At 44.1% G+C, this 288,358-nt stretch overlaps 1 protein-coding gene across 6 annotated transcripts; it reads right to left on the bottom strand.

Moving 5' to 3' along the window:
* Positions 1 to 109,410: 109,410 nt before the first annotated feature.
* On the bottom strand, positions 109,411 to 263,731 carry EML4 (EMAP like 4). 6 transcript variants are annotated; one of them, XM_073553443.1, is made up of 24 exons: positions 263,433 to 263,731; positions 167,120 to 167,302; positions 164,750 to 164,873; positions 162,645 to 162,797; positions 156,603 to 156,731; positions 155,012 to 155,037; positions 154,667 to 154,699; positions 149,743 to 149,866; positions 143,185 to 143,334; positions 142,391 to 142,460; positions 140,788 to 140,898; positions 140,284 to 140,379; positions 134,117 to 134,251; positions 133,438 to 133,573; positions 119,886 to 120,037; positions 118,540 to 118,665; positions 118,305 to 118,436; positions 117,215 to 117,282; positions 116,117 to 116,205; positions 115,534 to 115,631; positions 114,577 to 114,664; positions 114,066 to 114,164; positions 112,971 to 113,101; positions 109,411 to 111,879 (listed from the first exon to the last, which is right to left on the bottom strand). In XM_073553443.1, the coding sequence occupies exons 1-24, from the start codon at positions 263,569 to 263,571 to the stop codon at positions 111,415 to 111,417; spliced, it is 3,057 nt and encodes a 1,018-aa protein (XP_073409544.1). In that variant the 5' UTR covers positions 263,572 to 263,731; the 3' UTR covers positions 109,411 to 111,414. The 6 variants fall into 6 exon arrangements, with proteins under 6 accessions (XP_073409544.1, XP_073409547.1, XP_073409546.1 ...); XM_073553446.1 differs by lacking the exon at positions 263,433 to 263,731 and adding an exon at positions 208,190 to 208,421; XM_073553445.1 differs by lacking the exon at positions 263,433 to 263,731 and adding an exon at positions 184,772 to 185,030.
* Between the last annotated feature and the right edge of the window lie 24,627 nt (positions 263,732 to 288,358).

The raw sequence follows: 288,358 nt of genomic DNA, 5'->3' as shown, positions 1-288,358 counted from the left end.
AAATTGGGGCTAAAGTAAAATTTTTGTGAAAAAAAGGTAAAAATTTTATTTTTTTTTTCTTCCTCAATTTCATTAATTCATGGAAAGCACTTAAAGGGATAATAAACTTGCTGAATGTGGTTTTGAGGACATGGAGGGGTGCAGTTTTTATAATGATGCCACTTTTGGGTATTTTCTGTCATATTGGCTCCCCAAAGTCAATTCAAATGTGATGTGGTACCTAAAAATAAAGTTTGTAGTACATTTTGTTGTAAAAATAAGAAATTGCTGACAAAAAAATGTACGTTTCCAAAAACGATTCAGATGTAAAGTAGACGTATGGGAAATGCTATTCGTGAATTATTTTGTGTGGTATAACATTCTGATTTAAGGGCGTAAAAATATAAAGTTTGAAAATTGCTAAATTTTCAATTTTTTTGGTCACATTTTCGATATTTGCATAAATATACGCGAATCATATCTATCAAAATTTACTACTACCATAAAGTACGATATGTCACGAAAAAAGCAGTCTCAGAATTAATGGGATCCGTTGAAGCGTTCCAGTGTTATTACCACATAGGCCGGGGTCACACTTGCAACTGCAATGCGAGAAACTCGCATCAATACCCGGCCCTCGGGACCGGAATATGCGGCTGCGTGTATTTCTATGCAGCTGAGCGCTCCGGTCCTGAGTGCCGGCGGGAGTGCCGGGTATTGATGCGAGTTTCTCACATTGCAGTTGCAAGTGTGACCCCGGCCATAAAGTGACACTGGTCAGATTTAAAAAATTTGGTCTCGTCATTTAGATCAAAATTAGCTCCGTCGCTAAGGGGTTAAGATATTCAAGGCAGTGTTTTCCCTAATTGGGGCTGGATATTTATTTTTTATGTACAGTATTCAATTATGGTATAACATTTCCAGTATTTTATCTATATATCAAGATCATAATGAAATCTTCAAAGTGTCACACATAAGACCATTCACACATTAAAGAAGTTGTCCAGTAAAAACAAGTTATCTCCTATTCTCAGGATAGGTGTTAAAGGGGTATGCTCATCTCTAAGATTCTATCCCTAAATGTAGTAATATTAATAATACTACCTAATACCTCCATTAGAATTGTAGTATAGTTTTTCTGATTCACTATATCACTTACCCCATGTGCGGGGGCATCACAGTAGCTTAGATATCCATGGCTACGACCACTCATATAGTAACAGTTAGTTAGTTGTTAGTTGTCATAACCATGGATACCTAAGCTACTGCAATGCCTGCACATGAGGAAAGAGACACGGCGAATCAGAAGAACTATACTACATTTCTAATTGGATATATTTGCTAATATTATTATTATAATATTGAACACAAAAATATGCCCCATCTGTAAATTTGAACCCCTAAACGGGTGATACTCCACAGACCATAAATTATACTATTGTGGTAACGAAAAAATATGTACCAAACAAAATTCAATACCACAGAATGGCGTATCAGCAAAAAATATCATACTTTATTAAAGTTCTTAAAACAAAGTGCACAAGAAAGATACTGGAATATAAAAAGGGACTGAAGGCCATGAAACCTCCCACCACAACACAGCAAAATATATCTGATGTAATCCACATGCCAACAGGAAAAGTAAATCCACTAATAAAACAGGGCAAAAAGTTTACCGCCAGATATATAACCAGATAATACATGTGCCCATCCCGGGTATACATAAAATATCCTAGAAATGCGAAAAGTATGGTGGATTAACTCTAGCCCTCCTGACAAGCGTTACCCCGGACAAGGTGGACAAAACATGTAAAAGTGCTATGTGCTTACATACCAGTATGTGCTGGAGACACCTCCCGAAGAAGCTGTGCGAAACGCACGTCGGGGCAGAGGTGACGGCCGGGACTCCCCCACCAGCTGGTTATACATGTCTTATCTGGTTATATATCTGGCGGTAAACTTTTTGCCCTGTTTTATTAGTGGATTTACTTTTCCTATTGGCATGTGGATTACATCAGATATATTTTGCTGTGTTGTGGTGGGAGGTTTCATGGCCTTCAGTCCCTCTTTATATTCCAGTATCTTTCTTGTGCAATTTGTTTTAAGAACTTTAATAAAGTATGATATTTTTATTGATACGCCATTGTGTGGTATTAAATTTTTTTTTGGAACATATTTTTTCGTTACCACAATAGTATAGTATTATTATTAGAATTATTACTAGCTGAAGAGCCTGGTGTTGCCCAGGCATGGTATCCCCTGTATATAGTATATACCTCATCTCCTGTATATAGTATATACCTGTATGTCATCTCTCCCTGTATATATACTGCTCAAAAAAATAAAGGGAACACTTAAACAACACAATGTAACTCCAAGTCATTCACACTTCATGGGATATTAATTTTAATTTACAGTAATAATTTTTATGTTTTATTGCTCTCAATGCATTACATGTGTAATGAATAAAGATTTGCAACTGGATTATTTCATTCAGTGATATCTAGAATTTGTTCCCTTTATTTTTTTTGAGCAGTATAGTATATACCTGTATGTCATCTCCCCCTGTATATAGTATATACCTGTATGTCATCTCTCCTGTATATAGTATATACCTGTATGTCATCTCCCTCTGTACACCATTATGTCATCTCCCCTGTATATAGTATATGCCTGTATGTCATCTCCACTTGTATATAGTGTATACCTGCATGTTTCTCTACTGTATATAGTATACACCTGTATGTCATCTCCCCTGTATATACTGTAGTATATACCTGTATGTCATCTCCTATAGAGTATATACCTGTATGTCATCTCCCCTGTATATAGTATATATAGTATATACCTGTATGTCATCTCCCCTGTATATAGTATATACCTGTATGTCATCTCCCCTGTATATAGTATATACCTGTATGTCATCTCCTCCTGTATATAGTATATACCTGTATGTCATCTCCTGTATATAGTATATACCTGTATGTCATCTCCTCCTGTATATAGTATATACCTGTATGTCATCTTCTCCTGTATATAGTATATACCTGTATGTCATCTTCTCCTGTATATAGTATATAAATACCTGTATGTCAACTCTCCCTGTATATAGTAAATACCTGTAAGTCATCTGCCCTGCATATAGTATATACCTGTATGTCATCTCCACTTGTATATAGTATATACCTGCATGTCTCTCTACTGTATATAGTATACACATGTATGTAATCTCCCCTGTATATAGTATATACCTGTATGTCATCTCCTATATAGTATATACCTGTATGTCATCTCCTCCTGTATATAGTATATACCTGTATGTCATCTTCTCCTGTATATAGTATATACCTGTATGTCATCTCCTATATAGTATATACCTGTATGTCATCTCCTATATAGTATATACCTGTATGTCATCTCCTCCTGTATATAGTATATACCTGTATGTCATCCTCTCCTGTATATAGTATATACCTGTATGTCATCTCCTATATAGTATATACCTGTATGTCATCTCCTCCTGTATATAGTATATACCTGTATGTCATCTTCTCCTGTATATAGTATATACATGTATGTCATCTTCTCCTGTATATAGTATATAAATATCTGTAAGTCAACTCTCCCTGTATATAGTAAATACCTGTAAGTCATCTGCCCTGCATATAGTATATACCTGTATGTAATCTCCCCTGTATATAGTATATACCTGTACATCTTACAGGTTCCCTCTCGTCTGTACACGGTGGTGGCTCAGTCTCTGATGAGACGTTTCAGTAGCCCTTGAGGAAGCAGCTCTTGCTTCCCTTTCTTCCATTTCTGTTCTTCTTTCTGTAAGTCTTGCTCATTGAGACGTAATACAGCTTTTCTCTTAGAGAAAGCATATTTCAACCTTGTGGGAGTGTAATACCATTTAGTTAGAAATTGTCAAGAAGGCCTAATTTAGAGTGGCATTATTTGTAGCTGTAGAAATAAGTTTAAAGCGAACCAGGCATTGTCAGGTTGGTGCTGATACATGATTAAAATGATACCTGTGTTGGAGAAATCAGTCTTGTGTTTCTTTTTTTAATCTGTGTTTGATTTTTTTTAAGTTAAAGAGGATGCTTCATGCCAGACAAAGAGAAGTTCCTGATTCTGGGCTCCCCCTGCAGTCTGTGTCAGAGGGTGGTCTGTGTCGGCACGGTAATAAATTGTGTTATTTCCAGCTTTACAGAAGGACCACAACACCACAGAAATGATAAGAATAAGAGGCCTCAGTGACCACAACTGTCTACAATGAAAACTGTTGCTCATAGCAACCAATCACAGCTCAGCTTTCATCTTTTAAACAGCTCTGGTGAAATGAAAGATGCTTAGTGATTGGTTGCTATGGGCAACACAGGCAGTGTAACCTGTTGTGGTCAAGAAGATGTGCCTATGATATATATATAATCTAATATATAATAAATATCTAATATACATATATATATATATATATATATATATATATATATATATACACACACTACTGTTCAAAAGTTTGGGGTCACCCAGACAATTTTGTCTTCCATGAAAACTCATACTTTTTTTAATCAAATGAGTTGCCAAATGAATTTAAGATCTAGTTCAGACATTGACAAGGTTCGAAAAAAAGATTTTTATTTGAAATAATAATTTTCTCCTTCAAACTTTGCTTTCGTCAAATAATGCTCCTTTGCAGCAATTACAGTATTGCAGACCTTTGGCATTCTAACAGTTAGTTTGCTGAGGTAATCTGGAGAAATTTCACCCCATGCTTCTAGAAGCCCCTCCCACAAGATGGTTTGGCTTGATGGGCACTTTTTGTGTACCATAAGGTCAAGCTGCTACCACAAAAGCTCAATGGGGTTGAGATCTGGTGACTGCACTGGCCACTCCATTACAGATAGAATACCAGCTGCCTGCTTCTTCCCTAAATAGTTATTGCATAATTTCGAGGTGTGCTTTGGGTCATTGTCCTGTTGTAGGATGAAATTGGCTCCAATCAAGCACTGTCCACAGGGTATGGCATGGCATTGCAAAATGGAGTGATAGCCTTCCTTATTCAAAATCCCTTTTACCTTGTACAAATCTCCCACTTTACCAGCACCAAAGCAACCCCAGACCATCACAATACCTCCACCATGCTTGACAGATTGCGTCAGGCACTCTTCCAGCATCTTTTCAGTTGTTCTGTGTTTCACAAATGTTCTTCTGTGTGATCCAAACACCTCAAAACTTGGATTCGTCTGTCCCTAACACTTTTTTCCAATCTTCCTCTGTCCAATGTCTGCGTTCTTTTGCCCATATTAATCTTTTCCTTTTATTAGCCAGTCTCAGACATGGCTTTTTCTTTGCCACTCTGTCCTGAAGGCCAGCATCCTGGAGTCGCCTCTTCACTGTAGACGTTGACACTGGCGTTTTGCGTGTACTATTTAATGAAGCTGCCAGTTGAGGACCTGTGAGGCGTCGATTTCTCAAACTACAGACTCTAATGTACTTGTCATGTTGCTCAGTTGTGCAACGGGGCCTTCCACTTCTCTTTCTACTCTGGTTAGAGCCTGTTTGTGCTCTCCTCTGAAGGGAGTAGTACACACCGTTGTAGGAAATCTTCAGTTTCTTGGCAATCTCTCGCATGGAATAGCCTTCATTTCTAAGAACAAGAATAGACTGTAGAGTTTCACATGAAAGTTCTTTATTTCTGGCCATTTTGAAAGTTAATAATAATAATAATAATAAATTTTATTTCTATAGCGCTGACATATTCCGCAGCACTTTACATTTCAGAGGGGACATGTACAGATGATAGACATTACAGCATAACAATAATCACATAGATCATAACAGATACCAAGAGGAATGAGGGCCCTGCTCGCAAGCTTACAATCTATGGGGAAAAAAGGGAGACACGAAAGGTGGGTGGTAACAATTGCCCTGATTGTTTGGACCAGCCATAATGTTAAGTGTGTAACAGTTCAGACACAGAGGGCTGATAGATGCATAAAGCATATGGGAACATGATGCAGGGAACCTGGTTATGGTAAAACTTTTGCCTGTGCCACACAGGGATAGATTAGGTTAATGTGTTGAGGTGGTAGGCCAGTGTGAATAAATGCGTTTTCAGGGCACGCTGAAAATTGTGGGGATTGGGGACTAATCGTATTGACCTGGGAACCAACAAATGTAATGTTCCAGATTCTCAACTAGCTCAAAAGAAGGTCAGGTTTATAGCTTCTCTAATCAGCCAAACTGTTTTCAGCTGTGCTGGCATACTTACACAAGGGTTTTCAAGGGTTTTCTAGCCATCTATTAGCCTTCTTACACAGTTAGCAAACACAAAGTATCATAAGATCACTGGAGTGATGGTTGTTGGAAATGGGCTTCTATACACCTATGAAGATATTGCATTACAGACCACACGTTTGCAGATAGAATAGTCATTTACCACATTAACAATGTATAGAGTGTATTTCTGAATCATGTAATGTTAGCTTCATTGAACAAAACTGTGCTTGTCTTTAAAAAATAAGGAAATTTCTAAGTGTCCATAAACTTTTGAACGGTAGTGTATATATATATATATATATATATTAGATAATTATTATACGGGGCCTTTTCGTGTGGAGTGAGTGTGGCTATGTGGAGTGGGCGGGGCTATGTGGAGTGGGCGTGACTTGACACACACATACATACACTCATTCTTATATATATACTGTATATAGATAGATCATTATACCTACCACATATTTGGATACGATCTTGGAGATGGGAATACCCCCTTTAACTTACTGATCAGTGGGTATCCAACTGCTGGGATTTGCACCGATTGGCAGAACAGGTAATTTTTTTCCCCAATTTGCAACTTTTACACCTGCTCCAAAATGAAGTAACAGGTTAGATACCCAACCACCACTCCATTCATTATCTATGGGGCTGGCAGAAAAAGCAGAGCTCAGCAGCCCCATAGGAAGGTTGCACATGCATACTGCCTTCAATTTTGACAAGGATAAAAGCACTATATGGCTCCTTAGTGCATACAATCAGACTCTAACCTGACCTGGAACCCAGTAGTGTTACTAGAGTTAAATTGGTTCGGGAACAAAATTTGGACCTGGGCCGCCACCTCCATGTTCGTTGGATGCATGGGCCCTTGTAGTGTTCTAGAACCCATGATCCCATGTTCACCCCCAATGTAATTATATCCCCCATTCTTTAATAGTGTTCCCAACCCTGACCCCTTCCTGTAACAATGTCTACCATCTTGGGCTCCTTCCTGTAACAATGTCCCCTTCCTGGTATAATGTTCCACATCCTTGGCCCCTTCCTGGAATAATGTCCATCTCCTGGGCCCCTTCTAGGTATAATGTCCTCCATGCTGGGCATTTTCCACCCTCATCCTGGGCCCTTTGCAGTAATTATGTTCCCTATGCTGAGCCCCTTCCAGTAATAAAGTCCCTCATCCTGGGCCCCTTCCAGTAATAATCTCCCTCATCAGGGATGCCCTTGCTGATAGAGTATGATATGCTTTTTTTTTCATCAAGATCTCCCATATGACTGAGATTATAACCCAGACCTGGTGCCGCTGACATTTCACCACCCCCAAATCCTGTGACTGCTAATGGATCATTATTGATATTAACCATTGCTAACAATTAGTGGCTAATCAAGAGGAAAATGCAGATTTATTCATTACTTGTGTAAGTATGATCACGTATTCTCCAGCAATTATCAGGTCTGGAAATACTTCATTTACATTCAGCTTTGAAAGGTTTTGCAAAGATAATATTTTATTACTTTTGAGAATATTAAAACAGTATAATATATTCCAGGGGTGTAATCACAATAAGTGAAGGTGCCCTGGACTAATACTTTTATATTAAAGACTTGAGCCCAATTAACATCAAGTTACGTCACTCAGAGATTCATGAAAAGTTTTTCTTGTTTCTAATATACTATGTGAAAAATTTATAAATTTATGACAACTGTCTGACAGCGAAGCGGTCTGTTTCCCATAGCAACCAATCACAGCTCAGCTTTCATTTGCTAAAGATGGTTTTGAAAATGAAAGCTGCGCTGTGATTTGTTACAAGACGCAACAAAGTCAGGTTTTTTTGTCAGATAGTTTCCCCTGTCCTCTTCATTGTTCCTTGCTGACAAACAATAAAAATGTTTTTCTCATTTCCATCCAGTGGGAAACAAAACAGATACAGACATGAAGCTACGTCTAAATCTGTTGCTAGCGATGTGCAAATCAATGCGTAGCTAATCAAATTCAATATGAATTTCCTGTAAAATTTCCATGATTCGATTTACTCAAATTCAAGCAATTTTGCCATTTTTGAATGGCTGGAAAGCGGCTAGAAGAAAAAGTTATTCCCACCTCTCCCTGGCTTTCCCCATACCTCTTCTACAAGTCCTCCGATCAGCTTTTTTCTTCAGGGCCTCTGATGCTCCTGTTCTTCACTAGGCCTCACGCCATCACATGAGGCACATCTCACATCATGTGTCGCGCCCCTTATGATGGCGGCGAGGGGGCCTAGTAAAGAATGTCAGTGCTGTAGAACCAGAAAAAGAAGAAGATAGAAGAACGAAGGTGATAGGAGGACTGGTGGCAGCAGAAGGAATATGCAAAGTTGTTTTTTTTTTCGTGAATCAATTTTGCGTCTGGATTCAAATGATTTTGCTTATATCGAATTTCAGGAGATTCGCTTATCTCTATCTGCTGTCCATTATAGTGCTAGTATTGTGAATGAGATTTTATTAACTCTTATCCCCGTGCTGTAGAAACCAACTCCAGTAGTAGAGCTGTAAAATCCATAGCACGTTCATAATGATGCAGGTTATTATGCAAAAGGTGAAGTGTGTGGTAAATCCGCATAATTTCTGCAACAAAATCCACTCAAACAATACTAACTATCATAACGTGTGAGGTTAGACATAGCGGGTGAAGGGGGGACCAGGCGCGATTTGCTGTGGGCCGGAACGGAGTTTTGGCTACCCCGATAACCCTCTTCTAAACGGATGTCTGGGTGGAGTGTGTGGTGTGGAGGAGTACGTTCTTAACCCACCTTTACTTCGGGAACCCTCATTACCTTCCCATCCATAGGACCGGTTCAGGCTACAAACAAGACAGAAGACCTTGGGTCCTGGTTAGCAGGTTCATCTTTACTGTGCCATTCATTTAGACTTGGCTGCAGCATCCAGATTAAGAGAGTCTCTATTTTGTGATGTTCCCTTGGTTTTGTGCTCCAACAGTCCTTGTCCCTGTCCTGAGACCCATTATCTTCACCCCATTCTGTGGCCTGGCTGACATTTTCCTCATCAGGGAGACAGAGTCATGACTCTCTATAGCTCTTCTGCACCTTGGGCCCAAGACGTGGTCGAAGATGTGTTCTCATTCTTCTAGGAAACACTTGCACTGACTGAGCTCGTTCTTCTCTGCTGAACCTTCAGTAGAACCTGCTAATTCTGTTATGTTTAGCCTTGCTCTCCACTCCACCCAGAACTTACACATACTTAGTTCTGGACTCTGACTTACTGTCCCTCTAACTCACTGTAACTGTATAGGAACATTTTCTATAAAACCCCATCTAACCCCTCAAAAACTGTGGGCTAATCCCAACTCTAATAACTATCTAATACCTAGTGTAGTGCAAACTGTATCCCTATCTACTGTATGGTTCCCCTAGTGGACAGACCTCCCGCATTCCCAGGGACAGCTTTAGGCATAGCCTGCAGGAGAACCGAACACACATCAGCCATAGGTATAAAATATAACATTACTTTATTACTAGATTATGGCCCGATGCTATCGCATCGGGAGGATGCGATAGCATCACACCTCTTGCCATGTTAACCCTCAACACACACACTCCTCTCACCTTTCACCATCTCCAGTCACTCTTTCACTCCACATACGACCCCTTCTCTCACTCCGTCTCATACTCACGCCGTCATCGCCGCTGCTCCACGATCCCCGACATCTTCTTCCGCCGGCGCCATCCTGGATCCAGACGTTGTCCACGCCGGCGACATGTTCTTGCAGCGACGCCATCTTGAGTATCGTGAAATCCCGCGATACTCAAGATGGCGTCGCCGGAAGAACATGTTGCCGGCGTGGACGACGTCGGGATCCAAAATGGCGTCGGCGAAATCTCACAAGTTTTCGCCAACGCCATTTTGGATCCCGACGTCGTCCTCACCGGCGACATGTTCTTGCGGCAACGCAATCTTGAGTATCGCGGGATTTCGCCGATCCAAAATAGCGTCGCCACAGGAACATGTCGCCGGAGTGGATGCCGTCGGGATCCAAAATGGCGTCGGCGAAATCTTGCGAGATTTCGCCAATGCCATTTTGGATCCCGACGTCCTCCACGCCGGCGACATGTTCTTGCGGCGACGCCATCTTGACTATCGCGGGATTTCGCCGATCCAAAATGGCGTCGCCGCAAGAACATGTCGCCGGCGTGGAGGACGTCTGGATCCAGAATGGCGCCGGCGGAAGAAGATGTCGGGGATCGTGGATCAGCGGCGATGACGGCGTGAGTATGGGAGACGGAGTGAGAGAAAGGGTCGTATGTGGAGTGAAAGAGTGAGTGGACGTGAGTGGAGATGGTGAAAGGTGAGTGGAGTGTGTGTGTTGAGGAGGAGTGGTGTGTTGAGGGTTAACATGGAAAGAGGTGTGCGGTGACGTCACTGGTTACAACTGGATGGAAGTTGTTACAACCGGAAGCTGCTTAGGGCATTTATTATTATAGATAGATTATTATTATTACTTATTTATATAGCGCCATTGATTCCATGATGCTGTACATGAGAAGAGGTTACATACAAATTACAGATATCACTTACAGTAAACAAACTAACAATGACAGACTGATACAGAGGGGAGAGGACCCTACCCTTTCAGGCTTACGTGCTACAGGATGCTGGGGATGGAGACAGTAAGTTGGTGGGTTGCAGCAGTTCTGGTGTTGGTTGAGGTGATATCTCCGGTAGTAGTGAGAGAGAAGGAGGTAGCGTGGTCATTCCAGGCTGTAGGCTTTCTTGAAGAGGTGGGTTTTCAGGTTCCGTCTGAAGGATCCAAATGTGGTTGATAGTCGGATTTGTTGGGGCAAAGAATTCCAGAGGATAGGGGCAATTCAGGAGAAGTCTTGTAGGCGGTTGGATGAGGAGCAAATAAGTGTGGAGGAGAGAAGGAGGTCTTGGGAGGACCGGAGATTACGTGAGAGAAGGTATTGGGAGATTAGTTCAGAGACATATGGGGGAGACAGGTTATAGATTGCCTTGTAGGTCAGTATTAGTCATTTGAACTGTATACACTGAGGGAATGGGAGCCAGTGAAGAGATTTGCAGAGGGGAGAAGCGGAGGAGTAGCAAGGAGAAAGATGAATTAGTCGGGCAGCAGAGTTAAGGATGGACTGGAGAGGTGCGAGGGTGTTAGCAGGGAGATCACAGAAAAGGATGTTGCAGTAGTTGAGGCAGGAGATGATGAGGGCATGCACAAGCATTTTAGTAGATTGAGGGTTGAGGAAAGGATGGATTCTGGAGGTGACAGGAGTTAGAAAGAGCTTGGATGTGCGGTTTGAAGGACAGGGCAGAGTCAAAAGTTACTCCGAGGCAGCGGACTTCCGTTACTGGGGAAAGCGTGATGTCATTAATTGTTATAGCTAGGTCGGGTAAGGAAGATATGTGAGATGGAGGAAAGATGATGAGTTCAGATTTGTCCACATTGAGCTTTATCACACATTAATGCATAAAACTAAACCACACCGTCACACCCCCGTCTTGCCATGATGCCTTCTTCATCCCAGCCTGCCCCCTACACGGGCAGACCAGTTTTTCCAAATGATTTTCCGGGAGAACGGTTTTTTTTTACCAACCACAAAGCTTTGTCCATCACAGTCCTAGAGGTTGCCCTAAATGGAAACGACACCCATCTGCAGAAAGCTGTTAAAACCATATTCTCAAGTTTGAAATCCCTATTCTTGCAATAGAGTATAACGTTAAAATCACAAGGGGTCTGACTGCTGGGACCCCCACCGATCCTAATATTTTGGACTTTGAAGAGCCAAGCCTGAATGGAGGTCATCATTCTTTATGGGACCACTGGAGAAAGTCAAACACTGAGCTAGACTGTTCTTGGGCATTCCCATAAAAATGAATGGTGTGGTGGTACACACAATAGACCACACCTAATTCTCGTGATCAATGAGGATCCCAGTGGTCAGACCCCAGGGATCGGGAAGTGGTCCACTATCTCATGGATAGTGATAAACTTTCAAACTTGAGAATAGACCTTTAAGGGATGAATATTGCCTTATAGTTTAGCTACCCAACAATAGGTGGCACTAGACTGCTAGCTGTCTTCTTCCCTGGAGGAAAGCTAATTTGCATATCTTTTTTACCATGGCGCATTAGCTAGGCCATACAGTTAGGTCCATATATATTTAGACAGAGACAACATTTTTCTAATTTTGGTTCTAGACATTACCACAATGAATTTTAAACAAAACAATTCAGATGTAGTTGAAGTTCAGAATTTCAGCTTTCATTTGAGGGTATCAACATTAAAATTGGATGAAGGGTTTAGGAGTTTCAGCTCCTTAACATGTGCCACCCTGTTTTTAAAGGGACCAAAAGTAATTGGATAATTGACTCCAAGTCTGTTTCATAGACAGGTGTGGGCAATCCCTTCGTTATGTCATTCTCAATTAAGCAGATAAAAGGCCTGGAGTTGATTTGAGGTGTGGTGCTTGCATTTGGAAGGTTTTGCTGTGAAGGAAACGTGGTCAAAGGAGCTCTCCATGCAGGTGAAACAAGCCATCATTAAGCTGCAAAAACAGAAAAACCCATCCGAGAAATTGCTACAACATTAGGAGTGGCAAAATCTACAGTTTGGTACATCCTGAGAAAGAAAGAAAGCATTGGTGAACTCATCCATGCAAAAAGACCTGGGCGCCCACGGAAGACAACAGTGGTGGATGATCGCAAAATAGTCTCCATGGTGAAGAGAAACCCCTTCACAACAGACAGCCAAGTGAACAACACTCTCCAGGAGGTAGACGTATCAATATCCAAATCTACCATAAAGAGAAGACTGCATGAAAGTAAATACAGACAGAGGGTTCACTGCACGGTGCAAGCCACTCATAAGCATCAAGAAACAAAAGGCTAGACTGGACTTTGCTAAAAAACATCTAAAAAAGCCAGCAGAGTTCTGGAAGAACATTCTTTGGACAGATGAAACCAAGATCAACCTCTACCAGAATGATGGAAAGAGAAAAGTATGGTGAAGGCGTGGTACAGCTCATGATCCAAAGCATACCACATCATCTGTAAAACACGGCGGAGGCAGTGTGGTGGCTTGGGCATGCATGGCTGCCAGTAGCACTGGGTCACTAGTGTTTATTGATGATGTGACCCAGGACAGAAGCAGCCGAATGAATTCTGAGGTATTCAGAGCCATACTGTGTGCTCAGATCCAGCCAAATGCAGCCAAACTGATTTGTCGTCGTTTCATACTACAGATGGACATTGACCAAAAACATAATGCCAAAGCAACCCAGGAGTTTATTAAAGCAAAGAAGTGGAATATTCTTGAATGGCCAAGTCAGTCACCTGATCTCAACCCAATTGAGCATGCATTTCACTTGTTAAAGACTAAACTTCAGACAGAAAGGCCCACAAACAAACAGCAACTGAAAACCACCGCAGTGAAGGCCTGGCAGAGCATCAAAAAGGAGGAAACACAGAGTCTGGTGATGTCCATGAGTTCAAGACGTCAGGCAGTCATTGCCAACAAAGGGTTTTCAACCAACTACTAGAAATGAACATTTTATTTACAATTATTTAATCTGTCCAATTACTTTTGGTCCCTTTAAAAACAGGGTGGCACATGTTAAGGAGCTGAAACTCCTAAACCCTTCATCCAATTTTAATGTGGATACCCTCAAATGAAAGCTGAAAGTCTGAACTTCAACTGCATCTGAATTGTTTTGTTTAAATTTCATTGTGGTAATGTCTAGAACCAAAATTAGAAAAATGTTGTCTCTGTCCAAATATATGTGGACCTAACTGTATGTCTCTCAATGCCAACTGGCAGTCTCCACAAGGAAAAGTAGTACCCCAGTTGGGACCCTATTAGTAAAGTGAACCATTCAACCCCTGCAGCAAAAAAAGAAACATCTAAAGAAAATACATTCTTGGCGCTACCACTTTTCATGACACTTGAATTTACACATACCGTAGTTGTAATTTTCTTTGCCAGACATCCTTTTGAAATCCACATCCTTTTCATAGCAGAAGAAATCTCACTATTGTGGTATAAATGGGGACATCAAACCTTTTTTTTTTCTCCCCTCTTGTCCACCATTACCCTTTTGTGGTCTACTGCATTTTTAGGAGAAATGCAAATGTCCCAATTGCAATTTTTTTTTATGCACCTCCATAAAAAGGCACATCGGAAGTATGTACTTGAAACAACAGTGATTGTCGTTGGGTTAACACTTCAGATGATTTAGAGCTCAGTTTGGAGCCACACTCAATTTGGGGCCACCCTCACTTTGGAGCCACCCTCACTTTGGAGCCACTCTCAATTTGGAGCCGCCCTCAGTTTGGAGCCGCTCTCAATTTGAAGTTACCCTCACTTTGGAGCCACCCTCAATTTGGAGTCTTTAATATATTGGAGAGCATGGAACCCATAAGTATTCACTACATTGACAGTTCATTCACAGCCCCAGTAACTGCAGCTCAGCTACATCTGCGCCTGTACCTTCCACACCAGCAGGCAGTGCATTACCTGTGACAACAAGAGCGCATGAATCATTTACTGCAGTCATAGAAAATATTTTCACTTCTCTGTTCTTGCAAATGAAGTTCTTAGTGTTTTATGTAATTACCCAGGTATGGCAGCTTTTCAGAATGCAAAATATAAAATTGTTCTTTTCTGCCGATGTGTGAGACGTAGGCACATTAAAATGTGCAACTATGATTAATTTCCTGTGAGATGTGACTAAACTTAATGAATCTGTACCAGAAATGAGCAGCACATATTCAGACTGTGCAGTAACTAATGTAAAATGGAAGAAACATTTTTAGAAATTATATTACAATATATAAGTATTTTCTATACATAATGCATTAGACAATGTATTATCTGTATTATATGTATAACTCTAATGGGACAGATAGAGGGGGCCCTCTAGTGGAGCTGTGTAATATTTACTTTTCTCTAGTGCAGGGGTCTCAAACTCTGCAGAGTAAATGGGCCGCACATAAAAAAAAATTGAGCTGGCGGGCCGCATTCCTTTGAAACTTAATACACCTCGTACACACACGACTCTGCTCCGTACACCTCGTTCACACACGGCTCCGCTCCGTCCACCTCGTACACACACGGCTCCTCTCCGTAAACCTAGTACACACACGGCTCCGCTCCGTACACCTTGTACACACACGGCTCCGCTCCGTACACCTCGTACACACGCGGCTCCTCTCCGTACACCTCGTACACACACGGCTCCTCTCCATACACCCTGCTCCATACACATGTGGCTCCGCTCCGTACACACACGGCTCCTCTCCATACACCATGCACCATACACATGCGGCTCCTCTCTGTACACACACGGCTCCGCTCCGTACACCTCGTACACACGCGGCTCCTCTCCGTACACCTCGTACACACACGGCTCCTCTCCATACACCCTGCTCCATACACATGTGGCTCCGCTTCGTACACACACGGCTCCTCTCCATACACCCTGCTCCATACACATGCGGCTCCTCTCTGTACACACACGGCTCCTCTCCGTACACCCTGCTCCGTACACTTCATACACAGACGGCCCCGCTCCGCACACCTCGTACACATACGGCTGCCCTCCATACACTTTGTAAACACATGGCTCCACTCTGTACACACACGGCTCTGCTACATCCACCCTGTAAACCCCTCCTGACCCCACACATAAACTTACCTTCATCCAACACCATGCCAACCAGCACAGACAGCAGTGTCCTGCATACACTGAGGCTCCTGATCATGTGACCCCTGACTCCTCCCCTCCTGTGACCTCATCCCAGGTCTTGAATGCACGCCTTCCAGCTGCCTCAGGGAGTGAGACATGTGGTGCACCGTGGGCCGCAGATACCTGCGCATCACTTCAGGGGTTGTGTGAATAAGAAAGTGGAAGGGGCTGACATTAAAGTCAGTAAAAAGGAAATCTGTCTGTCACGTCCCATGATTTCGAAATTATACAGAATTGTATTACCATTGTATTGCTGCTATACAATATGGTTTGATTTTTGCATTTTGTCCTATCTGTCTCCCTGTAGTGCAGCTCTGATGAAAGTAAACCCTCCCTTCATCTTATAGTTAGTATTAAAGGGGTCAACCTTGACCACTACTTGGACAATACCTTCTTAAACTAAATGTTCGGCCACCATGAAACAAAGCCTGTACTCACCTCCCGTGCCAGCGCCGTTCCATAAAGGGATTGTCTCAGGAGCGTCACACTCGCAGCCCAGTAATGGAGTCAATAATGTCTTTCCATAAATATGTAATGTTATTATTTACTCATTAATTAATGGCCTTCCACATGATCTTGAGCCATGGCAACTTAATGGATGAACAATCTGTAGGAAGACCAATATTGTGCAAGTCTAGATAGGTCCACCAGGGTCTTTTCCACCATTATCTTTATAGTATCAAGCCATCGGATTGCTGGTCTTCCTCTTCGCCTTGTTCCTTCTACTCTTCCAACCATGATGTTCTTCTCAAGTGATTGCTCTCTTAGTTTGAGGTGTCCAAAGTAGGCAAGTCGTGGCATGCTGATCCTTGTTTGTCTGGCTTTATTTGTTCCAAGATTGATTTATTTGCCTTCCATGGCATTGATAACATCCTTCTCCAGCGCTATATTTCCAAGGTGTCAATTCTTCTTTTGTCTTGTTTCTTTATTGTCCAAGTTTCACATCTGTGTGTTACCACAGAAAAGTTCAGACTATGTACGGGCCATATCTTCATCACCAGAGAAATATTCCTTGATTTGAAGACTTTGTCCAGTAAGTTCATTGTTGATTTGTCCATAACTATTCTCCTATTTGACCTACAGTGTTGTTGCTGTATCTTGAGTTATCATTGATCAAGGAGGTTGAAGTCTTTTACAACTTCCAGTTTGTTGCCATCAGTCTCAAGTGAGCTCCAGCAATTTTGTTACCTGGTGTAAATATAGTTGTTCTCTTTAATTTGTTGATGTTTGTTTTGTTCCAGTGCCTCTCTGTTCATGAGATATGGCCACCTATTTCTTGCATGCAAATCTAAGGGGTATGATTTTCAACTCTTTTCTGTAGGCACCTTCAAGAGGACCATGCCCCCTTGACTAACAAATCACTTTATGTACAAGGAAGAGGAACAAAAGAAAAACAATGGCAGATTCAGAAGAACACTGATATGTAGGCCAGATATAACAAAGGGAAGCTTATTAGGCACCAGTTCTAACTTAGCGGTGTATATACCTTCAAAAGTCTCACTTGCAAAGCGATACGCCGTGTGTCACAAATACAGGTGGTGCTCACATTAGAGTTCCAAATAATGCATCCAAGAAAATTGATGAAAATTAGCACTCACCAGGTATGCGATTCAAGAGGTCAGGGAGTGTGCAGGGGAAGGAAGAAGAAAGATGGATGGTGGAAACCCTTGAAGCGCTACTGCACAAAACGGCCATTGATCTCCTTCCTTCCCCTGCACACTCCCTGCTTTCCGCTCAGTCCGATCCCGGTGACGGTCCAATGTACTGGAAATAAAGGACTCTTGAATAGAATACCTGGTGAACTCTACTTTTCTTTAATTTTCTTGGATGCCTTTTTAATCCCTTCATGACTGACGGTATTTTCGTTTTTGCTTTTTCATTTTTCGCTCCCCTTCTTCCCAGAGCCATAGCTTTTTTATTTTTCTTTCAATATGGTCATGTTAGGGTTTGTTTTTTGCGGGACGAGTTGTATTTTTGAACGACACCATTGGTTTTAACATATCATGTACTGGAAAACAGGCAAAAAATTCCAAGTGTGGTGAAATTGCAAAAAAAAAGTGCACTTCCACAATTGTTTTGCTTTTTTACTATATTCACTAAATTGAGATTCTGATTTGGCTTTTATCCTAAGTCATATTACAAGACTCGTTAAAGGGTTGATTGTGACTTGTAGGATCGCTACTACCAACAGATGGCGCTGTAGAGTTCAAGTCCTCTTTCTCACTGAAGCGGCAATTTGCATATTAAATAACTGACCTGCCATTATAATTCTCCAGGTCATTATGAGTTCACAGACACCAAACATGTCTAGGTTCTTTTTTAAGTGGTGAAAAATAAATTTCAAAATTTGTTTTAAAAAATTGCGCCATGTTCCAATACCCGTAGCGTTTCCATTTTTCATGATCTCGGGTTGATTGAGGGCTTATATTTTGCGTGACGAGCTGACGTTTTTAATTATACCATTTTGTTTCAGATACGATCTTTTGATCGCCCGTTATTGCACTTTAATGCAATGTTGCAGCGACCAAAAAAAACGTAATTCTGGCGTTTTTACTTTTTTTCTCGTTGCGCCGTTTAGCGATCGGGTTAATCCTTTTTTATTGATACATAGGGCAATTCTGAATGCGGCGATACCAAATATGTGTATGGTTGATTTTTTCATTGTTTTATTTTGAATGGGGAGAAAGGGGATGATTCGAACTTTTATATTTTTTTTTAATTTTTTTAAAATATTTTTTTAAATTTTTTTTTTTAACTTTTGGCATGCTTCAATAGTCTCCATAGGAGACTAGAAGCTGCCATAGCCCGATTGGCTCTGCTACATACAGGCGATGATCAGATCGCCTCTATGTAGCAGAATTGCTGACTTGCCATGAGCGCCGACCACCGGGCAGCGCTTATAGCTGTCCGGCAGTGACAACCATAGAGGTTATGCCGACCCATTGGTGACCCGCGATCATAGGACGGGGGTCATTGATGGGCGGGATGTGCGGCACACTTGCCAGAAGCGCGTATTAAATGCCACCGTCAGAGTTTCACACGGCATTTAACGGGTTAACAGCCATGGGTGGATCGCGATTCAACTTTGGACTGTTAGAGGAACATGTCAGCTGTTCAAAACAGCTGACATGTGCCGAAAAAAATGTGGGCTCAGCGCCGGAGCCCACATTAAAGGGAGAGTGTCCGACATCTGAGTATTATGCCCGATGTCGGAAAGGGGTTAAAAAGAGCCTATCATGTTGAGGAAGAGGAGCTGATCAGATTCATATATATTTGTGTGGAAAAAGCTTTAGTAAAACTTGTATTTTACTTATTGAAATCCCTGTTGTTTATATGTATGAGTCCAGTAGGTGGTCCTGTTCAGTGATTGACAGTATTCCCTGAATGACTGTGCTTGCAGAAAGCTTACTACCCCTACTAAGTAATTGACAGATGGCTGTCAATCACTGACTAGCACCGCCCACTGGACTCTCATCCACATACAAACATTAGGGTATCAGACTACTTGCACAACATGACAAGTTCCCTTTAAATATTGTGATAAAACACTCCAGGATCGGCTTTGCTGGGGTCAAAGGTCACGTGCGTTCAGCATGAAACTCAGGCGCAGAGCTGGGATTCGGGTGAAACTGACCCTGGGTCAGGTTTATTAACGGTGAAAGCAATGCAAAAAAGGAAATAAAACATAAAACAAATCCTTGCCTGTCCGGCACTAACTAAACAATGGACAACCTAACTACCAACTGGCGGGCTTCTCCTGTCCAGCCAAACCACAGTTGCAGTGGGCACTGCTTCCTCTCACGTGTGTCTCTCACACAGACAAGCTCTCTGTGTTCCCAGGCTGAGACACTCACACAACCACCTGGCATCCTTTTATATCCACCTCCCATTATTCATTAGCAAGCAGGTGCGATACTGACCAGACTAGGCCACATAGGAAAGGAATCTGGGCGAGATATACCTGCCCTCATCCACTATTCCCACATGATTCTCACATATCCCCCCCTCTGCTCAGACCACTCCGGTCGAGCAATGACACCCGCCAAACAGTGCACTCGGGACAGGGCATCTGCATTTCCCATCTGTACCCCTGGGCGGTGCTCCACCATAAAAGTGTAGGCCTGCAGGGCAAGGAACCACCGGGTCACCCAGCTATTCCGTTCCTTGTTCAAGTGCATCCACTTGAGAGGGGCATGTTCAGTGATCAGCCTGAACTTTCTGCCCACCAGGTAATATTTGAGGGCCTCTAGAGCCCACTTAATGGCGAGGCACTCTTTTTCTACGACTGCATACCTTTGCTCGTGTTTATTCAGCTTCCTGCTGAGATAGGGGACTGGGTGTTCCACTCCGTCCCTCACTTGTGAGAGTACGGCCCCGATACCGGTATCAGAGGCATCTGTTTGTACCACAAACTCGCTGCGGAAGTCCGGAGTCACCAGTACGGGCTGAGAGCAAAGTGCCCGTTTTAGGCTATGGAAGGCTTCTTCAGCTGCTAAACTCCATTTAATTATGACGGAGTCTTTCCCTTTTGTAAGATCCGTCAGGGGGGTAGCGATGGCTGCAAAATTGGGTATGAACCGGCGATAATAGCCGGCGATCCCCAGAAAGGCTTGCACCTGCTTCTTGTTGACAGGTTGCGGCCAGTCCTGAACCGCCTGAATCTTATCGAGCTGGGGTTTAACAATACCCCTCCCAATTACATACCCCAAATACCGGGCTTTTTCCAGCCCGATATGACATTTCTTGGGGTTCGCAGTTAGACCTGCCTCCCACAGGTCGTCAATCACAGCTTGTACTTTCTGGAGATGAGTCTCCCAGTCCAAGCTGTAAATGACAATGTCATCCAAATAGGCCGAAGCGTACTGCCTATGTGGCCTCAGGACTCGATCCATCAGTCTCTGGAAGGTCGCCGGTGCTCCGTGCAGTCCAAACGGCATATACACATACTGAAATAGACCTTCTGGGGTAGCAAATGCCGTCTTTTCTCTGGCAGCCTCCGCCATAGGGATCTGCCAATACCCCTTTGTTAGGTCTAGGGTTGTAATATACCGGGCTTTTCCTAACCGATCTATTAACTCGTCGACCCGGGGCATAGGGTAGGCATCAAATTTTGAGACCGCATTCAGTTTCCTGAAGTCATTGCAGAACCGGATAGTGCCGTCCGGTTTAGGAATTAGCACAATCGGGCTGGACCAAGCACTGTGCGATTCCTCAATGACACCTAACTCTAACATGGCCTTCACTTCTCGGGAAACGGCTTCACGGCGCGCTTCCGGGATTCGGTAGGGCTTTACGTGAACTGTGACACCAGGTTCTGTTACAATGTCATGTTTCATTAGCGTAGTCTGCCCTGGTTTTTCTGAGAAAAACTTTTGGTTGTGAAGTAGAAACTGCCTGACCTCAGTCTTTTGCCGCTCCGAGAGAGTCTCTGCAACCCGTACCTCCGGTACGGGATGCGAGCAGACGGGACGGGCCAGCTCCGCAGACAAGGCAGACCGATCTTTCCAGGGTTTTATCAGATTTACATGATAAATCTGTTCAGGTTTCCGTTTACCTGCCTGGTATACTTTGTAGTTTACTTCACCAACTCTTTCCTTAATCTCAAAGGGGCCCTGCCACTTTGCCAGGAACTTACTGTCCACCGTGGGGACCAGGATCAACACCCTATCTCCGGGTGCAAATGTACGGATCTTGGCGCCCCTATCATAGATTCTTTTTTGGGCTCCTTGAGCCTGCATCATGTGTTCTTTGACTATAGGCATAACAGCCGCAATAAGGTCCTGCATTTGTGTGACGTGATCTATCACCGTTTTAAACGGTGTGACCTGACCCTCCCAGGTTTCTTTTGCAACGTCTAACAGTCCGCGAGGACGTCGGGCGTACAATAACTCGAACGGCGAGAATCCCGTGGAAGACTGGGGTACTTCCCTGATGGCAAAAAGCAAATACGGAAGTAAATAGTCCCAGTTCTTCCCATCCTTGTCTATCACCTTTCTCAGCATCTGCTTCAGAGTTTTATTGAACCGTTCGACCAACCCGTCTGTTTGAGGGTGATACACGGATGTGCGTAACGGTTCGATTTGTAACAATCGGCAGAGCTTCTTCATTACCCTGGACATAAAGGGGGTCCCCTGGTCGGTGAGTATCTGTTTTGGTATACCGACCCGACTAAACACATGCACCAGTTCCTTGGCAATCGTCTTGGTGGCCGTGTTACGCAAAGGGATGGCCTCCGGGTAACGAGTGGCATAATCCAAGATGACCAGGATATGTTGGTGTCCACGTGCAGACCGTGGAAGGGGCCCAACTAAATCCATCTCAATCCTCTCAAACGGGACTTCAATAATAGGTAGGGGTACCAAAGGGCTACAGAACCGAGGCTTAGGTGCAGAGGCTTGGCAGTCAGGACAAGACTCACAATATACACGAATATCGTGATGCATGCCTGGCCAAACAAAACAGTGTAATATCCTTTCGGTGGTTTTCTGGACTCCCAGGTGACCTCCCATCACATGTCCGTGGGCCAGTTCCAGCACCTGCCGCCGGTAGGGTTTTGGCACGACTAATAGTTGCACCGTATCTTCCACCTTTTTCTCTATCTGATAGAGTAAATCATTCTCCAGAACCATGTAAGGATATGCCAGCCTAGAGCCAGGTTCTACGGGTACCCCATTTATCACTTTTACATTTGTCCTAGCCTAAGAAAGGGTAGGATCCTTTATTTGCTCGCTTTGGAAGTCATCTTTCTGAACTTCTAAATCCGGCAAACGGGGAGGTGGACGGCTGTCGGCCTCCTCCTCTTCCCTGGTCTCCGTATCACCAGCCATGACTGAAAACGGGAACTGCAGGTCATTTCCCGCAGACTCTTCTCCCGAGTCTTTCGGGGAGACCTCTTCCAGGGTTTCGGGACCCACACGCGCCCTGGGAGAAGAATCATGTACCCGATTACCCGAGGGCATCAACTGATTCTCCCACAATTGCCAGAAGTGGGGAAAATCCCGGCCCAGGATAACATCATGCAATAACGCCGGGACGAGTCCCACTTTATGTTGCACAGACCCATAGGAAGTAATAATGCATATGACCGTGGTGAGGTACGAACAGGTGTCTCCATGCACACACGTTACAGAAAATTTGTCTGATGGTCCAGTCGGGGCTGACACCAGACTGGTCTTCACCAGAGTCACCACACTTCCCGAGTCTAACAATGCCACCACATTTTTGCCATCAACAGTTAAATCACACAGGTGTTTTTCCACATCCTTTTGACCGGCATTCACACTCACTACCCGTGCAACCATAGACATGCGGTTTTTAGAGTCTGCGACGTCGCACTGCATGGGTTCAGTAGTGACCGGACAGTTCGCAGCAATATGTCCCATCTCTTGGCAGCGGAAACACCTAACGGGCCCCTTGCTTAGACCATAGTTCGTTACTCTCAGCCTCGCAGTGCGGGCAGTCCCGTTTTCCTCCCCCACTGTCTTAGGGATTTTTCCATCTCCCCTACTCCCTGGAACAGTCTTACCGGTTCCACGTGGAGATGATGAAGAACGAGGTGGGGTAGCGTCGTCTCGGAGTCCTTCCGCCACGGAGTAACGTTCAACCAGATCCACCAGTTGATCTGCAGTCGTAGGATTTCCATGGCTTACCCACTTCCTCAGGGCTGGCGGTAGAGCTCTCAGGTACTTGTCCATGACGACTCTCTGGATTATCTCTGGCGCTGTCAACACCTTGGGTTGTAGCCACTGCTTCGTCACGTGGATCAGGTCAAACATCTGTGACCGAGGTGGTTTATCCGGCTGATAAGTCCATTGATGCACTCTCTGTGCACGGACAGCGGTCGTCACTCCCAGCCGGGCCAAGATCTCGGCTTTCAATTTGTCAAAGTCCTGCGCAGCTTCAGGTTCCAAGTCATAATACGCCTTTTGGGCCTCACCGGAAAGAAACGGGGCAATCAGGCCGGCCCATCGTGCCTTCGGCCATTTTTCTCGCACCGCCGTCCGTTCAAACGTGGTCAGGTATGCCTCGACGTCATCTTCGGTCATCATCTTCTGCCAGTACCGACTCACGTGAATCACTCTCGACTCTGCTTCCAGGTTAACATCAGGTAAGCTTGCCAGGCGCTGCGCCACCTGCTGGAGAAGCGAACGATCGGTAGCTGTCATGTCCACCAACTCCTTCAGCTGGGCCATCATCACCCGATTAGCTTCTTGCTGGACGGCGGTGGACTGTACCAGCGCTTTCACCACGTCCTCCATGCTCATGCTTGCAACGTGATGCCCGCGTTCTCCACCACAATGTGATAAAACACTCCAGGATCGGCTTTGCTGGGGTCAAAGGTCACGTGCGTTCAGCATGAAACTCAGGCGCAAAGCTGGGATTCGGGTGAAACTGACCCTGGGTCAGGTTTATTAACGGTGAAAGCAATGCAAAAAAGGAAATAAAACATAAAACAAATCCTTGCCTGTCCGGCACTAACTAAACAATGGACAACCTAACTACCAACTGGCGGGCTTCTCCCGTCCAGCCAAACCACAGTTGCAGTGGGCACTGCTTCCGCTCACGTGTGTCTCTCACACAGACAAGCTCTCTGTGTTCCCAGGCTGAGACACTCACACAACCACCTGGCATCCTTTTATATCCACCTCCCATTATTCATTAGCAAGCAGGTGCGATACTGACCAGACTAGGCCACATAGGAAAGGAATCTGGGCGAGATATACCTGCCCTCATCCACTATTCCCACATGATTCTCACAATATCTATATGCGTATCTATTATACTTATCTATTCATCTATCTATCTAATGTAGTAATTTTTACCACATTTAATCTTTGTTCTTCAGGGAAAATCCTCAGGTATAGGAATCACACGTTTTAGCTGAAACATCGGAAAGCCTATGTTATGATCTCCTGGCAGTACATTATTAGAAGAAATACAAAAGAATATGTCAGCCTGTGTCTACGACACAACCGGAGAGACCTGGAGAATTTTATGTGATTCTTCTATTGTAAAGCGTCAGGTATGACAAGAGATAATTGGTTATATTCTCATGTAAAATTTAGGAGTGTAAAGAAACCCTAAGGCGCAAGGGCTGACAACTTGTAACTTTATTTAAAAGGAAGCGCAAGTTCTGAGAACCTTTGTCTTATTTGTAGTAAAAGAACACTGTTATGACCCAAAGTGCTCCCTGTTGTCTTATCGTGAATCATCGCTTCTTTGCTGCAGACAGTTTTGTATGTCTAGGACTCCCTTGTGTTTTTCTCATTTTTTAAAGCAGTGAGTTTTTATGTCACTGAAATTCTCAGTCTTTAAGTGTTTTCTGAAAATTCCTCTGTATGAGATTAGCCAAAATGATTGTACAGAACGGCTCTACCTTAGTTAGAAATTTTCATCTCTACTGATGAATAGTTATGATCAAGCACTAAAATGCTAGAGTGCTCGGTGCTCAAATACTCGATTACTGAGTATAATGGGAGTCGAGGGGAAACTCAAGCATTTTTCCGGAGGGCAGGAAAATGGCTGAAATGTATGGAAACAGAGCTTAAATGGAATAGAAACAGCATGGGGAAAACATCTGGACGCATCTCTGGCTCCCAAGTCGGTGCTGGAAACTAAATAAATAACTTGGCTAATAAGTAAATAATTTTTGATATCCAGCCAAAGTAAAGCAGACAGCTGGGATCTGATATTATCAAGCAGGAAAGTAGTAATTTGGCCTTTCCAAGCCTATAAACAGCAGCCAGCAGCCACCACAGATTTGACACATCAATTAGATGCGCCACTTCTGGCGCTTTGTCCAGCTCTTCCCAATTGCTCTAGTATGGTGGCAATTGGGGTGATATTTTGGGGAGTTGATGTCAGCTGCGTAATGTAAGCTGGCATCAATCACTGGGGTTAGTAATGGTGAGTTGTTTATTAGATAACCCCATTACTAACCCGGTAAGAAAAAATAAAAACACGCACACATAAAAAAATACTTTGAATAAAAACTTCTCCACACTTTCCCTCTTTCACCAATTTATTATCAAAAATATTCCCACAAAGCTCCTCCAATGCAGCTTCTGTGACTGTGAATAGCAGTAAAGTCCAACTATTCACAGACACCGGGTAGTGATGTCAACTCTCATCAGAGCCACCATCTCAAAGTTACTGCTATTCTTAGGCGTCAGGTAGTGAAGTCAACCCTCATCATCATCACTGGGTCTCACTGAGTGCAGCAAGATTTGGCAGCTCTGATGAGCATCATAGTCACTACTACCCGGCACCTGTGAATAGCAGTCACTTTACTGCTATTCGCAGACACCGGAAACAGAATGGGGGAATGTGGACTATATTGGACCTTCGTGGCAGCATTTTAGATAATAAATTGGTGAATAAGGGATTGTCTATTGTCACGATTTCTGCCTTTTCATGTTTTGCAGGCATTACTTTGCATTTGTTGGATTACAGCAGACCTACATGGGATTTTTTTTTTAGAAAAAAAAATCAATAAATTGGGGAACTTGGGATAGTGTAGGGGAGTTTTTATTCTAATTAAGTATTTTTTCTGTCTCTATGTGTTTTATTTTTTACTACCAGGTTAGTAATGGGGGTGTCTGATAGATGCCTATTCAATACTAAACCCAGGGATTGATGGTAGCTGTTATTTTTGACAAATCACAGCTGTCATAAACCTCAACTACCATTACCCTAATTGCCTTTGAAGCAAGGCAATCGGGAAGAGGAAGGAAAAGTGTCAGAATTGGTGCATCTTATGTGATGCACCAGTTCTGGGGCAGTTGCGGGCTCTTATTTTTAGGCTGAAAAGGGCCTAATAGCCATGGACCTTCCCAGCCTGATAGTATAAGCCCACAACTGTCTGCTTTATCTTAGCTGGTTATCAAAATTAGGGGGGAACCTCACATCATTTTTTTAGACTTATTTATTAAAATGAGACCTGATCATGTGATACATCCAGCCAATAACAGTAATGTCAGCAGCCAATAATCATTGGTGTGTATAACAGGCAATCCCTGCATGTTTAATGGCTGCCTAACAGCCATGAAATATGCGGGGCAGGGACTCGAGCATGGTGCTCAAGTACACGAGATACTCAATTGAGTAACAAGCATGCCTGAGCATCCCAATGCTCGATCGAGTATCAAGCAGTGGAGAGCACACTCGCTGATCACTAGTGATGAGGTTTTGGGGTTTTTTTTATCGCTTTTTAACCCAAGAGCTGATATTCCAACTGTAACCAGAGTTTTATTGTGCCTTTATTATGCACAGGAGTCTCTTCAGAACTCAGAGCATAATAAATGAATGGTAAAAAATAAGTTGAAAAATGAATAGTCCACACCCCCTGGCCTTCACCTGCTGTTCCCTCTCAGGCATTCTTCTCCTTCATAATTTTTACTGCCTCAGGCACTGACTAGGCCTTGAGACATCATGATGTTACACGGTAACACATGTCATGATGACACGTGAGATCTAGATTAGGTTTCACACCACTGGCGGACACAGACAGAAAAAGGCTACCTGTTCTGACCTGCAAAGATCTCTCCCCGGCTCAGAGAGGTCACGGACTTCTGGCGGCCATTCTTCAGCTTCCTGTGATGCCACTTGGACAGAACAATTCATTCTCTTCTGCTCTGCTTTGTCCATGGGGCATCACTCTCAACGTCATGTGGATTGACAGCCAGCTCAACCTAACACAGTGGAGAGCTGACTGTCGATGTGACATCACAAGAAGCAGGAGAATAGCCGGCAGGAGCGGTTTAGTGACTTTGACCCCACTTCTACGTTCTGTTTGTTGATAAGAAGAGGGGACTTGAGTAAATCCTGACTGCACCCAGGGTTTGTTTGTAGTCTGTTACCATGGAGTCGCATAGGTTTTACATCAGTTGTAGATGAAAAATAATAGAATCATTCACCAAGTTCTTTTTTTTATACAATAATAAAAGTTAGTTGTAATAAATGTCTGTCTTTAAAAATTAGTTTACAGCATGACTTGCTACTGTCTTGTGTAGTTGTATTTAAGAAATGCATTAAAGACTATATTAATGAACCAAATAACCTCTGATTGTGGAGTATAATTAAATTGAGTAATGCTAAAAAGATTTTTCAGAAGGCAGGTCACAATGTTCATCAGAAGTATGTTATGCTTGTCACATAGCTTCAAAGTTAAAAAAAATGACAGCCGTTATGTAAATTCATCTGGGAGCACGAGATGGGGATGTACGGGGACGCCTCGTGTTTATCATGTTACATGCAATTTATTCTTTCAACCACAATCCTATAATTGACCTTAATCAATATAAAATTTATTTTAGGAAATCTCATAAATAACACAGCGAGCCCCGGCTGAGCTGTCACATCTGATTTTGCAGTGAGAAGACAAACAGATTAGTTATTTGTCTACGTTAAAGAAATACTAAACCTAGAACTGACAGATGAAATGAAACAAGACCTCACAAATTTTTGGCACGGAAAAAAGGGGTAAATCTTGAACTCTCAATTTCATTTTTGGCTGGCAGCTGACTGGGGCCAAGTCAATGGGCCAGAGCTTAACTATGAGTCAGGGGTGTGGGGAGAGGTTTCTGCTGCAGCCACTTGACTGACAGCCACATCCAGAAAACTGAGGGTGAGGGAGATATGACTGAGACACAAGGTAAAACAAATAAAAAAATAGCTTCACCGTGTCCTATATTATGATCCAGTTCGTCTTGCAATGTAGTGGGTCTCCAGCCAATAGTCGTGACTTGCGACTTATCATAAGAAAGAAATTTTGGCGAGTCCCAAAAATAGATAAAATACTCAAATTTATTTAAAATATTTTAAAAGATCATATAGGTTGGGGATACATCTCAACGCGTTTCTGGCAAAAGCCCTTATTGACTGAGATGAATAAGTGGCCTTTGCCAGAAACGCGTTGAGATGTATCCCCAACCTATATGATCTTTTAAAATATTTGCAATAAATTTGAGGATTTTATCTATTTTTGGGACTCGCCAAAATTTCTTTCTTATGACTGAGACACGTAAAGAAGATTTTAAAAAAATTGAACCTCAATCTGGGTTTTCAGTGGTGTAAGTTTTTATCTCTTTTAAGTACAGATCCAAATTTGACATTAATGGCTGCCATCTTTGAGTTGCCACATTTGGAGAGTCATGAATATGTATAACTTATTTAAATATTACTATTTTTGTACAATAAAAGATTTTCATAAAACAAAAAATATTTTTTTACATTGCCACGTTCTCAGAATCATATATTTTTTTCAATTTTTCCCATCACAGTATAAGGGCTTGTTTTTTTTTGCACAAAGTCATATTCTGGATGACAGTATTTTGTGGTAGATATGACTTTTTGATAATATTTTATTATTTCTGTATTTTATAACACTTTTTGGAGAAAAAAAACATTGTTATATTTTTTTACTTTGAATATTGTACTTTTGTATTAAATCAACTTTATTTTACCCAATTTTACAATTTTTTAGTCCCATTACGGGATTTCAGATTGCACTAAATTTTGCCAACTGTATTTGCCAACTATCCTGGAAGAAGGAAGCAAGTCCTATGCGCATAAAAGAGTTGGCAAATCTCGACAGGCGCTGGTGAAGCTTCACAAAATTGTTTTTCCCAATCACGGGGCTTTGAATAGGCATGAAGAGGGTGAGAAATGCGAGTGTAGGAGACAAGGAAGAGGTGTCGATCAGCAATGGATGGAGTGTGTGGACCGAGGAGGGACATGATTATGGTGGATAATCTTAACATCGTAATTGTCTTACAGTTATTATCCACCAATTGCAAATTCAGGGGGCATTGTAACGGGTCTAACAAGCTGGGGTACCTCTTTCAGTACCACCCCGTCTTTTCGGAGGTCCGCTCTGCGTTGGCTGGAGTTTGAATGAATGAATGACGCTGGCTGGAATTCCTTGGTTACATGGGTACATATAAAAGATCACTGCTTCTCCATGTATTTCCAGTCTGACAACACTTTACTCACAGGACACAGAATATATCACACAGATACAGAGGGCCGGCCAATAGAAAAACGGCAGGCCAGACATACATTACAAAAGCCGCAGGTGGACGGAGCCTGCCGATGTTTACTGTGGGAATTACAAAGGTGGGGGGAGGGTGGACAAAAGGAGAATATCGTGTCCCCTCTGCCCAGGGGCGCAGCCTGTGATCTGATGCATTAGGGACATGCATCTCACATGGAACCTATTATACATACATATAACTGCAGAACATATTCTGGGTGCTGAGTGGTTCTGTAACACGTAACAAGCATGAAAAAAGATGAGGAAGGAGCATGGCCTATAATAGGGGTGTGGCTGGGCAACATTTGTTATGGTATGCTACACTCCCGATCCGCCCACAAGTTCATTTTAAAAAGTTGGTAAGTGTGCAGTTGGGGATATACCATAAATGTTTACATGAAAAAAAGAAATCCTTATATTTTATATCTGCAACATACTTATCATGAAGAAAGTTATGCTGATTTTTTCATGGCCCATTACGGCTAACCAAAATGACTGCTCCATGTTGCATGGCCCTCAGACTTTTCCCATATCTCAAGAGGCCCAAGTTTATCATTAAAACGTACGACATTTGGCATTGATCATCTATTACAAGTTGTCAAAGCTCAAGGCCAATGTTTGCTATTATCACATTCTGCGATAAAAAGGTCAGATATACTAATTTATATTTAAATCATTAAAATGTCATGACAAACTTGGCCAAAGCAGATCTCAATATCTTTGACTTATTATTGCATGAGATCGGGGAGAACAATAGTGACACAATCGATTATCAACTCGGTAAAGTGGATGAGAGAGATGAGCAAATAAAGGCTAAAAAGAAAATGTCAATGAGCTTGTAGAGAAAGGTTAAAGCCAAAGAACATAATCATAGCACGACAGAAAAAAAAATCATTTTATTCTGAAAAATAATAAAAAGAAAAGTCACAGTTTAAGGCCCATAATGATGAATTTATACAATACATCTATACAGTATTTGATTTATTTTCTACACAGATGTGAAAGTGGATCTCAAAGTGGGTTCTTCAGGATTAAAACATTGATGGCCTATTTTTTGATAATTTAGAATGCCATGGTTCCTTTCTTCCGTTAAGTGTCAGGTGTGCCAAGCATCTAAGGAGGTTAGGACATCAATATTTTAGCCCAGGAAACTTGTTTATCCTAACCTTAATACAGATTTTAGGTGTGATAAGATCCAGGGAAACTACAGTAGTACTTGGAGTTGTAAAAAAAAAATAGAAAATAACAATTTATAGATGATCATAAACAGAGGAATCATGAAAAATATGTTAAGAAGCCAGAGGAACAAAAAAAAGAAGACAGGAAATTCTGGCCAGCAAAAGTTGTAGGTGAAATAATTTCTTGATGAAACTGAGGTTCATCATACACAAAACCATATAGTTTACTGACGAAACTATGTGGGACAATACTGTACTCTCTGTGCCCCGATGTTACACAAATGTAAAGGAAGAAGTTTTTTTTTAATTGCAAATTCTGTATTTCTGAGGTATTCTCTTCTACAATTATTCAATTTCTCTTCACCAAGTTATCATATGGCAGCAAAAAAAGTTTTCATGGGCCCATAATAGGTTGGGACGCATCAGTCCAAGTTGAAAGAATTCAACTCTTCAGAGCCATACATAACCAAAAGATATTTTTTTAAATACCAGGATTAATTCAGACTTGTAAACATTTTTGAAATGTCCAGTAGGCTCCCTAGTAAAAAGGGAAGAGCCTCAGACTACAGAAACTGAGTTGGGCTGAAGACTCCTGAAACGTCCTGCAAAGAACTTTTAGAAGGTTTCTTGCACTCAAGGCTGTGATGCTTTATTGTTAGACGCCCCAATGTCAAAAGGTGGGAGTGCCGATAGTGGTACCAATTTGCTAATATGCATTAAACGAGATTCAAAAGGGGTAGATAAGTGACATTATTGCCTATAACAAATGGACCAACATTAGATATGGAACTTGGTAATATTTTACACTCTGGATGTCCTTCCAAGATGCTTGATGTTTTGAAATCCAAGAACACCAGGTCTGAATATTGGCCAAAATATGTAAAAATGGCTATGAAAACATGCACCCTGTGAGATTTAAGAGTTCTGGGTGTATATATATCCTGTAAAGCAAACAATTTTCAGGCTACTCTTTTCACATTCATGTTCAATTGGTTCTAAGCAGCTGAACTGAAAACAGGTTAATGGTGACCAACTAATGGGAGATGAAAAAAACTACCTATTTGTCAAAGGGCTATTATTATTATTATTATTTATTGCTATAGCACTATTTATTCCATGGCGCTTTACATGTAAGGAGGGGTATACATAGTAAAAACAAGTACAATAATGTTAAACAATACAAGTCATAACTCATAACTGGTACAGGAGGAGAGAGGACCCTGCCCGCGAAGGCTCACAATCTACAAGGGATGGGTGAGAATACAGTAGGCAAGGGTAGAGCTGGTCATGCAGCGGTTTGGTCGATCTGTGGTTACTGCAGGTTATAGGCTTGTCGGAAGAGGTAGGTCTTCAGGCTCTTTTTGAAGGTTTCGATGGTAGGTGAGAGTCTGATATGTTGTGGTAGAGGGTTCCAGAGTAGGGGTGATGCGCAAGAGAAATCTTGTATGCGATTGTGGGAACAGGAGATAAGAGGGAAGTAGAGAAGGAGATCTTGTGAGGATCGGAGGTTGCATGCAGGAAAGTACCGGGAGACGAGGCCACAGATGTATGGAGGAGACAGGTTGTGGATGGCTTTGTATGTCATGGTTAGGGTTTTGTACTGGCTATATATGAATGGTGTAATGAATGATTGACTGAAAGGGATTAAGAATGTAAATTATTTTTGTAATGTAACACACAAATTGTCTGTCCAAATACAGACCCATTTATCTCTCAACAGACTTGCTCAACGTTCAACAGCTATCACTATCCTTTCTCTAGTGCGTTAATCAAAACATCACACAGATATTTGCCAAGATTACCACTAAACCCAAAAGCTTCAAAGTCATCTGTGAATAAAGAAACTTTTTAAATAGACACTTTGGGCACCCGGCAGCAATAACAGTCATTGTAACGCCTGAAGAACATCCCCCCAAACACAAAAATTTGCCTTCAGATAATTGGTCAGTCGAATTCTATGGAAATTAATTCCCAAAGTGATGACATGAAAAAGCACATGAAACACATCCAGGAGTAGATTAGAAGGTCTTGGAAGGTTGGCATCCATTTTATGACTTATTACACAAAACTCTTCCACCAGATTAATTGGCTTGTCTAGTTTCTCCCTAGGTAACCTGATGAATATTGCAACAGGGTGGGTTTCAGTCAAAGGAAAGACAATGTGGTTATTGGAGCCTTTGATTTTTCCTGTAAAAGTAGAACGCTGAACTTACTCATCGATTAACAAAATATATCTATAAGAAACTGTTATTGACTGCTGTCACCAGAGAACACAAACAGGAGATCATCCAAATAATGGATAATCAAGGGTGAGCTAGTCTCACATCGCATCATCCACTCTGACTCTGAAAATGAACTGAAAAGCTGGAAAAAAAGGCACAATTTGGAGCACACCAGGATTTGCTAGTGTCACCATAAAACTTACTTCCCTATTGAACAGCCTATCAAGTAGAAATAATAATGGTGAGCCGGATGGAATTGAAAAGCAGAGTTAATGTCAGACTTTACCAATAAAGCTCACCGGCCTGCTTCATAGTCAGAGGGCAATAGACCTGTAAAGGAAATGTATGTGTAACGATACACAGTCGTAGGTGGGGAACTCATCTCCTCCTCCCTGCACATTACATGAAAGTTCTGGTCTTGGCTGGGTGTGTAGACTTCTGTCATTTGGGCGGTACGCCCGTGCAGGCAGCATGTAACTGATGACGCTAGTTTACCAGGACCAGATGTTAACTAGTTCATGAAAGGAGACCACCACCATTTCAAATTAAATTTCTTTTTATTGAAGAGAAATTTGATATACACTGTATACAGCAGATATTAGGCATTTATCTTTAAGGACGTTGCTTCAACCACAAGAGACATGAACACACTCATCTCCTGCTTCCCTGAATACACTCTATATTCTTCCCTTACTTGCTCTACTTCCGTCTTCCTCTGTGGGGAACGAATAGATTGAGGTGTCATGCTAAAGCCCCTCACAACTACTCTGATTCCAGTCTACTAGAGTCTTAGACTCCATCCTATAGCAACACGTCCTGTGATTCCTCCGTAGGAGAGCATGTGTCCCAGTGTAGCGACACTTGATTTCATAGACGCTTAGAAGCTACAATGTTATACGTATTCTCTTCCTTTTGTTTCTCTTTACTTGTGCCTTCCATTACCTCTCTGATGATGACTCCGTACCATTCTGCTAGGCTTTCTGCCCCAGGCCAAGATATGCTCTCTCACGCTCTCTGTCCAGATCTCGGACTGCTACTTGCCTCTCTTCTCTGCCATCTTTTCTCTTACAGGCTCTTACTATCTGCTCCGGTAGTTCCTCTATTGCCACAAGGACACCCACTGCATGCAGCACTGTTCACAGCTCTGAGGTCTTTATCCTGCACCCTCTGGGCTTTTTCTTACTAAACTACCAAGTCCTTTCTGACCCTGCAGCATGGCCCTTCCCTCTTTTGGCTAAATTCTGGATGTAGCTTTATATTACCCAACTCACTGTCTGTTGCTGGGCAGACTATAACAACGTTATTGCCATCTTATGGCCATAATGCTTAACATCACATAACATTACGTATCACACAGTACACACTTCACATTACACTATACAATAGTACATGAAGGCTTCTCACTGGTCGTGGGCAATGTGCCCATATGTAACCAATATATCTCTCATAGTGATTCCATATTTAACTCATGTACCTTTTAGGGAAAGTCATTTGATGTATTAATCTACATTTCCCATTGATAAAGGAAAGTATTAAACTATCAAATAAAACAGGAGAGCTGAAGTTGTAAATAGGGACAAACAAAAATCCATGAAAAAGCAAAATATTATAGTTTAGCTACTTCCTTATTCCGAAAGAGGTTGGGAAAAATATAGGTAATATCGCTTGCATACAATACTTGTTGAAAAGATTACAATGGCCCTTTCTGAAAAGCCAGTAAGTTCCGGGTCTTCTTCACTTATCCTTAGCATCTGACAATGAGGTAGTGGCTATGGGCTAAAAAGGTGGAGATTTTTGCGACATTGTTAGCGTTGGCCATACATCTGTGCCTTAACTGCCTACTCAATATCGGGTTTCAGGGCCAATGTTACAAAAGTCTTTGTTATACTGCCATCAAGCACTGCTCCCATTGGACTTACATATATTAATTATTTCTGTACAGCTTTCAGGATGTTGCTGCCCCATGACCCAGCCGAGAAACACAATTGGCTTCAATCAGTTTGACATGGTCTTTGATACTCTCTGCTTTCTATCTTCTGACTTATCAGAGTGGGACTTATGTTCCTCCACCGTGTGCTGATCTATGGACACTAACAGCCAGATGTCCACATACCTGAAAGACTACAAATTAAATTTGCTGTCCCATCCTCTAACTGCGATCTTGAAAAGCTGCTTAGAAAAGAAAACATCTTTTATAAAATTCTTGCCTATGGAAGCATGGCAGGCGGCAGTATTCTTCTCCAACGTGGAGACACTTCAATACTAATTGGTGTTGCTGGGTTGGGGACAGATTTAATTCAGACAAGACTTTTAGCACTGGGACTAAACTGCTACCCCTTTTACCTGATTCGCAAGCACCAATGAAGTTAAAATCTGATTTGAAATCGGTACTGATGTATCCATAGGAGCAACCACATCTGTTGCTTCTGGAATGGCGTGACTCTTATTGGACACTTGAGACTATTTTCTAGTTAAATAGGTTGGGTCCTGACTCTTCTAGATTGCATACCAGACCTTTCGGAACTGCTGGACCTGAATTCAGTAAATTTAACTATTTTCTTTGGAAATCTCGGAGTAGTGTCAGGAGCAGTGCTACACATACCCAGTAGCCTTACTTTGGTAATATCAGTCAGAATAGAGGGAAGAGGTGTTAAGGGGCAAGTGGGATCTGTCCCACTCCCTGGACCTCCTGACATCATGCTTATTCCTAGCCAGAGTAGGAGCATTCTGCTGTGCCCAGGCTCGGACTGGCCCATAGGGTAACCGGGGAATCCCCTATGCAGATCTGGGCCCCCAACCCCACTGTATGGGCAGTACTTGGCATAATTCAATTGATTCACTCTGTACAGAATTAAATAAACTACCCAGTTTATTATTATATAGAGATATAGATAAATTCGTGAACAAGGGTCGTGTAATATTTGCATACAGGTGAAAAGTGGACCCCCCAAAGTCAGTGTTACTGGTGGGCCCTTGGCACCCCAGTCCGACACTGGCTGTGCCAATAAGGTAGCTTGGGTATTGCTATGGAAGTTCCCTGCTCAGGGTCATCATAGAGGAGAGACTCTGCAGTTGAAGAACTATTGGGTTGATAACCCTAAAATACTGGCATAGGGGTAACTATATGAGCAACAACATGTTGGTGAGCCACTGTGGATCCGCTTACTTGTGATGTTACAGAACAAGTGGGCAAGGTTAAGGAAGCATGGTTGGAAGTTCAAGTGACTTGGCCAGCACAGCCCTGGGAGCAGCATTACTGGCGGTCTTTTAGACAGCTTCTTCTAGTGAAAGATGAGAGAAAATTGTCGTTGAGATGGTGGTGGAAGCACTGAGTGGTTCGTAGGCCAAAATAGGCTGAACAAGTAGCAATACTAGGTTCTGTAGAGATATATGCAGGTTCTTCCAGTTAAGTCAGAACCTAGAATAAGAAACTCTAACCCACTGCCTCCGAGCAGAAGCCCAAGGCCACAAACATCATTTCTTTCTCATCCATACCGACTATAGGACGCCCAGAACTGAAAGAAAGCTGGAAGAAAGAGGTAGATTTCAGGGAAACTCACGTATATATTCGAAAAGGGACTACCATTGTTTCATCACAGTCAGGTTTGAGAAGACATTGACCTTGGGAAAGTAAATAGAACAATAGGGAGAAGAACACCTCTTTGTAAATTTAAATTAAATTAATCTTCCCTCTTATTTCTCATCAACAAAAATTTAGATGTCTCCTACAATCATGGACACACTCCTTATTCAGCTTGGTGTCCATAAAAACTAAAACATTTGGACCTCAACTGATCAGAAAGTGAAATTACATTAAACCAAACTAAGGACGCACATATGAAAAATGTATTCTAATGTACTAGTCTGGGGAGGATTACAAATTAATTTCTAAGGCTGTAAGACGCCAGAGAACCACAGTAGGAGCCATTATTTCAAAGTGCAGAATAAAATGTAGTGTTAAATCTTCCCAAGAGTGGTCACCCTTCTAAAACTACTCAAAATGTGCATCAATAATTTATTGTTTGTGTCCAAAGAGGCAAATCAGAAGTAGCACAAATTGTTCCTTCAATATCAATATCCAATATTCTATAATAAGGCCTCTTTCACACATCAGGTTTTCGCCGTCAGGCGCGATCCGGCGCTTTTGACAAAAACCGGATCCGGCGAAATGCAATGCCGGATCCGGTTCCCCCCCCATTGACTTGCATTTGCGCCGGATCGCGCCGGATGGCCATGCGTTTCATCCGGTTTTCGCCGGATCCGGCAATGTGTCGCGATCCGGCGTCTGGAAAAAACGGCTACTGTAACGTTTTTTGTCTCCGGCGAAAAAGCCGGACACGCCGGATCCGGCGCGTCCGGCTTTTTCACACAATGAAAGCCTATGAGCGCCGCAATGCGCCTGATCCGGCGAAAGCCGGATCCGGTGGCCGGATCCGGTTTTTTTGCTCTGCCCACAAGACATATATAAAAGCAAGACAGTGGGACCCACAGCCACACCCAACATGCCACCCAAGAAAGCAACCAAGCGCAGGAGAAGGCAGGAGACCACTGCAGCACCATCAGCACCACCACCACCCCAAATGGAGCAGCAAATGGAACATGCTGAGGAGGGGAGGCCAGCAGCAGATGAGAGACGGTAATTATCAAATCCCCCATTCCTCCAAACTAGGGCCATGGAATATCAAGATATTCATTGGCCCTTTGTTTCTCTTTATTCAACAGCCGCCCAATAGATGCAGCAGCAATGGCAGCAGCTGGAACACCACCCACAGCCATGGAGTCTGGCCAGCAGGAAGACAGCACATCATCAGCGTTTGACGGTAAGTTTTTATTTCCAAAATCCATCATCTCTGTAAATATATGTCTATTCATTGCCTTTTATTTCAAAACAGGATTCACAAGATGAAGAGGAGCTCCCAGAAGAAGAAGGAAGGGGTGGACAGACACTTGGAGTGGGCTCACAATTGGTAAGTTTTTTGCATCAAACGCAGAAACACAACATCACACTACACACAACACATAGAAAACAATGTTCTGCAGACCACACACAGCAAACAAATGCCTACATCCAAAGACATAACATTTTTTGTTTTCTTCTCTAGTCTTCCCAATCTGGTGCTCGGCCAAGAGGTCCTCGCAGTGCCTCCCAGGGTCGTCGGCGACAGCAACACGGCGGTCACCAGCGTGTAAGTATAAATATTTTTGCTTTGTTTTTTTGCACTTTTTATTTCATTTCTTTTGTGGAGGCTAATTATGTTATTTTTGTCTTTTTCTTTAACAGCCTTCACAGCGTGCTCCCGACTCTGACGGTGAGGATGGAGGACTCGATGTGGACCACCTCATCGATCTCGTCAGAGAAAGGGAGCCGCTCTGGAATATGGCTGACCGCCGCCATGCTGACCTTATCGTTACCCGACGACTCTGGGAGGAAATCTGTTCGCTCCTTGTGGGCCGCTGGGAGGACCTCGATGCTCGGGCCCAGATTAAAGAGCGTAAGTATATACAGTACCGGTTGCTTGATGTAAACCAGTGTTTCCCGAACTCCAGTCCTCGTGGTCCCAACGGATCATGTGTTCAGGATTTCTATTTACTATGGAAATCCTGAAAACATGACCCCTGGGGACCATGAGGACTGGAGTTTGGGAAACACTGATGTTGTATACTAACCACTCCTTTCTCGTTTCAGGGAACAGAATTGTGAATCGGTGGTGGTCTGTGAGGGATCGTTTCAAGAAGGAGTTCAATAAAGAGATGCGGGCCCCGAGTGGATCTGGAGGACGCAGGAGCAAGTACAAGTACGCACGAGCCCTGTCGTTCCTCCGGGAAACAATGGTCACTAGAAGGTAAATATTACACACCACATGTGAAAAAAAATGTTAGATGTAACTTTTTTTTTTCAGCCAGGGCCATACCATGTCAGTATTTTAATTGTTTTTTTTTCTCTTTATTCCACAGCACGGTGAGCAGCACTCGGGAGCCTGCACGATTGGACCCTTCTGAGGCGATCCCTGAGGAGACCGGCACCGAGGGACACTTCGACCGCCCCGGTACATCTGCACCTTCCCAGCCTTCCCACACATTCGACCCATCTGTCCCATCCACCAGCACAGGAGCATCGTGGCCGCCTACATTACATGAAGCTGCTGGTGAGGAGATCGCTTTCCCTTTACCCCAGCCTTCTGCCCCTGCCACCTCTAGTACACCTGCGGGTACTGGGCGGCAGCGGCAGAGGGGTCAGGAAAAGAGTTATGCGCCAGAGTTCTTGCATCTGAATGCATCTTTCCAGAACTGTCTAAAAGTCTTGTCAGAGCAAATCTCCGCAGGCTTTCAGCAGATCAACTCCAGCATTCTGGAGGTGAAGACACTTCTGCAAACCATGCATTCAGAAGCAAGATCTTCGCCAAACCACACCTTTTTCAGGTCTGTTGTGGAGCGCATGGCAACACTATCTCCTACCCAGCAGATGCATGTAATGCATTCGTGCCACGGTGCTCTACAGCAGGTTACCTCCCAACCTCCACCTCCCACCACTGTAGTTCCTCCACCTGCACCCCCTCCAGCCACTTTCCATCCTCCCCCTCCTATTACATCTGCACCCCCTCCAGCCACTTTCCATCCTCCCCCTCCTATTACATCTGCACCCCCTCCAGCCACTTTCCATCCTCCCCCTCCTATGACATACCAGCAACCTCCCCAGTACCAGCAACCTCCCCAGTACCAGACATCTCCCCACTTCCAGCAACCTGCCCCGTACCAAACTCCTTCCCCGTACCAAACTCCTTCCCCGTACCAAACTCCTTCCCCATACAACTTTCCATCAACATCATCTGCTCCTACAGTCCCTGCCCAACCCTCCACTCCACCGCCCACCACCTCTTCTGCCTCCCACATGTCCACCCATTCTGTAGCTTTTTCCACACCATCACCTCTAACTGTTCCTTCCCCACCACGATCCCAGTCCTCTCTCCACACTCCCATTGTCGAAGTGTCCCGCAGCCCCTCCAGCAGTATTTCCACCCCACACTACACCGAGTTATAATGTTTTTTTTGTAATAAAAATGCCCATTTGGTTGGTTTCAAACCTTTATTAAAAAAGTTTTTTTAACTTTAAAAACAGTTTACACAAAAAAAAATATTTTAAATAAAAGTTAAATTATTGTTTACACTGGTTGTCTGTCATTTCTTTCTGCGGCGAAATATGTTTAAAAAAAAGGTTAAATACAGGGTATTTAAAAGGTAAAAAGGTATTCAAAACCAGGTATAACTGTGGGTAAATTTTAGCTTTTTGCCCCAGTTGTGTTCCTGGTTGTGTTTGAAGCAAAGTATTTCACCTGAAAAGTTGTGTTTATTGTTGGTGATTTCCTAACAATGTACACAACTTTTGTTAAAAGGTGAAATACTTTGCATAAAACACAACCAGGTACACACCTGTGGCCTAAAGCTAAAAATAGAGACCATGACAAGATAGCCAACTTTGGTTGGCAAAGGTATATACTGTTGGTACAGAAGGTACACAAGTTTGGTTAGGGTACAAATCTTTCACACTCTGTCATCCTGCCAGTGTACTCTGCCTTGAGGTGACATAAAGTATAGTGCAAAATTGTCCCTCATTACTGAAACCGTCACAGAACTTCTAGTGGTAATGTCATGGTAATCTTGCAAGGTGGTTTCTTCAGCGGTGTCCTCAATGGAAATGGGTTCCTTGCAGATAACAAAATTGTGGAGTACCACGCAAGCTTTGATCACCTCGTCCACAGTTTCTGTCTTGAGGTTGATCGCAGTCAATAGGACCCGCCATTTGGCTGTCAGAATACCAAAGGTACATTCAACCATTCTTCTTGCTCTTGTGAGGCGGTAATTAAAAATGCGTTTTGGTCTTGTCAATCCTCTGCTAGAGTACGGTTTCAAAAGGTGTTCTGACAGCTGGAAGGCTTCATCCCCTACACAGACAAATGGCATAGGTGGACCAGATGTTTGCGGCAGCGGTCTAGGTGGTGGGAACTGGAAGGTGTTTCCATACAGTTTACGCCCCATGGCAGACAGTTTGAAAACTTGAGAGTCATTGGAGCGGCCATAGGCCCCAATATCAACCGCAATAAATTTGTATTCCGCGTCAGCGATGGCCGTGAGGACAATTGAAAAATATTTCTTGAAATTGAAATATTCCGATCCCGATCCAGCTGGCTTTACAATGCGGATATGTTTCCCGTCCACAGCGCCCAAGCAGTTGGGAAACTGACATATCTGTTGAAACTTGTCAGCAATTTCAATCCACCTCTCTGTTGTGGGCTCTGGTAAAAACTCTTCAGCTAAGGAGTCCCACAGTGCACGGCATGTGTACTTCACAATTCCAGATATGGTGGAAATCCCGAGTCTGTACTGGAAATGCAGTGACGAAAGGGATTCTCCAGTTGAAAGAAATCTGTGGGGAATTAAAAAACAATAAATTAGTTTTAAATCACAGCATTACATACCAAAACTGAGCTATAACACTTGGAGATACAAACTACCACCAACAAGATTGCAGTGAAAGTGTGCTCTGATGCGATCACATCCAATAAATGTGGCTTACCTTAAAGTCACCATCAGACGCTCTGCGGGTGAAACAGAGAAGCGGCAATAGGTGTCCGCTTTTCTTATGAGGTGTGCAATGCGCTCCACCAAGTAATCAAAATTCTCCATTTTCATCCGAACATATCCAAAAAATTTATCCGGGTTTCGTCGAAGGTCCATGCAGAGTGTAGAATAGACCCCACGCGTCATTCTCTTGGCTGTGATGGGGTGGATCCACAAACGTCGTCTACGATGCCTGATGCGCTGCTGTCTCGCTCTCTCCTCCAGAACAATCACCCTCAAACGATTCGCCTCCGCTATAAAATCCGCCAAATTCTTCAAAATATTTCCAATGACAACATCCATCTTCGCCAGTAACTTGCTCTTCTCTCCAACCTGCACTTTCTCCTCTACAACCTGTCAAAGAAGGGCTGTAGGAACATGCTATATATAGTTTTCCAGTAGCCAATCCCGTTCGGAAGGCCACAAGGGTCAATTTTAAAAACCGGATCCGGCGTAATCCGTTGAAAAACGGATAGAAAAACGGATGAACCGGATGAGACGGATCCGGTTTTGTCTGTCAAGAAAAAGACGGATCCGGCAGAAAACCGGATCCGGCACATCAGGTTTTACAAAACATTTGCCGGATCCGGCATTCCGGCACGACGCCGGATCGCGCCTGACGCCGAAAACCTGATGTGTGAAAGTAGCCTAAGAAAGATTCTAAGCAAAAACACTCAAAGGAGAGTTGCAAAAGCAATTGCAAGTCTCAGATTTTGTAGGTGTCCACCAAGACATTAGGGATATTGATGTATATGTAAAGGTGGTGGACTTTGCTGCAGAGTTCCTGAAGACACCAGTTACATCAATGTGAATAATGTCTTGCATCTTCGTATATTTTGTCATATGGTTATGAACAGTGTGTAATAGTGTTCTAAGTAATGTACAGTGTAGGATGTGATAATGTCAGGTATTATCGTGTATAAGATAGGTAGTATATGTATAGATAGTTGACTGTAGTTTAGGTAGTGATGTTAGGGTAAGATAGAGTTAATGTTTGTGACTAGCCCAAAGTAGGGGTAGTGTTAGAGCAAGCAACTGCTTCCTGTATTTAGGGTGTTCGAGTTTGGAGTGCTCAGTGAGTAGTGCTGCCAAAGGCGTGATCCATAGGAAGAGGAAACTTAAGGTCAGGGATAGCGAGATCCTGAGGAAAAGTGACTGACTAGTCATAGTGGTCTTCCGGAGTAGGGTCCGTGTAGAGGTCGCCGAGTCACGAACCACTGAGCTTGCAACCCAAAGGTAATGAGCCTAAACAGGACTGAGTCAGTGGGACTAGTTGGGGTCCAGAGCGGGAGATCCAGGGCACCAGTAGTGGAAGAAATAGGATGCAGAACATCTGATCAAGTAGAGAGACTTACTGATCAGGACTGTGGCAAAAAGGCTGGGATCGTGGCGAAATAAGACGAACCATGTGTCTGCAAAACTCTGAAGTAGAATTACAGAGGAAGGATGCGATGTGAGAGAAAATGCTTTATGTTGTAGATGAAAGACCATAAGACTTTGTGCCCTCATTGTCTTGTATAAAACCTTTGCCAAGTTATCATTCAGTAAAGGTTTTTATTTTTGAACAATGGTCTCCTTTATTGAACATCGGTCCTTGCCAGCCCACATCACCGGCTATCCGCAGCACGCATGGGTCTAAGGCCCTCACAGCACAAGTCTGCACTGCCAGCCAGTACCCACACTTTTATGTAGAACATTGGGGAGTAAAAAGGAGACGAGTGCTTCTCCCATGGCTCTCACCCTGCACCATGCTACATATGGATAGGCCCTTATGTCAAAATTTAAGGGAACCTTTCACCTGAAAAAATTATATTAACCTGCAGATATGGGGTTAGTCTGCAGGTTAATAACGTTGTGAAGCTGCCTGGCACTGGTACTTAGACCCACGATGCCGGAAGGAAATTAACTTTATTCCCCTCAGCAGCATTTCAGTTTCAGTGACTGGGGCGGTGCCAGCGTGGGTTCAGTCACTGCTGTGTGAGTGGAGAGCGGTGAATGTAACTGTGCCCCCTGAACTAACTGATGGCCCTAATGCTGAGCTGATGTCAGTGCGGGGGAGCGGTGACTGAACCTCCAGCGGCACCACCCCGTGACTGCCGGTGGTGAGCAGGTTCACAGCGCTATTACTCTGCAGATTAATCCCATATAGCTGTTTTTCAGTTATCAGGTTCTATTTAGGGGGCCTCTATGGAAATGAATAAAAATAAAATATAGTTAAAACAAAATTCCTAAATAATTTAAATTAGCAAATAATATTTTTTTTGTCTACAGAGCTAATCACTGTAGCACTTTAAAATGTGATTTCCATCTTGTTTGACTGACAGAAACCTGTATTAAAATGTTAATTGAGCAGGTGTCTGTGACCATGTGCAGTAGACTCCACCCTTTCCATTCATGATTAGGAAGATATGCTCCCGGTGAATAGTGTGATCTAATACTGGAGCTGCCTGAAGAACTGAGGTAAGAAGAGGCTTCTCACACTGCTGTCCACCCTGTCTATCTGATCTAATACTGGAGATGCCAGAAGTACTGAGGTAAGAAGAGGCTGCTCACACTGCTGTTTACCCTATCTGATCTAATAGTGGAGATACAGATAGTGCTGAGATAAGAAGTGGTTGCTCTCACTGCTGTTCACCCTATCTGATGAATAGTGGAGATACCAGGAATACTGAGGTAAGAAGAGGCTGCTCACACTACTTTCATCCCTGTCTTTATGATCCAATACTGGAAATACTGGAGTGGTGAGGTGAAAAAAGGCTGCTCACACTGCTGTTCACCATGTCTATCTGATCTAATACAAGAAATACCAGGGGTGTTGCAGTAAGAAGAGGCTGCTCACACTTATGGCTTAATTCCAACACTTGTATACCTACAGCTTAATACCAACACTCCTACATTGCTTATACCTGGCTTTATCATACACGGATGTCCTTGATAAAGATCACCTGTTGGTCTAGAAGTTGGACAATAACTGTTTTTCTTTTGGTGTCAGATCAGAATAAAATCTGTGTATAGCAAGATCTACCATTCTTGTTGTCTTCTTTGGTACTGAGATCTTCGCTATTGTATGAAGAGATATCTGGAGGTAAGAAGAGGTTTCTCACACTGCTGTCCATGTCTATCTAATCTTATAGTTGTGATACCAGGAGTGCTGAGGTAAGAAGAGGGTGCTCACACTGCTGTCCATCCTGTCTATCTGATCTTATAGTTGTTATACCAGGAGTGCTGAGGTAAGAAGAGGCTGCTCATACTGCTGTCCACCCTGTCTATCTGATCTAATAGTGGAGATACCAGGAGTGCTGAGGTAAGAAGAGGCTGCTCACACTGCTGTTCACCACATCTATCTATTATTGGAGTTACCAGGAGTGCTGAGGTAAGTAGAGACTACTCACACTGCTGTCCACCCTGTCTATCTGGTCTTATAGTTGTTATACCAGGAGTGCTGAGGTAAGAGGCTGCTCATACTGCTGTCCACCCTGTCTATCTGATCTAATAGTGGAGATACCAGGAGTGCTGAGGTAAGAAGAGGCTGCTCACACTGCTGTTCACCACATCTATCTAATCTATTATTGGAGTTACCAGGAGTGCTGAGGTAAGTAGAGACTACTCACACTGCTGTCCACCCTGTCTATATGAATTCTGTGACCTGAACAAAGCTTGATAATATGTGGTATGGGAATCTCCAGGTCACAACGGCAGAGCTTTTTGCTGCACATGCAAACACCGATCCTATTAACATTCTAGAAGTGTAACTAGATGGCAGCCATTTCAATGTACCATAGCAATTACCTCCCCAGACAAAACAAGCATGATTTCATAATTAAAAGTCTTTAGAAATACATCTGTAATGACATTTCCTTTTGTTTATTTTTTCTGTTCCAGGAGAATCTCTTTAAGCTCGGTGAATAACAGAAATAATGTTTCTAGCAGAAAGCAATTTACGTTTCTCATAAGAGACATGGTGGTAAAAGAGCATTAATGTCTACATTCACGAGTTGTGTCCTTGCATGCACACTTCTTGTTAAAAATGATGGTACCTTTAGCTTTAGACTTAAAACACGCAGCAGCGCTGTGTACAGTAACATCCGTTCTCCCCATGACTTTCCACTATAGAGCCTGTGCCATGCGATGCCTCCAGCAATGTTTTTTAGCAACACTAAGTCAGTGATATGGAATGAGAGCATAAAACTATTTTTCCAGATTAAATTTACAGAATAGACCTTCATACGTATCCAAAATTTTCATGGATGTGAACACAAAACCTTTGGAAAAGCATTGTCTTGTTGCCTACATCCTCTACAAATTAAAACTGTGTTTGGTGAGAATACTAGTCTGATATGTACAGGAGCGGTGCCAATTCTCATGCTCTGTAACTTGTCATCCATCTTTTTTAATGCAGGTTTCCTTTTTCATCTGAACTCTGCAAGCACTATAGGTGCTAGAACCTCCTTTCCCTCACTTCCAAGCAGGCATTGCATTTGTCATTGTACAATGGCTGCCTGCCTAGATCTGATGGCTGTGTCAGTCAAGCAGGCGTGCTGGTGCTACTTCAGTCATCGCTCACTATACTGTAAGCAGCGTCTGTAGACTCATGTGTGGATTACATGTGCGCTTTGTAAATGCTTAATAAAGTTAGTTTTATTCACACAAAAAAACGGTTCAAAAATATAGCAGAAAAAAAATAATTGTGTTTTTCTAACCTTTTTTTCTTTGCATTTTATGGGTGAATAAATGCTGGAAGAATTACTGTGTTGCAGATTTCAAATACCTAAATTGCATGTTTAGAGAGGAAGAGGACTTGAACTCTAGCGCCACCTATTGGAAGTAGCAATCCTAAAATTTAATATCGAACCCTTATTGAGTCTTGCCACATGACTTAGGAAAAAAATCAAACCAGAATCTCAATTTTGACTTCTATTTTACATTTTAGCCTACCGTCCATATCGGAAGGAACAGGTCCTATTGTCACCCTCATTGGGTTTAAGCAGTTCCTTTTCTTCATCTAACTCCTTATTGGAAGGAGTGGATTCTTAGAAAATTCCTGTTGGACTGGAATCGGAATTTTTCTAATTCCATTTTGGATGGAGTCGGTCATTTCTATTAAAAAGTGGGAATTATAAGAATTATATTTTTATCTCTCACTATTCACATAGATTGAGCAAGAGTATCTGATATGACATTAATACAATTATTGGTGACAACTGGCTTCTACTTTACATTCTGTTCTACACTTTCCAATTCCTTACCGGAAGGATCAGGTTCTATTTTAGCCAACATTTAATCAGTTCTTTTTCTTTTCCTAATTCCTTTTTGGAACAAGTTGGTTCTATCAGCATCTCCATATATAAGGTAGGAATTATATCTTTACTTTCCACAAGGAATAGGTTTGAGCCGCAATCTCATATTAATCACATATTAGCTATATCCAAAAATATATATTTTTACATTGTTGTTTTTTTATTTCTGTGCTCCTCCTTTTTCATCTTGTCTTTGTGTATTTTGTTTTTTACAATTTTGTCATTTGTGCATTTATAAAGAAACTAGATTAAGGCCCGATGCTATCGCATCGAGAGGATAGTGACACACCTCTTGCCATGTTAACCCTCAATACACACACACCTCCTCAACACACACTCCTCTCACCTTTCACCATCTCCACTCACATCCACTCACTCTTTCACTCCACATACGACCCTTTCTCTCACTCCGTCTCTCATACTCACACTGTCATCGTCGCTGCTCCATGATCCCCGACATCTTCTTCCGCCGGCGCCATCCTGGATCCCGACGTTGTCCACGCCGGCGACATGTTCTTGCGGCCATGCCATCTTGAGTATTCTGAAATCCTGCGAGTGGACATTAGTGGAGATAGTGAAAGGTGAGAGGAGTGTATGTTGAGGAGTGGTGTGTTGAGGGTTAACATGGCAAGAGGTGTGCTGTGACGTCACCAGTTACAACTGGACGGAAGTTGTTACAACCCGGAAGCTGCTTAGCGCATTTATTATAGTAGATTAAGGCCCGATGCTATCGCATCGAGAGGATAGTGACACACCTCTTGCCATGTTAACCCTCAATACACACACACCTCCTCAACACACCACACCGCCTCAACACACACTCCTCTCACCTTTCACCATCTCCACTCACGTCCATTCACTCTTTCACTCCACATACGACCCTTTCTCTCACTCCGTCTCTCATACTCACACCGTCATCGTCGCTGCTCCACGATCCCCGACATCTTCCGCCGGCACCATCCTGGATCCCGACATTGTCCACGCCGGCGACATGTTCTTGCGGCCATGCCATCTTGAGTATTCTGAAATCCTGCGAGTGGACATTAGTGGCTCACCATTGTCATTTTGAAACACGACTGCTACTTCACTGACAGTGGGATTATTGTAGCGTCGAGGGTCTTGAGTACGATCTTGTTTAATAGCCATAGTGATGTTTGGCATGACAGTTCCATTTTGTAGAGATTAAATTTTTTCTTGTTCTTCCACATCACGTAACATTTGATAAGCTTCCACAAAAGGATTAATAGTTTGGATTTGAAGGGCAATAATGTTCATCAATGTAGGATGACATTTTTGATTTTCTTTACATCGTAAGCGTTGTTCGTTTGCGGTAGTGGTATCGAGAATGTAAAGTTGGGCAAATGCGCGTTGCTGGTCATCTGAGGGATGTAGTGTTTCAGTTCTATGATAGATCTGGCCATGTATGCGGAAACAGTATGGGCCATATCCAGGAGGTGGTGAAATATTTGCACCCATGGAGGCAAAAGCAAAGGAACTGTTAATACTTCGAATATTATCCATGAAATTTTTGCTAAATTCACTTTGCCCTTTCAGCAAACGTGTAAAGACATCAGGATATTGTAGTATGGGTACATGGACTTTACCCTTCTGACAGCAGAGCGTAAAGTTGTTATCAGAAGGTATCTCTGCTACAAAATGCAAAGCTTCGCAATGCTCACATACATGGGTCATGTCACCACAGCTGTGTTCGGTAATACTATTTTCATCATTAGTGAAAATGTGAGGTTGTAGTAGAAGTGCATGTCCAACCGATGGGGTGCGCCTAGTTTTGAGACCAACGTATATTTGTCTTGGTTGCACTTTCTGCGGGCTAACTGCAGCTTGTATGTGAAGAAACTGTGCGTTGGTATTGACTAATGGTGGTATTGATAGGGAAGAAACAGATTGCTGATTAGTTATGTCAGTGAACGGCATATAGGATGAAGTGTGGTAGTAACTTGTTCCACATGCTGATGTGGAAGCATCCTGTTGTGAGTCTACTAATAATGATGAGGAAGAAGCCGTCTGTTGTTGGCGGTGATGGCGTGTAGAGGCTTCTTCAGCCAATGTAATAGATTTAGAGTTAGGGGATTCGTGTGTGAGATGACGGCGTTTATAAGCCTTAATCTTGTCAAGTCGATGCTGTTTTTCCTCAGGAGTCTCATTAGCACGGCGTTGTTTTTGTCGTAGTGCTAAAGCTGCTTTCCTTTCACTGGCATTGGCATACTGTGCATCGGTATTGAATGGTGGTATTGATAGGGCAGAAACAGATTGCTGATTAGTTATGTCAGTGAACGGCATATGGGATGAAGTGTAGCAGTAAATTGTTCCACATGCTGATGTGGAAGCATCCTGTTGTGAGTCTAATAATAATGATGAGGAAGAGGCCGTCTGTTGTCGGCGGTGACGGCGTGCAGAGGCTTCTTCAGCCAATCTTATGGATTTAGAGTTAGGGGATTCGTGTGTGAGGTGACGGCGTTTATAAGCCTTAATCTTCTCAAGGCGATGGTGTTTTTCCTCAGGAGTCTCATTAGCACGGCGTTGTTTTTGTCGTAGTGCTAAAGCTGCTTTCCTTTCACTGGCATTGGCATACTTTTTGTTATGACTCATGTTGGCACAGGTAAAGGAGTCTATTTGGCAGTTATCTGGCAGTGAAGAAGGCGTCCTGGAGTATTGTAGAGTAAACAGATACTAATTGACCCTGTAATTGCCAAGCAGTAGTTATGAAGTGGTAGTGGCAAATTGGCCCTGTAGTTAGACACCGGCAGAGGAGCAAGGCAGCAGTAGTTATGGCGGTAGAGGCAAATTGGCCCTGTAATTAGACACCGGCAGAGGAGCAAGGCAGCAGTAGTTATGGCGGTAGAGGCAAATTGGCCCTGTAATTAGACACCGGCAGAGGAGCAAGGCAGCAGTAGTTATGGCGGTAGAGGCAAATTGGCCCTGTAATTAGACACCGGCAGAGGAGCAAGGCAGCAGTAGTTATGGCGGTAGAGGCAAATTGGCCCTGTAATTAGACACAGGCAGTGAACAGTCAGAGGAGCAAGGCAGCAGTACTTATGGCGGTAGAGGCAAATTGGCCCTGTAATTAGACACCGGCAGAGGAGCAAGGCAGCAGTAGTTATGGCGGTATTGGCAAATTGGCCCTGTAATTAGACACCAGCAGAGGAGCAATGCAGCAGTAGTTATGGTGGTAGAGGCAAATTGGCCCTGTAATTAGACACCGGCAGAGGAGCAAGGCAGCAGTAGTTATGGCGGTAGAGGCAAATTGGCCCTGTAATTAGACACCGGCAGAGGAGCAAGGTAGCAGTAGTTATGGCGGTAGAGGCAAATTAGCCCTGTAATTAGACACCGGCAGAGGAGCAAGGCAGCAGTAGTTATGGCGGTAGAGGCAAATTGGCCCTGTAATTAGACACCGGCAGAGGAGCAAGGCAGCAGTAGTTATGGCGGTAGAGGCAAATTGGCCTTGTAATTAGACACCGGCAGAGGAGCAAGGCAGCAGTAGTTATGGATGTCGTGAAGTCCCGCGATATTCAAGATGGCGTCGCCGCAACAACATGTCGCTGGCATGGGCGACATCGGGATCCAAAATGGCGTCGGCGTAATCTCGCGAGATTTCGCCGACGCCATCTTTTTGGATCCCGATGTCGTCCACGCCAGCGACATATTGTTGCGGCGACGCCATCTTGAATCTCGCGGGATTTCACGACATCCAAGATGGCGTCCCGCAAGAACATGTCGGCGGCCTGGAGAACGTCTGGATCCTGGATCGCGGCGGCGGAGGAAGATGTCAGGGCAGCGACGATGACGGTGTGAGTATGAGAAACGGAGTGAGAGAAAGGAACGTATGTGGAGTGAAAGAGTGAGTGGACATGAGTGGAGGTGAAAGGTGAGAGGAGTGTGTGTTGAGGCGGTGTGGTGTGTTGAGGGTTAACATGTGCGTGTGTGTGTGTGGTGACGTCACCGGTTACAACTGGACGGAAGTTGTTACAACCGGAAGCTGGTTAGGGCATTTATTATTATAGATAGTTTTTTTTAATCTAATTTATGTGATTTACTTTAATTTGAATATAGATTTATAGGTATTTCCTTAGTTTTAGATCCTGTATTCATTGATTGTGCGATATGGCAAGAAAAAAACTTTTCTTGAATACTTAGTGGGTTTTCTCCTTCATTTCTAGGTTATATTACAGGTCTTTATTATGCCTGTATTCATTTTGACAAACAGGACAACAAGAACAGAGAACTAAAGCCAGCCCCCCATTTCCTGTAGAGCAACAAAAACCCTCCCTCACTTCCTGTAGCTAAATCATGACGTGTAGCTCTTCCTGTAAAAAGACAAAAACCCATGACACTTCCTGTAGAGATACAAAGACTCGACTCCACTTCATGTAGAGATAGACCCGCCCCCTTTCCCATAGATATACAAAGACTCAACCATCTTCCTATAGAGAGACAAAGACCCACCCAAGTTCCTGTAGAGAGACAAAGACCTGCCGACTTCCTGTAAGAGAAAAAGACTTTTCCCACCTGCTGTAGAGAGCTAAAGAGTAAGACCCACTTTATTTCTTGTAGAGAGACAAAGCCCCACCCTATTTTTTTGTAGAGACACAAAAGACACGCCCTCACTTCCGGCAGTGAGACAAAGATCAACCTCTCTCTTCCTGTAGAGAGAAAAAAGAACTGCCCAACTTCCTGTAGAGAGACAAAGATCCGCCCCCACTTCCTGTAGAGCATTAAAGACCCACCCCTACTTCCTATAGAGAGATAAAGACCCGCTCCTACTTCCTGTAGAGAGATAAAGACCCATCCCTACTTCCTGTAGAGAAATATAGACCCATCCCTACTTCCTGTAGAGAAATATAGACCCACCCCTACTTCCTGTAGAGAGATAAAGACCCATCCCTACTTCCTGTAGAGAAATATAGACCCACCCCTACTTCCTGTAGAGAGACAAAGACCTGCCCACACTTCCTGTTGAGAAACAAAGACCCACCTCCACTTCCTGTAATCCCTCTCACTGTCTCTGCAGCTAGAGGTGTATTACATTAGAAAACAGTCAGTAGACAGTAAATTAAACAGAAAGGAAGCATCTAGTTGCCGACACTTTGGAATAATTGTTCAAGAGCAAAATTGCATAATAAAGTGAAATGCCAAATTGTCCATTTATCACATTATCTGTCATATGAGATCTATATTTCTGAATGTACAAGGAACATTTACAGTAAGGCTGCTTTTACACTTGCCGTGTTTTTGCTGGCCGATTTTGCGGCCCCAATAGATTTGGCCCGCAAAAATTCCACGGTGCGCCGTGTGCCGTACGGCCGTATTTGTGGCCGTGATAAAAAAAATCGAGCTTGCTCGATATTTTTCACGGCGTACAAACACGGCCTCCGTAAAAGTTATGGCAATACGGCCCGTGACATGTGATGGAGGAATCAGTCCAAAACAAAGTAGAAGAGTGCCGCTAGCCTAGTAAAAAATGTAAAATGTCAAAGAGCAATTATGAAATAAAAAACACTAATATTGCTAAATAAAAGTTTTTAACATTTAAGCAATTATAGCCAGATTGCAATGACACATTGCATCGCCTACATGTCCACTCCATAATTACAGCGTGGATGGCAGTCTATTATATTCCAAGATAACAGTAAATAATTATAAAGAACGTCACTTATAGAGAATTTTGTGCCGTTTAATGAAGGACTGTCTTATAGGGATCCACTTCAGAGCTTGTCTGATCAGTTCTTTTATCAAGGACATGAAAACTCTAAGCAAGATATAAATAGCGGCATCTCCCTGACAACATACATACTATATATACTGGATAAGGAGACCAATGTACTGGAAGGCCTCAGTCTTTCAGTAAAATAATGAAAGGAGTAGACACAGGTGTCTGGAAAATGGGATTAAAGATTTCTTACTTAATTATTCTGTGGCATGAAAGTTTATGAAAAAAGGAGAGTCAATATGGCTATTTTTGGAGACCACAAAAATTCCTAGAAAATTGCTCTGCCCCATGGAAGTTACTTTTTTCGTATGATAATCCAGGCTACTAATGCCATAATCATAATCATTTCTAGACAAGAAGCAACTGGGTAGGTCTGATGGGACCTAATGGAATTTTCTGATTTTAGAGAACCCATTTATTAATTTATTAGGGAGTTTGGAGATAAAGGGTTCAGCCCATGAACACCATTTATCCGGTATCCGAAGTATAAGTGATGAGTAGGGGCGTAACTATAGTGGGTTCAGGGGTTGCATTCACTCCTGGACCCTCGAACCTAGGTGGGCTGCAAACTATTAAAGACCATACCATGATAGTTGAGAACCTCGAAGATTTTATATCAGGGTCCTCAAGCTGCAAATTACGCCACTGGTGAACAGAGTTTAACAGCAAGGGGCCCGACTGCTGAGACCACCAACAATTACAAGAATAGGGGTCCCTGATTGTTGTGTAACTGTAGTGCACATGCATGAAGGCACCTCTATTCACTTTTATGGGTCTTAAGGGCACTTTAGTGGTCATGAATGGCCACACCACTGCCATGGACAGGAATGGGTGAAGTGGTCACACGTGTAGTTCCATTTAGGGAGGACACAGGATCACCATTCAGTCCCAGGACAACTTTGTATCTGTAGTCTGCTATAGGTAATTGATCAAACAGTCTCTCTCTCACAGAGGGTCCATTGGTCCCAACAGTAAATACATAATTCCCCTTGTGATGGCGTGGTAGGAGAATTCTAAACTTGTTGCCGAGTTCCCCAACTGTAGCTAACACTAGGGAAGACAGAGAAAGGATTCAGAAAGATCTAGGTAAGCTTGAACAATGGGCAGTGACTAATAGAGTGGTATTTATCAGGAAGAAATGCAAGATTCTACATCTGTGCAAGAAAACCGAATATTACATACACAGAATGGGAGGAATAGAACTAAGCAACAGGACGCATGAAAAAGACTTGAGGAAAATAATAGATCACAGACTGCACATGAATTAACAGTGTGATGCAGCATCAAAAAGGGCAAACACAGTTTAAAATGTATTAAGAGAAGCATAGAGTCTAGATCACGTGAAGAGATTATCCCCCTTTACTCCTATCTGGTCAGACCTCATCTGGAACACTATGTCCAGTTCTGGGTAACACATTTAAAAAAAAAATTGAAAAACTGAAGCAAGTTCAGAGAAGAGCTACCAGGATGGTGAGCGGATTACAAAGTATGTCCTACGAGCAACGGTTAAAGGATCTGGGAATGTTTAGCTTGCAAAAAAGAAGGTGAAGAGGGGACTTAATATCTGTCTACAAATATCTGAAGGGATGTCACAGTGTAGAGGGATCATCCTTATTCTCATTTGCTCATGGAAACACGAGAAGCAATGGAATGAAACAAATGGAGAAGATACAGATTAGATATTAGAAAAAAAAATTTTGACAGTGAGGGTGATCAATGAGTGGAAGAGGCTGCCACGAGAGGTGGTGCGCTCTTTTTCAGTGGAGGTCTATAAAGAGAGGCTGGACAGACATCTGTCTGAGATGGTTTAGCGAATCCTCCATTGAGCAGTTGCACCAGATGGCCCCGGAGGTCCTTTCCAACTCTAACATTCTATGAAAGCATCTGAAATTGCAATTATGCCAAAACAGGTGGATCCCCATTCTTATTTATATCCAAGCAACAGCTTTCAAAGCATAAATACTCCTTTTTTAGTAAAAGGGCTAGTCTGACCACATTGATGCAAAGAAATAATGCAAAGGCAATACAGCAAATTCATAATATAGGAACATTCAAAAAATAATCCCATATGCCATATTATTTATATATACATATACACATACATACATACCTTAGATTGGCCAATAATTCATTAGCATGTACAACATTAGATTAACCAATATTTCATTAATATGAACAATAATTAGAAAAGGAATACAAGGAACAGAAAGTAAATACCTTGCAGAGTGCAACAATGAGGTCTCTCGTGGCCAGACCGCCCACCCCGACGCGTGTGTCGTAGGTTACCCCTTCCTCAGGGGGTGTGCAGAAGATGAAAGTGCTCAGGTATAAATACAGGCAAAACCGGAAGAGAATTAACAAACATCGCGACGTGTCGCTACGGGAACCATCTGTCATGATCCAGACCGGGTTTTGAGTCCTGGTTTCCCTTTTTCCCGGTCTGGTCATGTCAAGAGTTAACCTTTCCCAGCCTCAGTCTGGATTCAGGTTGGCTATTTATCGCCGCTGCTTCCTGTAGGCGATGTCAGTTATAGTTTTTGCCTAGGGCTGCTGTAGCTGACTCTGATTGCTCTGATTTGTCCTGCTCCATTTGCTGTCTGAACCCGTGACTCTGTTTTCCCCTATTCCAGTCTTGACTCAGTGTTTCCCTTTAGTGTTCTGACATGGCTTGTATCCTGACCTGCTTCTGTCTTTTGTCTTATCCGCTAATGACCGTTACTGATTCCCTGGCTAGTCTCTGACCGTGAGTTTGCTTATTCCTTTGGTACTGCGCTACAGTCTAGGATTTGACCCGGCTTGTTTGACTATTCTGATGCCACCTGTGGTAGCCTTACTACTGCACTGCAGGCCAGCTCTGTTTAGGTGCAATCCTGCTTCCACTCTCCTGCCATCTAGTGGAGCCTGCACCTACCTGCATTGCAGCAGCATGATATTACCTTTGTACTTTCTGCTTAGCCTAAACAGAGATGTGACCCTCTGGAGGCAAAATAAAGTCATCCGTAGATCAATAATACAACCTCAGTGTAGGACCACATGAGCGTTTTCTCTCCATCAGAGAAAAATGGTCCGAATATTCTGATCAGAGTGACATCAGCTTTTCTCGGACATGAAGAGGAAAAAAAAAAAAAGTAATCCGAGTGCGGTCCGATATTTTTCACGGACCCATAGACTTAAGTTCCCAATTTTTGATTTGACACTTGGATCAAAATCTAACCTAACCTGTTGCCAAATTTTCCTTGGACCCCTCGGTCTGAGGAAGAAAATCTGACATGAGCACAATCCCATAGAATAACATGGATACGAGTGCTATCTGCAAAAACCACGGATAGAGCTTGTCGGATGTAATCGATCATGTGAACGAGCCTTTAGAAAATGTCTATGGACTCCTACTGTTTGTTTGGTTTTTTTTTAAGGAAAAGTATATGTTTCTACAGAGACAAAAATATGTATCAGTAGGGATTCTGTGTGACCCTCTAAAGTCACAGCCAGATGATTTTAAAAATCAGAGCGAGATCGGAACACAGTGCTTGGACGGGCCGGCGGCACTTTCCAGCCAAACGTGACAGCTGCATAGAAATGCATGAAGCTTGTCACTCTCAGGTGAGGAGAGCCGCCAGCCAGTCCGCTCCGAGTTATACAGCCATCTGACTGCGCCTTAAGACTCCGTGCACATGGCAGAAAACCATACCAAGCTTTGAGAAATCAACCTTTTTTTTTTACCAACAAGCTTCTACCCTAGTCAAATGCTTTAATTTTAGTGACAATCCTATTATGACATGAGTGGTGTTACACAGCCACAAAAATACTTAGTGCTGCCACAAGTTGAGGAGCCTCTGCTTGAAAAAAGCTACAATAAAATAAAGGCAAACTATTCATCAAAATTCAGAACTTCTGGTGGAATTCACGGTGAATTGGATGTTAGATTCAGCATCATACTGGTTAAGGTGGAAACAAACCTTGAGGTAGAGGGATCCTTCATCAATGTCTTCAGGGAATCCGATCACAATTCATTAATTTGACTGATTGGACTTTGTGATTTCCTCTCCTGCCCAGCAGCATCACAGATACATGCACAATTCTAAAGATAGATAGTTCTGGACTGAGTAGAGAAATCCAGCCTCTCCGTATCCTGAGCAGCCGATAGACAGTCGCATATCTCTTCATGAGAGCTGCAGTCATGGACAAAAATTTTGAGACTGACAATTTTTTTTTATTTTTACAAAGTTTGCTGCTTCAGTGTTTTTAGATCTTTTAGTCAGATTTTTCCATGAATACTTAAAAATATTTCAGAATAATTCAACCCCTTCATGACCTATGACATATAAATATGTCATAGATCGTGTCTCTCCCTTTGATGCGGGCTCCAGTGCTGAGCCCGCATCTTTTCCGACACATCACTGCTGATCTGATCAGCTGTCATGTGCTCTAACAGCCTTAGGCGCAATCTATGACATCCGCATTTAACATGAGCGTTCCGGAAGCGAGTTACCACGCTAATCAATGCCCCTGTCACATGATTGTCAGGCGCTGATGTGTTGGCAAGACAACCGGGGGACCCCGGTGCTTGTCACTGCAAATCTGCTATGAGCGCTGCCCTGTGGCCTCCATACATAGCAGATGATGATTTTTGCTACACATACCAGGGTTTCAGCCCTGCTGTGTGTGTAGTAAGGTGGCCCAGAGCTTGGGGGGTGGTCCCTTGTTTACCGCTAACAGACGTCACAGACACGAGATGGAGGCAGTTTTCGGGTACAAGAGATCCAAGTTTATTGGCCGTCCTCCTGACGACCTCAGCAATACACCGCAGCACTTCCACAGCTCTCCGCATTCAGACCCGTAGTGACGATTCTCACGGTTCTGTCACTGGGGCCGCCCTATGCCTTTCTACCACCAGCACTTCTCGGGTCAGAGGTCGTCGTCAATTTGGTACCCCCGGGGCCTCATCTGTTCTGCGGTTCTTCGCGTCGGGGCCACCCCCCTGACTCTTTTTCTCCTCAGTCCCCTAGTTGAGCTCCTCACACTGTCTGTACTCCTTCACTGACTCCTCTCCTACTGAGCTCCTCCCAGGACTGGAACTTTCTGGAACCCTCCTGTCCTATTTATAACCTTCCCAGTTCCCTGTAACCCCGCCCCCCATAACTTACGGTTTCTAGAGCCATAAGCTGCTGTCAAGTCGTGTACTCACACTCCCCCCTGTCATCTTGTGGTCAAACTAGGGTACTGCACCCATTCTACACTTTTTTCCAGCTGTTTTCCTTCTGTCATTACTAACATCTGTCTAAAGTGCACAAACCGTCCCTTCTTCCTTCTGACAAGTCCATTCGTCCGGTCACCTTCCCCACATGTGTAGCAGAAGCAATCAAAAGATCATAGCTTCAAACCTCCTAAGAAGACAATTGAAGCAGGTAAAAAAGTATAAAAAAAAAAAAAAAAAGCTTTAAAAAGTATTTTACAAAATTAGAAAAATATAAAAGTTCACCCCCCTTTTGCCCCATTCAAAATAAAACAATAAAAATTTTTTAAAAAATTCACATTTGGTATGTTTTGTCATCAAGCCCATAAACCATTTGTGTTGCCACGGCTGCATGTCTCGCAGCAGTTTCACAGCCGCAACTCATGCAGGGATTGCCTGTTTGTTACACAATTCCTGCATGGGTTGCGGCTATCGAAAAGCCGCAAGACATGCAGCCGCGGCGACTTGAATATAGTATTCAAGCACGCCATAGATATTCTGTTACCACCCAAGCATGTCTAGCCATGGTGGGGGCTGGTGGTTTGCTCCCTGACACACAGTTAAATGCATTTCAAGTTTATTTATGTTATAAAAGGATGATACCCACTGGGGCTGCAGTTAGCTTAGACAGGGTTATGGATGGCCCAGTTTGGGAGGGGAAAACAGAGAGTTACTGACACGTTCAGGAAGTAACAGGGCCAGTCAGTGTGTGGAGAGCAGTGGTGAAGTAGCAGGCCTTACTCAAGAAGCTGCTAATGACAGCCTGGGCCTAATATTTGGGGCAGTGGATGGCCGAAAATACCCTTCCGTGTGATTCCTTCTAATGGCCTGGAGTAAACACGACATGGAAGTCGGGGGCCTGGTGTGAACTCAGCCGGTGAAGCTAAAGGGAAAGATGGACTCAGACTACGTGGGGCTGAAGGTATTGCAATCCGAATATACTGCTAGTGGTGGAGAAGACGCCCTAGGGCTAGAGAAGCCAGTGAGAGGGACATTCTACCTATACTGAGAACCAGGGCTGAAGATGTATCCGGTACCTGTGGGAAAGAGGACAACCCATTGAGTCTTATCCTCTACATCTGCCTGTAAATACTGCTGTTCATCATGTTAAAGTTTGGTTGTTTTTATGAACTTCGTGTCTCCTGGATTCAAGAAGGAGGATTCCTGTACTCAGAAGAGGAAGAGACATCTCGTCCTGGTGTGCTGCTGCGTTTGAGATGCCTGAGCACAGGAATCCTCCTTCTGAGTACAGGAATCCTCAGAAGAAGAAGAGGATCCCTGTACTCAGTGTCATGATCCAGTGTTGGATCTGGCGGTATTAAAAGCACCAAGTGAACTTTTTTTACTTTGGTTAAGTTCAAAGGTGTTTTGACTGTCCCCGGTGGTGGTTGTGGTATTCAACTTTAGGTTTTTGTGCACTTAATCATGTATCAGGTGTGACACCCTATAAAGGTGTGCTAGGGGTGTGCAATCACTGCCTGTGATATTGTGAGTTTGTTTTCACTTTGAGTTTGAGAGCCTGGAGGAAGGATGGAGCTGGTGAGGAGTCCTGCGCAGCTTAGCCAGGGGGACGTGTTTCAGCTATGGTGTCTGGACGAAGGGCTGGCATGGCGTGGTAGAGTCACAGTGATGGTGTCAGCGGGAAGTGTCTGCATGGGCTGGTGGAGTGGCGACTATGGAGAGTGGCACTCACCATGTGGGACTTGGCTGCTGAACTGGACTCAAGCATGCTCGACTTCGTGTCAGAAGCTGAACTCATCCTTGGGACTCTGGTTCTAAGCAGCTGCAACTGGTGGTGGACTCTGCTCCAAGGCTGCACTAAGGTGAAGGATCCTGTTATGGTGATGGATCCGGGTGGAGGAGAAGACGCACGCAGGTGGTGGGCTCTGTTGCTGGGAGCGCACGCAGCAGAGCAAAGCTAAGTGGTGTTTCCCCTGTATTGTCTCTTTCCTCATGTGTGTTATTAGTGCAGTGGTGGGATTAGTCTCCGCACCGACCCATTCCCTAGTGAGGGTTTAGGGTCAGGGTGAGCTTTGGCCATGTGGAGACCTGTTAGTAATTGCTGCCGGGCCTCACTGAGGTGAGTGGGGAGCGGCATGGTGTGTTAGAGCCGCTGCAGCAGCAGTTATCAGGGTCTGGGGCCTCTGCTCAGCTAACCAGAAAATCAAAAAAAAGGCGGCTGCAGTCTGGCTAAAGCCCCCTAGAGTCGCTGCTGGGGAGCGGGACTGGTTCATGCATGCGGGCGCACCCAGGCAGGTGGGAGGAATGGTGCCCCACGGAGCTGCCTGGTATTCCCCGAGGTGAAGGGGTACGCCCCTGTGGTGAGCTGACTGGTGTGATAGTCCGCGGGGTTTACGCCATATCTTCTATACCATCGAAGAAGCCGCCCCTCCTGGTCATGTGGAGGCGACCAGTGAGTGTATATATTTTCCTCCATATTCCTGCGGCTCTGGTACTAAAGCCCCCTAGAGTCGCTGCTGGGGAGCGGGACTGGTTCATGCATGTGGGCGCACCCAGGCAGGTGGGAGGAATGGTGCCCCACGGAGCTGCCTGGTATTCCCCGAGGTGAAGGGGTACGCCCCTGTGGTGAGCTGACTGGTGTGATAGTCCGCGGGGTTTACGCCATGTCTTCTATACCATCGAAGAAGCCGCCCTCCTGGTTGTGTGGAGGCGACCAGCGAGTGTATATTTCCTCCATTTCCCATCCCCTTCTCCTCCTGGTGTGTGCAGCAGGTGTGCTGCGGGGGAGTAGGGACAAATCTCAACCCTCGCCATTAACCAACCCTAGGAGGCGCAGTCCTCATGGTGAAAGGGTTGGAGGGTGGTGTCCCTTGGTGAATAGCGGGGGTGTGAGTGTGGTGACACAGGAGGATGCCTCTGTTGTCGAGTCCAGAATGAGTTCACCAATTATGACAAACGAATGTATGCAATAAACGTTCAGGTCCGGACCTGTGTGTGAACAAGCGTGTATGGTGCCACCAAAGAACATCTTGTGGAAGTGTGTTGTGGAGCCTGATCAGCTCATAACAAACAAACATACACATACATAAACTCGTTCCCCAGGTCGGCGCTGTGGAGATGAGTGGTGCCTCCAAAATAAACTTTATTGCCAATGCCAGCGGTGCGTTTGTCATAAACCTGAAATGTCAGGTAATGGTGGGGTGAACTCAGGATCTGGGCGTCCCCGCTGTAGGTGTTTCCCTAATGAGGGGTGGTCTTGAGGGTCCAGAGGCCCCTCATTAAGGAGGGGGTACTGTCATGATCCAGTGTTGGATCTGGCGGTATCAAAAGCACCAAGTGAACTTTTTTTACTTTGGTTAAGTTCAAAGGTGTTTTGACTGTCCCCGGTGGTGGTTGTGGTATTGCACTTTAGGTTTTTGTGCACTTAATCATGTATCAGGTGTGACACCCTATAAAGGTGTGCTAGGGGTGTGCAATCACTGCCTGTGATATTGTGAGATTGTGTTCACTCTGAGTTGGAGAGCCTGGTGGAAGGATGGAGCTGGAGAGGAGTCCTGCGCTGCTTAGCCAGGGGGATGTGTTTCAGCTATGGTGTCTGGACGAAGGGCTGGCATGGCGTGGTGGGGTTGCAGTGATGGTGTCGGTGGGAAGTGTCTGCATGGACTGGTGGAGTGGCGACTATGGAGAGTGGCACTCACCATGTGGGACTTGGCTGCTGAGCTGGACTCAAGCATGCTCAACTTCGTGGCAGAAGCTGGGCTCATCTTGGGGACTCTGTTTCTGGGCAGCGGCAGCTGGTGGTAGACTCTGCTCCAAGGCTGCACTAAGGTGATGGATCCAGGTGGAGGAGAAGATGCACGCAGGTGGTGGGCTCTGTTGCTAGGAGCACACGCAACAGAGCAAAGCTAAGTGGTGTTCCCCCTGTATTGTCTCTTTCCTCATGTGTGTTATTAGTGCAGTGGTGGGATTAGTCTCCGCACCGACCCATTCCCTAGTGAGGGTTTAGGGTCAGGGCGAGCAAGGGGTTAAGGTTCGCGTGCGGCGACAGGTGCGGAGCCTGTATAGGGAATGTTAGGAGTGCAGGGACACTGGCTCAGGGGAGCTTAGGAGGTCTCCATGTCCCCATTCCCTATCGCAGGGCCCACCATTGTTAAAGTTACCCAGGTTCCACCTTTATTATTTGATTATTGTATAACGTGTAATACGTAAATTCGCCAGGTGGAGGCGGCGTATCCACCTGCACGTTTTATTATTTAAATGCGCCCCACTGGAGGCGGTGTATCCAGGGTCACGTGTGTTATGGGTCCGCCTTGCGGTATCATCTGCGTCCTGACACACGTGACCATGACACTCAGAAGGAGGATTCCTGTACTCAGGCACCTCACACGCAGCAGCACACCAGGACGAGATGTCTCTAGGATGCCAAAGCGAGTGGGAACAGAAGCTCGCCCACGACTACCTCGCTTGGGCATCTTACAAGTGCTCAGGTAACACCTTATCTGAGTACGTTTGCTCATCATTAGTTATTGCCAAATTGCTTCTGGATCATTGGGAGTAATTAGTCTTGGAGGATGTTTAAATTTAATTCTGTAACCATGGCCATGGAAAATATTGAGTGAACCCCCTTCATGGATGAAAAAACCCCACACAAATGGTCTCAGGATGATTTGCTGTTGGCACATTGAGAAATTGTGGGGGTATATGAGGGGGACACAACTATAAATTTGTATGTGGTCCCTGTCAAGCATATAAAAATCAAGCAATGGAAAGCAAAAAGTATGTGGAAAAGGAGGACTGCACATCCCCAAAAAATGAAACTTTATTATGAAAACACAAAGAATACAGCACAGTGATTTAAAAAAAATTAAAAACAGCCATGGTGTATATGATAGCATATCTTAGCCCAAGATAATGAGCAAATATAGACCACGTCTTCAAACCAAAATAAGTGGTACAGATATGAAGTTTGAAACATATGTAAGGAAGAAGACTAGGCTGCGGGTACCTGCATCATACTGGGTCAGGAACTGTCAAGGCTGTGTTGCCAGGGAGAAAGAATGGGGAACCGGACGGACAGGTCCCATGACCTGGGGAGAGGGGGCGTGGCTAGGCTGGGCAGTGAGCAAGAAGCGCGGGAAAGAGACAGAGATTTCTCGCCAGCAGTGGGAGCAGATGTGCGGCACGCTCCACAGCGTGAGAGATAGCGCGGAGTCGTGCCTCAACAGGGCTTATGTGAATGCTCCAGTAAGTCAGTGAGTGTGCAGAGCGCCGTGCGCCCGGCTAAACAGAGTGCAGTGTTCGCGTGGAGGAGCAGGTGCCACGTGCCGGACCCTGAGGTGTGTTCCACATTATTGAAAAAAGCGCAGCAGCACCCATATTGGACAGAGACTCCTGCAGCGCTCCCCACTTTTGCTGCGCAAATTTATGTACTAGGGGCTCAGCAGGCAAAACCGGTGACCGCCTGTTGCTGCCAGAAGTTTGACCGTGATTTGTGGATTTCACCTGAAGACACCGTGCCGATACTATGGAGGGTGTGGATGAGGATCAGAGAAGACTACGATAAGTGCTGTTTAAATACCAGACTGTCGCGTTAACCCTTTACTTCCCTTGTTTACTAACTCCCTGCTAGGAGACCATTGCCATTCTTTTTGTTAAAAATTAAATACCATTGCTATACAGCATTGTTCTGCCATCCCTGCGTTGCTGCATTCCTGTACCTGCTTACACACATAAAAATAAAAAAAAAATGCGCCCAATCATGTAATACAATTCCAAATATATTTGAAGAATGGGTAAGTAATAATGTTTCAAAGCCTAAAAGGGATGACAAGAGAATAAGAAAAGAAAAAAAAATTGCTAGTGGTGTGTAGTGGCAACAGGGACATTGGTCAAGATAGAAAAACCATGCACGGTAGAAAAATAGCGTAAAAAAGCACCCTGTAAATAGTGACATTAACACGTAGGCGAAAAAGATAAAATAAATTAAGAATATTCGTCTGTGGGTTGATGTCAGTATTAGGGCTCATTCAGACCTTTGTTTTTTGCCTACATGTGATATCTGTTTTTCATGGATAGCACTCGTACCTGTGGTAGTCTAGTCTATGGGGCCATTCACATGTCCATGATTTTTCACAGGCAAAGGGGTCAGCAGAAAATCGCTGGACATGTCAGATTTTTGATCTGAGGGTAGGCTCAAAATCATCAACGCAAGTCAATAGGCTGATTCGGCACCGGGGTCACATGTCACAACAACTGCACGAGATCCCCGGGGAGAGCGAGTGGCGACACCGCTGAAACAGCACCAGCACGGGAGGGGAGTATACTTTTTTTACTTTACCGGTATCGAGGCCAAACATTTAGATCAATAAGGGGTTGTCCAAGTGGACAACCTCTTTACCTAAGCCAGACACCTTCTATGTCACAGTCGATGTATAGACAAAAAAGGATGGTGGCTTAGCTATCGAAATAAACAGTTAGCCCCCTGCACTCACAGCTCTGTAACAATGCCCGTGGAACACGTTTGGCGGAAGATGACCTGCCCGGCCCTAGGACTAGAGCTTGTAGATGTAAATCAGAGTACCTTTCAAATGAGAACTATACAGTATTAATAAATTGCAAAATTTGCCAATTTAAGCTCCTTTAATAACCTTTTAAGTTGTACTGTGTGCACTATGGTATGGTCCTTATGTACACCGATACGGTCATTCACCTGTGAGCTCCTCTAAATATGCTGCTATTATGTAGTAAAATATGGACTGCGTTACAGGCTATGACTGCAGAAATGACACGAGCGATAATTGCTCTTTTCATCTGAAACTAAATTGACTTTTCTGCCTCCAAATGAAGAGTAAATAAGGCGAGATCGTAGGAAGCTCTTTTCAGAAACTGGATTGAATTATCATCAAAGTATTCATCCTACTCAGAAGTAAATTCAGGACTGGAAGGAATTAGAATCAAACGATAAAATGAAGAGTGTATACAAGATCGAGTCACAGAAAATGTTCTCCCTGAATTAAATTTTTGGATTTTTCTTTCTTAATTGTGTTATAGTGAATAAATATACATTGCCCAAAAAAATAAAGGGAACACTTAAACAACAGAATATAACTCCAAGTACATCAAACTTCTGTGAAATCAAACTGTCCACTTGGGAAGCAACACTGATTGACAATTTCACATGCTGTTGTGCAAATGGAATAGAAAACAGATGGAAATTATTGGCAATTATCAAGACACCCTCCATAAAGGAGTGGTTCTGCAGGTGGGGACCACAGACCACATCTCAGTACAAATGCTTTCTGGCTGTCACTTTTGAATGTTGGTTGTGCTTTCACACTCGTGGCAGCATGAGACGGACTCTACAACCCACACAAGTGGCTCAGGTAGTGCAGCTCATCCAGGATGGCACATCAATGTGAGCTGTGGCAAGAAGGTTTGCTGTGTCTGTCAGCCTAGTGTCCAGAGGCTGGAGGCGTTACCAGGAGACAGGCCAGTACACCAGGAGACATGGAGGGGGCCGTAGGAGGGCAACAAGATCGCTACCTCAGCCTTTGTTCAAGGAGAAACAGGAGGAGCACTGCCAGAGCCCTGCAAAATGACCACCAGCAGGTCACAAATGTGCATGTGTCTGCACAAGCGGTTAGAAACTGACTCCGTGAGGATGGTCTGAGTTCCCGACATCCACAGATGGGGGTTGTGCTCACAGCCTAACACCGTGCAGGACGCTTGGCATTTGCCACTGAACACCAGGACTGGCAAATTCACCAGTGGCATCCTGTGCTCTTCACAGGTGAAAGCAGGTTCACACTGAGCAGATGATAGTCGTGTCAGAGTCTGGAGACACCGTGGAGAGCGATCTGCTGCCTGAACCATCCTTCAGCATGACCGGTTTGGCAGTGGGTCAGTAATAGTGTGTGGTGGCATTTCCTTGGAGGGCCGCACAGCCCTCCATGTGCTCGCCAGAGGTAGCCTGACTGCAATCTGCCATTAGATACCGAGATGAGATCCTCAGACCCCTTGTGAGACCATATACTGGTGCGGATGGCCCTGGGTTCCTCCTAATGCAGGGCAATGCCAGACCTCATGTGGCTGGAGTGTGTCAGCAGTTCCTGCAAGATGAAGGCATTGAAGCTATGGACTGTCCTGCCCATTCCCCAGACCTGAATCCAACTGAGCACATCTGGGACATCATTTCTCGCTCCATCCACCAATGTCACATTGCACCACAGACTGTCCAGGAGTTGGCAGATGCTTTAGTCCAGGTCTGGGAGATCTCTCAGGAGACTATCCGCCGCCTCAGTACCATGCCCAGGCATTGTACAGTAAGGAGGTCATACAAGCACCTGGAGGCCACACACAATACTGAGCATCATTTTCTTGTCTTAAGGCATTTCCTCTGAAGTTGGGTCAGCCTGTAATTTGATTTTACACTTTGATTTTGAGTATCGTTCCAAATCCAGACCTCCATGGGATATCAATTTTGATTTACATTGATAATTTTTATGTTTCCTTGTTCTCAACGCATGCCACTATGTAATGAATAAAGATTTGCAGCCACGATATTCATTCAGTGATATCTACTATGTGGTATCTTAGTGTTCCCTTTATTTTTTTGAGCAGTGTATTTTTACTCATCTCTTTATAATTTTTAAACTTTATTGTTGGCAAAATAGGGACTTTTAAAGGGGTTGTCTCCTTTGGAGAGTATTTTTTTTCTTTTTACGTAAATCATTTTTGTAATAGGGCTTAATTTAAAAATGTTGTACCATTTTACTTTTACAGGCCCTTTATTTCTCTTCACATTCAACTTTGATATTGATATTTGATATTATAGGGAATCTTTCGCCAGGGGCTCTGTCTGAATCACATATTTCAGAGATTTATTGTACATGGAAACCCCAGTGTAAGCAGTCAGTGTGAAGTGCAGGATAAATGTGAGCCAAGCCTTACTGCGATCTTTGGGAGGCAGAATGAACAAATCAACAGCAGGTCAAATATTGGTTTTATTTATTTTTACGCTGTTCCTCGTGCAGTATAAATGATTAGATGACTTTATTCTTCTGTTAGGTGTGATAACGGCGATACCAGTTTTTTCTGTTTGGCTGCTGTCACACAGCCATATTTTGAAAGCTATAATTTTTCCATATTTTTGTCAACAGTCATGTGAGGGCTTGTATTTTGAGGGATGAGTTGATGTTTTTATTGGTACCATTTTTGGGCACATGACTTTTTTATTGCTTTCTATTGCAATTTTTGTGAGGCAGAATAAACAAAAGGCCGCAATTTAGGATTTTTTTTTTTTACCACCATCCACGTGGTAAAATTAATAAGGCAGATTTATTCTTTGGGTCAATACGATTACAGCAATGCCACTTTTATATCTTATTTTTTATTTTGGTGCTTTTGCACAATAAAAACTATTTTATAGAAAAAAATTATTATTTTTGCATCGCTGAATTCTGAGAGCTTTATTTTTCCACTGATGGAGATGTGTGGTGACTTGTTTTTTATGAGACAAGATGACATTTTCAGTGATACCATTTTTATTTGCATTTGTTTTTCTGATCACATTTTATTCCTTTTTGTTTGACGGTATGATAAAGCATTTTTTTTGCCTCAATTTGTATTTACTTTTCTTACGGTGTTCACTGAAGGGGTTACTAATGTGCCAGTTTTATAGGTTGGGTAGTTCCAAATGCAGCAATACCAAATATGTGCACTTTTTTTTTTTTTTTTACATAAAAGTACTTATTTATGGGTAGAATATATTTTTATTTTCCTTACAATTATTTTGTGGTTTTGTTTTTTTTTAATATTTTTACAATTTTTTTTTTTGTTTTACTTAGTTCCCCTATTGGACTTTTTTCACTTTGATCACTGTTATAAAGCAATGCAGTGCAATCATATATATGATTCAAGAGCACATTGGACGAGGAGTAATATTTTTTTCCGGGTTTGTGCCATTTTTACTGATGCACACGATCCAGTGTTTGCATTGGTGAGAGCAATTGAAATATACTTTGCTCTAGATACATAAATTATCAGCTTAACTCTTACAACACTAAGTAGCTGTATTGAAAAACCTTCCCTAAATATTACATCCTGTGCACAAAGGTCAGTAACAATGGGGGTAACTTGAGATCAGTATTCTCTAGAATGACTATATAGCTGAAAGGACGATTTGTAAGTATTTACCAGATTATTTGCAGCTTTCCTTACTTTATGGCAGCATTACAGTTACCATATTGCTATAATTTCAATAAAAATCATGCTTTGCTCCATGGCATCCTGAGAGACATAAAGAGAAGCTGTCACCAGGTGGAGTGTGCCCTGTTTGTACTTTTATTCCTGCTTCTCCCCTGAGTATTCTGCTTATTTTTTTGTATGGGTTCAGAGATCTGAGCCTTTTTATTTAGAGCCAAATCTTTGGTTTTTACAATCAGGCATGGTTCATAGGATTGTAGGAGAGAGAGCCCCCACTGTGTAACCGGACCGGAACCAAGGGGACTGTCACTAAGGTTCCTAGGGGGACTGTTTCCGGGGGACTTGATTAGAGGACGGACGACAGACAGTTGCAGAAGGAGTGGGGGCGGAGCTAGTATAAAAGGAGCTGAGACCGCCAGCAGAGGGCACTCGACAGAGCGGGGAAGAAGGAGCAGGAACCCCAGGTGGAGCCAGAGGAAGTGAGCGACGACCAGAAAGACTGGGGCAAGACTTACCCCGGTCAGAGAGGGGACAGCATCGAGCAGCCCCACCGAGGAGCACCGAGCAACCGACTCCCGTCACTTCAGCCCGCTGTTGTGGCCTGCCCGCTGTCGCCACTGCCCAGCTTCAGCCCGCGGTTGCGACCTGCCCATTGCCGCCCGCAGCCGCCACTCCCCGGCCCCAGCCTGCGGCTGCAGCCTTTCAGCTGCCACCTGCAGCCACCACCATCCAGCTCCAGCCTCCACGCTCCTGACCCCGGCTACCGCCATTCCGCCTCCGCCGAGAGGAAACGCAGGGCAACTCTTCAGGGGCCTGTTGGGCCCTCACCCCACCTGGGCGTAGGAATGCCAGAAATATACGTCAGCTCCTCATCAGCTGGGCCCAGCGGCTGAGACGCCGAACAGACATCGATCACCACTCTGCTGGACGTCAGAGGAGGATAAGTGACACGTTGTAGTTGATAAATCGTAGTTTCTTGACCTATAGTCGGCCACACCGCGGCCTCCTATTTACCGGTTCAGACCAGGTAATCATAATCGTGTTACCTGTGTATTGTTGTGCTAATCCCTGCGAGGATAACTGTTGTCAGCTTGTTGGTTACTCAAGATAGCTCCCATAGCTATATATTATATATCTACATCTCTATATAAAAGTTACGTTCTCAGTTCATTCCGGCTCCCATCTCGTCACTGCATCCCGCGTACCTGTGATTACTACAGGATCCTCTGGGGCGCGTCTTTAGGCTGCACTGCATTATTGCCCTTGTAGACCATAAAAATTAAATACGATATAAAAAGACCCAGATTTCTGGAACCAAATGGAGGATTTAAAACAAAAATAACTAACAAAATAAGCAAAAAGCTGATTACTCAAGGGAACAGCAGGAATGAAAAAGAGCAACAAAAAAAACTCCCTTCCATGTTTTGACCTGGTGGCAGGTCCTTTTTAAATGGGTATTCTAGGAAATCTATCAAGCCTTTTGCTATATATCTGGCTAGTGTTGTACAGAAAGACCAGAGGAAAACTGTGTGGGAATAGTTTTCTATGGGGTTGGGTTTTAGACCTGAATATGGCTATGGGCAACAGAATAGAGGTAAAAATGCACAACTTTGCATCAGATGACCAGTAAGAAAACACAGATTGTGCTTGAATTGGAAGTCCTGGCCCAAACAATGGATCTACTTCTCTGAGCTAAGTGCCTCATTTTTGCAGGATATTTCAGGTAAAAAAATCCTGGAAGTCAGGCCAAGTTTTCTGACCTAAGCACAGTCCATGTTTCTTGGATATGAGAAATAGGCCTCAATTCAAAGGCTGACTGCAAATTGTAGAAACTAAAGTTCTTCTAATTGAAACACTGTGTCCCTATTTTCCACTCTTCACACTAGTCAAATTTCTCTCTCTGTTTTCTCTACTTCATCCTGTACTCAGTTCTTGGCTCTCACTTCCGATTAGGTCAATGACCAGGATATCATATGCAGCATTTTGATAATTGATGGAGAGAAGGTGTTGCTTCCTCTGCAGTCGCCAAACAAGATTTTCAGCTTTCTGGTGCATCCATATCAAGTCTTTCACCACAGGAAGCAGGGCTTCCTCAGTATTTGGAGTGATGGTACAACGAAAGGAAGAATGGCCAGCCCCATAATCTAGTAGGTTTCTTGATCTAGCAAACTGAGCTCTGGTTGAGAAGCCAGCACTAAGAAAACTGGAAATTGTAGGTTGAACGGTTGGCAACTGGTTGGGTCAAAAGGGCCACGTGTTGCAGATGCATTGAGCTTGAAAGTGTGAGGATGAGAACATAGAAAAGTATTGGGGCAGGGTATTAAAATGGGATTGAAATGTAGCCTAGATATGGAAAATCCCTTAAAGTAAAAATTACAACCAGTGGTATGTATAAAAGAAAGGGGGCAAAGTGCAAATATCAAGTTGATCCCCTATAAGGCTCAATATTTTAGCATTCAGTACAGAAGGCATGGTGTTTGCTTCCTTGGCCAATTATCCCTCCTTTTGTTGCCATTAGTACAGTTACTCTAATGAAGAGAGTCCTGTGCCTGTTCTCACCACCAGCCAGCAGTGAAGTGGTTGGGAACAACCAGCGCCCTTTTCTAAAGACCATATAGCAGCTGTATGATTAGCCTCGATAGTATATTCACCCTTGCTTACAGACGGTCATAACGTAATCATTTTGCTTTGTTTGAAATATTTCATCATTTTGTCCGTAGATAAAAAATTGAGGACAACGTTTCTCACAAGAAATTATTATTATTATAGCACCATTTATTCCATGGCGCTTTACATGTGAGGAGTATACATAATACATACAAATACAGTAATCTTAAACAATACAAGTCACGACTGTTACAGGAGGAGAGAGGACCCTGCGCGCAAGGGCTCACAATCTACAAGGGATGGGGGGAGGATACAGTAGGCGAGGGTAGAGCTGGTCGTGCAGCAGTTTGGTGGATCGGTGGTTACTGCAGGTTGTAGGCTTGTCGGAAGAGGTAGGTCTTCAGGTTCTTTTTGAAGGTTTCCATGGTAGGCGAGAGTTTGATATGTTGTGGTAGAGAGTTCCAGAGTAGGGGGGATTCGCGGGAGAAATCTTGTATGCGATTGTGGGAAGAGGAGATAAGAGGGGAGTACAGGAGGAGATCTTGTGAGGATCAGAGGTTTCGTGTAGGTAAGTACCGGGAGACGAGGTCACAGATGTATGGAGGACTCAGGTTGTGGATGGCTTTGTATGTCATGGTTAGGGTTTTGAACTGGAGTCTTTGGGTAATGGGGAGCCAGTGCAGGGATTGACAGAGGGGAGAGGCCGGGGAATAGAGGGGGGACAGGTGGATTAGTCGTGCAGCAGAGTTTAGAATAGATTTGAGGGGTGCGAGAGTGTTAGAGGGGAGGTCACAGAGCAAAAGGTTGCAGTAGTCAAGGCAGGAGATGATGAGGGCATGGACTAGAGTTTTTGCAGATTCTTGGTTGAGGAATGTATTGATCCGTGAAATATTTTTGAGTTGAAGTCGGCAGGAAGTGGAAAGGGCTTGGATATGTGGTTTGAAAGAGAGATCAGTGTCAAGGATAACCCCGAGCTTGTGTTATTGGAGAGAGTGGGCAGCCATTTACTTTAATGGATAAGTCCGTTGAGGGGGGGGGGTCACGTGAGATGGGGGAAAGATGATTAATTCTGTTTTGTCCATATTAAGTTTTAGAAATTTAGCGGAGAAGAAGGATGAAATAGCAGACAGACATTGAGGGATTCTGTTTAGTAGGGAGGTGATATCTGGTCCAGAGATGTAGATCTGTGTCTCATCAGCATAGAGGTGATACTGAAATCCATGAGGTTCTATGAGATTCTATGAGCTGTCCAAGGCAGGTGTAAATGGAGAAGAGCAGGGGCCCTAGAACTGAACCTTGCGGGACTCTGATGGATAGGGGGTGCAGTGAGGAGGTGGTGTGCGAGTGGGAGACGCTGAATGTCCGGTCTGTTAGGTATGACGCAATCCAAGATAGGGCCAAGTCTGTGATACCAAGAGATGGGAAAACACCAGTTGTTAGTGATAGGTTGAAGAGGTGGGTTAGGGTTGGGATGAAGACTGTAGTGAGGTTTGGGATGAAGTGGGATGGGATTGGGTCAAGTGCACAGGTAGTGAGATGTGATCTTGAGAGTAGAGTGGAGAGTCGATCTTCTGTAATGGTGGAGAAGTTGGTTTTGGAGGAGAGCAGGGCAGTTAGGAGAAAGGGCACTGGGGGTTGTTGACCAAAACTGTCTCTGATGTTATCAATCTTCTCCTTGAAAAATGAGGCAAAGTCTTCAGCTGAGATGAGTGGGGACAGAGGAGGTGCTGGGAGGAGGAGAGAATTGATGGAGTTGAATAAGGGTACTGTCACACTAAGCGATATCGCTAGCAATATCGCTATAACTTGTGACGTTATAGCGATATTGCTAGCGATATCGCTGTGTGTGATACTTACCTCCGACCGCTCCCCCCGCTGGTTATCGCTGATCGCGCGAGAACGTCCTGGACTGTTTCTCGTCGTCAGCTTCCTGCGGCGCTTCCTGTGGAGAGACGAGCGTGGAGCCGGGCGGGAGGACGTCAGGATCGCCTAGTGTGACAGGTAAGTAGCGACCCCCATCCCCAGCGATGTCGCTGGTGAGATCTGCCTGTGTGGCAGCTCACTAGCAACCACTTAGCGATGTACCAGCGATCCTGACCGCTTCATAACGCTGGTCGGGATCGCTGGTACATTGCTAAGTGTGACAGTACCTTAACTGTTTAGGGTTGTGAGGCAGGGAGGATATGAAAGATGAGAAGTAGGTTTGTTTTGCTGCAGCGACTGTGTCCTTGAAAGTAGTGAAGGACTGTTTGAAAGTGATGGAGTCCTCATTGGAGTGGGATCTTTTCCATCTCCGCTCAGCAGCCCTGGAAGCCCTCCTCAGTTCTTTGGTCAGACTGGTGTGCCAGGGCTGTCTGTTGATTTTGCGAGCTTTGGTATGTTTGAGAGGGGCAACTGATTCCAAAGCTACAGCTATTGTGGTGTTATATAGAGCGGCATCCACATTGTGTAGGGAACTTATGTCTGTAAGAGGGAGGAGGGATTCAGACAATGAGTGTAGATCGAGGTGTTGAAGATTTCAGCGAGGGTTTGCAAGTTTCTGAGGTGGGGATTGTGGACCTGAGGAGGAGAGGGAAGAGAATGTAAGTAGGTTGTGATCAGAGAGAGGAAGAGGTGAGTTAGAGAAGCTAGATAGGGAGCAGAGGCGGGTGAAGATGAGGTCTAGTGTGTGGCCATCTTTGTGAGTTGCTGCAGAAGACCATTGAGTGAGGCCGAAGGAGGAAGTGAGAGATAGAAGTTTAGTGGCAGCTGAGAGGGAAGTGTCAATGGGGATGTTGAAGTCGCCCAAGATGATAGTGGGGATATCAGTGGAAAGGAAATGAAGTAGCCAGGTGGTGAAGTGGTCAAAGAAGGTGGTGGCTGGCCCTGGAGGGCGGTATATGACAGCTGGTTGGAGGGGGGAGTAGACAGAGTGCACCTCAAAGGAAGGGAGGGTAACAGAGGGTAGCAGTGGGAATGGGGTGAAGGAGCAGTTATCAGACAGGAGAAAACCAAAAAGTGAAGGATTATAGGGGTCAGAGTGGAAACAAACAGAAACATTGTTTACAGTGACTCTTTCCAATTACCTTCTGGTTCAATTCAATATCTAGTTGCAGAACAGATGCCTCCAATGAGCGGCTGCACACAACGCGATCTGCTGCAGTTTTATTAATCTGTAATTGGCTCTCAGCAAATACGACTGAATGTTCTTTACACTTAATACAATTACTGCATTTCCTTCTCTCCGGGACTGGTTTCTACATAAACTATTCACTCTGATGTAATTGTTCTTCATTTTGAACATTCGCTTTCCAGGTACAGTAAAAATTCTTTTAATTCAAGAATTTTTATAGTTTGGAATGTGTTGTAGATCTGGGGCTGTAAAGAGCCATAATTATTAGGGGATGCAAAGAAAAAACAGTTACGCATGAGCCTTTGTCACAGAGGGGTGAAAATCTCCAACCCCAGGGGCTAGCACATGGAAGGTTGGGGCTCTTTTACAGATTTTTAGTTAATCTATTCCCTATGGACCGCACCAGACTGGGGTGCAGATGTAGTGCAGAAGCTAAGGAAACCTGTGGTAGAAAAGACACAGTACACAGAAGTATTGAGGTCGTTTATGTACTGGGCAGTTACTAGAATATTTCATGACAAAGACATGTTGCGGTTTGCCCCGATTAAGCTCACGGAGATAGTCCGTGAACTGATTTTATTTTTCTCCAAAGAGGCAATCAAACTTGATGGTTACGCTTTCATGAGGCACATAGTTTAATGAGGTAGTGTAGATGATTTCCTATTTAATGTCATTATATTCTTCAAGATTCTACACTCCAGATCACCAAACTAATCCTGGCATAGGTTTCTGAGACCTCTCTCTCTACGATGCCGAGCGACTCATCATCCACCCACTGGGCCTCTCCATCAGCATGTAGGGAGAATCTCTCACTTTATTTACTCTAGATTCTTGCTTACAACACAAAGTTTTGCTTGAAGCTCTGGTCCCATTTTTGATGAGCAAGGGAGTCAAGTTCACATTTCAAATGGAAACCATTTTAGGAAAGGCTTCTTTGTTAAGATGTTTTTGGAGGAGTTTTCCTTGTCTTGAAGAGTTTCTTGAAATGTTTTTGAGTTGGTTTGGAAGGTTTTCTTCTGAAGCTTTTTTTTTTTGCAGCCTTTTGGACAGTGCCTGGTTTCGTACAGAAGCAGATTCCTTCAGGTTCCCTATGAAGAAGTGACCTGCAGGTTTTTTTTTTTGCACTAGGCATTTTTTAAAGCCTCTTCAGTAAGAAAAAAAAACACTAATCAAAATATATTTCCCAAATAAATGAATTGGAAGCGTTTTCTAGGCATTTTTGAGGGTGATTTTAGAGCAGATCCACTCCAAAAAGCTTTGCATGAGCATAACATAAGACTGCCAAAATACCGCCAGTTTAGAAACTCACATCCATGTCCTGTGCTGTATTCCCAACCAATTCCCACCAGCCCACTTTCATGCCATCAAGGTTTATTCTTCTAACTGCTATGTCACCCATCCGAAATCTACCCACTTAAATTGAAAAAGACCACTTTTGTAACATAAAGGTGTTGTCTGGGACTTTAACATTAATGATCTATCCTAGGATGGGTTACTCATGCCTGATCGGTAGGGGTGCAACCCTTGGCACCCCCCACCAATCACCTGTTCCAGTGTTGGCGGCAGTCTGAACTGCTCAGTTATAAAGTTGCACAGCACAAATCCATCATCTATATAATGGCCAGAGCTGGGTAATGCACATCCACCATCTATTCAAATCAATAGGGGGCGGATGTGCAGTTCCCAGCCGCGGATCCCCAGCTAGGCGGTTCAGGACGGCGTCAACAGCGGGAGCAGCTGATCGGATAGGCCATCAACGTAAAAGTCCTGGAGAAACCCTTTAAAACACATCATCATATTAAACTCCAATGCTTTATGTGTAGTGACTCTCAGAACAAAGAACCCTTATTTAATACGATATTTAAAAAAAAAAAAAAAAAATTATTTGTAAAACAATGAAAAAAGGTTCTGGGGACTGGAAGGGCAAAATTGGCTTTGTCGTTAAGGAGTTAAATGCAGGTCTGAATTTTCCTTGTTCCAGACCGCTAATAATGCAACGCCAATGAGTATTTCCTATCAGCAGATCCCCCGGTTCTGAGATGTTTGTGTTCTTGAAAACAGTCGCGTTCAATTAACATCTACGTTACGTGGATAGCTGGCTGACGGGGGAAGACTGGGCAGAGTCTCCTGTGTTGTCACTGTCCTTAAGTGACATTCCGTCTCTCTGCCCAGTGAACACCAATTTAGCTTTCGTGGATGGGGGAACCATGCGCTCTGTCGTCATTTTTCTCAAAATATCCACCTGTGAATTTTCCAGTTGAACAAATCAAAGACATCAAATCAATGAATCCTTCTAGATAACTCGGGGCCCATTGCTGGGGTTTTCTCAGCAATGCTGCTCCCAATGGAAATCCGGGCGTTTCGGTGAGTAATATCTTCTGTACCACACACGACTTGTGTGGATCGCCTATGTGTACAATTATGTCATTCTGTGAACTGACCCGTTAAAACTGAAAACGTGGCTCGACGCAAGAAGAATCCTCCCATAATATGCGAAGAGATTCTCTCATTTAATATTTAATGAATAACCCAAATCATCCAATTGTATGCAGAATAAAACAATAAAAAATTATAAAAATGTCCTTCCATTTCAGATGTGCCGCTCATCTGCAGACATATGTGTCTCCGAGGTTACAGAATTCAAACTATATAACATCAGCCTGCTGTCATACGCTCTTCCTTCCTTTTCATCACACCTTTGGTAGGCAGCAGGAATTGTCTGGAAGGACACATAGGTCTGCAGAAGTGCTGCATACACCAATCGGTAAGAAATTTGTGTTCAAGAATTAAAACTTTGTTATATGTTATTTTAGATATAGTGCAGCAATATAAGGATAGACGCAAACGTGGAAATTTTGATTAATTTCCAGTAAAGCATAGATTCACTTACACTTTCATGCTGGAGAAGAGTATTTTGGGAAATACACTTAAAGCACCACTCCAGCAGGAGAGGGGTTCAGTGCTGGAGTGGCGCTTTAAATGTAAGCCCCCATGCCTTTGGTCATACACTCCCCCCCCCTCCGGCGTCTTTACTCTTTTTCAGTGGTGCTCCGGTCCCGTGTCGCCATCTTCTGATTGGTCGGAAGTCAGAGGTTCCGTCACTCACAAGCTCTCAATACGAGTCTATGAGAGCCAGACCAAGGTCAGAACGAAGCGCTAATACACTTGTATTGAAAAGGGACCTTCGCGCAGCTCTAGGAAACACTGGAGCTGCCGACAGGTTCCTTTTCGCCGGAGACCAACAGGAGCAAAATTGGAATTCAAAGGCCTTGCCGGCAGGTGAGTATACAACAGGGGGCAGTGGAATTACATTGAAAGCACCACTCCAGCGGTGCAATAAAAAAACCCGCTGGAGTGGTGCTTTAACCAAATATACAATAAATACTTTTCCTCTAGACTCAACATATCCCAAGATGAGTGGTATTGAGGCTTGGACTGGCCCATGGGGGAACAGTTGAATCCTCCGGTGGGCCCCTGTAAATAAGTGGGCACCCACATGAGTAGTGCTTAGCACAGTATACTTAATGCAGTACTTACAGACAAAGCCAGCATCTCAACATTCAGTTGGTTATTGCATGTAGTTGAGCAATGGCCCCTAGTATCAGTGTTACTGGTCTTGGCACTCCAGTCTAATGCTGGAGGCTTTATATAAATGTTCATCTTTGGAGATAAAAAGGTTGTTACTCGAAAAATTGGAGTTGTTTGCGAAATTTTTGGAAAGGTAAGGATGGACACAAAAAAAAAATATTAATCCTCTTCGTCAATTATCCACATGCCATATGGGCAACATTTATTACCCCTTGACAATCATCATGAATGCCTCCATTCTGTTGTTGGTGCTAGTGATGTAGCTCACAAAGAACTTGAATTCCTGTCTACTTACCTCGATATAAAAGGGGTGGAACAAACACCCGGTGTCGTAAAGAGGGGATAAAGAATGCACTCAACTTTCCTTGATCCCTGGGGAGGGCTTAAGACTGGTAGATGCCTCAATTCCTTCTGTGTAATCCAAACCACTTGACCTCTCATAACAGCCACATATTGGAGAGGTCAGAATGCATGTGAACAGCTCCATCCACTGAATCATATCAGCGGCCTATAGATATCAGAGTCATTAACTTTATAGGGAGAGCCACGTGCATCTCCACTGATTTCCTCTAGACCGTATCATCAAACAACCCGATTGTGTGTGTATTCTCACTCCATAACTAGGCTGAGTGTGGGGCTCTTGAGAACGCGTTTTTATGGATGTCTGTATTGAACTAGTACTCACACAAAGAATCTTCATCAGATAGCTTCAACTCGACTGCAGAGGCATGCATGAAGATTCCAGAAGAAGTTTATTCTCAGTCTGAATTCTTGTAGTTACTGCTGTTACTAATGTGCATAATACAACTGCAACAGCTGTAACAACTACGGTAGGTAAAAAGGCAATTCTGAACCAGAGGTATACAAAGCTGAACCAGCAAGATGGATGACAAACACTAGCTGAGGAGGAAGAAGAGGAGCTACTTACAGAAGGGAGAGAAAGGACAAACTTCTAAAACGCCACCTGATTCCATAGCAGAGTAATACATACAATACTGTATGATTTCCCAAGTCGTGAGACATGACAGTATGTATACCCAAAAAATACAGCCAAAAGAGCCAACTGCAAAACTATATATGTTGTAACAATGCCACTCACTTGGTAGCGATATGAGGTATAATAGGAACCGTTTCGATTTAAAAGTCTGGCTGGTTTATTTCAGTCCTCATAAACCACATCACAGGAAAGTCAGATACTGCCCTTGTCCGGCACAAAGTTCAACATAAAGCAAAAAGTTCATGCAATAGTGCTGGTTAGCGTGCCTGGCTTAGAGTCTGGCTTCTTAGTCCTTTAGCAAAGGCACTAAATCCAAGTCTGCAACCTACACACACACACACACACACACACACAGACTTGTGTGAGCCAAACAGGCCTCATTTTACAAAGTGAATCACACCTACGGGTGGAGATATGGTGAGCAACTGTCTTCTTCAGCTGTCCAGCTGCTCATAAGCAACCTGTCATGGTCAGTTAACCCTCTTTTAGTCCTATATGTACTAAAGCATTGCTGCAGGTTTATCTTCCATCCACTATGTGTCCAACAGCCACCTTACATTGTATATTTCTAATTTTCCCAAACTTGACATCAAATAGTGGCATTGTTAGAAAGTTTTTACAAAATTGGGATTTAATAGATGCAAATCAAAAGTGCTTGATTGTCATTAAAAATACATTTATTATGGTCTGAGACCCCTCCAGGATCCAAAGCATAGCAAATGAAGATCCGAGAAGAGGTGCGACACACATCAAAAATGTCAATATTGTGTAGGACGTGCTGGAAGCCAGGGTGGACACCAGAAAGGAGCAAGTGGAGGACTGGACTGAGAGCTGTGGCAGCAGGACAGGTGAGGAACAAGGTCAGTATAGTATGTTTTTTTTTTTTTTTACTTTCTTTTCTTCTGAGTCCAGGCCTCCCACTTCTGGAACCAGGGCAGCAATTAATCCAGGAGACACGAGGTCCATAAAAACAACCAGACATTTACTTGGTGAATAGCAGATGTAGAGGATAAGGCCCAATGGGTTGTCATCTTTCCCACATGTACCAGATACAACTTCTCGAGCTTGCCCCAGGCCATTTAGACAGAATCACACAGAAGGGTATTTTTGGCAATCCACTACCCCAAGTATTAAACCCATGCTGTCCCTAGCAGCTTCTTGTCCTAGGCCCGCTACTTCACTCACTGCCGTCCACGCCTTGACTGGCCCTGTCCCTTCCTGGCCCTACTACCAACTCCCAGGTCTCCTTCTACAGTTAACCCTGTCTCAGTTAACGTCAGCCCCAGAGGGTATCCCTTTATCACATACATGAACATGTAATGTCCAAAAATAGAAAAAAAGCTGCACTCACCCTCCAAATAAAAGTGTCTTTTAGGGTAGTTTCACATTTGCGTTTAAGGCCGCAGCGACGGCCTGCGCACGGCCGCCGCTAAGCCCCGCCCCACCTCCTCTGGTAGCTCCGCCTACGGGCGCATGACGCTGCATGCGTCCCCTATCTTTAGCTAGCACTGGGGACACAGGCCGTGCGCTGGTATGCTTTTGGCGGCGCATGCGTCCTTTTGACGTTGCGCCGACCGCATCAAATTGCAACAGGTCAAAAGGACGCATGCGCCGCCAAACGCATACCAGTGCTAAAGATAGGGGACGCAGGACGCATGCAGCGTCATGCACCCGTAGGCGGAGCTACCAGAAGAGGCGCGGCAGGGGGCGGGGCTTAGCGGCGCCCGTGCGCAGGCCGTCACTGCGGCCTTAAACGCAAATGTGAAACTACCCTTACTCACTCATGTTACAGAGGGTTCAGTGGGAGGATAGTGGGGGACTTCAGGAAGCGACGGCTGTTTCGAACACACTGCGCTTCACCGAATTTAGTGTACAAGGGCAGTGACGGGGGATACATTTATATACAAGGGAACGCCCAATAAATGAGGTCATTACCTTCCACCTGTTAACACATGTTAAACTATGAACAAACAACATAAGTTAAAAACAATTACTGTAATTACAGTGAAACAACGCATTTTGTTATGATTACTAAATCCAACTTTATAGAAAAAGCGTCATGTCAAACTTATCGTTTAGACCTGCAGGAGTCTGTGCGCAGAACCTACCTGGATTCTCTTTGTACGAGCAGTCTATGGAAATCTCCACCCTGTACTGCACTCTTCCCAGACCTTCAATGGTTAATCATTCAGGATTGCCTGAGTGAGATTCCTGCATGTGATCGATCAGTCTTCTGGAACCCTTACCTGTGACAATTGATCTGAAATGCTAGTGGAAATGAACAAACAGCGGGCGTATCGTTTTGCCTATGTAAAAAAACCAGCCACACAGACAAAAAAAAAAAAATTATATAAACTACATTGCGAGTCCTGCAAGAAATAAAATCCTCTACTTGGTGAGCGATTTGATCTATTTGTAGTATTTTGTCAAATGTTAATGGCAAAAAGAACACTGGCCACATTTGTGATTTCCTTTTGGTTTAAAGGTGTCTCTAACCAATTTGTGTTCTCTGATTTTACTCGGTTCTGCACTAACACATCCTTGAGGTTGGTACCTCTTCTGTTTGCTACTATTGGTTTTTGAGAGACCATCTCTGCATCCTTTTTTAGGATAGGCCATTTTTTATTTATGACTGATCTAATCCAATAGTCCATCGGACCATACTTAAAACTAAAAACAAATCTTTTACACTCTGTTCTAGTTTTTTTTTTTTTGCTGCTGCCACCTCAGAGTAGATTTTTTTGAGAGAAACTAGTTGTTCTCTCCATTGTTTCACTTAAGAGTGATTGGGGGGTACCCTCTTCTGACTAATTTATTCTTTAGTTCAGTTACTTGTTCTAGATAGTGAATATGGTCACTGTTAAATTCTCCTCAGTCTTAAAAATTGACTGAATGGGAGGGATTTTTTAATATGAGGGGGCTGGGAGCGGTCATAGTGCAAAAATTCATGGACTTATAATGGAACAAAAATTCATGGACTTATAATGGAACAAAAATTCATGGACTTAAGTGCGTTGCTGAACAAATATCGAATCCAGATTAGATAAAAGGAGCAACCATTTTCCAACGTGTTTCGAAGTAGATACCGTATATGCTCGAGTATAAGCCGATCCGAGTATAAGCCGACCCCCCCTATTTTTGCCACAAAAAACTTGGAAAACTTATTGACTCGTGTATAAGCCGAGGGTGCACAGTGAGTGGCCTCAGTTATCTGCAGTGTGTGGCCCCAGTTATGATGCACAGTGAGTGGCCCCAGTTATCTGCAGTGAGTGGCCCCAGCTTTTCTGCACAGTGAGTGGCCCCAGTTATGATGCACAGTGAGTGGCCCCAGTTATGATGCACAGTGAGTGGCCCCAGTTATGATGCACAGTGAGTGGCCCCAGCTTTTCTGCAGTGAGTGGCCCCAGCTTTTCTGCACAGTGAGTGGCCCCAGTTATGATGCACAGTGAGTGGCCCCAGATAATGCTGCACAGTGAGTGGCCCCAGTTAATGCTGCACAGTGAGTGGCCCCAGTTATCATGCACAGTGAGTGGCCCCCGCTTTTCTGCACAGTGAGTGGCCCCAGTTATGATGCACAGTGAGTGGCCCCAGTTATGATGCACAGTGAGTGGCCCCAGTTATGATGCACAGTGAGTGGCCCCAGTTATGATGCACAGTGAGTGGCCCCAGTTATGATGCACAGTGAGTGGCCCCAGTTATGATGCACAGTGAGTGGCCCCAGTTATGATGCACAGTGAGTGGCCCCAGTTATGATGCACAGTGAGTGGCCCCAGCTTTTCTGCACAGTGAGTGGCCCCAGCTTTTCTGCACAGTGAGTGGCCCCAGTTATGATGCACAGTGAGTGGCCCCAGATAATGCTGCACAGTGAGTGGCCCCAGTTATGATGCACAGTGAGTGGCCCCAGTTATGATGCACAGTGAGTGGCCCCAGTTATCTGCACAGTGAGTGGCCCCAGTTATGATGCACAGTGAGTGGCCCCAGTTATGATGCACAGTGAGTGGCCCCAGTTATGATGCACAGTGAGTGGCCCCAGCTTTTCTGCACAGTGAGTGGCCCCAGCTTTTCTGCACAGTGAGTGGCCCCAGCTTTTCTGCACAGTGAGTGGCCCCAGCTTTTCTGCACAGTGAGTGGCCCCAGCTTTGCACAGTGAGTAGCCCCAGTTTTGCACAGTGAGTGGCCCCAGCTTTTCTGCACAGTGAGTGGCCCCAGTTATGCACAGTGAGTGGCCCCAGATAATGCTGCACAGTGAGTGGCCCCAGATAATGCTGCACAGTGAGTGGCCCCAGATAATGCTGCACAGTGAGTGGCCCCAGTTATGCACAGTGAGTGGCCCCAGTTATGATGCACAGTGAGTGGCCCCAGTTATGATGCACAGTGAGTGGCCCCAGTTATGATGCACAGTGAGTGGCCCCAGTTATGATGCACAGTGAGTGGCCCCAGTTATGATGCACAGTGAGTGGCCCCAGTTATGATGCACAGTGAGTGGCCCCAGTTATGATGCACAGTGAGTGGCCCCAGTTATGATGCACAGTGAGTGGCCCCAGCTTTTCTGCACAGTGAGTGGCCCCAGCTTTTCTGCACAGTGAGTGGCCCCAGTTATGATGCACAGTGAGTGGCCCCAGTTATGATGCACAGTGAGTGGCCCCAGTTATGATGCACAGTGAGTGGCCCCAGTTATGATGCACAGTGAGTGGCCCCAGTTATGATGCACAGTGAGTGGCCCCAGTTATGATGCACAGTGAGTGGCCCCAGTTATGATGCACAGTGAGTGGCCCCAGTTATGATGCACAGTGAGTGGCCCCAGCTTTTCTGCACAGTGAGTGGCCCCAGCTTTTCTGCACAGTGAGTGGCCCCAGTTATGATGCACAGTGAGTGGCCCCAGTTATGATGCACAGTGAGTGGCCCCAGTTATGATGCACAGTGAGTGGCCCCAGTTATGATGCACAGTGAGTGGCCCCAGCTTTTCTGCACAGTGAGTGGCCCCAGTTATGATGCACAGTGAGTGGCCCCAGTTATGATGCACAGTGAGTGGCCCCAGTTATGATGCACAGTGAGTGGCCCCAGTTATGATGCACAGTGAGTGGCCCCAGTTATGATGCACAGTGAGTGGCCCCAGCTTTTCTGCACAGTGAGTGGCCCCAGTTATGATGCACAGTGAGTGGCCCCAGCTTTTCTGCACAGTGAGTGGCCCCAGTTATGCACAGTGAGTGGCCCCAGTTATGATGCACAGTGAGTGGCCCCAGCTTTTCTGCACAGTGAGTGGCCCCAGTTATGCACAGTGAGTGGCCCCAGTTATCTGCACAGTGAGTGGCCCCAGTTATGATGCACAGTGAGTGGCCCCAGTTATGATGCACAGTGAGTGGCCCCAGTTATGATGCACAGTGAGTGGCCCCAGTTATGATGCACAGTGAGTGGCCCCAGTTATGATGCACAGTGAGTGGCCCCAGTTATGATGCACAGTGAGTGGCCCCAGTTATGATGCACAGTGAGTGGCCCCAGTTATGATGCACAGTGAGTGGCCCCAGTTATGATGCACAGTGAGTGGCCCCAGCATGTTGCTGCTGCCGCTGCCTCCCTTACAAAAAAAGAAAAAAAAAAACCTGTATGCTCACCTCAGTCGCTGCCCCCTGCTCATCAGCGTTGCGCTCTGCAGTGACTGTGCAGGCAGAGAGCGATAGCGCTCTCTGTCCTGAATGTCACTGCAGAGGACGCAAGACAGCAGAGCGCAGGGACAGGTGACTATGCCTCCCAACCCCCCGCGTTCATACTCACCGGGTCCTGGCGCTTGTCTCTGCAGCTCCCCTGCTTGTTGCTCCATGTTGTCGGCGCTGCTGTCTTCCTGGTTCAGCGGTCACGTGGTACCCGCTCATTAAATATGCGCATATTTAATGAGCGGGTACCATTTGACAGCTGAAGCAGGAAGAGAGCAGCGCCGACAACATAGAACAAGCAGGGGAGCTACCGAGAAGGGTGAGTATGATCTGACACCCCCGCTCCCCCTCCCCTGCCGATCCCCCCGGTATATGACTCGTGTATAAGCCGAGAGGGGGACTTTCAGCCCAAAAAAATGGGCTTAAAATCTCGGCTTATACACAAGTATATACGGTAATACTTCTTCCTCGATGTCATCCCCTGAGGAAGAAGTATTATCTACTTCGAAACGCGTTGGAAATAAATGGTTAATCCTTTTATCTAATCTGGATTCGATATTTGTTCAGCAACGCACTCAAGTCCATGAATTTTTGTTCCATTATAAGTTTAATGTTATGGCGGTCACTGAGTGGACCTTTAGACGTGCAGCAAGCTGATGACTGATCTTATGTGTTTAAATCTCTCCTGGAAAGGGTGAGTGTATTTCTTTTATTTCTTTCAAACATCAACTCGGATAAGACCCTATTGCGCTCTTTTTATTCCTATAGTTTTTCTATATAAAAAAATGAATTGGAAGCAGAGAGTTTTTTGTGCACCTCTGTTTTAACATCCAAGAACACTAAACTCGAGCCTCCAAATTTGAAGTGAATCTCATCTTCATTCCATTTGAAATATTGAGGCAAGAGGCAAATTCATGTAACTGGTCCTGGGTGCTTGCCCATACTAACTGGGATGATTTAGCGAATCCTGCTTTGAGCAGGGGGTTGGACCAGATGGCCCAGGAGGTCCCTTCCAACTCTACGATTCTATGATTCTATGATACTATAAAAATATCGTCCACATATCTTAGGAACAGCCTAATACGATCATATACTGTATTACAAAAAAGGGATTGCGGTGGTTGTAGATTAGAGAGATGAGCGAATATTTCAATGTTCGGTTTACGGTCGCCGAATTTGCAATATTCGCCCATTAATTCGTTGAATATTCACCGAACTTAACCAAGCGCCATTTAGGTCAATGGGAGGCAAAAACAAACGCATGCACAACACCTTATAACAGCCCCAAATGCTGCCAAAACGCATCAAATGAGGGCCAGACACCAGGAAAGTGGCCTCAATTCACCCACAGTACAAATTGCAGCATGGAACTGCAGCAATCAGCTAGGCATGAAGTATCGCGGTCTGGGACAGCATTTACAGCTTTCATTTGAACGTCACAGTAAGACGAGGTGAGTGAGGGATCGGTGTAGGGCCCCTTTGCTGGGAGCCCTGATACCACATACAACACCTCTACCTCCTGTCATGCTGAGCCACACTCAGGTGGCACAAATATCAGTTTTCTAGACTACCATTGTCAGAAAAATTTCAAGGATAGTGACACAGGTAGTTGACTCCAAGCAAGTGGAGACGAGATGGTCTCGGAGGCCTACTGCTACAGGCAACCCACATGAAAGGGACCCAACCAGGAGTGTTCATATTCCCAAAAATTATTAGCAAACAATACCAAAGTGGCATCAATTTCACCACAGTATAGATAGTATAACAGGAACCAACAGGTCTTCCACTACACCCAATCCAGCAGATGGACACCCAACCAGGAGTTTTCTGAAAGAGAAAGAATTGTTTGAGTGTGGATGAGACCTGTATGACAAAGAAGATATGCTGCAAACTATTTTAAAGTCAGGTCCCCTACTGTATGACATTAATTAGGGCTTGTGCATTAGTGAACAAAACCTTTAATCTGATATTCCTTTAATATGCAGCATATTCGGAATGATGGAGACTAGAGAATCCCTAAAAGGAACTGTCCGTAACCTCTCCGGTTGTCTGAGACAGGACAGGAAGCGATGAGGACCGATTCGTCGGTCACTTAACCGCTTAAGCTTGTGATTGGCTGCAGCAGACAGGAGCCTGCAGCATCATTTCCTGTCCCACCGCAGACCACAGTATCCGCATGCTCTGGCTTCATTGGCGTCTGCGATAAAAGAGTAAGTCTCATATTTTATCAGTTTGAAAACATTAGATTATTTTTGGCAGCTTGGAGAACTTCCTTTGACATTAACAGATCAATGACCATGTTGAGCGCCGATCGAATATATGAAGCGGTATTATTTATGTAGTCATTGTACGGCGCTTGCATTCTGGTACTGTACAGGTGTTTTCTCATTTGGAGACATTATTTCATATGGGGAATGCCAATGGAACCGCACGCGGCGCCATCATAAGGAAGGAGCTGTTCATACAATATATATATAAACTATATTATAATTTACAGAATAATGTAATTTATGCCTCCGCTGCAGAAATAACATGCATATTAAGCTGTAAACAATGAAATGTGTTATTATTCAGGGAGAGGACAAGTGGCGCATTGATTATGCACAATTAAACATACATGAGGTTGCAACGTGCAGCTTAAATAATACATATATCTCCATTCATTGGGATCCGGTACAGCCAGCCGCTCCGACAGCTGACGGATTTATTCAGTAGTATAATCTATGCGAGATAAAATAGAGCAAACTTGTATAATTTACGGGATATTTACAAGAGCGTATATCTCCCGGCCGTCTGACACTTCTGCCGTTTATTTTCACATACACAGTTGTTATACTGAACCAGCTATTAATGCCGTGCAAAGGAAGCAAAATTCATCTTCATATCCATATCAAAAGGCAAAACTCAGTCTACAGCTCTCCGTCCCGCTATAGACAGAGAAATAAATGCAGGTAAAAACATTGGCAAAAATTCAATTTCTTTTTCTCGTTAAATCCCATATTCCATTCCATGTTGCTGGAAAATAGACTAATTTATAAGGATATTATGTGGCACAATATAACTGGCTGTAAGTGGTGGCAATAACGATGGTACAAAATAATAAAAATTATTAAAATAAATCATAAAAATATAAAACCTTGTTGAATACTGGGAATCCTTTCATAGAGTTGAATAATAAATTCTGCCTGTCTGCCACCACCACCACCAAGAGGAGCTCATTAAAAGGACATTTATCTGACAGTATCTGCAATAAACGTTTGATTATTGGGACTCCCATTGATTTCTAGAATAGGGTTCTTGAGCCACTCATCCATTCTTCCTGCATGAACATCAAGCTCCAACAAACGAGGTATTTTGGAACCCACCAACATACAGATCATCTAGGACCTCAACTGGCCATACGCATTAGATGAATGTTGGCCAACTCAGATTTTGTTGAGAACATCCAGCCATCTAATGAATATGGGGGTGTCCTGATTGTAGTGCTCCAGCAGATATCAGTGGAGAGAAGAGTTGGGCATCTTGAATTTAAGCATGCCCGATCCCTTTGTTTTCAGGGGAGGTAATCCGCCAACAGAGGTGTCTGGAAGAGGTTTAATGTCGAGCCCACGTAGATTCTCAATGGGGAGCGTTGAATAAGCGGTTCTCAAACAAGGTTTTAAAGAAACTCTTCATAAAGACCCTTCAGGACCTCAACCTGTTTAGGTGGCCATACACATTAGATGAATGTTGACCAACTTGCACATTTTGGTGGAAACTGCCAACCTTATAATGTATATAGGGGGTGTCATGAATTTCCAGCAGATATCAGCGATATCCTTTTGTTCTCGGGGGGGGGGGGAGAAACCGATGTCTGACCGCCGCTTATTCCCCTCTTCCAATAAGAATCTGTGATGGCTCATCAGATGCTATTTTTGGTGTTTGACCACCGGTTAATTTACTCCTGTTCCAGCTAGTCTCTCTTTGCCACAACCAGTTATTATTGCAATGCAACCAGTGCGACCCATTGATGTCACTGCAGGTGGCATATTTGCTTGAAGACAACCCACCACCAGACCATGACCAACATTTCCTCACTACTTAAAGTATCCCAATCTCCTGAACATAGTTATAGGCTTCCAAGTGTCCGAAATCTTGCTTCTTTGGTTTCAGATTTGAGACCTTCGATGCTGGACTCTTTGATGATTTTGACTTTGGCTGCGCGTTGAGTCCTCCCTATATTTCTTTCAGGCTTGAATTTCTGTTTTTGTATTGGCCTTTCGCTTTCCATTCTACCTTTCTTTTTTTATTATTATTATTGCCACATCCTTGCCAAAATACTCAGCAGTAGAAATGAGTGAATCAATTCTGCATTAAACTGAGTTCAGTACAAATTTTATGAAATTCATGATAGTTTGTGAATCCAAATAATTTGAGATTCTATTAAATCATCAAAAAAGGCACCACACCATAATACAGATGCCCCATAACGCCTTCCTGTTATCCCATCATAAAGCCTAGCCAGACGTCACTGATGATCAGCCAATATAAAAGCCTAAGCAGGAGATGCTGCTGCCATTTTATGGGCAATGTGGTTATAAGGGAAGATCTCATAGCTCAGTTATCGAGGCTAGTGATTAAAAGAGAGAATACATTTAATGAAAAGAAATTTGTAAATACAGAGGGAGAGAAATAGGAGTCAGAAGTCACTGATGATCAGTCAATATAAAAGCCTAAGCAGGAGATGCTGCTGCCATTTTATGGGCAATGTGGTTATAAGGGAAGATCTCATAGCTCAGTTATCGAGGCTAGTGATTAAAAGAGAGAATACATTTAATTAAAAGAAATTTGTAAATACAGAGGGAGAGAAATAGGAGTCAGAAGTCACTGATGATCAGCCAATATAAAAGCCTAAGCAGGAGATGCTGCTGCCATTTTATGGGCAATGTGGTTATAAGGGAAGATCTCATAGCTCAGTTATCGAGGCTAGTGATTAAAAGAGAGAATACATTTAATTAAAAGAAATTTGTAAATACAGAGGGAGAGAAATAGGAGTCAGAAGTCACTGATGATCAGTCAATATAAAAGCCTAAGCAGGAGATGCTGCTGCCATTTTATGGGCAATGTGGTTATAAGGGAAGATCTCATAGCTCAGTTATCGAGGCTAGTGACTAAAAGAGAGAATACATTTAATTAAAAGAAATTTGTAAATAAAGAGGGAGAGAAATAGGAGTCGCAGACACGGTGTTACGCAGCTAGTCCTACGATCAGCTCCACAATTGCTTCCATCAGTTTGATCTTGTATGGCAATCACTTTGTGCACATGAGCAGTGTCTGCTTTTCTGCATCAAACTGTTAAAGATCATACTGTTGAATTTGTAACAATTTAGGGAGTCAATGTTGGGTGCGGCAAAAAAAAAAAAAAAGGGCACAGGTGCAAAAAAATGAGATGAGGAAACATAAAAGAAAACGCTAAGTGCCATATGTCATGTGTCAGTAACAGTATGGGGGGCTGTGGTGCAAAGAGCAGCAGCACTGTCAGCACCGGCCAGCCATCCAGTAGTAGCAGGCGCATGCCATAGTGGTTTGTTGCCTCCATTAGGCACGTTACTTACTAAAAATTTTTATATTTTGATATTTGGAACCTTTGGAATAATTTCAATTTGCGTTGAATCGTTTCGGGAAATTCACTCATCTCTTCCCAGCAGCTAAACCTACCTGTAATTGGTAAAATGATATGGTATTCAAATTATTCAATATTTGTTTGAATGAGGCTTAATAGAATAAATCGGCAAACAATTATTTACACATGCATGACAAATATGACTGGCAGCACAAACTCTGGGAAAAGACTGAAGTCGATATTACAACTCCACAATGCTTTGCCTTAGAGGGGCGGCACGTCACCCACCTCTCTGCTCGCCGTTCTTCTCGTTTCACCTGACTTTTGGATTGACAGATCTGGCTTAGCGCCCGGGGGAGCAGCTTGTATGCGGGATCCTGTTGAACAAGTCATTAAGGAGAGGCAGACAAGTCGAGATAAGTGGGTGATCTACTTTTCCATCTCAACAGGGATAAATTGTATCGGCCAGGTCCCCATTCTATTAATAGAGACGGAGAATATTAATTCGCTGAATGCGTCGTCCTGTCAGGTACATCGGTGCCAATGTAAAGGGAATAGATGTCCACTTCGATCACATGTTGTGACTGCATCGCAAATGTTGGGGGTTTCCCCCCCCCCCATGGTTTTCCAAAATTTGCATCATTTTGACAATCATCCAATGCTTTCAGAAAACTGTAGAGCAGCAGATAGCAGCACAAAGATCACAAACAGGGAAAGGTGAAGTCCAAGATAAGAATTTGCTGGATGAACAATCGTTCCATAGTTGCCGATAATGCAAAAGGGACGATGTTTATGCAAACACTTCCCAAAAGTGAGGTTATGTCACGGTGTTTCTGGATCCTGATTTTGGCTATTGAAATGTTGCTAAGGGCACAGTCAGACGACAGTATAACACGGAGGACGATGCTCGGACTGGCCGGTGGCTCTCCTGACCCAAGTGTGACAGCTGCATAGAAATACATGCTGTTCTGATCGGGTCAACAAAGCCGCCGGCCAGTCTCAGCATTGCGATGCTCCTTCGTGGTATACGTCCGTCTGACTGCACCCCAAGTATATCATTCATTTAACCAACCACTCCACCCTTTCTGAAAGAACAGACACCCAAATACGTTCTTGCATGCACACAGTAGATGGTAGTATAGTTCAACAGAGATTTTAGAGGGACTCTCCACTACTTGACAACTCCTTAAAGAAACACGGCCATCAAAGTTTTTATCCTCTTAATATATTGCAATCATCATATTATATAGCACTGTGCACTTAATTGCTCATTTTTCCTGCCCACCCAGTTCATTCCTCTCTTTTCCATTAGGTCTATGACAACATGTTATCAAAAACTGATTATGTGAATCATTCTAAAGGGGGTTTTACACTAAGCGATATCGCTAGCAATATCGCTAAAACGTCACTGGTTTTGTGACGTTATAGCGATATTGCTAGCGATATCGCTGTGTGTGATACTTACCAACGACCGGCTCCCCCGCTGTCCATCGCTGATCGCGCGAGAATGTCCGGCCCAATTTCTCGTTGGGCGCTTCCTGCTGAGACTTCCTGCTGTGACGACGAGCGACGCGTGGACGGGAGGACGTCAGGATCGCTGTGTGTGAAAGGTGAGTATCGTGCGCTGCGTCACTGCTGCATCGCTGTGAGATCTTTCTATATGAAAGCTCACTAGCGATCATTAAGCGATGCACCAGCGATCCTGACTGGGTCGGATCACTGGTGCATCGCTAAATGTAAAAGGGCCTTAAGCTCTCCGTAGAAGCAGGTGGTCAATTTTCTCTGCATGAGTCATCAGTAGAACTACAATTCTACATCACTGCAAACTCCCTAGCAGCCCAGCTCCACCTTCTCTTAAACTCTTGACCCAGCTACTTCCTCCCCCCAAGATCTTTTTGCAGCAATGACTTTAATAACAGTCAAATGGAGTTAAAAAAAAACAAACATTCACCTTCTGACGATGCATCGTCCCACTAGTATTTTAGGATTAGCATCCGGTAGGCATGCGATGTGAGCGTTGCAGCCAATCAGTACACGGTTTCCGCTGACTCAGGAAAAAATGTGAACGCTACAGCAGATCAGTGGCTGCTGATTGACTGCAGCGCCCAAGTGTCATCAGCACTGGATGTCAATACCAGCAGATCACTGGGGAATGGACCTCCGAGGTGACAAGGAGCAAAGTATTTTTTTTTATTTCAGCCTCCTGGGCCCATTAGTATGGGGTTGGGCAACAATAGAAACCCCTCTAAGAACTGTGAGGAATTGCAAAGTATGCTGGAAAATTATAAAACGTCTTGTTTAAGAAAAAAAAAAGACTTGATTTGCTGAAATAGGAATATTTGTGTCACTAATGTTAAAGGGATTGTCTGGTCCTCTGCCCTATTAAGCGTGTGTACGGCTGGGGAGCCTCAGCGGACAGGCGCTCAGTGATTCATTGGAGCCGTGTATCTAGCACTCACATCACGTCTCCTCGGATTTTAGCAGTTGATCACGAGTCTCCGCCAAAGCCGAAAAGCATTTTACTCTGCTGATTGCCATTACTTTGAACTTTAACTGGTGCTCTGTCGCCACCTTGTGTTTTTAAGAAGTATTTCCATTTTTTTCTTCATTTTCTGCACACTTGTATCTGGAAGAAATGTATAAGCGTGAGGGCGGACAAACATCTGTCATTTTTGAGGTACCCACAAATTTTTTTTCTATCAAATATGACAGAATCTGAAACACAGGGTTCTGATACAGATGTGAAAATAACCAAATGTTCAGGGTCAAACCGTGCTGATAACCTGAAGTATCTAACCTAGTTTGATACCAGCGTTTAATATACAAGCGAAATGTAACAAGAACCACATTAGTGTATGGATTAGTCATTGAATTCATAAAAGATTTCTAGAAGGTTTCTTTTAGAGTTTAATATACTGCCAAAATGTAAGAGAAAGCACATAATACTCTATGGATGACTAATTGAATCCATAAAAAGTTTTGAAAGTTTTTTTTTTTATAGAGTTTAATATAGCAGCAAAAATGTAACAAGGACCGCGCTAGAGTATATGGATAAATCATACAGATTCACAAATCAGATCTCAAACTTTGTACTGATGATAAGGGGCAATATCCCAAAACACCGTCTGCAAATTGAGATTCTGAATTAGCTTTTATTCCAAGTCATATTTCAAGGCTCATTAATGGGTTGATGATGACTTGTTGGATTGCTACTTCCCATAGGTGGCACTAGAGTCCTCTTCCTCTCTGAAGAGAATTTGCATATCTAATTTCCCAGAGGAACATGCAAGGCATTTAAGTCTCCTCATACTGGTGTGCCAGACCTGGCAAGTCACTCTCCACAAGGAGATGAATCATTGAATGCATATAAGTTTATTCAAGGTTTTTGGTGATTTTTATAGAACACCGAAATGTAACAGAAAATACGTACAACTGTATGGATGAGCAGTTGAATCCAGAAAATGTTCTTACTGCTTATTTGCAGTGTTATATTCCAACAAAATGTACCACAGAACAAGCAGTACTCTATCGATGAGCAATATAATACCAATACATTTTTGACAATGATTTTGAGGGTTATATACCACCAAAATGTACCCAAGAAGACATACCGTAATACTCTATGGAAAAGCAATATATCATCGCTAATTTTGTTAATTTTTTGAAGGCTTATACATCACCAAAATGTAGCCAAGAAGATGCAATACTGTGTGGATGAGCAATATAATACCAATACCTTTTTAGACAATCTTATGGAGGGTTAGATACCATCGAAATGTACCCAAGAAGACGTAATACTCTATGGATGAGCAATATTGGAGAAAAATTAGACAACTTGTTTTGAGGGTTATAGACCACCTAAATCTACCCAAGAACACATAAAACTCTAAGGATGAGCAATATAATACCAATACATTTTTGAACAATTTTTAGGAGGATTAGATACCACCTAAATATACCCAAGAACAAGTAATGCTTTATGGGTGAGCAATATAATACCGAAACATTTTTGATATTTTTTGAGAGTTATATACCAACGAAATGTACCCCAGAACATGTTATAATCTATGGATGACATTTAATCTAGATAAAGTTCTGAACTTTTTTTTGAATGTTAAATACCACCACAGAACACTGTATGGGTGTCATGCAGTGTAGAAAGACTAAGCGCAACACAAAGGGATGAGGGGAAGGAAGGCCAACCCTAGGGAAGGGGGAAATGGGGACCCCTAGGCAGATCTAAAGTCACCCTATCTGCCCTATATAAGTTTTACACCTATCACTGCGCAGGAACCTTATCCCAGCCTGACCCTAGCAATAAGCCCTCCTTAGGTTAGGACAGGGTAGCACTAGTTTTTATCGGTCGTCCATGACAGCACCACCTGAGAGAGGGGATCCGCCCTTCAGGAACAGGAAACCTACAGATACAAAAGGGCGGCACCTCTCCCACGCATCAGTTGGTTTCCTGTTCCTAACAAGGACAGAACTCCCTACAGATCGTCCGTCATGGATAACTGAATTCCCAGGCCAGCGGACCGACTCAGGTAGCGGGGGGGTTCTCCTACCTCGGTCTCGCTGGAGGCCCTGGATGCGCCACGGTGGGTCCGGGTAGGATTTCCACAGCAGTGGTAAGAGCAGGCGGAGACAGGGTCCGGTGGGCGCCTTCTCCATGGAGCCGGTGAGCGGGTCCCCCTGTGTCTCCTTCCCCCGGGGGTGCGGTCCGTTCGGGCGGGCGCCGCCGGCGGTGTCCCACAAAGGGAGCGGCGGTTCCGAGCCGGCGGCGCAGTGCTAGCCCCTTGCCGCGCGTCCCCGCAGCCTCTGGCGCGCGGCAGAAGTGACGCGGCGGAGGGGGCGGGGCCTAGCGCCGAAACCGGAAGTCGGATGCCGGTCGACTTCCGGTTGTTGTGGACGCGCGCCGATGCGCGCCCGCCGCCTGAGGGGGCCGGGCACCTGAAGGGGAAGGGGAGGATCGCGAGGAGCGGTCCAATGGGGGGCCCGAACGCCGGACAGAGTTCCTGCTGATCCGGAGGGGAAGCCTTCTTAAGACAGAAGGCATTGCTGCTGAGGTGCTTCTGGAGGCCCAGCGATGGACACAACAGAAGCCCCCATGGACCCACAAGAGGTGCAGCCCGTGGCAAAGCACCCCAGTGACCAGCCTAAGAGGCGGAAGGAGGGACGTTCGAGTGGACAGAGCCACAGTAGTTCCTCTAGGTCAAAGGATCCTCCTGCAGCCCCCCATGATCCGGTACCTGTCCTCATCTGCAAGGGTAAGAGATCTGCGAGAATGTACCCTGATGCAGTGTCCCCTTATGTTTTTTGATTCTCAGGGGAAGAAGGCCACAGGGAAGCAGAAGCACAAGGAATGTGCCCTCTGTAGTTGCCCCTTACCAGATGGCCACCCTAAAAGATTGTGTCAGTCTTGCGTGAGACAGACGGTAGGGACGGAGATGAGGGGTAGAACGTGAGTGGAGTATCAGACTCTTACACTCTTCCCTATTTATGCAGGTAGCGGAAGAAGCTCCAAGCTTCGCTACAGACCTGAGGCAGTTAATCAGGACTGAAATAAAAGCCATATAAAAAGAAGATTCTTCTAAAAGAAGACGGGCTAGTGTTTCAGGCTCAGAATCTTCAGTCGGCCCTAGGAGGGAAGGTATCTCCTTAGAGTCCTCGGCCTCCTCTTCTTCCAAAGAGGATTCCAGCCGATTCTGTTTTCCCTTGGACCAAATGGATAAATTAATTAGAACCATAAGGTCAACCATGGGGATAGAAGAAAAAAAAAAGACAGAACTGTCTGCTCAGGACATTATGTTCGGGGGTCTAGACCCCAGAAAGCAAAAGACTTTTCCATTAAACGAAAGAGTCCAGAGCCTGATAGACAGGGAGTGGAAAAAAACGGAAAAAAGGGGTTCTATGCCGCCTGCTTTCAAGCGAAGATACCCCTTTGAGGACCCAATAGTAAGTCGATGGGATAAGGCCCCCAAGCTGGATGCAGCGGTAGCTAAGGTCTCCAAAAAGTCATCTATACCCTTCGACGACATGGCCTCCCTTAAAGACCCTCTAGATAAAAAGGCAGATTCCTTTTTAAAGGGCACATGGGAGATGTCAGCAGGCGCCCTAAGGCCAGCAATAGCAGCCACGTGCGCAGCCAGATCCATGATGGTTTGGCTGGATCAATTGGACTCCCAGCTAAAGGAGGGAACCTCGCGAGCTTCCATCCGTAAGTCTCTTCCAATTATCCAAAATGCTGCTGCCTTTCTGGCAGATGCCTCGGCAGACTCAATAAGAATGGCGGCCAGGTCTGCAAGTTTGTCTAATTCAGCCCGAAGAGCCCTCTGGTTAAAATGCTGGCCGGGAGATATCCAAGCCAGGTCCCGTCTCTGTTCTATCCCCTGTGAGGGTGAATACTTGTTCGGCCCCGTCCTAGACGAACTGTTAGAGAAAGCCGGGGATGAGAAAAAGAAATTTCCGAGTCTGCCGAATACATCCTGGAGACATCCCTTTTCTAGGAAAGGGTATTCCCGCAGGAGGCAGGCCAGAGATCAGAACAGATGGGACAACAAGAAAACCAGAGGTACGGGCTTCATGTTCGGAGGAGGGGGGCGCCAAGAAGGTCCATCATGGGATAATAAGAAGCCGCCCCAATGACTAGTGGCCCCGGTAGGAGGAAGATTATCTGCCTTCTACCCGGCCTGGGCCAGAATCTCAAATAGCAGCTGGATACTGGGGGTGATAGCTACAGGACTGCACCTAGAGTTCTCCTGCGTTCCCCAAGATCGGTTCAGGGTAAATCCGCTCAAATCTTCCCCGCTAGAACAAGCTGCCCTGGAGACCGAGGTCCTCGAGCTACTGGACAAAAAAGTCCTGACGAGAGTTCCAGAGGAAGAGAGGGGGAAAGGCTTCTATTCCCCCCTGTTCTTGGTCCGTAAACCGGACGACTCATTTAGGGCTATATTTAACCTAAAAGCCCTCAATAAATTCTTGGTCGTACGTCCATTTAAAATGGAAACTATTAACACCGCAATAAAAATGCTGTTTCAAAACTGCTTGATGGTGGTCCTAGATCTGAAAGACGCTTACTACCATATACCCATATGTCTAGCACACCAACCTTACCTTAGACTGGCGGTTCAGTTGGAAGGGTCAATCCAGCACTTCCAGTACGCGGCCTTACCCTTCGGGGTGGCAGTTGCGCCCCGAGTATTCACCAAAGTGATGGCAGAGGTGATGGCCCACCTGCGCGAGCTAAACATTCTAGTCGTTCCCTACCTAGATGACCTCCTTATAATAGGCAGTTCAGCCGAGCAGTGTTTAGAACAATTACAGAAAACAACGGTGGCTCTAGAGCGGTTGGGATGGCTACTTAATATCAAAAAATCCCGTTTGCAGCCATTAAAAATTCAACAATTTTTAGGCCTAACCCTAGATTCTAAAAAGCAGGAATGCCGTCTGCCCCCAGAGAAGCTGCTGCACCTGCATGGCCGGGTCCTGAACGCTTCCAACAACCCCTCCATGTCCCTCAGGAAAGCCATGTCCCTGTTGGGTTCCCTCTCGTCCTGCATTCCCGCGGTCCAGTGGGCCCAAGTTCATACGAGAACTCTACAGGGCGAAGTTTTATGGTATCAGAGGATTCTTGGGGGTAACTTAGAAGGTCGACTGACCTTATCCAGAAACACAATAGAGTCCCTGGAGTGGTGGCTAGAAAGAAATAACTTGTCTAGAGGGGTCCCTTGGGAGTATAACATTACCCGCGTGGTCACCACGGATGCAAGTCCTTCCGGTTGGGGGGCGCATATGGAGGAAATTCTGGTCCAGGGCCTATGGGAACGGGATCAGATACCAATGTCTTCTAATTTGAAAGAATTGACAGCGGTAGTACACGCAGCTAAAGAGCTCCTTATGTATCTACAGGGCCATCACGTACGAGTTCTCTCGGACAATCGAGTGGCCGTGGCCTATATCAACCACCAAGGCGGAACTCGATCCAAAACTCTGATGAATGTGGCAGGACAGTTGTTCCAGCTAGCAGAGCGGCATTTTTTATCTCTCACGGCTCTTCACATAAGAGGGAAAGAAAACGTCGCGGCAGATTTCCTAAGCCGCAATCTGTTAAAACAAGGAGAGTGGGCCTTAAACACCTCCATTTTCGTTCAGATCGTGCAGAGATGGGGTCAACTAGAGGTGGATCTATTCGCCACCAAGGAGAACTCGAAAACGAGACAGTTTTGCGCCCTAAATCCCAGGGAGACTCCTCTGGCAGTAGATGCGCTACTGATAAAATGGGACTTCAGGCTAGCCTACGCCTTTCCTCCCCTATCTCTACTTCCTCTGGTGTTGAGGAAGATCAGGAAGGACAGGGCAAGGGTCATAGTCATCGCCCTGTTCTGGCCCAGAAGGGCATGGTTCTCGAACCTCAGGATCATGTCGGTAGACGATCCTTGGGTTCTCCCGGACATCCCGGACCTTCTGTCCCAGGGCCCGGTCTTCCACCCTCAGGTGGCTGGCCTACATCTCACGGCGTGGAATTTGAGCGGTCACTGCTAAAAAGTAAAGGCTTCTCCCCAGACCTAATTGACACTCTACTAAAAAGTAGAAAAGTGGTGACAACTAAGATTTACGTCAGAATTTGGAAAAGATTCCTCCAAAGCTCAAATATAAATACTGATGATTCCGTCCCTATAGGCCAGATCTTGGAATTTTTACAAAAAGGGCTGGACCTGGGTCTCTCCACCAGTACAGGTATCCGCCTTAGGGGCCCTCTTTAGCTGCAACATCGCGGCTAATTACTGGGTCAATAGGTTTATCAAAGCAGCGAGTAGATCCAGACCAATAGTAAAGAATAAACTCACGCCATGGGATTTGAACCTAGTCCTCACAGCTATGACAGAAGTGCCATTTGAGCCCATCTCGTCAGCCTCTATTAGGAGCCTGTCCCTCAAGATAGCTTTCCTGATAGCCATAACGTCAGCCCGTAGGGTAAGCGACATTCAGGCATTGTCTAGGCGCCCACCTTTTCTTCAGGTAAAAGAGGATAGTGTAATACTTAGACCTGACCCAGCGTATTTACCAAAAGTAGCCTCCAGCTTTCATAGGTCGCAGGAAATAGTCCTTCCATCCTTCCTCCCTAAACCAACTAATGAGAAAGAGGAGAAGCTACACACTTTAGACGTTAGGAGATGCCTCTTGGAGTATCTAGCGGCTACCGATCCCTGGAAGAAGGACAATGCCCTCTTTGTCTCCTACCAAGGCCCTAGGAAAGGTCTTAGGGTGTCCAAAAGTACACTAGCCAGATGGATTAGAGAAGCAATCTCGTTAGCTTATACCTCAAAAGGTAGAGTAGCTCCGGAGAAATTGAAGGCGCATTCCACCAGAGCCGTGGCGACCTCGTGGGCCGAGAGGTCGGAAGTCTCCATCGACCAGATTTGTAAGGCGGCCACTTGGTCCTCTCCGAGCACTTTTTATAGTCATTATAGGCTAGACTTGGGTGCTTCTGCAAACCTCTCCTTCGGTATCAGGGTTCTGCAGGCTGTAGTCCCCCCCTAAAGTGGTGATTACTCTCTGTAATTCTCTCAGGTGGTGCTGTCATGGACGACCGATAAAGTCTTAGTTACTCACCGGTTAACGGTGTTTTTCGGAGTCCATGACAGCACCCGTATATTCCCTCCCTTTAGTTTAAATTTGGGTGTGCACTTCTTCCTCTTGTATGTACACTGGTAAGGAATAGTTGTGTAAAAGTACTGTATATAAATTTTGCCATTAACCACTGTGGTCCTCTTGTGCTCTGTAATCCAACTGATGCGTGGGAGAGGTGCCGCCCTTTTGTATCTGTAGGTTTCCTGTTCCTGAAGGGTGGATCCCCTCTCTCAGGTGGTGCTGTCATGGACTCCGAAAAACACCGTTAACCGGTGAGTAACTAAGACTATCTCCACTACAACTAAAGACAGCTGGAATAGACAAACAAGGGGAGCACTTATCTTGAGTAGACTGACAACACAGACATCCTCCAACAGCACCAAAGAGGAAGATAGACTGCTATAGCGTCAAGCCTCAACAGGGGAAAATGGAAATATCACCAGCGGCTCCCAGAGACAGACAGGAAGTCTATAAACACCCAGTCCAAGTGTGTCAGTTAGAGCTATGGGGGGGTTTACCACTGGGTCCAAGAGTCAGAAGGATTAGGACAGCATCTGCAAAGCCAACCACAGAGACCTTCTGCAGCCACATGCTGTGTGACTGTCTGCAGCCTTTGACACACCCGTGATAATGGGTGACAAATTTTACCCAGCAAAATTTTACGCTTTTTTGCAGTGTTAGCGATCACAAAAATGTACCCCTGAGAGTAAGGGTTAACTTGGGAGTAATTTAACGCAGCAAATTTTTAAACGCTTTTTGGGAAGTGTTTTTATAACAGACCACGTAACACTGTATGGATGTGTAACTGAATCCAGAAAAAATGTTAAATGCTTTTTAATTATCACAGAAATGTACCCCAGAAATTGGGTGAGAAATTTAACCAAACTTTTTTTTTTTTTTTTTTTTTTAAACTTTTTTTTGGAGTGTTCGATATCACCAAAACATGTAATACTCGATGGATCACACAACATACCGTAACATTTTTTCACACAAAAAAAATGCTGCATCTATATATTTTGCAAGGGACTGCACAGCCCTAATACCTGTCTATAGACTATATTGTGCAACTCTCCCTACAACTCTCTCTCTCCCTAGACTAAATGCAGAATGTATATGACACAAACAGCAAAGCAAGCCCTTAGAAGGGCTGTTAGTATGATAGCTCAGCTTCAGCACTACAGGACTCTGATTCATAATACCTTGACAAGCATTCTGTTCCCAAAATACGAAGGGTCACAGAGCCATGGTCAGCATGCCATGCAGCGCCTGTTCTTTTATAACCTCAGATGATGTCACACAGCTACCCAATCAAAGTAATCCCACTACCAAGATGGCTATGGCATTACAGTAACACGCAGGCAACCCCACATTTTTTTGGCTGCGTAACAAGCGTCAAACACACGGGGCGGGGATTCAAATTTGAAATAGAGTATCGCCGAATGCTCTCCGAGTAACGAGTACATACGTGCACACAGGGGTGTTCTTCAGACCCCCGGCTGTCATGCCAACCCATAGGCACCCCATGATCATGTGACGGGGCAAGTCTTACGACACGCTTCCGGTGCGCTCGGTTAAATTGCCGCTGTCAGTGGTATTTAACTTAACAGATCGAGATTCCACTCGCGACTGTTAGAGCCACGTGACAGTTGATCAAATCAGCTGTCATGTGCCGGGAAAGAAGCGGGCTCAGCGCGGTAGCCCACATCAAAGGGGGTAGACAACCTTGGGCATACCTATACATTCAAGGTCATAAAGGGGTTATCCAGAACTTTTATTCGATCACCTGTGGGATGTGCTGTAACAAGTCCAAGTCATAAAGATCCAACATAACTTCTGGAACGTAAAGGTCATGGTACCAGATGGCACTGGACACCGCCGAAGGTCTTGTGTAGTCCATGTCTTCAAAAGTTTGAGCTATGACGACTCGTGGGTGAAAGTCTGTATGCCGTGAGGTCTCTCCGCTGGTGGAAGAAATGAGGACCATAGAACAAACAGACTAGTGGGAGTTCAGTGCAGGCTCCTTTCTATGGCAGGCAGATAGTTTATTTAAAAAAAAAAGAGAAAAAAAATTACACATGAATCCACCATTTCTGCTTGTTTTAATGCATAAATGTCTTAGTCCTGACTATGACTTGACCAAGGATTTGCCAGTCCGGTCAGTGAAGAGTGACTTGACCATCAGACATCCAGACTAATTTCTCACCTCATTCATTGAGCAATAAATCACAGACTTATTACTCACTCACCGCAGAAAACACTTCATTGTTACAAGTTTTTTGATATATTTGCAGAACGTCCATCCGCCCTTTATTATTATTCCAGAGCGACTCACATCCAACGTATCCACAGAATAACCAGTGACTACAATGTGATTTATGCAACGGGTCTGGCTGTGACTACGACTTCCATCAGTCATAAGAATATTAGGACACCCCTCCAGGCCAGTAGTAGTCCCTCGCTTACTCAAAGTGGCTTCATTTATTTGTAGCGGAACCCGGAGTATAATTCACACCATCTGGTCCCAATCTCCACTATTTATTAGAAATCTTAGAAAAGGATGATAGGTCGGTCTAAAACTCATCTATGGACACCGTATCAGCAAGGTCTTTCAGAATTTTTTTTTCTTTCATCTCACATGTACACAAAAATCAAAAGGGAGCGTTCACAGCAGAAATCACAATCCCTTATACATAAGCGAGTGGATCACCCCCCCTTTCGTCTCATTGAAAATAATAAAAGAAAACACACTTGATATTGCTGCATTCAGAAATGTCCAAATTATGTTTTTTTGGCCACCACAACCATGCAATAAAAGGCGATCAAAACATTGTGTCTTCCCCCCCAAAAAGGTATCAATAAAACGTCAGCTCAAGGAGTAAAAAAATAAATCATCATACAGCCCCATATACATAAAAATTGTTGTGGGTCTCAGAAAATGGACACAAAAGTAAAAAAAAAAAAAAAAAAAAAGAAAAATTCCACACAAATTTACAACTTTTTTTCACCAATTAAATGTTTTTTCTGCCCAGTTTCCAGTACACTCTGTAGTAAAATGAGTGGTGGAAAGTCAAAAGTACAACTCATCCAGCAAACAAACCCTCAAAAATCTAAAAGACATGGCTCTTGGAAGATGAGGAAGGAAAAAGCTGAAAGGAATCTATCACCTAGGTGAAAATGTGCAGATCGGTGCCAGTCCAACCTCTGGAATATTTAGGGTGCTGTCATGCTGCTATCAGACACCAGTTTGGTGGGCCCCATCAGGGCTTAAGTCCAAACAGGATTTGGATATATGCGACAACTAGGCCATAGACTATTTTGAGGCCAGCAGTGCAAAAATCTGCGGTGCCGTGCAACATTTTCGAGCATATACGTCTATTGGAGGCACTCAGATGTAGTAGATTGTGGGCAGGGCTAGGTTTAGAAAAAGTGGGGCCCCAAATGCTCACATATTACACAACCATTTCTGCTGTATGTACGCAGGTGAATCCTCTGTGATCACTGAACTGTGCGGATTAACAGCGTCCAGTAAATTGTATGGGTGAAATTTATCTTGCGGAGACTCACAGATCTGCAAGATTAATAGACATGCTGCAGTCTGGAGCTTCCATCCACCTTAGAGTATAATGCAGCCTCTCCCAGAGTATAATGTAGCCCCCCACACACACAGTATAGTGCAGCCCCCTCACATACAGTATAATGCAGACCCCCACACAGTGTAAATCAGCCCCCCCCAGTATAATGCATCCCCCACACACACCAGAGTATAATGCAGTCCCCCTACACACAGTGTCGTGCAGCAGACACACAATACTTACCTCTCCTCGTTCTCCTGCTGCTCTGGCTTTTGCGGAGTGTCTCAGCATCTCATCACCTCCACTGCTGGCACATGTAGAGTCAGTGATGGGAGAGGGAGCATCACATGACGCTCTCCTCCATCACTGCTTTCAACTGTATGGGTAGATGACTAAGTTGAATACGTGATGCGGGAGGGGGGCGCGGCGTTGGGCCCCTCTTACTCATGGACTCCATAGCGGTTGTGTGGTGTGCCGCTGTTATGGCACACCACTGGATGAGGGCCCCTGAAGGAACGGGGTCTTAAGTAGCTGCCTGATCTGCCTGCCCCCAATGCCAGCCCTGACTGTGGGCAATGCTCCTCTGAGAAATTAAATAACCAAATTGCCTCTACAGAAACAGGACTTGAACTCTAGTGCCACCTATTGGAAGTAGCAATCCTAAAGGTCAATGTCAATCCTTTAAGCGCTTTTTCACATGACAGGATAAAAAGCAAACCAGAATCTCAATTTGCAGACATGGTGTTTCGGTGTATTGCCTCTCCTCAGTGCAAAGTATGGAATCTGATTTGCCTGGGTGAGAGGCTCTGGATGGAATTCTAAGGGGTAACACATTTCTCCTTGGAGAGTGACATGCCAAGCCTGACATGTCAGAGTTCGTAACTAGAGTCCGATGAGCCCCGGTGGCTCTTTGTGCTGCAATACAGTTTCTAATCATATCCCTATCCCTAGTAGTAACCTTAGATAGGGTTAGAGAAAGTATGTAAAAATGTGTTCATTATGTTAACCTAATCTATGCCTATGTGGCAGAGCCAAAAGTTACCATAACCAGGTTCCCCGCATCATGTTCCCACATGCTTTATGCGTCTATCAGCCCTCTGTCTGTACTGTTACACACTTAACATTATGGCTGGTCCATACAATCAGGGCAATTGTTACCACCCACCTTTCGTGTCTACCTCTTTCCTCAGACTGTAAGCTTGCGAGCAGGGCCCTCATTCCTCTTGGTATCTGTTATGATCTATGTGATTATTGTTATGCTGTAATGTCTATTGTCTGTACAAGTCCCCTCTGAAACGTAAAGTGCTGCGGAATATGTCGGCGCTATAGAAATAAAATTTATTATTATTATGTTAGTGTTTTTTTAATGGACTTTTACTTTTTTTTCTTAAACTGGGGAAGTCCTCACAGCACGGCTTTCTCCCCTCTCACAAAACTGCAAGGAAAAGGAGGTAGAAGCTGTGGGAATGTGGGCAGTAAAACGCTCAGTGTCTCCATCTTGTGAGTGCGGCAGTTATGAAGGGTTTGTCCTCTGACTGATGTGTTCTGCATAGTGCGGCTGAAGCTACTTTCACACTAGCGTCGTGCGACGTACGTCGCAATGCGTCGTTTTGGAGAAAAACGCATCCTGCAAAGTTGCCAGCAGGATGCGTTTTTCTCCATAGACTTGCGTTAGCGACGCATTGCGACGTATGGGCACACGTCGCAGCCGTCGTGCGACGGATGCGTCGTATTTTGGCGGCCGCGACACAAACGTTACGTGTAACTTTTTTTGTGCGTCGTGTCTGCCATTTTCAACCGCGCATGCGCGGCCGAAACTCTGCCCCCTCCTCCCCGGACATTACAATGGGGCAGCGGATGCATTGAAAAACTGCATCCGCTGCCCCCGTTGTGCACAACTTTCACAACGTGCGACGGTACGTCGCCCCGACGCAGGGCGACGGCCATCGCACGACGCTAGTGTGAAAGTAGCCTGAGATCTGTCACTGCTTGTGCAAAGAGCAGCAGAGGACAAACTTCACATTTACTGCGCTCTGCACCGCCAGGAGCAGAAGACAAGAATGCTGCTGCCTTCTTTACTAGTGATGGGCGAGTATACTCACTGCTCGGGTGATCTCTGAGTATTTTGGCGTGCACAGAGATTTAGTGTTTGTCGAAGCAGCTGCATGATTTATAGCTGCTAGACAGCCTGAATACATGTGTGGAATTCCTAACAAACAGGCAACCCCCACGTGTTCAGCCTGTCTAGCAGTCATAAATGATGCAGCTGGTCAACACTAAATCTCCGAGCACGCCAAAATACTCAGACCACCCGAGCATGCTCGGGAAAACCTGAGCAACGAGTATACTCGCTCATCACTATTCTTTACTGATTTATGTCCAACCGTAAGGAAGAAGTCAGGCGGTGGGGGTCTAATGTAACACTGCTCATCATAACTGCTGCGTAGGGGAGAAGGTCCTGCCCGGGCAATATGCTGAGAGCGTAACTCCACATACAGGCGTTCCCAGTACGCCGTATGAAATCCTACTGCAAAGCACAAGCGGCCATGTCAGAGAGAGGGAACTGCACATACGCTGTCACGAGAAGAGCAGAAGAGCGTTAAGTGGATGGACAGAGCAGCCAGTAGTACTAACACTAGTTGGCGCCATATTGATAATCATAAGTGCATATCTTTTAAATGGGGCATAATTTTTAAAACATATTACAATAGTAATTTACAAGGTCTCTGCAGCATTAACAGTAGTTTGTATTGTGGAACAACCCCTTTAACTGCTTACTATAAATATACCAGAATTGACAAGAAGGTAAGGCGTACAACTGTTTTAACTGTGCTTACCTCTAACTTCCCACACTTGCTCTCACCATGCTTACCTATGCCCTTATTGTTTTTGCTCCACTAATCCTTACTCTCCTCCTTCACTCTACAAATAATTCTCAACATCCCTCTTATTCTCTAAACCTGGCCTCATATGCAGATATGCCCCTCAGCACATATACCTTACTAAAACAAAAGACAAGCTGCTGGCCACTCTCCCCCCCCATACTGGCGATATATCTCCTAATATTAGACCTCCACAACTGCTACTCCCCGGGTAACCCCTCTTGTGCATGGCAGAGTGCAACGAATCAATAGAAAACCCTGGCATAACAACCTTACTAAAAAGCTTTGACAAGTGTCCAGGGTTGCAGAGCGGCACTGGAAGAAAACTCTCGCAAGAGGACTTCACTGCATTAAAAAAAAAGCAAACTTCACATTCAAGTCGGCCCTCACCTCTGCTAAACAGGTCTACTTCACAACCCACAGAATCAGAAATCTGGCACTCCCAAATGCAGAAAAAAGTTTTGTTTTATTCACAGGTTAATAATCCACACGGTGTACATTCTATTTGTTACGTTTCGGTCACTATCATGGACCTTCTTCAGACATGTGGAGCTGTGAGGAGAGCAGGAGGAGGAACAAAGCGCTGACAGAGAGATGCTGTATTGCAATATTCTCTGTCAGCGCTTTGTTCCTCCTCCTGCTCTCCTCACAGCTCCTCGTTTGAAGGTCCATGATAGTGACCGAAACGTAACAAAAAGAATGTACACCGTGTGGATTATTAACCTTTGAATAAAACAAAACTATTTTCTGCATTTGGAAGCGCCAGATTTCTTATTCTGTACTGAATTGGGACTGGTATCCTTTTCTGCGCACCCCACATCTGAATTCTCGGAGTGACATGTCTTTTTTGTCATACTTCACAACCCTCATCTTCTTCATCCCACAATCCCAATCAGTTATTCAACATTTAACTCCCTTCCTCTGCCCTCTCATTTCTGCCGAAGACTGACGCACATTTCAGAAATAAGATAGACCAAACAAGGCAAGTTTTACTATCCATCCTCCACAACCCCTTTATAGAACAGACCACTGCTCCTACCCACTATCAGTGAAGGAGGAGAGCTTACCCATCGTCTCTCCAAATCACACCCCAACGCTTGTGCACTTGACCCCATTCTATTTCTTACTTAATCTCATCACCACGCTTATCCCAGCCCTAACCCATCTCTTCAACATATTGCTAAACATCTGATAGCCTTCTGCTTTCAAACATGACATGTTTGCATCTATCCTGAAGAAGCCATGCCTCAACCCAAACTTTGTCCAGCTATAGCCCCATATCGTTTCTTCCATTTGCCTCCAAACTCTGAACAGAATGTCTATGCTGAACTTTCCTCCTACCTCTCACTCTTTGATGACCTACAACCCAGCTTCCATCCCCACCATTCCACCGAATCTGCCCAGAACAAAATTACTAACAAACTGCTGCTAAAGCTGACCATAATCTACACTTGACCTCCTAGATCTGTCCTCTACCTTTGACAAAGTCAATCACTCCTTCCTAATACAAATCCTCTCTTCCCTTAACGTCAAAGACCTTGCCCACTCCTGAATCTCCTTATATCTTTCTAGCCGCATATTTAGAGTCTCCCACATTACCTCCTCATTCCACCATCTCTATGTTGGTGTCCTTAAGGCGCAGTCCTGGAACTTATGACTCATCTCCATCTATACCTTTGAACAGGGACAATGCAAAGTCCCATGGTTTTCAGTGCCATCTATACAGTGATACCCAGATCTACGTCTGTGGCCCAGATGTTACCTCTCTGCTGACCAGAACCCCAGAGTGTCTATCCGCCATATTCTTCTCATTACGCTTCCTAAAGCTCAATGTGAACAAAACTGAACTCATCATCTTTCCTCCATCTCACCTAACTCCCCTACTGCCTTGGAGCAACCTTTGACTCTGTCCTGTCCCCCTGCTGCTTCAAACTCAAAACTATCTCCACAATCCATCTTTTCCTCAACCCTGAATCTACTAAAATGTTAGCGCATGCTCTCATCTCTCGCCTCAACTACTGCAACATTTTCCTTTGTGACATCGCTGCCATCACTCACACCTCTCCAGTCCCCAACTCTGCTGCCCAAATAATCCACCTCTCCCCTCGCTACTCCTTCACTTGCACCCTCTGAAAATCCCATCACTGGCTACCAATTCCCCATTTTATCCCGTTCAAATGGCCAACATTGACCTACTACAAAGGCGTCCATAATCGGACTCCCCCATATTTCGCAAAACTAATCTTCTGATATATTCCAACACGTAATCTTCGGACCTCTCAAGAAGACCTTCTTTCTCTCCGTGAACACTTATACGCTGCTCACCAAATCGTCTCCAAAACTTCTCCCGAGCATCCCTCGTCATCTGGAATTAACTCATGTGCCTTAGCACATCAGATTATCCACATTTGGAACTTTCAGAAGGAACTTGAAAATCAATCTCTTCAAGAAAGTTTACAGCCTACAATGACCTAGTTGCCACCTCATCACCACCCGAACCTACTGTCTCCTTCTCCATTATCCTGTAGCATTAAGTACGCAAAATGATTTATCTAATGCATACGAGGGCCTGAAGACATAAGAAAAGGCACAGGAAAACTGCAGCTCACAGTAATGGGACAGATGATTGATCGTCAATAACTCAATGGCACCAGCAGAATTCATAGACCCCTTACACTTTCCTAATAAAATGTTAAGTTAAAGTGATACTTGGCCACAGTACATTCTTGCCTATTCTTATTACATGGTCCGCGTATAAAAAACTACAACCTACCAGCATTGGCTGCTCTGAGAAAAAGGTTTTGCAACCAAGGGTATGTGCACGTTGCAGATTTCAGTGCGGATTTCTCAGTGCGGATTTTGCTAAATCCGCAGGTAAAATGACCTGGGTTTTACCTGCGGATTTTGTGCAGATTTTCTGCGGATTTCACCTGCGTTTTTACACCTGCGGATTCCTATAATGGAGCCGGTGTACAACGCTGCGGAATCCGAGCAAAGAATTGACATGCTGCGGAAATGAACCCGCAGCGGATCTGCTGCGGATTTTTCCGCAGCATCTGCACAACGTTTTTTATTTTACATAGGAAATAATGGTACTGTACAACGCAGGAGAATCTGCTGCGGATCCGCAGTAGAACCCGCAACGTGTGCACAGACCCCGAAAGTTTCCCAACTGTAACTCAGGGATGCCAAAAGCTGCGCCGTAGCAAACAGACACGTTGAGGTAGGGGGATTTTTTTTTTTTTACTCCCATAACTTCTCGAAAATTAAGATCTCCAAAAACACATGCACGTATATTGTATGATTTTATTTTGCTCTTAAATGTCAAAAAAAAAAAAAAAATTACTGTCATGAGACAGGAATGCATGAGATAGAAATGGCTCAAACATCTTCACATGAAAAACACGCGGGATTCAGATTTCATTCACAATTTTTGAACCTGAAAACATCTACAGTTACATAGTTTAAAACTCTTTTTCCATCCATAAATCACATTTATTACTTTTTATTATTTTTTTATTTTATTTAACAAACAGTAGTTGCCGTTACATTTCCGGATGAGGCTTTTTGCATACTTGTCATTTCATAAGCCTCCAACTTATTTCTTCCTTAGTAACAGCAACTTTTTTATTTTTTTCCTTTTCGGAACAATTGCGGCTTTATCACGCCATTTGAAAAATTGCAAAATTTAAATTTTTTTCTTAAAAAGGAAAAAACTTTAATAGTTATTACATGGTAAAGACGCATCTTGTTCGGAATTGGAATTTAATTTTTTTTCTTTACATACTTCAAAACAAAAAGTTTTTTTTTTTTTTTTTTATTAGGACGACTGTAAACAAGAGAATACATCTGTGTAAATCTTTAGATAAATGTATGTGTATATACTCCCGTATGCACATACATATATGTAGATAGACAAATATAATCTATAGACACATACATAAACACTTTGCCATATAACTTTACTGTAGATATGTTTGCGTATGTGATGTCTTTTTGGGCGGCCCCCATGTTCTCTCTAATGACCCCTTTTATCTGTAGCAATTCTCCTGAGAAGATACTGGAAGGGAATGACACTTTAGATGCACTTTGGAATGGCGCAATGACGTAAACTCATGCACACTTAAGACTTGTGCATTTATTAAAAAAAAAAAAAATTCATCTAAAATATGAACAAAAAAGTTTGCTTTTGTTTTTAAATATTCAAAGAAAATGCATTTTTTTTTTTTTTTTTTTTACATTTCCCATAAAGGGGATTTGGCTGTGTGAGAAATGCATTCATTTGTCCAAAAAAAAAAAACACCTATAAAACTATCCTAAACTTAAATTTTCATTACAAGTCTAATAAAGAAAAAAAAAATCACTTAGAAATGCCAAGCACCATTATCAGTGACCGTGATTTTTTTTTTAAAAATTTCTCTTTTTTTTTTTAAATTAGTGGGTGATCAAATTATAATCCTACTGCAACCACCACTTAACCCCCCCCCCCCATCCAACCCCTTTCCCCAAATGCAAATAGTATTTCACATTGGTGAATAGACATGCAAAATGTGAATTTGGATTGCCCCCCCCCTAAAAAAAAAAAAAAAAAGGAAAAGAAAAAAAAAAATTGCTTGGTCAGGATAAAGCAAGATTTTTTTTAAATATGCTGCTAAATATAGGCAGTAAAAACAGTCCTAAAAAGAAAAATAGTAGGTAGCAGCAATTAGGGCAAACTTGGTATGGCAAACGTTATCTAAAACTGTATAAAAATTGCATAATGTTCACCAAAGTCGCTCCGAAGAAGTCGAGCGCGGCTCCAGGATTTTACCCTGAAAATGAATCCAGAGTGGATCACCGCCTTTGGCGTTTATGCACCTAGTAAATGTATCATTGGTAAAATAGGCCTTCGGTAAATCAGGTTTGCTTTTCTAATATATATATATATATATATATATATATATATATATATATATATATATATATATATATATATATATATATATATATATATATATATATTCTTTAGATTTTATTGACCCAGTTTGACCCTTAAAAAAAAAAAAAAAAAATTAATTATGTACAACAAACCATCGTGACATCGGTTCTTAAGTCAATCATCTACATTGTCGTCCATCTTCCAGCTTTGGCTTTTTTTTTGGATCTTGTGTACAGTTTTCCCAGAGCCTACATCACACAAGTATGGTGTCATATTCCAGCCAAATATTCTCCTGATAGTTAAACCCTTCTTCCCATAACGAAAGCTCACCCACCAGGTACAAATAAAGAAAAAGGAAAAAAGTTAACTACGAAACTGTTAAGACACTGGTGAATCTTCTCCCCGGGTTTCGGCTAGGGTAGGAGAATCCGTTGACTCCTCGTTTATTTCACTAGAGGCCTCTTGCCCGTTTTCCTCCACGGCTTCTTGACTGCTTTCTTCACTCTGCACCTCGTTTTGATATTCGGTTTCTACAGCGTTTTCTCCTCTGGCATCTAGTATTGGACTCTCGGGAGACTCTACCACTTCTGCGACTTCCTCGTTCGCGGCTTTCGGCTCGGAGGTAGGGGTAACTTCCTGGACAACCTTCTCGGTTACGATTGGCGTATTGGATGCATTTATTTCTACTACATTGTCAGTTTGGGGGAGCGACACCTTTTCTATCAGTCTCCACTGAATGATGCTCATGTCCTTCCCTCCTGTTGAAATTAGGTGGCAGTCACTGTGAGTAAAGCTTACGTTGGTTACGTGACTGCTATGGGCACTGTACTTGTGACTTGGAGCCTTAAAAATTAAAAAAAAAAAAAAAAAAAAAAAAAAAAAAAGACAAAAATGAAGTCCTGACCGGTGAGCCAGGAGTAAGTACATAGAATTTCTATATATTTATTATTAAACAAATCTCAATATAGTAAATTTGGATTTAACACACATAGCATTGAAAAAATGCCTTTAGGTCTTCACTTAGGGCTGTACAGATGTTAAAAGTGGGCTTAATATGGACTAGGTTTCAATACACCGGACACATGGTTACATAGTCTGTATTTTGTCTTTAATGCTACGTAATTAATTCTACGTAATTAACAGTAAGGCTATGTGCACACGTCCGGAATTCCATGCCGCGGGAAATGCGTGAGAAATCCGCATTTGTAATTCCATAATGTTTGACAAGTGTGCCCAACTTTTTATTATTGAGGCTGCCTATGCAGCCTCAATAGTAAAAGATAGGATCTTTAAAAAAAAAAAAAAAATATATTGTTATTCTCACCTTCCGACGGCCCTTTATCTCCTTCCCACCTCTCTCCACGTTGACGGCATCTTCCAGTCCCAGAAATGCTTCGCGCGAAGGACCTATGATGACGTCACGCCCGCGAGACCGCTACGGCATTGCGGTCATTCGCGCAAAGCATTACTGGGACCGGAAGATGCCAGGAGCGTGGTGAGAGGCGGGAAGGAGATAGGGGGCCGTCAGAAGGGGAGAATAACTTTTATTTTAATTCTATTTTTTTTACAGGATTATGGTACCCAGGGCATGGAGGAGAGTCTCCTCTCCTTCAGACCGTGGGCACCATCCGCACCTGAAGAGCTCACTTCACGCATGGTGGGCATAGTCACATGCGTAAAATGAGCGTTTCAAAGCAATCCTATGTGTGCGGAATCCCCGCGATTCTGCAAAATGAATGAGCATGCTGCGGATTTTTCCGCTATGCGATTCCGCAACGGAAAAATCCGCAGCATTAGCACAGCATTGCGGAATCCCATAGGATTGCATGGGATGCTTTTTTTGGTGACGATTTCGCGCGTAAAAACCCCCCACAAAAATGTTACGTGTGCACACAGCCTTAAACTATCATTTAAGTGGTCCGGATTGTCGTTACCTTTGGTTTGGAGCACGGATATTGAAATAGGTGGACTTTGCAAAAGTCATCAGCGAGAGCAATAACCTTTCTGTTGCCAGATCGTACTAATGCGTTAATATCTGTGCCATCCGATCCTTCTGGCCACACACCTAAAAAGGAAAAAAAAAATTGTAATGTATAAAGCGATACGAAATACGTGTAATATTTTTTGGTTTGTTTTATTTTCAATGGAGCAAAAGATGGGAGATTTGAACTTGTGTTTACATTTTTTTTCATATCTTAAAAACTTTTTACTGTATTTAATAGGCCCTTTAGGAGACTTAAATCCGCAATCATCCGATTGCTTGTGCTCCACATATCAGGACTGAAGTCCTGCTATGTATAGCAAAAATCACGCTCTCCTAAGAACGCCGTCCACAAGCCAGCGTTCACAGATGGATCGTGATTACGGGCATGGAGTCGCCTGCAGAACTTTGGCTTTCATGACAAGTCATCAGCGCCTTGTGACAGGGAGGCAGGAATGATGAGTTTCCAGTCGGGAGATTGACAGCGGGCTTTAAAGTTAACAGTCGTGGGTGGAACTCTGCTCCACCCATGGCTGTTAAGAGGGACATGGCAGCTGAGTAAATCACGTCAAATGACGTAAAGTGGTTAATGTGTGAGATACCCCAAATGGGAACGACTTAAGTTCTTTTTTTGAAGACACTTGACTTCATCAATTCTAGTCATGGAGATATACATGACGCTCTCAGCACTAGTGATCAGAGACCTTCATCAAATCACTACACTAGAAGAGTTGCCCTCAGCATCATTACAGAGGGGAAGACCAGACAAGAACCACGTCAATGGTCTTTCACCCAATTGACGTGAGCAAGTCCATTGGTTACGTTTTGAGCACCGGGACTCCCAATAACGAGAACTTCATGTCTACTCTTTAATATCTGGTATAAAAAGCAAGGTCCGGCACAGACCCGGGGTCAGCTCCTTTCCAAGTGCCATTCTTCTGCAAGCTCTCGCCTGTCCTCCTGCTCTGCCAAGTTGTAGAACATAAACTCGAAATGGACCATAACTGAACATCTAACACTCATATCTACTCCACGTAGGGCTACTGACCAAACACATGAAATCCTAGCACACACGTGTACGTCGCCCAGTCGATGTCTTTGCAGTCTGAACGATTCCGAATTAATTTACAACCACTTGGAATGTCCCCTGGAGGCAAAAGAAAAAAAAAAGGCAAGAAAGAATAAAGAATTATTATGTAAGGTGATAATTGGGATAGGGGAACAGATATATTTCTACAACACTGTAGGGCTGTTCATAAGGAGTGATAATCGCATCACCCATACACTCTTCCTCCCCAGTAACCAGTAAGATGTGCTCCACACGGAGACAGACTTTATTAAGGCCAAGTTCTCACTGACATTGGAGCCTCTGACGCAAATTCAGGCAGTAAAATAATGACCAAATAAATGGAAACCTGACAGACCCCCGTCATAGTTACTGAGGGTCCGCCTGGCAGAGTTTGGGTCCATCTCACGACCGAGGATGTTCCCCCAAATGCCAGTGTGAACCTAGCGTACCTTCTATAAATTGAATGCACAACATCCTTTATGTTACTTACAGTATAATATTTCATAATCTCCCGAGTTTGACATTATGTATTTGTTATCCGGGGACCAGTCGAGGTGAGTGATGTAACTGGAATGTCCCTGCGGGAAAAGAAAAAGAAATAGTAAAAGCGGTGCTCGTAACCTTGGTGGTCATTAAATCCCAACTAAGATCCTGCATATGGGATAACAGCATATACAGTTTGCCTGGAGTATTACCTTATAGGATACAGATATGACCCATCAACAGATAGTGGGGGGTCAAAACCTGGCACCTCCACCGATCAAGCTGTTCTCGGAAGCGACTGCTACACACTGAATGGAGCTGTGCAGTGCTGCCAGAGCTTAGAAGAGCCAATTTCTGGGGATGGCAGGTATCAAACCACCATCATATTGATGACCCATCATATGGAAAAACTCTTTAAAGCTTTGTCCTTCTTTGGGTATATAATATTTATTTATGATCTCAGACCACATCAAAGTTGAGTGTTCAGGAAAGAAGAGCGTCTCTGTAAAAGCCAAATTGTACAATTTTTTGTTTTTATTGAAAACCATTTTCAAATGTCATTTTGATCTCCAAATACATACACACATGTATTGGGAGTTCAAAATGTTTTTTTTTGTTGGGTTGTAAATGGGTTTCAAGAAAGAAAAAAAAAAAAAAAAGTTTCTTTCCTGCACATTCAACTTTGATGTGGTCTGAGATTATAAACCTTTAGAGCGGAGCAGAAAAAAACAAAAAAAAAAAACCGATAAGAGCTACAAACTCTCCAGTAAGACCATCAGAACAAGCTCACCGGATTCTCAGACAACTCACGCAGACTATAGAAGGCAAACTGTGCAAAAAGTTTACTAAAAATACATTACAAAGTTGATTTTCAGACCCCAAATATACGCATTGAAGAAAAAGAAAAAAAAAAAAATACAAAGAAATGCACCAAACATCCCTATTATCCATCCGCACTACTCACAGAGCACTTTCCGTATCGGCTGTATTTTCTTCCATTCTCTGAGACATTGTAGAGGTAAATAAAGTTATCATGTGAACCCACGGCGAGCAGGGCTCCATCTGCAAGGGGAAGACAGGCTCTCAGGAGCAATTCTGCACAGATCTGTTAGGTCTGCCGGACATTTATACGTATCCAGCAAGTCTTATACCCGTCTAGAAGTCAGCGGCAGCATTAGCGCTCGTGGTGTGATTGTCTGCAGCGTTGTCAGCACTGCAAACAATAATGGAGAATGATAGCAGCACCGTAGACGTGGCAGTGGTAGAGAAAGTAAAGCACAGGTTGGTTTGTTTTTTTTCTTTTAACAGGAGCTGCAGCTGGGGGACAGGGGATCTTTGAAACTGGAAAACTCCTTTGAGCCGGATAAAGCATCGACAGTGGGACAAGAGCGCTCCAGGAGCAGGGCAGACGGCGTCCATTCATGACACGTAGTGAACGTACTGTAGTCCTTCCATGTCCGAGTGTCCTGGTAGTGCAGGCGAGAGGGAGACGACGACCCGGACACAAGGTTACAGTCAACAGTCACTTACTCGCGGGAATCACTCACCGATCGAGTATCTCATCACCGAGAGCTGCTCGTTACCATCTGTGTGTATGGAAACCAGATCTCTGGTCTCTGCATCCAGGACAAACCATCTAAGAAATACAGAAAATACACTGTGGGGTTATAAAAAAAAGCAGAAAAGCAAGATAAGAGCTCCATAACTGCATGTGACTACCTCCGCATGGCCTGCATCGGCTCGCTATGTAAATGGACATCAGGAGGGAGACAGACTCAAACCACATTTTTATAAAAAAAAGTGTTGAGAGGATGCTCTAATCTGGGTGCACATCATTGTGATGGGAAGGAGGAAGTGGCGAGCTGTGAAATCACCTTTTAAGAATGATGGATCTAATGTTATCTACTGTATATAGAGGTGTTATGAGTCATTGTGCAAGAGGAGGTGAGATGTGACATCTATTGTGAGTGGTGGATCCTGTATTATCTACGGTATATAGATATGTTATCAGTCATTATACAGGAGGAAGAGGTGAGCTGTGATATCACCTATTGTGAATGGTGGATCCTTTGTTATTTACTGTATATAGAGGTGATATCAGTCATTGTACAGGAGGAAGAGGTGAGCTGTGACACCACCTATTATGAATGGTTGACGAACCCCTTACATACAGTAGAATGGCCCAGATCAAAGAGGAGGAGGTGGTGAGCTGTGAACTCTTCTATTGTGAATGATGGCTTTTGTATTATCTACTTTTGGGACTATAGAACATGGATGGTTTACTTTCCTGCTGTATCAAAAATAACCTACTTATTTTCCTACCCCTATATGTCCCAGAGGAAAACCCCTAATGTAATTAATCCTTCATGTTTGTTATGTACACTCAGCATCTATTCTCTGTACATTAATATCTTTATATCGCTATGCCCATAGTATGGTTTTGGTGCGTTTTGCCGGTATACATATAGCCATTTCCATTTATAATTACACATAGGGGACTACATTCGATATTGGCAGGTAATGTACAGATCAGTACACCCTGCCCGCTCTGCAGCGTGCGTTTGTCCCAATGATGTGATACCCAAACATAATGTGACGAGACCTCATCTGTGCGATCTCATAGACTCTAAATTCTCAGGATTTACCTCCCAGAATGAGTTCCAATAGCTACAACTACTCCACTGGGATGGAAGTCCGCACAGTGTCCAGGTTCCTGAGCAAAAAAATATATATAAAAAATTCAGACAACAAATACATATCAAATCTTTGGTCCGTAATCTTACGAGAGGACAGAGCCACCTAAAAAGAGGAAGATTTAAATGGGTAGACTATTTTCATGAACTCTCAGATGAGCTGACCACAAGGCGTTTTTCCACTCAGGCCTCTAGAAATCAGAAGTTAAAGGAATCCAGTCATGGTTTGCACATTTAAGTAGTGGTAGGGCTATAGAAGGGCTTGTTTGTACTCTAAATATAAAATTATACCTTTCTTGTTACCAGACTGTCCAGAAGAAGCCATATGTAAACCAGGCCAGAAGTGCAATGGGGGTGTGTCAAGGCACTTACATTGCTTCTTTCACCTGCACCGACCCGTCCACAATGCACTTTCCGTTTGATATGCATTACGGCTTCTATTCTCGATTTCTCATAACGGGCACATATGATGGAGTACAAAAAAAATGATAAAGTCTGATGACTGGGGATCCCACCGATCAACAGAAGGATCCCAATTCCCCAATGATTACACAGCACTGTGTGGTCACGGCTAAAATTCCATCCAGTGTCGACAGGACAGACTGAGACGGCGTGTTGCTGGACTCTGCCATTGTTCTCGGTCCCATCGCCTTTGCATGGAGCTGTAGAGGTCACTTGCAACCATGCCTATTCAATCTAGACCCAAGGAGAGAAAAATTGGGAATTCGGACCCCTGTTGTAGTACCGGCAGGTGTCCCAGCATTGGTTGGGGTCCCCAACAATCAGACATTCATTACTATCACAGGGGAAATAAACGTTATAAAGCGCTTGAGATGGCGAGAAACAATTCGCACAACTTGATCCGGCGGCCACGTCAGAATGGGAGCCCGGCAAACACAGTCACTCACCGGCTGCCATCTGTGTCTCCTATTTTGATGAGCCGGCCAGGCACAATGTCACGTTGCAACAATGACATCGCTCCGGGTCAATTAAAAGATCAAGAGGCTGTTACTAAGGTTTACTCCTCCTAACCTCTACTTACATCCAGCAGTCGGGTCCACTCCAGCGTGTGGTCCACAGAGTTCCATAAACAGACCTGCTTGTCTTGGGCACATGTTAAGAGAAGATCCTTAAAGGGGTGCGTTGCCAGACCCCAGAGTTCATCTGTGTGACCCTGCATATTTTTTTTTTTTTACAAGTAGTCATTTGATCAGTTCGGTACAAGAGAAAAAACAAAACGATAATTAACAAAATAGATGCACAAAATTGGAACTCACCTGAACTTCAACCTGGAAGCCATCATTAAAGGTACCTCGCAAGATAAAGTTCCTGGATGTGCCTATTAGAAACTGGTCGAGTTTGCCCTCTGCTACAGCTCGGATGGTGCCATACTGATCAGGAACCTAGAAGGTGGGTGATAAATGCGTGAATGGGAGGGTAGTCTCTACAGGACCATAGAGCTTTCCCTTACTAAATTTTAATCTATCACTAGTAATGTGCAAGCATGCTCAAATAAGGTGTTATCTGAGCATGCTCATGTGTTGAGAGTCTTCGGCGTGCCCGAATACTCTGTTCGAGTCCCCGTGGCTGCATGTCTCTCAGCTGTTCGACAGCCAAGACACATGCAGTCGCGAGGACTTGAACATAGTATTCGAGCAAGCTGAACACACGAGCATGCTCAGATAACACCTTATTCGAGCACGCTCGCTCATTTCTTTTTCCCACCTAATTAGCAGATGTTGATGATAACTGTATGAATTTATTTATGTCACCTTTTGGTTAAAACATATTTATGTATTGGCTGAACGACTCAACTCTGGCGGCCAAACAAAATTCGCTCAAGGAAAGAAAACGAATGAGGGATCAAATAAAAGACAGGGTATAAAATATCAGCTCCGATTGCGGTATACTACAGCATCAGACGTACAGTAACATACTACAGTATACACCAAGACCATGTCATACAGCCGTGCACATGCATGACAAAGTCGCTAGAGAAGAGTCGTTCTCCCTGGCGCACTCAAAACTTTAGTGCTTGTCTATTGTTTTTTTTTATGACCGACTTGTAATACTAAACTTCTTCCTGCAGTGGCCGCTGTAGGGAAATGTGAGACCTGCTGTAATGGCAGCAATCAGCTGATCGACGGGGCAAGTTCTGTTGTCGATTCTACTTTAGGTGAATTTCACTTAACACAACTATATACAGAGATCAAGAACACGTCACATCACAGCAGCATTTCACATGGCCTCCACGTTCAACTCCTTCTTGACATCTTCCATATTTAAATGCTGCCGCGCACAATGGTTTCCTGTAACTCGCCATAGATGTAGGCAGCTCCAGAGCAGAGTGTGCACAGGGAGCAACATGCAGCAGCTACAGATTATAGCAGATACTCTGCTGCAAAGGAGTATACATCGATCCCGGACATTAAATCCTTTAGATTCCAAGTAGACGTCCAATCACAAGGAGTGGAGGGGAAAGGTTATGGGTTGCCCTGTCATTTGAGGACCTAAAAATCCTATTTGAACTCTGCGCCTCTAATAGGATGATCATCAGTTCTGAACTCCTCATCCTCCGCACTCCTCCTCCGCACCAAATGGCAGTAGCGACGACCATTCTTACCTCAATCTCTCGCTCAGGGTTGAGATTATGATCCCACAGAATGACTTTCCGGTCCTTCCCACCTCCAGTAAGCATCATCCCATTCCTCATCTGGCACAGTGTGAACACGCTGCCATCATGAGCTTTGATTTGTTTGCTAATTTGGTAGACACCTTATAAAAAAAAAAAAAAAAAAAAAAAATCTCATTACTCAACATATATTACTGGACACGTTGCACCATCAGGATATCTCACCATTGGTGATGAGCGAGTATACTCGTTGCTCGGGTGTCCGAGTATTTTGGCGTGCTCAGAGATTTAGTTTTTGTCAACGCAGCTGCATGATTTGCGGCTGCTGGACAGGCTGAATACATGTGAGGAATGCCTGTTTGTTAGGGAATTCCCACATGTATTCAGGCTGTCTATTAGCCGTAAGTCATGCAGATGAAACGACGAAAACTAAGTCTCTGAGCATGCCAAAATACTCGGAGATCACCCATAAACCATCAAATACTACAATCAGGAAACTGAACTTCTAACCACCTACACGTCTCATTTGCTGCCAAGGACTAAACCTCCTAGACAAGCAAACCGATCGATTAATAGTTGAAAGGGAATTGGTCAGTAGGATCAACCCTCCTAAACTATCTATATGGACATGTACATCATAAAAAGTTGATGTGATAAAATTACACCTCGATATCTGCGATCCAATTTTTTAATCCAGAGAAATCCATGTTTTTCTTAACACGTAAATGAGCTGTTAAGATCTACGGGCCGGACATAGATCTCCCTGAGAATCTGCCTTCAGAGCATATTGTAAATGAAAGAGGTGTTACCAGTGTGAGACGTGTAATGACTGAGTCTGCTGTCCTGATCTCAGTGCAGAGTTGTGGGTTGTAACAAGTGCCACATAAATTAAGAGTACTCACTGAGATTGTGCCAGGTGAGCATTTGTCTTGCATCCAAGGTTGAGCTTGTCAAAAAAGAAAGTGGTCATGATAATGTATTCAAGCGTTTGTGGGGCAATTCCCAATTAAACGCCAAAACAGACCTTTTCACATTTATGGACTTAAAGCCCATTTTTCAGGTGGCAGCTGCATTTGTAATATGACAAAGCTCAGCTCTGTTGTACTGTGTTAGTTGTCATCAGGCACAGCTCGGCAGAAGTGATTTTAACAGCTCATTTACAGATTTAAAAAAAAAAAATTGTGGATTTCTATGGAAGACATCTTCAGAGCGCAGATATAAAGGCATCATTTTATTTAACTTTTTTATGACCTACATGCACATATAGATGGCTAAGAAGGATTGATCCTACTGACATATTCCCTTAAAAGGGAAAAAGCTACAGCCCTGGCTGTAGCTTGTTTTAGATGAAAAACAAACAAAAAAACCCAAAACACTTAGGCTGCTTTCACACATCCGGTGTCAGGGGTGCAGCGGCGTGCGGCGAAAAGCCGTACTGCTGGATCAGGCCTGCAGCGGTGACACCAGATGCTGATGCGGCGCCTGATCCGGTCGGAAAGCATTTAAGGGAGCCGCACCGGGGACGAGAGAGGCAGCGGTATGCGGGGGGGGGGAAAGAGATACACGCGCGCTCGCTGGGCACTTGTGGGTTAAACTTCACAGTGTCCGCGCATGCGCTGTTGAAAACCACCATGGTTACTTACCGGTAGCCGGTTTTTCCGGAACCCATGACAGCACCACCTGAGAGAGGGATCCGCCCCGCCAGGACAGGAACCTACTGAGACATAAGGGGCGGCACCTCTCCCCCGCTTCAGTTGGGTTACAGAGCATTGAGAGGACTTCCCGGTTAGTTACATGTTTAATCCAACACCACAACACTCAAAACACCCTACTAATTGTGCACACCATACAGTGAAAAAGGGGGGGAATGTACGGGTGCTGTCATGGGTTCCGGAAAAACCGGCTACCGGTAAGTAACCATGGTGGTTTTCCCTTCACCCATGACAGCACCACCTGAGAGATTTTTGGAGACTACGAAACACCTTAGGGAGGGACCACCGCTTGCAGCACCCTTCTACCAAAGGTTAAGTCAGCAGAGGAGGATAGATTTAATCTATAGTGCTTAAAGAAGGTTGAAGATGAGGCCCAGGTAGCGGCCTTACAAATTTGTTCGATTGATACCTCTGCCTTTTCAGCCCAGGAGGTCGCCACGGCTCTGGTGGAATGAGCCTTGATGCCGTCAGGAATCGGGATACCACTAGCTGAATAGGCTACACTAATGGCTTCCCTGATCCATCTAGCAATAGTCCCTTTTGAAACCCCATAGCCTTTCCTGGCACCCTGAAAAGCTACGAATAGGGACTGTGACCTCCTCCACTGGCTAGTGGCAGATATATATTCTACAAGAGCTCTTTTAACATCCAGACTATGGAATTTTTCCTCCCCCAGATTTTTTGGATTTTCGCAAAAGGATGGAAGAACAATTTCCTGACCCCGATGGAAATCTGACACTACCTTGGGCAGATAACTGGGGTCTGTTCTTAACACTACCCTATCCTGAAAGACTTGCGTATAAGGAGGATTTACTGAGAGAGCCTGTAAGTCGCTTATCCTGCGGGCTGATGTGAGGGCTACTAACAGGATCGTTTTTAGGGTCAAAAACTTTAGGGGTAGCTGATGTAATGGCTCATACGGTTCTTTTGTAAGGGCTTCTAACACCAGGTTTAAATCCCAGGGGGCTATTCTAGGTATTGGAATAGGCCTAGCTCTATGGCAGGATTTAATAAATCTGGCTATCCACCTATCTGATGCCAGTTTGCAATTGTAGAGCGCCCCTAGTGCCGACACCTGAACCTTAAGTGTGTTTACTGCTAACCCCATCTGCAACCCAGATTGTAAGAACTCTAGGATGTCACTAATCGGGGGTTCTTTCCCTAACGGCTTACCCAAGAACTGTAGGAACTTATCCCATGTTCTGCCGTAGATGTTAGTAGTCACCGGTTTCCTGCTTTTTAGCAGAGTGGCCACCAGCCCAGGGGAGAACCCCCTATCTATTAAAAGCGACCTTTCAAATTCCACGCCATCAGATGGAATCCTTTGACCTGAGCGTGCAATATTGGACCCTGAACTAGTAGGTCCGGGATTTCTGGCAGAACCCAAGGATCGGAGAGGGACATCTTCCGTAGCAGAGCGAACCAGGGCCTTTTTGGCCAAAATGGAGCTATTAGAATCACCCTGGCTTGATCGTTTCTGATTTTTCTTACCACAGTCGGGATCAGAGCTACTGGGGGGAACGCGTAAGCCAGTCTGAAGTTCCACTGGATGTGCAATGAGTCCACTGCCCATGGGTTTTCTCTTGGGTTTAGAGAGCAGAACCTTTCTGTTTGCCTGTTGTGCTTGTTTGCAAAGAGGTCTATCACCGGTTCCCCCCAAAGCTGAATTAACTTTTGAAAAATGGATCGGTTTAGCGCCCATTCTCCTTGCCTCAGGGTATTGCGACTCAGGAAGTCTGCCTCTATGTTTTCTGCCCCTTTTATGTGTAGGGCTGTCACGGAGTGTAGGTGATCCTCTGCACTGCTCAGAATGTCTGTTGCTGCTTCCATTAAGGAGTGTGATCTTGTCCCTCCTTGGTGGTTGATGTATGCCACTGCTACCTTGTTGTCTGACATGATGCGTACATCTCGACCCTGGAGTAGCGGAATGAAGTGGTTTAGGGCCTTGCCCACTGCCCACAGTTCTCTCAGGTTGGAGGATGCCTTCCTTTCTTGAGGTGTCCAGGAACCTTGACCTATGAGGCCCCTTAGGTGTGCCCCCCACCCCGAGGAGCTTGCATCTGTTAAAACTATATCTGTCGCCTGTCTGTCCCATGGTATTCCTAAGGTCAGATTTGTCTCGTTCAACCACCAGTTGAGAGAGTCTCTTGTTTTTAAGGAAAGCTCCAGCTTTCCTTCCAAACGCCCTCTTAGCGATCTTTGTGCTCTTAGTATCTCCCCCTGGAGTTGCCAGGTGTGAAACTGAGCCCACCTGACCGCCGGAATACAGGATGTTAGGGTACCTAGCAGGGACATTGCTTTTCTTAATGTCATACATGGTTGGTTTCGGCCCGCCAAGGCCAGATTTTGCACCTTCTCTATCTTGGACTCTGGGAGCAGACACTCTTGCCTTTCTGAGTCCAGTATAAATCCCAGGAAGGTCTGTTTCTTTAGGGGTTGTAATTTTGATTTTTTGAAATTGACTATCCACCCTAACTCTTGCAAGGTGTTGATCACCTGAGTCAGCTGTGCTGTACAGTGGTCCTCTGAACTGCCCACTATAAGAAAATCGTCCAGGTATGGTATTATGACCGTATCGTGAATCCGGAGAAAGGCTGTCACTTCCGCTATGACCTTGGTGAAGACCCTCGGGGCTATGGATATGCCAAACGGAAGAGCCCTGAACTGAAAGTGCCTTAGTGTGCCCTGAATATAAAGCGCTACCCTCAGGTATTTCTGGTAATCTGGATGGATAGGGATGTGGTAATACGCATCCTTTAAATCGACTACGGCCATGAAGCAATCTTGATGTAGCAGCTTCACTGCCGTAGTTACTGATTCCATCTTGAAGGTCGGGTTCTTTATCCATAGATTGAGGCGTCTGAGATTTATGATTGTCCTGAACGACTGATCCGGTTTTTTTTATTAGGAAAAGGGGTGAATAAAACCCCTTTCCTTCCTGTAAGCGTGGCACCTCGGACAGTACCCGCTTGTCTATCAGGCTCAGGATTTCTGTTTCTAAGGCCAGTTGTTCTTCGGTCATCTTCCTGATAGGTGTGATGACGACCACGGATTTTGGCTGACGAATAAAGGGGATTTTCAGGCCTTCTTTTAGGATGCTCAGAATCCAGGTGTTGGAGGAGATCTTTTCCCAGGCCTGGAAAAAGAGTGCCAATCTCGCTCCTACTGGAATACTGGCGTCACTGTGGTGACTTTTTGGAGGTGGAGGTGCCTCCACCAAACATAAACCCTGATTCTTTTTTCTTTTTATCCTCCCATCTTCTTCTGTCAGCGGGAGGACGCCCCCTATTGAATCTCCCCCTCCGAAAGGGCTGTCTCCTCTGATCCATAGGGAATCTGGGGAAGCCTTTTTTCTTATCGCCTGCTTTCTCCAGAATATCGTCCAAGTTCTTGCCGAACAGGAATCGGCCATCGCAGGGGAGAGAGCACAATTTGGCCTTGGACTGAAGGTCATCCGGACAGCCCTTAAGCCATAACGCGCGTCTAGCAGCATTTGATAGTGACGCTGCTCTGGCTGTCAATCGCATAGAGTCCGCCGAGGTATCTGCCAGAAAAGCCGCTGCCCCGTGCAAGAGATACATGTCTGATAAGATCTTCTCTCTTGGGACCCTTGACGCCAGCTTCTCTTCTAACTGCTGCAGCCAGATCATGAGGGAGCGTGCCGTGCAGGTGCCCGCTATCGCCGGCTTAAGACCTCCTGCTGTCGCTTCCCATGCGTGCCTCAAATATGAGTCCGCTTTTTTGTCTAGCGGGTCTCTAAGAACCCCTGCGTCTTCCAAGGGCAGGGCCGACCTTTTGGAAGACCTGGACACCGCTGCATCTATTTTTGGGACTTTGTCCCATATTTCCGTATCCTTGTATTCAAAGGGGTATCGTCTCTTAGAGGCGGATGGAAGGGCCCCCGATTTTTCAGGCTTTTTCCACTCCTTCTCAATAAGCGCCTGGATTTTCGCGTTTACTGGAAAGGTTCGTTTTTTCCTCTCCTGAAGCCCCCCAAACATGACGTCCTCTAGGGTTTTAGCCGCCCTTTCTTCCTGTAGGCCCATTGTGGTTCTAATGGCCTTTAGGAGGGCATCTGTATCTTCTACAGGGAAACATGGCTTTCCCCCTGTGTCACTATCTGAGGAGTCTGAGGAGGATGATTTTTCCGCCTGAGATGATACTGATGCGGAATCTGAGGGGGAACTAGGGAAATCCTTCCTGCTTTTTTTCCCTTTTTTCAATAAGGACTTAATTGAGCCTTCCATTTCTGACCTGAGGGCAGATATTAGATTGGCTGCGAAACTAGGCGCTTCCTCCGCCATAGTCCGCTGAATGCACGAAGCACAGAGATCTTTTTGCCAGTCTCTTGCTAGGGGAGATTTACATATAGCACAATCCCTATTGTTCTTCTTGCTTCCTGCTTTTCTGGGCCTTTCCTACAGGGTGAAGCATACAATAGAAAAACCCCCTATTAATATACTGCTGACATTCACGAAGATCACTCACCACCCGTAATCAAGGGTACCGGATTTGGAGGCTGCGTCGGAGCACCTGACCCGCGCTCTTTGGACCTTGAGGAGTGCCCCGACCTGCGGCTGGGGCGACTGCTGCTTGAATGGCTTCCATGCTTTCTGCCAGAGGGCTGTGAGGGAGGCAGGGACGCTGAACGTTCCTGCTCGGACTCCATCTTGCACCGCCGATCTACAGCTGTCTTTCCTCTTTTAAATTGCATGCCTCCGCCTGGTGAGCGTCTTCCTCCCCTCCCCCCTGCGACCGCCGGCCCAGCGCTTCCGAAAGCCGGCCGGCGTCGCACCCGGCGCCATTACACCGTCGCCCTCTGCTGACGTCAGCCGGCGCACCCAGCATTCCAAGCGCCGCTGACGTCAGCGGCCGGAAGACGCCAGCGTCTCCCCTACCACGGGGATCGAGATGCGGCGTGTGCGAGGGGAGGGCGGCGCGGTGGGGGCTTCCCGGAGCCACCGGGATCCCATCCACGCCCGCACGAACCCGGAGCCCCAGGGACCCCGGGGACTGCGCTTCCAGGACCCGACGGCCGGCGCTACAGGTAAGCTACCTGTTCTTCCCGCGCCGGGACGGGCCTGGGTCTTTATCTTTTCTCTTCGCCCATGACAGGCACCGCCACAGTGGGATTCCTTCCAGGACAGGAACCCAACTGAAGCGGGGGAGAGGTGCCGCCCCTTATGTCTCAGTAGGTTCCTGTCCTGGCGGGGCGGATCCCTCTCTCAGGTGGTGCTGTCATGGGTGAAGGGAAAAAGCCGTTCCGGCGCTGCAAAAAAACGTTGCAGGCAACATTTTTTGCTGACGCCGGATGGCGCAGGTTTTACGCTTCCGGCTAAAAACGGAGGCGCCGCATGTCCATCCAGCACGATGCGGCGATCATTAAATTCTATGTGCCAAAACCGGATCCAATTCCGGATCCGGTTTCACACTTTTCGCCACATCGTGCTGGATTCAAAAAGCCGGATGTGTGAAAGCAGCCTTATTTGTGCACCCTCACCAAGTCCAGCGCTGAGGCTCTGCCGCTGCTCCCGATGTGTGCTCGTCTGCAGTGCCAACACCAGGTCAATACTATTGCAGTCAGTGAGCTCAGCAGCCCTGCCTGAGTGAATGGCACAAGCTGTGGAGCTCATTGATTGGCTGCAGTGTTGTCAACATGACAATGTCAAATTAGAACCAGACTAGCACAAAACATAGAAAAAGTTCTGTCCACAGATCGTCTTTTCTGGCGAGTGAGCTCACTCCGAGACATCAAGATGGCACTAGACACTTTAGATCATTTTCTTCTGTTTCGAGAGGAGTTACTTGCATATTATTCCCATTGACTGTTCTTGGAGATTTTGCTTCCTCCTTGATGGGTCTCCCTTAGAAGAAATATCCTCCCCACAGAGGAAAATAACAAAGCAACACGAAGAGCAGGAAATCCATACAACCTCTCTAAGGAATTTTATATTCTATTTTAATGCGAACACAGCCTTTTTCCTTACTGTCACAACTCTCTGGTGTTCAGCTGCAGGCAAAAAAAATAAAAATAAAATAAAAATAGTTGATTTATGCTTAACAGCGTTACTTGGTAGCCATAACTGGGAAAGCTCTAATTGCTTATTTGACATATTGTGGATGATTCATATAATTAATCCCGCTGCTGGGTAAACTGGTGCTTGGGGCTGTAACTCACTCATAATAAACTTTATCATCTATTCAAAATATATATATAGTGGAGAAAAATCTGAACAACCCAGTAAAAAAGCCAGGTTTTCGGCATTTAAACAAAAAAAAAAAAAAAAAAAAAAAACAAACATACCAAGAAGAACTACTTCAGAACTTTTTCTACATTTAATGTCGCCCAGTATTTGTACAATTCATTTGAAAAATTAACCCAAAATCTTTTTAGGTGGAAAAAGAAAAATCTAAAATAATGTGTAAATATGCACACCCTTAAACTAATACTTTATTGAAGTGACCTTTGCATTCAGCAATTTAGCCTGACGGTTACGCCAACCATATGCACCATCGATGAATATGCATATGGATGGTTTTGGTCAGACAATCTCTTAAATATTGAGTTTTACCTGCAAATTGTTTAAGCTAAAGCATTAGAGGACAGAATCTATTCAGTACCGCTCCAAACCACTTTTGGACACAAGGCTGTACTAACGTGGCATCCCTCAACTACCTTGCCACGCATTGGTAGGTACCACACAAGGTTTATTTTAGGGCAGGTGCATCATACCTGACGGCCGTGCATGAGACTTCGCAAACAGCCAAGCATTGTCATATCCGGAGGTGGAAGTGAAAAGTGTTGTATAACTCGTAACTAGTGATGAGCAACTATACTCGTTGCTCTGGTCTCCCCGAGCATGCTCGGGTGTCCTCCGAGTATTTTGGCGTGCTCGGAGATTTAGTTTTCATCGCCTCGGCTACTTGATTTGTGACTGCTAGACAGCTTGAATACATGTGCGGAATACCTGTTTGTTAGGGAATTCCCACATGTAATCAGCCTGTCTACAAGTAACAAATCATGCAGCTGAGACAAGGAAAACAATCTTCGAGCATGACAAAATATTCGGAGATCACGCAAGCAACGATGCTACATCACTACTCGTAACACCTTGAATTCACCAACGATCTGCAGTGTGCTGCACAACCAACTCGCTACTTGAAAGAATAGCACGAGTTTTACAGAAATCGTACACCACCACGTTGTATTCGAGACACTCCGCCTGCCAAAAACGCACACAATGGGTTCACACTAGTGCATACCCCTCTCCTCCGTCCACTTGATTTCTGCAGAATTTCACACTAAACCTATTACATGAACTCGACATCTGACCCAAAACTGAGGCAACCTTTCCCTTATTAATGTTTGACATCAGATCTGCTCGCGTTCATTTCTTGGAACAATAGATTTGCGCTCTGTTTGCCATTTCTTGATTCTATTAGTATTAAAATGAAATCCTGGGAGATTTGGGAAGAAATGCTAGTCCTCAGGGATGGGTTCGACGGTGTTTTAATTTTAGGGAATGCACAGCAAAAACAGGAAGCACTGGCATTCAGAAAATTCCTCTGGAACTGGCTAATGGTCCTCCTCCGCCTGTTCCTCTGTGCCCCGAGCACTTTCATTCATAAGGCAGTAACTGTGCGCTTGTTTAGGACACGGGGTCTGGAGGCCAAATCTTAATGACAAAATGTGCTTGTGGTAAGGAAGAGATCGTGAGGGAGATTGGGGAAGTCAATGGTAATAATGAGAAAGTGATTTATCGTGCTGAATGCCAACATATGATTACTATCTGATTATGGGATCTTGGAGCTTTGGCTGGCGGGGGAACATTCTGAAACGCGCTAATACTTTTAAGGCTTTGCATTGCAGTATGGTGCGTAATGGTTACAGCTGTAGCTGGGTGGTCCATTAGGAAGTAAAACGGACGTCCAACTTATTTTGCTACATACCATAAAAGCATTATTCATCTCGTCCTTCAACATGATAAACTCATATACAGGTACAGCTGTCCTGAAAGGGGCACTGTCACTACTCCAGACATATCTGTGTTACTACGTACTTGCACTCTCTCGGGGCATGGACGAGCGGCGTATCCAGTAAAACGTGCCTTCTCTAAGGGTGGCACTCATCCTGAACGGGACAGAGGCAGATGAACGGACCAAAGATATCTTCACCAGCTTCCTTGAAGTCCCTGAACGTTGGGGAGTGGGCTGCGGCGGTGTCATGAAGACACAGCAACGGCCAAAATCCAAGATGGCACCCTCAATGCCGGCAGGCGGAGTCAGATGTGACAGGAGATGTGTCTGCACAGCTGGAGCAGTTTGCCCACAGGCCTCCATCCTATAGTGCCTCGCTCAAGGTCAGCGTCTGCTACACAGGTGATGAGGGGGAACCTGGTAAAGGGTCCAAATTTTTGGCATTATCTATGGAGGAGGAGAATACGTCCCCTCCCTTGAGCTAGGGTTTAACCCCCATGGGCATAATGGAATCTACCTTCTCCTCCTAAAAGGAAAAGTTGTATCCTTGAAGAGATTCCCCAGGAAAACTCCCCTTCCCTGCAAGATGTCCTCAATGCAACTTTACTCTCAAATACACTAGTAGGACAAGTCGGCCATAAACAAGAATCTAGTTCTATAATAAGTCATGGCATGCAGAAAGGGGCAGAAACGCACCACAGCAGTGGAAAGCAGCATTAGAGAGCTGAAAGTCACTCTCCCGCTAGTCCGCAGAGATATACTGAGTCACACACAGGCAGTCGCAGCAGAGATTGCCAAAACTGATGACCTAGAAAGCCGTCAGACGTGATAACACAGGTTGGGGTTCCAGAAAAGGCTGAGGGTAATGGCCTGGATGACTTCTGGCCAAAGTTATCAAGTAACCATTTTTCAAAGATACTCTCACTCCTTTGTTTGCTGTGTAGAGAGCTCACGCGGTCCCTACGAGACCAGGCCCATCGGGCAGGCACTCCAGGCCTATTTTGATCAAAATCCTGCACCACAAAGACCGAGACATCATATTAAGGAAAGCAAGAGAGAAGCGTGACATGGAGCTTCGTGGACAGAAGATCTTTTTCTCTAGACTTCTCAGTGGACGTCCAGCGCAAAAAGTCTGTCTGAACATGAAGAGGATGAGGGCACTGGGCTAGCAATACTCCATTTACCCTGCCTAGTTCAGGTTGGTTACTCTTGGCACTTCCTTCTGCATTCTTTGAGTCCTCAAAAGATGCTCCCAGATGGCTGGACAGTCATTAACCAATGGCAGGCGGCTAAAGGAGCCAGAAGGGCCCGAGAGAGCCCCAAACGCACGCCGACGCTGAAATTCCCTTCTTCTTACTACCTATTATCTCCAGCAGGTCTCTCCATTGTAGTTCTGAGACCTCATTTAATGCTACTCTATGTGTCATTAGTATTTTTGTGGCTGGAATTTATGGTCCAAACCTCTGTGCTACTTACTCATTTCTACATTATTGCAGCAGGTCCTCCGCCAAGACACTAGAAGGATTGCACACTTATGTTTCTTTCAGTGCAGATGCATGCATCTAATAGTTAAAGGTTTGCTTGAGCCCCATCCCTTAATAGTAGAGGCAGGTTTACAACATCAATCGGCGGAGAGGGGATTTATAGGTTCACAGTAGGGGAAGATGGAGGAGCGGGGGTTTTGGAACGCTTCTGCATAAAAATTTGGATACTATTAAGAGCTGGGAGAATGGCTAACTCACAAGGATCATCTTTCATGGACGTCATTAGAGATGGTTACTAGGTCTATTTTATAGACTTTACACAGTTTTCATACCAATTTGTATTAGGTTGGGGTTAAGTCCTCAAGAGAAGAACTAGCAGATTACTCAACTAGGATTAAACTTATAGCTTTGGGAGAAGGTGACAGTTTTTTTTTTTTTTTAGAATTGCAGATTTCTGTGGAGGAAATTCAACAAGTGGCAGGGGACATGGCAAGTGATAAAGCCTCTGGGTCTGACGGCCTCCCAGTAGAGATTAATAAAATATTTAAAGGAGGAGCTTTCTATTTCCATTTGGAAATGGTTAATGATGTATTTACCAATGAGACAATGCCAAGATTAGTATATGAGGTTATATTAGTTATCTTTCCCTTCCTTGGGTAAGATAAGGAACTACCAGAATCCTACAGGCCCATTTCACCAATATCTGATGCCAAGATTCTGGCAAAAATCCTGGGAAATAGGTTAAGCCCAGTGATAACACCGGTAGTACCTGGATCAAGCCAGTTTCATGCCTTTAAGTTCTTAGAATCATAGAATGTTAGAGTTGGAAGGGACCTCCAGAGTCATCGTGTCCACCCCCCTGCTCAATGCAGGATTCACTAAACCATCTCAGACAGATGTCTGTCCAGCCTCTGCTTGAAGACTTCCATTGAAGGAGAACTCTCCATCCTCTCCTGGCAGCCTGCTCCTCTTATTTATCACTGTCAAAAAGTTAACTGCCATTAGCCCACGAAGGCCATTTTTGAACTTTCAGGAGATTCAGCCTGATCCCAAGAATATAGCCAGTCTTCTAAGATGCCAAGGCTTTTGACAGTGTGGAGTGGAAACATATTAGGGAAGTGGGATTTGGGCATAATTTTATCCAATGGGTAATACTACTGTACAAGACCCAGACAGCCAGAATAAGAGCCAATAGAGTTTTGATCTATTTAGGGGAACAAGACAAGGCTGTCCTCCATCACTCCTGCTTTACACTATTGCAATAGAACCTTTAGCCTGTATCATTAGACATCACACGGGTATTACAGGTTTTAAATATGGTAGCAAAGAGGAACAGATGACCCTGTGTGCGGATGATTAGCCCTTCCTAACACATGGGGATATTTTCTGGCCTCTCCGCTCCATTATAGGGAATGGGCATTGGAGAAGACTATGGATGAAAGGACTGTGGTATTTAAATACCTGACGGGGGTCAAATATACTCAATAACAAATCCAGTAATGTCCCGACCTTTGCTCTCTCTGGTACATAAAGTGTGGTGGACCTGTAAAAAGCTGTAGAATATGGGGGCCTATTCTAAATAGGTGCCAGGTATCGGACCCCCACCAACGTTATCTATTCCAGGGATAGGTCCTCAATATACCATGACTGTCAACCACCCCTTTTCATCAGTGTTCTCTGCAAGATTTCAGGAGAACCAAAGTTGGCGAGCATGGCTTTCAAACACTTGAAAGGGTATGAATAACTATGCAATTCAGTCTTTTTGCATCCAAAATAACATTTAAACCAAGCCGTACGGACCACAAATAAAAGATTCTATCCTTTCTGATACATCAACCTACTTATTTCCACACCATTGCCCTATTGTTAATCTGATAACATAACAAAACAAGAAACCGTACAAGCGGGGCGTGAATACTTTGTAATCGGCACTGCATCACTCACCAGGTGAAGTGTTTGCATGATGAGAGCCGTGCAGCGTGTGCCAAGCATATTAATGATATTAAGAGAGGGAAATACACCTAATGACTCATATTAAGACTACAAATAATTACTTCAGCTTTCAGGACAATTATTGAGACGTTTAGTTGGATGCCAAGTAGGGATTTAGAAGCAATTAGAATGTTAGGAGTGGTGGATGGGAAAGCCAGGAACGTTCTGGATAACCTTTACAGTATCGCCACACCCTGACACCGAGATTTCAGCACTGTTCAATATTATAGAGCGCTGACATGTTTTTCCTCCATTAACTTAACCACCGTGGAGGCTAAACAGACCCTCCAGCAGTAGAGGCATTACTCATACAGGAGCGCAGGTGATCGTCCACCCACCAGGATTATGCAAGACAGATGTCGGGGCGCAGCGGCCTACCTTTTACTCCTTTACCAGCAGTCGATTCCACAGGAGTTTTGCTCCATATTAACATTACTCCACCAGAATCTCCAGCCAATACATCTCCATTGGGTAGAAAGGCTAAGCACTGTACAAACTTTGGTTTCTCATATTTCTGCAAAGAGAAGTTGAATATCATAAGAGCTGGATACCCCAAACCTATCCACGCACTGGATGCAACATATCGCGCCAACCACCAATCCAACGAAACCCTATGGTGCCACACATCCATCCAGCGCAACTTTATTGCACCATTCACCCATCCAACACAACCCTATCATACCACTCACCCCATCCAACACAACCCTATCAAGCCACCTACGCATCCAATGTAACCATATTGCACAACATATCCATCCAATGCAACCCCGTCAGGCCACCTACCCATCCAACGCAATCATATCGCACCACTCACCCATTAAAAGCAACTATATTGAGCAACATAGACATCCAATGAAACCCTATTGTGCCCACCCACCCATCCAACACAACCATATCACACCACCCACCAAACCCAATGCAACCCTATCATGTTACCTACCCATCCAACGCAACCCTACCGTGCCACTTGAAGACCTCCACCACATAACATATCCCTCTCAAGAGAAGCACAATGGATCCCAAGATCTACAAAGCAAGAATAAAAATAATTCCCTACCCCAAAGATCCCCTGTTTTCTTGCCAGAGAGTTTCCACTCCAGGTCCAGAAGAAGATGTGAGATTTCCCACAGGTGACTATAGTGTTGGCATCAGTGGGATGGAATTCTACAGCCAGGACCACCTCATTGGTAGTCTATGAAAACAATGGAAAATATATAAATATAATTTCACATTTATAGTCATAGTAAGCAATAAGATTGGTTCCAGACCCCAAGAACTTCAGATCTGACAAAAGTTCAATAAGGAAGTAGTTTCGTAACTTATTTTTCCGTATTTTATATAAAAATCTTAAACAATAGGTCATTTTCTGATGACATACCCTTTAGGCTGTGTGCACACGTAGCTTTTTTTTGTGTATTCGCAGCGATTTTTCGCTGCGGAATCGCCGTAAAAAACGCAAAAAAACCGCATCCCATTGAATTCTGTAATGCTATGCTAATGCTGCGGATTTTACCGCTGCGGAATCGCATCACCGTAAAATCCGCAGCATGCTCATTCTTTGTGCAAAATCGCGGCGATTCCGCACCCATAGGATTGCATTGAACCGCTCATTTTACGCATTTGGCTATGCCCACCATGCGTAAAATGAGCGCTCTATGTGCGGATGGTACCCACGGTCTGGAGGAGCGTAGACTGTCCTCCAGGCTCTGGGTACCATAATCCTGTTAAAATAGAATAAAAATAAAAAATAGTCATGTTCTCACCTTCCGATGGCCCCCGATCTCCTCCGCGGCTCTCCCGGCTTTTTCCGGTCCCAGTAATGCTTTGCACGAAATACCGTTGATGACGTCATGCTCTCGCGAGCATGACATCTCCGGTCCTTCGCACTAAGCATTACTGGGACCGGAAAAAGCCGGGAGAGCCGCGGAGGAGATCAGGGGCCATCGGAAGGTGAGAATAACCTTTATTCTTTTAAATTATTTTTTACATTCTATCTTTTACTACTGAGGCCGCATAGGCAGCCTCAATAGTAAAAAGTTGGTCACACTTGTCAAACACTATGCTTGACAAGTGTGACCAACCTGTCAATCACATTCCAAGTGATGCTTCAAATCGCTTGGAATGCGCTTGAATTCCGCACGCGAAGATTGCGTGAAAAACGCTTTTATTCCGTGAGAAAACGCATGCGAATTCGCATGTGTTTTTCCCGTGGCGGGAGTTGCGGAAATGCTGCGGATATTTCCGCAACATTTCTGCAACGTGGGCACATAGCCTTGAAGTAACCTTCCACCTATTACATCCTGTTGTATGTAATTTAGGGGAAATAATAAAAAACACCAAACAGAATTCAAGAACAAGCTCAGGATTTCCCAGACAGTTTCATTTCATAGTGGGTTTTCTTTTAGTCAACTGACATTTAGTTAAGTATTTTGGGGGAGGACTAAACTAATTCTGAACATTTGACACGAAAAAAAAAGTGTAAACAACCATAATGGCAAAAAGAAATTCAGCAGAAACTCGTATTCAGAAATGTGGAAGAATTCTGATATTCTTCACTCGGTAGGATTGGAAGATGACAATCCTGACACAGGAGAATAACACATCTGCCAGCCATTCGTACATGTGGCCTGCATTCGGAAGGACGACAGAACTGATACAGCACAGAAGTGATTTTTTTTTTGTTTTTGTTTATTTTTTTGGTAAATATATATAGCAAATGTTCATGTGATCACATGAGCTACTGAGGTTTTTTTTTTTTTTTTTACAGTAAAGCATCTTTTTTTAGCTATGGTTCTTTTCCATTCCTGCAGGCTGTCTGAAAGGCCCTGCTCACACAGTCAGCATTTGATGGAAGACTTGGGCATGGATTGCATGGAAAAATATATAAAAGCATTTAACGGTCATGGAGATATAAAGTAATGTCTCCGCGACTATATAGATGTATGTTTATATTTTGTTATGAAAAAATCTTTTCAATAAAAACATTGTTTAGAAAATATATAAAATAAATATAATATAATATAATATAATATAATATAATATAATATATATATATATATATATATATATATTTTAAATGTCTCAGCCGACAGCGCTGGCGCTACAGTCTACTCAGCAGCAAAATATTAGGACAATACCACAAGATTAGTCCAAATAAATAAATAATATAAAAAATGCAATATTTGCGCTCAGAGATAGACCTGGATGAGTGATATACACCCCCTTACACAGAAAAATGGAAAACCGAGTTTGCAGAACTAGCAAAAAGGCGTTTGGAGTCAGGCACCGCCCACTTGACACTTTACCATAAAGTTCAAATGGAAGAATAAAGGGGTATAGTCAGAGTTATATACATGCACAGCATATAAGGAATTCACCGTAGAGCCAAATAAAGGAAGCTGTACACAGGAAAAGAGATTACCTTAAAATCAGCCGCTTTGTGATGAAGTGTTTAGCAGCCCAGGTCCTGTAGATAAGAGGTTCTGGCGTGGAAGTAGCGATGATTAAAATAAGATCCAAAGGTATAGTCACCAAATGAAGAAATGAAAAACTGATGCTTGAAGTACTGGACGCTGTCCCGGCCGAAGACGAGCGTCCTATCTGCAGTGCCCGCCTAGACTGAGGGCGGTAGCGTCGCACGCAGGGTATAGCTAGTAAGGTCCGCAGGACCTAGCGTGACGTCACGGTCATGTGATGACTCACGTGACTAGCTATGGAGAGCGGGGAAGCTCACAAAACATCCAACGCGTTTCTGAATCAACGGATTCCTTCTTCAGGGATACTCCATAGTAGATAGCATTTATATACCCTCAAGCATCAAGAGTTCCAATTCAGACATTGAAAGCAGAGTTCAATTTCGCTATTAAACCCATTGGGCATCAATGTATCCATCGTGAAAATCCATCTCTTTAGACATCTGATGGATAAAGTTACCTCTCATTAACCACTTTAATGCCAGTTACTATTGTACCTCTCATGGAACCCCCATGGTGAATTAAAAAATGATTTGAAAGGGGGTGACCACTAAATTTATTCTTAATATCGCGCAAATGTTCCGCTATTCTTATATATAATGGACGTATAGTACGACCAATATATAGTTTTCCACAAGGGCAGGTGATCCCATATATGACCCCCTTAGTTTCACAGGTAATAAAATCATTAATTTTAACCTCCAGAGATTTATTTATAATAGACAGTTGCTTACTAAACCCTAATTTCCTACAAGGTCCACATTTTTTACATGGAAAGAACCCTTTTAATGGTGTATGCATATGCACATGATTCATCGACCTGTGATTAGGGATAGAGGGGGCTATTGTATTCCCAAGATTATTTGCCTTCCTAAAGATAAATCTGGGATAAACTGGTAACAATTCCCCAATCACTTTGTCATTCTTCAATATATTCCAGTGTCTATTAACAATCCTTTTAAGGATTTTACTGTTGGCATTATACTGTGTAATGATGGGAATATCCTCTATAATGGAACATTCAGTGTTGTTCTTTTGTTGTATCAGTAGATCCTCTCTCGGCATGTTTCTAACCGTCTCCTTAATTTCACACAGGGACTTAATATCATACCCCTTTCGGACAAACTTATTAGTCAGAAACACCGCCTCCTTATCAATGTAGGAATGTACCTAAAAGCCAGCTCATAAGGGCTCATAGGAACTGTTCTAAAATACAGGATTTTGAAAAGGAGGCAGTGTTTCTGACTAATAAGTTTGTCCGAAAGGGGTATGATATTAAGTCCCTGTGTGAAATTAAGGAGACGGTTAGAAACATGCCGAGAGAGGATCTACTGATACAACAAAAGAACAACACTGAATGTTCCATTATAGAGGATATTCCCATCATTACACAGTATAATGCCAACAGTAAAATCCTTAAAAGGATTGTTAATAGACACTGGAATATATTGAAGAATGACAAAGTGATTGGGGAATTGTTACCAGTTTATCCCAGATTTATCTTTAGGAAGGCAAATAATCTTGGGAATACAATAGCCCCCTCTATCCCTAATCACAGGTCGATGAATCATGTGCATATGCATACACCATTAAAAGGGTTCTTTCTATGTAAAAAATGTGGACCTTGTAGGAAATTAAGGTTTAGTAAGCAACTGTATTATAAATAAATCTCTGGAGGTTAAAATTAATGATTTTATTACCTGTGAAACTAAGGGGGTCATATATAGGATCACCTGCCCTTGTGGAAAACTATATATTGGTCGTACTATACGTCCATTATATATAAGAATAGCGGAACATTTGCGCAATATTAAGAATAAATTTAGTGGTCACCCCCTTTCAAATCATTTTTTAATTCACCATGGGGGTTCCATGAGAGGTACAATAGTAACTGGCATTAAAGTGGTTAATAAGAGCTGGAGGAGAGGTAACTTTATCCATCAGATGTCTAAAGAGGAAAGTAAATGGATTTTCACGATGGATACATTGATGCCCAATGGGTTAAATAGCGAAATTGAACTCTTTGCTTTCAATGTCTGAATTGGAACTCTTGATGCTTGAGGGTATATAAATGCTATCTACTATGGAGTATCCCTGAAGAAGGAATCCGTTGATTCAGAAACGCGTTGGATGTTTTGTGAGCTTCCCCGCTCTCCATAGCTAGTCACGTGAGTCATCACGTGACCGTGACGTCACGCTAGGTCCTGCGGACCTTACTAGCTATACCCTGCGTGCGACACTACCGCCCTCAGTCTAGGCGGGCACTGCAGATAGGACGCTCGTCTTCGGCCGGGACAGCGTCCAGTACTTCAAGCATCAGTTTTTCATTTCTTCATTAGGTGACTATACCTTTGGATCTTTATTTTAATCATCGATACTTCCACGCCAGAACCTCTTATCTACAGGACCTGGGCTGCTAAACACTTCATCACAAAGCGGCTGATTTTAAGGTAATCTCTTTTCCTGTGTACAGCTTCCTTTATTTGGCTCTACGGTGAATTCCTTATATGCTGTGCATGTATATAACTCTGACTATACCCCTTTATTCTTCCATTTGAACTTTATGGTAAAGTGTCAAGTGGGCGGTGCCTGACTCCAAACACCTTTTTGCTAGTTCTGGAACTCGGTTTTCCATTTTTCTGTGTAAGGGGGTGTATATCACTCATCCAGGTCTATCTCTGAGCGCAAATATTGAAAATATATATATATATATATATATATATATATATATATATATATATATATATATATATATTTATTTTTTTTTTTTTTATGTGCATCTACATGGAGAGGCAGACAGATGAGCATCCTTCAATGGGATCAACTTAGCTTGTGGGTGTACAAGCACATCTGCGGCAGAAGAGCGTCAGCCTCAGATTTCTCACGCACGTTTTATAAATCTGTTAAGTGTGAACATAACCCAATTCAATAAAAGCTTAGAGTTGAGCAAAAAAAGGTGTGTGCTTCCCTGGTCTGGACCAAAACCTCGGTGGCAACTGGACCAGGGCAGTGTTCCCGTCTGCCATCTTCCGCGCCGCTTGTACTCACTAGGGTCCCGTAATGTTTCAAGTCGATTGAGGTCTAGTGAGGACAAGAGGCTCCCAGGATGGTCCGGCTGCTACTAAGGACCGCGAATAGGACGCTGGTCTAGGCAGCACAAATTCTTTTGCTCAATTCTAAGGCACGTTCACATCTCGGTTACAGATTTTGTAGGATTTTATTTTTCTCCATAAAAACGACGAACACTTCAGCAGAACCGGACAGTCTGAGAATCATCAGACGACACTGTCCATGGGTGTCAGTTTCCACTAGCACACTGGTGGCAATAAACATCCGCCGATCGGCAGCTGTTTACGCCGGACGATCGGCAATGGATGGTTTAGTGGACATAGGAGGCAATTGATCTCGGCAGCACATGTCCGGATTACTGAGGTAGATGTGCAAATATCAAGAACGATGATATTTTGCGCAGACCAAAAGATAGTTTCACCCGACGAGCGTCTTGCTCGTTCATCGGTCACATGTAGATGTATATAATTATGAGTTCTTTCCTGGTATTGAATTTAGAGAATTGTACTAATAGTTAGGGTTTAGCGGACAAGTTTTGCCGATACATACTGTTAGCTTGGATGGTAATATTTTCCTGGAGAAGGTTCATAGGTTCATAGGGTCTTCCAGAAAAGTCCACAGTGAAGAAAAGGCGAAGAAAATCTCATTTAGTGCAAACTATAAAAAAAAAAATTCCGATTACCTTTATTTCTGCTACTTTTGACTTCTTCTGCCAGTCCCACACAGTCAGCATGTGTTCATTGGAGTCATCGATCACAGCCAAATGTACCCCCGAGTCCTGCAACACAACCACAAAATATGAAGAGCCAACATCTTACAATATTCCGATGGCGTAATTATCCCCCAATGTGTCATGTATGGAGAAAAGTCCACCCTTACCCTAATTTCATACATTAAACACATGCCGGTAAAAGCCTTGATGAGCTGCAAATCATTAAAACCACTAGGTGGCCACAGAGACACATGGCATAAACTTCTCAGAGTTTCAAAACTTTTTTCTTCTCTCTTCTTTCCAGAACAAATCAACGACGTAAAATACATCGAGCAACCCGCACTGCCTTGTAACGCAAGCATCCGGCTCAGTGCCAATAGTTCAGAAGTCATTTTTATTTGTAATAATCACATAAAATTCTCAAGTTATTCAATGCAATTTCTCCAAACAAAAAATTGCATAAGCAACATTTACCGCTTTCGAGAAATCCAGGCATCCAACGCCACGTTCAAAGGTGCCGAGGCCAATGACTTGCAACGTGGAGAGACTGACAGAGTCCCAGACTCTTACATGAGGTTGTAGAGGCTGCACAACAGTGAAAACATTGTAAAAGTAAAATTTGATAAAAACTATAAGTAATCCTCTGGCTACAAGGGGAGCAGGACAATCAGGGAAAGGATTGTGCTGCACTTCAGAAGTCATCACCCATCTTACACATATGGGATAACTGGTTTTCTGGTTAGAAGTCATCACCATCAAAGGGGACAACTTCTAGATCGGTGAGATCTGACCACTTAGATCCCACCTGTGATCTCCAGAACGGAGCAGCAGCGCATTTATGACTGCCACACAATTTTTGTATTGAACTGGTCATGCCATCAGCGGCATCTCTCTCCAACATACCCAATCCTCATCTCCACCAACATAACCTTTTGAAGGTTCCCCCTTAGTCCCCATCTCTCCAAAGTTGTTGGGTACTGCCGACTAATATAGGGGCCTTTAAACTTAAAGGGGCACCCGGGTTAAAATAAGATAAGTCTAGAGGTGCACACACAGATGAAATTGGGCAGTGCCAGGCAATTTTAGAAGGAGCTCAATTGATGTGTATGGGGGCCTCCTGACTTCTCCGACAAAGGAGGAGTCCGGCAGCGACTTTTTCCTTTGTGCATGGGGGAGTCGGGAGAGAAAGTTGTCAGCTGAACTGTAGGTTGAAAGTTCTCTCATGTATAAAGGCAAATTTTAAAAAGGGTTTTCCGGTGAAAATAAGTCATCACCTCACCTTAAGGATAGTCAATCACTTGTTGATCGGTGGGGGTCCAGCTGCTGAGAGTGGCGGAATGCATGCTTGACAGCAGCCCCATAGGGAATGAATAGGGTGGCGGAGTGAATGTTCCATGGCAGCCCTGAAGGGAATGAATGGAGTGGCGGAGTGTATGCTTCATGGCAGCCCCATAGGGAGTGAATGGAGTAGTGGAGTGCATGCTTCATGGCAGCCCCATAAGCAGTGAATGGAGTGCATGCTTGAAGGCAGCCCCATAGGTAGTGAATGGTGTGGTGGAGTGCATGCTTGAAGGCAGCCCCATAGGGAGTGAATGGAGTGGCGAAATGCTGCACTCAGCTTTTTCTAGCAGTCTCAGAGCATGAATGGAATGGTAGTTGGGTGACTATTTTGTAACAGGAATAAGAGTTCCACATTTTACCTATCGGGGAGGGTCCCAGTAGTCAGAGCTCCAGCCAACAAGTTATCATCCATCCTTTGGATAGGTGGTAACTTGTTTTCACTGGACAGCCTCTAAGGTTTTTTAACTTGTTTTTATAGGTTCACTAGGTTAATTATCTAAAAGAACTTAAAAAAAAAAAAATCCAGGGCCTATTAAGTCATGAAAGTATTGATTTATTCCATAAGGGTTTTTTTATATATAAAATCAGAGAATTAAAAAAAACTATTAACCAAGTGGATGAAATGAAAAAGGTGGAGAACTTTATGATTACAGTTATGATAATCTAATAAACCATTTGCTGCACTATACAAAAACAAAACATCATTACAATACAAAGGTAAAAAGGTGGCCTTTACCCTCCCATCCTTGTCCACTCCGGCAATCTGTCCAGTAGCAATTCGGATTTTGTCTGGATGGAGGGCGATACTGCACCGGGCAATAAAAGACAAAAAGATCAACATTGACAGAATGGTCTTTGCAAGAACAAATGTCTGCTATGTCATGTTTCATGTTCATGCGACATCTCCATTAAACTAAGAACACCACAAACTTGTACGTCCTTCTTACAAAGTCAGCAGTTATACTTCCTACTTGAACAATCCCTTTAGTAAAGTCCCAGTCTAAGAATCATAGCGGTTTTTCTTCCTAAAACAGCGCCACCTCTGTACACAGGCTGTGTGTGGTATCGCAGCGAAGCGCCATTACGTTTCCTAGAGCCGAGCTGCAAAACCAAACAAAACCCCTGGACAGGTATCAGGGTAAAAAGCAGCCATGTTTTCCTAAACTTGTACTCCTTCAATGTTTAAAGCGTTTTGGCCCTTAATGACCAGATGCCTAGTATTCCCCCCTAACACCTTATCCCAACACTAATGTTTAGTCTTTGGCTACATTGGGCAGGGTTGGCAGAATCCACCTAGAAGCCTCCATTCGGGTGAGCTGGTCTCTTGCGCCACTCCTCAAGATGTAGGAAGACTTGGCCGTCATGGGGATCGGGGAGGGGAAAAGCTTTTCAAATTAAATTTTCTCTGAAACTATCATACACGGCTGCAGTACCGCAGGCAGACAATTCATCCTACCCGTGGTTTGGCAGCCCCATAGGGAATGAACGGAATGACAAAATAAAAAAAAATAAATAAAAAGTACATCTTACCATTTGACGCAATCTGTGTGACCCAGATAATGCCGCTGCGTTCTCTCCTCGTAGTTGAACAGTACAACAACAGACGCTATGAAGTATACAATTTCCCCGGTAGGGAGGAGGTAGACATTAGCGCGACAGTCTCTACCACGATAACCGTATCTAACGCGCTTGGTTAAGGTGAAGACAAATCAGAAGGTGAATATTCTGCCTCTTCCTGATGGCTGTGAATCCCAAGTGTTTTAACTATCAGCTTCTTAGATAATTGTATAACTCGTACGCACACCACCAGTCGTCTGCAGGTAGCTTAAACTCGACCGACACTGCAGCTGTAGAAAGACCAGGAGAAACCACCATGGTTACTTACCGGTAGCCGGTTTTTTCGGAACCCATGACAGCACACCTGAGAGGGATCCGCCCCGCCAGGACAAGAACCTACTGAGATATAAGGGGCGGCACCTCTCACCCACTTCAGTTGGTTACAGAGCACGAGAGGACTTCCCAGTTAGTTACATGTTAATCCAACACCACATCACACAAATGCACCCTACTAATCGCACGCACATACGGTGAAAAAGGGGGGGGAAGAGAATATACGGGTGCTGTCATGGGTTCCGGAAAAACCGACTACCAGTAAGTAACCACGGTGGTTTTCCCTTCACCCATGACAGCACACCTGAGAGATTTTTGGAGACTTCGAAACACCTTAGGGAGGGACCACCGCTTGTAGCACCCTTCTACCAAAGGTTAAGTCAGCCGGGGAGGATAGGTTTAATCTATAATGCTTAAAGGTGGTTGAAGGTGAGGCCCAGGTAGCAGCCTTACAAATTTGTTCAATCGATACCTCTGCCTTTTCAGCCCAGGAGGTCGCCACGGCTCTGGTGGAATGAGCCTTTATGCCATCAGGAATCGGAACACCACTAACTGAGTAGGCTACACTAAAGGCCTCCCTAATCCATCTGGCAATAGTCCCTTTTGAAACCCCATAGCCTTTCCTGGTACCCTGAAAAGCTACAAATAGGGACTGGGACCTCCTCCACTGGCTAGTAACAGATATATATTTTAGCAGGGCTCTCTTACCGTCCAAATTATGGAATTTTTCCTCCCCTGGATTCTTTGGATTTTCGCAAAAAGATGGAAGGATAATTTCCTGACTTCGATGGAAATCTGATACTACCTTAGGTAGATAAGCGGGTTCAGTTTTTAATACCACCCTGTCCTGAAAACTTTGTGTATAGGGTGGATTCACAGAGAGCCTGCAAGTCGCTTACTCTACAGGCCGATGTAAGGGCCACTAAAATTATCGTTTTTAGGGTAAGATATTTTATGGGTAGTTGTTGTATAGGCTCATATGGTTCTTTTGTAAGGGCCTCTAGTACCAGGTTTAAATCCCATGGGGCTATTGGGATAGGCCTAGACCTATGGCAGGATTTGATAAATCTGGCAACCCATCTATTTGCTGCCAAGTTGCAGTTATAGAGCGCACCTAGTGCAGATACTTGAACTTTAAGAGTGTTTACCGCTAACCCCAGCTGCAATCCGGATTGTAAAAATTCCAAGATGGCACTATTCAGGGGTTCTTGTGCTAACGGCTTACCTAGGAATTGCAGGAATTTATTCCATGTTCTGCCGTAGATATTAGTCGCCACTGGCTTCCTACTCTTTAGCAGAGTGGCCACCAACCCGGGACAGAACCCTCTATCCCTTAGAAGCAACCTTTCAAATTCCACACAGTCAGATGGAATCCCTTGACCTGAGCGTGGAATATTGGACCTTGAGCTAGTAGGTCCGGGATTTCTGGCAGAACCCATGGATCTGAGAGGGACATCATTCGTAGCAGAGCGAACCAGGGCCTTTTTGGCCAAAATGGGGCTATTAGGATCACCCTGGCTCGATCGTTCCTGATCTTTCTGACTACTGTTGGGATCAGGGCCACTGGGGGGGGGGGGGGGGACGCATAGGCTAGTCTGAAGTCCCACGGAATCTGCAATGCATCCACTGCCCAAGGTTTTTCCCTTGGGTTTAGTGAGCAAAACCTCTACTTGCTTGTTGTTTTTGTTGGCAAAGAGGTCTATCACTGGTTTCCCCCAAAGCTGTATTTTTTGAAAAACAGACCGATTTAGAGCCCATTCTCCTTGCCTCAGAGTATTGCGGCTCAGGAAAACAGCCTCTATATTTTCTGCCCCCTTTATGTGCAATGCTGTTAGAGAGTGTAGGTGCTGTTCCGCTCTGTACAAAATGTCGCTGGCTGCCTTCATTAGGGAGTGTGATCTTGTACCCCCCTGGTGATTGATGTACGCCACTGTTACTTTGTTGCCTGACATGATCCGGACATTGCTGCCCCTGAGTAAGGGAATAAAGTGGCTCAGGGCCTTGTTCACTGCCCACAGTTCTCTCAGGTTGGAAGATGCACCCATCTCGAGGCCTCCAGGAACCCTGGGCCACATGACGCCTTAGGTGTGCCCCCCAACCCAAGGAGCTCACGTCTGTTAGTATTATATCGGTTGTCTGTCTGTCCCAAGGCATTCCTGAAGCCAAGTTTGTCCTGTCTAGCCACCAGTTGAGAGAGTCTCTGACCTCTAAGGAAAGCTCCAGTCTTCCTTCTAAACGCCCTCTCAGCGATCTTTGTGCTGACAGAATCTCCCCCTGAAGCTGTCGGGTGTGAAATGGAGCCCACCTGACCGCTGGAATACAGGACGTCAGGGTATCTACTAGAGACATCGCGTTTCTCAATGTCATATGAGGTTGGTCTCGGGCAGCCAAGGTCACTTTCTCCACCTTTTCTATCTTGGTATCCGGTAGCAGACAAGCTTGCTGCTCTGAATCCAGGATAAATCCTAGAAAGGTCTGTTATCTTAGGGGCTGTAGTCTCGATATTTTGAAATTTATCATCCACCCTAGTTCCTGTAGGGTGTCGGTCACCCGACTCAACTGTGCCGTACAGTGGTCTTCTGAGCTGCCCACTATTAGGAAATCATCCAAATAAGGTATTATGACTATCGTGAATTCAGAGGAAGGCTGTCACCTCCGCTACGACTTAAGTATTTTTGATAACCTGGGTGGATGGGGATGTGATAGTATGCATCCTTTAAATCGACTACGGCCATAAAACAATCTTGATGTAGCAGTTTTATGGCTGCAGCTACCGATTCCATCTTGAAGGTCTGATTTTTTATCCACCGATTGAGGCCTCTGAGGTTTAGGATTGTCCTTAACGACTGATCTGTTTTCTTTTTTTTTTATCAGAAAAAGGGGGGAATAGAACCCCATTCCCTCCTGTATGTTCGGGACTTCGGAAAGGACCTGCTTGTCTACCAAGTTCAGGATTTCTGCTTCTAAGGCCAGCTGCTTTTCGATCGCTTTCCTGATAGGGGTAACGACAAACGTTGCTCTTGGCTGGCGAAAAAAGGGGAAGGTGAAGTGGAGGTGCCTCCACCAAACAAACCCGGACTCCTTTTATCTTTTATCTTCCCATCTTCTTCTATCGGCCGGAGGACGACCCCTGTTGAATCTTCCTCTCCGAAAGGGCGGCATTCTCTGATCTGCCAGGAATCTGGAAAAGCCTTTCCTTCTATCGCTTGCTTTCTCGAAGATATCATCTAAATTTTTCCCGAATAAAAAACGACCATCGCAGGGGAGAGAGCACAGTTTAGCTTTAGACTGTAGGTCACCTGGACAGCCTTTAAGCCACAAACGCGCATGTAGCGGTATTTGATAATCCTGCCGCCCTAGCTGTCAACCTCAGAGTCCGCCAAAAAAGCTGCTGCCCCATGCAGAAGATACATATCTGCCAATATTTTTTCTCTTGGGACTTTTGACGCTAGTCTCTCTTCTAACTGCTGCAGCCAAATCATTAGGGAACGTGCCGTGCAGGTGCCCGCTATTGCTGGCTTCAATCCTCCTGCTGTTGCTTCCCATGCCCGAGTCTTCCAAGGGCAGAGCTGATTTTTTGGAAGACCTGGACACCGCTGTGTCGATCTTTGGGACCTTGTCCCATATTTCTGCGTCCTTGTGCTCAAAGGGGTATCGTTTCTTAGCGGAGGAGGGAAGAGCCCCTGATCTATCGGGTTTCCTCCATTCTCTCTCAATGAGTGCTTGGACCTTTTCATTAACTGGAAAGGTCCGTTTTTTCTTCTCTTGTAGTCCCCCAAACATGACATCCTCCAGGGATTTAGCAGTTTTTTCTTCCTTTAGGCCCATCGTTGCCCTGATGGCCTTGAGGAGAGCATCCATGTCTTCTACTGGAAAACACCACCCGTGTCACTGTCTGAGGAGGATGTGTGTTCGGTCTGAGATAAGGCCGAGGAGGAGTCTGACGTGGAACTAGGGGGATTCTTCCTACTCTTTTTTCCCTTTTTTCAACAAAGCCTTAATTGAATCTTCCATCTCTGACCTAATGGCCGATATAAGGTTGGTTGCGAAACTAGGCGCTTCTTCTGCCATGGTTCGCTGGATGCAACTGGCGCAGAGGTCTTTCTGCCAGTTTCTTGCTAGGGGGCTTTTACATATGGCACAATCCCTATTCTTCTTGCTCCCCGCTTTCTTAGGCTTTTCCTACGGGGTTAAACATACAACAGGGAACCCCTATTAACAGATTGCTAGCATTCACGAAGATCACTCATCACCCATAATCAAGGGTACCGGACTCGGAGGCTGCGTCGGAGCACGAGATCTGTGCTCTCTGAATCTTGAGGAGTCCCCCCAACCTGCGGCTGGGGCGACTGCTGATTGAATGGCTTCCATGCTTGCGGCCGGAGGGAGGCAGAGTCGGTGATCACTCCTGCTCTGACTCCATGTTTGTCCGCCCACTATGCCACTCTTCCTGTTTAAATATACCACCTTCATCCTGGTGTCTTCTCCCCTCCCCCCTGCGACCGCCGGCCGACCGCGTCGCACCCGGATCCATGACACCGTTGCCTAGCTGACATCAGCTGGCGCGCCCATGATCGCTTGCGCCGCTGACGTCAGCGGCCGGAAGACGCCCGCGGCTCTCGCTCGCTAGGTGCTCTGGGGGAGCGAGACTGCGGGCATGTGCGGGGGGAGGGAGGCGCGGTGGAGCCTCCAGGAGCCGCCACGCACGCCCACACGAACCCGGAGCCCCATGGATCACTGGGGACTGTGCTTCCAGGACCCGACGGCTGGCGCTACAGGTAAGGCACCCTGTTCTTCCCGCGCCAGGACGGGCCTGGGACCTTTACCCATGACAGGCACAGCTGACAGTGGGATTCCCTCCAGGACAGGAACCCAACTGAAGCGTGTGAGAGGTGCCGCCCCTTATATCTCAGTAGGTTCCAGTCCTGGCAGGGCGGATCCATCTCAGGTGTGCTGTCATGGGTGAAGGGAAAACTATGCTGTTTTCTTCAAAAATCTTATTTAGTCTACAGCAGCCATTACTCTAGACGCATGTGTACTGCCCTTAACAGATTACTCCTTTTTACCTACTGTTCATTGTAACGAATACAAGATTTTGGAAGAAAACAGCATAGTTTCTCCTGGTCTTTCTACAGCTGCAGTGTCTGTCAAGTTTAAACTACCTGCGGACGCCTAGTCGTGTGCGTACGAGTTCTACAATTATCTAAGAAGCTGATCGTTAGAACACTTGGGATTCACAGCCAGCAGGAAGAGGCGGAATAGTAATAATACTCTGAAGACACCGGACAGAGAAACAGTCTACACCAACGATATCACACTCACAAGTGTAGTCATTTCTGTGGCGCCATTCTCATTTAAACAGACTGGTACCAAACCATAGGTGCAACCAGTTGTGTGAAAGGGAACGCAAAAGTTTGGGGATGATGACACCTTTTCTACCTTCGCAAATACTTGCTGAAAAGTCCCATTCATATTTAAAACCAACTTTAAATCTCAACTGAGACCAGATCAATACTGCAAGAACAAAACACTAAAGGGAATTTGTCACTGCATTTAACAATGCAAACAAGTACACGACTCGCACCTGATGAGGCTGGCATACTTATCTACGTCAGAATCGCAGCACGATCCTGGTAATATAAGGAGCTCTCAATGACTCCTGCTACATAATGAAAAAAAAAAGTCGCAGGGAGGAGGGACACTGAGGAGCCGAAAATCCAGCTAGGTGGGTGGAGATTCAACGGCAGCAGGGAGGAGAGGCACTGGAAATCGATCAGGTTACATAGGAGATTCAGCTGCTGGGAAGAGGGACACTGAAGAGATGTCAATCAAGTTTGGGTGGAGTTCCAGCCGCAGAAGGAGGAGATACACTTAGAGCTGTCCACATGGTTGGTGGAGATTCAGCATCAGCCTCATCAAATCCAAGATCCATCTTATATACACACAGTCAAAATTGTTGGTATCCCCCCCCCCTTGTTTAATGACAGAAAAACCCATAATGGTGACAAAACTTGAATCTGACAATAGTAATAAAGCAAAAATCAATTTCAAGCATGCGTTGTAGTATGTGGTGTGAAATCTTGCTTGAAACCTTGAAGGAGGCCATGAAGAGTTCTATACATAAAAAAATTTACCTAAAATGTTCTGAGAACGCAGTGAACTATGTGTCATAACATGATTATCACAAAGAAAGGATACACCCACTCCAGTTTTAATTTCTCGGGTGGCAGTTCTGTTCTTATGTCTTCATAGTTTTCCACGTCCGAAGGAATGAACATTGTGATTGGTCGGCCTCGCATAAACATCTTAATGTATTCTCCTTCTACAGAAACAAGACAAGAATAGACACTATGGGGGTCAGTCGATTTATTAAAAAAAAAAAAAATTAAATGTCGCCCATCGGACAAGGTGGTACTACTGAAGAGAGCGGCAGTTCTTCACGCTGGTGCTCTAGAACCACGGCGGTGATCAGGAAATGAGGCTCTCCATCACATCGTGCCTGACTGGATCGCAGTTATCATGAAATAGTAGCAAGTCGGCGCACTGGATCATCTACTTTCATTATTTTTCTTCAGGAATTAAATAGAAACACTTAATATACAGTCAATATTTGGAGTCTCAGGTTTGTTTGTAAGAAGCTCTGCTTCAACAGAGGTGGGCCCGACAGCGAATTTTGAGGGACCCCTTATACACGTGTACACTAGGCTCGGCCGAGCATGCTGCGACTTCAATGGGAAAGTGGAGATAGGGGGCAAGACTCCAGTATTCGATTATAATGATCACTAAAGGTAAAAGTGACCATGTCACCGGTCTAAACATTACGATGGAAAACCTTAAAGGATTCCGTTTTCCTGCAGAGACGCTTTAAGAAACTATGCAAATAGTCTCTTCAGAGAGGAAGAGTACTTGATCTATTGGAAGCAGCAATCTTTAAAGTCAATATTGACCCTTAAGGAGGATGGCGCCCTCTATTTGCAGACACGTTTCAGGATTTTTACCCATCCTCAGCGCAAAGCAAGAGAGATGGTTTGGTTGGGCCTCTGACTGGGGGGGTTCTAAGAGGGATCATGGTTACTCTTTATGAAGAGAGCCAAGCCGGCATATAGAGACTTATAGGCCATGCAGCAACACTTTGTGATCGGTTCCGTAACCGATGAAGGTGGCCAAAGACAGACATAATTTGACCGGGTGGAGCGGGAAAATGGAATTTTGGCAAAAAAGTGTTTGCAGGACCTTGGTCTCTACAGTGGGACCAAGGTCCTTGTTGTTGGGAGACACAGTGACCAAACTCTATAATGACACAAACTAAACAAAAATTAATGTAATTCCCGGTTGTACAAACATGTAAGCTGCCTAGCACGCCAACCCCTTTAAAGGGTGTTCTAGAAAAGTGAATATCATTTGTAAGAGTCTAAAAATAAAGACCCTTCTGGTATGAAAATAAGCGGTGACTGGTATTTAATGGTTTGCGCTGGCACGGACGGGCCTTCTGTTTAACTAATCATGGGGTAAAAAAACAAACTATCGAATATAAGGAATAATAAAAGGCATGAAGGAACCTTCCTATTAATGTCTCCCTATATGAGGCAAGAGATTATAAATACGTTTTATGGCTTCTAAATGTTGGTAAAATTCTTTGCGGCTGGAGATATAATCAAATCGCTGCGAATATTTCTGGTATTAAAACCATATATTAGTGGAGGAGGGGAGTGTAATACTGTATAACACGGGCTGTTATTCGAGTCATCGCTTATTAACACGTGCTATATATGCCGCTGGAAAATATGAATATGTGCCCGGGTATTCTATGGCAATAAAGCCAAGTTTACAAAACGGCCGCCAATGCCGTAATTAGATGCAAAACTGCTCTGTTACATTTTTTTTTTTTTAGACCATGACAAAACTTCAGCTTTGTGCTACTTTTCTGTATTGATATATATAGAGCAGAACGTCCCTATTCTCAGGTGTGTTTATAGCATGAAACAGCTACCATACAGAAGAGACTATGTAGGCTTAATAATCAAAAAGGGAAATTGTACGTTTACCGGGAACATAAAAAAAGGTTTGCGGTTATGATGGAATCTGCAAACGCGACTTCAGAAACAGACAAAACAGAAATGAGCAGGATGGCTCTGATCCAGCAATAGAAGATTTCCGTTCTCAAATTTTAGCTCAACGTCACCAACATTGAGGCGAAGACTACAAAGAAAGGATATAGAGCCGTATAGCCGCATCAATTATTGATCAAAGAGGACACGCTCGTATCGACAAGTAATCTGATGCAAATCAAAGCTGATACAGAGAATCAAATAGTCTGCAAATTGGTAAAAAGGAGAAGAAGAATTTTTCCAAAAGCTCAAAGTGGAGGGATGTTTATTATAGATAAAAAAAAAACAAACAAAACAGGAATTCATCCTCATTGATCTCCAACTTCTCCACTTCCCGCTGGTCTTTACTTCCTGGTTCCATCTCAACATTCCGGAGATGTTCGCTCAGCCAATCACCGTTTGCTGCAGTGACATGCTTCAGCTTGTGATTGGCTGAGCACAGATTTCCTACTGTGTCAAGACACACTAGGAAGCAGACAATCATGAGAACTGGGTAAGTGACAAAACATGAGCGGCGGGAAGGGGGAGAAATCGAGAGAAAGTGTTGTTTCTTTTATTTTTTTTCAATCCAAGCCCATTGGAAAATAAATTTTAGCCACTCGGCAACCCCTTTTAAATGTGGAAATTTTACACGCCAGAGGAACCCCTACTTCGTATTAGACACAATTTTGGAAAAAATGTACATAAATATAAAAAAAAAAAAAAAAAAAAGTAAAAAACGAACTTGTGGCCCCACCATTAACATTTTCTTTACCGTACAAGTCTAAGTCCAACATCTATCTACAGGAGTAATTTTTTAAAGTTGTGAAATTAAAGTGTCACTCTCTCGATACCCTTTTTTTTTTTTTTTTTTGCTCAAAGGGCAACTAGTATATCCAAAAACGGTCAAAACCACCAAGTTGTACAATTGCCTTTATCTTAAAATTGGCGGCGTTATTTACTCCCAGGATTCACAAGATTTACAAACTGGCTTTTCGCTTAATAAGTGGAAAACAGAATTTAAAAAAAAAAACAAAAAAAAAACCACACCAAGAATCACACTCTACGCAATATATTACGACCAAGAGGTGCCCTAGGAGATCTATAGGTCAAACGCACATTCGTAGTAATCTAGTAGGAGATTGATCTCTACTAATTCTATTATCACAGTCTAAAGGAACTAAAAAAAAAAAAAAAACTGTCCATGCAGCTTAGGCATTACAGCAAAAAAAAAATTACAAAAAAAAAGTGTAAAATAAAAAAACAAATGTCAAAAGCACCGCTTAGACAAAACTCCCACCACTGATCGGTCAGCTTTCGCCAGTATGAGCTTTCACAATGGATACCACTGGACATGCATATAAAGGCATGCACAGATCAGAGATTGCATGCTACAGCAGAGTTTGCAGGAGGAAGATAGAAAAGCAGATTTTAGGTTAATTTTTAGAAATAAAATGAAGGCAGAATATATGAAGGTTGTTTAGTTTCTGTCAGTGAAGCCAGCAGGAAGCCAGAACAGTAACAGCAATGGTCATCTATGAAAGGGAGAGTTTTCCTTTATATCCGGACTGTACAAGAACATGCAAAACACTTGGTTAGCTTTGAGTGTGGCGTTCTATCGCTGCCATTAGGCCTCAATCACACGGTCAGTATTTGGTCAGTAGTTTCCATCAGTGTTTGTAAGACAATACCAGGAGAGGAACAATCAGAGGAAAAAAGTACAATAGAAACTCGCCACCACTCCTGTATTTATCACCCACTCCTGGATTCGGCTTACAAATACTGATGTAAAATACTGACCAAATACTGAACGTGGCTTTATTCTGGTACTATAACGAGGTCATCTAATGAGAAAGAGGCAGAAAGCTCGAGCCCTGACCCCATAAATGCCCAGGCACATCCCTTGTTCTCAGCTTAAAAACGGCCATGCACAGACACGTCTGCATTAATATGAAGGAGACTTCTGGAAATTTGTTTGGACTACTAAAAACCAGCCAACTTCCTGATACGAATAAGGTTCACATTTCTGGACACTGATGTGACTTTTTGAAACTATCCACCTTTCACCACCATGTAGGTCCTGACTCCTGCACCAAGATGTTATACTTATTAAAAAAAAAAAAAAAAAAAAAAAAAAAAAACACTTTATCATGATGGTCAGAAACTAATATTATATTACACATCTATTAAAAAAACACCTTCATAGAATTTTTTTTTTTTAATAAAAATGTGATGGTTTATAGTCACCACTAGAGGGAGGTGTGGAAAGAAGCGCATACTGGTATATTAGAAAAATCAAAGTATGAACTGCCTGCAGTGAGCTCCCTCTAGTGGTGGCAGTTACAATTTTACAGTTTAACTCCGGGTCTCTGTGGGCGACTTGGAGCACAACAGAAGAGCATTGACCATCAATATTCCATCAGAGTGGATGTCGGCCCTGAAGAAGGAAGCAAAGGTTGCAGGTGACAAGCGGCCACTCATTGGCTACAGTGAGCACGTGATACATGAAGTCACGGCTATCTCAGAGAACAGTGGCACAGATGCTGGTGCAGGTGGTCAGTATCCACCATATTTAATTAAACAACCCCTTTAAGTCTGGTGCAGTTTTGGGCTGCTTAATTTTTCAAGTAAAGATGCAAACCATTTTCACCAATTTGCAAACCAAGTCGGCCCCAATGTCCAATCTATAAAAAGTTCTTCAATAAGGCTAAGAAGAAAAAAAAAAAAAAAAATAGACCTAGGAATGACAACCCTCTGTTATTCCTCCTGGAAATGTAGAACTTAAGAGGATCAGTAAAACCAGACAAAAATCCTTCACAATATTATGTACTAAAACAGATGTGTCAGGAAGAAGTGAGAACGAGATGACCAGGGAATGGACGGGATCACTTAGGTAATAGATAGCGCTAATCAAAGTCTCCATGCCAGAGAGATTTCCAAATTAGATGCAGAAAAAAGAAAGAAAAAGCAGCAAGATCAAGAAGGATAAGAAAGAGGCAAAGGGCCAAGCCGCGTAGTCTAGGGCTGAATCTTACCTTGGCTGTTTTTTTCTCTTGTCGACATTTTTGCTGGTTTTGAGACAGAAGTAAAACAACTTAAAAGATCAAGTCAGCGCTGCTGCAGTCTGCTTAGCATGTAATCGTGCGGCTACTCTTTTTGTACTTATGTCGAAAATGAACAATTAAAATAGAAAACACACATATGAGTTATGTTAGCCGTGTGTTACAACGTGTCTTATGGCAGAAGAGAGAAAAAAAAAGAAAAACTAAAGAAACGTGATGCTGCTTGTTTAAGTTGCATAAACAGAATCTCGAGAAAATAAGGAACCACAATGGTGTAAAAAAAATAAAGAACTGCACAGTCGGAGTTTGGGTTTTTACCTGGGCTGACGACAAAATCTTTATTCCTGAAAACAAAAATAATTGGGCATTACATGAATGTATGACAAGGTAAAGCAGCTGGGAGCAGCCTGAAGAAGTGAGCGAGAGGATGTGACGGATACCTTCAGTGAGCGGAGGGAGAAAGCGTGAAATCGAGAGACTGCTACCCACAAATAAGCACAGCGGACGCCGACCGTCCCAGGGGCTGCTTAGTGGTTATATGATGGGTCAGAACGGAGAAAGGCAAAATCGTTTTACCCCTTTCATGAGCCACTGTCAACTGACCATTCTCTTCATTATCAAAGAGGTGCCATCATGTCTACCGCCATATCGTGCCTTTATGCAGGCTACGAGTTGGAAAACAAGGGTTCCCGAGAAATCTTGCTCCCCATCTTAAGGGCATGTAAACATGGCAGCAATCAGCTGCCGTAAAAGACAAAATCGCTCATTGGTCAGCTGATCGCATCTTTTATGTTGGTATCAAAATAGCAGTAAGCCCTGTACCTCCTCATGAACACAGGGAAGAGGTATGTGGACTGAAAAACCATCCCATGCAGGTTCCTAAAAAAACTGCTTTTAAACGGGTGTCAATCTACTCGTTATACAGAATCAACCCCGCTAATTTGGGCAGGAATCTGCTTGTTTAGCTGCGGTTTTTTTCCCTTTTTTTTTTTTTTTTTTTTTTTAATAAAAGACCCCTCTGCTTCAATGGGGGGGGGCGATGAAAATACCTTACAAAGCCAATTGACAAAAGTGACAGAACAAAGTGGTGTGGGGGTTTTTTTGCCTAAAACTTTGCAGAATTCACGGCCATTCCGTCGCTAACGCACATGAAATTGGTACTTAACAGCATTGTCCAGGTTCGGCCCGAAAACCTGCAGTCATTGACTTGTGAATCCTCACAGTGTGAACATTGCATGCTGTCAGGATTTTCTGTGTTGACCGCTAGACTGAGCAATCGTGTGACCACAAGTATGCGATATGCATTCTCCAGCCACATTCCGACTAGACGTGTGAAGCCTTGCTCAATTCATCATGCACGTCTAGTCGGGACTGTGGCTGGAAGTATGTCTCATTACCATCCAGTCTCGCCGCTACCACCGGAGAATCCCGACAGCCTGCACAGTGCACATTGCGAAGATTCACAAGTCTGCAATCACAAATTAACTGTAGATTTTCGTGCAAACCTGCATAACCCCCTTTACTGATCCTCTCGAGAACTAGAAAAAAAATCTGCACTGAATAATAAACACACAGCGTGTTCGTCATAATGTATAGGAGAGGCGGTGGATTAACCCATTGAATGAAAAGCAGATTAATCAACCTGTGGCGGAGTATACGCTTTGGATTTCTGCCGCAGGTTTTAAAAAAATTCAGTGGACCATCATGTGTCAAACCCATTTCACGTAAAAAAGGCTGGAGCTCTGTCCACGATGTTCATATTCCCTGGGAATAGAGGTTACCCGCCCTCTACAACACACAAATCCACACTTTGGGGAACTCTTCTCGAAAAGGAGAAACGGTGGCACTGAGCGATGACCTAGTTTAATAACTTTTTTTCATTTCTCCAACTTTCCTAACTAATACTTACTTGTCGGACGGTTTGCTCGACTTTGAAATTAATTTTGGCGCAGAAGGCACCCTCATGAGCCTGTTTCGACTGTCATCTGAACTGTCCCACGTGTGGTGCGATTTGTCTACGGTGGGGGTTCGCTTTACACTGAGAGAAAAAAAAAAAAAAACAAAAAAAACAAAATAAATTAATTTTTTTAAGCAATTTCTGTAAGGTGGACGGATTAGAACGTGGGTTAATAAAGGCTGTGCTAGAAAAGGAAACAGCTGGTTACAAGAAATCCATGCAGAGGAGTTGTGAACATAGCAAAGCACAGAAATATCGGAGTAAGCCCCAAGACCCACAGCAATGCCCCTGACAAGGAATCGTCTCCAGTCCTGTGGAGACACGGAGGGGTGGCTCAAAGAGTAACTAAAAACTTTAATTACCCTCCAGGCACTGCAAAGTTCTAGATTTTTGTGATATACAGTGCCTAGCGAAAGTATTCGGCCCCCTGGAACTTTTCAACCTTTTCCCACATATCTTGCTTCAAACAAAGATACCAAATGTAAATTTTTGGTGAAGAATCAACAAGTGGGACACAATTGTGAAGTTGAACGAAATTTATTGGTTATTTTAAATTTTTGTGGAAATTCAAAAACTGAAAAGTGGGGCGTGCAATATTATTCAGCCTCTTTAACTTAATACTTTGTTGCGCCACCTTTTGCTGCAACTACAGCTGCAAGTCGCTTGGGGTATGTCTCTATCAGTTTTGAACATCGAGAGACTGAAATTCTTGCCCGTTCTTCCTTGGCAAACAGCTCGAGCTCAGTGAGGTTGGATGGAGATCGTTTGTGAACGGCAGTTTCCAGCTCTTTCCACAGATTCTCGATTGGATTCAGGTCTGGACTGTGACTTGGCCATTCTAGCACCTGGATACATTTGTGAACCATTCCATCGTAGATTTTGCTTTATTTTTTCAATGTGATCGCTTGCACAGTGCTCCTTGGCATGTTTAAAGTTTTGGAAATCATTTTGTATCCAAATCGGGCTTTAAACTTCTCCACAACAGTATCACGAACCTGCCTGTTGTGTTCCTTGGTCCTCATGATGCTCTCTGTGCTTCAAACAGAACCATGAGACTATCACAGAGCAGGTGCATTTATATGGAGACTTGATTACACACCGGTGGATTATATCTATCATTAGTCATTTAGGACAACATTGGATCATTCAGAGATCCACAATGAACTTGTGGAGTGAGTTTGCTGCACTGAAAGTAAAGGGGCCTAATAATATTGCACACCCCACTTTTCAGTATTTTAAATTTCCACAAAAATTTAAAATACCGTATTTTTCGGACCATAAGACGCTCTTTTTTTCCCCAAAATTTTTTGGGGAAAGTGGGGGGGTGCGTCTTATGGTCGCAATGTACTAACCCCCGAGGCTGGTTCGGGGGCTCTGTAGTGCGGTGGTGGCAGCGGGCTGTGCTCCGATGCAGGGGTAGCAGCTCTCTGTGCTCTGGTGCAGGGGTGGCGGCTCCGCCGGCATTTCCTCCAAGCCCAGAGGCCCCCCCCGCACATCCCTTGCTGGCCGCCGCCATGTTGCGGTGGCCTCCGGGAACATGGACGCCGGTCCGGCGCATGCGCAGGTTCAGATCTCGTCCGGCGAGATCTCGGGGGACGAGATTCAAATCTCGGCAACGAGATCTCGTCCCCAGAGATCTCGGAACGAGATCTGAACCTGCGCATGCGCCGTCCCCAGACTGGCGGCCATCTTCCCGGCGTCCATGTCCCCTGAGGCCACCGCAACATGGTGGCGGCCAGCAAGGCATGTGCGGGGGCCTCCGGGCTTGGAGGAAATGCCGGCGGAGCCGCCACCCCTGCATCGGAGCATAGAGAGCCGCCACCCTCACCCCACAGAGCCCACCTGCCGCAGCCGCCCCAGCCGCCACCGCACAAGCCTGGACCACTGAATGACCCCTGTGACCACTCCTCCACTTGTGCCGGATCCCTTCCCAGGTAAGCTGAATTCGGACTGTAAGACGGACCCCCATTTGACACTTTTTTTCCCTATTTTCCTTCTGAAAATTGGGGTGCGTCTTCTGGTCCGGTGCGTCTTATAGACCAAAAAATACGGTAACCAATAAATTTTGTTCAACTTCACAATTGTGTCCCACTTGTTGTTTATTCTTCAACAAAAATTTACATTTGGTATCTTTATGTTTGAAGCATATGTGGGAAAAGGTTGAAAAGTTCCAGGGGGCCGAAAACTTTCGCAAGGCACTGCACTTCATTACCGGATTTTGCTTCCTTTTCTCCCAAACATTCTTTGCCGCCTCCCCATCCTTGGTCGCCGTCCACAGTTTTTTCATAAATAGGAGTAGGTGACCGCCATCTTTCGCGCGTGCGCCAAGCATTCTTGGCTCGCGCACGCGCAGTATGCTTTGCCCAACTGCGGGCAAAGCCGAAAAGCCTTACTGCGCATGCAAGTATTTTGCTGTGTTCCGGGGCATAGGTAACCAGCGCATGCGCCGTAAGGCTTTTTGGCTTTGCCTGCAGTTGGGCAAAGCATACTGCATGTGCTCGAGCCAAGAATGCTTAGCGCATGCGCGAAAGATGGCGGACACCTACTCCTATTCATGAAAAAACTGCGGACAGCGACCAAAGATGGGGAGGCGGCAAAGATACGAAACACCGCCCATCGGACAGACCTAATTTAAATAGCCCGCCAAAACCAGGTGACAGATTCCCTTTAAAAGCTGCTTTTTACTGCTGCTCAAAGATCTGTACAGAATATTCTAACAGTCTGTATGGAAATTCCCATGTATAGGATTGGGAGCAGAGAGGCTGAGACAGATGGCATATAGGGGGACAATTCATTAATGTATTTATCACAAAACTGGAGTAACACTTTGAAAAGTTATAAAAAAAAAAAAAATTGTTGAGTTGCCAAAATTTTTTTACGCAATTTTTGGCTTTTTTCATGCCAACTTCAAGCAGCTCTGCCAAAATTGGCATGGCTATGCTCACCCAAATTTATCAATAGAGCCAGTGTGTCTGACAAGTACATTTCTAAAGAAGGGCAAGCCACTATGTTGCGCCAAATTCATTAAGTGTCGTGCACCCCCTTATCGAACTTCACGCATCTTATTCCTGAAGGGGCCTCATTAAGGCTGATCTGTTCAAATTAATTGGGGCCATGGAGTATGGATTTTGAGGAGCAGCATTTGAAAGCAGCTTCTAAAGGAGCATCAACTGGACATGTGAAACAGCATTGCTTCAGCGTTTGCGAGAAAAGAAAGCAAAATAAGATACTGAAGCATAGTCAAAAAAAATGTATACATTTTGCAATTCCTGAAGGACATTTTTTGATATAGAAGCTCTGCTCTGGCTTTTTATTCCAAGTCACATGGCTAGGCCGAGTAAAGGGTCACTATTGACTTTTGGGATTGCTACTTCCAATAGGTGGCCCAAGAGCTCCTGTCCTCTTGCATGTTCAGCCATGTAGAAATTTGCCAACCATCCTTTCAGAACTAGACCGGATCTTACGCCACCTTCTCCAAAAGGAACGGCGGGTTGGCCCGAATGAGCATTCAGCTGACACCTAAGTTTATGACCTCTGTAAATTAAGAATTGGAGGGTGAAAGGGGCGATTAGGGCAAATTTATGAGAAGACTGAAAATTTCCTTTAGAATCGGAAGCGGCGACATACCTGTATTTTATCAAAGAGACAAATCGGAAGTTAGTAAAGACAGATGACCAGCAAGCACCAGAAACCTGTAGGCCAGCATCACAACGCAAGGCGCAAGAATCAGCAAAACAAGAACATGCAACTCACGATTATACGACGTTTCCCTACAAAGGAAGCAGAAAGCCAGAGACCTGAAGCTGCGCCAGGCGGCTGCTGTGTGGCGTCTACTTAGTAAGGGATTAGTCTGAGAAATGTGTGAAATCGCACGAGCTGAAGAGCGGACACCCAAGCAAGGTTTAGAAGGGTCAATTTTTGAAACATGATGCAAAAATATTAAAGCATTGCTTTGTGGAAAGAGTTGTAATGATATGAAAAAAATAGAGAAAAATAAAGGAAAAAAATAAACCCTTCTTAAATTGGATATAACCAAGGGATTATAGAATATGCCAAGCGGCAAGATAGCCACACATTAAAGCTGGTCTAGGTCAAACCTGCCAATATCGACAGATTCCACCGACAGGACAAGGTGAATGGCAGTGCCGGCTGACAGATGGTCGGGAGAGATGTAGATTAGGTATGATTTTGGACTGCTGATATTATTGTTCTCCCTGAACTTAGCGCCCGGCCGATGTGTTAATTGGCAATCCCACGCGTTTGGCCAGCTCACGTGTTTGGGGCGGTAGTCAGTTGAGACTGCAGTCAGCCAAACGATCTTTCGGATGACAGCCATCTGGTGTGTATGGTGTGGTGTGATTATATCATCAGATGAAAAGATCAGGTTATAACCTCCCTAAGGATCCTTGAGGTCCTCCAGGTATTGTGTAGGCGGGGGTCAGGGGTGGGTGAACATCAGTTCAATCATTACAGTTCTGGACCATGATTTTGGAGGAACCGCATGACCAATTGATTAGTATAGTGGACATAAAAGCAGCAACGTTCTCCTCTTTTCCACTTCAAACATGAACTCTTGGCTGAGCCAAGAGCTCAAGTAAACGAGGGGTTAATAAGAAGAGATCTCTTACGTGAACCAACAGCTATTGCACATGCATGTCCAGCTTACGACTACTAAAAAGTGAATTATGCTGTAACTAATATGGAAAATTACTAATTTTTGGTAACTAAAATTGTTAGCCAGATTTGTTGTGCCCCAAGAACTCTATAAAAGGGCTTTCATTCAAGACACTCATCTCTTATTGGTCCCTCTGGAGGAGATGGCACTCTCCTACGTGAAAAGGACACCCCGATAAGGTCAATGACCATCACCCAATGTTTTGATTCTCTCGTGGTGCCGTGGTAGAGCAACTGAAGGCTTACTGCCATGTTCCCAAGAGAAGGACAACATGTCATCACCTGATTTGAGAAATTGCTTACCAGAGAAAGGAATTGGGAGGAAAAAAAAAAAAAAAGTTTGGCATTCTTTAGCACAACTTACCGCGACCTACTGCCTTGATAGGCTCAATTGTAGATTTGGGGCATTTTACCATAGACTTCTCACGTGACAGATGCTTTCTGGTTTGGGATTCTCGTCCCTGACAAACGCCAACGCGACAATCTTACTTAAAACACCAGCTTGTAAGTGCACTTGGAAGTTATTACGACTATTTAGAGTAGACCGCCATGAGCCTGGTAAACAGGGCTGTGGAGTTGGAGTCATGGAGTAGGAGTAGGAGTCGTGGAGTAGGACTAGGAGCCCATTTTTGGTGGAGTCGGAGTCTGTTGTGGAAATTGAGGAGTTGGAGGTTTGGCTTACCAACTCCACAGCCCTGCCTGGTAATGTGTCCCAATATTAACCTTATTTCACGGAGGAATTCTAAATAGTCAGATAAATTCCAGCAGTGATTATAAAAAGCGTGAAGGGGAGAGATCTAATGGGAACAAACCACTTTTTAACTATTAAAACAACGACTATAAAACTTGGGAAATGCTGAATTAAAGAATGAGGAAATATTTAGGCAAGAAAACTCTGGGGGCCGATTTACTAAGCTACAGTCATCAGACTAGGAGGGAGCCCTAGAGGAGAGCCCTGCTCCCCGGTGTCTTTGCTGTATCCTTACTGGTGCATGGTGCCCTATATAGGAAGCAGCTGCTGCAGAACCTCACCCCCAGCCCCCCACCCCCAACTCTTCTCTCACATCTCGACCGGCTCTTACATTAGGTTCTCTCTGAAATGCTATGACGTTACATATTAAACCATTGCTTCAAGGGAGACTATTCCTGATTCAATCTGGAAGCCTGATTATCGTGAAATATTTCACTTAATAGCCAAAACAGATTAAAAATAAATGAATGACTAATAATAATAATGAAATAAAAAAAATCCATATAGAAATATCAATATCATTACAACTCCCACCATGTGTGCTTCTGGCAAACAGAATGAAAGTGAACCTCTTGGTGGATATTCTGCTTTCCTGATTTTGCCTGTGTGTCTGAGGAGGTTGTGGGGAAGGTTGGGGAGAAGGAGATGCTTGGTTTAATGGATTTTGATCATTTGATTCCTCTTTGACGCCTTGAGGTTTCTCTCTCTTTTTCTCTGTGCCGCTGCAAAAATAAAATTTAAAAAAAAAAATAAAATAAAGAAACAAATGAAGTGACAAAAACGGTATTAAGGAAAGACCCTAGATACATGCAGAGTTTAATGGAAAGTGATAAATGGGGTTTCGTATAATCGTGTCTGTGCTATGAGACTACTGAAAAGGCTTCTAGAAAAAGAAATGCAAGTCTTCAGTGTTTAGTGACCAGGCTTTTTTTTTCCCAATACCTAGTAATTTTTTTTTTTTTTTTTGGAAAACTGAAAATCTTGAAGCGGTTGTTGGCATCTTGCTTTTGTTAGTGCAACTTTCTTCATGCACGGGTCTGGCCACATGCTCCTCCATCGGGCCTGCTGCTCTATGGACAGAACTGCAGATCAGTTTTGCAGGGAAAGCATGCAATAACTAGAGAATGTGACTCTTCCCTTTATACGTGAAAGCCGACTTACATGGGTATGTCCATCTCCAAGATCACAATATGGAGCAGGTGTAATATTAGCAAATACCTCCAATTAGAAATGTAGTATAGTTCTCCTGATAACCTATGTAACTTACCTCATGTGCATGGCATTGCAGTTGCTTAGGTATCCATGGTTATGACCACTCATACAGTTGTTACCTGTCGTAACCATGGATACCCTAAGCTACTGCAATGCCCTGCACATGAGGCAAGTTACTTAGGTTATCAGGAGAACTATACTACATTTCTAATTGGAGGTATTTGCTAATATTATTACACCTACTACATATTGGGATAGGATCTTGTATACAGGAGTAACTATCTCCAACAAGTCGATTTCTGATGACACGCTCCAATCCATTTAAAAATGAGGGCAAAGCTCATCAGGCCATTGCTTACATTTTCCAAATAGTCTTACAACATATCATAAGAACTGGTTTTATTATTCAAAAAATTTTTTTACAGTAGAATAAAATGTATTAAACATTCTAATTAATTTCTTACATAAAATTGTACAAAAGTAGACAAAAAAACAAAAAAAATAGTAACACTGATGACTTTGGGCATTTAGGATTTCATCTGTAAGTGCTACATAAAAAAAGAACCACCATAATTATTTTTGGCTTTATTTGGATGGAAGTCATCGATGGGTAAAAAAAAAAAAAAAAAGCATCTAATGTAGGTGCGAACGAAGATTAAGAAAACAATGTAACCTTATTTTTTGCTTTTTTAATCTTTTACGGTCAGTTTAAAACAATTCTTTACTGTCAAGTTATTCTTATTGGACCCTGGGCAGTGTAAAAACAAAAAAACACAATCGTATACTCACCACCTGGATCTGTGTCGCTCCTCCGCACTGTGTCCCCCCGCTTCTGACATCAACGTGCAGCAGGGGACGCCACATAACTGGAGCCAATCAGAGGTCACTGATCACCTGCAGCCTTCACAGGATGGCATGTTAACACTGCGGTCAATCATTGGCTGCAGAAATCAAGTGACAAAACGCCCCCAACTCCTCCCGCTCCGATACCAGGGGACACTGGACAATCAGCGTTATCGTTAGAGTAGGATTTCGGTAGTGACGTTGCACGGTGATGGAGAACCCAGTTAACACCGTGACACCATTTTGTCAATAAGAAAATAATAAAAGCAATTTTAAAGATAAAATAAAAAAAAGTGCAATTTTTTTTTTGCACTCAGCCCCCCCACCACCACCACATCCCACACACTTTTGGGTGCGTTTTTTTAAAAATGCAGAATTGCCCTATGGGTGTTGGCTTTATAAGTTTCCAGCAATTTTTTGTTTTTTCCAAAAAATGATTATACAGGACTGGTAAATCTGATTAAAAGGAAAATAAAAAAAATGGAAAAAAAAAAAAAAAATGGAAAAAAATAATTTACCATTTTCGGATTTTTTTCTCTTTCTCTTTAAATAAACAGAAAAACTGGAGGAAAGGATTGGTGGATAAAAAAAAAAAAAAAAAAAGAAGATATACGAGTACCTTTTAGCTGCTGACGCCACTGTATCTTTCTTAGCAACTGATGTAGAGAGCACTGGTTTTCTGGTTCCAGCACCTCCATTGGCTAAACAAGGTATAGAGTGGGCTTCACGAAGACCGGGCGGACCTAGGGAAAGAAAAGTTGAAAAGAAAAAAAAAAAAAGAAACAAAACATTACTTCCAGGTCAGGTAATTGGATTTTGAGAGCCCTAAAAATTACTTGATGGCATTTAAACTCCTCATTTTTTATATAAACCCCTCCACTTTTTTTTTTTTTTAGCCACGCCTCCAAAAATTCAGTGCTTACATTTAAAGGACATTAATAGAATCTCTATGAACACATTTTAATTAAAGAAAAAACGCATAACATTAACAGAAGGACAAGAGCTTATATGTTACATGATAAACTTTGGGATTATTTGTGGAGATCTCCTTTAAAATTCAAAATATAGGGTCGATTAGTAATTCCTTAGCCTAACCCCACCACGGATATAACCATTCTATGGGTAATTTAATCATTACAGCTCTTGATTTGCCGCCAGTCTTTGATCTACATTGACAATTTCATTATAAAGAGACTTTTGTTCAATCAAGGGAGGAAAAAAAAAAAAAAAAACAAAAAAAAAATCGATTCAGGATCCAAACCAAACATCTCCTGCCAAACAAGGGATAAATCACCTGGAATGGAATGTCTCTTCCACAAGGCACATTGCATCCGTCTGCCAGTGTCACATCATGTGTCAATTACCGGGGTAAACAGTCTGAAAAATGGACGCTTTATCTTTTTGGCCTGAGTGAGCTAGATGAACCAGATGTGAAATGAATAGAAAAGGAGAGCCAGTGTTTGGGGAGCAGGATGGGGGCCAAATTTGTGGGAGATCAAAGAGAATCACATTTATTATTTTAAGTAATGGATTTAAGTGTCAGTTATTAAAAGTAACAAAAAAATAAAATATATATTTTGTATGAAATATTCTATATTAATATATTTAATCTGGGAGCAGTGTAATATATGGCAAGAGCCCAATTCCTGTGATGCGTCACTTGTTAGGGTGTGTGTTGTAGCTTCAATACAATTTGTTTTATTAGCAGGAGATTATCACAGCCTGACTAGGTCTCACATGCAAGCTGGTCTCTGTAACCCCACCCTCACCACTGATAGACAGCTTGTATACAATGTACACAGGAAGCAGCCAATCAAGTGTGAGCGGGGGTATACACAGCCCAGAAGTCTTCGGGCTGCTACATCTACATCAATAAAAACAGGGATTCTATGAAAACTACAGCAAGCAGTCCAGTGTGTGATACATCCATGGAACCAGGTTCTTCTGTGGGACAGCGCGCCGCCGGAAGGGACAGCGCGCCGCCGGAAGGGACAGCGCGCCGCCGGAAGGGACAGCGCGCCGCCGGAAGGGACCCCATAGACATTACGCGGTGGGCCGATCCCTTGACATCAGCAGGTTCGACCAAGTATATGTATGGAGGTCTTTAAAACGGCAGTGAGAATTCCGGGGCTGCAGAATCTTCTGACTGTTATGCGATAATAAAATCTTTGTATTCAGCAATTTCCTCTAACACGTCATCACCACAGACACGGCACGTGGGGAGCGAGGAGCCGAATCTGGTCTGCTGCAGTCACCGCTGCTTACTCCATGTGATGTCTCTACATAAATCATTTTCTCCGCAGTCTGACTTTTTATAGAGTAGATTTCCCATCCAGACATTAGATCCTGGAGGAAATCGGGTCTATTTTGGTTCAGTCCAGGTTTCCTCTTCCTCTCCAGCTCAAACAGGAAAGAAATATTACAGATGCTGACAACCCAAGCTCCCCCACAGATCAGTTGTTACCAGCCCTGGTGGTATCCAGGTATGAAACAGTGAAAGGGTCTGGAGCAGCCCCGGCTGTACACACCCCGCTCACAATCTTTGCAATAGGAGCAGATTTGACATCATTTTGTCTGTGGCTTTTTTTTCCCCCCGAGCTCACTGATTGATTCTCAGTTAACTCGTTCTGCAACCAGCAATAGACATTAAAACAAAGAGGCTATGAAAGGTAAACATTGCAAAATTTTCAATAAAACTAAAATGCAAAACGTATTTGTACCCCTAAATACATGCATTACTAGGAGAAAAAAGTTTTTTTTTTTTTTTTTTTTTTTCCCCCAATTGCTACATTAACTGTATACACTCTGAAAAGCAGGAAGAAAAAAAAACAAAAAAAAAACAAAACACATTCCTCATCAGCCTTAGGAAAGTCTGGTATCCCTTCCCCGTAAACAGTCACTCTTGTCCGCAGACCATGCCAGATGCCGCAGCCCATGGACAGCAGCGGCACGGTGTCTGTGAAAGTTGTGACGGCGGAGCGGTAGTTACCTTTACTCAGCGGGGCTTTTCTGACCGTCGCCACCTGATCCTCGGAGATGGCCAGGCGTCTGAGCACGTCGGCCAGGGCAGCCTTAAGCACCGTGATTTCGTCTTCCTGCTGCTGAACTCGCAGCTCCAGGGCAGACAGGCGATCCTGCACGTCGGAGGTACTGGCCGCAGAGATGCTGTCATCTGTACGGTAAAGAGGAGGAGACACTTTAGTTTTCTTAAAGGGTTTTGCTCTTTTGCATTTTTTTTAAATTTTTTTTATTTTTGGTTAATATTTAATGCTAAAATCAGAGAGAAGGGAAAAAAAATGCAGATTTTACGTAAACATCTGTGCAGGTGAAATTCACAGCAGACGACATCAGGAAACAAATCTTATGTACACGCCTTTCAAATTTTATTATTTTTTTTCCCCTTAATTCAAAGCACGTCCATTTCCGGGGCAGATTTTCACAAATTTCATTGTATAGAAGGCCTGAGGCTGGGTGATCAACGTCAAATGTAACAGCCACTGTGATAAGTATGTATCAGCGGGCACCAGCCGCTAAATGAACACAACGGGACCACCTAATAATGCATACCAATATAAAGAAAACACAAGAGGAAAAAAGTATATGCAAATAGTCAGGGATCACCAAAATCAAACGTTAGTACAAAATCTTATTGAAAAGCCAAACACCATTCATTGAAAAAAAAAAAAAAAAAAGGTTTAAAAATCCCATTAAGGATATACCACACATAGGAGATCCGCAATAAAGCGCATAATACTCAAAACTACAAGCCATTACAAATACATCATACCTTGCAAAAAAAACCAACAAAACTTAAGGTCTATATCAATTGCAATCAGACACAATAAGAGCCGTTCAATATAGTCATGCTGTTATCACTGTACAGAGAGTAAATAAATGGAGGCAGCAAAAAACCCATATAGCTCCAACCTAATATTGCACATATAGGAACCAACTTCAAACAATGGAATAACTGGTCTGAAATGAGAAAGGGGAGGCAAGGCAAATACTTAACCCTAACCAAGGGAGTCACCGCCCTAAGGCAAGCAGTCCGACTGTGTAAGGTGCATGGACCCTCGTGTATCAACACAAAAAATGCGGCGACTCGGACATATTTTTCAAGCATGCCTAAGACACCTAGTTAGCACCCGAGCATGCTCAGATAACACCTTATCCCAGAACGTTCACTCATCACTTATCCGCATCCATCAGTTCATTCCACCATCGTCCATACAGGTACCTCTATATAGCTGCGTACCCTACAGAACACCCCCCAATACGGAGACATCTGTACTCACGCGGCAATAGATTACTATATGGCACGCGACAATCTAGCGACAGCTTTTTATAGCTGCAGCGCGGTCATTACACCGATTACTCATTTACTGCACATCACTATCATTAAACTTTAAAAGTATCTCCTGGCAAGGACGCGCGGCCTCAACCCGACGAGACGACTGAAGGAGAAGAAGGATTTTGCAGGGAATCCAAGAATCTGCTTGGCCACTTAAGACACAGATTAGCAGACGAGACTTGGCGCAGTCAGGACTATTCTTCAGGAGTAGAAGGGGGGGGGGGGGGGGGGATTACGGCTTCGGCGTCCAGACTGGCCTGACTCAACTTCTGCAAGTCACATTAATGCACTCAGATTGTTTTATTATATATTTAGGAAATAACGGAAAACCCGAGGAGAAGGATGGCCGCGCCGTTCGTGCTTGGGTCGGTGGTGGCACGCTACGACCATCACAAATTATAAGGGAGCCACTTTTCATATGACAATGATTAAAGGGGCCGTGATTCAATGGTATATCGTCCAATCAACTACTGGCACCCGCGCCGATAGCGAGAACACGAGTCTCAATGCTCTGAGTAAGTGGGTGGTGGGCATGTGCCACTATGACATCGAGGAGCAGCGCTTGCGCATGCTCACAATGGCTTCAACAAAGGGGACTCCTCTGGATAAAGTAGGGGTCTCAGCTCTATTTGGACTATTTATCAACGCGCATAGAAACTTTATCAATTGTCTGATGGCAGCTGGACAAAGGGGGTTGCCGGGAGTTTTGCAAAAACTCCACTAAGTTCAGGAAAACGCAATAAAATAAAGCATAGGTCACCTTCTAGATGGAAGCCGCCGGTCTATTGCTCCTGCAGTTAATGATTGTGCAGCCGGTTTTGACAACTCTCGGACGCACCCTTTGAACAGTAACTGAACTTGCAAATTCTCATTTTCCGCCATTTTTATCTAGCATTGAACAGGTATTTAACTATGCAAATCGTTTTTTTGTTTTTTTTTCAGTGCTGAATACAGCTGATGGCACAGTGCTGAAAACAGACCAGGTACTGTATATGGAGGACGCCGTAATACCTTACAGGAACGTGAGCACGCTTCTAAGGTGCCTCTCTCGCCACTGCCAGGGTTCGTACTCCCAGTGCACACACAAAACAAGCGGAAGCAGTGGTTTGTGGGAACATTTTTTTTTTTTTTTTTATATTGAAGGCAAAGCACTTAGGCTATGTGCACATGTTGCGGATTCCGCTGCGGGTTTTTCCGCGCGGAAACGCAGGTAAAACTGCAGGTAAAGTGACCTGCGGTTTTCCTGCAGTTTGGTCTGCGGTTTGGTCTGCGGTTTTGCCCTGCGGTTTCACACCTCTACTATGTTAAAGGTGTGAAACCGCCCAAACAATTGACATGCTGCGGTTTGTAAACCGCAGCAAAACCGCGCGGAAAAAGCCGCAACATGAGCACAGCGTTTTTGAAAACCCATAGGCTTTCATTGTACTGCACCATGTCAGCGGAACTGCTGCGTTTCCGCAGGACCAAAACCGCTGCGGAAACGCAGCAGAATCCGCAATGTATGCACATAGCCTTAGGCTATGTGCACACGCTGCAGTTTTTGCTGTGGATCCGCTGCGGTTTTGGCCGCAGCAGTTCTGCAGACAGTGTACAGTACAATGTAAGTCTGTGATTTACAATCTGCTGAGCACACGCTGCGGATTTCTAACTGCAGAAAAGCTGCGATTTTGAGTCCACAGAAAGAAAGGACATGTCAATTCTTTTCTGCGGATTCTGCTGCGGTTTACCATCTGCTCCATTGTAGAGGTGGAAAACCGCAGGCCAATCCGCAGGTCATTTTACCTGCGGTTCCACAGATACAAATCCGCAGACCAATCCGCAGCGTGTGCACATAGCCTTAGTGTGTCGGAGAACCACTAGATCTGTATTTTAGGATGCATTTATTAGAGCAGCTTCCTGGTAAGGAGTGGTTAATAAAAAGGGGTCATTTTGTCCATCTTGATCATAAAACCCAAAAATTGAGCAGCTAGTGAGGTTCTCCGTGCAAAACCCTGCTAAAGCCAAAGGGAGTCTACAAAAGAGTCATCACTCTGAGAGGACTGTCCATGTGTAATGCTTCATTTCGCCTGTGGGAGTGCTGTGGCGGAACTTAGCACTTGCTTTTGGCTTCCCCCACAGATCACAGCTGGTCTTCTCTCTGCAGGTATGAGCAGGACGTTTTTGTGATCATCTTCTCATGGTATCCTCCTTACAAGTAGTGATTGTCCAAAGCAGGCAACCACATCAGCACAATAAGTTCAACTGATGAACTTTATTTCAGCATCGCCCTTTCAGAACCATCTCACCACCCAGCCATACATTTCAAGAAAAAATAAACCAAACTGAAACGCTCACGACTTCCCGAGAGGTCTCTGACTAGGTCACTGGGGCTGGAAAAGGTTCAGTCAAGATATAAGAGTTCTTTAGATGGTGGAAAATGTCTTCCTCACAGAAAGCCATTCATGTAGCTTGTGCTGCAGCTGTACTAACCACCGACGCGACTTGCGTATTCCACGCTGGAGGATTTAGCCAAGCTGCCAAAGTAAAGAGAACCTTTACGGGTGAAGACAAAGTATATAGAGGAATTATCTTCGCATAGTCCCAATTAGAGGAGCGCAGCTGCAGATTTTCAGCCTAGGTATGTTAATAATATAATGCATGTGTATTTAACACCAAATTAAAAATCTACAGAGCTTCTGCGTGGAGAAAACGGAATGGGAACTTCAGCCGAGCTGCCAGGCTACAAGGTGCACGTGTTGGAAAAAGATCGATTAATGCAAATACAGGCATCAAAAAACATGAGAAATGCAGAATGGGAACTAAGTCAGATTAGTGAGGGGATGAGACACCGGGCAGCCCCCCGATCAGCTGTTAGCAGGTCCTGGACGTTTATGGCGTTGGGACAATATGGCGCCATACATGTAGTTGCAGTTCTATGGTACTGAAATAGGTTAGATCTCGTGACCCCCATCACATGGTAGATCACAGATCACTTGCTAACTTTACTGGGGTCTTTTCGGGAGTCACAGCCCCCTTTATTTGACGGTACCTGCTGTCTACACCCCATCTTCCACTTCGTGAAGGTACGACCCGCTACCTCCTGGAAGTGTCCGGAGACTTGCTAACTCTTCCGGGAGTACAGGAGGAGATCTGCCCTTTTTCGCGAGAGTTGAGTTGGTAAGGTCACATCATCCCTTTCTTGTGAGTGGGTACAACTGGAAAGTTTAATCTGGGTACCCTACAATCCAGTCTACAGTAATCTGTGCACCTCTGGCATAAAGGTTTACCTACAGAGTTTCACGGGAAGATAAGGTTGCTTAATTATTAAAATTAATAAAAAAGACCCGAAAAAAATCCAGCAAGCTCGACCTATAATTGTAGCATGTTCCGGTGACGCAGAGGAAGCCAGCATACAACCATATCTAACCCATCTGCCAATCCAAAAGGTTTAGGGTGGGGAAAGATTTCCAGCAACACCAGTGCAGCAATAGGGTCAGACATGAATCGCACTCGCGAAGGGATAGTCTGAGATGCCGTCTCCTGTGTAGGAACAACTCTTCACACTACAACTAGGTGCAAACTAATGCACCAGGGCTGCGGAGTCATGGAAATTGAGGAGTCGGAGGTTTGGCTTACCGACTCCACAGCCCCGGTATGCACGACAGTCGCACTCCACACAACACAACGGAAAGTGAAACGTTTTCACAAACATGACGTGGCATGCGCTAAGAGCAGCCATCTAAACTCAAGTTATCTAGTCGTTTTTATCATATTTAAGTCAAATCCACCAGCTTATTGATTGACAGGAGGTGTAGTGGTGAGACTCCAATAATCAGACGCCATTAACCATCCTGTACATGTCTAGTGCTGAAAAATCCATTAAAGCGTTATTGCCACAATCACATTTTTCTCAAAGCACAGTACGTGTATACCCATTGTTAATATACAGATTAACCCAAAGGTTTTCTTATACCTTTGCCTTTTTTTCACCTTTTTACCTCTCCAGCTTAACACAACTAAAAAAGGAGTGGATTAATGTAGTTAAAACTACATTTCTTAGCAGCACCTTGCCTCTCCTCCATGCTGCAGGCCCCTGCTCCTCTCCCGTGCTCCTAACCCCAAGTTATTAAACTAACCTAAATGTAGAATTTACCTTATTCTTCTTGAAACTGTCTGCTCCTTTACAGTACCCTGCCTTACCGATTTTATCTTCTGCCATCTTCATACATAAAAGTTAAGGAGCAAGAAAAAGCTCAGTGGGTCCAAATTCATGGACTCCATTGACAGGTTTTAAAAGGGAATCCATCTATATTGTCTACCCCTAAACAGGCACAACGGCGGCAACCAAGATAATAAAGCAGCTTCGCTTGTATCCAGAGCTGGCTTATGATTGAAGTATCTTGGCCTGTGGGACTTCAATTAAGCACAAGGTGTCCGGGACCACCCACATGACTCTTCAAGGATAAGCAACATACACTGCTTTCTTCCCTGCACCGTAAAGGATAAAATTAAGCTATAGTTTAGACATGGGCATAGTAATAAACCTATTACCGCTGTGTAAAATGCCAGGGTGCCGATTTGGGGACAAATCATAGCTTGCCTGCAGTCCTATGTAAAGACATACTGTTGGTTATAGTTTCTAGAGTTGCATATACGAGGAATAATCTCCACGAAGAAGACGTCTCCATAATGTAAACACGTTCTGCTTTCTCACAGGTATGGATATCATGGATATATCGGGGGGCCTCCGACCACAGAGCTTGTGCAGACTCCAATCATTCTTTTCTCAGAGTCCCACACATAATAAACTATTTGAAGTTTTCCAGCAAAAGAATGTAACAAAGGAAGGTGCGAGGAGCAGACAAGCCCCGACACTTACTGGCATTCTCCTCTCCCAGCAGGCCTGGTTGTGATGAGTTTGTGCATCAGCCTGCATGAGTAATGAGCCAGGTACGGCTTTATTTAGGTGCTTTTCAAACAACCGGAGATCCTGGGAAGTGAAGGCTTAATAGATGATACATATATCAATGACATGAAGGATGGCGCTGCTAGAAAGCAGCTCACTGCACAGCGCATGCGCGGTATGCTACTTTTACAAGTAGAGGTATGCATCAACTGAACGAAAATATACGTATTAAAAAAAAGATGCAAAATGGATTTTGGCAACGGTCAAATTTTAAACACATTGGATGTTGGTGCTACAATATATAGAAATGGTTATGAGAACACAATGGCAGCAACGCATTCATGTTTCTCCATTATCACAAGAAGATTCTCCCATATACATATATTATATCTATGCACACGATAAATGCCCAATCCACCACCAGGAGTGAATGCCACTTAGTGAATAATAATATCAGCTGGTCCAACTGATGGCCTATAAAAAGTTGTCTCATTACCAAGGTGCCGCCTCAAGACATTTGCAACCTTATTGTTGCAAAACCTACAGAAGGCATTGGTTACAGAAGAATTTCTAAACTTCTGAAGGCTCCAGTGAGCACTGTTGGGATCATAATCGGGAAGTCCTGCATTGAGCAGGGGGTTGGATACAATGACCCTGGGGGTCCCTCCCAATTCTAGCACTCTGTGATTCTAAGTGAAAGAAAACAGTTTCGCCATAGAAAGGCCACAACCAGGTGCTCCCCCCACAAGTTTCATACAGGAGTGAAAAGAATTACTGTTTCAAAGAAAACAATAAGGAATGCACTCAACCTCCATGGCCAGCAGGCACGCTCACCACGCAAGACTCCATTTCTGAATAAAAAGCATATTCAAGCGCGTTAAAGTTTGCTCAACAACATTCTTGATAATAATCCGCTGCCATCTACCAGCATGATGAAGATGAAATGATGGAGGACAACTCAGAAAGACTATGATCCCAAACACACAACCAAGGAAACTCTGAACTGGTTTCAGAGAAAGAAAATAATATTAGTAGAATGGTCCCAGCCAATCACCTGACCTAAATACTATAGAAAATTTATGGAGGGAACTAAAGCTCAGTTCATAGAAGGAGCCCACTGGACCTTAAGGATTAGCAGAGTGGTTGTGTGGAAGAATGGTCTAAAATCACACCTGAGCAATGCCTGCGACTAGTTTCTCCACACAGGTGATTTCTTGAAGCTGTCATCACCAACAAAAGCTTTTGTATGAAAGTATTAAATAAATTTCAGTAAACATGTTCTATACTTTTTCCTGTTATTTCTCATTATTACACAACTTAATTTATGGATATCTATGGTTTGATTTCTTTGCCTGTGTGGATTGGATGGGTTGTTACAGACACTTGGTGACAATTTCATGTCAATAGCACCCTTTAGAAATACATTTACTTACCGGGTGAAATTATTGAACGGGTCACCAATTTTCTATTTATGTATGCATGTAGCCATCTCTCCCTCTCTATACATATATACATACACACACAAGGTCAAAATTGTTGGTACCTCTCGTTTAATGACAGAAAAACCCACAATGGTGACAGAAATAACTTTAATGTGACAAACATAATAAATCAGAAATCTAGATCTGTACCATCGACAGATAATGTAGGTGGCGGACATGGAGAAATCCTACCAATGGCTGGAGAAAGTTGGACTCCAAGACAGTACAGAGGCACCAATCATAGCAGCACAAGAGCAAGCCCTAAGTACCAGATCCGTAGAAACAGGAATCTACCACACAAGACAAGACACAAGGTGCAGACTATGCAAAGAAACTGTCCAACACATTCATGTAGGATTCAAAATGAAAGCAGGAACAGCATATACCGAACGCCACAACCAAGTCGCGGGAATTGTACACAGGAACATCTGCACAGCATATGGGCTAAGTCCAGGTGGGAGACCCCAGAAAAAGTGGTGGAGAATGAAAGCGCTAAAATCCTGTGGAATTTCACGATCCAGACGGATAAGCAGGTGTTGGCTAACCAACCAGACATTGTGATAGTAGACAAGGACCAGAAGACAGCAATGATAATAGATGTGGCAGTGCCAAGTGACAAACATCAGAAAGAAGGAATATGAGAAGCTGGAGAAATACCAGGGCCTCAAAGGAGAACTGGAGAAGATGTGGAAGGTGAAGGCAACAGTGAATCCAGTGGTGATAGGAGCACTTGGAGCAGTGACGCCCTAAGTTGGGAAAATGGCTAAAACAGATCCCAGGAGCAACATCTGAGCGCTCTGTCCAGAAAAGTGCAATGCTGGGAACAACTAAGATACTGCACAGATCCCTCAAACTGCCAGGCCTCTGGTAGAGGATCCAAGAATGAGAAAGGACAATAAGGACCACCCCCAGTTGAGGGTGAGAAGGCGCCCTAATCTCACAAGTCAGCAAAGGCTTTCACCATGCGACATTGGGTCCATATACAAGAAGTGGCCAGATTACTGGAGACCTACTTCCATCTGCAGCACAGGAGGCTTTAGAGAACATCTGGTGATCCCTGAAGGGAGCCGTGATAATTTCTCACCATCATTAGGGCCAGACACACTTTCACAGCGCCCCCCCCCCAGCCTCCAGAGAGTATGGACAGCTGGAAAAACAAGCCAGGACAGGACCAAGGCACCAACTGTAATGGCCAGCGAAGGCTAAGCAAGCAGACACCATCTGAGGTGCACAGACCTCTACACAAGCCGGCCGTATCGGAGAAACAAGTGCGGCCTTATAAAATCGTAGTTCCCCCTTAAAATGGAAAATATCGCTATACAGGGTCGAGTCAAGTTTTACCATTTAATTCTGAAAAATTATTTTTTGGTGCAAGTGTAAAGCGACACTGGTTAGGCAGAAAAAAAGAAATGCAACTGTTCCTAATCCCCACAAGTTAAAATGGCTTTTGCTGCACATACCAGTATGTCCAGGCACTAGCCAAATCCTTGTGCTTCGACTGGGCAGTTCCTCATCAGCAGGATTCTATCAGCACTATAGGAGCTGGAACGCTTCCATATTTTCCAGCATGATAAAAACGGATAACAGGTGGACCTCCATTGACGATGCCTTTCCACGGCACATACTACTCTGTTTTAGTCAGTCCAATTCACTTTACATAAAAGCAGTACTGGGTATATTGGGTCAGACTCCTCAACAGCAGTGGTGCACCCGAGAACAAACACGGAGCTTGAAATCACTTATCTAGTGATTGATCGCCCCTAGCAATCAGACATTTATCCTGGCATTAAAAGGCGTCATAATTCTAGTCTTAGGAAAATGTTATTAAAGATGTTTTCCAGGAACAGCGATTGGTCGCAGCGGTCAAGTGCGCAGTAGTCGAGACGTCACCACTGCAGCCTGTCAACCAGGACCAAGAAACAGTGGGGAGGAGGAGTAACAATAGAGATCATTATAAAATTTAAGAGCACTAACATCCGCGCCTTCATATTGACACGACGATGTGTGAAGGAGGACATTAAATTAACGCTGCGTCTTCGGAATTACATCATCTATTTGGGAGTCGAATCATAAGCAATTAGCCAATTCTCACCATTTACCGAAAGTCCCTCCATTAGCAAGTGTGAAGAACTCCGCTAAACGACTGGCAGCCCCAAAAAAAAAAAAAAAGAAAAGCTCATGCGGGGATGTAATATTTAACACTCAGCGTTTAATGAAGGCCTGAAACCAAGTCAGCCATTTACTCAAAAACCTAGGTAAAATGAAAAAAAAAAAAAAAAAATGAAAAATACTGCTGACTGAAGCACATTTCTCTTGGCTTAGTGCCGGGAGCGTGCTGTGATGAGGACATCAGGAAATCTCTTCCCTTACCATCACCGCTGTATCTCACTGTTCAGAGGATTTATATCAACTGACTTTCGATTCATATTTTATCTCCGAGCCTCCATTAATAAGTCATAATAAAAAAATTTAAAAAAAAGACTAAATCAATATTACTTATGAGATTTTTAGAGCTTAAATCAAGAAAAAAAAAAAATGGCACTACTTAAAAATGGACGAAACGTGTCTGTACTTGGCCAAGAAAAGTCTCCCCCCCTCAGCACTTTAACAGATGTATTCCTGCTGTTTCAGATATTTTATTTCATTATCCTGCAGATTTCACAAGTCTGATGTCTAACCCACCCCAAAATCAGAGAAGAGAAGAAAAAAAAAAGGAGCAAAACTATTTAGTGAACCTTTCGCAAGGCAGAAAAGGAAACAGATAATACAGGAGGAATATGGAGTATGACCATGAAAAAAGAAAAATCAACCTTGTAAATGGTCTTCAAAAATCTCTGGACATTTTGTGCATACTGCCCCTATACGCCGCCATGTATTTCTATGGTTACAGGCTATGAAAATTGTATTGCTCAAATGGATGCCAATACCGTCAGCCATGACCCAAACAAACAGTAATGTCTCAAAAAGCTGACTAGTAAAAAAAAAAAAAATTATAAAAGACAATTCTATATTTTGACCATGGATTGATCCTCTACAAATATCTACATGTAGCCAGCATTTCCAAATATAGCCTTAAAAAAGGGGTATTTCCATCTCCAAGATCCTATCCCAATATGCGGCTGGTGTAGTAATATTAGGAAATTCAAAATGTAGTATAGTTCTCCTGATAACCCATGTCACTTACCTCATGTTCAGGCGGCCATTTCAGTAGATTAGGTATCCATGGTTACAACCACTCATCATGACAGTTAAGGGCCCGTTACACTAAGCGATATCGCTATAACGTTACGACGTGCTAGCGATATCGCTATGTGTGATACTTGCCTCCGACCGCTCCCTCACTGATTATCGCTGATCGCGCGAGAACGTCCTGGGCCGTTTCTAGTCGGCCACTTCCTGCTGTGGCGACGAGCGACGCGTGCGGGCGGTCAGGATTGCCTCGTCTGACAGGTAAGTAGCGACCCCCGACCCCTGCTATGTTGCTGGTGAGATCTGCCTGTGTGGCAGCTCACTACCGACCACTTAGAGATGTACCAGCGATCCTGACCGCGTCATATCGCTGGTCGGGATCGCTGGTGCATCGCTAAGTGTAACGGTACCCTTAGGGACTACTGCTCGTAACCAAACCATGGACACCTAAGCTACTGCAATGCCCTGCAAATGGGACACGACGAATCAGAAGAACTATACTATATGTCTCATTGAAGACATTTGCTAATACGATTATTACTATATCTACCACATACTGAGAGATTCCCCCCTTCATAAAAAAAAAATGATATGAAGATATATACCGTATGTGCTCTAAATAGGGAGAGCGTAGGCCGCTGATTGACACCTCTTGCTGGAGACTCCTATTCCCATGAAAACAAAGATGGAGCATATCAAAGCCAACAGCCTGATCCTTTTCTTCCTCAAAAATCTTGTTGTGGGATAATCAGGAGGTTCCCATCTATAGTTGAGGGTTGGCCAGTTTAGCCAAAATCAGGGGGTTCAGGAGAAAGGATAAGTCACGAATGAGTTATTTGGGATAGGGCTAGTGACTAAGTTTGTACACCTTCCCTGCGGAGTCTAGAACAAGGCTAAGTGCAGATGGACGGGTTATCGAGAGTAAAAAGCTTCAGGAGGCGCTTTTTGAGGGAGTTTTTGACTGAGTTTACTTCACTGAATTACTTTTGAGACATTTTGGAAGAGTTATTTTTGCAATTTGGAGCAGAATCCATCAGGATCCACTTCAAAGTTAGCAACAAGCACTCCACCCTCCCCCACCACAAGGCAGTCTTTAAAAACCTGAAGACGAAAAGAAATGCTCAATGACACCCCCCCCCCCCCCCCAAAAAAAAAAAAAAAAAAAAACTAAAAAACACTTTATATATGAACAGCAAAGAGGATTAACATTGAAATAAATCAGAAGAGTCTTTTGAAGTAACTCTTTCTTGGAGCGCCTAAAAAGTTCAGCTTTCACTTGGCCTTAATGGTGTAATTACATCTTTAACATCCTATCCAAATATGTAGTAGGTGTAATAAAAATTTTTAAATTATTATTATTATCTATTATATAAAGCTCAAGTGTGTGTATTTATGTACTGTACATACGTGTGTGTGTGTCCGGGATTGGCATTCGCACCTCGCAGCTATAGCCACAAAATTTGGCACAGTCACACGTCTGGACCCCAAGAGCGTCCTAGGCTATGTCGTGAGGCGAAATTTTAACCACACGCGTTCCAATTCACCAAATAATTTTGCCCCTATCTACATACTGGGGGAAAAGTGTGTGTGTGTGTGTGTGTGTGTATCAAGCCCCGCCCCTCATTATGTCACAATGGTTGCCATGGCGCCGCTGATGTCATCATAATTTGCAAGCCCCGCCACTCATTATGATGTCATAATGGTTGACTATGGGATGGAGGATGTGTGATTGGTATATGGGCACTGGACTATGGGATGGAGGATATGTATGACGGGTATATGGGCACGGGCCTATGGGATGGCGGATATGTATGATGGGTATATGGGCATGGGACTATGGGATGGAGGATGTGTGATGGGTATATGGGCACGGGACTATGGGATGGTGGATATATATGATGGGTATATGGGCACAGGACTATGGGATTGAGGATAATTATAATTTGTTGTAATTAACCACAGTTAGTTACTATGCCCGGGCAGCGCCGGGCTCTTCAGCTAATTATATAATAGCAAATCCCTCCAATTAGAAATGCAGTATAGTTTCTGATTCATTATGTTTCTTTCCTCATGTGCAGGCATTGCAGGACCTTAGGTATCCATGGTTACGACCACTAGCAACTAGTCAACTATCACTTCAGTGGACATAACCATGGAAACCAAAGGTCCTGCAATGCCTGCACATGAGGAAAGAGACATGGTGAATAAAAAAAAAAAAAATAAATAAAAATTGAGCTTCATTACTAACTAGAGATATTTGCTATTATTACACCCACTACATATTGGGATAAGATCTTTTAGGTGGGTATAACTCTTTAATGTGCCGTGTGGCTGCCTCTTAGACCAGTTTCCCCAAGTGTAATATTCACGGAAAAAAAAGGACCACAATGTCCGGACCGGCTGTAGGTCTTCGGACCCAAAATGAATAGTCTTGGATATACCTTCAAGGCTGTTGAGTTTGGATCAGAACATCGTGTCTGAAGTGTGAAACCTGACCCCATACGGCTTATACGAAAAAAAAACCTCTATAGGGAGGGGGAAAAGGGCTCTATAATCAGAATGAAGTATTAAGAGCAAGCCCCACAATACAAAACTTATTTCTGACAGAATATAAGATGCTTTTTGTGAAGTTTACACTTATACCGCCATCCATCATCCTGGAGAATAGGAGACATGCAGAGTTTCTGAATGGCATTTCTGTATTAATACCGCTACCCACCACTTCCTTCCTTTGTGTGCACCAGCAGTGCAGCATATCCGGAGTTCTCAGTATTATGCCAACATGGCTTCACATCTACCGGATGAAAATCTGTCTCCGCAATATTAATGGTGTTTTGTTTTTTTCCCCTTTTTAATTTTTTTTCTCAGCACCATTATGGCGATATTAGCTTATAAAATTTTATTTCTCTGTTTTGCTTAGACCAAGATGGGGCGTTACAAGAGATTCTTCTCTAGGGGCATGTACTTTGTTCCCTGCGTGAGGTGTCGTATACAGAAAGGGGTGGGGTGAAGGGGAAAAAAGAAAAAGAAAACGCACCCCTAGAGAAGAGGCTTTCTCCTGTGAGACATGTGACACAGCCCAGCTCTCCTCAGTGATCTCAGCACCTTGTGTGTAGACTAGAGCTGTGTGTTACAAACACCTCTTGCAGCTTTCATCTCAGACCAATCAGTGTGGTGGACAAGGGAAGTACAGCAGAGATGACAGTGCCCCGAAATGAAAGCTGCAAGAAGCATTTGTAACGACACACAACATAGCTGTGCTATAAACAATAGGTGCAGAGATCACAGAGGTCAGCAGGGCTGTGTGTCATTTACATGTCTTCACAGGAGAAAGCCTGCTCTAAAGTTTCTCTGGAAGGGGGCGTGTACTTTTCCCCCTGCATGATGCCTTCTGCTTATGATAGGGCAACATCATGCAGAGGGAAAAGTACACGCCCCCGAGAAGAAACTTACACCCTCTTGGTCTTAGCAAAAATTTTAATCTAAAAACTCTAAAAGCCAATATCTCTGCAACAGGTAGCACATGCAAAATAAAATAAAAAATTACTTCTTGGTCAACTCACCAGTCACTATTCCATAATGCAGCCAGTTTGACATGCCAAAATTCTTTCACCAATTTTTTTTATGCAGATTTGGACACCATATAAGGTGCTACACAGCAGAAGAAAACGTTTGTCTTTTATTTCACCTCTCCGTTGTAGAATTACTAGCAAAGCATTTGCAACCTAATGAGTTCACTTTTGATACGTCCAAGTGGGTGTGCAGTTTTTCTCCTTGTATTAGTATCTGATATCAGCCAATTGAACTTGACAAAAGTTTTATCAGATACAGGGATAAAAAGTGCACGCCCACTTGGACGTATCAAAAGTTAACTCATTAGGTGGCAAACACTTTGATTGCAAATTAGTGATGAGTGAACGTGCTGGGATAAGGTGTTATCTGAGCATGCTCGGGTGCTACCCGAGTATCTTCGGCATGCTTGAAAAATATGTTCGAGTCCCTGCAGGTCCATGTCTCGCGGCTGTTCAGCTGCAACACATGCAGGTACTGCATGTTTGTTAGGCAATCCCTGCATGTATTATGGCCATCGAACAGCCGGGAGACATGGACCCGCAGGGACTCGTACGTATTTTTCAAGCATGCCAAAGACACTCGGTTAGCACCTGAGCAGGCTCACATAACACCTTATCCCAGCGTGTTTGCTCATCACTATTGCCAATACCTCTGCAATGGAAAAGCAAAATTCTAAAGGTTAAAAAAAAAAAAAAAGTGTTATTCCACTCTGCAGCCGCCATTACATCTTGTGCACCGCTCGACATGAAAAATTTGATGAAAGGTCCTCTTAGGATGCACACTCAAAACAAAAAAAAAAAATACACATGAGAAGTTCAGGGGGAATTTCCTGAAACTTCATAATTTTTCATACCTGGGTAACAAATATCCCCCAAACTGAAAGCTGCTGGCAGTCAAGAACATAATCCACCCCACAAAAAAAATGTCACATCTACATATGAAGGACCCTACAACGTCCCAGCTGGGCCCACGCTGTCCCTGCGGCCAATTAGATGGGGCCCAATTTCTGAATGTGCCTTTGTCCTGTCCTCGGAGATAACTTCTGCCACAGGACATCCGCCATAAATAAAGCCTGTGCAGTAACAGGGGGTTTAAGGGATTGAGTGCGGCCTCATACATCCCCCCTGCCTTTAATCACCGTAGGGTCAGAGACGCTCTCCTGTGATGGACATCGCCACATGGGGAGACGCCACCACAATACAAGCTGTTGTGCAGATGGCACGATGTGCGGAGGCTAAAAAGTCCACGTGATGACAGTAAGTGAATGAAGAGGCGCACACGCTGCCCAGGGGGGCTTCTATGCAGCAAAAGAAAGTATAAGACTCCTCTAATGTGGAGTGCAACTTTTTTTTTTTTTTTTTTTTAGGCCAAGTTCAAAATCGCAAGTCGTCGGTAGATTGATGTACAATGCAGGTGAATGGAGGGGTTGCAAAATTCGAATTTAAAACCTATAACATCACTTAGGAAATAAAAGTGGGTAAGAAGTTTGCCAAAACTAATCAACGCACAGCGGGGGAAAAAAAAAAAAATTCTGAGTGAAAACTGACCCGTGGCACAAATTTTAACTGCAGATTTTCAGAGCAGATTTCACTCTTGCAAATTACAGGACAAAAATCGGCATAAAAATACTGATACAAATCATCTGGATCAGCACGTCTGCATGGGTGCAAGGCCTTGTGTCAGGTGCAGACAAAGGCAGAAGAGGCCTCTGTGCAAAAAATATATGGGCCCCTTGCAGTCCAATAGCTCAAGATCGTGCACAATTCCACCTTCCCTGGAGGAGGATGTGCCCCCCCCCCTTACATCTTGAGCCCCGTGTGGCCGCACTAAGGATATGGAAACACTCTATATTTGGGGTGCGCAACGAGGAAAGTTAGGCTGTGTTCACATGTTGCATTTTTGCAGCATTTTTTTCCTGCAGGCAAAACCTGCTCTCTTGGCAGTAAAGCTGGTTATAAAAAAAGCAGGCTTTGCAGCGTTCTTGTTGTCTCTTGTGCATGTTGAGAAAGTTTAGTTAAAAAAAAAAAAAAACAACCACTGAAAGCAGCGACATGCTGCAGTTTTCCAAATCAGTAAGGGCAAGAAAAAAAAAATAAATGTGTGCACGAGATTTCAGACTAATTGTACAGCCTAAGATTTGCAGCAAGAACGCAACACAGCCTTAGCGTTCTTTGCAACCCTTTGATTTGACAGGGCCCAGTGTGAAGCTTTTGCCATGAGATGATGCTTCCAATAAGTGACCTGTACCTCCCCCCCCCCTCCCCAGGGCATTCTCCAAAACCTGAAGGGTAGGGGGGGGGGGGAGCCTCAGAAACTGATCATACAACCAGCATACAATAGAAATGAGCAGGAAGAGGCTGTAAATTCCTTTTTTTTTTTCTTTTTTTTGTGATATATTGTGTGTCTTTTATAGTGGACTCCCATCGAAAAGACTTCTCAAAAAAAAATTACAAAAATTTAAAAAAAAAAAAAAATGCAGCACGTCAATTCTTCCAGAACTTTTTTCACCTACAGAAAGTAACGAGAAAGCGCAAAACCGCTGCAGACAAACATTTTTGCGTAAATAAAAAACTTTATTAAACATGTATCCCGCACCCAGCTGGTGAAAGAAAAAAATGAAAATTGCAGTTTCTTTACTGCAGAAAAATAAAAACCCTGCTGCGTGTGAACATAACCGTAGATGTCAAGTGGGACAATTTTTTTTCGTGCTCTGGTACAAGTGCACCCAGTATATTCGTACTCCTCTGCATTCTGGTGTTTACACCGCATGGACGTTTTCTAAATATAAATGGAGTCCTACGTGTCATATATAGACACCTGATGCAAGAGCCGGGCCGTGCCGATAGCCACAAAGAAATGTAAAAAAAATTATATCTATCTCTCTCTATCTACAAATTTTACCTTGCTGCACAGACAGTGCACTCACCCCCCTCCCCTGTGATCATCATGGTGATTAGCAGGGGCAGCAAATTCAAGGTCCGGCGGTGCGAGATCTGGGCAAAAATCTACAAAGGGGAAACGTTTCTAGGAATTTTGCACAAAAAAAAAACAAAAAAAAAACCGCGTTTAACAACGTGATGACACTATCACACCGAAATTATTCCATCGCTGTAGCCGCAAAGGGTTCAACGACGTGTGTCTGGGGAAGAAATAAGAAGTTACCGTTGCGCAGGTTCCTGAGTGTGGAGGAAAAGCCGGCAGGCGTGAGGTCAGGCAGGCTGGCTTCCATCCTGGCACCTAGTTCACAAGTCCTAAAAGTCGAAATTTGTCAACGTTTCCTCGCAACCTCCAGGGCTTCACGGCAAATCCCGGCACGCGGAGACGGACGTCATACTTTGGATTGTGAGAAAATCCTCTCGGCCCAGATGGCCCACCACAAAGCACTTCTGTATTGGCACAAAGAAAAGGCTGGAGAAGACACCGCTGCCAGCCCTACCCGTTTCCTCTGTGCTCGGCTCAAGCAAAAAAAAAAAAAAAATGTGAGAGGCTGGATGGGGAGGAGACAGTCAAATCTCAGTTTGGTGCTAGTAATGAGAGTCAAATGTCAGGAGTCCTGGGGCTCACAGTCATCCTGACATGCAAATGCTTTTCCTTTACTACTCCGACTATCAGTTACATGAAAACACTTGAAAAATATTCACCCCCCTCCTTTACCTTCCCCAGAGATTGCCATTTGTACAATGCAGTGGATTAATCTTGAAAAAAAAAATAAAATTATATATATGTGTATATATATATATATATATATATATATATATATATATATATATATATATATATTTGTGACTCATTAAAAAGGTAAAATGTTTGCTGCATTAAATACAAAAATCCAGAGGTGAATGTGTTATTTAAAGTCTGCGTAAAGCAAGAAAATATTCTGTGCAAAGTTACACAACTTTCTAAACAATTTTTTTTTTGTCTGCAAGTTGCATTTTTCCTTTATCTTGTAGAATGCGTTGCAAAAATAGTAAAGCAGATGTCTGATCTCCTAAATATGATTGTTGTGGACAGGGAGAAAAGCATGAATAGTCTCTGGGAGGACAGAGAAAACTGCCTACAGATCGAGGAAAATGTAAGGGGATGTGCAGAACAGAAAGTATGATATGAGCAATAGTGAGGACTGGAGCGAACGTGCTTCATCGGGTGCTAACCTAGTGTCTTCTGCGTGCTCGAAAAATATACTCGGGTCCCCGTGGCTGAATGTCGACCAGCCGCATCAAATGCTGGGATTGCCTGTTAGGTAATTCCCAGAACGTGTTGCGGCTGTCAAACAGCCACGAGACAAGCAGCCGCGAGGACTCGAACATCTTTTTCGAGCACGTCGAAGACACTCGGCACACGAGTGTGCTCGGATAAAGCCTTATGTGAGCACATTCGCTCATCACTAATAGGCAAAGAAGAAAGTAGCACCCTAATTATAGAACCTCAAATCCTGCCTACATTACTAAGAAAGACACTCCTCCCATGAGAGAAGCATCTGAAACATGGCTCTGGCTGGATTTAAAGGGGTCTAAACATGAATGAAACCACGAGAACTGAAAGCCAGTGCAAATTTTATTAACTAAAAGGTAATGTAACATTCACAAATTATTCTTACATTCATTCTGCTGAGGTAGATGTCTGTAAATCCTTAACCTTGCCGAGTGCTTTGCAAAAATGTTAAGGCACATCTCCATCTCTTGGATCTGATTGTCTTAGCCTCACCCTTCTCTCAGCTAGCAGGAGCAAGGAGGTTGTATACTGATCCCCAGAATGTGAACAGGGAAGAAAGCATGTATAGTCTCCAGGAGGGCAGAGAAAACTGGCCACAGATAAGGAAAACATAAGAGGAATTGCAAGATAGAAGCTGTGCTAATATTTGAGCAGTTAAGACGTTTATTACCTATGCAAATCCACATATCCATGAAAAATGGACCGTGGTCGGATGCAATAACCAGCCCCAATAGTGGGTCTCCTAACTTGAGCTAACTGCATGATGAAAGTATTGATAAAATCTGCTTGAGTGTTCCAGCAGAGTATAGGAAAAAGATGTTATGTAAGGCAAGTCCTGTATGTAGCCCCCCCATCCTGCAAGAAAGGAAGGTCAGTATACTGGAGTGCACATTCTGCATCCAGAATACGTACAGTGGGGAAAAAAAGTATTTAGTCAGTCAGCAATAGTGCAAGTTCCACCACTTAAAAAGATGAGAGGCGTCTGTAATTTACATCATAGGTAGACCTCAACTATGGGAGACAAAATGAGAAAAAAAAAATCAAGAAAATCACATTGTCTGTTTTTTTTTTCATTTTATTTGCATATTATGGTGGAAAATAAGTATTTGGTCAGAAACAAAATTTCATCTCAATACTTTGTGATATATCCTTTGTTGGCAATGACAGAGGTCAAACGTTTTCTGTAAGTCTTCACAAGGTTGCCACACACTGTTGTTGGTATGTTGGCCCATTCCTCCATGCAGATCTCCTCTAGAGCAGTGATGTTTTTGGCTTTTCGCTTGGCAACACGGACTTTCAACTCCCTCCAAAGATTTTCTATAGGGTTGAGATCTGGAGACTGGCTAGGCCACTCCAGGACCTTGAAATGCTTCTTACGAAGCCACTCCTTCGTTGCCCTGGCGGTGTGCCTTGGATCATTGTCATGTTGAAAGACCCAGCCACGTTTCATCTTCAATGCCCTTGCTGATGGAAGGAGGTTTACACTCAAAATCTCACGATACATGGCCCCATTCATTCTTTCATGTACCCGGATCAGTCGTCCTGGCCCCTTTGCAGAGAAACAGCCCCAAAGCATGATGTTTCCACCACCATGCTTTACAGTAGGTATGGTGTTTGATGGATGCAACTCAGTATTCTTTTTCCTCCAAACACGACAAGTTGTGTTTCTACCAAACAGTTCCAGTTTGGTTTCATCAGACCATAGGACATTCTCCCAAAACTCCTCTGGATCATCCAAATGTTCTCTAGCAAACTTCAGATGGGCCCGGACATGTACAGGCTTAAGCAGTGGGACACGTCTGGCACTGCAGGATCTGAGTCCATGGTGGCGTAGTGTGTTACTTATGGTAGGCCTTGTTACATTGGTCCCAGCTCTCTGCAGTTTATTCACTAGGTCCCCCCGCGTGGTTCTGGGATTTTTGCTCACCGTTCTTGTGATCATTCTGACCCCACGGGGTGGGATTTTGCGTGGAGCACCAGATCGAGGGAGATTATCAATGGTCATGTATGTCTTCCATTTTCTAATTATTGCTCCCACAGTTGATTTCTTCACTCCAAGCTGGTTGGCTATTGCAAATTCAGTCTTCCCAGCCTGGTGCAGGGCTACAATTTTGTTTCTGGTGTCCTTTGACAGCTCTTTGGTCTTCACCATAGTGGAGTTTGGAGTCAGACTGTTTGAGGGTGTGCACAGGTGTCTTTTTATACTGATAACAAGTTTAAACAGGTGCCATTACTACAGGTAATGAGTGGAGGAAAGAGGAGACTCTTAAAGAAGTTACAGGTCTGTGAGAGCCAGAAATCTTGATTGCTGGTTCTGACCAAATACTTATTTTCCACCATAATATGCAAATAAAATGAAAAAAAAAACAGACAATGTGATTTTCTGGATTTTTTTTTCTCAGTTTGTCTCCCATAGTTGAGGTCTACCTATGATGTAAATTACAGACGCCTCTCATCTTTTTAAGTGGTGGAACTTGCACTATTGCTGACTGACTAAATACTTTTTTTCCCCACTGTATGCAAAAAGTCTCATCTCAGCAGGACCCTCACATAACTAGCAGGACACCCCCCCCCCCTGTAAGATATGCCTGGACGAAGATCTTCCATTTTGCCTTGACTGCAAAATATCACCTTCAAGTACTCGGATACTGCGAGAGCTCCCGGCCGTCTGGCAGGGTCTCCTTACAGCGCTGCCTGTTTATTCCACTTTTCCACTGACTCGGCATTATGTCGTGTAGGTAGACATACGGAAGGCGTATGTGATCAAAGGCGAAACGCAAAGACATTTCCCCGCGAGTCCTTGAGTTACCCGCTCGTCTGAATGGAGGGAAGACATCGCACATCTCCATGTTAGAGGATTTTCTGCAAAAGGTTGAGGGAAACCAGAATGGGTGCGGAAAAGAAATCCTCGGCCTGACGAAAGGACTTATAAAAAATAAAAATAAAAAAAAAAAAAGGGGGACTCCTGGTTCACATTTGTCTTCAAAATTTCAGCACATGAACTATTGGCTGCAATCCTGCGCCGATAGGACAACAGAGGACATTAGAGACCGTCTGATTGGTAGGTGACCACACAGACCGTACAATCATCATCTATTCTGGTGATAGGTGATCAATTTTGCAGATAGAGACACCCCTTTATCATTAGTACTGTCTGATATTTGAGGGTTGGGGGTGCACCTCTTACTGTCAGACCCCCCTCGCCTCCCCTAGCCGGCCCAGCAGAGTCATGTGCAGTCTGACGCTGGATGCAATCTCCATGTGTTCTCTGTTTGGTATCTGCCTTTTTACGACCAGCTGGCAGCAGGAATTCAGCAAGATGTCAAAACAATCCCTGAGCAATTGGAGGTTATATACTGCATTATTTGTACATTCCCGCATACCTCTTCAGGTCAGTGCCGTGAATATGAATCTCATGCATGAACAGAAGAGCCAGACCCGCACCCCGCCGGCCCCTCGGTAAGCCAATAATAACTGTGGGCTCCACAGATATTAGGGCTCCGGATTTCATAAGGAAAACATTGCTCACTCCAGATGTCTCCCGGCTTTGGGTTTACAGGGACCCCGGGCTACACGGAAACCTCCGAGAAGAAAATTGCACCTGAAAACTAATTTGTAGAGGGTGTGCCCTTATACATGGTATATGATGGAAAGGAATACACGGCCCCAGCAATCTGGGTCTGGATAAAGTGACGGGTCTTCTGGTAGAGATTTTACATTATATTAGTATAAAATATTTTTCCAACCGAGCTACAAATCCTTTACACAAGTCAGGATTTAAAGTGTATGTCACTTTAAAAAAAAAAAAAAAAACCATGTGAAAGTGACATCAGAAGTTTTGATTGGTGAAAGTTTGACTGCAGAGTCTCTAGTAAACGCTACTACAGAAGATCTCGGCCAGATGCTATTCTCCAAAACCAATTTAAAGCCCATTAGCCAGCACTAGAGGGAGCTCACTGCATTCTGACAGAGCTCCATTTAGCCACCAGTAGAGGGAGCTCACTGCATACTGACAGATTTCCCTTTAGCCACCACTAGAGGGAGCTCACTGTATACTGACAGAGCTCCCTTTAGCCACCACTAGAGGGAGCTCACTGCATACTGACAGAGCTCCCTTTAGCCACCACTAGAGGGAGCTCACTGCATACTGACAGAGCTCCCTTTAGCCACCACTAGAGGGAGCTCACTGCATACTGGTTGAACACAGTTTTCAGTTTCTCCATGGCTCCCTCTAGTGGTGTGGCTGCAGACAACCAGAATGTCATATGGAAAATTATGTCTATATAAGATTTGTGAGTCATGTAGGAGGCATTTGAACAGCTTTTCTTCCTTCTGCAGAAGAGTCAATTTGCAAATTCTTTTCTGGTCTGTTAAGGCAGATTAATTAGGTCGAAATAGAACCCATCAAAAAAAAAAAAAAAAAAAAAGAAGGAGTAACCGCAGAGACTGACTTTTGAAACCAAATTCAGGCGATCGGTGCACCCTCGGTGTGGCCGAACGTTTACATTCACCTTCTCACCTCGCTTTCTCTCTATCTCCACCCTTCTTTTGCTCTATAAAGCCAGAACTTTCAAAAATCAGGGAAGACGGGTCAGATGGAGAAAAAAAAAAAAAAAAGTAGGTGGGATGGTGCAGCTTAAATGTTGGCCACCCCAAGGGTGCGCCGAGTGACCCTACATGGTTTCAAAAGTCGTTCTGTGCTTACAGAAACCCTTTAGCAAGGGCCTAAATGCTTACATACAAGTCAATGGGAGCTACAATTTATCACCTATTCTAAAGATGACGATAACTTGCTGATCAGTGAGGTCTGACCGCTGGGATTCGGTGATCAGAGAAGTTTTATACCTTTTACAAAGTGGAGCGGCAGGACGGAAACCCAATCACTGTTTCATTCATGCTCTAGGGGGTTCCCGGGAAAAGTAGAGCAGCAGAACCAACTGGAATCATTACCACCATGATCTACACAAAGTGCCAAACTGTATAGAAAACACTCCAATGAAAAGATTAGTAATGTACAGCGGTAAATGTATTCATTTGCAGGAGGAATAACAGAGGAACAATGAGGAGTTCTAAGATAACTCTGAATTATCCCATGAGGAATATATGGAAAGTCCTGCAGTCGCCTGAAACTGATTGCATCAGCTCCAAGAAGGTAATCTGGGTTTTCTCGACCTTCCATATTGATGACCTGGCAGAAAATTTCCAAAATGCTCCAAACCTTCCCTGGCAGGATGTCGTCGATGAACCCAACACATTATTTGTGTACATGCCTGTAAGAAGATTCGCCCGCTATGAATAGCCTGGAATGCCCGGTCACTAGTTATATAATTTACTCCGCGACCTCCTCCGCTTTGCCCCGGTCCAGGCAATTTTCCATATAATTCACACTATTATTTTCTTAGAAAACTCCTGCCAAGGAGATGTTGTGAGCTTTAAAGAGGCAGCCTGGCAGGTAGTGCAGTCTTGGCAGCACCTCGCTCTTCTCGCCTTTGTCAACAGATCTCAAATGAAGTGAAGCAACAGGTTTATTTTTTTTTTTCCCTCTATAATGATTATAATCTGGCCCTGCCCATTATCTCACGGATCCTCCTGGGAACCAGAGATTAAAAAAAAACAGCCCCGGGGTGGTGAGCGAGATAGCGTACTCCTGGTCCTGCAAGTCTCAAAAATCAAGGCAGCAAAAAAAAAAAAAAAAAAAATCCTCTTAACCCTTTAACTCACCAAGGTGAAGTGGTAAAACCCTGCAGTTGGGTGCCGAGACTGCTGCCCGAATGTCAATTTACATAGGTCTTCAAAAAGTTGTACAGGGACCTAGGACAGGACGAAAAGGAGAACTGGGGCGCTCTTTTTGCAAGACACCAAGAAAAAAAAAAAAAAATGGAAAAATGGTTGCTGTGCTCTGCAACGGCGCCACCCCGGTTCCATGGTTGCGTGGGGTATTGTAGCTCAGACCCATTAATTTCAAAAAGCAGTTGAACAGAAATATGGGACAACCCACGAACAGATGTGACGTTTCTGCCAATCTTGATGTTAGTAGTCACTTAGTAATCCTGTTAAAAATAGCCAATTCACTATCATATTAAACTTCTAATTTTTCACAATATATCTGCTGCTTTCTGTAATGTATTGAGCCTCTTTTCTCCTAGAAATGTATAAACTGACAACTCGGAGGTTCCAGTGTCAGGGGTGTGTCCCTGCACAGTGACCAGGTTCAATTAGAGCAGACAGTTGAGATCATGTAGAGACACACCCTTTTGCCAAGGATAGGGGATGACTGACTGATCCCTGGGCATCCCACCTCAGAGACCACCCAGTGATGCTATGAATGAGGAGGGTCTAAGAAGTGGGCAGTACTGTAATTTACGCCAGTAATTAAATGCAAATAACGCAAATCTAAGAGCGTAGGCTTAATCTCCTGGAGCATGCACAGCGGAGGAGGGGGCAACTTATTAAAATATCAGCACTTTACAGCATTTTGCTTTTTATTAAGACCGGTGGGAAAAGTATGCAGGGTTTATTAAATCTCCCACTTTGACAGCATGTGCTATGTTGCTCCTCTCAAGAAGGGGTTTCGCTGAGGCTTCTCCTCGGGATCCAGAGCACCGCTTAAGGATTGTGGTGGGGGGGTGGGGTTATTCCAGCAATCAGCACGTTATTTCCCGTCCTGTGTGAGATCCTTAGAGAATAAACTTTAGATACTGGGGGTACACCTTTACATTTCTAGATCGGAATGACAACAGATTTATGAGATGCTCCGGAATTAATGCTTTACATAATCAGGAAGGGAAACCGATCCGCTGACAGCTCTAAATTCTCACCTATTGGTCATATACAAAAAAATAAAAAAAATTAAAATAAAAAAAGGGGCACAAAGTAGATCGGTGTTACTAGTAAGGGTATGTGCACACAGCCTTTTTCAGGTAGTTTCTCCCTGGAATACTCCTGAAGAAGCGTGGCAAAAAAATGAACACAACACAAAGCAATGTCAAAACGACAGTGTCGTGCACACGTTCTGTCTTTTGTTACTTCTTTAAACCGTTCAGAAATTGAGAAACGTAAAAGAAAAAAAAAAAGTCACGTTCATTCGTATTCCACTGTAGTGTAAAATGAAGAGAAAGATGCCCAGCGAAACATAACATTGTGTAATGAAAACAGCAAAGTAATAAGTTACATGAAACCTTTTTTTGTTTATCAGATTAAACAAAAAAAAAAAAAAAAAAAAAAGAAGAAGACCCTTTACAGCAGGAAGGCCAGATCTGGAGCGGCTGCGATGTGTGTCACAGTTTGCAGTGAATGCAGGAGGCCTGATCACTTACAGCCCCAATGACTGTCAGCCCCAGAAAAAACAAATGCAAACACACAGGATGTTCTCCCAGAAGTCATCTGGAAAATCACGTGTGTTTTCCTTTAACAAACAAAACGGCAGGTGTAACCCGGTGTAATTAAGCCGCGATGCGGGGGCCTACCATAACTAATAACGTGCAATTACCGCACGATCCGGGAGACGGGTCCAGATCAATTATACGAACAGCCTGAAGCCGAGTGAGGTCACATAAGGCTCCGGGAGACGGAGAAAATTAATTTCCATATATTACAAGCAGCTCATTTCTTTCATTTCACAAAAGCCCAAGAAATGGGCCTGACCCCTCTTCAGGCATGCATAGTGACACGTGTGTATTCCTCATAGTTTAACTACTTTGACCTGAGCCATCCCTCTGTTATTCTTCCTGGAAAAGTAGGAACAAACTGACAGCTTGGTGTTACCAATCTCCTTGATAAAGGGGTAGGGCTCTTCATGTACACCCCACCACTAATAACCATTTGTCTATTTATTCATAAATTTCCAGGAGGAGCAACAGAGGAATGAATAGGTAAATAGTAGGTGTTATGACTTTGGGGGGGGGGGGGTTTGGAGTGACAAAGGAACAGAAGACAACGTTCAGGGTTATTTTATATGAATTTGTCATGCAAATAACACATACACATATGCTCTCTCTCTGTCTTTATTTTTTTTCAAGGGTCTTAGCATGACTTCATAAAAACACAGGATTAATGATACAGTTTTTGATGCATTTTTATGTTATAAGGGGTTTAACAATTTGGGTGTTTTGGACGATATGTCTGCAGCAGACACCTTGCCCCCCCCCAAAAAAAAAAAAAAAAAATGCATCAGCACAACAAAACAAAGCCCACATTTTGCTGTAACCTACGCATGGAAAATGCACCCAGGGACTGACGTGACACTTATTACCGTGTTTTAAACGCGAGGTGCGCCGTGTTCATATAGGCCCATTTCTTGCTGCAATCGGGTCAGAAGAGTGTGAATTTTGGCAAAGGAAAAAAATTTGCATTAAAAAGTGCAGTGGGATTTCATATTGCCGTTTATACAGATTTTTTTTATCGCATGTTTTTGAAGATCTTGCTGCTGCTGTGTGGGGAACAAAAACCAAAAAAAAAAACCAGCAGAACACATCACCATAACAAAAAAAAATTTCAAAGAAAATCAGATCTGAAAAGATTCAAAAGAAAAGCCATGTGGGTCTTTGAGGTACATTTCTCTTGAAAACCACGTTGGGTACTTCCTCCTGAAGGTTATTCAGTACAAACATACTTTTAGTAATGCGGCACTTACACACCCGCGCGTCACGGTCTGAGTACGGCGAGTACCAACTGTCCGCGAGTCTCCTGACATAATACTTCGTGCACACAGACATTCACCTCCCAATACACGTCTGTGTACTCAGGATCTTGGGCCGCCTTCGCCTTCCAGTCTCAAGTACTCCGCCAGCAACATGTTCTACAAAGAGGATTATTGAGGAAAGGCGAAGACACGCCGAGCTGAACGTAGACCCGCCATGCTCCTCGCTCTGTGATAACAGATCAGCCGCCGCCTTTTGTTCTCGGACATATTTTCTTACGACCGAGTGGTCTAAACTGGTTGGAAAAAGAACCTTTCATTGAAGGCATTTCACTAATCCTACCCTACAGAAAAGGGTGTGAAATATTTCGCTAAGTAAACCGAGCGTGCAGGAGGGAGGAGGGGACGTCCCTTTTGACTTTGAAGGATGGGGGTGGGGGGGGTGTAGGTATCAATCTATAAAATAGATGCGGGCCCAGCAGAGTCCTGGTCCAGGAAATATGAGGAAAGGACAGCTCCTACCGGTTTCCAATGTGACAGTCAAAAAATAAAGTTGGTCAAAAACCTTGAAGATTCACAAAAGGTTCCCAAATTTAGAAGACTAGCATTTCATGATTTTAGGGTCCCAATCTCAATATCAGGGAACCATATTGTCTTCTGCATTCCAATGAGGCACAAAGTTTGACTTGGACCGGTTTGGGTGTGTTGGACAACCCTTTTAGAAGTCAAAAAGTAACAGATGTCACTGCGTTTGACCCATCATCCATCCATATCCTCAACGCCAACCATTTTGGAAAGGAGACTCCCAACTTGTTAGATGCTGATGAGCCATGTATTCATTTGAAATGGCACAAATTACCATGTTTCTCCATATTGGGAGGACACGGAGGCAGAAAAGTGTGGTTTGCCACAGCCCAATTGATTGGCTTATAGTTGGGATTGCCAAAAGCGGTGTGCCGAATTATATGTGAATGTTGAGAATCCAGCATATTGGTCAGCGATTAGCGGTATTGACGGGGTCCTGGGATCGAATCCAGACATGGACAACTGCTACAGGGAGAGTATGTATAGTATGATTGTATAATATATACACACACACATACACATTCTCTGGGTTTATGTTGAGATTTCTCCGGGTCATGCCACACTCCAATGTACCAGTAGGTTACCTGGCCTCCTACAAAATTGTCCGTAGCATCTGCGTGCACTGGAGATAAAAGGTTTTGGGTCTCAAATTTTGCCCCCTGTGCTAGTTGCTGATCCACCAGAACTTTCCAATTCTCATAATAGGAGATTATGGAGAGAAAATAAAATGATGGCGCAGGCGACTGCTCTGAAGAGCAACACCGCTCAGCAAGCTCACTACAGATGGATGTCATCAGCAGGCGATCATTAAACGCTCCCTTTTATCAGCAGCAGCACGTTGCTGAACTCAGGGTGGATTTATTGACGTTCCATTGAAGATGTGAAATGATCGTAATCGTTTCATAGAGAGAAGTAGGAAGGAAACCCAGACGAGTGCAGGGAGGTAAGAGACGCACCATGCTGGAGCTGCACGGCACACTGTCCTTACATGACCGGCTGCCGGGACGTAACGCAGTATTTACAAAGACCTGAGAGTCTCAAGATGACAATTCCTGCGCCGTCCCATCAGCCCGGACATCCGAGAGCTCCTCACCACCACAAGTATTCTACCTCCATGATGACATAAGAAAACAAAACTTTCTGCACTTTTATTTCTCAAACTCCTAAATCGAGCACTCACCGTCCTCTGACGGCGAGAGACTTCAGTCTACAGTGATGCCGGTGTAGTAATTCGCACTAATCGGGCTTTACGGAGTGTTCCTGCTTCGAGAATGAGCCATTACTAGCAGATCCTGATCTTGGAGTAACCTCCTGATCCAGTAAATTCTTTACCAGGACACACTAAAAGGTCCTTTTACCGAAACAAATGTATTGCCAAATAATAGTTCAAACTTTTCGCTAATGGTCCGCCGAACGACCAACACAAACCTGCCACCCGATCGCAGCACTTCGTGTAAGGCTGGGTTTAATACGCACGATGTTCCCGGTCCAAGTGTAGACAGATGTCCGAACAGCCAGGGCTGTGGAGTCGGTAAGCCAAACCTGCGACTCCGACTCCTCAATTTCCCTTACACCGACTCCGACTCCAACTCCGACTCCACGACTCCGACTCCCACACATATTGCTTATATTTAAGTGAAAAATTTATTGTAGTACAATGTGAACCTCAGACATTTAATCATTTTTATGATCCAATAATCAAGATATTTAGATAGAACAGAATATATATTGGTGTACTACCCGGTTTTCATTCTTTTTGGTACAGATACGATATGGATAGACAGATATGGATAAATGGATAGATAGAGCAGATTTCTAATCTGCTTTTGCTATTGAAAACATTATCTATGAGCTCAAAAACCTTTCAGGTGATGCAGTTTTTTTAAAAAGATGATCAGCTTTTGCAGCTGAAAAACGTATCCTCAAAAAACACAGGAAAAATGCTGTGTGTGAATGTAGCCTTAGATCAGGAATATAACAGCCATTTATAGGACATTTCATAACTTTCCCAAACTCCTATGAAAAAATATTCAGCACATCCTGCATTGAATTACTGTACCCAATTTATTATATATTTTAGGAGTCGGAGTCGGTCCATTTTATACCGACTCCGACTCCGACTCCACCAAAATGAGCACCGACTCCGACTCCACAGCCCTGCGAACAGCCACCGAGGATCTCCGGACTCAAACTCAACACCATCATATACATTTATGAGGGATCATTCATATGGCTGTCTCTCAAGTATGAGTGCTATACGCGCTTTTCACGGCTATATACACGTCCGAATATCGGATGCTATCAGAGTATTGTTCGTTTTGTTTTTTTACACTCAACATTCGTTTGCTTCCACAGGCGATAACAATTGTTCGGTGGAAGTATCCCGACCATCTAATTTTGAAGACGTAACCGAAGGATCAATATGTTCTAGGACAACCCCTTTCAAATTGAAGGCATCTGAAGCGTAAAAGGAATAACTTGTGCAAGTTCTAGTTTTGGGTTCATAAACCCGTTCTTCTGATCAATATCAACTTTTCCCAGCGGGCCATCGCCTCTCGGGGACGCTGCCGATATAAGCCCCGATGGCACTGTCCAGACCTAGTGCTCAGCTCGCGGGGCTCCATCTTTCATCGCAGAGTGGGTGTCAGTAGCTGTCAAGAGTTTTTGCATACCTACAAAGGTAGTGAGATTACAGAATCCCGGCTCTAGTGTCGTCTGCGATTAGGACATATCCTCGTGTTAAAAAAAATAGTAACAGTAAAGCCAAGTTAAACAGCGACAGACGTGTTACATCAGTCCGCAGAGACGCCGTCCCCGTTTCCTGTTTAGATACTTTGGAAATTGTTTACCGAGGAGCAAGAAGTCAAAGAAAAGATTCCACCTACATTACAGAGATAGTAACCCGAAATACTGATCTGGTCTCTGGACATGAGACACGAGACGTGCAAACGGCCTCCGATCTGCCATCATCCGCAGTTCCTCTGGATTAGCCGGCATGGCGCCATGACGTGTGGGCGTCACGCCGTAACAATGACATAAAGCCAGGCTGGCTCATCAAAAAGAGGAACCGCAGATGGCAGTAGGTGGGAAGCAGTTTGCAGATCTCCCATCCAGCAGCAGCGTACCGACCTGGCAGTTGGGTCGGGGTCCCGCGAATCGTTTCAGTCATCTTCACCGACCACGCATGCAAGGCTATGTTCACACATTGCATTTATGCTGCAGTCTTTGATTATTTTTTTTTGCCGGCAAAACCTTTTTTGCTGCATAGTGTAAATCAGCAGCTGGACCCCCAGAGCTCCGTAAGTTATCACAAATCCCAAACTTTGCAGTTTACCTTAAATGAAAAACCCTTTTAACTGCTTCATCACCTTGCAATTCTCCTGCTTTTTCGTTTTCTCCTCCCCTTCTTCCCAGAGACATAACTTTTTATTTTTCCGTCAATAGACACACGTGGCCTTGTTTTTCGCGGGATGACTTTTGAATGACACCATTGAGTTTACCATAGTGTGTACGGGAAAATAGGAAATTAATTTCAAGTGCGGTGAAATTGCAAAAAAAAAAAAAAAAAAAAAAAAAAGTGCAATGCCACAATTGCGATTTAATTCGTTCACTAAATGCTAAAACTGACCTGACCATACTATTCCGCAGGTCGGTACGAGTATACAGATACCAAACATGTATCAGTACAGGTTATTTAAATAGTGAAAAAAAAAATCCAAAATTTGTACAAAAAACAAAAAAAAAAAAAAACAAAAACACCTAATCCTAGCATTTCGATCATATGATCGCGTGCACTACACATAGGGCATCAGCACTGTTATGCCCAGGGAAGGGGTCTTCCGCAGACCCCCGGCTATCATGACAACCCATCGGTGCCCTGCGATCACCTGACAGGGCGTGAGCATGTTAAACGCCGCTTTTAGTGATTGACAGCGGCATTTAGCCGGTTCACAGCTGCAGGTTATCAGATCAGCTGTCCTGTGGGGTGGGGTGGGGGCGGGGAGATGCAGGCTCAGCACTGGAGCCCGCATCAAAGGCAGGGACATGACCTTCGACTTACTTATACATCCAAGGTAGTGATGGGGTCAATTCAAGAATTGAGGGATTTTTTCTGTATTTTACGGCTTTCTGCCTACATCACCGACCATGACTGCAGTCCATCAGCGGTGGCCAGTTTGCTAGGCAACGAAAGGGATACTTTCAAAACTTTTTGCTTTGTGTTTGTAGAATTGAAGGAAAACTGGGTCACAAAAGCTGACCAAATGCAGCCTTCAGGGTAGCAAATGCAGCAGCAAAGTTGCCTCTGCAAGCAGCATGGCAGAGAGCCCAGCTCTGGTCAGTAGCTGCTGTGGCTTTAAAATGTCAATTAGGAGCGCACCGTCACTCAGTAAGCAGGCAGTCCTGAGGCAGGGGAGCAATGCGCTCTTAATCAAACGTATGTAAACCTCTTTCAATGCCAGCAGATTTCTGCATCTATAGGGTATAATCACTCAAGGTAGAAACTGAACATGATAGAAATCCACATGTAGATACCACCCCACTTACAAAGGGGATTTTCAGTCCCAGAACATCACCAGGATCGTTTCCACAGCATGTAATTGTGATATAGGCGATTTCATTCATATGCATAGTGGCATCTTCAATGCTAAAAAGTGTGTAAACCTGATCCCATAACTGCTGATAAAGCGAAGAAAATCCTAAAAGTGGCTCCAATGAGATTTCCTGTCTAAAGCGATCGCAAGTTAACCAGATGAGCAAAACAAGAAATGTCTTCACAGGTAGCGATGTGTGTAGGAAGAAAAATGAATTCAATAGGATAAAAGCGGGAAGTGACAGGAGATGCTTAGCACAATGCCGATTATTGGAGCCGTTGCTGTACACGGCCCCTAATCCCCTCCCCAGACGGCTTACATTCCAATATTTATGGCCCGCAGCGTACGTGGAATTTAACTTAACAAGATTACAAAAGGCAAACAGCAGGATTTAAATCAAGGTTGGAGGCTTAAACCTCATCCTCATTAAGAACAGACCACTCCTTATCCCTGAGCTACAGGCCTTTCCAAGAAGGCAACGCAAATATACACTTTACATGTACAGCACGGACGCAGAGCAAGCCAGACGGCCGCTGCCACGGTGGCGCGGAGCAAGCCAGACGGCCGCTGCCACGGTGGCGCGGAGCAAGCCAGACGGCCGCTGCCACGGTGGCGCGGAGCAAGCCAGACGGCCGCTGCCACGGTGGCGCGGAGCAAGCCAGACGGCCGCTGCCACGGTGGCGCGGAGCAAGCCAGACGGCCGCTGCCACGGTGTCACAGATGAGACAATTTTTACGTACAGCACGGACATAGGAGCAAGCCAGGCAGACACAGCTCAAGCTCTCCGGTTGCGGCGGGCGCGGAACAAGCCAGATGGCCTTGGCGGCGCGGAGCAAAATAGACTACCGCGGCCATGGTGGCACAGATTAGACACTATTTACATGTATAGCACAGACACAGGAGCAAGCCAGGCGGGCGCAGCGCAAGCTCTTCGGTTGCAGAAGGCGCTGAGCAAGCCAGACGGCCGCGGAGCAAACAAGACTTCCGCGGCCATGCTGGTGCAGATCAGACCCGATTTACGTGTACAGCACGGACACCAGAGCAAGCCAGACAGCCGTGGTGGCAAAGATCAGACACGATTGGCCCGATGCTGTGTAGGTTAAACTCAAATTGATGAAAGGGGATATTCCAACTTCTAATGCGATGACTCATTGTTGGGATACGATCCTTTATGATCGGAGGGGCTCCAACCGCTGGGACACCAATCGATTTTAAAGGGGTTATCCTACGGCAAACAATTATCTACAAGACAGATGAAAAAAATGCATGATCGGTGTCCCATGTCCCCAGATAAATACAGGAAACTTGTGAGCGCAGATTTAATCAATTCTGTGGGAGCAGTATGAGCGCATGATGCCCAGTGATAAGTGAAAGCACACATGCCGCACCATTAAGTGGTCTTTTTTCCCTGCAAAATAAATACACTTTTCTTACAAAATTAAAAAAAAAGTTTAAAAAAGCAAATTTAATTTGAGAAAAACTACAGGGACCAAAGATTGATGCATTCTGGATACAGCATACTGATAATAAATGGCACATTCTCATCTCGAACATAAAGAACGGGCGTCTGATTACAAAAGGTTTTATTTCATTTTCATCAGTGTGACCTGGATCAGATTTTCATCTGTTTTTAGTGTAGGTGTCTCTCATGTGCAAAAGAGTATAAAAAAAAAAGAAAAAAAAAAAAACCCACCACAAACGAAGTTTTTTTCCTGAAACCAGTGAAAAACAAAAAACGCAGTTTCCATAATTAGGCGAGTTCTCGATACTTTCATGCCAGTATCGAGCAGTGACACATCGGTTACACTTCAGTCTCCCTGTAGCAGTTCATTTGAGCAGCGTGTCAACTGAACACTGCAGACAATCACAAGCAGCATCCGTCCAATGACATCACTGCTTCCTAGTGGGCGCTGGTAGGAGAGTATAGCAAAGCTTGTGAAGTAAAAAAAAAAAAATAAATAAATAAAAAAAATTATCAAGTCTCCTAAGCAAAGTTTAATTTTGCCCAAACAACCCCTTTAAGTACGGAGGGCGAGTATAGGTCACTTTGGGTGCGATCCCACAGTGACAGTATGGCAAGTTTGTTTTATCTCATCGATCTCTACATTCCACTTACAGTATAGGAGGTATTAAACCAATGTGAGAAATGCAGATCAGGGCATAGCTTGCCTGGAATGGTCTTTAAATAGCCGCGCCATCATCGCCTGCTTAAGTCTGGGACCACTCCCCCACATTCCTGTGCCAGATGGCCTTTCTACAACTCCCCTTATCCATGTCTCATTCCTCGCTGTCCTGTGTGTCGTGGCAGCAGAGCGGCTCTTCTCCGAATACCTACCATATTTCTGCGCCTTGGCTCCGTGTCACGTCAAGTTTTAATTGTGAGGTATTCAGCTGACCAAAATTTTTTTTTTTTTTTTTTTTTTTCATTTTTGGAGAGAATAAAACAAAACAAAAAGGGGGGAGGAGGAATCCATCCTCTATCACAGAACACCGGCCAGCGGCCTGAGCAGGTGACCTGGAACCAAATCCTATCACTGCGGGAACGAGCAGGAGAAAGGTCACATAGGACGTAACAGTTAGTAAGGCCGAAAAAAGACATTTGTCCATCCAGTTCAGCCTATATTCCATCAGAATAAATCCCCAGATCTACGTCCTACTAAAGAATCTAATTGTAAGGCTGGTTATACACCGGCCGTGTTTCTGCTGACCGTTTTTGCGGCCCCAATGCAAAAATTAGTAGGAGGGCCGTGCTCCGTATGGCCGTGAGTGCCGTATTGGAGGCTGTGATAAAATATTGAGCTTGCCCGATATTTCACGGCTTACGGACACAGCCGCAATGCATTTCAATGGTACCGCAAAAACCATAGCTTGTTTTTGCAGTACACCGTATTTGCAGATCGCTGTTTTTTTCCCTGCTATTTGTTATAACAGGGAAAACCGGCGGCGATCCGAGGTGGTTTTTTGTGGCCCATTTCTGCAGAAAAACTTGGAAATTACGGCCATATGGCCAGCAAAAAAGTGCCGCAAAAAACACGGAAAGTGTAAAACCAGCCTTAGATACAATATTGTTACGCTCTAGGAATAGGAAGACATCCAGGCCTCTCTTGAACCCCTCGCCTGAGTTCGCCATCACCACCTCCTCAGGCAGGGAATTCCAGATTCTCACTGCTCCAACAGTAAAGAATCCTCTTCTATGTTGGTGGAAAAACCTCCTCTCCTCCAGACGCAGAGAATGCCCCCTTGTGACCGTGACCTTCCTTGGTATACAACTTTTTTTTGGAAGTGCCAAGAATAGGGGCGACGACCTGAGGACTGCAATACAACTCATATGGCAATGATCACACGTGCCCCAGTTGGCATTTCTTGTAAGAGGAGAAATGCAGTACGTCACCGATTTCCGCGGGCGCCATGACTGTGCCAAATCCTTCAACGCTGGCTCTATGCACTAGTAGAAGAGCGGGGAGAACGCGCGGGGACCCCTTCATGGATGTCAATGGGCTATAACGTAATGTATCCTGAAGTTTTTGGTATAAGCCAAAAATAAAATATAACATTCCATAAATGTCTCCTTTTTGCATTTGCCGCCACTGGTCGGTGAACACCCATGTGACTAGACGGTCACCATGTCCTCTCGTCGGTGAGAGATCCCATCTGAATGCGCTCTGTTGTTCCCAGTTGGCCACCACCAGAGTAATGCTAGGACAGCTCGACCGCTCTGACAGATCCCCTTTGTTTGCAGGATCATCGGGAAAGTCCGGTGACAGCATTAAAGGGTCTACTACGGTCCTCTGTTATCAGCCAATTCAGGCAGAATGTGACTGACCAACGTTCAACAGGATTACGGAGATTAAGCAGAGAAGAACCCCCGCAGCCATGAATTACCAAAGATGTGTCACTTCTCTCCGGGGTCCACAGAACCTTTCAGAAATATCTTATGAGACTGAGCAGCTCAGACTGGAAAAGGAAAAAAAACCCTGCAGGGCTTCAGTAACCAGGAGGGTCCCAAAGTGGTGTTCATCCTGAGCTTCCAGGTGCACTGCAGAAATCTGCATCTTTCTCCGTGGAAGCATTACCTGTGAGCGGGATTCTCCCCGAAGGCCCAAAACAAAGACACAAATGCCAAAGAAGGATAGAAGTGGTGTTAGGCTGTGTTCACACACACTTTTAATGTAAAAAATGTACAATTTACAATGCCAGTAAAAACAATGAGATTTCAGCACTGATGCACACGATTATTTTTCTCCCTGACTGTATTGGAGAACTGCAGCCTGTCAAATTCTGCAGTATTTTAGCACCCAATAAGAGCAAAGAGAAAATACATCACTACTGCAAAAATTATTTTAAAAAAAGTCGGAGCAAACTTTTGCACCATTTTTCTCCCCATTTTTTGTAAATGAACCTACCTTTATTAAACATGTACTGGAGACAAATCCCACATGCAGTGGCATCCACCAATGATGGCAGAGCACGAGGTCGATATAGGGCCCATGACCCATGGGTCACCAGGCCCCCCCCCTCCATCATTTCAAGTTCATCTGTATTTGTATCCTGATGCTGATGCAATTGAAAGCAATGATGAAAGAGAAAGCGTCAGCTGATGCTCCCTCCCCTTTCATTCTTCCATGGCATCCAACATCTAAGCGCAGTGGTCGCTATCACATCACTACATGGGGCTCGCTGGGCTGAGGTGTGCAGTGCTGCAGTGCTTCAGAATGCTTGCAGCAGGCACCGGAGTAGCAGGGGAACAAGATGGTGAGGAGAGTATTGTATTTTTTTTTTCATTTTTTTTTTTAAATCAGTGAGAACACTGTGGCGAGTGCATTACACTGCACTGACGACCATGGGGGGAGTGCATTACACTGCACTGACGACCATGGGGGGAGTGCATTACACTGCACTGACGACCATGGGGGGAGTGCATTACACTGCACTGACGACCATGGGGGGAGTGCATTACACTGCACTGACGACCATGGGGGGAGTGCATTACACTGCACTGACGACCATGGGGGGAGTGCATTACACTGCACTGACGACCATGGGGGGAGTGCATTACACTGCACTGACGACCATGGGGGGAGTGCATTACACTGCACTGACGACCATGGGGGGAGTGCATTACACTGCACTGACGACCATGGGGGGAGTGCATTACACTGCACTGACGACCATGGGGGGAGTGCATTACACTGCACTGACGACCATGGGGGAGTGCATTACACTGCACTGACGACCATGGGGGAGTGCATTACACTGCACTGACGACCATGGGGGAGTGCATTACACTGCACTGACGACCATGGGGGAGTGCATTACACTGCACTGACGACCATGGGGGAGTGCATTACACTGCACTGACGACCATGGGGGAGTGCATTACACTGCACTGACGACCATGGGGGAGTGCATTACACTGCACTGACGACCATGGGGGAGTGCATTACACTGCACTGACGACCATGGGGGAGTGCATTACACTGCACTGACGACCATGGGGGAGTGCATTACACTGCACTGACGACCATGGGGGAGTGCATTACACTGCACTGACGACCATGGGGGAGTGCATTACACTGCACTGACGACCATGGGGGAGTGCATTACACTGCACTGACGACCATGGGGGAGTGCATTATACTGCAATGATGACCATGGGGAGTGCATTATACTGCACTGACGACCATGGGGGAGTGCATTATACTGCAATGATGACCATGGGGAGTGCATTATACTGCAATGATGACCATGGGGAGTGCATTATACTGCAATGATGACCATGGGGAGTGCATTATACTGTATGGATGACCATGGGAAGTGCATTAAGCTATATGGTGGTGCATTATGCTATATGGAGGACTATGAGGAGTGCACTGCACTGTATGGAGGACTATAGGGGGTGCATTATACTATATAGAAGGCTATGTGGGGGCTATTATAATATTTGAAGGGCTATGTGGGAACCTTTATACTGTTTGCAAGCAGTTCTACATTGTGAAGGTTTGCGTTATTTTTATCATACTGTGTGGAGGGCTAATGGAGGCGTCATAGCTGGAGGATCATACTGTGTTGGGGGGTACTGTGGAGGAATCACATTGTTTGTGGGGGCACTTTTATTGACATACTTTGAGTGCAATGAAAGGGGTATTGAGGGCTTCAGTAGAAGGAAAATTACTTTGTAAAGGCTGCAAGGTTGTGAGATCTGCTCTTCCGTGACCGCACCGAACATTTTTTTTTTTTTTTTGTGGGGGAGATGGCAATTACAACTTTGGCTATGAGGCCCCAAGATTTCTATCTACATCTCTGCGCACATGTAATCCATACAAAATAGTTAAGAAACATTGCAAAAAAAGAAAAAAAAAATGCAGGTTTCGGCTGTATGAAAAAAAATCGTTGCTTGGGAACATAGCCTTACTACATACATTTTTTTGTCCACATGTTGCATTTTTCTTGCAAAAATAAAAACATTGCAGCGTTTTACGGTACCAGCAAAGTATATGAGATTTCTAAAATCTCACGCTGCTTATTTTTTTTCCTTTGAACATATGAACCTCCAAACAGTGTTTTTGGTTTGAATTTTTTCGAATCTGCAGGGCGTCCATTCTTCCAGGTTTTCCTCCATTCAAATGAGTGGGGTAAACACGCAAGTAAGAAAAATACACCAAAAACAACTATTATAGACTATTATTGCAATGTTTTTCCTGACACTAGTAATTGTGGCAGATTTTGCTTCAAAAACCAAACAGGGGCACATAGCCCAATAATGTAGAAAAACGGAGAAACAAACTTTACAATAGTTGCCTTAAATAAGGGGGGGATTATGTGTCCCCTTCTAATCACAGGATGCAGCACTGAGCCCCACGTGTCGGGTTCCCACGTGTCTCACTTCTCCAACCTTCTTCTATTTCCCACCGGACCTAATCTCTGTAGAGGATCAGCAGTGACGGGATAATTACCGACATGACGGGTGTAACTGTGACACTGCATAAACTCCGATCACCGACAGATACTAAGAACGGCTTCAACCATCATAATAATAATAATAATAAATTATTTTTATATAGCGCTAACATATTCCGCAGCACTTTACAGTTTGCACACATTTCCATCACTGTCCCCCGATGGGGCTCACAATCTGAATTCCCTATCAGTATGTCTTTGGAGTATGGGAGGAAACCCACGCAAACACGGGGAGAACATAAACTCCTTGCAGATGTTGTCCTTGGTGGGATTCGAACCCAGGTCCCCAGCGCTGCAAGGGTGCAGTGCTAACCACTGAGCCACCAAGGCCAAACAGCAAAGCCTAGAAAATCAGCCGTCAGACATTAAATAAACGGAGGGAGAATGGGGATCAGGTACCATGCTCGAATGGAGAGAGAAATACAGGAGCTGAAGAGAACACGAAGAGAGCTCCAGTCCTCTGGAGGACCCCCAAGACCTCCTATGGTGCGGCCGAGTTCACATGTAGCATAAATGCCGCTTTTTGTATCTCCATGCTTTCTGCGGCTGTCTGAACCATTATATGCAATAACAGTCTTCTAATTGCTTATGCTGGGGGGTTTCTGCTGCGTTTTTTGGTGCAGATTTGAAGGGGTTTTTTCTTTTTTTTTAGCACAGAAAAGATTTGATTCTGCAGTTTAAAAGATCAACCTGTTTGTTTCTTTCTCAATAGTCACCATAGAAAAAAAAAACTGAAAAACACGAAAAAAACAATGGACAATATTTTCTATGAAAGCGAATCCACTTTTTGGATGGTTGAAACAGATTTTCTGCACAAAATTTATATATATATATATATATATATATATATATATATATATATATATATATATATATATATATATATATATATATATACACATACATATACACACACACACACACACACACACACACACATACATATACACACACATATACACACACATATACACACACATATACACACACATATACACACACATATACACACACACATACACACACACATATACACACACACTTTTATTCTTTTTAAGATTTTCAACCCCCAACATTTTCATGAGGGTGGGTGGTAAAAGTAAAATAAATAATGTAGTGATTTAAAAATATATATATATTCATCCAATAGAGGGGGGTTTCTGGCTTTTTTTTGTATAAAAGTGGAATCTAGAAAAAAAAAAAAATTTAAGGATGCAGAGTACAAAGAAGCGTGGTGAAATAAGGAGTGTGTACAGCATATTGGAGTCTGCAACAGTCATGCGGCATTTTTCTTTCTTGCAACTGCGCCATCCTTATATATGGTAGTGTCAGGTATTGCAGCCAAGCGTCACAGATTTGAATGCTCAGCCCATATATAAGCGCTAAAAAGTAGCCCATTTTGCCCCCCCCCCATTCTGAACCACCCCTTTAAGTAGAAGAATATACAGTTACAGAGTAACAACTTGCTAGAACTGCTCTTTTAGGAAATAATTGTGTAATTATATACACAAGAGAAATGAGTTAAAGAAGCAGGGTATATAATGTCAAGTCGGTAGATGAAGAAATAAAAAAAGCGGATAATTGCAGAGTACTTACTGCAGAGCACGGTCGCAGAATCCATTAGCGCTGGAACTATTTAAGTAGAAAAAAAACAGATATAATCCTGTTGACAGCGTATTATTCCTTTAAAATGTTATTTGAGCCTATGGGTGATTCCTCTGTGCCAGAGCGGCTGCGGCTCAGCATCCAGGCCGGCTAAAAATAGGGCTTTCTTAAAGAAGCACTCCGGGTCTGCCAGACATCCCTGAGCGGGAGGTAAAGCCCACTGCTGCTAATGCTGCTGCTGCGAGCAAAGGTTACATTTGAATCATTGAAAGTACTAAAAACGAGAGGCGTGCCGGCTATAGAAACCTGACGGGCGAGGGCCACGTGATCCCACTCTGCAAACACGGCTTCCTGAACTTCAAACAGGTCTTAAAGGTGTAAGCCAACCTGATGGAGGAGATCATAAACCCTGGGGGTGGCTTCTGAAATCCTCTGTACAAGAAAAAAAAAAAAAAAAGTCCAAAAGAAGAGCCACGTGGACCCCGAGGTTTCATATCTGGCCACAGGTTCCTTTGCACCCCCAACTTCCTGTTCTCGTATACGACGCCACAGTAGGAAGCCAGGTAAAGGCGGCAGAAGAGGAAACAGGCTGCAGACCATCTCTTATGGCACGCCGCTTCATCAGCAGCAGCTACTTCCAGAATTTCTCTAAGATTTGGGCACAACAGGTGCAGCCGGGAAAGCGAGGAGGCAGCACAAAACCTTCTCAGAGTAAAGGGTCTAACCTTTCGGGGGGGGGGGGGAATCTTCCAGAACTTACGGCTATGGTCATGTCAGTCTCTCTCTGGTGACGTGAAGTTTCTGCACGGTCACTCACATCTACCTCCATCGCGGGCCGATGCCAGAGAAATTCGTTTGTTCCATTCACTTCTACGGAAGCCACCTTGGGTGATTGTTCAGCATTTTTAAAACGCCCATAGAAGTGATTGGAAACTACTACTTTAGCAACATAGATAAATATACCTATTGACCCTACACAGAAGCGAAGCATCGCCTTCAGAAGACGTTTAGCTAAAGATTTCCCAGAGCATATTGGCGTTATTCTTCGATAAATCCAACCCATGGGACCTTCTCCATATAGTCCTCCTTCAAGTAGATCCTTTACACATCCCACCTTATGGTCAATTGTATCTCCATCTCTGGACTTTCCATGACCAGCCAAGGTGCAATGACCCCTTTTACTCTGGAAGTTCATATGAACACTTACTCCCAATTATCGGTCCGGGTAAACACGCCACCGATCACTCGACAGACTGGCAAAACACATTCGCCAAGTGATCAAATTTTCTTATGCCGGCACAAAAATAATCTTTTACGTGGGGGGAGGGAAGTACATTGCAGACAACATGCTGTTTGTTGCATGGGACAGAGCAATGGTATCAATGATTGTTCCACCCTATAAAGTTGCCAAAATGTGTCCTTCTCAGCTGATTTATGACCACAAAGTTCAGCTGAACTTGCCGATTTGACTTTACAGACCACATCAAAGTTCAGCTGAACGTGCCGATTTGACTTTACAGACCACATCAAAGTTCAGCTGAACGTGCCGATTTGACTTTACAGACCACATCAAAGTTCAGCTGAACGTGCCGATTTGACTTTACAGACCACATCAAAGTTCAGCTGAACTTGCCGATTTGACTTTACAGACCACATCAAAGTTCAGCTGAACGTGCCGATTTGACTTTACAGACCACATCAAAGTTCAGCTGAACGTGCCGATTTGACTTTACAGACCACATCAAAGTTCAGCTGAACGTGCCGATTTGACTTTACAGACCACATCAAAGTTCAGCTGAACGTGCCGATTTGACTTTACAGACCACATCAAAGTTCAGCTGAACGTGCCGATTTGACTTTACAGACCACATCAAAGTTCAGCTGAACGTGCCGATTTGACTTTACAGACCACATCAAAGTTCAGCTGAACGTGCCGATTTGACTTTACAGACCACATCAAAGTTCAGCTGAACGTGCCGATTTGACTTTACAGACCACATCAAAGTTCAGCTGAACGTGCCGATTTGACTTTACAGACCACATCAAAGTTCAGCTGAACGTGCCGATTTGACTTTACAGACCACATCAAAGTTCAGCTGAACGTGCCGATTTGACTTTACAGACCACATCAAAGTTCAGCTGAACGTGCCGATTTGACTTTACAGACCACATCAAAGTTCAGCTGAACGTGCCGATTTGACTTTACAGACCACATCAAAGTTCAGCTGAACGTGCCGATTTGACTTTACAGACCACATCAAAGTTCAGCTGAACGTGCCGATTTGACTTTACAGACCACATCAAAGTTCAGCTGAACGTGCCGATTTGACTTTACAGACCACATCAAAGTTCAGCTGAACGTGCCGATTTGACTTTACAGACCACATCAAAGTTCAGCTGAACGTGCCGATTTGACTTTACAGACCACATCAAAGTTCAGCTGAACGTGCCGATTTGACTTTACAGACCACATCAAAGTTCAGCTGAACGTGCCGATTTGACTTTACAGACCACATCAAAGTTCAGCTGAACGTGCCGATTTGACTTTACAGACCACATCAAAGTTCAGCTGAACGTGCCGATTTGACTTTACAGACCACATCAAAGTTCAGCTGAACGTGCCGATTTGACTTTACAGACCACATCAAAGTTCAGCTGAACGTGCCGATTTGACTTTACAGACCACATCAAAGTTCAGCTGAACGTGCCGATTTGACTTTACAGACCACATCAAAGTTCAGCTGAACGTGCCGATTTGACTTTACAGACCACATCAAAGTTCAGCTGAACTTGCTGATTTGACTTTACAGACCACATCAAAGTTCAGCTGAACTTTGATGTGGTCTGTATAGTCAAATCAGCAAACAGGAGTTCAGAAAAGGACAGAAAATCTCACCGTTGTGTAGTCCGTTAACGTATTCATCAGTAAGCACTGATCTCTCCATTCATTTCTATGAGAGCTCAGAAAATTGCTCACTATGCAATTTTTCGGAGCTCCGACTTATAGTTAGAAGTCTGCATGTCAGGTAAGGAATACTGTATGTACCACAAGACGGACAAGTTTATAGTTTTGCTTTAGTTATACCAGAGGCAGGGAAAAATGAAAAGGAGAAGAGTCATAAAAAGTACAATCCTTGGCCAGTGCTAGCATGTAAGCATCGCAAGAATGGAACTAATGACATTGATCTGTCACATTTACCGTACATTCTTCTATTTGGAGAGAAAAATTCCTCGTAAGTCAGTCTCCTGACATTGGAGAAAAGTGAGAGCAGATTCAATGTACCCGTGTCACTCCCACGGCCTCATGTTATCAGCACACTAAGTAAAATGCAATTCAGTCAAAAGTGCCAGAAGACAAACCGGCGTCAAACACCCCGAGATTGTGAAATAGAAGACCGTAGTCACAGATCCTCGTCCAAACGGGCCATGGCCTATGTAATCAATGGCGGGAAACAACTGCACAGGGCTCGATTGGAGTGCTGAAGTCACAATACCCCGAAACTAACGATGAAGGCGGCTCACAACACTCCAATATTGGACACCGAGATGGCACCCAGGACCAAGTACAGACGCAGCATCAAAGAAGTCCCAAGGAGTCCATGGGGAGAAAAATCTCAAAAAAGGAGACTGCGTCCAAAAACTTCAAAAGCTCCATTCAACCTGCCAAAGATGTGACGTTACGACCAGCCACAGATCTAGACCGATGGCTGGTCGAAACATTGCATCTACGGCAGAATAAATGGAGCGTTGGTGAAGTTTATTTTCACCTGATTTTGGACTTTATTATTAACGAACCCCAAAATAGTAAAAAGAAACCTGCAATTTACTCAAACAAGGCACAGTTCATAATGCGTTAGTGATGCACTCTCAGCCCATTTAGCCCCGGTTGGGTCTGCCCCATGTATGTACGCTCGGCAGAGTGCTCATGTGTTTTCTATGGGGAGAGCACAAAAAGAAAAAACGTGGATAGGAGGAGGTCCGGGGGCCCCATACACAGATAGATGCCCCATACACAGATAGATGGCCAATCCTGCCGAATCTGAGTGCAGCCAGCCGTTCTCTATTGTGTAAGGGGTACCTATGACTGTAGAGTAATGCCATCATAGCCTGGAAGTGACCCAATCGTTATCACCAAAGAGGCATTTGACAACCACCATCTCTCCAGACTCCCTCCATACAATAAGTCTTAAATAAAACAGGATTCAAGTGACCGCCAAACCCCTTCAGTAACAGAGTAGGTGATCGGCGTTGTGAAATGCTGACCCAATCCTCTCTAATGGGTGCCTCTGTGTCCGGCATAACAAGCAATATAAGACAGGGGATGGGGAATAATTTTTCTGCCAAAAGCCATTTGGATATTTATATTACCCTCCAGGGGGCCGTACAAATCGCACGCTAACTGGGCCCACGAAGAACGTCCCAACACTGGTGTCCGGACGTAATCCCTTACTGCACGCACCTCAGCGTTCAGTACTGAACACTGTGTACGTGCCACAGAGGAAGAAGAATTAATGGGCTGGCAGACACCAAAATACAGCTGCCGACCCAAGCACTGTGGTCCCCAGGAATCTGCCCGGGGGCCGGAGAAAAGGTCATCAAGCACCATAAATATCCAGCAGGCTTGAGGTTCCCCACCCATGATTTAGGAGATATGCCAGGATGATTTCACATACGGCTGTATATACGTTCGTAGAGATGAGCGAACCCGAACTGGAAAGTCGTACCAGACACCTAGCATCCGGTGATAAACTCTGAAGAACATCTTCTCCTGGAAGTCCATGACAGAGACAGATGGTTGGGGTACTCTGCTTCCTTTGACAGCCCCCTAGCACTTACTAGGACTATTAACCAGCACCAAAGCTCAAGTCCTTATTGACTTCTACAGGGTTCAGGATCAAGTTTGGACAGCATTCTGGTACACGAACCGAACTTTGGACTAACGTACGGTCAAAAATGAAAAATACAAACATCCACGGGGCCGCTCATCGCTAGATAAACTATAAAAATTATGCCTATGCTGTAAATACCCGATGTACCAGGAGTCAGACATCAAGGTTTGATGGGGTGGGGAAGGGAAAGTTGATGCACTTTCTGGGTAGTTTGCATGTTGCATCATAGCTCGATATCTCAGCTCCAACTAGTCATTTCGAAGCCATCCCAAGAAGACCACACGTGCTGACCAAATAAGTTTAGAGTAAAACATATCTATCCAATATTGATCAGTAAAAAAAAAAAAATAATCAATCTTGGATCTTTATTTTTTTTTTTTACCAACACGTCTGTACAAAAAAACAAAATGCCTCTTGATTACAGTCATGGCCAAAAGTTTTGAGAATTACACAAATATTAATTTTTACAAAGTCTACTGCTTCATTTTTTCTAATGGCAATTTACATATACTCCAGAATGTTATAAAGAGTGATCAGCTTAACAGCAATTACTTGCAAAGTCAATATTCGCCTAGAAAATGAACTTTATCCCCCAAAACACATTTCAACATCATTGCAGCCCTGCCTTAAAAGGACCAGCTAACATCGTTTCAGTGATTGCTCCATTAACACAGGTGTGGGTGCTGATGAGGACAGGGCTGCAGATCAATCTGTCATGATTAAGTAAGAATGACACCACTGGACACTTTAAAAGGAGGCTGGTGCTTGGCATCATTGTTTCTCTTCTGTTAACCATGGTTATCTCTAAAGAAACACGTGCAGTCATCATTGCACTGCACAAAAATGACCTAACAGGGAAGAGTATCACAGCTAGAAAGATTGCACCTCAGTCAACAATCTATCGCATCATCAAGAACTTCAAGGAGAGAGGTTCCCTTGTTGCCAAAAAGACTCCAGGGCACCCAAGAAAGACCAGCAAGCGCCAGGACCGTCTCTTAAAAGTGTTTCAGCTGCGGGATCGGGCTACCAGCAGTGCAGAGCTTGCTCAGGAATGGCAGCAGGCAGGTGTGAGTGCATCTGCACGCACTGTGAGGCGGAGACTCTTGGAGCAAGGCCTGGTCTCAAGGAGGGCAGCAAAGAAGCCACTTCGCTCCAGGAAAAACATCATGGACAGACTGATATTCTGCAAGAGGTACAGGGAGTGGACTGCTGAGGACTGGGGTAAAGTCATTTTCTCTGATGAATCCCCTTTTTGATTGTTTGGGACATCTGGAAAACGGCTTATTCGGAGAAGACCAGGTGAGCGCTACTACCAGTCTTGTCTCATGCCAACTGTCAAGCATCCTGAAACCATTCATGTGTGGGTTTGCTTCTCAGCCAAGGGAATGGGCTCTCTCTCAGTCTTGCCTAAAAACACAGCCATGAATAAAGAATGGTACCAGAATGTCCTCCAAGAGCAACTTCTCCCAACCGTCCAAGAGCAGTTTGGCGATCAACAATGCCTTTTTCAACATGATGGAGCACCTTGTCATAAAGCAAAGGTGATAACTAAATGGCTCAGGGAACAAAACAGAGATTTTGGGACCATGGCCTGGAAACTCCCTAGATCTTAATCCCATTGAGAACTTGTGGTCAATCAAGAGACGGGTGGACAAACAAAAACCTTCAAATTCAGGCAAAATAAAAGCATTGATTTTGCAAGAATGGACTGCTATCAGTCAGGATTTGATCCAGAAGTTGATTGAGAGCATGCCAGGGAGAATTGCTGAGGTCCTGAAGAAGGGTCAACACTGCAAATATTGACTTGCTGCATTAACTCATTCTGTCAATATAAACTTTTGCTACTCATATGATTGCAATTATATTTCTGTATGTGATAAAAACATCTGACAAACACACATAAAACCCAGAGGCCAGCAGATCATGTGAAAATATAATATTTGTATCATTCTCAAAACTTTTGGCCATGACTGTACATTCCTCACTCAAATCAAAAAACGCGATCAAGATATCTTATGAAGCGGCTAATTGCCACAGGCCGACCCCACTTCACAACCGGTCTCGGCAGCACATGCCTCGTTTACGCAGAACAAAATGCTGCTGATTCTTTTTGTTTACTGAAAAAAAAAAATCATTTCACCTTACAATCTTACTCCTTCACCCATCAAGTGACTGAAAATCTCTCCTTAGCATGCAGACCAAGAGAAAATCCCACTGACGGATTAGTGGGCCTTATTTCCGTGTCATCTCGCGTATGTTAGCAATGTGTCACACTGAACAAAGACTGACAGCTTTTGATTTTAATCTGTTGATAAATGTGGTGTAAAGCTAGACTTGTGGCACACCATGTCCTCCAGATCCTCTACTGGCTAATGCACAGACGCTCCAAGGACAGCACGTCCAGAGTCTCGCAGACAGCTATGAAGGGCTAATGACCATCTTTAAAGGGTAGCTTTAAATAAACTTTATTCCATGTAAGAGCCTGGTGGGAATAACATACCTTTTGTGCACTGATATAATAGGTCATAAGGTCTTGCAAAAAAAATATATACACACACAAAACCTATAAAAAAGTCAAAGAGTCTCGACAATGTGGAGATATTGAGCAAACATAGCGGTTGTGCATTTACACATTGACCGGTCATCGGAGCTATGGGGCAACTAAGAGCAGTAGAGTGTTTAAATTTAAGAGGCAAAAGGAAGCGCGGCTTGTTGGGGGTTGAAAACTGGGACCTTAGTGAGGGAGTGACGTAGGAGGTTCCACGGAATAATCAATTTATTCTAACAACTGGAGACTTCTACATATTTTTGTGCTATATTAAGAGTGTAGTCTGATTTGGGCCATCTATTACAAGTGTCACATTGAGTTTGTCGAGCATTCAGTTTCCTACAGCACTACCGCAGGGGAATTGAAGCATTACATGGTGTCCATGGGTTTGAGTCCTCCACACCCAAGAGATGCTCTTAGACCCTCCATGTTGTGGCTCATAACGAAAAAAAATTAAATATATATTATATATATATATATATATATATATATATATATATATATATATATATATATATATATACACACACATACACACAGTGCAGACCAAAAGTTTGGACACACCTACTCATGCAAAGAGTTTTCTTTATTTTCATGACTATGAAAGTTGTAGATTCACTCCGAAGGCATCAAAACCATGAACACATGTGGAATTATATAATTAACAAGAAGTGTGAAACTGAAAATATGTCTTATATTCTAGGTTCTTCAAAGTAGCCACCTTTTGCTTTGATTACTGCTTTGCACACACTTGGCATTCTCTTGATGAGCTTCAAGAGGTAGTCACCAGAAATGGTATTCCAACATTCTTGAAGGAGTTCCCAGAGATGCTTAGCACTTGTTGGCCCTTTTGCCTTCCCTCCGTGGTCCAGATCACCCCAAACCATCTCGACTGGGTTCAGGTCCGATGACTGTGGAGGCCAGGTCATCTGGTGTAGCACCCCATCACTCTCCTTCTTGGTCAAATAGCCCTTACACAGCCTGGACGTGTGTTTGGGGTCATTGTCCTGTTGAAAAATAAATGGTCCAACTAAACGCAAACCTGATGGAATACCATGCCGCTGCAAGATGCTGTGGTAGCCATGCTGGTTCAGTATGCCTTCAATTTTGAATAAGTCCCCAACAGTGTCACCAGCAAAGCACCCCCACACCATCACACCTCCTCCGCCATGCTTCACGGTGGGAACCAGGCATGTAGAGTCCATCCGTTCTCCTTGTGTCACACAAAGACACGGTGGTTGGAACCAAAGATCGCAAATTTGGACTCATCAGACCAAAGCACAGATTTCCACTGGTCTAATGTCCATTCCTTGTGTTCTTTAGCCCAAACAAGTCTCTTCTGCTTGTTCCCTGTCCTTAGTAGTGGTTTCCTAGCAGCTACTGTATTTTACCATCAAGGCCTGCTGCACAAAGTCTCCTCTAACATAGTAACATAGTTTTGAAGGCTGAAGGAAGACCTTATGTCCATCTAGTTCAGCCTATTTTTAGTGCAGCTGTTCTGCATTGTTGATCCTGGGGAAAGCAAAAAACCCACAGAGTAGAAGCCAATTTTCTCCATAGGGAAAAAAATTCCTTCCCCTAAGCTGGGTCAACCATCTACCTATAATATTATGTTATTCGTAACCTTCTATAACAGTTGCGGTAGAGATTTGTCTGCTGCTAGAACTGTGTGGCATTGACCTGGTCTCTAATCTGAGCTGCTGTTAACCTGCGATTTCTGAGGCTGGTGACTCGGATGAACTTATCCTCCGCAGCAGAGGTGACTCTTGGTCTTCCTTTCCTGGGGCAGTCCTCATGTGAGCCAGTTTCTCTGTAGAGCTTGATGGTTTTTGCCACTGCATTTGGGGACACTTTCAAAGTTTTCCCAATGTTTCAGACTGACTGACTTTCATTTCTTAAAGTAATGAAGGCCACTCGTTATTCTTTACTTAGAATTTGTATTATGGCAAGAAAAAAGCAGCTAACAGTCTATTCAGTAGGACTATCAGCTGTGCATCCACCAGACTTCTGCACAACACAACTGATGGTCCCAACCCCATTTATAAGGAAAGAAATCCAACTTATTAAACCTGACAGGGCACACCTGTGAAGTGAAAACCATTTCCGGTGACTACCTCTTGAAGCTCAAGAGAATGCCAAGAGAGTGCAAAGCAGTAATCAAAGCAGAAGGTGGCTACTTTGAAGAACCTAGAATGTAAGACATTTTCAGTTGTTTCACACTTTTTTGTTAATTATATAATTTCACATGTGTCATTTCATAGTTTTGATGCCTCCAGAGTGAATCTACAATTTTCATAGTCATGAAAATAAAGAAAACGCTTTGAATGAGGTGGTGTGTCCAAACGGGTGGGAAATGCATCCATATAATGTTCCATAAAGAGAGATGGGCGGACACCTGGATGTTCGGGTCCAGCTGAAAAGTTTCAAAAAGTTTGGGTTCGGGTACCAGAACAGGACCACATTTACTTGAATTGGGGGCCCGAACATCCAGTGTTTGCCACGCTGTGCATGACAACACGGCAAACACCGCATCTGCTCGGCGGTGAAGTCATCCCCGCCGGTCAGAGAGCTGTGATTCCCACGCTGTCAGAAGACAGCATGAGCACTCAGCTGTGATCGGAGGTATAAAGTTTACCTCCGGTCACTGGTGTCAGCCAATGGGACTACTGATCCCATCATCCGACACCTGCTGCCGCCAATTACAGTGAAAACAGGAGAGATGGATTGGAGTATTCATCAACCGCTCCTGCTCTGTAAATAAACAATTTAAAAAAAAACAAAAACGGTGTTGGTTCCCCTGACAAAAACTCACAGCTGGGGGCTGCAACCCTCAGCTGCCAGCTTCAGCAAGGCTAGTTATCAAGAACAGAGGGGTCCCCACACTTTAATTTAAATACCGTAATTTAAAAAAAAAAAAAAAAAAAACACAAGGCATGGGGTCCCCCTCATTTTTACAACCAGCCTTGCTAAAGCAGACAGCTGGGGCTGGTATTCTCAGGATGGTAAGGAGCCACAGCCTAAAAATAGCAGCCCGCAGCTGCCCAGAAAGGGCACCTCTGTGAGATGTGCTAATTCTGGCGCTTTGCCCGGCTCTTCCCACTTGCCCTATAGTGTTGGCAAGTAAGCTGATAGTTGGGGCCGGGTTGATAATACAAAGGTAACGTCAGGTGACATCAAGCTCACAGCTTAGTAATGGGGAGGTGTCTCATAAGACACCTATCCATTACTAATCCTATAGTTGTATGGTAAAGACAGCTGAGGGTTGCAGCTCCCAGCTGTTAATTTTGTCTAGCTGGTTAGCAAAAATACAGAGGAACCCACACTGCTGCTTTTTTTTTTTTTTTTTTTTTTTATTTACATCGCATAAAATTATAGCTGCTATGCGACAGAAAACGACGTTATGGCGCAAACCAATAAGAACAAAAAAAAAAAAAAAAATCTCTCCCCGAATTTTGCTTGTGAAGTGGAGCAGTGATCCATGCAGTCTTCTGGGTCATCTCTGATGCAGAGTTATAGATCAAATACACTATTGTACAGCACTGGAACCACTACTGGAGACAAACTCAGAAGACAAGGACCAAGACCAGTCTACGCTGCTATAAGAAAGCAAAATCAGCAGCGCAAGGAATACAAATGGCGCAATGATCAACACATGCGTGAAAATAAAAAGTGTTATTACGACGACCAAGGACAACTGTCGATCAATGATTCAGACAGCAATAGTATTCAGCTGGCTTTAAAATGTGTTTCACCTTTGCTGGGTTTTCAACCTTATTATTCACCTGATAAACCAAACTGCCATCCTCATCCCCCTTTGGGCTTGAGCACCGTTGTTGGCTTGACCTGCAGATAGCTCAACATACAACCGCAGGCCAAGCCAAAAAAAGATCAGCAGGAACAAATGAGCCATCAGAAAAGGCCATTTTTTTTCATGTAAAATGATGTAAAATGTGTTTTTTCTTCATGCCACCATTTAAAAAAAAAAAAAATATATATAATGGATGGCTGTATTTGTCAAATAAACTTGCAGAGCGTCTGCGGCAATCCAGACGATGCAATGCAAGAAGACAAAACATTAGGTGTGGCACATAATAGCAGATTAGCAAATATATTGACATTCCATATTTAGCGTTAAATCTCAACTGTCACTGTTCTCCGCAGCCAGAAATCCCATCCATTAGTATGCGATAGTGTGATATTTGGCACCAGCAGACAATCACCATGAAAGCCAATATTTTCAGACAAGTAGTAGAACGAAGTTTTTCACTCTTACTCCAAGAAAACACCACTCCAGCTATGAAACAAGTCCTAGAAGACTCGACGACCTACCAAAAAAAAAAAAAAAAAAATACTAATGACCATCTAATGGGTAGAGGAGGTCTAGGGCCACATTATACAGCCGGGGAGAGTCGCGAAATAAAAGCAAACCCTGACTCAGGAATTCTACATGAGCCACAGCCAGAAAGGATTACCTCCGTAAAGCCGAGCGAGCCATGCCAGACGAAGGTAAAAGAATTTTGATGATGTGATAGGCGTTCTGTACACATTAAAATGCAGAAAAGGAAGAAAACAGTTTGTGAACACGTCGCTGTACTAACAATGGATGTATTAGAGGGAGATGAAGTTTACCCGTGGCCCTTATGTAACGGGGATACAACCTAAGTACTGCTGGATTTTCACGACTAATGTTTAATAAAAACACATGGGCTATTTCTTTGCAAATCAGCCATTGTATTAGATGCATGGAAACATAATAGATTATAATCATTAGTTACATTTGTTCTATTGCAGACGAAGAAGAGAGGGGAGAAGCTCCTGCTGCAGCCAGTTGTCTTACAGCCAGAGAGATGACCTGATTCGGTTAGATATCGCAGTTTTAGACTGGATTTTTTTTTTGGGGGGGGGTGTATTTTCTGTATTTTGTTTTTTTTTTTTTTTCAATGCAGTGGGAGATATGCTTCCCCTTCAATATTGGAGATAAATACTTTAAAGATTCGGAATGTTTTTTATTCACTTCCAAGGCATAAAAATCTGTTTTAGCTATACGTTGTGCGCCCCATGAGTCCATTACATGGCCAAGATAGATTAAGGGGGATGTCGGCTACTCGGTCGGCCCTTTCAGTATAACTATGCTTAGTAAAACACTGCTACTCACCTTCGCTGCCAGCACAATTCTAGTGGTGTCGGCATTGACGTGACATCAGTGGAGGCTTCACTCTTCTTCTAAAGACAAAATCGACATCAAGATGTAGCAAGAGCAAAAGCAGCAGCTCTCACTTCCTCAGGCTGTCTTGATTTGTCCGAAGGAAGGTAGAGTGATGCCAGCGAAGATTGGCTGCAGGGATCGCGTGACAATGTCACACAATCCCTGGGAGAGCCAGTGCAGACACCAATGAAATGGCATTGGCACCAGAGGTAAGTGTTGCTATTTTACTGGGAGGGTTGGGGGGACATAGGGATTTAGAAGGGTTTGTGCAGTGGGTAACCTTTTTAATATGTATTGGGGAGGTTCAAATTGAAAGACAGCAAGCGAGGATCTTTAAGAAAAACGAGGAATTGAAACAAAGTATATTGAAACGGCATGACTTCATTTTTACAAAGATTTGCTGAACCCGTGAAACCCCCTATAAGAGGCATTTGGCCCTGAATATTGATAGTGCTGAAGCTGGACCTACAAGGTTGGAGCTATGGGATTCACAATTCCCCTTTATCAAGAGTCTCACAATTATAGAATTTCAAAAGCTAAATTGAATTTATGATAGAATATTTACAGTCTGGCCCAAAGTTTCCTGCCAATGGCAGGAGCTGATTTTTTTGCTGGCCTTCATCCTGATAGCCAAAACGTTTCCGCCAGTTACTTTGTCTCATTCAAACCGCAAAAAAAAAAAAAAAAAATTCCTCCCGCCCATCATTTTAATCGGTGAACTTCCAAACCAAAAAAATCAAAACTTGGCTTGTCAACGTGAATCTCCATGTTACTCACTGGTGCAGACACTTTAGTAATCATCCACTAAGGTCAATCATTGCCCACCTCTGAGGAATCGGACACTACTTTGAAAAAAAAAAAAAGAAAAAAGAAAAGTGACAGCTCCAACATTTTCAATGATGCAAGTCAGATTATGACAACTTTTTCTATAGACTCAGATTTCCAAAATAAGAGAAAGCCATACATGATCAATGCCAAAGGACAGCAAAAAGTCATGGTGAAGACCGCTCACTAAACATTGGAAATCTAAAATATTGGGTTGTAGAAGGAGCTTTCCTCCATTACACTGTGTCCAAAAGGAGTAAATCTTAAAAAGGCACACCACTTTGCCAAAACTCCTTCCCTCAGTTGCCCCCAACCCTATGTAAAGAAAAAAAAAAAATGGAATACACCAAATATAAAAAGTTCCTATAAAATAATCACAATTCCATCCTTGGTCTCCTCGTTTACCTTGCCCTCACAATCTTGTGTTTCACGGAAACAGCTGCAGCAGGAGCCTCCCCCCTTTTTTTCCCCCCGGAATGGTCGGCAGATAGATGCAAGGATTGCTAAAGGTGTTAGAACAAGATCAACGCAAATAGAGCAGTCTTAGTTCCCAATCAATCGGTGAGTTTTCTTGTATGCAAAACCTGGACAGTTTTAGATGTTTATTTTACCAGACTTTCAGTTTAAATAAAAATAAAAATTTCTCTAACCTCTCATAACAGACAGTCTGTGAGAAACTGAAGTCACATAGATGACATTCCAGTGATAGACTATTTTTTTCCTTCCAAGGAGCAATACACTAGCATTTGGAGAGTTTGAACACAATCTTGGAACAAAATCGGACAGGTGTCCACGTGGAACACGGTCTGCAAAACTAGACATGGTAACAGCTCCATAGTCTATACTAGGTAAAAGTTATATTTGTGAAAAGCAAAGCTAGAACTTGTACGAAAAAAAACAAGTGTCGGAATAAGCTTTAACCGTTTGTGTCCGATCACAGGAATCCCACTGATGACTATAAAAAAAGAATCCAAAGTCCCTCTTAATGGAGCGGCGATCGAGCATACCAACTGGCACTCTGTGGACCGACAGAGTTAGAAAGTGCAGCGATTAATAATCTCATTCAGTCACAGAGTTTCAACAAAGTGGCAGTGGGCATGCTCGACCACCGCTCCATTAAAAAGAGGGACTTGGGAATTCCACTGATGACTAAAGAAAGGAATCCAAAGTCCCTCTTAACCCTGCTGTTCTGTTCGGTCAAAAATGACCGTTTTTGAAGTTTGATATTTTTTAAAAAATTCATTATGCGGTTCTGAAACTTGTGGTTACTTCTATTTTCCTAATTTGAGGGGTTCTTCCTAAGGGTTTTTTTTTTTTGTTTTTTTTTATACACTTGTACTGTCCCGGTCAAAAATGACCTAATTTCAGCCATTTTTTGAGTAAAACAAATGAGTTATAATTTCTTTTGAGACTACTTATTGCATCTACTATTGTTTATGAAGTAAACAGTTGCTTTAGGTGCAGATTTACACATGCTTTCAGTACAAACCATACGCATTGGCTTTCAGTACAGTTCTGTGCAATTTTTTTTCTCTGCATGTTATTTACCCTGCTTTTCCTCTAAAAATAAAAAAAGCCGATTTTATTATTTACTATTTTTTTCAAAATGTTTCCACGCATTTTATACTAGTTAATTTTAGTTATAGTTACAGTTATAGTTGTTATAGTAGTAGTAGTAGTAGTTTTAGTTAGTTAAGCTCAAATTTGTAATTTCTGTGCAGAATTTAATAAGCCCTTGTAACCTTTATAAACACAAAATAAATAAAAAAATTGAGTTTTTTACGTTTTTGTTTTTTTTTTTTTTTATTATAATGACCAACCATGTTCACATACAGTAAACAGAATAGCAGGGTTAATAGAGCGGTGGTCGAGCATACCCACTGGCACTCTATGGCCCAACAGAGTTAGCAAGTGCAGCGAATAATAATCTCATTCAGCCAGAGTTTCAACAAAGTGGCAGTGGTCATGCTCGACCACCGCTCCATTAAGAAAGGGGACCCATTCAGTCATTGATAGAAACACTTTAAAGCTGGCCCCGCTTACAAAAGCCATTACTCTCGACGTATACTTGCAGTATGTCCAACAGCCCCTGACGTGTATTATAAAAGTTATATTCACATGCAGCAGATTTGCTGCAGAAAATCAGAAATATATGAATCCATGCACAAGAGACAGAAACCAGAACAAAGTCAGCATTTATGCACCCCTGCTACATGGGTCTAAAAGAACCGGCCTAGGGACTCAATTATTCAGACATATCTGGGCACAATGCAACACAAGAACTGGCTCATATCAATTATGACTGGGGAAAGCCACCATCACATTAAGTTTCGGGTACCAGCCCACCTTACTCAAAGGATTGGGCATGTTAAGAGCCAACATGCCCAATCATCCTTTTTTCCTTCAATTTCTTATATAGGATGTTGGAGTGGGTAAAGTCTGGAGGCGCCCATGCTTGTAAAATAATTGGCAGATCCCACCGATATAGGATGGTTCAGATTACTTTTCCCTCAAGTGTACGGTTAGTTTTAGAGATCGGAAGGCTAAAGTAAATCAGAAACAGGCACTATAAAAAAAGAGCAGGAAAGCAAGGATTGGAGAGCCTGGTGGCAAACTATACTACAAAAATCAGATAACATTGCACAGTGAATATCTTTACAACTCTTCACACTATGTTTACTGTTTGAAAACATTACCTTTCACTGGCATCTCACGTGCAAAAACCAGAAAAACTGGTCCAAAGGATAATACGGTACATAGGACTTTCACAGCAAAACTTCAGAACATCATATTCAGACAATTAAAATTGCACGCATCTCCAGCTGTCTCTAACATGTCGTCCCTCTATCCGAAACTGAATCTTTCAAAAACTAAAAGTGCGAAAAGGCCCAATTCACACACCAAAATTCTGGTGTAAAAAATCTTTGAAAAGTCTCAAAAATTTGGCGCAACTCCACATTCAGTATTCTCACAATTTTCGCCCTGCTCGACAAAGTGGGTAGAGCTATGCCACGGTAGAGGCATGCTGACTGCCAATTCGTCTAAGTCATGACAATGTGACTGCAACTCGTCAACATGTCAAGAGTCATTTCGGTCCAGCAACTACATCGATGCCTCCCATCCTGTGCCTGTCATTGCACTGGTTGCCCAATGCGCCAGCACAATTCAATTAATGAATACATAAACTGCACTAATACTGCAAATGTTAAAAATATAATGTACTTTGTTCGCGTTCTTATGAATGGGCACAAAAGTCATCCAACCACATCAAGGTGACCCAAATATGAATGGTTCCCATCACTATTGCACTACTTCTCCACGTGCCAAATTAGGCCTCAAAAATATGTATTTTTTTTTTCCCTTTTTCGATCTTTAGTATTCCTTTTATTGATAAGCGTGTTATATTGCTTTCCGATTTTTCCCCTTTCGGGAAATATATCTATTTTAGTAATCCCTCCCTTAACCTCTTTGATCCAATTTTGACTGAATTTTAAATTTATCATCATCTTAGTGTGTCTCTGCAGAGCCACCACGCTATTATCAGTGGCGAAAAAAAAAGTTGCAAATTATAAAGGCAATAAATTCCACCATAATTTTTTTGTTTAATTGAATCCTTGATTTCTAGGATACAATTCATGTAAAATTCTGGAGTAAAATTAATAGGGACAGGGAAGTCCTCTTTAAACAAACATTTCTATAGCGCCAACATATCCTGCAGCACTTCACAATTCAGAGGAGACTTGTACAGACAATATCAGACATCACAGAGTAACCCACCTACCAAGTGAAGGGAGCGCCCTGCTCGCAAGCTTACAATTAAGAGCTTACACGCTTGAAACTGAATACTAGGAATTAACAGGATTGCCTCAAGTAGTGCATTCCAGAAAACTGGTGCAGCACGAGAAAAGTCCAGGAAATGTTCTAAAAGTGATGTTGCAGCTGAAAACAACCGGTTTGTCCGAAAAGTTTTAATTCGTTAAACCGCGCGCCGCCAGTTTTATGTAACAGAAGAAAGTCAAACCTTTATATATGCTTGTGAACGTTATGGACTTTAGTCATGTAAAGAGACGATCTCTATCAAATTTATGGCTGCAGAACATGCATTAAGGGATTAAAAAGAACCAACTAGCTCGTGGACTTCAAAGCTGTAGGATTAACCAGCTTTATTATGGGTTATGAATTTTTTACACAACGTAGTGAAGATGGCTCTAATAAAGACAATGAAAAGAGCGATAACGTTTATTACGATACTATTACACTGCCCCTATTGGTGAAACAGTCAGAGTTGGTTTCCAGTACCATCTCTATACTGATGACACCCAATTATACGCTTCTTCTCCTTTCTAGAAAACACCGGCAATTGTCTAAACACTGTCTAACATCATGTCCTCACTATATCTGAAACTGAACCTGTCAAAGACTGAACTCCTTGTGTTTCCTCCTGCCACTAATGTACCTATACCCGACATTGCCATTTTGTGACGTCACAGCGATCTCGCCTGCGAGATCGCTGTGTGTGACGGGGATCAGCGACCGCCCAGCCCACCACCGGGTATTGCTGATCGTGCTCGATCGGCCTGGGCCATTTTTTGATTGCTGGTCTCCCGCTGGCCAGCACGCATCGCTGCGTGTGGCAGCGAGAGACCAGCGATCAGCGACGCTGGTTTCTAATGTAAACATTGGGTATCCAGGAGCCGCGGCTCTTGGATACCTGCTGTTTACCTTGGAAACCAGCGTCGCTGGTCCTGATTGCTGGAGGGGCTGTCTTGTGACAGCTCACCAGCGATCAGCCTAATGACGTCCCAGCGATCCCATCATGTCAGATCGTTGGTGGGATCGCTTGGACATAACTATGTGTAACGGGGCCTTGAGAAAACACCAGCGATTGTCTAAACGCTGTGTCTAACATCATGTCCTCACTATATCTGAAACTGAACCTGTCAAAGACTGAACTCCTTGGGTTTCCTCCCGCTACTAATGTACCTATACCCGACATTGCCATTTCTGTGTCTGGTTCCACTATTACTCCCCAGCAACACACCTGCTATCTTGGGGTCATACTTGACTCCGAGCTTTCATTCGCTCCCCACATCCGATCACTGGCTCGCTCTTGTTATGTGCACCTCAAAAACATTTTTAGAATTCGACCTTTTCTTACTTTTGACTCTGAAAAAACTCTTACTGTTTCTCTTATTCATTCTCGTCTCGACTATTGTAACTCTCTTCTAATCGGTCTCCCTCTTACCAAACTGCCCCCCCTCCAATCTGTCTTGAATGCTGCAGCCAGGATCATATCCCTCACCAATCGTTACACCGATGCCTCTACCTTGTGCCAGTCATTACGCTGGTTACCCATCCACTCCAGAATCCAGTACAAAATTACCCTCACCCACAAAGCACTCCACAGCTCAGCACCACCCCAAATCTCCTCCCTCGTCTCAGTCTACCACCCCACCCGTGCCCTCCGTTCTGCTGATGACCTGAGGTTAACATCCTCAATAATCAGAACCTCCCACTCCCGTCTCCAAGACTTTACACGTGCTGCGCCAATTCTTTGGAATGCACTTCCCAGGTCAACACGATTAGTCCCCAATCCCTACACTTTTAAGCGTGCCCTGAAAACGCAATTATTCAGACTGGCCTACCACCTCAACACATTAACGTAATCTATCCCTGGGTGGCACAGTCAAACGTTTTACCATAACCAGGTTCCCCGCATCATGTTCCCACATGCTTTATGCATCTATTAGCACTCTGTTTGTACTGTTACACACTTAACATTATGGCTGGTCCGAACAATGAAGGCAATTGTTACCACCCACCTTTCATGTACCTTTTTTTCCCCTCAGACTAAGCTTGCGAGCAGGGCCCTCATTCCTCTTGGTATCCGTTACGATCTGTGATTGTTATGGGTCATTCCGTGGCAACTATGTTACATTCACAAGCCAAAAACCTGAGTTAATAATGGCTACAGATTGTTCTTTGAAGCAGGGCTGTGAAGTCGGTAAGCCAAACCTGCAACTCCGACTCCAACATATATTGCTTATATTTAAAGTGAAAAATTTGTTGTAGTACAATGTGAACATCAGACATTTAATCATTTTTATGATACAATAATCAAGATATTTAGATAGAACATAATATATTGGAATACAACTTTAGAACCCAAAAAACTGTAATAAATTATAAATATGTAATACACTAATATCGATTACATTGCGATATATATATATCATTATGTAATAAACTATGTAAGTGGCAAAAAACAGTTTTCAACAAAAACTCATTTGTGCAGTCTATGAATTTGTTCTGAGAAATAGAATCGCCTCCATCAGATCCTCCGTCATAGATGACCTCAAATCTGACCTAATAATTTTAAGGCCAGAGATCAACCTCTCTACACTAACTTGGGTTGGAGGCAAAGCCGTAACCACATGGGAACATCTCTAACAATTTCCGGGTATAAAGGAATTGCCTCATGCACAGTCAGTTTTGATGAGCGGTTGAATTTTTCTATTTCTTTGAGAGCAAGTGAAACATTTTGCTGAAATCTGGTCAATCTGCTTGCTATAGGAGACGGAGTGAAATCTTTTTCCTTGCGGCAACGCTTTGCCTGCTCCATGTCATCCAAATACTTGTCAAAGTCAAACTCCTCATCTGATGAGGATGAAGATATGGCAGCAGTAGCACTGGCAGGACCCAAGTCCTCTTGCATCTGGCAGTCCTCCTGTAGGCCACTCTTCCTAACTGCTACCTCAGTAAGAGCTTCTTTTCCTTTAGTAAGCTGTTGATCATCAAGCAATATACCATGACTTGGGTCCACATAAACAGCTGCCAGAAAAATGTTATTTTCCATTAGCTGTGTCGCTCTCCGTTTCATTGAAGCAGAAATGCCATTTGCGATTAAACCTCCTCTTTAGGACAGGCAAAATAGCAAGTTCTTCCACTCCCTTATGAAAATGTCAGGGGTTAAATCCTCAGCTTGTTATTTTTTTAGTCACGGTAAATGGGTGATTAAGCAATTCCTTCAATTCAGCCACCTGTGTCCATTGACCTTCATTTAGGGTTACCTGAGGGTTCACCATATCTATAAGAAACGGTTTTAGTTCAAGCAATCAGTCAATCATTAAATAAGTGCTGCCCCACCGAGTGGCTTGATCAACAATTGCCCCTTTCCCAGCACGTCACTTCAAGATGGAATCAATTTTAGGGGTTCTGGCAGCAATAACCAATTTCCTCACTTTTCCAATCAGTCTGCAAGAGGGACATGCTGGAAATCTCTCTTATTGCCAGCTGCGTGTTCACAACTTTCTCACTTTCTCCAGCTGAGGGCCAAGGAATCAGATCCTGTGCAGGGCAGGCACCCCTCCCCCTCCTCTCTCTGGTGAAGACAACAGAAGACAGGACAGAGGAGGGGAGATTGCCCCCTGCAGTCTGGAGCCGGTGCAGGACGGGAGCACTGCAGCATACGAGTTTTGATAGGTGCGTGCCCCTGCTTCTGGGGGGGGGGGGGCAGCTGCCCCCCCTGACCCTCGCTGGCTACGGCCATGATTCACATACAGGATTTTTGCGGATCCGTTTTTTTGCAGTAAAATGCAGTGACTCTGTGCATCCCAGCAAAGTCAATGGGTTTCAAGATATGACATTCAGACAGTTTTGTTAGGATCTGTTTTTGGGCTGAATGAGCATGTCAGTTTGTGCAGCGTTTTTCTAATCTGCTTTTGCTATTGAAAACATTATCTATGAGCTCAAAAACCTTTCAGGTGATGCGGTTTTTTAAAAAGCTGATCTGCTTTTGCAGCTGAAAAACGTGTCCTCAAAAAATCGCGGCAAAAACGCTAAGTGCGAATGTAGCCTTAGATCAGGAATAGAACCATTTATAGGAGATTTCATAACTTTCCCAAATTCCTATGAAAAAATATTCAGCACATTCTGTATTGAACTACGGTACCCAATTTATTATATATTTTAGGTGTCGGAGTTGGTCCATTTTATACCCACTCCACCAAAATGACCTCCGACTCCACAGCCCTGCTTTAAGGCAGGCACAAAAATGAGTGAATGTATATTGTACCGTACGTTAAACTATTCTCAATAGATTTCAACACAGTTTGATTTTTCAAGAATACAAATTAAATACAAAATACAGTGTTACTACTTGGTAACTTACGTTACAATACCATTACTTCGTGAGAAATAAACTTATTGTAACATAAGTTACTGTGTTGTAACGTAAGTTACCATGGAATGACCCTGATGCTGTAATGTCTATCGTCTCTACAAGTCCCCTCTGAAATGTAAAGTGCTGCGGAAAATGTCGGCGCTATAGAAATAAATTTATCTGAGCAAAAAAATAAAGGAGCCAATCTGCACCCAGGAGAATCAGATGGTGCCATATGTCAAGCGTCCAACAACCGTATACAGTTATGGCCAAAAGTATTGACACCCCTGCAATTTTGTCCGATTATACTTAGTTTCTTCCTGAATGATTGCAATCACAAATTCTTTGGTATTATCGTCATTTAATTTGTCTTAAATGAAAAAACACAAGAAAATGAAGCAAAAAGCAAAACAGTGATCATTTCACACAAAACTCCAAAAAAGGGCCAGACAAAAGTATTGGCACCCTCAGCCTAATACTTGGTTGCACAAACTTTAGCCAAAATAACCGCTTCCGGTAACCATCAATGAGTTTCTTACAATGCTCTGCTGGAATTTTAGACCATTCTTCTTTGGCAAACTGCTCCAGGTCCCTGATATTAGAAGGGTGCCTTCTCCAAACTGCCATTTTTAGATCTCTCCACAGGTGTTCTATGGGATTCAGGTCTGGACTCATTGCTGACCACCTTAGAAGTCTCCAGTGCTTTCTCTCAAACCATTTTCTAGTGCTTTTTGAAGTGTGTTTTGGGTCATTGTCCTGCTGGAAGACCCATGACCTCTGAGGGAGACCCAGCTTTCTCACACTGGGCCCTACATTATGCTGCAAAATTTGTTGGTAGTCTTCAGACTTCATTATGCCATGCACACGGTCAAGCAGTCCAGTGCCAGAGGCAGCAAAGCAACCCCAAAACATCAGGGAACCTCCGTCATGTTTGACTGTAGGGACCGTGTTCTTTTCTTTAAATGCCTCTTTTTCTCCTGTAAACTCTATGTTGATGCCTTTGCCCAAAAAGCTCTACTTTTGTCTCATCTGACCAGAGAACATTCTTCCAAAACGTTTTAGGCTTTTTCAGGTAAGTTTTGGCAAACTCCAGCCTGGCTTTTTTATGTCTCAGGGTAAGAAGTGGGGTCTTCCTGGGTCTCCTACCATACAGTCCCTTTTCATTCAGACGCCGACGGATAGTACGGGTTGACACTGTTGTACACTCGGACTGCAGGGCAGCTTGAACTTGTTTGGATGTTAGTCGAGGTTCTTTAACATCCGCACAATCTTGCGTTGAAATCTCTTGTCAATTTTTCTTTTCCGTCCACATCTAGGGAGGTTAGCCACAGTGCCATGGGCTTTAAACTTCTTGATGACACTGCGCACGGTAGACACAGGAACATTCAGGTCTTTGGAGATGGACTTGTAGCCTTGAGATTGCTCATGCTTCCTCACAATTTGGTTTCTCAAGTCCTCAGACAGTTCTTTGGTCTTCTTTCTTTTCTCCATGCTCAATGTTGTACAAAAAAGGACAAAGGACAGAGGTTGAGTCAACTTTAATCCATGTCAACTGGCTGCAAGTGTGATTTAGTTATTGCCAACACCTGTTAGGTGCCACAGGTAAGTTACAGGTGCTGTTAATTACACAAATTAGAGAAGCATCACATGATTTTTCGAACAGTGCCAATACTTTTGTCCACCCTCTTTTTTATGTTTGGTGTGGAATTATATCCAATTTTGCTTTAGGACAATTCTTTGTGTTTTTTCATTTAAGACAAATTAAATGAAGATAATAATAACAAAGAATTTGTGTTTGCAATCATTTTCAGGAAGAAACTGAGTATTATCTGATTGACACCCCTGCAATTCTATTTTGGCCACAACTGTACAGATGATCTATCCTAGGGTTAGGACACCAATATGAGTGGAAAATCCCTTTAAGTGTATCAGCTGCTGTAGCTTACATTGGATGAAAGTTGGCCAACTTACAAATTTTTTCAAGATTAGATGAATAATGTGTAAGGGGGGGACGTGGCTGGTGGAAAAGTTTTTTTTTTCCAACACTTTCCCAACAGAGAGGGGGCAATAGGATAAAGCTGTGGGATTTTAGCGTCGGTTCCTATGCGTTGAAGGGACATGAGGTTGGGCATGCTGGATTTCAGTATGCCTGATTCTCCAATTCTCAAGGAAGACCTGCCGGTCATAGAGGTCTTCCTGCAACATATTCTTATCTCCCCTATTGAGAACTCCGATCTCTGCCATTAACCATATCGGGGGGGGGGGGGGGGTCTTAACTAGAAGAGGGGCCAGGAACGAAGTGCAAGTGCTAGCCCTAAACTGCCTATAGTTACACACCCGGAGTAGTATCGTGCACTTATGCTGACATCAGCATTACTTGGGATTTTTTTTTTTGCTTTAGTTTAATATTCTGGTGAATAAACGAGACGACTTTTTATTAAAGTTCTTCCGTAAACAAGTTAGATCCACATCTGCTTTCTCTCAAAGACTTAAAAGGCAAGAACGTGAACCATGTGTTTGAGGCTCCGTGCCCCTAAAGAGAGATGTCCGCAATTATCCTACACGGGGGGGGGGGGGGGAACGGGCGGCGGCAGCAGTCTTTCGAGGTGAGGATATAGGATATTCTATCAGGCCCCGGCTCTGCGCTCATTACAGGAGGCACAAGCTACAGAAAACCAGGACAATTCAATATTGCGCATTTCATCCCCCTTGATGGATAGTGGACATGCTATTCCCAAGGCTTCACATGCTTCGTCAGGAATGTCGCCCTGACATTAAACCCTAGCACTTTCCAAAGCGCAGAGAAAATTTGAACGTATGCCTGCAGGCAACGTAACGTGAGGGACTGTGCTGGAATTTTATAGGACAACGACGATATTAAAGATCTGATTCGGAAAACACAATGCAAATCCTAGAAGACGGCATAATCTTCCATCATTTATGGGAAGCGTCAGCGTTATAATGAATTCACTGTGGCGAATACGATGAGATGGGGAAGTTCTCCCATTGTCCTATGGGGAATTGGAAACTAAAAATTACAGGTCTGTCTTCTCTAAGGAACAGCGTCACTCTTGTCCATTGGTTGCCAATGTGACTAGCATTGCAACTCAGTTTATAAAGGTTATACCAGTCTACACAAATAAGAGTGATATAAAAACAGTGCAATGGGTGTGACTACTCACGTATTCGTAAACCGATGTCGACTCCTCCACTTTAATACTTAAGCGGTATTTTCATCTTTCATCTTCAGGAGAGCACAGCTCCTTCACCTGCCTCCCTGCTTGTTGGGGCGCACAGCTCCTTCACCTGCCTCCCTGCTTGTTGGGGCACACAGCTCCTTCACCTGCCTCCCTGCTTGTTGGGGCACACAGCTCCCCTGCCTCCCTGCTTGTTGGGGCACACAGCTCCCCTGCCTCCCTGCTTGTTGGGGCACACAGCTCCCCTGCCTCCCTGCTTGTTGGGGCACACAGCTCCCCTGCCTCCCTGCTTGTTGGGGCACACAGCTCCCCTGCCTCCCTGCTTGTTGGGGCACACAGCTCCCCTGCCTCCCTGCTTGTTGGGGCACACAGCTCCCCTGCCTCCCTGCTTGTTGGGGCACACAGCTCCCCTGCCTCCCTGCTTGTTGGGGCACACAGCTCCTTCCCCTGCCTCCCGACTTCCTGCTTGTTGGGGCACACAGCTCCTTCCCCCCGACTCCCTGATTGCCGTGGGCTGATGAACACCTAAATAGCTGACAAGTTCAGACCAGTGGTATGGCTGGGCCGCTGGCCCAAACCCACGCACTCCCTTTTTATATTTTACACTTGAATGGTCTTTTTAATTTACAGCTTGTTTTTATAAACAATCACTTCATAAACTTTGACACGTGTTATATTGGCACCTTTATCTAAACTTCACTGCTATAAATTTGTTTGTATCGTGTTGCTTGCATATGTTTTTTGTCCTGGGGAAGTATGTAGACTTCGAAACGCGTTGGGGGAAAAAAAAAAAAAAAAAAACAGCAAAACTATTTGTGTCCTTTCTCTTTACAATGGCCCAAACTGAACACTCTTCAGTGTTGCTAACAGGCAGCTTTGCCTCTGCAACATCGGAGGAGCACAAGGATACTGAAGCGGGCCAGATCCAGCTATTCAGCCTCTTCAAAGCGGCACTTGCAAGTGGTCTAGAAAAGAGCTGCGCTCCTTGCCTAAACTACTACCCACTAGCCATAAATTGCACAGTAGCCTGGTAACCTAGGCAAGCAGCAGTAACAGATAAAGATTAGTGATGAGCGAACGTGCTGGGATTAGGTGTTATCTGAGCATGCTCGGGTGTTTTCCTATTGTCTTCGACGTGCTCGAAAAATATGTTCGAGTCCCCGCAGCTGCGTGTCTCACGACTGATTCACAGCTGCAACACATTTAGGGCTTGTCTATCCCTGCATGTGTCGAACAGCCGCGAGACATGCAGCCGCGGGGACTCAAACATGTTTTTCGAGCACGCCGAAGACAATCTGAAAACACCTGAGCATGCTCAGATAACACCTTATCTCAGCACTTTCGCTCATCACTATTAAAGATCTCTCCTATTCTGAGAAAGGAGACTGTTAAAAAGAAAAAGAAAGTATGAACAAGGGATAAACTTCAAATTTTTTTTTTTTTTTTTTTACAAGCACTTTGCAATGTTTCCTAGTTTAAGATGAAACTACCTCTCTAACTATTATAACGACATCTGGTCCAAAGTACTTTAACGTTTTATTTAAGCAACTTAGGCAGATTTTTATTTTATTCATACACGACTGCTTGCTTTGGCCCACAATCTGAGGACATTGTATTCCCATTGACTGCTTGGTAATAGTGCAGCGGTGCAAGCTGTGACATTCATCAGTCTGAGCGTGCAGGACGTCCCAGCTAAAGGATTCTGGATGCCAAAAAGTAAACAGGCTCCAGTGCTTAAAAGCCTCAGCGCACCATAATATCGCTCTGCGATGCAAGTGGACAATTTATAACAACCGCAAAACTGATATATCTCTCTCTCTTCCGGTATCATACAAGACTTTAGTAATTTGCTCTACCCCCTAAGAGGGACACAGTGGTGATCTCTAAAGTCAGATATTCGAACGCTACCCTACTTTAGAAGAGCCGTCCTCTTTAGACAATGATATACAGCTTCCAGAATGTTGAGATGTGGCGATCATCAGCGATCAGATGTAAACCTAGAAGGGAACCTGAAAGAGAAGCTTTCAATTCCTCAACAGTGCCCACGCAGGACAAATGAAGAATTACAGTTCCCATTAAAGTTAATGACCCAATGGGTGCTCACAGTAGCCCCACTCCACCCAGATTAACCCCTTCACTACCAAGGGTGGTTTGCACGTTAACTACCGGGCCAATTTTTACAATTCTGACCACTGTCCCTTTATGAGGTCATAACTCTGGAACGCTTCCATGGATTCCGGTGATTCTGACATTGTTTTCTCGTGACATATTGTACTTCATGTTAGTGGTAAAATTTCATTCGTATAACTTGCGTTTATTTGTGAGAAAAACGGAAATTTGGCGAAAATTTTGAAAATTCCGCAATTTTCCAACTTTGAATTTTTATGCCCTTAAATCACAGAGATACAGCACACAAAAGTTAAGTAACATTTCCCACATGTTTACTTTAAATCAGCACAATTTTGGAACCAAAATTTTTATTTGCTAGTAAGATATAAGGGTTAAAAGTTGACCAGCGATCTCTCATTTTTGCAACACCATTTTATTTTTACGGACCACATCACATTTGAAGCCACTTTGAGGGGTCTATATGATAGAAAATACCCAAAAGTGACACCATTCTAAAAACTGCACCCCTTAAGGTGCTTAAAACCACATTCAAGGAGTTTATTAACCCTTCAGGTGCGTCACAGGAATTTTTTGAATATTTAAAAAAAAAAAAATTAACATTTAACTTTTTTTCACAAAAAAAATTACTTCAGGTTCAATTTTTTTTATTTTACAAGTGTAACAGGAGAAATTGGACTGCAAAAATTATTGTGTAATTTGTCCTGAGCACGCTGATACCTGATATGTGGGGGGGAACCACTGTTTCGGCGCATGGCAGAGCTCAGAAGGGAAGGAGCGCCGTTTGACTTTTTCAATGCAAAATTGGCTGGAATTCTGATCGGACGCCATGTCGCGTTTGGAGAGCCCCTGATGTACCTAAACAGTGGAAACCCCCCACAAGTGACCCCATTTTTGAAACTAGACCCCCTAAGGAACTTATCTAGATATGTGGTGAGAACTTTGAACCCACAAGGGCATCACAGACGTTTATAATGTACAGCGGTACAATTAAAAAAAATCATATTTTTTCCACAAAATGATCTTTTCACCCCCAATTTTTATTTTCCCAAGGGTAACAGGACCCTAAAAGTTATTGTGCAATTTGTTCTGCGTACGCCGATACCCCACATGTGGGGGTAAATGACTATTTGGGCACATGGCAGAGCTCAGAAGGCAAGCAGCGCCATTTGACTTTTTTGGCTGGAATTGAGATCGGACACCATGTCTCGTTTGGAAAGCCCCTGATGTACCAAAACATTGGAAACCCCCCACAAAAGACACCATTTTGGAAACTAGACCCCCCAAGGAACTTATCTAGATGTGTGGTGAGAACTTTGAACCCCCAAGTGCTTCACAGAAGTTTATAACGCCCAGGCGTGAAAATAACAAAAAAAATTTTCCACAAAAATGATATTTTTGCCCCAAAATTTTTATTTTCCTAAGGGCAACAGGAGAAATAGGACCCCAAAAGTTGTTTTGCAAATTGTCCTGAGTAGGCTGATACCCCATATGAGGGGGTAAAACACTGTTTGGGTGCATGGCAGAGCTTGGAAGGGAAGGAGCACCATTTGACTTTTTCAACGCAGAATTGGCTGGAATTGAGATCAGACGCCATGTTGCGTTTGGAGAGCACCTGATGTGCGCAAATAGTGGAAACCCCCAATTCTAACCCCAACCCTAGCCCTAACCCCAACCCCAACCCCAGCCCTAACCCCAACCCCAACCCCAACCCCAACCCCAACCCCAACCCCAGCCCCAACCCCAACCCTAACCCCAGCCCTAACCCCAACCCCAACCCCAACCCCAGCCCTAACCCCAACCCCAACCCCAGCCCCAACCCCAGCCCCAACCCCAGCCCCAACCCCAGCCCCAACCCCAACCCCAACCCCAACCCCAACCCCAACCCCAGCCCCAACCCCAACCCCAGCCCCAACCCCAACCCCAGCCCCAACCCCAGCCCCAACCCCAGCCCCAACCCCAACCCCAACCCCAACCCCAACCCTAACCCCAACCCCAGCCCCAACCCCAACCCCAGCCCCAACCCCAACCCCAGCCCTAACCCCAACCCCAACCCTAACCCCAACCCCAACCCTAACCCCAACCCCAACCCTAGCCCTAACCCCAACCCTAGCCCTAACCCCAACCCCAGCCCTAACCCCAACCCTAACCCCAACCCCAGCCCCAACCCCAGCCCTAACCCCAACCCCAACCCCAACCCCAACCCCAACCCCAGCCCCAACCCCAGCCCCAACCCCAGCCCCAACCCCAACCCCAGCCCTAACCCCAACCCCAGCCCTAGCCCCAACCCCAGCCCTAGCCCCAACCCTAGCCCTAGCCCCAACCCTAGCCCTAACCCCAACCCTAGCCCTAACCCCAACCCTAGCCCTAACCCCAACCCTAACCCCAACCCTAACCCCAGCCCTAACCCCAACCCCAGCCCTAACCCCAACCCTAGCCCTAACCCCAACCCTAGCCCTAACCCCAACCCCAACCCTAACCCCAGCCCCAACCCCACCCCCAACCCTAGCCCTAACCCCAACCCCAACCCTAACCCTAACCCCAGCCCTAACCCCAACCCTAACCCCAACCCCAGCCCCAACCCCAACCCCAGCCCCAACCCCAGCCCCAACCCCAACCCTAGCCCTAACCCCAACCCCAACCCTAACCCCAGCCCTAACCCCAACCCTAACCCCAGCCCTAACCCCAACCCCAACCCTAACCCCAACCCCAGCCCCAACCCCAACCCCAGCCCTAACCCCAACCCTAACCCCAGCCCTAACCCCAACCCCAACCCTAACCCCAACCCCAGCCCCAACCCCAACCCCAGCCCTAACCCCAACCCTAGCCCTAACCCCAACCCTAGCCCTAACCCCAACCCCAACCCTAACCCCAGCCCCAACCCCACCCCCAACCCTAGCCCTAACCCCAACCCCAACCCTAACCCTAACCCCAGCCCTAACCCCAACCCTAACCCCAACCCCAGCCCCAACCCCAACCCCAGCCCCAACCCCAGCCCCAACCCCAACCCTAGCCCTAACCCCAACCCCAACCCTAACCCCAGCCCTAACCCCAACCCTAACCCCAGCCCTAACCCCAACCCCAACCCTAACCCCAACCCCAGCCCCAACCCCAACCCCAGCCCCAACCCCAACCCCAGCCCTAACCCCAACCCCAGCCCTAACCCCAACCCCAACCCCAACCCTAGCCCTAACCCCAACCCTAACCCTAGCCCTAACCCCAACCCTAGCCCTAACCCCAGCCCTAACCCCAACCCTAGCCCTAACCCCAACCCCAGCCCTAACCCCAACCCTAGCCCTAACCCCAACCCTAGCCCTAACCCCAACCCTAACCCCAACCCTAGCCCCAACCCCAACCCCAACCCTAGCCCTAACCCCAACCCTAGCCCTAACCCCAACCCTAGCCCTAACCCCAACCCTAGCCCTAACCCCAACCCTAGCCCTAACCCCAACCCCAGCCCTAACCCCAACCCTAACCCCAGCCCTAACCCCAACCCCAACCCCAACCCTAGCCCTAACCCCAACCCTAGCCCTAACCCCAACCCCAACCCCAACCCCAACCCCAACCCCAGCCCTAACCCCAACCCCAGCCCTAACCCCAACCCCAACCCCAACCCCAGCCCCAACCCCAACCCCAACCCCAGCCCTAACCCCAACCCCAACCCCAACCCCAGCCCCAACCCCAACCCCAACCCCAACCCCAGCCCCAGCCCCAACCCCAACCCCAGCCCCAGCCCCAACCCCAGCCCCAACCCCAACCCCAGCCCTAACCCCAACCCCAGCCCTAACCCCAACCCCAGCCCTAACCCCAACCCCAGCCCTAACCCCAACCCCAGCCCTAACCCCAACCCCAGCCCTAACCCCAACCCCAGCCCTAACCCCAACCCCAGCCCTAACCCCAACCCCAGCCCTAACCCCAACCCCAGCCCTAACCCCAACCCCAGCCCTAACCCCAACCCCAGCCCTAACCCCAACCCTAGCCCTAACCCCAACCCTAGCCCTAACCCCAACCCTAGCCCTAACCCCAACCCTAGCCCTAACCCCAACCCTAGCCCTAACCCCAACCCTAGCCCTAACCCCAACCCTAGCCCTAACCCCAACCCTAGCCCTAACCCCAACCCTAGCCCTAACCCTAATGGGAAAATGGAAATATATTTTTTTAATTTTATTATTTTTCCCTAACTAAGGGGGTGATAACAGGGGGTTTGATTTACTATTTATGGTGGTTTTTATGTTTGGCAGCTGTCGCACGCTAAAAGACGCTTTTTATTGTAAAAATAGTTTTTGCATCACCACATATTGAGAGCTATAATTTTTCCATATTTTGACCCACCGAGTCATGTGAGGTCTTATTTTTTGCGGGACGAGTTGACGTTTTTATTGGTACCATTTTCGGGCAAGTGACATTTTTTTGATCGCTTTTTATTTCGTTTTTTTGGGAAGCAGAATGAACAAAAACCAGCGTTTCATGAATTTCTTTTGGGTGGTGCGTTTACGCCGATCCGGGTGCGGTAAAATTTATAAGGCGGTTTTATTCTTCGGGTCAGTACGGTTACAGCAATACCTCATTTAGGTCGTTTTTTATGTTTTGGCGCTTTTATGCAATGAAACAATTTTATATAAAAAATAATTATTTTTGTATCGCTTTATTCTGCGAGCTATAACTTTTATTTTTTTGCGGATGACGCTGTATGGTGGCTCGTTTTTTGCGGGACAAGATGACGTTTTCAGCGGTACCATGGATATTTATATGCGTCTTTTTGATCGCGCGTTATTGCACTTTTTGTTCAGCGGTATGATAATAAAAAACGAAGCAAAAAATGATTTTTTATTTTTTAAGGGGTTCGCTTAAGGGGTTAACTATTGTGACAGTTTTATAGGGTGGGTCGTTACGGACGCGGCGATACCAAATGTGTACTTTTGTTTTTTTTTTTTATTTCCAAAAAATTAATTTATTGGGGAATATTTTTTTTTTTTAATTTAGCGATTTTTTTTTAATTTTTACACTTTTTTTTATTTTTTTTTTTACTTTATTACAATGTCCCAGGGGGGACATAACTGTCCTGTGACAGATCGCTGATCTGTCACATCACAGATCACTGTGACAGATCAGCGATCTGTCACAGGCACTGCACAGGCTTCCTCATGCCTGCGCTTTGCAGGCACTGAGGAAGCCAGCTTCCTGCAGGCCCCCGGAGGTCCCCGTCGCCATATTGGATCCGGGGACCTGCAGGAAAGGAGCCCCCGGCAGCAGCGCTGCACATTGCGCTGCCGTGGGGGGCTCAGGGAAGCACGGAGGGAGCCCCCTCCCTGCCGATGCTTCCCTTTAACCCCCGGTACACCGCGATCGTGTTTGATCGCGGTGTGCAAGGGATTAACATGTCGGGGCGGTCCGTGACCGCCCCTGACACATTGTGCCGGGTGTCAGCTATGATAATTAGTTGACACTCGGCCGCGATCAGCGGCGCTCACCACGTGGGCGCCGCTGATCACGATGACGTAATATTCAGTCCATGGTAATTAGGTCCATTGTCACATGGACGGAATATTACGTCAATTGTAGGTAAGGGGTTAATACATTCAGTTCTTGAACAGGGGACGCACTCGATTCATAATGCATTTATTAAAAGGGGTTATCCCCTTTCACATTTTTAGCCCGCAATCTGAAAAAAAACTAAACTTTACTTGCCCTTACCAGGTTCAGTTCTCTCTCTCTCTCTACTCCCCCTGATCTCTGTTGATCAATTGTAGCAGTGATGTCACGTACAAAAGAGCTGCAGCCAATCACTGAGCTCATTGGCTCGCGCCTGGGTCAGCTGAGCTCAGCGATTGGCTGCAGCACTATCAACAGGACATCACTGCTGTTCAGAGACCGGAGCAATGGCGGAGAGGCAGTGCTGGACCAAGGAATGACAAGTAAAACAATTTATTTTGTATGGGAAAAAAAAAAATGTAAAAAAAATAAAATTATATATAAAATTCTTACTCCAAGAGCTTGAGGTTCTCCTGTAATTCCCCTTTATTAAAGGATTCTGAAGATAATTCTACGCTGAAACAGGAGCTAAAGTCATTACGGAGGTGCACCCAGCGATGGGTACGGGCATGTCCCCTCCTGCAGGGCACACCTGTACACCCATCATCCTGATCGCTTATATGCGCCACATAAGAAGTCCTGTTAACTTACGTCTATCATGGAAGACAACAAGGATCCCCGAGGCCTTGTATTCTTATTTTACAGGTAACATCTGCTAAAAACACAAACTGATGCTTGTTATGGGACGTCAGCCAAACAGAACTCCCAAGTGATGTTTAACCCTCTGATGATAGCCTCCTTCATTCTGTAAGGAAGATACAATAAGATTTAAAAAAAAAAATGGAATAAAGGCCATCATGGGGATAGAAGTGCAGCCTAACATTACCTCCAGTGATCCACTTAAAACCTGTAAGAAACAGAACCTCCGTGTGTGAAGGCCCATTTCCAATCTGCTTGATGAGGTTTATTAGCTTCCGAACTAACCTGCAGTTTTTGCAGCCTGCACAATTCACTTTTCAGTAGAGCACAGGGTGGTAGGAGACCTAAAATTACTAATTCCCTTTACTTTCTCCCTGCTGATAAGAGTTTGAGGAAGATGTATAGTAGCTAGAATAACTGGAAATTAGCAATTGCTCATTAGGGTTCCAACAATGCCGCTCTAGAGGAAATGCTTATCCTTTATAGAGAGGAAATGTTTAGAGCCCTGTGATCACAGCAGCATCAGCACGGATTCACACAAGCATTCTATAATATGGCCACGCTACTCCAAATCGCCATTGTATGGACACGGGAAGGGTGGGAGAAGAGATTGTGGTCGTGTTGCAGGTCCCAAATAGTAAAGGCAGCAATATTCACTTCTAGAGAATTAGGAAAGGTACTGTTCGGTCGAGAGGAGTCGCATTTCTCTGCACACCTGAATCGAAAGGAACTGGACCAGTCTTTGTTCTGAGGCCGGGTTCCATAAGCAGACTATATGGATCGTAAAACCAGGACTGAGCAGTGAGCACAGGTCCTCTTCTGACCAGAACTCAGATAAAAAGGCATATACGAAGGCTGCGAGTTCAAGTCAGGAGAGCTGTTGGTCAGTCTGGGCATTGCGGTCCTTAAACGGGCTCCGAGGGAGAGACACTCCGGTCGATGACCGCAAATTTTGTCCATGCGTATAGTGGCCACCAAATACCCAAGCTTTGAAGGAACAATATATAGAAGCCCTAATCCCATGGGACCTGGTCCTGATCTTAAAAACTTTCTATAAGCAGAGCTTCTATGACTATTAGTAAAAAAAAAAATAAAAAAAAAAATAAAATATAAAAAAATAGATATATCAAAATCAGACTGTCAGTGGCCCTCTTGAAGTCAAGTGGTGGCTTCAGACAGATACGCTTTTCTCAATTCTACACCGGTGACTCATAATTGCTAAACAAATAATTACTGTCTTACTGCAGTTGGAAAGAACCCAGTCAGAAAATTAAGGGTTAGGCCAAGTTGTAGCTCCAAGCAAGATGTCAGCTACTGCTCCACTCAGAATATAGACAGATTAAGCTAGTCATGGAGTGGTCTCTAATACATCACTAAGCCTTGGTGAAAACTGGTCAAGCTCTTGCATTGATGTTGGCCAGTTCTGATATGTTTTAGGCTTACTCTTGAAACATGGCTAAATCCTTAGAGGGGTTGTCCAGGCTGGGGTTCCAACTCTGAAGTCACTATGTCACTGCATACATGTGAATCCTCAGAGCGTGCAACATGTGTGCTGTCGGGATTCTCCAGTTCATGACTTCAAGTATTTCATTTGCATACATGCGGTCACATGCCAACTAGTCGTGCGCGGCCTCGTTCAATGCAAGTGAATTGAGCAAGGCTTAACACATCTAGTAGGAATGTGACCCAAAGTATGCAAATGGTATACCTGCAGTCATCTCACCACTCGCTTCCGGTGTGAGGGAATCCAGTCAGAGCACACGATCGTATTAACAATCCTTCACCATTTTTCTCAATACATAAGTAAACGACCGCAAAATGGTTTCTAAATCGGGCCATTTTTGACCCATTAATGAGCATTAATTGCCATCTAGAGGGACTTAATTTCTCCATAAGGTAGAGAGACAAAAAGGGTGTACTTATGGCCTACATTATACATTGAAATATTAATAAAAAAAAAATCACAATAGAGTATTAGCCTATAGGTGACCGATAGACCATTTGCCTGTGACTGTTGCCCAACAGCGGCGACCATCACTTAGCAGCACGTTGCGTTCCGACTCCATACACAGTTTATTTCCCCGCCACCCGTTTAAAGTCGATCGGTGAAGATGCCGGATGTTTAATCCCCACTGACATATACTAGGATAAGTCACCATCACCAAGGTCCAGTAACCCCTTTACGCCTGAATAGCAGCCCAGAATGGGAGTTTGTTTTTTTGTTGTTTTTTTAAAATGAAATGGATGGATGATGAATAATTATTAAAAAATTGTTGTTTCTTTAAGTAAGGAAATTCAATCCATGAAAATACAAGGGGAAAGTAGAACCATTCGCTCCATCTGGAACTATTCAGAGAGCATCTGTACGCTTTTTCCACAGGAGGAATTCTGTAACTCAATATCTTCTTTTTAACTTCCCCCTTATTAGAAAGGCTACGACACCGACCTCGCTGTGGGAGAACACACGGAGCAGGCAGTAGCGACCAGATAGACACTTCTACAAGTATATGGACGAGGGAAGATTTTTAGATGAAACATGACCATATACACCCAACAGTAAATCTGTTGATTTTCTTGGTCCCGGTGCTGTGCCCTCGCCTCTCACCCTGCAACGTGAGGTCAATCAGTCCTGAAAGCCTGGGAGCCAATCTTATGTATGGGGATGGCACTTCTGTAGCCCATGGAAAAGGTCAAGGTCTGCGCTTTATAAAACTGATGTATCTCACGTCAGCCTGAGTAAGTGATGGAAAGCTGATGGCGTTGGTCTTCCGAGAGGGGTCTATGTTTAGGGTCGGCCAATGGATGGAAACCAAGGTGCCAGCTACACACTGTGGCAATGAAAGGGTTGAGGATATTGTACTAAATCTATAGGAACCTCTTACTATAGGTCCAGCCCCAGCCATTCGGCATCTACAGGCCTCCCCACCGGTCCATATGTTACCCCGACACGGGATAATGGATATAACTGGGGCAATTGCCATACCAAGCCTGTATATATTCTATACTCAAAGCTCGACATCAAACCACTGCTGACTGGTTATAACTGCTCTGTAACGTAATATAAGACATACCTTTGGGTTTAGTGGCCCAATAATGCGGCCGGGGATAAATGTAAGAAGAAACAAGAGAAACCACAATGACCACCTTACTCTGCACTCAGGGTTCAGTCATCTCCAGGTCCCAGCCAAGATCCTACAGTCATCAGTCAGCTATGGCTACAACGCAGGGGCTACAGACCACCAGACTTCATAAGATCAGAGGTCTCCACATCGTACATAGTCATGCTACCGGGTATTAGATTCTTAATGCATTACGTAACTAAACCATCTGTCTCATGGTCTCGCTGTCCGCACCCCCACAAAAAAGGTAAATCTGCAAGTCTAATATCAGCAGGATATGTCCCAATTCTCATGTTCTGTAATTTGCCATCTACTCTAGTTCGAGTTGGACGATTCCTCTTCGCCAGCATTCTGCTAGCACTATAGGTGCTGGGACTTTATGCACCTAACTTCCCAGCATGTATTGCTTCCTATATTGTCCAATGGCTTGCCTGCCCTAAGCTCAAGGCTGCGTCCGATATGTCAGTATGACAGTCAGGGAAATTGAAGCAGAGAAACACCCCTGGCCACGCTGCTCCCTCACAAGGGCCCCCTGGAGCCACGCTGCTCCCTCGCGAGGGTGCCCCCCTACCCTCTCTGCCTCCTCACAAGGGGGCCCTCTACCCCCCAGCCTCTCTGCTCCCTAGGGAGGGAGCCCAACCACGCCACTCCCTCGCGAGGGCCCTTTGTGGCTGAAGACAGATTACACTTGACAGCAAGTTTTACATGAAAGGAGAAATTTTACCCTGTTTTTATTTTTTTAGGGGGGGGGGGGGGGGGGGGATATGACAGTGATTTATCAAGATCTCCAAGTTTCCCCATTTATGACATTATCAAATTCGATCAGCTTATCTGAAAGTACAGAGACCAATTACATTCTTCTCAGTCCATTAAGAGATACAGATCAGGGCTGTGGAGTCGGTGCTCATTTTGATGGAGTCGGAGTTGGAGTCGGTATAAAATGGACCGACTCCGACTCCTAAAATATATAATAAATTGGGTACAGTAATTCAATGCAGGATGTGCTGAATATTTTTTCATAGGAGTTTGGGAAAGTTATGAAATGTCCTATAAATGGCTGTTATTTTCCTGATCTAAGGCTACATTCACACACAGCGTTTTTCCTGTGTTTTTTGAGGATACGTTTTTCAGCTGCAAAAGCTGATCACACAGGTCAACGAAAAAAATTTTTTTTTCTGGTGTCCAAAATATTTTAATGAATTTGGGGTATTTTTGGGGTGCTGATTCTGAATATGTCATCAGTTTTGCCAGATTGGCTCAAGTTTTTGAGATTTTTGGTATCTTATTTATAGCACTTGTTGGTAAATGCGACGCATCATCTCATTAATTTCTTTGGATTAGTACTTGAACTGAGCAGTTCTCAATATAGTTTTGTGTTAATTAGTGTTCTAAAAGTTTGTTCATAGCTTGATTTTTGCACTAACTTTATGTTGTTGTCTGTTTTCCAGTGAAAAGCATGAACTCATCATGAAGAAGTTGTCTTAACGATCCAGACTCATTCTGTTACATTTGTGGTGAATATACACTGCCAAAACATAGAAGAAACATAACACACTTCGTAAAAAAAGTGTATTTTGCCTATTTTGGGGTTATGCTTGGGGACCAAGACAAGTTTTGGGCACCACACATAGTGTGCAAAGCATGTATCGAATTATTACGAAAATGGAGCAAAGGACAAAGAAAAAGCTTCAAATTTGGTGTTCCAATGGTGTGGAGAGAGCCAAAAAATCATCATGATGACTGTTATTTCTGTGCAGTGCAAGTGCAAGGATTCAATAAGCATAAGAAACGAAAATGGGAGTAACATGGAATCTGCAAGAAGGCCTGTCCCTCATTGTGAAGATGTGCCTGTACCTGTGTTTACCATAAATAACAGTCATCATGATGATTTTTTGGCTCTCTCCACACCATTGGAACACCAAATTTGAAGCTTTTTCTTTGTCCTTTGCTCCATTTTCGTAATAATTCGATACATGCTTTGCACACTATGTGTGGTGCCCAAAACTTGTCTTGGTCCCCAAGCATAACCCCAAAATAGGCAAAATACACTTTTTTTACGAAGTCTGTTATGTTTCTTCTATGTTTTGGCAGTGTGTATTCACCACAAATGTAACAGAATGAGTCTGGATCGTTAAGACAACTTCTTCTTGATGAGTTCATGCTTTTCACTGGAAAACAGACAACAACATAAAGTTAGTGCAAAAATCAAGCTATGAACAAACTTTTAGAACACTAATTAACACAAAACTATATTGAGAACTGCTCAGTTCAAGTACTAATCCAAAGAAATTAATGAGATGATGCGTCGCATTTACCAACAAGTGCTATAAATAAGATACCAAAAATCTCAAAAACTTGAGCCAATCTGGCAAAACTGATGACATATTCAGAATCAGCACCCCAAAAATACCCTAAATTCGATGAAATATCTTTGGCACCAAAAATGCTGTTGACCAGTGTCATCTTTTTAAAAAACTGCATCACCTGAAAGGTTTTTGAGCTCATAGATAATGTTTTCATTAGCAAAAGCAGATTAGAAATCTGCTCTATCCATATCGTATCTGTACCAAAAAGAATGAAAACCGGGTAGTACACCAATATATATTCTGTTCTATCTAAATATCTTGATTATTGGATCATAAAAATGATTAAATGTCTGAGGTTCACATTGTACTAAAATAAATTTTTCACTTAAATATAAGCAATATGTGTGGGAGTCGGAGTCGTGGAGTCGGAGTCGGAGTAAGGGAAATTGAGGAGTCGGAGTCGCAGTCGCAGTCGCAGGTTTGGCTTACCGACTCCACAGCCCTGATACAGATCCTAAAGTTTATGAAGTCATCTTAGTTTTGGATATTGGTGGTCTAACCACAGAATGTGATGCAAGTTTGACAAGTGGGGGTCTCCCAGATCCAGGATCTCCTCTTACCAGGACAGTGGTGAGACCACCAGCAACATCCTCAAGCAGCAGACAAGACAGAGCGATGGAAATAATGTTCTTTATCTATAGGCATTAAGAGCTGGGGAAAAAAAAAAAATACTGCCAGCTTTTCCATCACCTGATTTGAGGGAGGGGGGGGGGGGGGGGTCCTTCATCCTCATCAGTATCTAATCAATAGCATAAAAGAGAGGTTCTTACTCCTTGTACTCATTTGCTTTTGTAGTGTCACTAGAGTCGATATACTCCAGCAGGAGATGCTCGCTTGGCTGTATCCAGATCCTGGAGCGGCGCGCTCGGCTGCGGCCGGCTGGGCTTACCTTGTCACCATTTTTCCTGTTCTTTATAAATGGCATGGAACAGTAAACAGTACAGTGTGCAATGTGTGAAAGGGCAGGCATTCCCCCCCCCCACACTGCTCCTCCACTACAGTGAGAGCCTTGTGATGCCAGCCCAATGTTTACCAAAGGGCCTGTTCACACCTGCTGTGTCTGCAACACACCGGAAAAAACCCTCCGCCCCAGACTCATTACCAGCAAGAACACTATAGAGGTTACCGTATAGCCCTACAAAATGTGGTGCAGTAGAGTCACCTATGGGCAAAAATCAGATTTTTTAAGCCATTTTTGACTTTAACATCGTATATCTGTAAAAATAAAATTACGGTACGCTTTCATGAGCGAAGGGATTGCAATCAGACACCATTCACACTCTGCCTTTCCTTATAATCACATTTCAGTTTGCATAAAAGAAGCAATCAGATCCCCTGTAAGCCTATTTTAGTAAATATTTGGACCATGCTTTCCTGAAAACACAGGGTCTTCTATATTTTGCCCTAAAAGATGGGTTAGGGCTAATATTCAGGGAGGTCTTCCCCCAAAAAACAATCCATTTATCCTTGAACCAAAAAAAATAAATAAATAAAGATACCGGTAAAAAAGATTCCTTGACTCCAAAATCACATTAGGGCTTATTTTAAAGGGCATGTCTAATTTTCGGGGAATCATTTGTTACGTTTTATTACGCAGATTCCGGAAAGCTGTGAATAAATTGACAGCCAAGTCATATCACTCCCTTTTGACTCTGACGCACCCAGCAGTGATAGGAGAGGGTACGTAGACCTGACCCAAATTGGTAACACCAAATTGTTAATTCGTAAACTTAAAGGAACAAAAGGGAACAGCAGAGAGTGAGAAAAGATTATCCATAATGGCTAGAATACAAATAAAAGGAAGGCGACAAATAACACATTGCGCCTCATAGTAGGGAGGAGCACCGAGGAGGAGGCGGGGGTGTCGGACACATCTCGTGTCCTCTAGATTGCAGGGCTGTGGAGTCGGAGTCAGGGAAATTGAGGACTTGGAAGTCACAGTCGGTGGTTTGCCTTACGGACCCCACAGCCCTGCATCGGACAGCCGAAATTTTTGAGATTAGAAAACCGTCATGAAAACGCTCTGGAAATAAACAGCAAGTGCAATTCTTGGCAAGACAAATTATGCTAAAAGTCTGAAGCTGAGACAGGAATCCCTGGCCGTCTGAGAAAGCCGAGACACATGGCTTACAGATCAGCAAGTCTGAAGATCCAGCCAGCCCCCCTCATCCACACACAGGTCGCCCCCCCTCGCTATCTGACGGCCTCAGTGCAGAGGATGCACATCCAGTGCAATTAGAGCTTTCCCGGGGTAAGGAGAAGTGACACGGACGGTGGAGCTCTCAGCAGCTCATTATAGGCAATGCTCCTTTCAAACGCAAAGATTCCATTTTTCTGTGCACAAGGAAGAAAAACGAAGTGCAATGGTCGGAGGGAGAGGTGGATATAAAACCACAAAAAAAAAAAAAAAAAAAAAAAAATCTATACCTATGACTGTGCTTGCTGTATAACAAAGGCAAAAATCAAGTGGGTTCTGTTGCACAACTAGCCTTACTCCCCATGTTACCACCGCAGGTCAAAAAGTATGTCAAAACCTAATTACAGGGAATCTGCCTTCTGCAATTTTTGCTATGTAATTGACAGCAGCATGATGTAGGAGCAGAGACCCTGATTCCAGCAATATGTCACTTAGTTTTCTCTGCTGCAGACTTAAGACTTTGAATGCAGAGCCATTTATAACCCCCTCCGACACCACTAATTGGCAGCTTTCTGCATACACTGACAAAGCTGACAATTAGTGGTGTGGTTGACCAGGAGGCACGAGACACCTACTGATAAAACACTGATTTAATTGGAACTGCAAACACAGCCTAGTAAGTGACACATTACGGGAATCAGGATCTCTGCCATTACACCACACTGCTCTCAAATTACATCGAGAAAAAAAAAAACCTGCTGACAGATTCCCTTTAAATCAATAGGCTGTCCTGTTGCTCGTTTGCCCTTTTCTTTGGCTAATAGGCGAGAGCTGCTAATTTTGGATCCCTGTTTATTACAACTGGTCACATCACAACTATTGACCTCCATTTTTTTTTTAGTGTGTGGCCCGCCGTATAAGAAAAAGCAGATCACGTGAATGGGGGCTAATAGGATCCCCTTGTTCCTCCGCCAGGTGGGTGAAGCCTTTATTGCTCATTTCATCAGAGCTTCCTCACCATTTCTCTTTTACGTCCAACAGAAACTAATGAGCTAGAACCGAAGCCAGAAAATGTAAAAAGGCATAGAAAACAAAAGGCCGTCTGTTCGGTCTCCTGAAACGGGTCCAGCCTAAGCTATATGGAGCGTGCGCCACTTATTAATGCCGCACTGCCAAGTAGGTGTCATTTTTTGTAGAATGGCAGTGCCAGTTTTCGGCTTCTGGAGGACATGGGGGGCAGGAAAGATCAGAGAGGGCTTTTATCTACTCACTGAATTTCCAGAAGTCTGGCAGATAAGCTTGGGCACCCTGTTTATTTCGCTCTGTCATTTTATTGGAAACTACACACTCCTGGGCGAATTAAAGACTTGCATGAGATTAGAAACACATGATCACTTCCTTACAGAACCTGCACCACTTCTGGCAAATGGCAGTGTCTGGTACTGCACCCACACCTGAATCACTTGTGCTGCAATATCGGACAATATAAGACTTTAGGCTTAATACATCTACCTTTTAATTCACAAAATCTGTAAATATAGGAATGGGTCAGCAGTCATCAACTGTCTCGTATGCAACTAGGCAAAGTAAAAAAAAAAAAAAAACACCCCTTAATACAATCAGTACCAAGTTGTATTTGGGGGCATCTATAAATACAGCAGAGGAAGGTCGATTCATAATTCATTATTACGGCAGGTTTGGATGGCGATTCAGCAGGTTAACGCGCGCCATCTGGTGGTAAGAGACAGAATTCAGGGCCCGAGTACAGGGTGTTGACGTTGTTCTAACAAAACTGCAGTTGATGCACTTTTAATAAAAAATAAAGATCCTATAGATTAAATGCTAAGGAAATTTTCATACAGGCCTCAAAGAGCACCTGTCATTTCAGGTGATTGTTCAGAACAGGCTGTTGTGTGACTACATGAAGGATAACACCATTATTTGACTTGTATCCTGCATTTATCAACCATCTTCCCCTCTGGAGTCTCTCTTATGTATTGGGTGGAAACTAGCTGCTATAATGTCCCCCATACATAACACACAAAGAGGGATTGCCGCTTTCCTGCCTGTATGTAGCACATATACAGACAGCAGCATGGAGGACATTACAAAGCCGTACAGAGTAGTGTAGCTGTGCATCCAGCTCTGGTTTGAGTAACACTTACTACAAGCAGTGTACCAGATCTGTGTGTTTCTCCCTCTTCCCTCCCCACTACATAAACTTCACTAAAAAGCTCTAATCTGACCCCTCACTGAGTTACCAGACAGATTTTAACAGTCTTTCAGCTTGAAGAATGTGTTCAGGAAGCAAATGGAGAAGTGACTTAAGGATTTAAAAAAAAAAAAAAAAAAAATATTTCTCCGAGGTTACAAACGTTTGTGATATTTGCTTTCACTATTGATTTATGCAAAGCTGAAACATCAGTGATCATATAAAAATAGATTGAGCCTTAGATAAATGGGATCTCTGACACCTGCTAGACCTAATTTACACGTCTGTGTTTAAACACCTACGTGAAAAGAATGGCATACGCGTGAGCCGCCTGCCCGTCTCCCTTCCCGTCGGCCGCCTGCCCGTCTCCCTTCCCGCCGGCGCATGAGCCGCCTGCCCGTCTCCCTTCCTGGCGGCTGTGAATGAAGCCTGATATCAGATGACCACCACTGAAGACATATAAGACCTCTTCGTTATGTCCCTTTTACATGATTTTCTTACTGTAACAATCACCATTACTGGAAGTCAACGAGGGTTTGTTTTTGGTCTGGATCTTACTTTCCTCTCCGCTCTGCTGTATAATAAGCCACAAGACCCCGCAACCTCCAGGACTGTTCTCTACCACAAAGCAACGCAGGATATTCCCTCCAATTGGATCTGGTTCCAGTTATTTTGTAAAGTGCCAGTGGCAAAGCTCGGAAGATGTACGTGAAAGGCTGCGGAGAAGAAGCTCTCCTTCTACCCATCCAGGAGGAGTAGCAGGTAGTCTGCACCATTACCATGCGAGATCCTGATGAAGGCCGGCAGCTGCACTTTACAGCATCATTTCCAGCCGAAGAGCGTCCTTCTAACTCCTGGCTGATGTTAATACACTCCGGCAGGGCTCATTACTTTTTCATTGTGGAGCCCACTTAGTCTTCATTTGCCTTGAAAAGACGTCCAGATCGCTGCCCCAATAACCGCACAGAGACAATAGAAAGAGAACGCTCGGAAAACCACAGAAAGGAACGAAAAGCTGGAGGTGAAATCTGATCAGAGGGTGACGAGACGGCATCACGACTGCTGACCGCTGCAGGGCGACGCTACAGACGCCAACAGAGCCTTGAACTTCTGCATTTTGATCCCGGGTCCGATAGAGGTGCATGTATAACTCTTCAGAATAAGCCATGCATGACGTAGAATACAACTTCTGCCCATTATATGACTTGTATTCTGCATTTTTCATCCATCTCTGAGGTGGTGGGTAGAGACAAGTAGCCTTGTTGTCTGGCATATAGAAATCCTGCAGAAATCCCAGGAGTTGATCCCCTTTTGATCAGTCCAATCTTCAGCATCTCGACCTCCCCCCCCCCCACCCCCTAGTCAACTGCAGACAGGGTAGAAGGGGAGAGGCTTCTGCTGCAGCCAGTTCTCTTAGGGGGATGTTCAAACGTTGCATTTTTGGCTTTTTTTTCCCTGCACCAAAAACCAGAGTGGTGGCAGGAATACCACACATGTTTTCGTAAGGCTTTAACTTGCATTTTTCACCCATTTGTTTTAGGCCAGAAAAACGTAACGTGTGAACAATACATAACCCTTAGAGCGAGATCGACAAAGACAGAGGAAAATTTTATTTTTAACATTTCTCAGGATTTTTTTTTTTTTTTTTTAAAGCATAGACAGGATTACAATGTTCGTTTATCTCACGATGCAATTGGTGATGTCAAAGCTCACCTCCTCTCCCTCCCTGCACAGGTTAAAGAGCATGCCCAGAACTCACCCCCTAATAAAAGTCAATGAAAAGATCCACATCATTGCCGGCTATGGTCCATGTGCCTGTTATAAAGGTTGGCATAAAATTGGATAAAAATATATTTAAAAAAAATAAATAAAAAAGTTTATTAGCATTTGATTTCAAACAATAAAATAAAAGCAATAGATTCCCTTTCAGTTTGTGAGAAGATCCCTACCCGTCTCGTTCTCCACGTCGGCTTTGAACTCTTGGGGTTTTCAGCTGCGGTTTCTGGGTCTGGTGAACGGCATTAGAAGCTTCAAGGAACTGAAATCCCATGTGGAAATGGCGTCCGACCAAACTATTCTCTTTTTTGCTGAATGGGCAAAAAAACATTAAACTGACGAAAAAGTGGTGCTGCTCAGAAGAGAACAGAAAATGTCTGAAGTCTGGAGACGGATCCATACTGGAAAGTCTACGATCCTATGTGGATGAAATCCATACAGAGCTGCTCAGATCTAGCGACGGGGGGGGGGATAGAGAACTACGGAGCTGGAAGGGCCACCACGCTAAAGTGGTTGCCCAAGTCTTGTGGTGGAAGTCTGCAGAATTTCATAAGAACCCTTTAAAGTGGTCCAAAACGGCTCACTTTCTGATGCAGACAGATGATAAAAACGACCATGCAGTTCAGATTAATATGCCCAATCCTTGTGTAAGCCACCACCAGAAGAGAGAGACCGTGGCCTACTCCTCTTTCTCCATTGAAGACACGTGAAAGCTTGGCTGAGAAGTGCTTAAATGTGTTAGTGGTTGGCGGAGAAATACCCGTGTTATACAAACCTTCGGCAACCGCTATACAAGGTGCATGGGCAGCAGAAGATCATGGCTGCTATTAAAACATCCAGTCCATGCGTAGTAAAGTTGAGTATTGTGATGCTTAAATCGAAAGTCGTTAGTAGTCCGTGGCCACAAGACTAGAGTCCAGCTAACTGTCTGCGACTAGTTGCGGCATCCACATTGTATTTTCTGATTAGTAGGCCTCCGTGACGTCACATCGCAAAATAATAGCCTACTAATCAGAAGGTGGTGCTGGGGATGCTGCTAGTAGTATGAGGTTTGCATAGGACTACCAGCGCGGCTGCAGGGCTTTTTGCTGAACTCTTACACACGATATCATGTACTCTCCGGATCGATCGTGGCAGCTATGCGCCTCCAGTACAGTCAATAGCGGAGATAAAGAGAGGAGTAAATGATGAGCCGCGCACAATTACCAGACCTGGAAGTGACTGAGAGGCTCAATCAGGGTTTTCTTGTTTACAAGCGACCGCGATCAATATCTGAAGCCGACGAAATAGATAACGGCTCCTTATCGACTGATGCATAAAGTCTGGCAGGGGCTGGTGTACACAAAGATATAAACACAGCCATTGATACCATACAGACTGATGAGAACCAAAGCTCCGACACTGCAAATGCCCCCTGATGACATCACCAATGCCATGGTAGAGTCCGGGATATTAGACTGTTTTTTTCCGCCAATCTAATCTGGGACTGTATCCAATGGAGAAGATGTAGGATCCAAGATTTGACCAAAAAAAAAAAATTAATAAAAACCAGGTGTCAAACATCCCGGAATGTGGAATGTTGCACCTACCTTATCAGTTATTAGGCTGGCTGACTGCCCCTATAATGGTGCATTATCCATTCCTGACATATTGGGGCTGCCACCAATCTCGCACACGATGGCAAGCTTCTGGCTTTGCATAAAAACAGGAACAGGCAGGACCCAGAGTCAGCTACTGTGTCCGACATACAGGACGGACACCGCAGGGGAAAAAAGCCAAAACGTCCAAAGTCGTAGACAGTTTGACTTATTGCACTGAAAGTTCCGTCTGAACTCCATTTTTCTGGGCTTCAGACAAAGTACTGAGAGAGTCTGAACTGTAGCATGAAACCACCCTAAAGCTGGCCATACTCCTCAGATGGAAGAACGATCATTCCGGTGACGGCGCGCTTTCCTGACTTACTCACAGACGCTCCTGTGTTTTCTAGGCGAGTGCCACTGCCAGACTCCTCCGCTTATATCAACACTGAACAAAAATAATCGGCTGATGAATATCAACAGGACGGAGCCTTCTCTCTCCTGACATCTGTCAGTAGATGAGTCGGGAGACCCCCAATGTACGTATTAGGCTGGTTTCACATTAGCGTTTTTTTGCGCAGCGTGTGCATGCGTACCTATGTTTAACATGGTGTGCGCATGGTCGTGCGTTTGCATACGTTCGGCTGCGTTTCCATGCGCATGCGTTTCTTCAAGGTGTGCGTCTAGACGCGTCAGGCGCAACCTGTTGCATTTTTGGGTCCATCCAACGGTGTTAAAAAAACGCACGCGTTCGCTTGCGCACGGAATGCGTAAAAAAAACGCATTACAGTCTATGGGAACGCAGGCGTGCGCATGCGCTTTAAGAGTAAAAACATGTCTACACACTGGAAAACGAATGCGCATAAAAAACGCAAACGCATGATGCGTTTTTGCATGCATTTCTATTGCACACGATGCGCTGCTCAAAAAACGCTAATGTGAAATTAGCCTTAGATGGTTGGACAATCCGGGTGAAATCGGCAACAGACGACTTATCTAATGCGTAAGGGGTTGTATATATGGGTAAAATTGCAAAACGCTTGAAGCAGCAAGAGACATTGCAGTTCTTATTCAATTTCAAGAACGGAGGGATTTCTAATATTCATAGTTTACTGCTCATTGCCTATGTTACCGGCCACCTCTGCATCAGCAGTGGTCGGTCTCCTAGGCAAGGAAAGCAGCGATAGCAATCTTGTCGCTACGGAGCTGGTAACAGATACACTGAAGTCAGCCAGATTGCTAGATCCAGCACTCCGACAGACAGTGTGCACCGAAGAGCCAAAGCCTCGACCATACACTGGTCCAAACTGAACGAACAATTCAATGGTTATTGTTTTATGCTTTTTTTTTTGAGCACTCAGACCATAGTTTTTAGTGCATATAACCTCCCCAAATAAAGCCTCATTATTCAGTGCCAAAGTTAAACTAAGCAATGAACAATGTTACAAAATCAAACATTGATACACATGATACATAACGGTATAATTGTATCAGACCCGGCAGATGTTATATAGTTACACATCATATGTGCAGTCTTATCCTATGGAGATCGGCAATATACAATTACTCTCCATCCCGTCCACTGTGCGTATGTCCCCAGCGCTCCCCCACCCCCAGAATCCAGCCCTGCAGTAACTTCCTGTTATAGGCAGTGAAATGTACATCCAGCAGTGGCGATTTACAGGCAACCGAAAAAGGGAGGAAAGGGGGGAGAATATCTGCAGAATCCGTACGCGGCCCCCCTCCTCCTTATGTAGTTCTATCTCCCCTCCAGAATATACAATGTGTTATTGCAGGGGGTGGGAGTCATCAGTGGGGGCATGTGCTCAGCACTGCAGATCTGGGGTCCGAAGCCAACAAACACCTTCTGTGGGTTCAGATTTCTCATCAATTAAATTGAAGCGTTAATGGCCAATCGGAACCGATTACGACCTGTCCGAAATTTGATCTGACAACCAAAATCTGTCAATCATCGTGATTGCAGCATGTGACCAGCGACTGAAAGATGACTCCACTACAGGGGGTAAGGTGGTTTTATTTTAGGACGGTCGTAAAATGAGGAAGATGAGACAGCCTGTTGGTGTATATGGCTGCTCAGATCAAACTCATCTTTGAGACTGATCTAATTCGCCAGATATTTGAGCGAGGAAATCCAGCCTAAAGGCCCCGTCACACAGCGAGATCGCTGTGTGTGACGGGGGATCAGCGACCGGCCCCCCTGCAGGGTATCGCTGATCGTGCTCGAATGGCCTGGACTTTTTTTTGATTGCTGGTCTCCCGCTGGCCAGCACGCATCGCTGCGTGTGGCAGCGAGAGACCAGCGACGCAACCATACACTTCAGACAGATGGTGGCAACGGTTTTCCCAGAGAATTAAAAAGGATCGGTAATCTGAAATCTGTTGAGTCAGATCCTAATCATCTGTCAGGGGGCCACCCATACACGTAGACCCGATGGCCATAACTGTCGATAACAGCGGATTGGGCTGATGTTAGTCTACTGTGAATGGGGACTTAAAGGCTAAATACCCAGAAAGACTAAGGGGTCTCCTTACACAAACTCAGCAGATTATGAGGCTGTGAGATTAAGGGCAGGAGACTTATGGGCGATCCAGCTAAATCACAATCCGTACTGTGACATCTGAATTCAACCCAAGTCCGGCTTCACTCGTCTGACAACCCTGGTCTGAGCATGGACCGCTATCTGCAAACCAGCTGTGGTCTCCTGCCTCAAAATAAACAGCTTCATAGATACATAACACAAGTTTGGGGTCAGGAGAGACCCAAAGGTTGGTCTGGAGACCATGAATGGCATAAGGGTGGGTATACAGCTATAGATGTCTGACCAATTTCTGTACCATCAGATCAAGCTCGTCACCTGAAAGTGGCCAGACGATCTGGAAGAAAATCCCCCACCAGAAAGGTAAAAAAAAACAAAAAAAAACACACAAATCTACACCAATCGACTTATCAGGACAAACGCAGCAGGAAACAGAAGGGTTTTTCTTTTCTAAATATGAAAAATTGGATCCATCCTGACAAATCGTCTCCCATACACGGGAGCGCTTGCTCGGCAGAGGAAAGTCGCCGCCACCTGATACGACCGCTGCCGGCTAATCTCCAGGAGAACAACGCAATCGCCAACTCAAAATCAGACTTGTGTGATTCACATTTCTCACAACCATCAGTCGGCCGTCGACCCATAGACGTTAGACCGGTATCCGAACGACTCAATCTCGGTGGATTCAGCCCACGTAAGTCTAATATCTATGGAGCATTTCACCAACTCGGGTCAATCTCATCCACAAAATCTAAAATCTGTAGGTGTCCAGCCGACCTAGAAGGACCCCGTCATGGTGTACACGCCGTCCAGTCTGTACCGCGCAGAGGAAGCTCAGCATGATACCAGGATTTCTTGAGGTTCCGTATAAGGCCGGGGTCAGACTTGCGAGTGGGGCACGAGTCTCTCACCTCAATACCCGGCACTGCCACCGGCACTTGGACCGGAGTGTGCGGTTGCAATAGAAATACATGCAGCTGCACACTCAGGTCCCGAGTGCCGGGTATTGATGCGCGAGTTTCTCACATCACACTCGCAAGTGTGACGCCAGTCTAACTTGCATTTTATTAGATGACGTACCTGGTGTTTATATTCCGGAGTCCAATGGGCGGTGCTACTCAGTGATTGACAGCTGACTCTACACGCACAGTCATACAGGGAAGACTGGAAATCACTGATTAGGCCCGCCCACTAGACACATACTGTACATAAGCATATACACACACATACATATGGCATCAATTATTACTGCCTGCAGCGCAAGGGGGAACAGTAAATATTACAGACTCAGAACACGAGAGATAATATATAAACACACACACATATACAGACACAGACGCACAGCAGTTCATATACATGACAGGACATGCATAATATACAGCCATGCAGATATGTAACATATACATTATATACACATGCTGCAAAACCATGTAGATAGACGACATTATATACATACAGTAATATACACATATGTACATGCATGCATGTTTGCACAGCAGTGCAGACACGACATTCTATACATACATTATACACACATACACGCTTGCATCACAGCGCAGATACCTGCCATACATATCACATTCATACTTGCACAGCAAATATGTCACATACATTAGATATACACATATGGCACAGCAGCGCAGCTATGTGTCATATTGTATCCATTATACACACACAGCAGTGCAGATATGTGACATATGCATAAATATACACACCATTTGCACAGCAGTGCACACACGCAACATACACAGCACACATACATATATATATATATATATATATATATATATATATATATATATATATATATACACACACACACACACACACGACATACACGTTGCACAGCAGTCCAGATACATGACATTATATACATACACTTGTTGCACAGCTGTGCAGATACGTGACATTCTATACATTATACACACATACACGCTGCACACACATGACATGTGACATTCTATACATTATATACACACACCATTTGCACAGCGGTGCACACAAATGACATGTGACATTCTATACATTATACACACACATACACGCTGCACAGCGGTGCACACAAATGACATGTGACATTCTATACATTATACACACACATACACGCTGCACAGCGGTGCACACACATGACACATGTGACATTCTATACATTATATACACACACACCATTTGCACAGCGGTGCACACACATGACATGTGACATTCTATACATTATACACACACATACACGCTGCACAGCGGTGCACACACATGACACATGTGACATTCTATACATTATATACACACACCATTTGCACAGCGGTGCACACACATGACATGTGACATTCTATACATTATACACACACATGACATGTGACATTCTATACATTATACACACACCATTTGCACAGCGGTGCACACACATGACATGTGACATTCTATACATTATACACACACGACATGTGACATTCTATACATTATATACACACATACACGCTGCACAGCGGTGCACACACATGACATGTGACATTCTATACATTATACACACACACACACCATTTGCACAGCGGTGCACACACATGACATGTGACATTCTATACATTATACACACACATGACATGTGACATTCTATACATTATACACACACATGACATGTGACATTCTATACATTATACACACACCATTTGCACAGCGGTGCACACACATGACATGTGACATTCTATACATTATACACACACATGACATGTGACATTCTATACATTATACACACACATGACATGTGACATTCTATACATTACACACACACACATGACATGTGACATTCTATACATTATACACACACATACACGCTGCACAGCGGTGCACACACATGACATGTGACATTCTATACATTATATACACACACCACTTGCACAGCGGTGCACACACATGACATGTGACATTCTATACATTACACACACACCATTTGCACAGCGGTGCACACACATGACATGTGACATTCTATACATTACACACACACCATTTGCACAGCGGTGCACACACATGACATGTGACATTCTATACATTACACACACACCATTTGCACAGCGGTGCACACACATGACATGTGACATTCTATACATTACACACACACCATTTGCACAGCGGTGCACACACATGACATGTGACATTCTATACATTACACACACACCATTTGCACAGCGGTGCACACACATGACATGTGACATTCTATACATTACACACACACCATTTGCACAGCGGTGCACACACATGACATGTGACATTCTATACATTATACACACACACATGACATGTGACATTCTATACATTATACACACACACATGACATGTGACATTCTATACATTATACACACACCATTTGCACAGCGGTGCACACACATGACATGTGACATTCTATACATTACACACACACACATGACATGTGACATTCTATACATTATATACACACACCACTTGCACAGCGGTGCACACACGTGACATTCTATACATTACACACACACACATGACATGTGACATTCTATACATTATATACACACACCACTTGCACAGCGGTGCACACACATGACATGTGACATTCTATACATTATACACACACACATGACATGTGACATTCTATACATTATACACACACCATTTGCACAGCGGTGCACACACATGACATGTGACATTCTATACATTACACACACACACATGACATGTGACATTCTATACATTATATACACACACCACTTGCACAGCGGTGCACACACATGACATGTGACATTCTATACATTACACACACACACATGACATGTGACATTCTATACATTACACACACACACACATGACATGTGACATTCTATACATTATACACACACCATTTGCACAGCGGTGCACACACATGACATGTGACATTCTATACATTACACACACACACATGACATGTGACATTCTATACATTATACACACACCATTTGCACAGCGGTGCACACACATGACATGTGACATTCTATACATTATACACACACACATGACATGTGACATTCTATACATTATACACACACCATTTGCACAGCGGTGCACACACATGACATGTGACATTCTATACATTATACACACACACATGACATGTGACATTCTATACATTATACACACACACATGACATGTGACATTCTATACATTATACACACACCATTTGCACAGCGGTGCACACACATGACATGTGACATTCTATACATTACACACACATGACATGTGACATTCTATACATTATACACACACCATTTGCACAGCGGTGCACACACATGACATGTGACATTCTATACATTACACACACACACATGACATGTGACATTCTATACATTATATACACACACCACTTGCACAGCGGTGCACACACATGACATGTGACATTCTATACATTATACACACACACACACCATTTGCACAGCGGTGCACACACATGACATGTGACATTCTATACATTATACACACACATGACATGTGACATTCTATACATTATACACACACATGACATGTGACATTCTATACATTATACACACACCATTTGCACAGCGGTGCACACACATGACATGTGACATTCTATACATTATACACACACATGACATGTGACATTCTATACATTATACACACACATGACATGTGACATTCTATACATTACACACACACACATGACATGTGACATTCTATACATTATACACACACATACACGCTGCACAGCGGTGCACACACATGACATGTGACATTCTATACATTATATACACACACCACTTGCACAGCGGTGCACACACATGACATGTGACATTCTATACATTACACACACACCATTTGCACAGCGGTGCACACACATGACATGTGACATTCTATACATTACACACACACCATTTGCACAGCGGTGCACACACATGACATGTGACATTCTATACATTACACACACACCATTTGCACAGCGGTGCACACACATGACATGTGACATTCTATACATTACACACACACCATTTGCACAGCGGTGCACACACATGACATGTGACATTCTATACATTACACACACACCATTTGCACAGCGGTGCACACACATGACATGTGACATTCTATACATTATACACACACACATGACATGTGACATTCTATACATTATACACACACACATGACATGTGACATTCTATACATTATACACACACCATTTGCACAGCGGTGCACACACATGACATGTGACATTCTATACATTACACACACACACATGACATGTGACATTCTATACATTATATACACACACCACTTGCACAGCGGTGCACACACGTGACATTCTATACATTACACACACACACATGACATGTGACATTCTATACATTATATACACACACCACTTGCACAGCGGTGCACACACATGACATGTGACATTCTATACATTATACACACACACATGACATGTGACATTCTATACATTATACACACACACATGACATGTGACATTCTATACATTATACACACACCATTTGCACAGCGGTGCACACACATGACATGTGACATTCTATACATTACACACACACACATGACATGTGACATTCTATACATTATATACACACACACCACTTGCACAGCGGTGCACACACATGACATGTGACATTCTATACATTACACACACACACATGACATGTGACATTCTATACATTACACACACACACACATGACATGTGACATTCTATACATTATACACACACCATTTGCACAGCGGTGCACACACATGACATGTGACATTCTATACATTACACACACACACATGACATGTGACATTCTATACATTATACACACACCATTTGCACAGCGGTGCACACACATGACATGTGACATTCTATACATTATACACACACACATGACATGTGACATTCTATACATTATACACACACCATTTGCACAGCGGTGCACACACATGACATGTGACATTCTATACATTATACACACACACATGACATGTGACATTCTATACATTATACACACACACATGACATGTGACATTCTATACATTATACACACACCATTTGCACAGCGGTGCACACACATGACATGTGACATTCTATACATTACACACACATGACATGTGACATTCTATACATTATACACACACCATTTGCACAGCGGTGCACACACATGACATGTGACATTCTATACATTACACACACACCATTTGCACAGCGGTGCAGCTATGTGACATACTGCACACATACATTACACACGGCACACACCGTCCGCCAGGCCCGCAGTGACAGCTCCCGTCCCCTGCACACATGCAGCTGCTGCACTCACCCAGGCTGCCGGCGAATCCGTCCATCTTGTGCTGTCTGGCAGAGCCGCTCTGCTCCGGTGCGGCGGCGGCGGCGGCGGCGGCGGGCGGGCAGGACGCGGCGCCTTCCTGGATGGGGCTGAGCTGGGGAGTCTCTCTCATTCAGTCGCACACCTGAGGGGAGGACGCGTCTGCGGGGCGGCCGGTCAGGGAGCTCCTCCGCGCCGCGCACACTGCGGACTATGTGGCTGCTCCTCTTCCTCCTACCGCTCCCGCCTCTGTCACGGTAGCGCCGCCCAGCTCGTCTGGACTTAGCCACGCCCATTCGCCTGTAAGGTTTTTTTTTTTTTTTTTTCCTCTGTCACAACTTTATTGACAACCTAAATTGTCTCACATCCCAGAATGAAAAAGTAAAGTTTGAAAGTGACAGTAGGCCATTATTGGGGCGTTTGGGTCCAACCATAAACCTTCAGCGGCACATTGTCTCTATGGCCTGACATTTATAGTATATAGATTTTTATTTATTTTTATTTTTTTTTCCAGTGTTTCGCGTCAGTTTTTAGCACAGAACCATCTCTGCGGGAGGCAATCCTTCCCTTGGCTTCAGTTATGCAACGCCTCCATTTTTTTACCTCAGTTATGTCTGTTAATCGGAGCTCGAGTGTGAGCGCAGCCTGACGTACATTGTTTTTAATTTTTTTTAGGTCTAATAAAAAAGATTACGGGAAAAGGCATTAACCCCTTAACCCCCGGAGGTATTTTCGGTTTTGCGTTTTTCGATCCCCTTCTTCCCAGAGCCATAACTTTTTTATTTTTCCATCAATATGGCCATGTGAGGGATTATTTTTTGCGGGACGAGTCGTACTTATCAACGACACCATTGGTCTTACCATGTCGTGTACTAGAAAATGGGGGAAAAACTCCAAGTGCGGAGAAATTGCAAAAAAAAACGGGCAATCCCACTCTTGTTTTTTGCTTGGCTTTTTTACTAGGTTCACTAAATGCTAAAACTGACCTGCCATTATGATTCTCCAGGTCATTACGAGTTCACAGACACCAAACATGTCTAGGTTCTTTTTTATCTAAGTGGTGAAAAAAAATTCCAAACTTTGCTAAAAAAGAAAAAAGAATTGCGCCAATTTCCGATACCCGTAGCGTCTCTATTTTTTGTGATCTCGGGTCGGGTGAGGGCTTATTTTTTGTGCGCCGAGCTGACGTTTTTAATGATACCATTTGGTGCAGATACAATCTTTTGATCGCCCGTTATTATATTTTAATGCAATGTTGTGTCGACCAAGAAAAGTAATTCTGGCATTTTGACTTTTTTTTCTCGCTGCGCCGTTTAGCGATCAGGTTAATTCTTTTTTTGTTGATACATCGGGTGATTCTGAACGCGGCGATACCAAATATGTGTATGTGTGATTTTATTTTTATTGCTTTATTTTGAATATGGCAAAAGGAGGGTGATTTGAACTTTATATATATATATATATATATAAAAACTTTTTTTTACTTTTGGCATCTTCAATAGCCTCCATGAGAGACTAGAAGCTGCCATAGCCCAATCGGCTCTGCTACATACAGGCGATGGTCAGATCACCTCTATGTAGTAGAATTGCTCACTCGCTATGAGCGCAGACCACCAGGTGGCGCTCATAGCAAGCCGACACTGACAACCATAGAGGTCTTCAGGAGACTTCCGGTTGTCATGCTGACACACCAGTGACCCGCAAACACGTGACGGGGGTCAGCAATGTGTGTATTTCTGGCGTGATGGCAAGAAGCCCTTGTTAAAGCATCACCCAAAAGAATCCTCACGGCCTTTAAAAAACAGAAACTTTAATCCTGTGCCCTGTCTGTGATTTTCGGTCCAGTGGGCGGTCTTATCAGTGACTGACAGCTGTCTTTGTGTAACAGTGCATAGAGAGACATCTGTCAGTCACTGATAAGACCGCCCACTGGACCGAAAATGTGAGAAAGAGCAGAGGGTTACATGAGGAAAACTCAGGTTAACTTATAACAAATCTTTTTTTCACAAAAAAAGCTTCTGCTCCTTAGTGTCCTGACTAGTGTTGAGCATTCCGATACCGCAAGTATCGGGTATCGGCCGATACTTGCTGTATCGGAATTCCGATACCGACTTCCGATATTTTTTCAATATCGGAATTCGGCATCGGAATCGGAAGTTCAGTTGATTGACAGCCTGACGTCATCATGATGCGCGGTGTGTGCGCATCATGATGCGCCGTCATTTCGGGCCTTCCGGGGGTCTCTGCCGGCCTGCCGGGGGGCTGTGCCGGCCTGCCGGGGGGGCTGTGTGGACTGCCCGGGGTCTGTACCGGCCTGCCGGGGGGCTGTGCCGGCCTGCCGGTGGTCTGTGCACCCTGTGGGGGTCTGTACCGGCCTGCCGGGGGGCTGTGCCGGCCTGCCGGTGGTCTGTGCACCCTGTGGGGGTCTGTACCGGCCTGCCGGGGGGCTGTGCCGGCCTGCCGGTGGTCTGTGCACCCTGTGGGGGTCTGTACCGGCCTGCCGGGGGGCTGTGCCGGCCTGCCGGGGGGCTGTGCTGATGTCCGGGGGTCTGTGCAAGCATCGTCCGATGGGACTACAAGTATATATGTAGTATGTATGTAGTATGTATGTAGTATGTATGTAGCATGTAGTATGTATGTAGCATGCATGTAGTATGTATGTAGCATGTAGTATGTATGTAGCATGCAGTTAGTATATATGTAGTATGTATGTGGTATGTATGTAGCATGTAGTATGTATGTAGCATGCATGTAGTATATATGTAGTATGTATGTAGCATGTAGTATGTATGTAGCATGTAGTATGTATGTAGCATGCATGTAGTATGTATGTAGTATATATGTAGTATGTATGTAGCATGTAGTATGTATGTAGTATTTTTTTTTTTTTTTTTTAACATTTAACACATTAGCCGGATGATGGGACTACTACTGTCCCATCATTGGCTAAGGTGTCAATCACTGTCATGGTAGCAGGCATCGCCCGATGGGACTTGTAGTCCCATCGGACGATGCCTGCACAGACCCCCGGAGCCTGCACAGCCCCCCGGCAGGCCGGCACAGCCCCCCGGAGCCTGCACAGCCCCCCGGCAGGCCGGCACAGCCCCCCGGAGCCTGCACAGACCACCGGCAGGCCGGCACAGCCCCCCGGCAGGCCGGCACAGCCCCCCGGAGCCTGCACAGACCACCGGCAGGCCGGCACAGACCACCGGAGCCTGCACAGACCCCCTGGCAGGCCGGCACAGCCCCCCGAAAGGCCCGTACAGACCCCAGAGAGGCTGTACAAGGGCAGGAAAGGGTTTTTCTTATTCCGATACCGGAAGTCCCATAGACTTGAATGGGACTTCCGGTATCGGAATCGGCGATACCGATACTTTTTTTAAAGATCGGCCGATACCATCCGATACGATACTTTGAAGTATCGGACGGTATCGCTCAACTCTAGTCCTGACACTTTACAAGAAAACAGTGTCCCAGTCCCAGTGTGCTTCCAGGCGTCGGGTGCATCACACTCACTTGTAGGTCACAGGCCTCTGCTGTCTCCAAGCCTCCATCTTCAGGACCCGACACACGTAAATCAGGGGACACACAGTTCGTTTCAACAAACAGAACTTTACCGGACAGTTCAAATACATCAGATAGTAATACATGGGATAGAGCACAACACGTCTTGTTCCTTATTTCCTTAGCACAACATATCTGCAGCCCAACCATCCATTCTTTCTGGACTATCCCTTTGCCCACTGGCTCCATCAGCCACAGGGATTTCCTGCCCAGTTCTGCAGTACATATGGGCTTCCATCACCTTCCCTTCCCGCAGTTCCACATCTTTCTTCCCTTCCATCCTTTAGCCAACTATGCTGGATCTTCAGCTGGAAGAATTCTGGTACAGCCCCCCACTGCCTTGAATGATAGGTACATTCTGGCCCTAGCGGCCCACTGCTATTGAACTTGCCCTTGCAACTGTGCCTCACTATCTTAGTCACTATCAGGAAGTACTTGTTTTTCACTAGCACAGTTCCCCTCCCACTGTGGGTTCGCCCCAAACTTTAGCTGTATCTTATCCTATATCTTCTGCTAACTACAGTTACTATCCTATAAACCTATTGTCCTTATCCTATGTCCTATCATTATACTGTTCACTACCAACATTATACATTACCAACATGTCCTATAATAATTATATTACCACATACTTTGCATAGAAACGCATGACACTATTCCCGTTACAGAATATTGACATGATTGAGGTCTTCAGGGGAAGGAACACAGCAGCAAGTTCCCTTTAAAATGAGTTTGTCCAAGTAGTATAGTAAACTAGTAGATGAGCTGTTGTATGAGCGAAACTGGGAGGAACAGAAGGCTGGATTCCCTCTGTTCTGGGCCAGGAGCAGAGGGCATATGGAGCCTGTTTGAGGCTATGACTTGTAAAAGAGAAGATTACAGACAGTAGATTACGTCTGTGACTGTACTGGGTACAGGAAGCCATTCCCAATCAGGAGGAGAGTAGAAAAAGACCACCCAGAGAGAGTAGAGTGAGGAATTGGGAAGGGCCATCATAGAGGCCTATGTGTACATGGATGAAGGGAAGTTTGCTACCAAGATTCTGAAGTATGTGCATGGTGAGGACTTACCACCGATGGTGTGAGGCCTGCTGTAACAGCTGGCTAGTACATCTACAGAAGGCCGTGTGTGAAGGTCAAGTATCAGAAGCATCTCTCAGGATGAAAACCAAAGAGTGACCATAAGATAGGGGAAAGCAATTCCGAGACCAGTTCTCCATTACACCATCTTAGAGAGGTTGCTCGGCCGAAGACCACAAGTCTGCAGTAACTCTATGTGATTGCAGACTTGTTAATCTTCACGGCGCACACACTACACACTGTGAGGATATGTGATTTGTATATATACGGTCACTCTCAAGTGTACTGAGCGAGGCCAGGCATCTCTAATTAGAATGTGGCTTGAAGTACGCAAATCACATACTTGCAGTCACAGGAAAGTCCCTCTCCTGGTGCTGAGAAATCCTCACTGTCTGCTGCGAGGGTTCACAAGTCTGCAGTTGTGCAGTTCCATGGCTGAAACTTTTGCCAAAAACGCATTAAAAAAAAACTGTTAAAAATCACAGTAAAAAAAAATTGATATTTACTGCAATTTTTGCAAGGAGAAAGCAGCAAAAAAATCAACCAGATGCTTTTTGTACTGTGCTATAAAAAAAAAAAAACTACTCGGAGAAAAAGAAAAGTGAGAATTGTGAATTTTGATGTGGATTTTAGCACTAGATGAACACAAACAGAGATCTTGAAAATGGTGATGAACTGATACAGCAGTTATACGGAAAAAGTTTTATGTGATGATTTTTTTTCTTTTGAGATTTCACGAGAACTTGTGCTGTATTTTTTAAAACGTTAATATTCCTGTAACGAGAAACAAAGTAGGGCGACGTCGCCCATATCTAGGAGATGAATGCAATTTAGCATCTGACTAATAACAGCGCATCTGCCTCCATCTCCGCTGCAAATCTCATTTAAATTGATGGCCCTGTGCTGACCCCAGCTAACAAGATTTGGAGCGAGCAATCTTTGCTCCTGCGTCCCCTGGAATATTCCCTGCACGCCTCAGTATATTTATCATTTCATTTTTCACTTATCTTTGTCTCAGTCTTTATAGATCAGTAGAATTGTCCTTTATACTGTTAGGGTACCGTTACACGTAGCGATGCACCAGCGATCCCGACAACGATATGGATCGCTGGTGCATCGGTAAGTGGTCGCTAGTGAGCTGCCACACAGGCAGATCTCACCAGCGACATAGCAGCGGTCGGGGGTCGTTACCTGTCAGATGCGGCGATCCTGACGTCCTCCCGCCCGCGTCCACGCGTCGCTCGTCGGCGCCACAGGAAGCGCCCGACGAGAAATGGTCCAGGACGTTCTCACGCGACCAGCGAAGAGCAGCGAGGGAGCCGGTCGGAGGTAAGTATCAGACATAGCGATATCGCTAGCAATATCGCTGCTACGTCACAAAATCGGTGACGTTGCAGCGATATTGCTAGCGATATCGCTATGTGTAACGAGGGCTTAACTCCATTAAGGACATCGGAGCTCTCATTAACCCCTTCTCACAGTAACATTTACATACGTAGGGGAAGCCTTATATCCAGTGGCGTAAGTAAAAATCGGAAAAATTTGCACCTGGGCCCCCACCTGGTAGGGTTCCACATCCTTTATCCCCTTCATTACCGGAGATATTTTCTGTTTTGAGTTTCCGTTTTTCGCTCCCCTCCTTCTCAGACCCATAACATCTTTATTTTTCCCCTCAATATGGCCATGTGAGGGCTTGTTTTTTGCGGGGCAAGTTGAACTTTTGAACAACACCATTGTTTTTACCGTGTTGTGTACTAGAACATAGAAAAAAAATTCCAAGTGTGGTGAAATTGCAAAAAAGTGCAATCCCACACTTGTTTTTTGTTTGGCTTTTTTAGTAGGTTCACCAAATGCTAAAACTGACCTGTCAATATGATTCTACAGGTCATTACGAGTTCATAGACACCAAACATGTCTAGGTTCTTTTTTTATCTAAGTGGTGAAAAAAAATTCCAAACTTTGTTAAAAAAAAAGAAAAACAAATTGCGCCATTTTCCGATATCCGTAGCGTCTCCATTTTTCATGATCTGGGGTTGGGTGAGGGCTTATTTTTTGCGCGTCGAGCTGGTGTTTTTAATGATACCATTTTGGTGCAGATATGCTCTTTTAATAGCCCGTTATTGCATTTTAATGCAATGCCGCGGGGACCAAAAAAACGTAATTTTGACATTTGACTTTTTTCTCGCTATGTTGCTTTGGCATTCAGGTTAATCTTTTTTTTATTGATAGATCTGGTGATTCTGAATGCAGCGATACCAAATATGTGTATGTTTCATTTTTTTACTGTTTTATTTTGAATGGGGCGAAAGGGGGGTGATTTTAACGATTATCTTTTTTAATTTTTTTATATTTTTATAAAATTATGTTTTTTTTACTTTTGGCATGCTTCAATAGTCTCCATGGGAGACTAGAAGCTGCCACAACCCCACCTGCTCTGCTACATACAGGTGATGATCAGATCGCCTCTTTGTAGTAGAATTACTCACTTGTTATGAGTGCTGACCCCTGGGTGGCGCTCACAACAAGCCGGCAGTGATAACCATAGAGGTCTCCAAGAGACCTCTGGTTGTCATGCCAGTCCACCGGTGACCCGCAAACATGTGATGGGGGTCACTGGTGGGCGGATTTCCTGCCCGATGGCCGGAAATGCGAATTAAATGCCGCTGTCAGCGTTTGACAGCGGCATTTAACGAATTAATAGCAGTGGGTGGATCGCGATTCCACCCGCGGCTATTCCAGGCACATGTCAGCTGATCAAAACAGCTGACATGTCTCGGGAAAGATGTGGGCTCACCGCCGGAGCCCACATCAAAGGGAGGGAGTCCGACATCAGCGTAAATTTACGCCCAATGTCGGAAAGTGGTTAAAGGCATATGTGTTTGCCCCACCATAAAATGATGTCTCCCATCCTGGCACTTTCTTATAATGTCCTCCATCCTGGGCCTCTTCCTGGTATAATGTACCCCATCCAGAACCCCTTCCTGGTATTATGTCCCCCATCCTGTGTCCCTCCTTGGTATAATATCCCCATCCTGGCCCCTTCCTAGAAGGCCATGGTCACACTATCTGTATTTGGTCAGTATTTTACATCAGTAGTTGTAAGCCAAAATCAGCAGTGGGTGAAAAATACAGAAGTGGTGCTCGTGTTTCTATTATACTTTTCCTCTGATTGTTCCCCTCCTGGTTTTAGCTTTCAGATACTGATGTAAACTACTGACCAAATACTGTTAGTGAGACTGTAGCCTTATACAGTGCATGATGTCACTGGCATGTGCCACATGTGACGGGCACGCTGATGGGTCGCCCTCCCAGGGCTGTGGGGTACTCAGTACCGGGCCGGTGTCAGCGGGATGTGTCACAGCAGCTGTGACCTGGTCTGTGGCCCTGGGCGCCCAAGTATTAGGGGAGATTGAATGGTGGAATGTAGTTACATGAATATTTCGTGTTGCAACCTGTGGTGTTCGGCAAGTGAGATGTTAAGCCGACGCCGCATGCAGATCCACTGAGACTGATGGTATGGTGCAGCAAAGATGTAAAAGCTCCCCACAGGTGAAGCTGTAGTCCCAGGGCAGTGTAGATGTGGTTGGCAAGGGGATGTAGCAGTGTCGGAAGGGTAGGAAGCAGACAAAGACACAGCGGGGTGCAATTTCTGTACCTTTACTTGATAAATGCAGTCCAGGGTTCTGATTACAGATGGTACCGGAGCAGGCTAGCCTGGAAGCAGCTCAGGGATTTTCTCTCAGCAGATGGGCTGTGCAGTCTCCTTCTTAGAGCTTATTTGAGTGAAGTACTCCTAGTACTGAGTTACACTGAAGTTCCTCCTAATTCTCTTCTACTAGCACTCCTCATATGGCAGACAGCTGTAGCCGCTATTCCTCTCTAGGCTCACTCCGTGCTGTTGTGCCTCCGAGTCTTAGATGGGGGTAGGGCATTTACAGCCTCCTACTCCTCTGGTGTCTGTTGCAGGACCATTAGTATCCGTACAACCGTGGAGACCAGGCTCCAGTTCATGCACTCTCGCTGTGAGGGAGCTCTCCTTCCTCAGCTCAACCTCCAGCTTCTCTCCACACGTCTACACACGTGGCCCTGCTCACACTAACTGACCACTCCTTCCTCTTGGCCTTCAGAGAGCACTCCTCCCTTCAAATCCGGTTCAGAGTCCCCCCTGCTGGCCTGGAGTGGAACTGTGTTGCATGTATAGGTTAACAGCGAGAGAGACCCTTCACTGCTTCCAAGCCTGGCATTACCCTCTCTGGAGGAAGGCAAAGCCACTGTGGCGGCCATACTCCTGGGGGCACCACATTCCCCCCTAGTGCAAGTCAGCACTCCTGGGCTGATGGAAAACATATGAAAAACATGTAAACATGTAAACAGTATGAAGGTTACAAGATTTGAAAAATGAAAATTGTACAAAAACCAAAAGTTCCAAAACAGTCCTATGATGACAAGTCCAAGCATCTACTGTATGTCCATGGTCCATTCCTGGGCTAATGGTGAACTATATACAAATTGGTGACCACACAAGTCCTGTGGTACAATGTCCATAAAACAAAACTGGCAAATTCCAAAGAAAACTCTTACAGATTACCTGTAGGCACAAAACTTGAAAACAGTTACATATACTGTATATATACAATTTCAACATTCACATAAACTTAGCTATATACGATATCTGATGGGTGGTATACCTTGTGTAGTATGGGTAGACCTGCGTAATACTGGTGTAGTGTGTAATGTACTGGATACACTACTGGTGGTTCTGCATGGCACAGGGATACTAGATTGTCTGCGAATTCTTAGACTCACCAGGGGCATAACAGGTTCACCACTGGCAGGGCGAGGGTTCTCTGGCTCCACTGCTGGAGTGGCTTCTGCTGCCTGATTTTCCTGATCTTCAGGATTTTCTTGAGTCACTTCTTCCTTTGCTACCAGCTGGGGAAAGGTCAACACTGGCACCACTATTGCATCATTTACTTTAGTCCAATTTGCAGGAAATTCTCCAAGTATGGTGCTGACCTTTTCTTCTTCTATGGGTTGGATGTTATCTTGTTCTTCCATTCTTTCTTTTAGCTGGTCAGGGCATAATTTCAAATGGTCCCTTGATACTGCTTCTGAGGTTTCTCCTCCATCTTTACTAATAAGGAACACCTTGGTATTGTCAAAGTTTGAGGGTAGAATGGTGTAAGGTTCAGCTTCCCATTGATCATCCAGCTTATGCAGTCTTCTTTTCCTCATGAGGACTTGTTCTCCTGGTGACAAGGGAACTGCGGGTGCATGCTGATTGTAGTTCCTCTCCTGCTTTTGCCTTGCCTAAGCTAGACTCTTTTCCACACATTCTTGTACTCTTCTGTACTGTTGCTGCCTCTCTGTGTCCCAGTCAGCATCTGGTGATGTTACTTCAAGTGTCAGGACTCCCATATCCAAATCAATAGGCAGTTTACCAGGCCTCGCTCTCATTAGGTAGGCTGGAGTACAGTTGGTGGAATTCACAGGAATGTGGTTGTAGAGGTCTACCAGATCTGGCAACTTTTCTGGCCACAGATTCCTCTCCTCCAGTGGCAAGGTCTTCAGTAGGTCAATCACTACCTGGTTCATCTTCTCACACATGCCATTGGTCTGTGGATGATACGGTGTTGTCCGGATCTTCTTACAACCATACAAGTTACAGAATTCCTGGAACACTTCTGCCTCAAAAGCGTGACCTTCATCTGTAAGCACTCTCTCAGGATATCCATGTGGTCTACAGATGTGCTGTTGGAAGGCTCTGGCTGCTGTCCTGGTTGTTTGATCTTTGACAGGCACAACTACCAGGAATCTTGAGTAGTGGTCAACGATGGTAAGAGCATAGTTGTAGCCTGACCGGCTTGGAACCAGCTTCACATGGTCCAGGGCTACCAACTCAAGTGGCTGTTTGGTGATGATTGGCTGTAGAGGAGCTCTCTGGCTGTCTTGATCCTTTCTGCGCAGGTTACATTGTCCACACTCCTGGCACCACCTCTCAATGGCTTTCCTCATACCAGTGGAGACCAGGCTCCAGTTCATGCGCTCTCGCTGTGAGGGAGCTCTCCTTCCTCAGCTCAACCTCCAGCTTCTCTCCACACGTCTACACACATGGTCCTCCTCACACTAACTGACCACTCCTTCCTCTTGGCCTTCAGAGAGCACTCCTCCCTTCAAATCCAGTTCAGAGTCCCCCCTGCTGGCCTGGAGTGGAACTGTGTTGCATGTATAGGATAACTGCGAGAGAGACCCTTCACTGCTTCCAAGCCTGGCATTACCCTCTCTGGAGGAAGGCAAAGCCACTGTGGTGGCCATACTCCTGGGGGCGCCACATTGACGTCAGCTGCCGGCCTGTGATTTCCTGGTGACGTGTATTGCAGTGCGTGGAGCTGATGGTTATATGCACCGTCGTAGACTTCAGCTGACTGTGTGTCATCGGAAGCACATCCAGCTGAAATAAGTGCTGGCCAAGGAGGACCCACGCAGCTGGCCCGGTTCTGGGGGTAATAAGAACAGAATAACCATAGTGGTGAACTTCGTTTTTGGAATCAGTCACATGGCAAGTATTGTACCACCTAACCCCCCTAGATTAATGTACCCAGAGAGGATTACTAGTGTCTGATAACCTTAAATTGTGCAAGGTCACTTAAAGAGGACCTGTCACTTTCCATATACAGTGGGGCAAAAAAGTATTTAGTCAGTCAGCAATAGTGCAAGTTCCACCACTTAAAAAGATGAGAGGCGTCTGTAATTTACATCATAGGTAGACCTCAACTATGGGAGACAAACTGAGAAAAAAAAATCCAGAAAATCACATTGTCTGTTTTTTTTTTCATTTTATTTGCATATTATGGTGGAAAATAAGTATTTGGTCAGAAACAAAATTTCATCTCAATACTTTGTGATATATCCTTTGTTGGCAATGACAGAGGTCAAACGTTTTCTGTAAGTCTTCACAAGGTTGCCACACACTGTTGTTGGTATGTTGGCCCATTCCTCCATGCAGATCTCCTCTAGAGCAGTGATGTTTTTGGCTTTTCGCTTGGCAACACGGACTTTCAACTCCCTCCAAAGGTTTTCTATAGGGTTGAGATCTGGAGACTGGCTAGGACACTCCAGGACCTTGAAATGCTTCTTACGAAGCCACTCCTTCGTTGCCCTGGCGGTGTGCTTTGGATCATTGTCATGTTGAAAGACCCAGCCACGTTTCATCTTCAATGCCCTTGCTGATGGAAGGAGGTTTGCACTCAAAATCTCACGATACATGGCCCCATTCATTCTTTCATGTACCCGGATCAGTCGTCCTGGCCCCTTTGCAGAGAAACAGCCCCAAAGCATGATGTTTCCACCACCATGCTTTACAGTAGGTATGGTGTTTGATGGATGCAACTCAGTATTCTTTTTCCTCCAAACACGACAAGTTGTGTTTCTACCAAACAGTTCCAGTTTGGTTTCATCAGACCATAGGACATTCTCCCAAAACTCCTCTGGATCATCCAAATGCTCTCTAGCAAACTTCAGACGGGCCCGGACATGTACAGGCTTAAGCAGTGGGACACGTCTGGCACTGCAGGATCTGAGTCCATGGTGGCGTAGTGTGTTACTTATGGTAGGCCTTGTTACATTGGTCCCAGCTCTCTGCAGTTCATTCACTAGGTCCCCCCGCGTGGTTCTGGGATTTTTGCTCACCGTTCTTGTGATCATTCTGACCCCACGGGGTGGGATTTTGCGTGGAGCACCAGATCGAGGGAGATTATCAGTGGTCTTGTATGTCTTCCATTTTCTAATTATTGCTCCCACAGTTGATTTCTTCACTCCAAGCTGGTTGGCTATTGCAGATTCAGTCTTCCCAGCCTGGTGCAGGGCTACAATTTTGTTTCTGGTGTCCTTTGACAGCTCTTTGGTCTTCACCATAGTGGAGTTTGGAGTCAGACTGTTTGAGGGTGTGCACAGGTGTCTTTTTATACTGATAACAAGTTTAAACAGGTGCCATTACTACAGGTAATGAGTGCAGGAAAGAGGAGACTCTTAAAGAAGAAGTTACAGGTCTGTGAGAGCCAGAAATCTTGATTGCTTGTTTCTGACCAAATGCTTATTTTCCACCATAATATGCAAATAAAATGAAAAAAAAACAGACAATGTGATTTTCTGGATTTTTTTTTCTCAGTTTGTCTCCCATAGTTGAGGTCTACCTATGATGTAAATTACAGACGCCTCTCATCTTTTTAAGTGGTGGAACTTGCACTATTGCTGACTGACTAAATACTTTTTTGCCCCACTGTATATTTATACATTTTTTTTTTACCTGGTGTAAATGGCGCGATTCTCTTGAATCCGGCGTTGGTTTTGCTTTCGTTACTGCTCCCCTCTGTTCCTGAGATATGGCAACCTCTTCCCTGTATGTAAATCTATTTTTTATTTCAAAGTGGGCATAATACTTAAATATTCTGAGTGGGTGTGTTCTTGAGGACCACACCCACTTGGAAATAAGACTAGACTTATACACAGGGAAGAAGAAGCCGTATCTCAGCAATGGAGAGGTGCAGGAACAAAAGAAAAACATCGCTGGTTTCAGGAGAACAGCGGCATTTACACTAGTTACAAAAAGTACATCTTGGTGGAAAGTGACAAGGTCCTCTTTAAGGTCATGGTGTCAAGGATCCAGTTCCCACAGTGTCAGAGTGAGTCTATTCATAAGCCTAAAATCTCATGAGGTTTAATAGGGAACCTGTAGAAAAATATGGGTTCTTATTGCACATCTGCAAGGTTTTTTTTTTACTGTTGGATTCCCATGACTTGCTCCTTTGGAAGCCATATGTACCAAGCTGGTCACCCCTAGAAGAACTGGGGACCGGGTATGGTACTAAGTCACAAGGAAGGATGCTATCCAGTCTCTTCACTCAGATCTGATGATACTTGTCTGCCTACATTGTATGAGAACTCAGACTTATGGCTTCGGCTGTGATGGAAAGCATTCCACATCGAAAACCATAACATGGAACATTGACTTACAAATTATGTCATTTGCCTGTCAGTATAACACAAATACTTCAACATGTAAATAATAATAATAATTATAATACTGAGAGACAGGCAGTACTTGGCTTTTGGAAATAGGGAAACTCAATACATAAATATTATAGACCACATGGCAGAAATTAAAGAATAAAAAAAAAAAAAAGACGGCAAGAGCAAAAAAAAAAAAATTAAAGCAACAACACAGATGCCAGAGATGAAAGAGGAGAGAAATTATTCTGTGCGGTTAGAGGAAAGCGAATGGCAGCGTTCTGACTCAAGCTATTAAACAGAACGTTTTGACGGTTTTCAATTTTAGAGTTGTGAACCTTCTTTGGCATCACGCTCCAGATCTCCAGACCAAACATTTGGATCCTGATTTTATTGACCTTACAAAAAAAATGAAGGCTAACAATCATAGAATAAAGACCTTTATAACACGGGGATTCTTCAAGAATTCTACACTAACAGAACGCTAGTAATATTCATCAGTGATTGTTCTTGGAGGAGAAGTGAATTACATGAGTAATAATGAAGCCAACATAGCGAACTGCCAAACATACTGTATACTTATGAGACGGCTCTGTGCTCAGGCAGTTGAGCCAGGTGTTGCGATTCAAGTTAAGTCAATATTTCACCGATGTGAAATGTGGACTAAACTTTCCCATCAACTTATATTTACATCTCCTATGGAAACCTACATCATAAGGCCAAAAGTCTTGCATCCCCTCCTCATTACACCTACAGGAGCTTTTCTGACCTCTCATTCTAAATCCATAGGTATTATTATGGAGTTGGCTCTTTTGCAGCTATAGTAGCTCCTGCTCTTCTGGGAAGGATTCCTACAAGATTTTGGAGTGCGTCTGTGGGAATTTTTGCCCATCAGGCACAAATGTTGGTCAAGAAGTCCAGTTTTGCAGTTTCTGTTCTAGTTTACACCAAAAGTGTTGGATTGGGTTGAGGTCCATGCTCTATGCTGTTGGTCATGTTCTTCCACACCAAACTCCTCCAATCATGCTTTTATGGGTTTTGTTTTGTGCATTGGGCTAAGTCACGCTGCAACAGAAAAGGGCCTGTTTTCTTAAAGTTGGAAGCTACAGTTGTCCAGAACGTCTTGATATGGTGATGCATTAAGATTTCCCTTCACTAAAACTAAAGGGACTAGGCTGACCCCTGAAAAACATCCCCATTATCAAACATAGAACGTTTCCACTGCTACAAAGTCCGGTAGTGGTGTACTTTTTGGTACGCAGTTTTAGCGCTGAAGTTAATGCCAGAGAAGGTTTGTACTCTGTAGTCATTGAGTCGGCAGAAATTCATCAATTTGTATGCACTGTGTGCCTCAGCACTTGATGACCTCACCTTATATCTCAATGTGGTCGCTATTTTGTGACTAGCTGGCAATAGTCTCAGCAAATTTCTTTTAGTTGCTGCAAACTGCATTTCTTCCTGGATCGGACCCGGAAAACTAACCCTTTGTCTGTTGTAAGCATAAATAACTCTTCTCTGGAGTCGTTCACACTACGAACGCTGCTACGACCAATTGTATCTTTTCCACACCTATTGATTACTGCAGCTAACAGCTCTCAATTTGCTTGCTGATTCATCTGCTATAAGCATAACAGAATCTTCTTGGGAGCTGTTCACAACACAAATAATGCTGCGATAGACTGTATCTTCTCTACAAACTAGTTTGCCTGTTTATCACTGCTGCCAGATCTTATTTGGAGCTGTTTACACCACAAATGCTGCTGCAAGTTGTGGACTGACTACATACCTTTTGATTCCTGTGTATGTCTACACTCCAGACTTTGTGTCTTCTGGTGTTTCCTGCCCCACTTGTCTGCCTAATCTCCTCGTCCTCTTTTTTTTCATGGTATCCGGAAAGTCCTACTCTGTGTGTCTACACCTTAAATCCATGTATTTGAGAATATTTGTCACAAAGTGAGCCTACAACAAAAGGGAAGGAGACATCTAAAAGTGCCCATTTTGGGGACATTTCCAGGGTTACAAGTTCTGAATTTTGAAGTTTATTTGGTGGTACGCATGTTAGAGGGCCAATTGAAAGTCTATATTACGCCATTCTGATGTTTATGATCTGAGTACAGGCTGTGATGTCCTCACTGGTTGATGGTCTCTTGACCCTAACCTAACGGTCTCATATCTTTTATAAGGCTGTTTGGTCTGGGTCAGTAGACTTGGGGCTGGTCCGGACATCACAGCCCATACTCAGACTGTGAATGTCAGACGTGTGATACCAGATATGAAGATACCAATTGAATTGGTCAGTATGAAACAACAATTTGCAGAATATTGTAAAAACTCCAAAGCCTACAAGACACCTACAGCCGGACATAAAGCTCTTTCGTCTGGCTCCATGTCATGCTTGCTTGGCTCAGCTGTAGTATAGACAGATTTATTTCAGTGGGGAGAGAGAAAAAAATGTAGCTAGAAGTCTATGACTGTGGTGTTTTATGTGGCAACAAAGGATCAGACAGTACAACTTCCTTTTTTTCCCCAAAATCTTGCATCAAAGTCTGGTTCGAAGACCAACCATAATAATTTGATCTCTGGCTGATCCTGCTAAAGTTGATTACTTGGAAGACTGGTATCTAATTTGTATAAGCAGCTTAACAAATCCTATCAATGAAAGAACAAGTTAAATATCAATATTCTGTAATGTTATCTTGTCAGGAAAAAGTACAGTTTGTCCTAAAGGGACTAAAAAAAAATCAATGACCAGGTACTAAAAAACTTGGAGTCATCCTGTTAATTTAACCTTCTTTATCACAATATTTTCCTCCATTAATATTCACAGTCATGTGATTTTGAACATATCTGGGCTTGACATTAGTAACAACTTTTTTTTTTCGTGATCCATGGGGCATCTTTCTATTAATTTTTATAGAGAAATATTTGAGAATTAGTAATTCGAGAATTTTTTTTCTATTTTAGTTTTTTTTTTTAATTTTAAAGTTATTTTGGTTACTGTTAGTTTGTTATTTCTGTCTTTGTTCATTTTGATATTCATCTTAATCCTTTCCATTTGCCCTTTACAAATATATATTTTTTTTTAGCAATAAGTAGATGACAGATGAAAGAGGATATGACTGCAGGATCAGACTCAACAACGTTTGTGCTTATGCTCACCTGGTGAGGTGGATCCTCTAAGCCTCAGGACCAGGTGGGCATGCTTGTTGGTGCGGCAAGCAGAAAGGCACGTGGGAAGAGAGGACTTGGCATACTCAGGAGTCTTGAGAGCAGCAGGATGGATGAAGTGGAACCCAGCAAAGATGGAAGCAATTTAAAGCATAGTATACACTGAAGGTGGAGCACAGCAGACAGACGTCTAGAGCAGGGGTGGGGAACCTCAAGCCTCCAGGTGGTTTGTGGCCATTGATGACCTTTTATTCAGCCCTTGGGCAGATTCCTGGGGACCGCAGTGTTTGGGCCGGCAGCTTTATTTTGATGGCCACCTTCCCATAATTTTGTCTTGCTCTGTGAGGATTCGCAAACAGTGTACACTACCGAACGGTGAGGTGCGTGAAATGAAAGATTACGTCCTGACTCCTGACACCAGTGCTAGTGTCAGGACGGATTTTGTGGGGAGGTAGTGCACAATTTGTCCGGCCCCCAAAGAATGGTATAAATATCCAAATGGCCCTTGGAAAGAAGAAGATTAGCCTCCAGTGGTATAGAGTCTTAATACCAAGACACCTCTTTCTTAATGGGCCTTAGAAAGAATTAGGGAGGTGACGTCACTGAGCCACGCCGGGAAACCTGTAAACCCAACATGGAGCACAACACAAGGCAACTGACCAAGGTGCCGGAAGCAGAGCCAAGGATATCTGGGACAGGTGTGTAACAGTTTGTAGTTTGTTAGCATGTACACTATTATAGGTGGACATACTGTAGCATTTAACAATGTTCGGATGATCAATAAATCCCTCACTCGGATATTAGCTTACCTTTCCCCCATGCACCAGGTACTGGATTTAGGAACAGGGGACATGCACTTGTCGCCAGTCTGAAGCCCCGGTCTGATCTTTCTGTAAATTCAAACATGCAGAAATAAGGACACAGAGACTTTGTATTTATCATATTCAGCCTGAACACTATATATTTCAATGTGTTTACGCCCAAAATGCCTGAAATACATTGATAAATATTTTTTTTTGCTACAGTTAACCAGGTCTGTTTTTATGCACATTGTGTCGAGTGGTCCGTTGTTTCCACCTTATATATACTCATTGGATTTGTGATTATATGGATTTTATATGAATAAAATTGATTGTACTTTTTTGCACAAAAACAATGTTTTGTGTGATTTCTCGTTAGAATAAAAAATTGTTTTGGGCATTTTTAACTCAGAAGGTCTTTTGTAGGTGATTTTATAATAAGGAGTTGCCTGACTATAGTTCTTGTATCTATTGTAATGATCAGTTAAAGGTATGAAACCTGGTGTTAAACTACAGTTAACCAGGGTTGGAAATTGTACATTTCCAACTTCAGCTTTCTTTCAGCCTCTGACTTTTTCTTTTTTTCCTAATACCCGAATAAAATATGTAAACGATATACAACATCAAAGCCATAGCCCAGAGGATAGCAGAGAGAAATTCACCAGCCTCGGGCTATAGAATAACACATTAGCACGGCCGCATAGCAAAACTCTGGCCCAAACTTTAAAATCTGTGATGTATATTCATGAGACCCAACTAGTCTAAGTCAAAGAGACAGAACCCTTAGACTGATCTTATAGAAGTCCTATATTTATTTATGATTCCCCCTCTAATATGTTAATGTATTTCTTCAGCTACAACTCCCAGTTGGGTCATTCTAAATAATTTTTTGGGAGCCGCAGTCTGATAAACCGACCCGTTGCTAATACTGACATTTGCCACGTTCATGTCTTCTAGGAACAGTCCGTACACACTTGGATAGTGGGATCGTGAGTTAAATGGGCCCAACCAGAAGGGTTATAGACATACCCTGAGGGAATTTCCTTTGAAAATCAGTTTATCTTATGGAAATTGTCTAGCTAAGTCATATAGATGTCATGGAAAGGGTCATCTGCTCTGGAGGACCCAACCCATCAGCGTATTATACAGAATGACCATTAATAGGAATGACTGCCCTGTAATACTACATTCCTCCCTGTAGTGGCCGCTGTAAAATTGACTGCAGGTTCTCATGGCGGTAACAGAGGTGGCCCATGGCAACGTATTACATATCAGATTACATTTTCAGGGGAACCTAATAAATTATTTAATTTTGATAAATGTTCCTCTAATTTGTCTCCGTATGCCTATAGCCTCACTGCCTTGTAGGAAACGTACACATAATGTAACACACAATTACAGCATAACTTAGGAGCAAAATGGGTGGGATATCTAAAAGTGTCCATTTTAGGGGCATTTCCAGGGTAAGGTTTAATCTTCCTGACTCTTGACGTGTAAGTGACTGGAGTAACAGTTATGATAAAATGCACAGAAGCATAGGCCACTGACAAGATATGTTAAATTCATTAGGTGTTGGTGCATTTTAATAAATTCAGAACACCCTATTCCTTCATACCTCTCATTAAAACTGGTATAAAAATCCCCAGTCTTAATGAATCGGGCCCATATAGGAAAAGGGCAAAAACTATGGGCATGTGAAGAAGTGTCCCCTCTGGAGCTCCAGCATGCTTTTCCTTTGCTGACTCGGCTTTTTTGACAGGTCTTTCCTTACACAAAAAGAGGGAGAGGTCTGTCAATCAAGCTAAGCTAGGTGGGGAGGGAGCTGCCTATAGGAATCTTCACCCAATGCCGGACTTTTTTTTTCTTCTGTCTAGCACGTTTCTTAAACTATGTGTTTGGTGTTCTCTGTTATGAGGGAGACTGTCGGCATTTCATGTTGCCCATGTTGCCCTTTTCTGGTATACTCTACTCCATCTTGAGCCCTCTGTATAGATGGTGCAGGAGTCGGCAGCTGACTTCTGCTTCCCCTGCATGGTGAAAGACATCCCTGCCGCAAACGACCCATGACGGGATTGACCAACTTCAGGTGCCGGCCTTTGATTGGTTGGCGGCGTGCATTGCAGTGCAGAGAGCCGACCGGTCTCTGTGCAACAATACATTCCAGCTGAATCTGCACCCGCTGACGCACATCCAGCTGCATTATGCGCTGGTGTCAGCGGGCCCCCATCTTGCAGGGGGTCACTTGATCAGACTGCGATTGTTACACCCCTACCCTTGGTTCCTATAGTATGAGTCTGATTATCCATACTTGATCCCTTTTGTAATAATTTCTTATTAGCGTACGTACTATTTATTAAGAAATAAGTGTCCTCCACTGAAATAATTTTGGTTGAAGTTGTTTAAAAAAAAATCCAGCAATTTTTTTCAGATATTTTCTGCCTTTCTACACATCTGTAAAATATTTTTTTGCCACAATTGAGCTGTCTTGCCGTTATATCCAATCTGCAGAAACTGCTTATTTTTGTCTGATCTCTTACATTTTTTGGAGAAGAGACAAAGGATTTACTATGAAATGAAGCCAAACCAGAAACCAGTACTGAAACTGCTAAACATCATTTCTGCTAGAATTTCCATGGCTCTCTCTCATATGCATTCCATTCTTTATCCAATATTTTCTTAATATCTTGAGGAATGAGACGTGTCCAAGAAATATTTTGATTCAGCAGCAGAGGAAAAACAAAATCTGACACTGGCTTTCTATATGGTGTTTGTATTCTATAGATCAGCATGGTGTAAAAAGATGTAAAAAAAAAAGCCGGGTACTGTATATCCCTTATTGTGCACATCGTACTGTCCGACAGTAAGTTCTAACAGGCCCGCAATATGAACCTATAGGGTTTTGGTGCAGGGTGTAACTCTAGTGGATGCAGGGCTTGCAATCACTATGAGGCCCAACAGGCGCCATTCGCCCATATAAGACCAATACTAATAAAGTAGTTGGTGACCCTTTTGAAGATTTGGCATGTAAGCTTCAAGATACGACTTTGGCTCAATGTGAATAGACCCTTACCTGAAAATTCAGGTATAACTTAAAGTATACTCATAGGTATTTAGGAAACAGAGATGTGGGGTGCAATATGAAGGGTTGTTTACTGGGCTGCATCAATGAAGTGCCATGTACAAAGATGGCAGCTCGTAGGGGAGCTCTCCAAACTCCAAAAGAAATTAAGGACTAATGAATCCCACTGTTATGTTCTCATTTGTCCAGAACTCAGACATCCTTTTTTTCTTGTTGCTGTTGTCTTGCTCTGACTCCAGCACCGGGCCTCGCTCCGTCTCTTATAGCTAATTCCCGTTGCAGGAGTCCATGTCGGGTATCTCAGGTAACCCGGCGAAAAATTCTGACATTATCAACCTATGATTTTAAGGCCAGCTCTGGCAGTGGTCAGGTACATGAGTATTTTGTTAGCATTGTCCAGTTGGCTCAAGTTTGTCTGAAGTTTGCTTCTACTTCACTTGACAGCTCCAGCTCGGAGTTGATCATCTCCTCGGCTATTTAGGACTTCAATGCTACAAACAGCATTATTTCGAAGTTCAGTCGAACTTACTAGCTATTGTTCATATTTACCTCTCAGCAAGCAAGTTACCAACTTCTCACAACTATTGTCAGGGCTATTCTCACCAAAGCTATTCTCCAATTATTAGCACAGAACTTAGCACCAAAATGATTAAGTAGTTGGAAACGAGAGAAATATGTTGGTGGTGGGCAGTGGCTTCTCCATTTCTTACAGGTCCTGGCGCAGTTGCTAAACTAATATGTATGGAAGACGGCATAAGTGTAAGATGGTGGAAGCAGACTCTCTTTACCATCCCAAGTTGGGTTTATTCATTTTTGTTTTTATTTATTTTACTCATTTATATAGCGCCATTAATTCCACAGCGCTTTACAAACATTATCATCAATGTCCATGTCCCCAATGAGGCTCACAATCTAGTTGGATCATTCTCAAGAAATTCACATTTTCCTTGCATGCAAATAAGCTGAAAAGATCTCTGTGCCAGAATCTGGAAACTATTCATCTGATCGCAGATCTCAAGGCATCAGTTTATTCAACTTTTTATGACCGTATATAGACGACTTATGGACGGTTGAGCCTATTGACAGATGCCCTTTAATAATTTGCGTATTTGCTTTGTTCTGCCATGTTGGCGCTGACCTGCAATGGGTGTGTCATCCCTTTTTGCTTTGCACAAAACATTCGTTATGTTTTATTACCCACAAGACAGCACGATGACGATGATGTCCTATGAGGTGAGATCCGAATCAGAAGTCTACTTTTATAGATCACAATCAGTGATGCATTGTCTGCCACTTTAATATTTAGCTGAGCAGAACAAAAAGCTTAGTGCACTTGTTTGTCTTTTTATTATGTGTTCTTTTTCATTACTGCTTTTTGTGTATGCAGTGTGTCTGTGCAACATGCCAAGTAATGGTGCTTTCACATTGCGTTCAGTTTCCCGTTCAGTGGCTCCATCAGGGCTTACATCCGAACCCCCCGTAAAACAGGATTCGGACTTATATGCCAACGGGGCCTTAGACGGTGGTCAAAGCATGGTCTAACAAGCTTTGACGTGAATGTCCCATAGCAGGACTAAGTAAAAAAGTAAAAATAAGGTAGATTTTTTTTTAAATAAATAAAAGAAAAGAAATCACAAAATTATAAAATGCATATATATATATATATATATATATATATATATATATGCCCATATATGTCCATATATTTTACCCATAAATTTTTTTTTTTAGGTAAAAAAAAAAATTCAGATGTTTGGTATCTCCGTGTCTGGAGCGACCAACCCCATAAACTGTCACTCTAGCTAACCCCTTCACTGAACACCGTAAAAAAATAAATAAAAAAAGGGGCAAAAAATTATGCTTTTTCATCATACCGCAGCACAAACAGTAGAATAAAATGAGATCACAAATACAAATATAAATAAAAATGGTATCTCAAAAACAAGCCGCCATACAGCTCTATCTGTAGAAAAAAATAGGGTTTATTACAGGGGATACTCCACGCAGGGAAAGAAAGAGTTAAGAGGGGAGTACAAACTGAGTACGGTATTTTAACAGGGTAAGAACTAATGCTTATGATATAGGTAAACTTATCAGTCTGATGGTTTCCGGGCAGGGGAAACTTGTAATCCCACGTTGGCGCCGCAAGTGATGAGTGAAGTGTCTGGCCTGATCCTGAAGAAAGTTGAGGCACTGTGGCACTGTCTCCTGACGGAAGCGGCGTAGCCTGGTACTCCTAGGCCAGGTCCTGCATTCCTGGGGCGAAATATGTGATGGGAAGTAGTCTGTGGCACCACTGGAGTGTGACTCAGTTCAGTGGTGGAAGAGGAGGTAAAGGGACCCGGCTCTCTATGATTCACCAGGTCAGACTTAGGCCGCGCACCCGTGGCAGTCAGCGGGATGGTGCAGGACGAATTCTCGGTGACAGGGGTGAGCGGGCACACGGGTATGAGTTGCTCACAGTCAGTCTGTGCACAGGTTGGGGAGCTGCAGCAAGGGCTTGGATTACCGCGTAGCTCCATGGAGAGTGAATCCACCTGAGTGCAAAGGTCCGTCCGGGTCAGAAAGCTTTCCCCTCCGGCAACAATGGTAACAGCCCCATTAGTTACGGAACTTCCCCCTCTCCTTTTGCTCGCCATTCCATGGGCGAATGTTCTTGTAAAACGCGTTGGCAATCTTCTTTTTCCTGGACAATTTGCTGCCAAATGAATTGGTCTTGTTTGTATCGATTGGGGGGTATTCCAGCTGTTGTACATTGAGCGCCCTAAGTCAAAAGGAGTAGTAGAGTCCCCTTGGGTGGTCGAGTCAGGTTGCATAGGCAAGGGCGGTGGCACATCCGTTTCCATTGGGACAGACTCCTCGGGAACTTCAGCTACTTGTCCTTCCCGTAGATTTTCAGGTGGTCGTTCATGGCTTTCTTCCTCATCACAATCTACTACTGGTGGAGATACCTCAGGAGCAGCTTTAACCTCTTCTACTTGATCACGATCTTTTGACAGACAGGGCCGAAGCATATTCCAGTGAACTATACGAGTGGCGGAGTTCTCTTCCCCTTCAGGCTGAATCTCATAAACGGGCCCTTCCGAGTTGATTTGCCGTTTTACCCGATATGGGTTTCTCCCCCACCTGTTCTCTAGTTTGTCTCGAGTACATTTTTCTCATACTAGTACATGGTCCCCAGCTTGGAGATCTGTCCCCTGCAGTGGAGTTTTCTCTGCATGTTCCAGTTCTTGAAATCTGTTCCTCACCAGACGATGCAGATGTTCTCGAACCCAGGTGGACACCCCCATCCGTGGGTAGTCCTCCTCTGGATCCAGCTCCAGCTCGGTGACCTCTTTCCCTGAGCATCCAAATAGCAAGCTATACGGAATATAACCGGTGGTTCGATGCGTGCGGTTGTTGTACACCCATACAAACTCGAGCCATCGGGCCTTCCGATCTTCTTCCAGGGTTCTCAACATGTGAATTGAACCTTCCACCGTTTCCATGTCCCTAAGGATGATATGACGTTGTGCGAGACTTTTCGATCTGGTACAGACGACGTAATTCTTACATCACTTTCCATAGAAGACAGGCCCCCTGGTCAGAATGAATTCGCTTTGGGCAGCTGTATAAATGAATGAAATTCTTGCAGATTGCATGCGCTATGGATTCAGCAGTCTGATCACATGTTGGGGTCACGACAGCGAACTTCGTGAAGTGATCCGTCATTACCAGACAATGCTTGTACCCTTGATGAGCCGACCCGATGGTCAGAAAGTCTAACATTAGCTCCTCCAGAGGGGCAGAAGTCACGATGGTTTGTGTAGCAGATATCTGCTCTGGTCATTTTGCGAACTCACAAATCCTGCATAGTCTACAGGTCTCTTCCACTACGGCCTTCAGTCGAGGATGATAAACTAATCGTTATAACCACTGAAAGGTTTTCTCTTGGCCGAAGTGTGCTCCTCTTTCATGCGCCTCTGTGGCCACCTTAGATAACAGTGTCTCCAGAATTACCACCTGCCAGGTGACACCAAGTTCCCGTTGTAGTAGAACTTTCTGATACAGCAGTCCATTTCTCATTTGGAGTTTTTCCCATTGTCGAAGAATCCGTAGAACCTCTGGAGACAGGGCATTTCTCTCTCCTTGACTGGGAATTTGCTTAGATGTCACCCGCTGCCTTAGTTCGGCAATTTCCCCATCTTCCTGCTGTAACCGAACCCACTCGTCACGGGACTGTCC

This window comes from Dendrobates tinctorius, unplaced genomic scaffold (genome assembly GCF_039654945.1).
Source record: "Dendrobates tinctorius isolate UK_male_01 unplaced genomic scaffold, ASM3965494v1 ptg000201l, whole genome shotgun sequence".
NCBI classification, from domain to species: domain Eukaryota; kingdom Metazoa; phylum Chordata; class Amphibia; order Anura; family Dendrobatidae; genus Dendrobates; species Dendrobates tinctorius.
This window is presented reverse-complemented; position numbering and strand designations above follow the sequence as displayed.

What these genes read in the sequence shown, in the direction of transcription:
- EML4 (XM_073553443.1), bottom strand. Translation starts at nt 263,571, where the DNA reads ATGAGAGAGACTCCCCAGCTCAGCCCCATCCAGGAAGGCGCCGCGTCC. An exon ending in AGCAGAATATCCACCAAGAG is followed by an intron (nt 156,732 to 162,644) that starts GTTCACTTTCAT and finishes TTTTTCTCTCAG; the next exon opens with TGTAAAGCGAACCCCCACCG. An exon ending in AGTGGACCCGACTGCTGGAT is followed by an intron (nt 117,283 to 118,304) that starts GTAAGTAGAGGT and finishes TTTTTTGCTCAG; the next exon opens with GAACCTGGACACTGTGCGGA.